This window comes from Cynocephalus volans, chromosome 7 (assembly GCF_027409185.1).
Source record: "Cynocephalus volans isolate mCynVol1 chromosome 7, mCynVol1.pri, whole genome shotgun sequence".
In the NCBI taxonomy this organism is placed as follows: Eukaryota; Metazoa; Chordata; class Mammalia; order Dermoptera; family Cynocephalidae; genus Cynocephalus; species Cynocephalus volans.
In genome coordinates, this window is record NC_084466.1 from 36526035 (window position 1) to 36814392 (window position 288358).

The following is a 288358-nucleotide window of genomic DNA, read 5'->3' on the forward strand; positions in this document are numbered from 1 at the left end:
TATTTCAATAAAATAATCAGACAAACAATTAAATGATCGATAGTAAAGGCCACACAAGTTTATGTATTAGAATGATAGTTTTAAAACTTACTGGTAATGGAACTCATTTCATAAACAAAATCTTATATGGAATCCTATAAAAATATATATATAAATCAGAAGAGTAGTATTTGATTAAGATAACTTTATAAATTGAACTTTATAACATTCACTTATTATAAAGACAATCAGTGAGAAGAGTGAGGCTTCTTCTCTCAAATATTTGGAATCAGTTAGGATTGACCATTGCTCCCTTATATTAGCCTAATATTTGATTGTCTTTGTTATTAATATTTGTAGGAAGTTTAAATACCTGCACAGAGATGGGAAGATGTTTTATTCTGAGTTTATATACAACTGTATTAACCTTTTATTTATTTATTTATTAATTTTTTTTTTTAAAGATGACCGGTAAGGGGATCTTAACCCTTGACTTGGTGTTGTCAGCACCATGCTCACCCATTGAGCTAACCGGCCATCCCTATATGGGATCTGAACCCGTGGCCTTGGTGTTACCAACACCACACTCTCCTGAGTGAGCCACAGGCCAGCCCCTGCATTAACCTTTTAACACAAGTTATTATGTTAGATGATCTCTGTTGAATTTAAATTTATAAACCAGTTGTTAAAATATTTTATAAAGCTGCAGCACTATATGGCATTGGCTTACGAATAAGCAAATAGATCACTGGAATAGAATAGGTGGCCTAGAAATAGATCAAGACATTTGGTACAAGGATGGAATTTCAGTTGGGTGGGAAAACATGATTTATTTAATAAATGATACTAGCAATCACAACATATGCAAAAAGCAAATTCCAGATGGATTAATGATTTAAATATGAAAGACAGAAATTAGAAAGAGAATATTTATGTTATCTAAGGCTTGGGAAGACCTTTTTAACCCAGACAGCAGCATCACAGCCATAATATTAAACATAAATATTTGAAAAATAGGAATTAAAAATTACATGTGGAGAAAAAAATGGACCATAAACAAAGACAAAAGATAGATGCTAGGTTGATGTATAAGTTAGTTCGTGGTCTGGAGAATAAATTGCTTTAGATATATTAAGTAGGAAGAAATTGTATACAAGAAATTAGATGCTCACTAAACTGTCAGACTGAGGGAACAAAAGTCAGGAAAAATCATTGATGATTTTTAGAAAATCCAGGAGTGCAGGAATTTCAGGGAAAGCCACTGCCAATCTCTGATGTTTACAGCACAATGCAGGATGTCACCTGGACTAAGCTAATGTTATTATCATTTCAGTTTACAATTAAACCAGCTAACTAAAAGGGAAAAATAATATATATGAGATCTAGGATGCAGGAAAGTGGATGTATCTTCCTGGTAAGGTGATGGGTTTATTAGCTCATGAGGAGATGGATGCCATCTAGGTCTTATAACTCTACTATTCTCAATGTAAAGCTTTCTTCATAGGTTCAAGATGGTTGCTCCAGCTCCTGGCTTCACATCCATATTCCAGAAGTTTCCCCATCACTTCTGCTCACATCCCATTGAGCAGACACAGTAATATGGCCACAACTACCTGCAAGGAAGGTTGGGAGTTATGCTTTTTAGCTTAGCAACTCTGTGGCTAAATAAAAGTTCCATAACAGTAAGCAAAAAAGAACAGATATTGGAGGACAAATAATTTCTGCTCTAAGTGTTAAGATAAAGGTATGTACAGAGTACCAGATGAGTGCAGAAGAGACTGGTGGGTTGCTAAACGATTCCTAGAGGTTCTAGTCAACTCTAAGAAAGAAAAAAAGAATTAGGAAAAGAAGAATTTATATAGTAATAAGAGTCTTCTAACTGTATCAATGATAATCATTTTTAAATAATGTTATATGTATTCAAATATAAATGTAAAATTCATTATTACAAACCCAAAATAAATTGTTTGGCATTGCAGTCTTCCTTTTTTCTCTTTTTGTCTGGTGATTCCAAAGTGATGTAATAAATATGTTCAAACATAGAGATTTTTGCCTTCCCATAGAGAATTGGCCTTTCCAGGCAAATAAAAATACAATTTCAGGGAAAACAAGAAGTTAGGTAATACCATCAGGAACTTATACATTGCTGAAAGGAGTATACATTGGTACAAGCACGTTGGAAAATTATTTGGATTATTTTATAAAGGTAAATTATGTATGTACTATGGTTCAGCAATTCTACTGCTCAAACTCTTACCCATTTATCATCAAAAATGCTCATATCTTCCTGTACACAATAGCAAAAAACTGACAATAGGACAAATGACCGTACACAGAAGAATTTTTTTTTTAAGCTCAACTTTTTATGTGTTCACTTCTTGCACTTGAAGTACTCTTCGATGACATCCTTGGCCTGATATTCTTTGCCATAGTCCTTAACCACTATATAACTGCAACCAACCACTTTACAGGGTTTTCCCTCTCTGTCAATTTTACAGAGGCCTACCCATTCCTCTAATTTATTGTTGTCATCAACCTAATTAGGTTGATCTGGTGTTCAGCACAAAGGGCCTCCACCAACTTGACATACCTAGGCTCATCACAGTTGGATGCAAGCATGCAGAGATGGGCTTGGCGCTTGTCTAAGCCTTTAGCAGCTTCGTGAATTCCACGTGCTAGGCCATCGTGGATGAGGGTGGTCTTCAACACCTCTTGTAAAGCGGTATTAACGTCCATTACACCTCCAGCAGCAGTGCCTCCTCATCCATGATGGTGGGTTACACCAAATCTTGAACGCACCCGAGATTCTGCCTCCATGCGACTCAGCAGCGGCAGGGAAAGAGCATACAGGAGAATTAATAAATAAATAGTGATATATTTTTACTGTGGAGAAAACTAATAAACTAAAAGTACACACAATACCATGAATGAATATTTGTAACAATTTTGAATATATATTTGTTTATGTGAAAGCTTATATAAAAATAAAATAAATAAAGGAATGAAAAGCAAAATTGAGGATAGTGATTATATCCAGGCTGCAAGGGTAGGGGCAAGATAGAAGAGGAGTTCATAGTAGATGTAAATGACTGGTAATGTTCAAATCATCAGGTTGGGTGATAGGTTCATGGTGTTTATTATATCATTAAATTAATTCATAAAATAAAATAAAAAAGGGCTTACACCAATGATCTTCAGACCAAAGATGAAAGTGTGCCACAAACCAAGCACCATGATTAAATGATTAACCCAGTATCCAATTCTGTGCTTCTAAAGTTAAACAAGCAAACAAACAAGCAACAAAACCTATGATATATAGAATTTTACTATGGATGATATAGGTATTATTGTATTTAGGAGAACTCAGTGGGTCTACTAATCCAATATCTAGAGCTTAGTTTTGCAAGTCAAGAAACTCAGTCAGTCTAGAGATCTTGCCTCCTGACCAAATTCGGTGAAGACTGATATAGAACTCAAAATTCCTATTTATTAATTTACTCTGAAAAATATAATAGCCAGGAGGACTGTAATAATGATGTCATGTCTTCATTCAACAAATATTTATTGAACATCTCCTATGTGCCTTACAGTTAGCTAATCACTTGGGATATGGTGGTGAATAAGTCAGTTTTCACAGGGCTCGTAATTATTTTGGAAAGTCAAACATTTAATAACACATAACAATAAAAATCAGCTGCTCAGCCTATCAACTTCCTTTACACAGTGTGGAAGAGTGAAAGTTTATCCATTTTGAAGACAAAACAAATTGAGATAGCTATGTTACCTCGGGCAAGAGGTCTTCACAATTCCTGCTTTGCAAAATTTCATCTTTGCTGTGTACCAGTGACTACTGAGTTTTCCATTTGTCTCTTTCCAAGTAAGAGTCTTCCTTGTGTTAGCTTTACTTGTGTCTCTGCACCATCAGTAGTATACATTGGCGGTATAACGGGTGGGCAGATACGTTGACTTTTGATTCATAGGTTGCTGCACTACATGGATCTATATCTATATTTGGATATGATGGAGCCAACTTTGCATCAAATGGAGATCCTACACTTTGGTAAAGATGTGGTGTTTTCTATGTGTTGGAAGAGGATTGTCATTGATATTTGGAGGCCAGAAGGAAGCTGGCAGAAATGGCTAGCTGTTTCCTCAGCTGGAAATCAGGGATGACAACTTCTAGAGCTGTGAAAATCAAATACCATATGTAAAATGTAGTACACACTAAAAACATATTAGCATTTCTTGAGGAATGCAAATCTGAAGGATGCTCAGTGACCAGGAAATCAGAGAAAGCAGAATTATGCAAACCCAGTGCAGCCAACTTCGCCATAAAGATTATCTGCCCAGCAAGCCTAAGTACATTTGATCAGTCTAATCTCTCCCCCTTGTAGTGCTTAGTTATATATTAACTAATTCTCAGTCTTTGGTTCTTATTTTCCAAAATTAACTGCTTGTCCTTTTTCTCACATATTCTTTCCTCAGATGTGTTACAGGTTCAATACTCCTCCTCTTCTTCCTCCCTGTCTTCCTACATGGCTCACCTGAAAAGTTTTGAAGTGTCTGGAAATCATACATACAATAAGCAGAGTTAGAACAACACTGAAGAAATTAGGACATGTTAAAAATATCAGTAGGAAGATAGTAAATCCAAGGTGAATTTGGTGCAGAGAAATGTATGTATATTGTACCATCCCATACAACAGTTTAAGGTGGGTTACAAATCCGATTGTGAGTTTTCAAAAATTAAAAATAAAATACCTCGACTGCTCATTAGAGTCACTGTCAGGTAAAAGCAAACATAGTTCAAGATAAGCCTAATTTATCCAAATAAGTAGATCTGAATTTTGCCCATGGGTCCTGCCTAATACAGAAGGTACTATAAGGGGTCAGATGCCATTGTGAACAACATCCTGACAACAGTTAAGAGTTTGTTGTAACCAAAATCATAACAAGTTACAGTTATAATCAGTTGTTATAAATTTCTTGAATTACAATGCTTAGGAAATCCCTAAATTATCATTAGTAATGCATTTATATAGCATTTCTTATATTGGAGTGCAAACTATTAATCCTCAGATTAAGTGATTCTTTTAAAAGCAGATGGCAGGGAAAGGGGTGGTTGGATGGGATGGCCAGTTAGCTTAGTTGGTAAGAAAGCAGTGTTATAACACCAAGGTCAGGGGTTTGTATCCCCATACTGGCCAGTGACCAATAATAACAGCAACAACAATAAGCTAAATTAGAGGATTGTATGCGTCCTCAAGATTACCCTCAGTTTTGGTAATTCACTAGGAAATCTACAGGACTCAGCATATAGACAGACTCGTAGCCATGAGAATGATTTTATTATACAAAGGATACAAAGGATACCAAAGCATAGGATACAAAGCCTAACCAGCAAAGGGACAAAACACATGGGACAAAGTCCAGGGGAAATCAGATGCAAACTTCCAAGAGTCCTTTCCCAGTGTAGTCACATAGGACATGTTTAATTCTCCATGCAACAAGTGGTGACAAAAAGTGTGAAATGTGCCAACTACATTTGTTAAAGTCTCAATACCTAGGGTTTTTATTGGGGGCTGATCACATAGGCACCCTCTGCCTGGCATGTACCCAAAGTTCAGACACTCAGAAGGAAAGCAAGTGTTTGCATAAATTATATTGCTTTACAAACAGTTTAAGCACAGTGAGCCACTCATATCAATTAAAGTTTGGAAGCCTTTAGGAATCTAAGTTCCCAGAATCTAGCCAAGGGCCAACCTTGTAAGCAGTCAGAAGCAAAAAATATAAATAAATAAATAAATAAATAAATAAATAAATAAATAAATAAATAAATAAATAAAAACAAAAAAACCCAAAAAACAAAAAAGAATCAGAAGCCAGGACTGCTATATTAACTCTTTTCTACACAGGAACAATTAAACTTATCAAAAATTTCTGGAGGGACCTTACTTTATAGCTTCTTGTATATTCTCTAGAAAATAACCAACCTGGTTATGTGCTATTTCACTAACATTAATATTTCATTAATTCTAAAAAATGAATGATGTTAGTATTAATTTAGTCTATATACTCTACTATATGTATAAAGAATTCCAGAATTTTAAATTAAAAGTTTCCATGTTTGAATAAGATACGTGTTATGTGTACCATCAGTGAAATGAAATTTTACCATTTCATGTGTTATTCTCATGTGAGTGTGTTGATTTTACTAGGGCCTATATTTGATAAGGGAGAGACTGCAACTGTTGATTTAACCACCATTTCATAGCACACAGAAATATTGAGTATAATGGATTGCATATCTTGATTAACTTGATCTTGATTTACATGCTTCTGAATTATAAGTGCTCTAGGAGAAAGGAGCTATTTATCTTTGGCAAGTTACCATTTCAGCATGTGGAGAACATTTGTTAGAGAAAATCACCTACATGGTATTATTATGTTTCACATTTCTTTTCTTTTTTTGACCGGCAAGGGGATTGCAACCCTCGGCATGGTGTCATCCGCACCACGCTCAGCAGGTGAGCGCACTGGCCATCCCTACATAGGATCCGAACCCGCGGCCTCGACGCTACCAACACTGCACTCTCCCGAGCGAGCCACGGGGCCAGCCCGTGTTTCATATTTCTGTGCCACAGGAAAGGGCAAAGGAATATTATTTAATGTGTCATTAAGGAACTGTTATTATCAAGAAAATAACTGCAGGATGCAGAGAGATTTCAGATTCTATGTCATGATGATGCAGGCAATTCTTCAACAGGTTTGAGGAATTTAGACAGAAATTAACATCCTGGCCCGTAGGAGTTTCCAAAGAAATGTCCCAGCAAATGAGGAATTCAATGAAGCAGACCCTGTTTACTTTCTCCTTCCAGTAAAGGTAAACACTTCACACGCTATAGAAGTAGCTTAGTTTGGGGGATGGAGAAGGGGATATTTTTCATTTCTAGCTTAAAATACCACCCATGTGGGGGGGACTTGCTTTACAGTATATATCTAATCATTCATCAATCATATGCTTGGTACCTACTCTGTATCAAACATATACCAAGAGACAAGGATACTGAGATGAATGAAAATGATCATGCCCTAGACAATCTAAGATTTTGTGGAAGTGTCTTTCAAACTACAGGGTGAGTACAGATCATCTGGTGAGCTTGTTCCTACCTTCAAACACTTATAGTATTCACTGTGTGCCAGGCACTATTTAAGCACTTTACACGTATTCATTCATTTTATCCTTACAATAACCCTACAAGGTAAGTACTATTGTCATCCTGCTTTTTATAGATGTGAAAACTAAGGTGCAAAAATGCTAAGTAATGTGTCTGTAGACAGAGTCAGATGCTTACCCAGTCTGACTTCAGAAACTGATTTCTTGTCTACTAAGCTATGTTTACAGAAAGGTATTTATATTTCTTAACATCCAAAGAAATATAAAATCAAATCACATGATAAACCTTAGTAGGTGCTAGGGACTTCTGTGAGCATATGGAGAAATTAATGTGTCCATTATTTGAATCCATGAGTTGGAAATCCATGACCTGCCAGATCAACCCTCTTTTAAATCTCAAAGCCCATGACCCAGCAACTATAAAATAGCAGTTATAAAATAGGGTTCTTTGAATTCAGTAGAGTTGTTGACAACTCAGGCAGTCTCCAGGCCAAAAATCTCTGTAATTATTTGAGACAGAAATTGTTTTCCATATTGAGTTGGTAATCACAGTCAACTGAGTAAATATTTGCCCCATGTAGATAAACAACTTTTCACTCCAGAAGATTTTGTTGTAAGTGTAGAAATAGTTAAGAAAATCAAAACCATAGTACTGATAACTTTGTGTTAAAAGGAATATGTATATATTTAATGTTTAATGTAATTTTATAAGATAATTTGTCCTAATAGAGGGACAGCCTTCTAACTCCAATGTAGGATATGTAATTGAATAATTTACTTAGGTGACAGTTTGCTCAACTTATGTGTAGTGGTGGAATATTTAAGAACATTTTAGTTTTACCCTACTTATATATTGAATTTCCTAAAAGCATAGAAATTATTTAAGCCCAGAGGAAGATTTTGTTTATTAATTCACATTTAACATATGAAGTAGTCTTAGTCTATTTTGGGCTGCTATAACAGAATATCTGAGACTGGGTAATTCATAAAGAACAGAGATTTATTTCTTACAGTTCTAGAGGCTGCAAGTCTGTGGTTGAGGGGCCTGCATCTTCTGAGTATTTTTTGCTGCATCATCCCATGGCAGAAGGTGAAAAGGGCAAGAGAGCATGCATGAGAGAGAGAGAAGGGGGCCAAACACATCCTTTATCAGGAACCCACTTCTGCAATAACTAACCCCCTCTTGTGAGTAATCCATTCATGAAGGCAAAGCCCTCATGATCTAACCACCACTTAGAGGTCCCACCTCTCAACATTGTTGCATTGGGAGAAAATATTTGCACACCACATGTCAGATAAGGGGTTAATATCCAAAATATATAAAGAACTCCTTCAACTCAATAACAAAAAACCCCACAATTAACCTAACTGAAAAATGGGCAAAGGACTTGAATACACAGTTCTCCAAAGAAGACATACAAATGACCAACAGGTATGTATTAGTCCATTTTCTCATGCTGTTGCTTATAACAGCATACCTGAAACTAGGTAATTTATAAAGAAAATGAAATTTCTTTCTTACGATTTTGGAGGCTGGGAAATTCAAGTTCCGGGGAAGTCCAAGGTCCAGGTGAGGGCCTTCTTCTTGGTGGTGGCTCTCTACAGAAATGGAGGGTATCACATGGCAAGAATGGCAAGAGCTCTTTAATATGCTCACTTGCTCTCCTTGTAAAGCCATGAGTGCCACTCCTGTGACAACCCCACTAAACGATTAACCCATCAATCCATGAATGGATCAATACATTCATGAGGGCACAGTCCTCATGATACAGTCACCTCTTAGAGGCCCCACCTTTCAACACTGCCGTAGTCTGATTTTCTACCCTCTTAACACTGTTACAGTGGGGATAAAGCTTCAATGCATTTTGGGGGAACATTCATTCCAAAGCAAGGCATAAGAAAATAAAATCCTCAACGTCACTAATCATCAGGGAAATGCAGATCAGAACCACAAGGAGATACCACCTCTCACCTTCTAGGATGGCTAATACCAAAAAAAAAAAAAAAAAGATAATAAGTATTCATGAGGATGAGGAAAAATTGGAACCCTTGTGCACTGTTGATGCAGCTGCTATGGAAAACAGTGTGAATGTTCCTCAGAAAGTTAAAAATAGAAATACCTTATGATTCAACAATCCCACTTCTGGGTATTTATCTAAAATAATTTAAATAAGAATCTTGAAGAGATATTTGCACTCCCATGTTTATTGCAGCATTATTCACAATAGCTAAGATGTGGAAACAATCTAAATGTCCATTTATGAACGAATGGATAAAGGCAATGTGGTATATACATAAAACCAAATATTATTCAGCCTTAAAAAAGAAAGAAATTCTGTCATATGCAACAGCATGGATAAACCTTGAGGACATTACAGCCAAGTGAAAGAAGTCACATAATAAGTAACAAATAAGTGACAGAAATTAGTCATAGAAGGACAAATACTGTATGATTCCATTTATATGAAATATCTGAAACACCAAACATGTAGAAGCAGAAAGTAGAATGGTGGTTATCAGAACCTGGAGGGAGGAAAAATGGGGAGTTTTGCTATTCAGTGGGTATAACATTCCAGTTATGCAAGATGATTAAGTTCTAGAGATCTTCTGTACAACATTATGCCTATAGTTAACACTGTACTGTACACCTAAAACGGTAGATATCAGGTTAAGTGTTCTTACAATTTTAAAAAGTGACACTCGTACTACCTCCCAGATACTTAACATCCCAGCTTCCCTTACAGCAAGGCCACCAGCGTGTGCCTAATCTCTGTCAGTCAGATGCATCAGCCCAAGACTTCAAATCACAAGCTAGTGACATCAATAGTGATTACACTACCAGAAGAAAATGACAATTTCACAATTTTCATATTATTTTGATAAATACCAAAATTGAACAAATACATTTTTAGCAAAAAGGGTTCAAAATCCAAATAAAAATACAGTGGAACAAAATATCTAACATATTTGAAATATAAAAACATATAATCATATTTAAAACATCAAATAAAAATACATTTACAAAAAATGGACATTAGAAATATCCTATAAAATAAATAATTTACAGATATAATTAATGTAACAAAATATTATTTAAAATAAACCATATGCTACATGAAATGAATAAAAATTAATTACTCATGATAAATTAAAATGAAATCATATTATTTATCTTTTTTTAAAGGGGCCATAAGAAATAAACTGTGTTGCTGGTGTCATTATTGTGTTGCGATTGTATTTTTATGTAAAAATTTCCAGCTGCTATCTCAAGTTATTTTGGACTTCCTACTAGGTGGCCAAATTTTAAGGACATAACTTAAGATTCTTTTACCTTCAAGTGATCTTCTCTCAATCGATACTTTTAAGAAGCTCTTTTTCCCTATTTCAACACCTTCCTTTTGTTTTATTATTTCAACAGTTATTTTGACATAATTTCAGACTCATAGAAAGTCATAGGACTAGTATAAAGGATTGTTTTACACTATTCGCTCCTTCACTCTTCACCCCTAAATACTGCACAGTGTATTTTCTAAAAAGAAGGAAAGCCTCTTACATAACCACAGTATCAATATCAAAATCAGAAAATTAACACTGGTATTATCATCTAATCTCCAGTTCTTATGTAATTTTTGCCAATGTCCCAATAATGTGCCATTTATTGCAAATGGAAATCCAAAATGATATGTTGGTGTCTTTAGCCTAGTTTAATTTGGAATAGCTCCTCAGTCTTTCTTTGTCTTTTATGATACTGACATTTTCGTGAATTCGGGTCAGTTATTTTGCAGAATGCTTCTCAGTGTAGGTTTGCCTGATATTTTCTCAAGATTAGTTTCAGTTTTACATTTTTGGCAGAAATATCACGGAAGTCAGATTGTGTCCTTCTCAGGGCCTCATATCAGAGAGCCCATAAACATAATTTTTGTAATGCCTTCTTTTGTTTGTATATTGTTTTGAAGGGAGATTCAGGGAGATAAGGGACATGAATCTTTTTGTTGCTAAAGGTAACTATATATTCACAAAATATTTGATTTTGATTTAAAGAAAACATTTTTAGTACCTCTTGATCTTTCTCTATTTCATCATATGCAGTTGAATATTTTGACACAGTTACTTGAATCCCTTTTAGAACTGTCATGCTAATATTCCATTTACTCAGAAAAGTCTGAACTAGAATGAGAATTGTTTTGCTGTAGAAACATTATCAACAGTCATTTTCTATTTTCTTGTTTTTCTTGAATATTATGGGGGTTTAGAAGACTTCAAAACCAGTCACGCTTGGTTCAACTTAAAAGTGTAAAATAGAATTTAACTCTGAGGGAAAATATTTTGTTCAAGTCTTTCATCATAAATAAGGTATTGGTTTTGATCTCAAAACATAAATCATTCATATTTCAGATTTTAAAAAAGGTACAAAAATATTAACCTTTTAAAGGATAACTCCTGGGTTGATCTGTCTACTGTGAGCTGTGGCCTCATTCAGCTGTCCTCTATTAGACAGTTCACATCAGTTACATTGTGCTTACAAACTCCCAACTCTCAGTTGCCTTACAAACACAAAGTCTTCTAATTTGTGTTGTGGCTCTCAGGTCAATTCTGGTTCTGCACCATGTTTTCTTCCAAACCTCTATCCACAGCAATTTCAGAGCTTCATCATTTTGGGCATTGTTGCTGGTTCTATAACACTCAAGTCTGACTCTCTGTATTTCTCTTTGAGAACTTGTGAGCTATCCGATAACTACTTATAAATTCCATCTCTGCTTGGCCAGACTGTATTTCTTAACTGTCTGGTTCTGCTGGTCTTCAGGAATTTTTGCCTTCTTTACTTTTTCTATTTGAGAGTCCGGGATCGTGACTTCCGAGTAGCTGCTCTGTTTTCTTTTTCTGGGCTCCTCCTTCTCTCCCATGGTCTATAGTTAGCCTTTTTAAAAAATTGGGTGAAGAAGTAGGAAGGGAAGATGAAACAAAAGGGATTGCAAGGACAATCAAGAGGTATGAATAAAACTGATAAGCAAATATCTAAAATAATAGCATTACTACACTAACAAAATATCTGTAGTTTAGAACTTTATAGTCTAGTGGAATCTCTAACACACCCCACCCCCCAAAAAAGTATTGTGATCATTACATGCAAAGACAGCGGGCTCTGTGGACTGCATTCTCCCAGGGCTAATGCAACAGCAGTTATGTCCAGTTTACTGTCACTGGGCTATAGTGACAACAGCTCTAGCAGCTGTAATCCATGATCACAGTTAATAGTTAATGGTGTTTCGCAAACAAGCTGTAGGGTCTGAAACTAGCAAGAGCAACAGTGCCAGCAATGGTGTCTTCCTGGGACCAGGCCTGCAGAGTATATTGGGCATTGTTGCTGGTCCTGTAACTTTCAAGTCTGACTCTCCATATTTCTCTTCGATAACTTGTGAGCTATCCAATAACTACTTATAAATTCTTTTTCTGCTTAAATTGGCCAGAACTTGTTTCTGTTGCTTGCTATTTAGAACATTGTCTGATAACAGAAAGTGAGGTCTGATGTTCTTTTTTTTTTTTTTTTTTAAAGATGACCGGTAAGGGGATCTTAACCCTTGACTTGGTGTTGTCAGCACCACGCTCAGCCAGCGAGCTAACCGGCCATCCCTGTATGGGATCCGAACCCGGGGCCTTGGTATTCTCAACACCGCACTCTCCCGAGTGAGCCATGTGCCGGCCCAAGTCTGATGTTCTTTTGTACACAGTTAGTGAAACATGAACAATGTTCTGAGTATTTTCAAAAGGTGGGGTGAGGTTGGATTGAGAGCTGTAGAGAGTGGTTAAGGTGTTGAACTGCTGCTTAGGAGAATGAGAAAGGTGGTTAGTGAGTATGTGCTGGACAGACAAGCAGCATTAAAGGCCCTGCTGAGGCTAATAGTCATACATTTGAGGAGGAAATTGGCTGATTATTCATCCCTAGCAAATTGTAATGTTTTTTATTTTGACAAAATGAGCCCATTTATTAAAAGGAAATTCCAGAAGTTAGAAACTGGAAAGCATCGGTAGAGTGAAATTAGCATTTATAAAATCAATGACTTTGGCTGCAGATATAAGAGTAAATGAGATAGGGCAATTGCTTAATGCTTAAGAGCTCTATGTGACCTTTTAACGAGTATTTTAGTAATGACCTAGGCTAATACATGCTCTTGATTTAACTCCAGCATTTTTTTCTGGAAAGATATGCAATTTCCTAGTTTTTAACATTAATTTTAGCTATAATGAAGTCCATTTTAGTCATAAGTTAATTTTAGACTTCAGTTATTTGACTGGCATATTTGTGCTTTAGTCATTGATGGTTATTATGCAGGCTAGTTTTTAATTTAATTGATCCAAATATAACCTTTTAGATATGAAAAGCTTTAACAAAAAAAGCTTTAACAAGCCTAACAACTTTCAAGGTGCAATGCCATCTTACAAAGAAACAACCCTATTTTAGAGATGATTTTATGGTGTTATTCTGCTATCAAGGGAACATTTATAGATCTGTAGGTATGATTCAGTCTTTGGTGATTACTGAGAACATTGACTCATAACTAGAAATAACTTTAATATTTGTCCCAGTAAGACTCAGTTAATTCATCCTGGACATATAGCCAACACCAGTAGTCATTCTGTGTTATTCAGATTTTATAGTGTGGGCAAGAGATGGCACTATATGCCCTGAAGCGGAGGTACAACATCTATTGATTTTTATAGATAGAGATATCTCAGTGGGCCAGAACTAAAGTCACTTTTGATACTTCTAATTTCTTCATGTGATCAGAATAATGAACTTTTTAGATGGAAAAGGGCACTAATATATCTGTACAGAATTGTTAGAATATAATACATTAGAATGCTGTTAAGATTTATTGCATGAATTTGAACATATAACAGTTCCTCTCATATAATTCCATATGCTAAAAGCCTATTATAAGTTTTTTGGAAAAATCACTAATTCTACGGCTGGTGCAGGCAAAAATACAAGATGAACCTAGAACATCTTGTAATGCCAAAAAGTAAGGAAGTGCTAAAAAGAAGAGAAAAAAAAAGTGGAGATATGTGAAAGGGACACAGGAGTTAATTGTAAAAAACTCCCAATGACCAAAGCAGGAACAATTTGAGCAATGAAATAAATAACATGTTAATAGATTATACCCCAAAGTATAAAATAAATATTCATGAATCCATGGCGATATAAGTAAATGATTGAATAAATAAATAATTGGGGAAGAAGGGATAAATCTTCCCCAGAGAAGATTTTCATATGAAATATGTAGATACTCTTCCCCCTCCTGGAGGTGAAGCTTAATTCCCATTCCCCACCTCTGTGTGTGAGCTGTTTGGAAAAAAAAAAATAGTAACTTTAGAGTAAGGAAACTTGGTAAATACCATCTGAATCAAATGATCAAAATTAACATCACCATTGATATCATGTTGATATATATCCCCTGATAAGATGTAATGAAAAGAAACCAAGACTCTCTGGAAAAATGACCAGTTCAGGGTCTAGGGGTAGAAATGTAAAGATGAACATATTGTCAAACCACCTGTTAGGGAAAAGACCCAATTGCCCAAAGATGGGGCCGTTTGAGCACCAGTCAGGATAATAACTTCGATGGATTGAAATACTTTATATTAAATCTAGAGTTCATAATAATAATACTGACTGTATATTTGATGATATTAAGAACCTGTTGTTAACTTTCTTTTAGGTGTGATACTGACAATTATATTTATTTATAAAAAGAGTCCTTAGTTTTTAGAGATACTGAAATATTTATGGATAAAATTATACATCTGGAGTTCGGTTTACAATAATACTGAAGGAAGGGAAGTGCATAGGGGAATAACTGAAGTGACATTGGCCATAAATTAACTGAGGGATCCATGGAGTTCATTATATGATTCTGTCTACTTTTGTTTGCATTTTCAATAATTATAATAATAATAAAAGTTTGCAAGTTGTAATGAATTAATGGATTAAGGAAATGGTCACCAATGTTGAGAGGCAGAGAGAGACAGTATGTCCCCTCTGAAAGGTATACGGTATTGCCTATGATGTGATTTTGTCAAAAAAAACAATAAACGAAAAACTCTACCCTGAATGTGATCAAGATTCTAGATCTGTGTTTTCCAGTCCTGTAGCCACCAGATGTATGTAGCGATTTAAATGTAAATAAATGAATTACAATTAAACAAAATTAAAAATTCAGTTCCTCGGCTGATCAATATTCAATGTCCACATGAAGTTAGTGGCTACTGTACTGAACAGTGTCTAAACATCTTTGTCATGGTAGGAAGTTCTACTGGACTGTGCTGAGCCAATTTCCAGGGAATAAAAGGACCAAGGAATGTGTTAAATGACATCACAAAAAGACAATTACCAAAATCCAGGCTATGAGAAACACTATAGGATAATCCAATTTCTAAAATTTAAAAAAAGGAATGCAAGGGGGGAGGGGAAAGAAATGGATCAATAGATCAATAGATTAAAATCATACATTAAAAGAGAATTAAGAGACATAATCGCCTATTGCAATGCATGGACCTTATGAGGGTGCCTCACAAAGTTCATGGAAAAAGAGAATTAAAAGATAATACAAGTATTTCCATGAATTTTTTGAAGTACCCTCATATTTAAATTCTGATTCAAACATACTATTAAAGAAATCTTAAGACAATCAGAAAAATGTGAACACTAGCTGGTTATTTATGATATTAAAAATTATTTTTAGGTGTGACTATTGTACTACTGTTTTATACAAAATACTAAGATATTAATTGAAATGACATGATAAATGGGATTTGCTTAGAATAATTGGGGAACGGGAAGTGGTTGGAGGTGTAGGTAAAATGTTAGCCATTTATTAATAATTGTTGGAGTTAAGTGATGGGTACATTGGTTTATTATACTATTATCTTTTTTATGTGTAAAAATTCCCATGGTAATTTCTTTTTATAATCCTAGAAATTTACTACGTCTTATTAAAAAATCAAAGGACATTAACATTTTTAATTTACAAATACAGTAGTTTCCCCTTATCCAGGGTGCATAGATTCCAAGACCCCCAGTGGATGTCTGAAACCACATACTACTAAATCCTGTATATACTATGTTTTTTCCTATATAAATAGATCTATGATGAAGTTTAATTATTTATAAATTAGGCATGGTAAGAGATTAACAATAGTAACTAATAATAAAATAGAACAAGTATAACCATATACTGTAATAAAAGTTATGTCAATGTGGTCTCTCTCTCTCTCTCAAGTATCTTATTGTACTGTACTCACCTATTTTCGGACCACAGTTAACCATGAGTTACTGAAACCACAGAGAGCAAAGCCACAAATATGGGGGACTACTGTGTATTTATTTGTTCATATTCCAAGATGGAGACCAAGATAAATCATAGAGCAGTTTTTATCATGCAGCTGGGCTAAATCATACACAATGCCATAGTTAAAGTATACTTTGCACCAGATGATGTGCTTTTTATATTTGGATTAGTGGTACACAAGTTGGTAAGCAGCTTGCTCCATAATTATACCGGCTGTAAAAGACGCTTGTTTGACTCTAACAAATTTCCAAAAGTAGTTTTACACTCAAATCATTCAGAAATAGTAATTTGACTAAAATCTTTAAAACATTTTTTAAAAATTGAGAAAAAGATAGGACAGAGGGATGTGTTGGGATAACAAAATAACCAATGTAGACATTTTTAAAGAAGGCTTCAAGTCATGTATATTTGGAGGGAGGAATTATGGCTCAACTACATGTGAAACATGAATAAAGCTGCAAAATAAAATCAAGTGATTATCTTTTTTAAATGTCTTATTATAAATCATGTGCTCATTGTTAAAATTTCAAATAGTATCATGGAGTAATTAATAAATAAACACATAAATAAGTGGGTTTTTTCTTTTGTCTTTTTCATGACCGGCACTCAGCCAGTGAGTGCACCGGCCATACCTATATAGGATCCGAACCCGCAGCGAGAGCGTCGCCGCGCTCCCAGCGCCGCACTCTCCTGAGTGCACCACGGGGTCGGCCGGGGCTTTTTCTTTTTAGGCAGCCACACCGGTGGTGGTTCAGCAGAAATATTGTGTTGTCTCCACTTTTTTTCTTTTTGTGGCTGATGGTAAGGGGATCTGAACTCTTGACGCTGGTGTTATCATTACCACACTCTACCAAGTGAGCTAACTGGCCAGGCTCCACAATTTTTTAATTATTAATTTGAGATTCCCTCAAAAAAGTGGAAAACCTGGAAACATGAGGCCTACATTCATTCTTCAGTACCAATTGGCTAGAGTGGAGTAGTAACTCTTCCCTTTAAGATGGGGTTTGAGTTCTATCCACAAGCATATATGTGTGCAAATGCACACACCCACACCCCTATATGCAATTTGATGCATCCATTCTTGGGGAAGCCAGCTTCTTTCAGTGCCTTTCCCCTGTAGGCATTTGAGTTTGGGACCCCTCTTTTACTCAATACGATAAGGTACTGTATTCACATCTTTTAAAACCAATTCATTAGGAAATTTCAATCATTTCAAACTTGATTAGTGTTAAGCATACCCTAATAATATAAAATAAACTCATGTCCATGCTCTATATATGTCACTTTTGCCAAATTGTTTTATGTTGTATTAATACAAGGGTACTTGTAAAAAAAAAAGTTTGTGGAAAATAGAATTAAAAGATAATACAAATCTTTCCACAAACTTTTTGAAGTACCCTCATATGTATATTTAAGTATTGTATAGAAATTATCTTCCTCCATTCTATTTACTCTCTGCTTTTTGTTTTTGTTTTTAGCTTTTCTTTTATTGGTTAGATTTGTATTTTTGCTTAAATGGTTGCTTATGCACTGATACCTTTAGGTCATACCCTTAGTAATTTTCTATTTGTTCCATACGATGAAAAATTCTGAGATTTGCTAATAATCTCTTCTTCCTTCCTCTACTTCCACTCCTCCAGCATCTGATTTGAAGTAATATCCTTTTATTTCCAGGTAGTAACTGTAAGGCAATCAGCTAACATGTTCTACATTTCATATGTTCTCCCCATTTCTCACCCCCTCCCTATTTTTGATAGTTATGTTCCCTACAGTATCAGAGCCTATGGCCAATTACATACTATACTCTCTCCTTTATACCCATTGTTTAGTCTTAGTTCCACAGATCAATAGATATATTAAATTAAAATAAATTTGGCCTGAGGATGCCTCCTATATCAGTCCATTTTGCTGCTTATAACAAAATATGTGCAACTGGGTGATTTATAAAGAAAATGAAATTTATTGCTTAGAGTTTCTGAGGCTGGGAAGTCCAAAGTCCATCTGGTGGTTGCCACAGTGACTCAGGGGCCTCACATTGCAAGATGGTGGAAGCAGAGAGAACAGAGAGAGAGAAAGACAGACTCTCCTCTTCTTTTAAAGCCATCAGAACCACACCTCTGACCACCATTTTTAATCCATTCACTAGGGCATGGTCCTACAATCCAATCATCTCCTCAAGGCTCCACCTTTCAATTACCGTAATAGGATTTCTCACCCTCTTAACAGTCACAGTGGGAGCTAAGTTTCTAATACATAAAACTTGAGGGACACAATTCAAGCTTCAATGAGTTTTGGGTGGACACAATTCAATCCACTACATTCTGCCCCTGGCCCCCCAAAACTTATGTCTTTTTCACATGTCAGGGTTCTCCAGAGAGACAGAATCAATAGGATATGTTATAATTATATGAGAGGGATTTATTAGGGGAATTAGCTCATGTGGCTATGAAGAAAAGTCCCACAACAGGCCATCTATAAACTGGATGCCGGTAGCGTGGTTCAGTCCAAGTCCAAAGGCTTCAAAACCAGGCAAGCTGATGGTGTCCTTGGAGTAAGTTCTGGAACCCAAAAGCTGAAGAGTCTCAAGCTCTGATGTCCACGGACAGGAAAGAAGAGTGTATCCCAGCCCCAGCAGATCGAGAGAGAACTTCACCTCTTTTCTCTGTCTTTTGTTCTCTCCAGATCCCCAGGAGATTGGATGGTTCCCACCCACACTGAGGGTGGGTTTTTCACACCCAGGCCACTCAGACTCTCATACTAATCTCTGCTAGAAACACCCTCTTGGACACACCTGAAAAGATTGCTTTACCAGGTTTCTCGGATTCCTTCATCTAACCAAGTTGACATCTAGAATTAACCTTCACAAGTCCACCCCTTGTCAACTTGGTGTCCATACTATCTCCTTCCAGGCAAAGTGCACAACCAAGTGCACTGCCTGAAGTTCTGCACATTGAGAAGATTTGCCCTCACCACTGTCCTTCAGGGATGTCCTAGAAAAGGGGTGCAGTGCCACAGCTGTCCATTTTCAGGTGGTACCTGCATATCGTGCAGAACCATCTGTAAATCAGGCTCTAGCCTTGTCTTCCTCTGTCAGCTGCTCATAGGGAACTCCCCATGAGGCCATAGGTGCAGGCTGGGGAAGAAAAGGCAGTGTAGCAGGAGTAGGAACCATGAGCATTTGGGCCATTTCTTCATGTAACTTACTTGTGCCTTCAGGACCTGCTCGGGCCGATCACGTATTTCCATTTGATGATCGAGTGCTTTTGTGCATGCCCGACCTTATGACTTGCTGGGTCAGATAACACCCAGTTCATGATGGGCATCTCAGGTTGCATGTTAACTTGGTGGCCGATAGTCAAGCATTCAGTTTCTATGAAGGCCCAATAGCAGGCCGAGAGCTGTTTCTCAAAAGGAGAGTAGTTATCTGTGGATGATGGCAGGGCCTTGCTCCAAAATCCTAAGGGTCACTGCTGTGATTCACCTATAGGGGCCTGCCAAAGGCTCCATACTGCATCCCTATCTGCCACTGACACTTCGAGGACCATTGGGTCTACTGGATCATATGGCCCAAGGGGCAGAGCAGCTTGCACAGCAGCCTGGACCTGTTGCAGAGCTTCTCCTGCTCTGTACCCCAATCAAAACTAGCATCCTTTTGTGTCACTCAGTAGATGGGCTGGAGAAACACACCCAAGTGAGGAATGTGTTGCCTCCAAAATCCAAATAGGTACACTAGGCGCTGTGCCTCTTGGTTGTAGGAGGCCAGATGCAACAACTTATCCTTCACCTTAGAAGGGATATCATTGACATGCCCCACATCATTGGACCCCTAGAAATTTAATTGAGGTAGAAGGCCCCTGAATTTTAGTTGGATTCTTTTCCCATCCTCTGATGTGGAAATGTCTTACCAATAAGTCCAGAGCAACATGCAAATACATTCATTTTATCCCCCAAATCTTAATCTGTTTTAACTCAAAAGTCCAAAGTTCAAAGTCCCATCTGTGAAATCAATACAAGTTATCTACTTCCAAGATGCAATGGTGGGACAAACATAGGGTACATATTCCTGTTCCAAAAGGGAGAAATAGGCCAAAGAAAGGTGTTACAGGTCCCACACAAGTCCGAAACCCAGCAGGGCAGGCATTAAATCTTAAGGCTAGTGAATCGGGTACCTTGATTCCATGTTTGACCTCCTTTGCACGCTGGTGTGGGGGTTGGGTTGGGTCCCCAAGTCCTCTGGCAGCTTATCCTATGCCTTTTCTGGTCTCAGGTGATGCTTTAGCTCTTACAGGCTGGCATTGTACACTGGTAGCTCCACAAATCTGGGGTCTCGTTGGTGGTCCTGCTCTCACAGCTCCACTAGGCATGGCACTGATGGGGTTTCTCTGCCGCAACTCCTGACCCCACGTTTCCACTCGGCATTGCTCTAGCAAAGGTTGTCTGCAGTAACTCCACCCCTGTGACAGATCTCTTCCTAGGCTCCTAGACTTTTCCATACATCCTCTGAAATCTGGGTGGAGGCTCCCAAGCCTCCAAGGTCTGGCATTCTGTGAGTCTGCAGACCTAACACCATGTTGATGCCACCAAAGCTTCTGGCTTGTATTCTCCAAAGCTGTGAGTCCAGCCACACCTGGGACCAATTTAGCCATGGCTGGAGCAGCCAAAGCAGCTGGGGTGCTGGTGCTGGAAGCAGCTTCCTGAGGTAGCCCTGAGCAGTGAGTCTGTGGAGGTCACCTCAGGCCTGTTCCCCAAGATCATTCTGTGTCCCTAGGTATTTGGGCCTGAAATGGAAGGGTTAGCCCCAGAAGCTTCTGCAATGCCTTCAGGGCCTTTTCCCCCTTCTCTTTATAATCTCTTTTGTATTTATCTTCTTAGTACCTTCTGAAAATGCTCTCTGCTTCTCTACCACATGGCCAGGCTGCAAATTTTCCAAGTCTTTATGCTCTGCTTTCTTTTTAAATTCTGGCTTTATTTCATGCCTTTTCTGCTATAACTCAGCATAGGTATGGCAAGTAGCCATGCAGCTTCCTTAATGCTTTGCTGCTTGGAAATTTCTTCCACCAGTTACTCTGGTTCAGAACTCTTTTTTTTTTTTTTTTTTTTTGTCTTTTTCGTGACCGGCACTCAGCCAGTGAGTGTACCGGCCATTCCTATATAGGATCCGAACCCGTGGCGGGAGCGTTGCCGCACTCCCAGCGCCGCACTCACCCGAGCGCGCCACGGGCTCGGCCCTGGTTCAGAACTCTTAAGATCCAACTTCCATGAAGTCCTAGGGCATGGTCAGAATGCAGCCAAGTTCCTTGCCAATTCATAGCAAGGTTGATCTTTGCCCCAATTTTCAATAAATTCCTTCTTATTTCTTCTGAGATCTCCTTAAAATGGTCTGTACAGTCCTTATTTCTATCAGCATTCTGCTTGCTACCACGTAACCAGTCTGTAAGATGTTCCAAACTTTCCCTCATCTTTTTGTCTTCTTCTGAGTCCTCCATACTCCTCCAACCTCATCCTCAACACCCAGTTCCAAAGCCGTTTCCATATTTTCAAGTATCTATTATTAGCAACACCCCACTTTTCTGGTACCAATTTTCTGTATTAGTCCATTTTTGTTGCTTATAAGAAAATACCTGAAACTGGATGATTTATAAAGAGAAACGACATTTATTGCTTACAGTTTCTGAGGCTGGGAAGTCCAAAGTCCATCTGGTGGTGGTGACAGTGACCCAGGGGTCTCACATTGCAAGATGGTGGAAGCAGAGAGAGCAGAGAGAGAGAAAGACAGACTCTCCTCTTTTAAAGCCCTCAGAACCACGTGCCTGACCACCATTTCTAATCCATTCACTACCGCAGGGTCCTATAATCCAAAATCACCTCTTCAAGGCTCCACCTTTCAATTACCATAATAGGATTTCTCACCCTTGTAATAGTCACAGTGGGAGCCAAGTGTCTAATACATAAAACTTGGAGGACACAATTCCAGCTTCAATGAGTTTTGGGGGGGACATAATTCAGTCCACTACACCTCCATACATTGAATCCTTATGTAAGGATTTGCAACCTAACTTATTACATAATTTAACCAAAAGCCGAATTTGGGCGAATACTTTTGTAACAAATAGCTGAGTCTCAGTCAATTGCAGTAGCTGAGCTTCAGTCAGTTACAGGTGGCCAACTGATGAGACCATGTTGAAATAAGGCAAATGCCAAGCTATAACCAGTCAAGCTGTTTTTGTACCTCACTTCCATTTCCTATCTACAAATGCTGCCTGCCCACATTGTACAGTGGAGCTCTCTTTTGGTTCTAAGGTCTGCCTGATTCATGAATCATTCTTTACTCAACTGAGTCTGTTACATTTAATTTGTATAAAGTTTTTCTTTTAACAGGTACTTAATGCTCACCACCAGCCATTATGTTGATGTCTCTCCAGTCATTTTGGTTGTTGGAAGCTATTCTCCAGCAAATACTGCAGAAAAGGCCTTGGAAACAATATTTCTTAAGTTTTTGAATGTTCATAACAGTTTGTCTGTGGTTTTTACACTTGAATATCATTTTGCATTGGTAGAAAGCCCTTAGGTGACATTTTCTTGCCTTGAGTGTGCTAAATATGTCACTTTTCTACTTTTAAGCACAAAAAGTTGATAAAAACATCTGATGACATTTGTTGTTTCCCTTGTAAGTTATTATTATTATTTTTTGTCTGGATATAAAAAAAGTATTTAAAATCTTTCTTTAAAATTTGATAGTTTTTCTAAAATACATCTTGGTGTTGGCCTTTTTGGGTCAATTTCTCCAGGGACACGGCATGCCTTTCAGTATTTTCAAGTTTTTGTTTTTGTTTTTTAATTTCAGGACTTTTTTTGAATTACGAGTTTTAAATATTTGTTCTGTTCTATTGCTTTCATTTTCTATTTTCTTCCTTGAGTACTTCTACTATACATATATGGAATCTTCTTTGACTATCTTATACATGTCACTTTCTGTTAAATTCTTTTCAGCTTTTTCTCCATTTCTTCTTTTTTAATGAAATATAAATTTGTTAATTTCCTGAGAGAAACTTAAAATAACAGAGACACCAGTTTTTCCTACTGGATTGGCTAAAATCCTCAAGTGTAATAGCATACTCTGTTGGCAAGGTTCTAAATAGGAACTATTATACATTTGCTGTTGAGTATGCAAAAGTGTATAATCTCTATGCATAGAATTTGACAATATCTAGCAATTTTTTTTTCCATTTTTTGTTATTGTGGTAAAACTCATATAACATAAGGAGTGCCATTTTAAGCATTTTTAAACATACAATTGCATGGAATTAATTACATTCACAATGCTGGGCAACCACTACCTCTATCAATTTCCAAAACGATTTCATCATCCTAAACATAAACTCTGTACCCATTAAGCAAAAACTTTTCATTATTCCTTCCCCACCCCCACCCCATTGTTTCTGGTAAACTCTAATCTACTTCTGTCTCTGAAATTTGTATTGCTTTTTAATTTATTTTTTCTTAATTGACCCATGCTAATTGTATATATTTATGGAGTACAATATGACATTTGGGTACATTTATACTGTGTGCAATGATCATATCAGGGTATTTAGTATATCTATCATCTCAAATATTTGTCACCTCTTTGTGTTGGGAACATTCAGTGTCTTCTCAACTAGCTACTTGAAGTTATATAGTAATTTGTTTTTGATTGTAGTCTCCCTCTATTGCTATAGAACACTAGATCTTATTCTTCCTACCTCTTTACATTTTTATATCCACCGACAACCTTCTCCTCGTCCCTTCATCCTCTCTTCCCTTACTAGTCTTTAGTAACCACTATTCTACTCTCTACTATGAGATGAACATTTTTGTTGTTTTTCTTAGTTTGGTGGCTGACCAATATGGGGATCCGAACCCTTGACCTTGGTGTCATAACACTGTGCTCCAATCAACTGAAGTAACCGACCAGCCCGAGATTAACTTTTTTAGCTTCCGTATAGAATGTAGTATTTCTTTTTCTGTGCCTGGCTTATCTTACTTTATAATTTTCTCCATGCTCATCCATGGTGCTGCAAATAGCAGAATTTCATTCTTCTTTATGGCTGAGTAGTATTCCATTGTGTGTGTGTGTGTGTGTGTGTGTGTGTGTGTGTGTGTGTGTGTGTGTGTGTGTGTATACCACATTTTCTTTATCAAATCTTCCGTTGATGGACATTTAGGTTGGTTCCAAACCTTGGCTATTGTGAATAGAGCTGCAATAAACACGGGAGTGCAGATATCCCTTGTATTAGTCCGTTTCCGTTGCTTATAATAAAATACTTGAAACTGGTTGATTTATAAAGAAAAACAAAATTTATTGCTTACAGTTTCTGAGGCTGGGAAGTCCAAAGTCCATCTGGTGGTAGTGACAGTGATCCAGAGATCTCACATTGCAAGATGGTGGAAGCAGAAAGAGCAATAAAGACTCTCCTCTTCTTTTAAAGCCCTCAGAACCATGCCCCAACCACCATTTTTAATCCATTCACTATTGCATGAGCCTACAACCCAATCACATCTTCAAGGCTTCACCTTTTAATTGCCATAATAGGATTTCTCACCCTCCTAACAGTCACAGTGGGAGCTAAGTTTCTAATACCTAAAACTTAGGGACACAATTCAAGCTTCAAAGAGTTTTGAGGGGACAATTCAATCCACTACATCCCAGCAACTTGTTGATTTCCATTCCTTTGGAAATATACCTAGTATTGGGATTGCTGGATCTTATGCTTGTTCTATCTGTAGTTGTTTGAGAAATCTCCATACTGTTTTCTGTAATGGCTAAACTAATTTACATTCCCACCAACAATGTACAAGAGTTCTCCTTTCTCTGCAACCTTGGCAGCATTTGTTATTTTCTCTTTTTGATAAAAGCCATTCTAACTGGGGTGAAATGATATCTCCATGTGGTTTTGATTTGCATTTCTCTGATGATTAGTGATGTGGAGCATTTTTTCATATACCCTTTGGCCCTTTGTATGTCTTCTTTTGAGAAATGTCTATTCATCTCCTTTGTCCATTAATTGGATTATTTGGTTTTTTACTATTAATTTGTTTGAGTTCTTTGTATATTCTAGATATTAATCCCTTTCTAGGTGCATAGTTTGCAAATATTTTCACCCATTCTGCAGGTTGTCTCTTCACTCTGTTGATTGTTTCCTTTGTTGTACTGAAGCTTTTGAGTTTGATATAATCCCATTTGTTTATTTTTGCTTTTGTTGACTGTGCTTTAGAGTCTTATTTATAAAATCTTTGCCCAGTCCTATGTCCTGGTGTTTCCCCTGTGTTTTCTTTTACAAGTTTTATTCTCCATTTCCTATCGATTGTTAACATTTTCCTTTTTTTAATCTTCTATTTCTGTTAAGACATTATTTATTGTTTTTATTTGCTCTGCTTTCCTTCTTGTTTATGCTTCCTTAAAAATCTTGTCCTGAGTTTTCCCAGTTTTTCTCCACATAAACTTTTTGTTTTAATAAATAAAGCACATTTACATATGAGGAAAACTCTAGGACCAAGTATGTAACAGTGAAGCTACTACTGCTATAATGAATGCTTAACATATGCACATTAAATCAAAAGATCAGTTATTTAAAAGTACCTAAAACTCTCTAAACTAGATATCTGGAAGTAGAGAAGGAGCAGAAGACTGAGAAAAATTCATACAACCATTTTCTGATCCCCTCTACTTCATGCTGCAAAACCAACAGAAAGTTGTGTTACTTCTAGAAATAGAGGCATGTTGTTGATTGATTAAGTAAATCTTTCTCCCAATGTTAATGTTGAGGATAAAGGCAATAGCAAAAGACAAGGTATTCCACTGATAAATATTGAACAATATCAGAATAGCAAAGAGGAGGTGACACAGAAAATCATGTTTTTTAAAAATATCAGATGCTTTCATATTATAGTAGTACAACAGTAGAATAAACTCCACCTCCGAAAGGCTTAATCTTAATACTTTCTTTTTGGCATCGTAGCAAACAAGGCTCACCATACTTTGGCATCATTCCTGAGCCATGACATCCAGCTGGCTTTTTAGGGTATTGAAACCTTTTACTTTGTGATCTCCATCATGAATTTCAACACTGCCAGCTGTTTACTCACACAGGTAGGTGCCTGATAAATTTAGACATCTATATATATATATGTGCGTGTGTGTGTGTGTGTGTGTGTGTATATATATATATACTTATATATATATATATATATATATATTTGGTTATGGATATTAATGGGGTACAAAACTGACCATCACCACTTGTGCCCAAGATGTGATGGCCGGATCAATACTGGCAACATGCGCATTACCACAAATTGCAATTATAACCTATGCCCCCACCTAATTAATCCCTGACTTCCCTCTGGAAGTCCAACACCCCACTGTGGTCTTTCTTTCCTTCCTTCTTTCTCTCTTAGCTCCCACTTATGGGTGAGTTCATGTGGTATTTATCCCTCTGTGCTATGCTTATTTCACTCACCATAAGTTCTTCCAAACTCATCCAGGTTGTTGCAAATGGGAGAATTTCATACTTTTTTATGGCAGAGTAGTATTACATGTTGTATATATACCACATTTTCCTTATCCAATCATCAGTTGATGGACATTTAGGTTGGTACCATATCTTGGCTATTGTAAACTGCGCTGCAATGAACATAGGAGTGCAGGTATCCCTTCAACATAATGATTTCCATTCCTTTGGGTATATACCCAGAAGTGGGATTGCAGGATAGTATGGTAGGTAGATCTATCTGCAGTTGTCTGAGAAACCTCCATACCATTTCCATAGTTGTTGTACTAATTTACAGTCCCACCAACAGTGTAGGAGCGTTCCCTCTGCATCCTTGTCAGAATTTGTTATTCTCTGTCTTTTTAATTATAGCCAGTCGAACTGGGGTGAGGTGATATCTCAATGTGGCTTTAATTTGCATTTCCCTCATCAACATATTTTTTGATGGCAATTTTGTACATAGGAATCACTTTTTGTAATTCAGCTTTTATGAGAAAGAGGTCCTGATTTCTACAATGAACAATCATTAGGAGCCAATACAAATTCTGAACGACCAGTGTATTAGTCTGTTTCTGTTGCTTATAACAATACCTGAAACTGGGTAATTTGCTAAGAAATGAAATTTATTTTTTACAGTTTCAGAGGCTGGGAAGTCCAAAGTCCAGGGAACAATCTGGTGAGGGCCTTGTTTTTGGTGGTGACTCTCCACAGCAATGCAGAGTATCACACGAGGAGAATGGACTGACCAATAGAGCTAACCTGTGCACACTTTCTCTCCTTATGAAGCCATCAGAACCACACCCATGACCACCCATTAAACCATCAACCCATTATTACTCCATAAATGAATCAATCCATTCACCAGGGCATGGTCCTCACAATCTAATCACCTCTTAAAAACATACCTTTCAGTTACCCATAATAGGATTGCCACACTCTTAACACTCTTAAAACGGGGATTACGTTTCCAACACTTGAACTTTTGCCCCCAAAGCATTTGACCCATAGCGACCAGTGCTTCCAGCAGCACTCAGTAGCTGGCTGTATCTTTTACTACCCTGCTGAGTCTGTTTTGCTTCACTTAGGTCTGTAATAAGATCATTTCTCTTTCAGAGTACTTTCAAACTTGTGAGATTCGTCAAGTTGGACAGTGGAACCTCCTTCTGTATACAATCTGCATCTCTTTTCATAGTATTCTACAGTCTTCAGTGTTTTTGTTTGCACAAGATGACCTTTCTCAATGCTTACCTTTCCTTTGTCTCTATTTCTTCTTTCTCACTGGTTTCTTGTTCAACGAAAGCCTTCATATTTGTCATCTGCTGTTGCATGTCAGCACTGCTGTGGGCCATGGCAATGGTGGAGCTACTCTAGAGAATAATGGGCTCAAGTTGATGTTTGGATGGATGGGTAAAAGGGATGGTAGAGAGAAATTCAGCAAAGGTCTCAGATTCCTTGCTTTATAACCCCAAATTCTGGTTCTATCACTCATCTTTTAGCTTCCCTAATGCTGATTTTTTTATTCTCTTATGGCTTCTATATTTTTCTTAATTTCTCTTAGCACGTTTTGAAATATATTTTATACTTTCACGTTTTGTTGGCACTTTTTAAAAAAATATTTTCCTCATGATTTATGTGATCTTATTCTGCCCTTAGTATTCTTTTTTTTTCTTATAACAGTTTTGCATGAGATTTGGCCATAGTTTTTTTTTCTATTGCTTATTTTGAAAATGAAACAAGTTTTCTTATAGTTTTATAAAGTGGAGGAGGTTCCAACAAGATAGATTTTCTAGCCCCCCTGATCCAGGACTCCTTCTACTATTTTTGTAAGTAGCAAGAAAAAGAAAAAAAAGGCTCTTTTGGAGATCTGCCTCATTGCCCCTTTTCTTTCCTTAAATTTAAGGAAAGCAATAGATCACTTAGCAAGGGAGAATTACTTTAAAACAGGGAATATAATAGTTGGTATCTGGGAGAGGAGTAAAACTTTAATAAGAGTTATGTAGAGTTTAAAGATCAAAAACAAAGATTAGTAATTCTAGGTTTATAGGCCATAACCACAAAAAATATTGTCTGGTCTAAATAACTTTTTTCATACAAATTATAGCAGTGTGATGAGAAAATTTAGTAACTATAATCCACAGGCTGTCACACTGCTTCTTGGAGTGTTTTTAACTTCCCAGACATGATTTTTTGTTCCTTCAATTTTCTCCCCACCCATTTGCTTAAAAATAAATTTCCTAGGTCACTTTTTTCTGTGTTTTCTCTTAAGTAGTCTCATTACTAGATGATCAATTATTCTGGCAATCCGTGAGGCTACACATTATTCAAGAGTTTGTGTTGCATCCTCTGAAATTTTGATGAGAAATAATTAAAAATTTCCTAGAAATTGTCAAAAAATACTGTATATAGGTATTGTTTACTGGTTAGGTAATGACTAAAATCCAAATATGTTTTCTTCATCCTTCTGTTCGATTTTCATGTTGGGTTGTAACATTTATCCTTATAAAGATTTGGGAATTCCTCTGATTATTGTAACAAAACCACCCATTTTATGACCATTTTTTCTTTCAGAGAGGTGTTAGGTTTTGTGTGTTATATCATGATAGGGATTCCTTGTTGGGGCCATAGGCTAAGGTCCCATTCCTCTGGATCAGAGCAGAATCTTTTCTCAAAGGGAAAAGTCCTTTCCACTGTCAGCCACTTGGGAAAGTGGAAGGACTTAACTTAAGCTCTTGGGTAGGCTAGTGCAGGGGGTAAGAGCAGGCATCCATTGCCCTTGTACTGTCTGAAGGTGACCCAGGCTCTTTGGGAGGGTACTCCATGGATGACAGTGACATAGGCCTACCCTATATCTTATTTAGTTTGGATTGCTATAAAAAAAAAAATTGCACAGACTGGATGGCTTAAGCAACAAACATTTATTTCCGACAGTGCTGGAGGCTAAGAAGTCCAAGATCAAAGTGCCAGCAGATCTTGTGTCTAGTGAGGGTCTGTTTCCTGGCTTGTAGCCTTCTCCCTGGATCCTCACATGGATGAGAGAGAGAGGAAGCAAGCTGTGTTGTGTTTGGTCTTACAAAGGCACTACTCCCATCATGAGAGCTCCACCCTCATGGCCTAGTTAATTTCCAAAGGCCCCACCTTCAAATACCATCCCATTGGGGATTAGCGCTTTAACATATGAATTTGTGGTGCTTCTGGTCCAGATGGTGGAATAGACGGTTCCCAGCATCACCCTCTCCCACAAATCAACCAATTTACAACTATTAAAAAGTAATGACAGCCAAGCTGGGGCCACTAAAGATCAGGGGGAGAGGAGGAGAGACCTATGGAGTGCATGAAGGCAGGAGAATCCACGACAAGAGAAAGAAGGGACTGCTCCAAACATTTTGAGCCACAGCTGCTTCAAGGCTGGAGCTGGTGAGCTCACACTTATTTTCTCCTTTTTGCCTTTTTGAAGGAAGATATATCCTATTTCATGTCTACAGATAGTTCCTTCATCTGATTCCTGGATTAAATGCCTTCCTGCTCTCTCAAGGAATCCACTCATTTATTAATAATACTTATTGAGCATCTACTTTGCAAGAGGCACCATGCTCCAGGGAGTGATTAACTCCTTTCTCTTTTGTAGATTCAACTTCTCTCCTTTCACTGGTTCCTTCCCATCAACATTTAACCGTGTTCAATACTTTCTCCCAGTTAAAAACCAAATAAGTCAAACCAAACTGAAAAAAAAGTCCCTCCTTCTACCTTACTCCCTTGTTCAGCTACTAGCCTATCTTTCTTCTCCTGGTCTAAGCCAAGCATCTCCAAAATGTTGTCTATACTTAGTATTTTCATGCCTCCATCTCTCATTCATTCTACAGCGCACAGCAATATAGCTCTTGCTCCTAAGGCTCCCATTAAATGTGCTTTCACTGTGGTTGTTGGGAAAACTCAAAATTAATTCTTTCAGTAGCTTGTTTTGCCTTATTGTTTTGCCTTTAAAACAAAACCTACTTATTGTATCAGCTTTACTGATGATCAGCTGCTCTGCCCTCCAGCTTCTGTAAACTGTGCTTGCTTATTGCAACAGCTACATGAATGCTGAGAAAATGAAACATTACTGTACTAGCTACATGAATGCTGAGCAAGCTAAAGAGTCTGCCTATATAAATCCTGTAAGAACTTAACTTGAGGCTCAGATCTTGGCGCACTAGCTCATCTGGGCCTGCCGGTGTGATAAAATACCTAACTCTTCAACTCTCTGAGTGCTGACTGCTTCTTTGTCAAGTCCATTCCATAACATGGTCACCAACAACCTGCCTGTGGCTAAATTGAATGGAACCATTTCAGTTCTCACCTTATTTGATCTGTATGCAGCATTTAAAAATGCGGATCACTTCTTTTTTTCCCTTGGTTTTCATGACACCACATTACTCTTAAGTCTCTCGTTCATCCTTCTGTCTTTTTTGCAAGCTACATTTTTGTCAGTCTGTCCATTATATGTTGATGTTTCTCAGGGTTTCCTAGGCAATATGTCCTTCTCATTGTTTGCACTCTCTGTGGTGGATAGCATCAGTTTCTCACACTGTAATTATTATCCATACCAGGCAAAACACATGCTTGGCATTGTGTTTAGAAATAAAGTTGCTGGAATCACAAATATTGTCTTGTTTAAATATGTCTGTAGGGAAAGAGTCAAAACAAAACATGTTGATGAATTCTGATCAGCAATTGATTGCATGCCAGTTAAATACTGGTGGAGTGACAGAACAAAGTTATTAAGTTTATGGTTAGCATCTTATAACAATGCTGGGTGTACATTACAATTTAAATGTGTAGAGTCAATAGTTACAACAAAGATTCTTTTAAAAAATTTTTTGTGTTGATTATATTTGTGGGGTACAGAATCAAATATCAATACTTGTGTACAGTATATGGTGATCAAATCAGGATAATTAGTATATTCATGTTTACAAAACATAACCAATCTTACAATGAAGATTCTAACAGATGCAATTTCATGTAGCACTGACATAATGCATAAATACATTATCATAATAAACATAAAAAACAAAATTTAGAGTATCTATTACCTTGAGTTAAGGTTACATTCCAAAGGATATTATAATGATGATGGCTATGATAACCGTAATGAGGATGATGATAATCCTTTCGTAGTTAAAAGCAAAATATCACAAGACTGATTTTTTTCCTTCTCAGCAAATTGCCCACTGTCTTATATTTAAATTAATAAGATAAAAAACTGGTATATATAAATTGAACATATCCTTCTTCCCCTCTGGCTAGTGCTAAATAATCTTTATGCATTTATGGTATCTGATTTACAAATACTATTAAATCTTCTCCTTTCCCTTACAACCTGTGCTAGTTGGTCTTCATTTGCTAGGCTGGATACATTCTCTGCCCCTCTCTCCCTTGCCTCATCCTTTGGGACTTGTCTTCTGAGGACTGTATCACTTGTGCTCCTCTTGTTTGTCCAATGCGATGGGAGGTATACCAGCAGCTCACAGAAAACAGGAGAGCAAGGTCAGGGCATTTCTCCTCTGCCCCCTCCCTGCTCAGTGCTGCATCTCTGGCACTGGTTCTGCCTGTCTCCAACTACATGTTCTGTTGGGCAGTGCCTCCCACTGGCTTCCAGCAAAACTATTTCCTACTCTTGATTTTTTAGTCCTAGGGGCAATAAAGATTTCTCACTCTTGCAAGTCTCTAACTGCCTTGATATTCCCTGTTTGTCTCATCAGCTCTGCCCACACCTTTGTTAATAGTTCTTTCATTAAAGTCTTTTTTAAAACAAAATTAATATTACTATTTTTATTTACATTCTATTATGTTGCTGTGGAGCAATTGGGAGGGAGGGGGAGAGGGGAAAGGGGAAGGAAATAGGGTAGGAGAATGAGGAAGGAGGAGTGGGGTTGAGGCCTGTGGCACCCCTCTCATTCCTACATGGGAGACCAGGGGGCTTACAGTGGTGGCTTGGTCATTGCTGGGCTGAGTGCAGATGTCAGAGGGTTGTGGCTGAAGCCCTCAACCTCTCACTGCCCCAGCTTGGGAGCCTGGGGCACTTCCTGTGGTGGCTCAGTGGTCATCACTAGGCTGGTTGTGGGTGTTGGGCGGGGGTGTGGTGGAGGCCCTTGGCCCCCCACCACCCTGGCTTGGGAGAGCCTGGGGTGCTTCATTAAAGTCTTAACTTGAACCCAGGGTGTATTTTTTTTTCTTCCTAGGAGCCTGACTGATATGACAGTCTTTTAAAACAAGTCCAGTGCTTTGCATTCTCAAAAGCACTCATGTCTACAACGTTCTCCTTCTATTAAGGGTTTTCATTAAATAACACTGTGATGGGGGGGGGGGGGGGGTACCAAGATCACTTGTATTTCAACCAAGGCTGAAAGTTTGGATTTTCAATTTTGTATTTTTACTATGTGCTAATGGCTCTGAAATTTATGTCTCTAGCTCAGATCTGTCTTCTAAGTTTCAGAACCATATGTTCAATTCCCCTGATTTCCCTGTTCTGATATCCCACAGGTACCTAAAATTAAAAATGCCAAGTTCCCATTCATCTTTCTGTGTCCTTGAATAACTTTCTCAGCCTGCTTCCAGTCTGTATAGTTAGGAGCCAGAAACCTCTTTATAATCTGAATAGCCATGGTCCCTGTTGGTCCAGGGTAGCAGTCCTTTTGCTGATAAAATACCTTTAGGAACTTCGGGGTTTTCTGTATAAGAGATTAGAGTTCCCTCCATGCTCCAGAAGGCAAACCCACAATTAGTTTCAAGACAAGCTGCTTGTTTTTAGACTTAATTACCGCTATGTTTGGATCAGGCATCCATGGGATTACATCTTTAAACTTTTTTTTTTTTTTTTTTTACATCTTTAAACTTTCAAGAAGCCGTTTTGTTCAGCAGAGGAAGCACCAACTTAATTCGCTAGAAGCCTTTAAAAAGTGTCTTATAGCCACATACTTTTGATTTGGTCTTTATCTTTAGGCCTTTGTTAATCTGAGAATCTCTTGTTTGCTTGAGAATCTGGAAATAAGGGAGAGTTTATTTTCCAAACTGGCAAATTCTAGCCCCTTTATAATTCTCTATATCCTGCTGGCAAATTGGCCAGTTATTTTTGGAATCCATCTCTTCCTTCAAGTGCCTTAGCTAGTGTAAGCCAACTGAAACTCGATTTTCTGTTTGGAAATCTCTGTTTAAATCTAAAAGTCCATCAGATTATCGGTGGACTATCTTTCAAGTTACTGCAGGTGATACTCTTACCACTACATAAAATGGGTCACTATTTTTTCAGCTTCTAGAGTCGTTTTCTGACCATTTTTCCAGTCTCCTGCAATAGTTTTCTTGCTCTTTTTCCAGCCTTCACTAACAATTTTCCTCCCATCTGCCACATGGTCCTGGAATCAATGTCACATATTTTAGAATTCTACTATGGCACCATCCCAATTCTAGACATTGTACAGTGTTGTAGTTGCTTTTCACTTATCTGCATCCCTTGCTGGACAAGCTTCATGCGGATGGCAAGGATCTTCCAGGGCCCAGACTATAGTAGGTATTCAGTAAATTTCACTACATAAATAAAGTGATTCTTAATTTCTGAAGACCTTTTAAAGATATCATTGTTAAGTTTTATCTAATCTTTATGACCCTAGTAACTATTACTTTAGTTTAGGTAGTCCCTTATTACCTATTATTTTTAGTACCATACCTATTAGAGTACATCCTGTACAGACATGAATAGTGGCCCTTACTGGAACCAAAATTCTCCCCCCTGAGAACATGATTCCTAAAAAAAATTCTTAATGTTGTATGACTCAGTTTTCTCATTTGTAAAATAAGGATAATAGTAGTCTTATCTCATATTGTTGTCAGAATACTTGGTGCAGAGTGAGAATTCAACGAATGGTGGCTATTACTGTTATTTTATTTTTAGATCCATGCATAACAAAATTGTAATAACTGCCTGCTTCCAGAAAGAAACTGAGTAGCTAGGGAAAAAATGGAAAGGAGACTTACATTTTGCTGTGCATATTGTTTTCGTAACTTTTGAATATTGTGCCATCTGCATATATTACCTATTGAAAACATGATTAATTAAAAATACATGTATATTTGTTTATTTTAATCACTATCACTAATAGCTTGAATGATGTATATTAAAAACAGCAAAAAAATTGGAACAATTTATTCATGAAAAACTTAAAATAGACTTATTTTTAAGTTTTTTCGAGTCCATCAGAAATAGTGATTAAACAAGAAGCACTTTTAGAGGGGAACAATTTTATCGAGGCATTAATACTAAAGAGAAAACAGCCAATAATATCAATGTAAATCCGTATACATTGTGAGGTTTCATTCAATGCTAAAGGAGTGTATAGTGGGGTAAGTATTTAATCTCTCCACACAACACCGTATTTCACAACTTGTGATTTATCTCACATGCTTGGCTGATGTGGTACAGTCTAGCCTGAAAGCATGCATTAAATAAACGTTTGTTTTAATTTTATGTTTCCTTTCATCCGTCAAGTAGGTTTTATGACAACAGTTTTCAGACCACTTGGGGCACTTAAACCTCAACCAAACATACTTCTGAATCTGAATCATGCAGTAACAGTGTTTATTGGTAAAATTATCCCATCCTTATGGTGACAGAAATTTTTAAACTTCTGAAACTAATTGACAATACTGCTGGTTTAAAGACCACACTTTGATAAGCAAGTATCTGAAATTTTAGATTTGGATCTATTATTATTATTATTATTGTTTTTGGTGGGAGGATGGAGATGCATATTTTCTTATTTAGATTACAGTAAATTATACTAAGTTATTCAGCCTCCTTCCTTCCCATAACCTATTTTGGTAGTGTTGAAGTTAAAGAACTGTCACCTCTCCCACAGAGTGACGGAGAGGGAGACGCAAAGGATTACTCAAAGCCATTTTTCCAGAGCAGGGAGAGACCCAGAACGGGTTAATTCCAGGAGCCGATTTCTTCAAAAGAGAAGCCTTCCTCGGAAAATAATCCTGGACTAGGTTTTCTCTCAGTTTTTATTATCCAGGCAAAAAGTTGCAGAAAAGAACACAGGTGGTTAATCAGTCATAGTGAAAACATAAACAAACTGACTACATAACAATTTTCGTTAAAGCCGGTGCAACTTAAAAATAGTTTAAGCAATTTAGCATCAAAGGAGTCATAAAACTAAGCTATGTGACATACAAAAGAACCAATGAGATAATCGTTATGGCAACACTTAGTTCCCTAGGAAACTTAGAGACGCAGTTGAAGGTGAAATGTGGAACCAACCACACTAATTGGCAGAGTAGCCTTGAAACTTTTAGTGCACATATCTTTTCATAATTAGGTTTAGCTGCACCAAGGGCATCTGCCTTTTTTTTTTTTTTTAAAAGATGACTGGTAAGGGGATCTTAACCCTTGGCTTGGTGTTGTCAGCACCACGCTCAGCCAGTGAGCGAACCGGCCATCCCTATATGGGATCCGAACCCATGGCCTTGGTGTTATCATCACCGCACTCTCCCGAGTGAGCCACGGGCCGGCATCTGCCCTTAGAGCAAGCACCTTTTCTGTGTTACAATTTTCATATCCACACCAGAGACTTTTTAGTCCTGTGAAAGTTTTCTGTTTTTTCCCAAGCTTAGCATTTCTATGTGCAATATTAGAAGGTTAGGTTATTTCTCAAACTACAGGGCTTTGGCTTTGCTAAAACTAAGGACTGTGGTCCTACTAAGATAAAGATCCTACTAAGCTACAGCCTGATCTAAGGACTGTGGTCTTTCTAATCTAAGGGCTGTGGCCCTACTAAGCTAAAGGTTAAGGCCCTGTGAAATACATGCGCTTTATTAATGTTAGTACCCTCCACAAAGAACTTCAAAAACAGATGCTTATATCCACCTAAATTATATTTAAATCTTAAGTAGAAATAAAGACATTCTCAGGCATATAAGGCCTCAAAATCTTCATCAAGCCTTGTAACACCAAGGTCACAGGTTCAGATCTCCATACTGGGCAGCAGCCCCCCCCCCCCCCCCCAAAAAAAACCTCTTCATCAAACAAAGACCACCTTTGAAAATACTCTTGGACGAGGGCCAGCCCATGGCTCACTTGGGAGAGCGTGGTGCTGACAACACCAAGTCAAGGCTTAAGATCCCTTTACCAGTCATCTTCTGAAAAAAAAAAAAAAAGAAAGAAAATACTCTTGGAGGAGGCACTGAATAAAGAAAAAAAACCTTTTAAAAAGGTTAGAGGAAATTACATAAACCTGTAACAGCAAGAAATTTTTCATACAATTTTTTCAAAATCAAGCAGATTTTGCAGACCAAAATAAGTGAACATATAGATGAATTGAATAATGTAAGCACATTTACCTTAAGAAATGTATTGCATTTTATGTATTTTTTATTTAATGTTTAGATAGAAAATTATTTTCTCAACATAGAAACAAATGAAAACATCACAAATTTTAAAGTCAATTGATAAGAAACAAATTTAACATAAAGATTAACATCCTTAATGCAAAAAGAACTCTTAAAAATGAATTAGAAAAATCTAAGCAGAAATTTGGTGAAGGACATGAGCAGATAAGTTACACACCCCATAGAAAAACAAGTGGCTAATAAGTACATTCTACGATGCTGTTGGTGGGGCGAGGGCTAAGGCCCAAGGTGAAAGGGCATCTCAGGACCCCAGGGGCTTCTGGCTCTGGCTCTGTCACTGGCCTTGTTGAAGTATCTGATGAGTAGGGCTCTGCATTTTATATCCTTAACTTAGGGAACATAGATTCCCTTCAGCCATACAAAAAAAAAAAAAAAAAAGGAAAATCTTAATATAATAAAAGCCAAGGGAAAACAAACTTTTAAGGAGGAGGAAATATCTCTGAAAGTTCCCACTGGATTTGGCGATGCGAAAAACTCAGTGGATTTAACAGGCATTATGCCAGTCTACAGTTATTGATAAATAAATCTGTACATATCTGTCAGTATTCTGGGTTTATGATACAACGTCTAAATCACAATTTTAGTGGAAAGAAACTACCAAAGTGAGGCTACACAGTTTCCTACAAAGACTGCTTTTGTGATATAACTGAACAGGAAGTCATTATAGACAAAGCAGTGTTTAAGATATGTGCTTATTTATTTTGTAAGCTCCTAATTTGATTAAGAAAAGAGTCACTTTTCACCTTCAGTCCTTAATGCCTGTCACGAGAAATACTAAATATTTGCTGAATGAATGTATGCATAAGATGAGTAAAAGTCCTGTGCCAATTCTTCATTAATTTCACACTACTGTTTGTAAATCATTAATGACACAGTAATTGAGAATATTTTGGAAAATCTTTATATTTTTATTGTATAAGTACAAGAATACATGATTATTATAAAAATTCGAAAAGTGCAAAATTCAATAGAATAAAAAGTGAAATGTTCCTTTTATCAATTCCTCAACCCTCCAAATTTATAATTTGTTATGTATATTTCTGGATGTTCCACTATGCATTTACACATAAACAAATAGATATAATACACATAGTGTTTTGAAAGAAAATATAAAGAAAATGATATGTATTTTTCTGCAATTTGCTTTTTTTATTTCATTTAACTATGTTAAGATCTTTTTATGTCAGTATATATTAATTGACCTCATTTATTTTTACCCGCCTTGGGAATTTCATAGATGGATGTACCATAATTTGTTTAATGATTATTCTGTTGATGGACATTAAAGTTTATAATTTTTGGTCCTTACATTAATTGGGTAAGTTCAAATATTTCATCATTGAGTATGCTGTTTGCTGTAAATTTCTGAGAGATAACCTTTAACAATGTAGGAGAGTTTTCTTCTATTTCTAGCTAACCTGGCATGTATTGGGAATAACTGCCAAGTTTTAGCAAATTCTGCTTTAGGCATTTTTTGGGTTAATTGTGTCATTTCACTCTTTTGATATTTTCAATCTTTTAATGTAGTAGATTATATTAATAAACTTCTTAATATTAGTTTATAGTCCTGAGATAAGTTTTTATACACATATTTTATATACACATCTTATATATCTCACATATATGCTACATTTATTTTGAAAATTGTATTACAGAATTGTGCATCTATACCTATGTATAAGATTGGTTTATAATTTCTTTTTGTTTTGGCAACTGCTTTCTAGTGTTGATATTTGGTACAGTGGTATAATAGAGCTGGGAAGTGTAAGAGTCAAGGGACATCCCCTTCAACCCTCTGAAGGTTCTCTGAAAAATCACCTCATAAACAAAGATTTACATGAAGAAAAGGCATAGAAAATTTTATTACGTCCTAGGTTTTTTTTTTTTTTTTTTTTTTTTTTGCAGGGCAATACCAATTTTCGTAGAAAAGATGAGCCAGGGAGACAATAACGTGATCATGAGAGAGTTAAGTAACCTGGCAGACGTGTCTACTTTTTTTTTTTTTAATTGTGATAGCAGGATACTTGAGCTATTTGTATTTTTTACATCCCTACTCGTTTACTTCATATTTCTGACATTACTAAGGAAATAAGAGAGTTTTTTCATTAGATCAGAATAAATGTTGTTCACAAGGATCCACCTTATTATTTACTTTTTAAAGTTTTTTATTTTAATTAATCAATATACAATGCAGTTGATTTTCATGTTCCTTTACCAATTCCTCCTCCCCGTTCCCCCATCAACATCATATCTGTTCACTTGTCTTAACAAGCTCGAGGAATTATTGTAATTGTTGTGTCTTCTTCCCATCCCTTTATTTGTTTGTATATTTATTTATTTATTTATTTTTATTAGCTCCCACATATAAGTGAGAACATATTACATCCTAGTTTTATGTGACATGGGAGCCTTCAGAATGAAGACCCCCAAGATACAGGGAAATTGTCCATATTTATGCTTAGGTTCTATGAAGCAGGCACAGCCGTACAGAAATGTGATTGGACAGGAAAGGTATGATCTAATGCTAATGGACTCAGTGCGGAAACCCAGCAAGGCCTGTCTGTTCAGATTCTTCTTGGCCTCTCTGTGTAGCTTTTATTCTTCCAGGGTGTGGGGCAGGACCCTTTCAGGAGTGGACCTCTTATGACCGACAATCGGACATAGTAGGTCAGAGAATTTCTTTATGTCCAGCTCCTAAATAGAAAGGCAAGGAGTGAGATTAGACCATATCTATGACCCGCCTTGAGGAAGAGGGATTCTAGTTTCTAAGGCTTGCCTCAGGGGAGAATGGGGCTGAGAGACAGGAAGGCAGGAAAGGTCAGAGGAAAACTTTGCTTTTCAGGCTGTTCTTAGGCCTTCAACTTTGAGGTATCACTTTCTGGGCCCAAACAGAGGCTTTTCATTTTTTGTCCCACTCAAGAATACTTAAAAAAACAAGGAATTTTCTTCTTATTAAACGTTGTGAGAACTTACCCTGAAGCTGTCTCCACAGGTGGCCATGAGACACAGGCTTGGCCAATCTAAGCATCGAATCCCTTTGGCACCATGATTTCTTCAGGAAAGGACGTATGATTAAGCTGAGCCAACCAAGTCCATTCAGAACAAAGTCTGAAACTCTTTCCTAAACAACCAAGATGGAAGGGTTTACTTTTCTGCTGTATCTGGAGCTCTAAGGACATTAGTCAGTGGCCGCTACAACCTTTTGCAACCTTGACAGAAGGAGCCTGTTTGTGGGTAGGGTTATGGCCAATCCCAATGAATGACTGTTGACACATGTAAACTGAATTACCATTCTTCTGATGGTAATAGGGTGGTCTCTTGAGATTCTGTGAATCTCTGACTTGTCTGGTTCCTTACTACAGGTAGACTGCTAAAAGCATCCAATTTAAGACACACCTCTGGGCCGGCCCGTGGCTCACTCGGTAGAGTGCGGTGCTGATAACACCAAGGCCCCGGGTTTGGATCCCATATACGGATGGCCGGTTCGCTCACTGGCTGAGTGTGGTGCTGACAACACCAAGTCAAGGGTTAAGATCCCCTTACCGGTCATCTTTGAAAAAAAAAAAAAAAAAGACACACCTCTTGGGGTATATTATATTGACCTTACAAGGTTTCTTTGTTGGTTCAGTGGTCAAAGGAAAACCTCAACCAATTCCCAGTTAAAATCCTTGCTAATATTTGAACCCAGACCAACTTTTGTGGTCTAGCCTTCCTTAGCTAAAAATAGGGCCAACATAGGGAAAACAGAGCTATGAAGAAAGGTTAGGGTCTGGTTTGTGAAGATGCACAGATAGATCTTCCATTTTCACTAGTACAAGCCTGTTTTGTTATTTCCTTTAATTCAATTTCTTTAAATTGTCACATAATGTTAATTTGGACTGTGCCAAACTCCTCACCACTTCCCCAGGCTGGCTGATGAAAGTTTTGTACTCTTTGTTTTATAGATGAGAACTTGGTAGTTAGTGGCTTCTGTCTTTAATCAGAGAGCTCTTTCAGCTCCCAACTTCTATTCACTTTATCTCTAATCCTACATGGACCTTAAAATATTGTGCTAGCTACCAAGGCCTATTTCTAACCCAATAGCCTCATAAGCCATGGTTTCAGCTTTGGTTTTGGCTTAACTGTTCATTTCTGGCATCTGGAAATTTCTCTTTCTTGTTTTCATAGTTAAGATTTTTTTCTATTGTATCTAGCATTTTTATATATTTGGACTGTGGGTGGGCAGGAAGCCCTTCTAAATCAAGCCAATCCACCATATTAACTAGGAAATCAATTATACTATATATCTGATGTCATCTTCCCTCTCTGCCACCCAACAATAAACACTTTTTTTTCTTTTTTCTTTCTGAGAATTTAGTTTTGGAGTTTCTGCCTTCTAGCTTTAGCCTGGACTGGGTGATTTCTAGACCACCTATAAAGGTGTCATCTTGCACCTTTACTATGTCCTAGTAGGTGTAGCCAGTATAGCAGCCAGCAAAGTCACTGCCTTGTCCTCCTCGTCCTGACTGCAAGGTCTCTTCAGTTTGCTGACTCTGGCTTGTCTGTACATTCTTCCCTTGGCTGCATGAGAAAATCGCCTCTGTTCCCTTTGCCATGTAGGGCACAGAGGTTGTTTGCAGAGGCTGCCTTAGGTCTTCTGCTGACCTTTCCCCTCCCTTCTTCTGCTCCCTGTGCATAATGGGTATGGGAAAATACTGAGGTCTAGCACGTTTCGTGGGCTACTCCTGGGAAGGGGCAGCACAGGCTTCTGTCCTGGGGTTCTATGGCCTGTCTTCACTGGCTCAGCCAAGGGAGACAGGGCCAAGACCCCCTCTCTGGTGAGCCACAGGACCTAAACCCTCCTATTCCCTCTCTCTTCTTTTCCATCTTCCAAGTTTGAGAAAACTTTCTTTAGAGCAAGAGAAAATGACTCTTACAGCATATATTGTAAATTTTCTTCCTTTGCCAGGTCCTTGGCTTTTGAAGCCTGAAAGCTAAGAATGGGCTCTTTTGTTCTCTGTGTTCTGCTGTGTCATCCTTACCCTAAAGCGGGAAGATGGAATGCTCTGGCTGCCTGGGCTGGGGGAAGGTCACAGGGAACAGGGAACAGTGGCTGAAAACCCTGTTAATATCTGCAAATTCTTTTTTTTTTTTTTTTTTTTTGTCGTTTTTTCGTGACCGGCACTCAGCCAGTGAGTGCACCGGTCATTCCTATATAGGATCCGAACCCGCGGCGGGAGCGTCGCCGCGCTCCAAGCGCAGCACTCTACCGAGTGCGCCACAGGCTCGGCCCAATATCTGCAAATTCTATTTGTCATCTTCAGCCAGAACTCCATCACAATTTTTGGGATATATTCTATTATTTTCTAGTATTTTATAATGAGCTGGTGAACACATTTAGTATGTTAACCTGAAATTAATTAATTAAATCATTTGATATATAACCACTGTGATATTAAAATTCTTTTTTTTGTTGATTTATAAAGAAAAGAAAATTTATTCTAGGGAACACATCTGGTGAGGGTCTTGGTGGTGACACAGGGTATCATATTGTGAAATGGCAGAGCAGAGAGAGCAGCGAGAGTGCTTAAAATTCTCTTCCTAATCTTTAGTTTCTGAAATTCTAATTTGCTATTTATTCAAATCAATTATTAATTCATTCTACATTTATTAAGTACCTAGTTAGTGTCAGTAACTGTGTTTTCTGCTGGAAGAAAATATGAGACAATGCAATTATCCCTTCTCTCAAGGTGCTCTCCTTGTGGTGGCAACACAGACAAATCACCCAGTAATTATAAAGAATGTGATATGAGCTATAACAATGGAGTGCATAGAAAAGGGAGCAAAAAAGAGAAACCGCTAACTCTGGCTGGGGAAGTAAGAAATATCTTCGCAGAAGAGATGGCTCTTGAGTTGGGTCTTGAAGAATGAATGGGTATTCCAATAGTGAAGGATGGAGGAAATTGAAGTTGTGGGGCAGTGGGAAGAGAAGGTAATCAGGGAAAGGAAGCTGGTGAAGCCGCATAAAGTGCATCATATGTTTCAGAATGAAGAGATGGTCTGGATGGAGAGTAGGGGAATGGAGAGCTGCATATATAATTAGAGAGATCTGAGCTTTGTGCTCTAGAAAATGTATCTTTATTCAGTTATTTTTAAGCAGAGAAGAAAAGTGGATATGGGAGAGGCACAGAATGGAAGAGGGAGAGAATGCGCACAGGAGGGAGAGAGATCACACTGCGCTTGGGAGGAGGGAAACAAGGTAAGAGACTACATCAAACCTTTCCAATTTTATACCATCACACTAGCTCAGGCCCTTATGATTTCTCATGTGGTATGAACTTTTAAACTAGAACTTGACTGCATCTTACAACTTTTAATTAATATTGACATCATTGGGCCGACCCGTGGCGTACTTGGGAGAGTGCCGTGCTGGGAGTGCAGCAGTGCTTCCGCCGCGGGTTCGGATCCTATATAAGGATGGCCGGTGCGCTCACTGGCTGAGCGCGGTAAGGCCGGTCACAAAAAGACAAAAAAAAAAAAAAAAAAAAAAAAAAAAAAAAAAAATATATATATATATATATATATATATATATCATTAATTCAGATTGGGATATTAGAGGAGCACTTTTGGAAAAAAAATATGTTAATGCTTTTCATGAATATATTCTTTGGGCCTTTTTGGGGGTATGTGGGTGGGGTTGAGAGTGAAAGGCTGGGGGCCAGAGGTTGATATATTGCTTCATCATTGAGTAAACATCATAGACTTGTGTTACATGTACCAAATATTTTTTAGTTGTATCTTGTCCTCTTATTTTTCTTCTAAATTCAAGTGATCAAATATACAATTGAGTACTTTTTATGTGCATGTAATTCTGTAAAATTCTTCAGGTGAGTCATTGGTGGTAATAAACAAATAACTTACCATCTGGTTCAAGTATGTAACCAAGTCAAACGTATAAATGATTATAAAACAACTTATATAAAATATTTTACATACTAGAGTATAACATTTTTGATAGGGCAGGATAGATTAACAACAAGGTAGCAAACAACCCCACAATCTCAGCGGCTTAACAGAACAAAAGTTTATTTCTTACTGGTGAGGAGTTTGCTGTGTGCCTGGGAGATTCTCCAGAACAGCTGTTCGAGAGTGCTGTCTCAGTATTCTGGGCTGCTTCCATTTGGACGTGATGTTTCCATGATGACCTCTGAAGAGCAAGAATGGGCCAGAGCGTCTACTACTGGCAGTTAAATGCATCTACCCAAGACATGACCCAAGTCACTTCTGTTCACATTTCATGGTCAAAAGGAGTCATATGACTGTGACTAACTTCAAAGGGGCAGGAAAGAGCTATCTTCCCAGGATCTGGAGAGGATCACATATTCGTAAACATTGATAATGCTCATCAATGAATCTAAGATAAGCATCACTGAGATTTTACAGTGAAAGGGCTAAGAGTGTTCCAGAGCAGGAAGCAATCATACTTAGCATGTCGTGCAATAAAAGAGAATTCAACTTTTTTTCTGTCAATAGAAAAAGTTTGATCTTCATTGCTTCACTCTTTTATGTCAGTAGGAATTGGCCTGCTGGGGCTCCAAATTCAATCGTAGCTCCCAAACTGGTAACTCTATAATATAAAACTTCCATGCTTTTCCCCATATCTTTGTTCTTTTCTTTCTCTTTTAAAAGTCTCAGATTTGCATCCTAGGGAAATGGAATCTGTGTAAGAGAGTTTCTGGTAAGGTTCTAACGAGTCTCAGTTGTTTCTTGAAGGCATGGGTCAATTTTGCACAAAGGTTTTCCAAGTAGTTAAGCCAAATGATTTAACTTACTTAACTAATAATGTCTGCATCTTGGAACTTAGATGCTTATTAGTAAGAGAGCCATCAGGTTGCCTCCAGAAATTCAGTATAGGGATAATGGCAGTTAATCATATTGACACTACATAAATAGGAGGAAAACATGGCCCCAGGGCTTCACAGAAAATAACAACACAATTAAACTAAAGTGAAAATCCTGGGTTTTTATTCTTCCTCTAAGCACTTGGGAAAAAGTCAATAACCTTAGTGTCTTTTCTATTTATTTTGTGTTTACCTCTTATCCACTTAATTATTATTCAGTAAGAATAAAAAGAGAGAAAGGGTCCAACTTACTAAAATGGGAAAAGGAATACTTCTTTACCTGTTTTGAGATTAGAACGATCGAGTTATCCCTAAAATGTTTTTTGAGTTCTTTGGAAATACGCATTACCAAATATAAAGGTCAGGAAATCTCTACATTAGCACAGAACTGGGGACATATAACAGATAAAATATAATTTCCATATTTTAAGAAGTTGGCTGCACTAAGAACTAGAAAGACTCATGGTGTCAAACAATGTTATGCTTTAAAGTGGAAATTGGAATTAAAAATATTTAATCATAATGTTGTGATTTAAAACCATGAGTTTTTTTTTTTTGAGATTATTAGGAAACAGAATTCAGGAATTAATATGCAGGCTTTAGAAGGAACTGAAATCAAGCAAGTCCTGTTAAAAAAGAAGAATCCCAGTTCCCCATCGCTAGTGGCCCCCTCTCCAGGGGGCAGCAGAGACGCCCAGAAGAGGACAGGGAGAGGCCGAGCTGGTCCGGGCAGTGCCCGCGCCAGGCTCAGGGCTGCTGCCCCAGGGGCGGGAGCCTGAGGAAGAGGCGGAGAGGCGACTTCACAGATAAGCTTTTGCAGGCGACGCTTTCCAGCTGCCGAACGGGAGGCGGGGTAGCAGCCCGATTAGAGAAGCAGGCTGGAAGGAAGGAAGGAGCGAGGGAGGCACGGGAACAGCGGGAGGAGGAGCAGCGAGCTGGGTGGCGGCAGCGGCGGCGGCGGCGGCGGCGGAGGCGCGGCTCCCGCGAGGCCACGTTTTGTTTTTATTTTCCAGCGGAATAGTTCTCGCAGGCCCTTCGCGAGGACTGATCGCGCCGCACCCCGGCGGCCCCGACCTTCCAGGTGACGGCCGGTCACCCTGGTAGGAGTCAGCTCCGCCCCAAGCCACCCCCTCCCGCCCACAGCCCCATTCCCCGCCCAGCCTCCCGGTGCCCGGCCGAGGCGAGCGCGGCGGCCGCAGCGGGGCTGCAGCGCGGGAGCCGGCGGCGGGGCCCTCGTCGCCGTCCTCGGACCCAGTGCACCCGCGGCGGAGGAAGGGGAAGTGCGAGCCCGAGGAGGGAGGATGCCCATTTAACCCGCCGCCCTCTCCTGCCCGTCCGGCTGCGGGGCGCTGGCCTCGGTGCCCGCCGCCCGAGCCTCCGAGCCTCGCCCGGGGAAGTGCCGCATGGGGCAGGGCCGCTGAAGAGCGGAGTTCGGGGTCGCGCCGAGGCGGGCGCGGGGACCCGGTGCAGCAGTTGACACAGTTTCGGCGGCACTGTCGGCGCGGGAGTTGGGGGCGCGGTGCGCCCGGCGGGCCTGCCCCGTGTGCTGGCGAGGCGCGCGTTATGGAGCCGCCCAGCTGCATTCAGGATGAGCCGTTCCCGCACCCCCTGGAGCCCGAGCCGGGCGCCCCAGCGCCGCCCGGCCCCGGGAAGTCGGGCGACAAGCGGTTCCGGCTGTGGTACGTGGGGGGGTCGTGCCTGGACCGCAGGACCACGCTGCCCATGTTGCCTTGGCTGATGGCCGAGATCCGCCGGCGCAGCCAGAAGCCCGAGGCGGGCGGTTGCGGGGCGCCGGCGGCCCGCGAGGTGCTCCTGGTGCTCAGCGCGCCCTTCCTGCGCTGCGTCCCCGCGCCAGGTGCCGGGACCTCGGGGGGCGTCGGCCCCGCCACCGCGCAGCCCAGCCCGGCCGTGTTCATCTTCGAGCACAAGGCGCAGCACATCTCGCGCTTCATCCACAACAGCCACGACCTCACCTACTTCGCCTACCTGATCAAGGCGCAGCCTGATGACCCCGAGTCGCAGATGGCCTGCCACGTTTTCCGCGCCACAGACCCCAACCAGGCAAGACCCGGGCTCGGAGGCACAGGGGCGGGCCCGGCCAAAGGGGTGGGGGAGCGGGGCCGGTGGGATCCCACTTGAAGGGCCGATTGTGGTCGGGCTGCTGGAGCGCGCGCTCCACGTGGCGCCCTGGAGCGCCCGCTGGCCCCTCTCCTGGGGCATGGGACTGGGAGAGGGGGCGTTAGGGGGGCTTGGGCGAGCGGCGGGAGCGGACGGCCCGCAGGAGCTGGGGAGAGGGAGGGAGGCGAGAGCGGTCCCGGGACGGAGGAGGAGCTGGCGCGTCGGCGGAAGACGCGGGGAGAAGCGCGCGTCCTGGGAGAAGCGCGATGTCTGGAGATGGCTCGCCTGTCCTTGGCCAGTGTGTGCACGTGTGTGTGGAAGAGGGAACGCAGGGAGAGGATTGAGTTCCTAGAGGCCCCTCGCTAGTTTTTTGTGGGTCCTGCACCTTAACCCGTTTGGCTGGTCGCCTCAACATAGCAGCAGCCCTTGCAGGTCTCCCGCCCAGGGGGAGAGACTTGGGGGACCTAAGGAGCAGAGCTTAGGGAGAAGTTAGTAGACGCTGTCAGATTGTCAGCAAAGTACGATTCTGCATTTGGATGTTGAGTGCAAAGAAGACCTTTTCTGCAGTTTTTTACACAGTCATTGGAGACAGAACCAATACATTCTTGGGTGATTTAAAAATCAGTGTAGTCAAGTGGTTTCAAATGTCATTTAAAAAAATGATTTTAATATCATTTCCCCTTCTAATAGCATTTCTCCAAAGTTTACTAAGTCGAAGTGTTCTGACCAAACAGTGAACTTTTACTTCCTTAGAAACAGTTACGTTCCGGTCCTTATCTAATTGCGAGAGGACTCTAAACCAAACTTTACCACATCGATTATGCCTTTGAAAACAGGATTTTTTTTTCTCTTTAATGTGTAAAGAGTTAAAAAAAAAAAATGTCAAAACCCCTCAAAATGCTGTCTTGCAAATAGTTATTTAGTGTTTGCAAGGGACTTTAAGTTCTTTAGAAAAAAGTGTTGTCTAAATATAAATAAATAAACTCTCAGGTTGCACCATGTGGTGTCCTTTGGTAGCTGGGAAATTAATAATAGTCAGATGAGAAAAACATCCTATAAATAAGGCTTTAATTTTTTTCTTATTTCATAATTCTATGTAATTGGAAGGCTTTGTTTGTCCAATAGTTTTTAACAAAAGGCCTGCAGCTGAATTGAAGAAAATAAGAGTTCATTGTCTTAGGTTTCATCAGTTACTTTGTAAATAGTTTAATATTTTAAACTTTGTAAGTAGTTTAACAATCAGAATTCCCAGTGTGAAGAGAGCAATTTTAATTTCTGACACTGTGTGTTCATGGTAAAATATCTTACTACAAACTATCTAAAAATCCTAACCATGATTAAATGAATTTCATTTTATGCTCATTTGTTCAAAACTTATTTTTAGCTTTCACATATGTCAAAATTGGAAAGTTTCTGAAAGTTATTGCCATCTTTATCATGTTAAAATTATATGGTTCTGGCAGTAAGAAAGAACAAATTGCATTTCTCCAGGACTTTAAGGAATGTTTCATGACTCTTGGTGGTTTATATTAAAGTTATTTTCTTCAGATCTGGTACGTGACACATTATTGCTAATTTCAGTGATGGTCATGACACCTTGCATTCTCAGCAATGTTTGTTGAGTCCCTCCTTGGACTCACTGGTAGGTGGTAAATTAAAAACATCCTTTTATTTACCTCTATGATATATTTAAGTGTTAAAGGCTGAATGTGCTATTACTTTACAAATAACATATTTAGGCTCATTTTCCTGTTTTATTCCAGTGGGAGTAGTGGAAGCCATTCTTTTTCTCATAAAAGAAAAAACTCCCAACTGTCCTGTTTTACTGCCATTTCCCTAATGAATCCTTGATCTGAAGTTATGGATTCCCATTTTCCCTGAACTGAGAGAATCCCTGGTAGAGGATCATTAATTTGAAGGGCCAGATGTGGTCTCCCTAGGGATTATCTCCACCCATTAATCAGGGCTTACAAACTTGAATGCCCTGGAGAGGTTGTGAGAGGACCAAGGAGGACTGGATAGTGGATGTCCTTCCTCAAGGTGCTACTCAGCTCCAGTTGGAAAGTGCATCAATGAAATACAGGCTCAGTGTTGCTGGAGCTTCTGACTTCCCAAGAGAAAGTGGAAATGTGCATTTTTTTTTTTAAAGGATGACCGATAAGGGTATCTCAACCCTCGACTTGGTGTTGTCAGCACCACACTCCCCAAGTGAGCTAACTGACCATCCCTATATAGGGATCCGAACCCTTGGCTTTGGCGTTATCAGCACCACAATCTCCCAAGTGAGACACGGGCTGGCCCGGAAATCTGCATTTTTATGTATGACCCACATTTTAAAGTATTGGCAGATATTTTAAACATGTAAGAATGCTATCTGGGCCAAACAATGCACTTTTGAGATTTGGCTTCTGAGATCCGTGGGCTGCCACTTTTGATCTTTGGCATAAATATTTGTTGAGTGGACAAGGGCAATCACCAACACTGCTGTTTGCCACGTTTCCTTTTAACCATCCGAGTTCACTCGACCTGGCTCTCATAGTAGGGAGAGTTAGGACAATTGTTTTTCAAGAATTTACAAGTGAAACTTCCAGAAGTGGTGATTCTACAGCTGGACGTGTTAAACGGATGAATTTAACACATTGTTATCATCCAGCAATATGCTTCATAAAGAGTAGCCTCTGGATGGTTCTGGGCACCCTTGAAATCAGAAGGAAGAAGACCTGCTGTTTGCTTTGTCTGGAGTTCTACATTTGAAGTGGAGAATTGTTTAGCTGGACTTAAGATCATTGTTGAGAGTCTCCTAAGTATTTTTCCGCAGTCACTAAACAAAGTATGGAAGATAGATAGCCTAGAGCAGTGTAGTCCTGCAAACATTCCCAAATAAACTTGCCTCTGGTTTGTCTCTCATGTCTGTCCCGTTTCTGCAATCACCATATAATTTATTGTTTACTCTGGAACAACTTTTATTGTGACAGTGGCACCACTAAGCATTACACAGGCATAGCAAGTTATAAACCTGGACCATTCAGGGCAAACCAGGGCATTAGTTCTCCATAGGTAAATGGTAAGTTTTTGTTCATGCTGAGCCACCAAATTGGAGAGTTGTGGTTTCTACATATGCATGATAATATTTTGCAGAATATCTACTCATATATCTTTTTTTTGGTGGGTGGATCTGCATGTGATGTCAGAGCTGGGAGTGCTGTACTAATAGCTTATGTCTGTTGTGCTGAGTTGCTATGGCAATGTGCCCTCTGGCTCTATACCTCCCTGGCTGGTCAGAGTCAAGTTAAGGATGTGTGTGAGGAGAAGCACTCAGCCAGAATGGCCTAATGCATGGCTATGTCTCCCAGGTACAAAGATAGGAGGACGTGGGGGTCAAATACATGCCAACACAAATGTGTCCCCATTTATTCAAGCCTGTGAATCTTGTGCAGGAGGAATGTCAGTCTTAGTACATTTCAGCCAAACTTGGATATTTGAACAAAGAAAAGGGCCTAAATATACATACTCTTTAAAATTCCACTGGGAGGGCCCGCCCTGGCTCACTTGGGAGAGTGTGGTGCTAATAACACCAAGGCCACGGGTTCGGATCCTATATAGGGATGGCTGGTTAGCTCACTTGGGAGAGAGTGGTGCTGACAACACCAAGTCAAGGGTTAAGATCCCTTACCGGTTATCTTTTTTAAAAAATAAAATTCCACTGGGGTAATTTGGCTTGGACTTAAAACTGGTTGGGGAACCAAGAATATCTGATTCTCTCCGTAGGATTTAGGATAGTTCCCTAATACTCTGCAAATATTTTTATCTTTATCCACTTTCAGAAAGAGGCTGTATAGCGTTACCTAAATTTCTTATTAAAAAGTTGTTTTATTTGATAAATATTTTACCACAATAAAAAAAAGTAGGAGTTGTTAGTATTTAAATGTATTGGAGATTAAAGGTGCTATAATGATCATTTGCATGCAACTTTAACAGCATGGTTATATTTCATAATTACAGAATTAACAGTCATTTAAAAAGCAAAAACATGATTGTTATAGTTTTCATTGGTTGTTTTTATATATATATTTCCTGAAGTTTGCAAGAATGACTTTAAAGAAACTTTACAAATTGTGTTCTTAAAATTGAAAAAATGAACTTAATGCTAGTTCTCTCCAGTTTTATTGCAGTTTTATTGTTCCTCTTTAAATATTTATTATCATCTGAGCTTTATTCAGGTCACCAGTTTTCAACTTAATTTTCGTCAATATATTTCAACTAGGTCATTTCTAGGTTCTCTTTCCTTGTAGTTAATGGTCAATAGCTTTGGGAATATACTAGTCAGAAAACCAGAGAAATAGAAATCTGGAAGTTTTCACATCTCTCTCTCTCTATGCTTTCTGATTAGTTTCTACTATGGACAGGTAGATCTGTGTCTTTTCTTGTTTGCTGCAATCATTTTTTTTGTTCTTTCTCCTATCTCCAGTTTGACCTGCCCTGGCTCCGTAGTAGAATCTTGACTACGGTATCTGGGGGAAAGGTGAAAACGTGTGCCCAGAGCCTGTCAGCTGCAAGGGAGCATGTTATGATGGCAGCTGTATGCTGAAGATTGAGGCTATTCAGGATCAGGGCTCAGTTATCATAAACCAGAGGTTCTCAAACTTGAATGTGTGTTAGAATCACCTGGAGGTCTTGTTGAAAGAGACTGCTGACTACCCTCAACTTCTGACGTTTTTTTTTTTTGGCAGCTGGTAAGGGGATCTGAACCCATGACCTTGGTGTCGTGAGGCTGTGCTCCAACCAGTTGCACTAACTGGCTAGCCCAAGTTTCTTGTGATGCTCAGACTACTGGTCTGGGGACCATAGATTCAGAACCACTGCCCAAATTATTTTGTTCATTTGGTTGGTTATATGATATTTCTGTTTCTTTGGTTATTTTTGCAGTCATTCTCAGAGTTGAAAGTTCAAGGTGAATGAGAGGAGGAATAAATCCGACAATAGAAATTTTTAAGAAACTCACATCTTCTAGCTTAGTGACGTTTCTTTTCTTCTTCCCTAGATAGACATTCTGCCAGGCATCATAAGACCATGCATATGCTGAATGAAAACTCTGCTTTTCAGCCAAAAGTTTTAAGTTCTGCTGATGGAATAAACAGTTCATTTTTGGGACTGTATCCTAATGTCAAATTATGATAACTATTGTAGTTATTGCAAAAATTAAAGCTTTATTTATTCATATCCTGAGAAATAATAGCATTCAGTAAGGCTTACTCTATTCAAATGCCCTTTTCTTAGTGCAGAATGAGTGTGTTAATTGCTCAGTGAGGAAACTGATGATTTCCATGAATTTTCTAGATGATCTGATGTGTTATTTGCCTCATAGGCAAGAGATACAAGTCAGAAAAATACCAGCATGCTTGGTATACTAGCTATTAAGAAAATTGGGCAAAAAGAAATGGAGTTAGGCAATTTGGTGAATAGATGATAGCTAGCCTGGATAATTATTGCAAACAATTCTATTTACTCCTTTAAAATAAAATCTCAAGGCCTCTGTTTCGTTAGAAACTTCTGGATGGTTGTTTCAGTCTTATTTCATTCTGGCTGCGTTGTCAGATCCGAACCAAGCCAATGTGCAGTTACTTGAATGTACCCCCTTGTAAAATGGGGGACAGATTTATTATGATTTAACCTAATAGTATATTCAGAATTATTTGACAAGGAAAAGAGATTTGCTCAAAATATGGGCTGCATAAAATATCAATACAAATTTAATAACTCATTGGGATGTGTCAAATAAGGATTTCATTGGCTTGTTACTTTAAGGCTGTAATGTGGTATGTCTACATTTTACTGTAGTTTGTCTGAGTAGCTCTTTAACGCATTTCTTTAAAAGTGAATGTTTATTAAGCTTTTGCTGGGTGATGGTACTGTTCTCACTGCTTTTCCTGGATTATCGTATTTTAGCATCACGGTAAATGTGTAAAGTATGTACCAGTATTTCCCCCATTTTATAGATGAGAAAACTGAGGTATAGAAAGGTTAAATTATTGCCTTAAGGTCACAAAACTTGTAATGGTAGAAGCAGATTCCAATCCAGGCCCACTTACCTGCTATATCAGAATGCAATTTTTGAAAATTAGATTTTAGTTGTCAGTGTTACAAGCTTTTATGCTATCACTTTTTCCTGCTTATATTAAGAAAAAAAAAATGTTCACAGTTAAATATGCTTATTAAATTTGTAAAATAATAATCCTGAATTCATACTTGGATATACAGTTATGCCAGTATTTACTTTTGTTTTACTGGGAAGGAAAAAATATGTGTGATTTGTTAGGCTGGGAAAGCTGGACTCTGGTGTATCTTATGTTTAGTGTCCATAGGAATGGCAGGGAAGTAAACTATGAGTTTGTTAGTAAACTTTATAACTTTAGCTGAGAATAAAAAAGTCAGGATTTTTATTTAAGAAGAGGTACAATCATGCATTTGAATATATTTTATTCAATTATAAAGTATATAAATATTGTAAAGTATTATAAAGTGTAAATGATACTTATTAAACTATATAATAGTATATAAGGTATATAATTAAATAATATAAAGTATAAAATTATAAGGCATAGAAACAATGCATCTTACCTTCATTATAAAACAGATATAATAGCAGGAAACATGGATATGAAGTCATGCTGTCCTAGTTACCTTGGGTAAAAGGAAAAGAGCAGCAGTGACTATAATATGCAATTGTTAAAGTTAGGTAAAGCCCAGTGACCTGACGGGCTGCCATGTGGTTTTGCAGCAGTTCAAGTCAAGAGGTTAAAAAACAAAATCACAGGGTCTATAGTAGCATCAGCATGCTGAACCTGTGCTGTGGATATGTTGTTTTGAAAAATAACATCTTTCATCACTGAATTTAGGTTGTTAGTATAAGTGTTACTGGCTTTATACTTGCTTTTGTGATTTTTTTGTAAATTGATTTTGGTGTTAGAGTTGTTTAAAAGCTAGAGCTATAAGCATGTGAAGATTATATCTAGATTTCTGAGAACATAGTTAAATAATGTAACAGTAAAATAATTATGTTAACATCTTAACTTACTTTAAAAGGGTTTTGAACAACACAGAAGTATACAATGTGGGATTAGAATTTTGATTGGAATAATTTCAGATAATCTCAACATAAGTTTTATGCAGGCCCACCAAAAGGATGTGGTGATTATTATTACTTTTTAAGCTACTCATCTCTTCCAAGTTTCATTTCTTGCAGGATGTTAGGGTTGGAAAGAGAATCTCCAAGTAATGGAATATTCCTGGCTAAAAATAGAAGCCTAAATTTGCTGCTCTAGTTCTTTTATTTTGTGGATGCCCTCAAACAGTTGAATAATCTTCACTTTCAACTTTTGTGAATTTTTGCACAAATTTCTAAAATTCTCAAAGTTAGAACCATGGAACATTTGTACTATCAATATTGTATAACTTTTGAGAGAGTTTATTGCCAGTTTCGTTTTCTAGATCAAATACAGTGCTTCTGAGTGAGAAAATCCAGTAATCTTTTATGTCTCACAGTTGTATCTTCTTTTGTAGATTACAAATGTATCTTCATATACATTTTCAGAATGGATTCTATAATATGGACAAATATGTTTATGGTTTAGACCTTTCACAGACCAATAAGCAAATTGTTTTCAGGCACTAGATGGTTCTCAGCTTTTTCAACTAACATCTTGCCTTCATTTCAGCTATTGGCTGGGGAGCCTGGGAGATTTTCCTGAGTTTACCTGAATTAAACCGGTGGCTTTCCTGGGTGGTTATCCACATATTTCTTGCTCCTAGATTTCTAGAAGCATGTTCTTTGGGATACCGGTAGGGATTCCTTATTACCCTGTGTTGGATCTCCCTGATCCCGATCCCTTTTAAGACCATCTAATGCCTATTGCCTAACTCTTTAAATATGTGCACTGCCTGCCTGATCGGATTTCTTTCCAGTCATAAAAGCTGGTCTTTCCTCTTCTGAGAGAGGAAGCTGGTGCCTGGTCCTACTCCTTCTTGTTAACTCCTTCTAAGGCTGTTAACTGTTTGTATACAGATTTTATTTTGATTTTCACGTGGAATTTTTTAAAGGCCTGTTGGCATAAACAGTGGTGGGCATGAACCCTCTATATTCATCCATAATTCTTTTATCTAATTTGAAGCAGGTTTAGTAGGCGGATCTCTGTCTAGTTTCTAATAGCGATATTAAAACAATGAAAATGGGGGCAGGTATATACTATTTGTGGATAGGCCTTTATATTTTAACTTCCTCCATTGATCCCAAACTTTTCCAGTGGTCAGATTATTCTGTTAAAATAATAATGACATCTGATAAATTCATTTATTCTCTGTTCATGTAAATAAAGTGTGTGAGTTATAGCAATAGAGACCATCAACTAATATCTTATATGCCATTGGGGATCTAGAAGTTAATTGGCGTATAACCTTTCTATTGGAAATTAGATTGGAGATATATATTTGAAATTGTATTGTTAGTTTTAATAAGTGGAGTGTGAACATGAGAAAATTAAATCCACACCACTGTGGGAACTGACATATATATACCCTGTAACGTTTTTTAGCTACTTACATTTTTCAAATGACTTATTTTTAAAAGACGTGCTGCCACCATGAAAGTGAATTACAACAAATGCTTTGCATGTACTTGGATCTTCATAATTCAGGTGGAGACTTTGAACTGATTAGTTTATTAAAAAATCATTAATTTAAAAATGTTTGTTAAACGTCCTCAGTACCTGCTACTGCACAGGGCTTTTATATGTTTTCAGTTTTTGGTTCCTTCTCTCAGTGAACAAAATATTCATTTGTCTAATTAGGGTAAATGCAGGAAAATCCCATCCTTTACTTGCATCATTCTCTGTTTTGAACATGTTCACATGTGATCCTGTATGGGGATGGCCGATGCGCTCACTGGCTGAACGTGGTGCGGACGACACTGAGCCAAGGGTTGCGATCCACTTACCTGTCAAAAAAAAAAAAAATTAATAATAATGAGTAATTGGGATGGGGTCATTTTAGCACTTGTATGCAGCCTGGATTTGGGGAACCACTGCATAAGGGGATCCACAACCCCTTACTTTGCAGGGTTTTTCATTAAAACTCCAGGAGGCAATTCCAGTTAGCAGTCTTCCAATTTAACAGTCTCGTTAAAATGCCACTGCTGACATCATTACACTATTGTTTCTTGACACCGCCTCTGGTCAAATTGTTATGATGTGGTTTTTTCCTATAGTCAAAACACTATCTCTGACTGTAGGCATATTGGTAATATTGTGAGTGTATTAACAGTTACCAAATGCTTGGGTGTTTGATTGATGGTTATAGAACATCTGTCACTGAAATAGCAGTTAAAATATCACTTCACATATCAATAGCTGGGCAATTCCATGGGAAGTCAGATGGTAGATCTAATCATAAGGTTATGTTCCATAGTCGTCACATGGACATTATCATCCATGCTTTGCCAAACCTAGACAATACCAACAGATGACATTGGTAGTCAGCTGGTGAAAAGGGGTCTTGGAGAGAAATGAGTGTAGGACACTGAAGCATAATTAGGAAGCATGTTATAAGCAGTGGGGAAGTGAGATGATCTTTGATGGGCATGAGCGAAGGAGGGTACCAGCTCCAAGGCTAAGACAGAGCCCCCCAATAATGAGATGATCTGCAGGAAGAAATTATTCTAATTAATGTAATTAAGACTTTATGGTCATTTGAGCCTGCACTGGCAGCCAGCCAATTTGCCCAAGGTGGTAATGATTCAGCTTTGGAAAATGATGTTCTAGGCATTTGGGGGTGGAGGGCTGTGTGTGTGGGGGTGATTTAGCTCTGCTTTGCCATATTTTTTCTTCCTCCACCCTCATAGGTTTATGAGTGGTGGAAGGAGAAAATTTAGTCTTGGAAGGAGGCAGCATATTAACTCTTCTACCTAGTAAGAGATAGGTTTCTGATTTGACTTCCTCAGAAAGAAAGCAAGATGTAAACATAACTTTCTTCTCTTTGCTTATCTATTTTTGAGGTAATAAACAATTTGGTAATTATCCTAGGTATCATATTAAGCTTTAGAACATTGGACACATTAGCATCTGTTCCTGTGGTTCATTTGCTATCCATAATTTAACTGGCCTTTATATTTAGAAATATAGTTGATCTGAGAATAACAAAAATAATGTTGGTGTTAGCACAGGATTTTTAGAGAGTGATTTTTGGATACATATTAGTGAGAGCCATGAAAATCTTGTAGCTGTCTCTGTGTTTTAATCATCCTTGTCAACACCATTGTCATTGGGTCCACCATGGCCATTAGCAAATATTGGTTGAGGCTAATCAAGCGTAAGATTAGTAGGCTAGCAACCGGGAATAAGAGATCTAAGTGATTTCTACACAAACAATAAACACTGATAGTAGCATAAGCTCACATTAATTACGAGGGGAAACTGTCCAAAGAATACATATTTGTTGGAGCACTCCATATATTCCCTGACATGAGATCTGCAGTTGATCTCAAGGAATGTGGATGTTTCAGGGTCTGGTTCAAGAGTTTAGAGAAAAATGATACATAATTAACATTTATGCTTTTTGTAGGTTTTCAGTCTTTAATGAAATGTCTCTCTTAATCTGTCTCAGACTCTTTAAAGTCAATATAGCTACCTATATGTAAGAAATTAATAACTCGATGATTAGGAAATTTTAATGGTAGTGCTTTTTCTGTCATTCTTAAATTTCAATAAAGAATGTGGCGTTTATGGGTTTAATCAAGTTAAAAACTTTTTAAAATGTCTTCATGGTGATTTCCCAGTTGCTTAGAAATGTAATCATGTCACTTTGAAACAGCATTTTGGTAGAGCTGAAAAGTTTATAGCTCCTAGTAATTTTTTGAAGTGTAGTATTAAAGAAATTTATAGCTCCATTATATATGGAAATCAGAGCTGGAGAGCATATGATAATTGGAATCTGCAGTTCGTCCTTCACTTGGAGTCCTTTCTGGACTGAGCTGAGGAACAGATAAACACAGATGGTCTTTAAATCTTTTTTCTTTTACCATTAGTTGCATTTCTTTCATGCCTTTATGTATTGTATATTCTAAGAGGTTAAAAAAATAGTTTAAAAAAAAAATAACTAAACTGAACTTGAGCTACCCATTGCTTTGCTGACAAACACTTAATGGCCCCAAACATACAGCAGAATAATTAGATCCACTCTTTTGGAAGCTAGTGGCTAAGTGATATTGATGATATTGAAGATGATGATGAAAAAGCATGTTAGTTTTTCATGGAATCACATCATGAATGGGTGCAGCTTTCTCCTGTATAATGCTACTCTCCAGTCTGTAAGACTCTGTAGTCATTGATGGAGTGAATTTGGCTCAACCGTTTACTCCAGTCTTGTCTCTTTCCTTTCTTATACCCAGTCTGGTTACTCAGAGAACACCCAAGCTCCTTAGCATGGCTTAGCAGTTCTGCTCCTTCTCTCTCCTCCCACTAGAACCCCAGCCCTGCTTTCCAGTGTCTCTGAACTTCTCCCCATTTGTCATGTCCACCTGGCTTCTCACATGTCTATCTGCACACACTGGTCTTTTTGTTGGGAATGCTCTCTTATCCATCATCCTGGTCTCCTGATCTTTACAACCGCCACTCAAAAGTCACTTGTGTTTCTGTAAAGTCTTCTCTGATATCAACCCCCATCCTTTAGTTGAAAGTTGCTCCTTCTTTGGGCTACCTCATTTATAGCTTTATTATAGCAGTTGTCTAGTATTTTTATTGTTGATTTGCTAGCCTCTCTTCACCCCTAGTTTGTAAACTCATTGAAAGGAGAAATAGAGTCATTTTTGTATCCTTAGCACCTAGCACAATGACTATGTATTCATTATATGCTTTATCAAAATAATTTATGTTTTTGTTGTTGTTTTTGAGTGTTACCTTTCTCAGTAGGACTGTGCTATGTGCCCAGGAGTATAAGAAGTATAACATTTGACTTGGGTGTTATGTAGTCATTGGAAGAGAAAGGATACACAGGGAAAATGTTTAATAATTAAAGACAGTGAATGGTACTACTACTGTTTTAAGAAAAAGAACATACAGAAAGTATATAGGTCCTCCATACAGAACTGGGTAAAAGATGTTATACAAAAGAGAGATATAGGAAAGTGGGATAGACAGTGTGCATGTATTTTGGAAGAGGAAAAGCAAGACCATAGCTGTGCCAGAATACAGACTCGATGGAATTGGGAGAATTACTTAGTCTTAAGTCTCTTTCCCTCATCTATAAAGTAGAGATAGTAGTATCTATCTCACAGAATTATGAAAAAGAGATGAAATAATTCATGTAAAGCATTTACTACAATGCCTGCTAAATAATTTACTGCTAAGTGTAAAAATGCACTTTTATGAGGGAACATAAATAGTAAAGTCAGACAATCAATCAGAAACAAAGAGAAGATAAACGTAAGGTAACAGGTGAGGATCAGATTAGCTAACAGGAAATTGGGAATGAACAGGGATCAGGTAAATGTTGGGGGAAGGGAAAGATAGGGAAGTTTGAAGAGCAGTTGAGAACACAAAGAACTAGTGAAAAGAAGATGACCTTGAAGCTAAGGCATTGCTTGCTCTAGGCTGGCTAAAAAAAATGACCTGCTTCCTGCTGGGACTGGAGCCTGTCACAGAGTGTGACCAGCCCACGGCCTGCTGGTGGAAGCAGGTGTACCAAATGCTAATTAGGTTAATGTGGAAAATGAAGAATTGCAGTAGGAGCAGATGGTGACAAGAGATAGAGTAGTGGTGGACAGAGGTAAGGAGGGAGACTGTTGAGACTAAAGAATGGCTGAAAGGATATGGAAAACCAGAGCTTAGTGCTTTCTCTTTCTGAAGTTCTAGGTCTGAAAGGGAAGGGCATGCGATCCAGACACATGTCAGTTTCACAAACCCCTAGAAGAGCACACAGCCACTTGCTTGACTTTCTCCTAGTATTAGACAACTCCTGTGTGCAGCATTTCAGCTTTAGTAGACTTTTATTTTATCTTTTTAAAGCATGAGATTAAAAAAAAAAGACCCCCCCCCTTTTTTATTATATTTGTGGAAATGTTTAGGATTTTTGTCACACAATATAATCAAAGGGTTTTCTACCTAAGGTGTATATATTAAGTAGAGTGGCCTTAGAGTACTGTTCTCAGACTTGCTCATTTTTAAAAATCACCTGAGGTGCTTGTTGGACAGTCGAGGTTTTTAGGCCTCACCTTAGACCTACTGAAACTGAATCTCTAGGGCACCTAGGAATTCATGTTTATAAGCATCCCAGGTACTTCTTGTGATTAGGTAACTTGGGATAAATATTGCCTGTGTCAACTGAAAGACTTTTAAGTTCTTCTCATAAGTCAAAGACTGTAGTACTTAAGTACTACTCTAAGTCGTGGCCTGATTCCACTTCGAGAGGTCATAAGGAAAGTTTACTGTGTTCTCCTTTTTAGACCAGTAATGTAACCCAGGAGTTCTTAATTGGGGTGGTGGTGGTGGTGGTGGTGTGATTTTATCTCCCAAGGGTGGGAAATATCTGGAGACACTTTTGATTGTCACACTGGGGCTGTGGGTGCTTCAGGCATCTAATGAGTAGAGAGGCCAGGGTTAATGCTAAATAATAAATGACAAATAATGCCAAATTCTACAGTGCACAGAACAGCCTCCTACAAACAAAGAATTATCTGGTCCAAAGTATCAATAGTGCAGAAGTTGAGAAACCCTTGTTAAACCTTGGTTAAGGCCTGTCTGTATTAATTAATACATAAATTAATTAATTAATGAAGTCTTAAATTGAGGTATAATATATATCACATATGACCACCATCCTTATTAAGATGAAGAACATTTCCAGTACTCACAGTGCTTTCATGTGCCCTCTTCCAGTGGATACAAATTCCCCCCTAAGAAATCATTATCCTGATTTCTGTCACCATAGATGAGTTTAGCTTGTGGCTGAACTTCATATAGATAGAATCATACAGTATGCACTCTTTTCTTTCTGGCTTATTTTGGTCAACATTTTGTCTGGGACATATACTCACATTGTGACATAAAGCAGAAGTTTGTCCTTTTTTATTCCTGTGGTCTGTATACCACAGTGTAATTATCCATCTTACTATAGATGGGCTTTGTGTTGTTTCAAGGTTTTGGCTATTATGAATGAAACTGTTATGAACATTTATATATGAGAGTGCTTCAAAAAGTTCATGGAAAGATTTGTAATATCTTTTAATTCCATTTTCCATGAACTTTTCGAAGTACCCTTGTATATATCTTTTGGTGGACATAGGCAATCATTTCTCTTGCATATATTCTTAGGAGGGGAATTGCTGGGTCTTAGGATAATGTTTGTTGGGCCCTAGTAGATACTGTAAAACAGGTTTCTAGAGTGTTGGAACAGTTTCCACTCCCACCAGAAATGTGGGACAGCTCTAGTAGCTTTCTATCCTTCCTGGTGTCTATTGTTGTCAGTTTTAACATTTTAGTCATTTTCGTGGGAAGTGTAGTTGTATTTCATGGAGGTTTGAATTTGTATTTCCCAGATGACTAATGATGTGCTAAGCACCTTTTCATATGATGCATTCGCCTTTTTGGTATTGTGTTTGGCAAAGTGCTTTTTGGCAAAGTTCAAGTCTTTTGCCCATTAAAAAAACTGGTTGTTTTTCTTACTGATTTGTAGGAGTTCTTTATATACTCAGGATATAAGTCCTTTTTCAGACATGTGTATTATGAATAGATTCTTTTAGTCTGTTTCTTTCCTTTTCATTCTCTTTTGCCTTTTGAGAAACAGAAGTTCTTAATTTCAATGAAATTTGGTTTATCAGTCTTCTGTTATGGTTAGTGCTTTTGTATCTTCTTTAGGAAATCATTGCCTATCCCAAACAATTGAGGTCTTTTTGATGTTCAGGTCTCTGTGTTACCTTGGCCCTTTGTAGTGAACCAGATATAAAGATATTATGGCTTTTTTTTTTTTTTTTTGGTCTTCCCTTTTGGTGTGATGCAGGTGGTTTAAATTAAATACTCTATTAAAAAGTCTATATGAGTAACAGGTGTATATATTATATATAATAGGATCTCATTATATACATAAAGACTTCATTTTATATGAAGTGGTGTTATGGATGTGCTCCTTGCCCACTTCCAGGCGGAGAGGGCTGCCCTTGGCTCCTGCCTAGGACTGCTGGGCATGCTTCTTGGCTGCTTCCTGGCAGAGAAGGCTGCCTTGGCTCCTGCCTCCACAGCAGAATTTTAAGCATAGGATTCCAGTTCAGGGAACAGAGATGCTTTTGTGTATGGAAGGGGCTCCCTAGCTACAGTAGCCAGTGGGCTGGGGGCACGTGGAACGTGCATGTTTTTCATAGGCAGTGGAGAGCAAGCGTTAATTCATGAACTCATTTATGGGAAGACTGATGAAGAAAGCTTCTCCAATCCTATTGAGCCATATAGTTTGAAAGGTAGGATGGGGTGGGAGGAAAACCAGATATTTTAGCATTTTGATCAGTTATATAGAAATAATCTCTACCTTCTCTAACTGAAGAAAGACTTAGAAGAGATGAAAGAGTAGCCACATATAAGTAGGAAAAGCATTTATATATTTGTGTTTATATTTTTCCTAAAGAGTACTTAATTTTCAAATTTTCAATAACAGTTTGAGATTAGATAGAGGAATCTAACACCTCTAAAAGGTTATATTTGCATACTCTTCCAATGTAGTTATGTAAAGTACTTTTCGGATCATATTTCAAAAGGAAAAAGGAAAACAAAATATACCTTTAGATCAAATCATTATAAACCTTGAGAAAAAGGACTGGGGACTTGCAAGTTCTTGTTAGGTCTTGCTTGTTTGTATCTGGAGTCATCCTTGTCCTAACACGCCAAAATCCACCCTATAAATTCAGTTGGAAAGCAGTCTGCCAATTCGAAGCTGTCTCTTGCTTAAAAAAGTCTAGCAGCTCCTGTATGTTTTTTTGTGGAAACAATAAATATAGTAAGGTAGAATCTGTGCTTAATTTTGTATACAATAACATCTTTTACTTAAAATCGTTTACTTAAAAGTTAGAAGTAATTTTTGCATGTGGCTTTAATTCCATGTGAATAGTATTTTCATATGCCTTAGGAGAGGTCTTGTAAGAATTTAAAAATGGAATGTCTATGCTAACATTTATATCAATCTTTTTATTAAAGCCTGGAAAGAACCCTACAAAATAATATGAGTAGATACTTTAAGCTACATTTCAGAATGGTAGACTATCTACTTCTTTTTTAAAAAAATCACTATAGAAAATTACTGTAAGATGGATTTTCAGAAATATTTTGTATTTCACAGAATATTCCTTTTATTTTCATTTTTGCCTTATTTATTATTGGCAATGCCAGGTACAAGGATCCACACATTTTTCTTGTTCAGTATTATTAAATAAGAATCTTTTAAAGATAGAAAATGCTTTCTTTCCCTGGTGGGAGCATATGCATTACTTATAATTAATACTGTTATAAAGAAATTGAATAACTTGGTTTAAATATGTCTGAGTGGAACTCAAGTACTTGGCAGTATCTGGGGAGGAAAATATGAATTGGTGAAAATATGGATTTAATTGTATAATTATTGTTTTGAAAATAAAGGCTATGATATGAGATATATTGCTTGTTAGAGATTCTTAGGGGATTTTAATTTGAATAACCAGGAATACCTTATAACTAGCTTAACTCTAATGTGCTGCTCAATGCTTGAGGATACTTGGAAACAAAAAAATTCTATCCAAAAATCTTATTCATATTACTATTAGTAAAGCAATATAGTTTCAGATTTAAATAATTCAGCACTCATTCATTGTGACCGATTTGTGCCAGGTCCATTGGAGATACAAAGAATAAAACTCAAACCAGCTGGTGAGAGTTTTAATACATTTGAAAATAATTTCCCCATTATTTTTTCCAAATTTTTTTGGCAGAAAAGATTGAAATTTACTGCTGGATGCCAATATTTTCATAAATGTCCTTTTATGGGTTTATTGAACCTGTATTTATCAAGTCCTTACCTTACATCATAGTTGCTATAGTTGCCACTCATTTCTTTTGCATTGTTTTCCTTGTTTTTCTTCATTATTATGCAGTATCAGAATTTCTCTTTTCCTCTAGCAGTGTACTTCATTTAGTGTAATAGCAACATTCCTGAAAAGATGTATATATCAAATTTTACTATTGCCTATTCATTTACTTTATAATTTCAGAAAGAGGCATCAAGCCCTTTAGTGTTGTCTTTTAATAGCATCTTGTACATTTAAATTTTAACAGACATATACGAACACACATAGATCTGTTATCTGGGTTTTTTCCAGGAACTTACAAATGGAAAGAGCGAAATTGGTAACTTTGACCTCTTCTTACAAGTGTATTTGTGACAGTACACAAGGAATATTGCCAACTAAGTAAGCTCACCAGAACCTAAGTGTCTGGAGTTTTATTGAGGCTTCTACATAGGCGTGGTTGCTTGAGTCACTGGCACATGGTTGAACACAGTCTCCAGCCACCTTACCTCCTCAGAGGTCAGGCTGATATCAGGTGGCTCAAAGCTCCGCTTTCTAATCATGTGGTTGGACTTTCTGGCATGGCCAGCTCCCATTCTGAGTCATTTTATTAGTGTAAACTATATAGGGTCCACTATGAGCCACCTCATTAGTATAAATGATATATCAAGTGTGGTTTGAAGGGCCCACCATAAGTAATAGCGGCACTCCTATCAATAGGGAAATGCCAAGGATTTAGAAATGACCTCTCAGGAGCTGGGACAAAGGCCAGCCAAATTCTCATTACACACCCTTCTATCTCCCCCACCCCCCCAAAAAATGTATAGTAGGTATAATTTTATTAGTGGCCTACAAAATTGAACTATGTATTATTTCCTTAATATATTTGCATTGCAGTGGGCACCAAGAGCTCTTGATTCAGAGCTTTTCTCTGCCACTACTATGTGGCTTGGGTAAATCACTTGTTTGAGCCTAAGTTTTCTTGTCTGTATAATGGAGCTAATAGCACCTACATACTAGAGAAACAATAAAGTGCCTTACAGACTGTCTGCACATAAAAGGTGCTCTATAAAATAATAACTATTATGTGCCTATTTGCACTGTAATAAAGTGCTATATTTAAGATTCAGTAGGTTTTTTTTTTTTCTTGCTCCTTATAAGCATACAGCTAGGACTGTGTCTTCATCCGACTTGACTCCTATTTGTAATATATCTATAAAATATATTTTCTATATTATATTACATATATAACAAATTAATATTTATAATAAGTATATTATTTATATATGTATATTTACATGAGTGGTCTTCAAAAAGTTCATGGAATATTCATATTATCTTTTAATTTCATTTTTCCATGAACTTTTTGAAGTACCCTTGTATATGCCATATATTATGATTTAGATATTTATATATTATATAATGTTACATCATATATGTTTTATAAATATAATGTAATAATATAGATACATTAAATATAATATCATATATGTTATATAAACTATATATTATATGTATATATATATTAAAAGGAGAGTTTAGCATGAAACTGATAAGATGATTGTTTTGACATTTGACTACTTCTTGTCAAGCAAACCAAATAATGATTGGCATTTTAAACTATTTTACTTGAATAAGTTTTACATTTTTTGATGACATCTGTAAATTAATTCCTAAATACAAGATGTGATTTTAAGGGAGTAAATTTCTTTCTTTTTTTTTTTTTTAAATTAAGAGATGACCAGTAAGGGGATCTTGACTCTTGACTTGGTATTGTCAGCACCGTGCTCACCCAGTGAGCAAACCGGCCATCCCTGTATGGGATCCGAACCCGTGGCCTTGGTGTTATCAGCACCGTACTCTCCTGAGTGAGCCACAGGCCAGGAAGGGAGTAAATATCTTTTGGACCATATTCTGATTATTTTTGTGTCACTTTTCTCTTGATTAGTTTTTTTGCATTTCCTCCATAGCAGGTAAAGATACTGTATTGGAGTTTATGACCAAAAATATCCTAATTAATATTTGAAAGTTCCATGTGTTTAGAAACTATGAACACATGATATGAGCATATCTCTATAAAACCATGAGCAGAAATATAATACTGTATCTTTCTAAAACTTGTTGCATTAGTTAACAAAGCTGAATTAAAACACCAGTTAAAAAATGGGGAAATATAATTTGAAACCTTTATTAACTGTAGCAGTAAAAGCAATAAAAATGAGTAAGTGGTTAACAGAAAAATCATTTTTATGTTATTTTTCTAAGAACCTTTCAATTCCTTTTTTTTTTTTTTGGCAGCTGGCCACTATGGGAATCCAAACCCATGACCTTGATGTTATAAGGCTGTGCTGTAACCAACTGAGCTAACCACCTTTCAGTTAATTTTTATGATTAAATATTAATCCACATTCCATTGCATAACCATTCCATAGCAGTTATTACCAATTGCCACAAGTAATTTTCACCAAAGAAACTGGTGGAGGTTGAACTATAATCTATTAGAAGACTTCAATCCCTTATGTGTGAATGAAGTAGAGAACTGAAGTAATTATTTGGAGCACAGGAGAGAAGATAACATTTTAGTTGTGGTTATCTGGAAATGTTATGTGAAAGTCTTTTTCCTCGTCGTAAAGTGTCCATCCCCGGCTTTCGGCGTGCCTGTTGGTGTGATAGGAAACCTGTGGAGGGCCCAAGGGTATGGCATGTCAGCGTCTTAGAGCTCCTGCTCACCTTCTTTGACCAGAGCAGTTGGTCTTATTTGATTTGTAGACTGGGATTCTATGAAAGATGTCCTTTGAAAAAATAAATTCTCTGGGCCGAGCCTGTGGCGCACTCGGGAGAGTGCGGTGCTGGGAGAGCAGCGACGCTCCCGCGGCGGGTTCGGATCCTATATAGGACTGGCCGGTGCACTCACTGGCTGAGTGCTGGTCACGAAAAAGACAAAATAAATAAATAAATAAATAAATAAATTCTCTGAATCCAAAAACCAGGCTGATATAGAAATCACTGGTCTAACAGACTATGTAAGGATTTTTAACATAAGCTGAGCAGGAGGAAATTGTATTAGAACATAAAGAAGTAGTGGCAAGGGACAGACAATAGAGATGGTGGTGGAGAGATTAGTTTTCTCTCCACACACTTCATTCTCATGAAGAATGCATTATGATTGCTTGGTTTCTAACCACATACTATTTGATGTGATTATTCCGTACTTTAAAAAATTGAGGTAAACTTCATATAACATAAAATTAACTATTTTATTTTATTTTATTTTTTTTATTTTTTATTTTTTTTGTTTTTTTTTAAAGATAACCGGTAAGGGGATCTTAACCCTTGACTTGGTGTTGTCAGCACCACGCTCAGCCAGTGAGTGAACCGGCCATCCGTATATGGGATCCGAACCCGGGGCCTTGTTGTTCTCAGCACCGCACTCTCCCGAGTGAGCCACGGGCCGGCCCCTAAAATTAACTATTTTAAACAAAGTGTACAATCCGGTAACATTTGGTACATTTGTAATATGCAATCATCACCTCTGTCTTGTTCCAGAACATTTTTATCACTATGCTGTACTTTTAAATTTATTTACTGAATTTATTTATACTGTGCTTCTTTCTAAAAAGGACTTGAGGGAAAAGAAATAAAAAGGGCTTCTAATTAAGCCAATTAATAAAGTAGAAATGGAAGATCAGAACCAAGGAAAGGAGAATGAAGCTAATAAGTAATGTACAAATACTAATGTAGTTTGTTTTTCAGTATCAGGCTTGACATCTAAGGGCAATGGTTTTCTCGAGATCACGTAATAGAGGCTTGGACTGAGAACAAATTGAGTTGAGAAAATCTTTTAAAGCCCAACCAACTGGCCCTGATGTTATAAGGGATCATTTATTTAGACAACAATTAAGATCAATGTATTGTAAAGAGTTTCTGCAAAAACAGTTACATTAACCTGGTCTGATTATAAAAATATAAACAAAACAAGGTTTGTTTCTGATTTATTTTAAAACCGTGGAGTATCCAGAGGTGTACAGATTACATGATTATAGGTATAGTGCTTCTAAATTGGGTGCCAACAGTTGTCTGGGTTATCCTTAAAATGAAGGTGTGAGTCTGCAATATACCTATATTTTATTAACTCTAAAATGCACATTTTCTTCCTACCTTTCAATATCTCTACAGTCTGAATGTGTCTTACAACGTATGGCTTCCTGAATTTGGGTAAGGACAGTAGTTATATAATGAGAGTCTACTGAAGTGATTCCCGAAGCAATTGTAATTTAGAATTACCTGAAATAACTTTTTTTTTTTTTTTTTAAAGATGACCGGTAAGGGGATCTTAACCCTTGACTTGGTGTCAGCACCACGCTCAGCCAATGAGCGAACCGGCCATCCGTATATGGGATCCGAACCCGGGGCCTTGGTGTTATCAGCACCGCACTCTCCCGAGTGAGCCACGGGCCGGCCCTGAAATAACTTTTTAAAAGCAAAGATTTCAAGGGTCTGAATTTGGCCCACTGAATCAGCAATCATCAAAGTCAAATCTGAATGTGAAAGCAAAGTGTTCTATAGCAATATTTTGCAACTTTTTATCTGTTTACATTTTTTTTAAGGAGTAGTGAGTGGTAAATTCCGTTTAAACTTGAAACATTTTCTGTCATCAATCAACATATGTTGCATGTTGGTAAATTATAAATTTACTAATTAAAAATTTTTTCTTTCCTTTTCTACCAATCAAATATAACAAATTAGGTGAAATGAGTATTACCATTTCTAAATGTTACTGTGGGTGAGACTGCTGATTTTAGTGCTATAGGATCCCTTACATTAGTAGAGGATTTCACAGTTTAGAAAGCATTTTGCATATACGAGGCTACTTCAGAAAGCTCATGGAAAGATTCGTATTATCTTTCAATTCTGTTTTTCCTTGAACTTCTTGAAGTACCCTTGTATTATCTCATTGAAACCTTAGAATATTTTCTGGGGAAAATACAACAACAGTTATTATTGTCCTTTTGGTACAAATGAGAAAATAATGTGCTCACGGTCCACAGCTAATTCATATTTGGGTCTGCACAATAAGTCCAATGCCTCATGTAGACAGGGAAGTGTGCCATTCTACATATTTTAAGATATTAATTATGCAATAACAACTTAAGTGTTTTCAAGAACAGTTCCATGCATTGTGCTATATGCTGTATGGGACACAGAGATATAAAATATATACCTACAAATATTTTAAAAATCTGTAAAGATGTAAAACTGAGAAATGGCAGCTGTCTGTATGATTAAATTTTTGGATGTCTGCATAATTTATCAGAAAATTTCAGTTTCGGTGTAGTATGAGGAAAAAGCACAGGCTTTGGGGTTTGCATAGTCCTGGGGCAATACTTAGCTCTTCCACTGGTTGTGTCTGTGACCTTGCTCAAGGGACTTCCTTTTGAGTGTTATTTGGAAAATAGAGATGAGTCTATATATTCACAGAGATTTTGTGAGAGTTAAATGAGATAATGTGCGTAAAGTGCCTAGAAAACTATCTGGCCCATGGTAAGCAATCAATAAATGAGAGCCATTAATATCATTTCCTTCCAGTATTGAAATAAAAAGTAGAAAAATGAAAGCCTATGATTCATAATTAATTTACATTATAAATGGATGTATTAATATAACACCAACACAAAAGTTAAAATGTAGCTTAAGGATAAACATCCAGAGTACGGCAGTAAATGGTCCACCCTGGAGTTAAAGATATTTTATTTCATTTATTCTTTCTCCTTAGAATCGTTTGTAAGTCTTAAAGGGTTTACAGAAAAGCTGAGAAAAATGTGCCAAAGTTGTTTTAAATACAGGATTCCAAGTTTCATCAGGGTATTCAATAAAATAAAGAAATGAAACATGAACAGAAATTGGTTTCTTAATTATAATGTGAAATGATTAAACTTTTGATCCACTCCTTTTTTCTATTGTCTTTCACTTTATTATTCTCTTATCTAAATTGTTGATCACAGCATTTAATTTTTTGCTGAAGAATACCTTTTGATTTCTACAACTACATTGTTCCACCTTTCCTCCAAAAACTGAATATGTTTTCTTGAGCTTTTGGGGATATTCACTCTCAGCAGTTACTTTGCCTTCATTCCGTGTTACTCTAGCATCTACTGCTCTTTTCAGGGTGTTTGTTTTTTCTGTTATCTGCTTATAAAATGTTTTGAGAAAACTGTGAAAGTTACCCCATTGCCAAGTCTCTATGTTCTAATTCCCACTGCCTGGATTTCACAGTTGTTAGTAGTCCAAAGTACTTGGCAAGTTAGGTGGAAGACGTGTCAGTCATTCAGCCCCATTTTCCCTGGTCTCTGCACTTGCTGATGGCTGTGATTCTGTAGGGACAGGGCTTGGTGGCAAATAAAGAACAGTCTTCTTAGGGGAATATATTGCCGCCTTAGGGTGAAGGAAAGCAATTTTGGGTGGAAAAAGCCTCTCTGGTGATTTGGATTGACATCCTTCCTTTTCTGTTCATTGAGAATCACTGATGCGGAGAGAGGGAAAGTGGAAGGAGTCCTCCCACTGCTGCTCAGGTGTACTTCCACTTTGGAAGGGTGTCTGGTCAGTGTTTGACCGCTCTTTTATTCTCTGGTAGGGAAATCCAGCTCCCCTGTATTCTGGACACTTCATGATGAGAACTCATCTAACAGCTTACCTGATCTTGCCCACACTTGGTAGTGTGCGTTGATTTATATATAACTATGTTTTTGTATCATTTAATGCTATATCTAGTACTTTCAGATGATTATAACTAAAATACTGAAACACATTACAAATTCATATGGAAAGCTCAAACACTGTCTGGTTAAAAAACAGATTATCTGGCAAATCTAGCTGCCTTTGTGTCTCTGATTCTTATTTTTATGGCCCTTCAGTAAACTTCAGAAACTGTGACAAATCCTGCGTTTTAATTCTTGATGGCTAACTTCAACAGGGAAAAAAGTAGTTACACAGTTATTTGTCAGTGACATGCTCTATCTAGCCACTGTTTATATCTACTTTTGCAACAGGCTGCATCCAAGGAGGGTCCTCTAAACTGCAGTCACTAATTACTTACCTAATCCCAGAGGAGCTATATGAACTTAATAAAATAAACAAAACAATGACATATGTAGCAGTTTATTGCCACTGGTGCTTTTTATCAAGCTAAGTGACAGAGGCTATCTTTAGCATAGACTAGGCCTTGAGAAGAGTTCTCAGCCTCAGCAGGATAGGGAGCCTGGACTGTTTTTTTTTTTTTCCCCCTATGTCTCCCTTCACTAGTTTTTCTTCATTTTTTCCCTTCCAAGTCAGCCACACTCCTATTTAAATGTTGGTTTTAGATTATGTTACTCCAGAACCAATTTTAAGTGATTTTAGACTTGTCTTTTATTTTTGGATTTCCATAGCATTGCTGTATTTTATTACTGTTGATCATTAGGATCTTAATGATAATAACATTAATAATCATAACGACTATGACTAATGTATGTTGAGCACTGATTATGTGCTAGATTCTCTGCTGAATATGTTTTAAAATTTAGTTCTGAATTGATTCTGTGTTAAGTTTTGTTATTAGCATTATTACGCACATGAGGTTTTAAGAGGTTAAATGTAAAAGAGCATTTGCCAAAAACTTTCTTTCTCTTTGAGACCCAACATTTTCTTTCTTTTTTTTTTTTTTAAAAGATGACCGGTAAGGGGATCTTAACCCTTGACTTGGTATTGTCAGCACCGTGCTCACCCAGTGAGCGAACCTGCCATCCCTATATGGGATCCGAACCCGTGGCCTTGGTGTTATCAGCACAGCACTCTCCCAAGTGAGCCACAGGCCGGCCCGAGACCCAACATTTTTATTCTGAGGTTACCTGATATAATTGGAGAAGTAAAAAAAAGTGCATAAATAGTATATATTACAATGTTTGTAAATTGCCCAAGTATTTTCTGAAACCATTGAGTAGCTCTGAAATGGAAATTATGACTAATCATTGTTAAGAACATTTAGTTCTCTACAGCACATTGATTGAACATAAAAATTGAGTATAGCTACACCAAAGCATTAGATACAAAGAAGTGTAAGAGAGTGTAATTTGTCTTCTTACAGACGAAACAGACATGTATACAATTAAGCCGTGACGCAGATCAGATTGTGAACCAGCAGAGAAAACTGCAATGGGAGCAGAGAGAATGAGATGATTGAATTTACTGGCAGGGTTGGGGAAGGCTAGAGAGTTGTCATTCTGTTTCTGGGTTTAACTGATCCTGTTAAAGCTTGTAATTTTAAATGGGTTCAATTGGTATGACTACATAATTTCACAACAAAGTAGGTGCTGTATACAACCTATACATGCAGTGCACAGAGATTCCTGGGCTCTGGAAAATAAGAAATCAAATTTAAACTTTTTAGAGATATTAAAAATGTAGTGCTTTAAGGTACCTATGCAGGGGGAAGCTACTTGAATCTTACTTTGTTCTGTGAGAATGCAATTTCCTCCATTTTTATTTTTTGAGATTAATTAGATTGCATTTTAAAAAATTATGCACATAATTGTTTTTTCATATTAATTTGTGGTTTCTTGTGGTATGAATTTGGTGCCTACTCTTGAAAATATGGTTTACAGATGGGTGCCCTGAAGTACAGATAGCTGCTTTCATTGTGAACATTTTGTATATTATTTATACGATGCTATAGTTTTATATATTTCAAAGGCACTAATCATGTCTTCTTTATTTTAATCACCTAGCATTTAGTATAGCACCTGCCTGGTAGAAGGTAAATGATCACTGAATGTTTGTGAATTAATATTAAAATATGATGGTATTTTAATATAAAATATGATGGTAATTAAAAATAGGATGCTTAATAATTGGTTCACTCTTCAATATGTATGTCTTTGTTTTCAGTACAGTCTTCATGTCCCTCACATCACAGGCGGTGTGTTTTTCTTCTAAAACTTAGTTGTGTCAATCACTCTACTGCCTAAAAGCACCCCCTGGTTTCTCATTGCTTGAAGGATGAAGACCAACTTGTGCATGGCTTACTGCCCCCTTCATGATACAACCTGACTCAGCTTAGCCTCAGACTTCTGCAGGCACCTGCTCCCTCTTTGAAGAGTTGCTCATTTCATTTGTGTACCCTCCAATCCCAATTGAAATGCTCTTCTATTTTTTCCCACTTATAGCACCTATCACATGATTATAACTGTTCATTCACTTGTTTGTCTCTTTGGAACTACATAAAGGTGGGGGTTTCTGCCTTGCTATATTTATACTATTCATCTTTTAATTACCAGTGTCTGACACATATTAGATCAAAAAATACTTTTCTAACAATTGTGTACTGTCCTCAGACTCCTGTGTAATTATTCTGCTCATCAAGTATACAAGAATCCTTTATTGAAAGATACCATTTCAAGTCAGATGTTAATTTTAATATTTAGTATATTCTTTTGTAAGTAGCTTTTAATATTGTATAGCACCAGTTAATTGTCATGCTGATCCAACTGATACTTGACAAAAATAAAATTTTAATTGTATTAGTTTCCTATTGCTGCTGTAATAAATAACTGTAAACATAGTGGCACGAAATAATACAAATTTATTACCTTACAGTTCTGGAAGTCAGATATCCGAAATAGGTCTGATGGGAACTGAAGGCAATGTGTTGGCAGGACTGCTTTCCTTCTAGAGGCTCTAGGGGAGAGTTTGTTCCTTGTTTTTTCCAGCTTCTGGAGGCTGCATGCATTCCTTGGCTTGTGGCCACCTTCCAGCAATTGCATCACCCCAACATCTGTTTCTGTGGTCATATCTCTTTCTCGGACTCCCTTGCCTCCCTCTTTCCCTTATAAGGACCCTTGTGATTACATTGGACCCACGGAGATAATCCAGGATAATGCCCCCACCTTAATTTAATCATACCTACAAAGTTTCTTTTGCTAAGGATAATTTGTTAATCATATCTACAAAGTTCTTTTTGCCAAGGATAATTTGTGAACATCATTGGCAGGGGCAGGGGGCATTATTCTGCCTACCACATTGATTAAACTCTCTTGGAAACTTACTTGTTTTCTCAAACAGTGAGTAAAGCAAAATAGTAATCAAAAGAAATCAGCATTGATTGAGGGATGTGTTCTAAGCAAGCACAAATGAAGTATTTATTTATACCAAGATTTGGACGTAGTCAGTGGTTTAAAATTTCTGTTAAACACTCTTCATATCTAACAATTTGTTATTTTGTGTAATTGATATAATATCTTTGTATGAGCACTATGATTTGCATTGGAGAAAGAACACAAGTTTATGATTTTTGTTCTTGTTTTGGGTGTTTGGCCTGTACAGGGATCAAACACTGGACCTTGTTGCTATCATCACCACACTCTAACCAACTGAGCTAACCAGCCAGTCCCAGAACACAAGTTTAAAAGATCAAGTATATTAGGCTTACTGAAGTATAAGTAGCTAAACTCTTTGCTCTCAAAATATATGGCTCATGTAATACTATATGAAACATTTGGTATTAAAAAATGTAGTTTTACACTTAAATTACCTTGAACAGTGTATGCTCTTCACTCATAGGCTCTTTTTATTACACAGGTACATAGATGTAGGAAACTATTTCTAGATTTTCTAAAATATGAGTCTAAGGGACTTGGATTAGCTACTCTTTTTTTGTTTGTTTATTTGTTTATTTGTTTTTTTAAAAAATTTTATTTTGTCGATATACATTGTGGCTGATTATTGCTCCCCATCACCAAAACCTCCCTCCCTCCTCCCTCCCCCCCACCCCCCCAACAATGTCCTTTCTGTTTGCTTGTCATATCAACTTCAAGTAATTGTGGTTGTTATATCTTCTTCCCCCCCGTTTTTTTTTTTTTTTTTTTTTTTGTGTGTGTGTGTGTGAATTTATATATTAATTTTTAGCTCCCACCAATAAGTGAGAAAATGTGGTATTTCTCTTTCTGTGCCTGACTTGTTTCACTTAATATAATTCTCTCAAGGTCCATCCATGTTGTTGCAAATGGCAGTATTTCTTTCGTTTTTATAGCTGAGTAGTATTCCATTGTGTAGATATACCACATTTTCCGTCAAGTCGAAGGTATACCTGTTCCCCAATGTTCATCGCAGCACTCTTTACAATAGCCAAGAGTTGGATTAGCTACTCTTTATCTGTGGTGGAGAAGGTTGACATTGAGCTGCTAGAAAGAATAAGCGAAGGACACGCCATGTTTCCGAATGAAAAGTCTTAGTATTGAAAAATTTGTCCATAATGTTTTACTGTTTGTAACTTGAATTTCCAGTGTGTTACGGCCTTGCATGTTCTCTCCTTTTAGATCTACCTTTGTTATAGAATTCAGCTACAAGTTTGCTGGCTGTGCTTCCTAAAATGACAGGTGCTTTGGAGGATATTTTTTGTTGCCCCTTTTTGTACATCTAGGGTGGAGCTCTTTTCTTTTTTCCATCCCTTGGTCATTTACAAATGACTAGGATTTTGTTAAGGTGGGTATTTCAGGAGCGGCTAATATTCAAAGGCATAGTTAAATGAAATGTTTCTAGAGAAAATTGAGCATAAACATGGCTCAAATGATCATTTGGATTTTCTTTTTTTATTATGTTGAGATTAATAGAGATCCTTGTTTGCTTTATTCTTTATCAGTTGTGTTTCTAAGAGTTGCTAGGAAAATCTAATTAATGGTATATGCACAAGAGGGATGTTTCAAGAGGAAAGCTTGGCTATGAAAATTTGAGAGGTGGAATTTGTCTCTTAAACAAATTGGTGATCGTTTTAATTATTGGATATACTGGAGTGAGAAAAAAATGTTTGCCATTGGAAATATGGAGTGTGATGGAGAATCTGCAGGGTTTTTTTTTTTTTTTTTTGCCATATTTGTTTAACTAAATTTTGAGTGTCTGCTAGGTTAAGAACACTATTTGCAATTATAATAATTGCAGATATATTTTCTCTAAAGGTTTTTAGAAAGGATTGTAAAAAAAACTTTATTAATAGTATCAAACACGACTTTACTCTTTAGGCAGCCCTCTACCAGCAGTCAGAAAGAGTTAATACATCTTCAAATAGTTCACAGCGCAGTGACTTCTCAGTGGGAAGGTCAGGCCACTTAATAGCCTGCTCAGTTTCATAGAGGAATTAGCTGCTACTGGTGAGGTAGCTATTCCCTGAGAGTCAGTTATCTGCTGCCAGATTTCTTTCTTTCTTTTTTTTTTTATGGATATCTTTCTTATTTACTTATTTATTTATTTTTTCTGATGCCAGATTGCTAAGACATTATCTTTTAGTTTATCAAATATTTGTATACTCATGTTTTGTGGAGGTGTTAGAAATAGTTCCACATTAAAAAAAATTGTTTATGGGCCGGCCCCTGTGGCTCACCCGGGAGAGTGCCGTGCTGGTAGCGCCGAGGCGGTGGGTTCGGATCCTATATAGGGATGGCTGGTGCGCTCACTGGCTGAGCGTGGTGCAGTCAACACTGTGCCGAGGGTTGCAATCCCTTTACTGGTCGGGAAAAAAAAAATTGTTTATAATGAGAATTTCACTTTAAGGAATTTACTCCAAGGCAATAATTTTCCTAGTGGACTCAGGCAATGTGCATACTGTGGACAACTAAAGTAGATTTTAAAAAACTTTGTTTTAAAATAATTTCAAACATAGAGAAACACTGAAAGAATAATGTTTTCTCAGTTCAAATTTCACATTTGCTAACATTGTTGTCAATTTGCCTTAAAATCCTCGTGACAAATTTCTACTTGTTACTATAAATTTTTTGAACTATTTGAAAATAAGGTGCAGACATGTTGCCCCACTATCTCCTTAATACTTAATTGGGTTTTTCCTAAAAACAAGGGCACTGTTAGATAACCACAGTGCTAACATCAAAGTCAGGAAATAAATATCAATCTATTATTATTTTTTATTTATTTATTTTTTTGTGACCGGCCGCACCGAGCGCACTGGCCATTCCTATATAGGATCCGAGTGCGCCACCAGGTCGGCCCAATATCAATCTATTATTACCATTCAATCCATAGACTTCATTCAGATTTCATCAATGAGCTCAATAATGTCTTTCTTAGGTCCAAGACCCATATTCAATGCATTTGTTTATTGTGTATCTCTAAGTCTTCCTCAATCTGGAATTTTCTTAGTCTTTTCTTCTCTTTCATTAACTTGACATTTTTGAAGAGTGCCAGTTATTTTTGAACAGGCATTTTTAGGATGTCCCTCAGTTTGGGTTTGACCGATGTTTCCTCATGGTTAGATCCAAGTTGCACATTTTGGGCAGGAATACCATGGAAATGTGTTCATCTCAGTGAGAGATATCAGCAGGCATGAGATGTCAATTACTACTCATGTTAACTTTTATCACTTGAGTAAGATGGTATCTGCCAGCTTTCTCCAAGTTAATAAGGGTTTTGTGCTTGTCAATGAATAATAAGTGTTTTGTGGGAGATACTTTTCAAACTTTTATCCATTAGCATTCATTGATGATTCTTGCCTGAATCCATTATTACTATGATGGTTGTGAAATGGTCATTTTTTGATTCTTCCATTCCTTCCTCATGAATTAGTTGTCATTGTATATAGAGCTTTCTCTTCTTGTTTGTTTATATCAGTGTGGATTCATGGATTTCTCTTTTGATCTATAGGCTATAGTCTATTACAGTTATTATTTTTGAAAGACAAAATCCCCAGGTTTGGCAAGTGGAAACTCCTTTACACTGATTTCTGTATCTTTTTGACATGCTCTGATCATTTTTTGAACACTTCCTTCTGGCACAAAAATATGTTTCAGGTTCATATTGTACTTATCATGCCCCAGCTTGTCAACCAGTCATTTTTACAAGGAACCCAAGATTCTTTCAGTGGAGAATGGTATTTAGAAACTGAAACCTGGACACTCGGAATGTGCATTGCCACTGGGTGTCATAGCTTCCAGGAGCTCTCAGTGGATAGACCTATTAAATATATGTATGTTATGCATATACATTTATCTACATCTGTTTCTCTACCTGCATATTTCTCTCTTTTTTTTTTCTTAATTTTATTTTGTCGATATACAATGTGGTTGATTATTGTGGCCCATTACTGAAACCCCTGCATATTTCTTTTAATGAAAAAAATATTGTTATTAAAAACGATACATTTACACTGATATTTCCAACTTGTTTAACACCACAAATTATTCTAGACTATTTTAATTTGTTACTACCTGTTTCATCAATGGGAAACCTGTCTCCGATTATTCTTGACATATTTACTTATTTGCTCATCTCCCTGGATGTTACAGATCTTCTGATTGAGTTGGCTGCTTTCTTAGCTCCTACCATGTGGTCTCCCCATCAGTCATACATGATACCACCGTGGCCCCAACCAGACTGGCCAAAGTTTCAGCCGCAGATCCAAGGAACATGTCAGTTATGCCAGCCAAGTAGAGAGAGATCCTAGCAACTTCACATATGTGTGCACATGCATAAGGCATAAAATATAGCTATTTTTTGTGGCGTGTTTACACTGGTTGCATTGGGATCCTTTATTTAATCTCACATTTTTAAAGTAAGCAGCAGAAACAACACGATGTCCTTGGGATAAAGATTATTGCTTGCATTAGCATTTTAATATCTAATATTTAAAGTTTGTAAAGTTCAAATGAGAAACCCCTGTCACAATTATTTATTACTGATGAAATCTTCTTTTGAAGTTATCATGAATGAATCACATTATATCCCTATTTGAAGATGTTTTAATTGTATCACTAATATCAGTTTTTTCTGTTAGTTATAATGTGCATTTTATAGTTGAACTTTTTTCCTCCCTTCCTTCTCTTAATATGGTAAATATAGCTAGAAGTAATAAAAGCAATCATTTTTAGGTCTGTGAAATTCTCAGAACTTTTTTGTTCTACAGATTTTAGATTACACAATTTGTATTCTTTGTTAGGTTGAATCCGTTATTAAAATATTTAAAAATCTTATATATAAAATATTTTTAGTTATCTGTTTGAAGTTTTTCAATTAGCCATGAAGTCTCTTCCACTTTGTAGTATGAGTCAGTATAATATGGTAGAAGTGCCTTCTTAGCACGTTTCATAATATAATACGGGATAATATGAGTATTATATGTAGTATAATAGATGAATCAAGTACATTAAGAAAAGTCTGTCTCTCCTGCAGGTAATTTATTTAATAGGTTACAGAACATTCATTGCCTTTCTCTTATACTCATATTCCTCAACAATTGTAATAGGGAAAAACATCTTGCATTTTCATTCCTTAACATGGGAAAGCAGATTGTTTTTATTTTATGACTTATTCTCTGTGTTTGATGCTTTGGACGAATATACTAAGGCAGATTGTGCAAAGGATTTATAAGCTCTTTTAAAAATTCCCACTTCCACACATACGTGGAGGATACCGTATAGTAGGGCTGTACGCTTTGGAGAACATTTTGGGTAAGTGGACAGGAGTAGCTTCCAGTGTAGTCCCCAGTGTGCGAGGGAACAAGACTGAGGAATGCCACTGGCACTTGATGTGGATCTGATGAATGGGTGGCAGTATGTGGGTCACCATGGCACGACAAGGAAAATGACTCATGCATAGTAGGTTTGGTACCCAATATTCGTTGAATGGCATGGAATGGCGAGTGAGATTTGAGACAGTAAGTGTAAGTGAAGGAGGCTTTTGGGTGGTGTATTTTTTTTCAGTTATTTGTTCTAATCCTTATGTGAGGCAGCATGCAAAGAACATAGGCACTGTGATAAGACAGGCATGATTTTTAGTGCCAGCTCCATTTCTTGCCAGCTGTATCTCCTTTGCAGCCTGTTTAAATTTTCCATCTGTTTACTAATCTATACAGTGAAGATAATAACACCTACCTCATGGTACGGTTATGAGGATATAGAAAGTTTATCAGACACGCAACAATATTATTTTCCCTCTTCTGTCTTTTTATTTGTAAATAGTTTTTCTGTTTAAGTGTTAGCTGCACATTCTGAATTGCTTTCTCTGGACTATTTCATTTTTTTTTTTTTTTAGTGGCTGGCCAGCATGGGGATCTGAACCTGTGACCTTGGTGTTATAAGACCATGCTCTAACCAGCTGAGCTAAGCTGCCAGCCCATAGACCATTTCATTTTTTATCTAACAGTGGTTATAAATCTCCACACCTCCCCAGTCAAACTTTACCTTCTCTTAAAATGCTAGCAGAGTTACTCTGTCCTGTTTATAATCCTTAATACTCCTCTTCACCTCCTCTATTATGTTTTATTTCTCTGGGTGGTTGTTGACATTCCTTCTGTGTCGTGGACATTATTGTTTTGTCTGCTCAGAACCACATTCTGCTATAGGAAACCACTGCTTGAGAACACTTAGTTTTCGTGGAACTTTTGGTCATAGTCCTACCCAGTCTCTGGGGCCAGAGAACTTCACCTGGGCAGTTAGTATATTTACTCCTTGGCCTTAGTGTTCACTCCAGCAATGGGCCAGACCAGGTAGACAGACCTATTTCCTGATATTTCACACTTGAGCCCATCCTGTCCAGTCACAGTGTTGGAAGGATGCTGGTTTCAACTGTCTGTAAAGCCAGCTCCACACTGGCTCTATCTGGTTACCTCGCAAAATGAGCACTCTTTATTTGCTTAAGCTAGTTTGAGCTAGTATCTGTTACTTTTCACCAAAGTCTGGACTCTGCCTGTAATTCTTCTTTCCCACTCCAGTTGGCTATTTTTTACTCATTTCCCTACGCTCAGTTCAGTTCAGTTCTTCTAAAAAGTTCATTCTTAACTCTTAGACTGGACTGAAGCTTCTCTTTCTTTTCATAGTTCCTCTCAATACTCCTTTCTTAGCACATAACACATTATTTTTAAATTTATAAGTGCACAAGTCCACGTCTCCTACTATATTCTATTTCTAGAATGTAAATAGGCTGAATCCTTAGTCCCAGTACAGATTCAGGCCCATTGTAGATCCTCAGTAAATGTGTGTTTAATTCACTGAAATGACAAGGCAACGATTTGCCTCTTTCTGAACTACATGGAAGTAGTTCCTTAATAAAGATCTTTGGTAACAAGAATGCCACATAAAATTCCTTTTATTTACTTTATTACAGCTGTTGCATAGCTCTGGTCATTAGAGTCATTTAGGAAATTTAGAAAACAAAATGTATAATCATATTACCTATAATTTTTCTACACATATACTTCATAGACTTAGGACACTTCTTTCCTCAAAGTTGTAGAGAATGAAAATTGTGTAGAAACAAAGCCCAAACTGAGATTACTCATAATAACAATTTATGTATTATTATTAGCTTCTGCATATCAGCTAGAAAATTACACCAGTTATAATTTCTTCTATAATTGTTTGAAAGAATTTTAGTAAGGCTGTTGTACAGCCCACTCAGCCTCATCTCCCTTTTATTCTTTCTGGGACACCCTCAGAAATAGCTTAGCTTAAGTTTGCTGTGCACCTCTCAGGAGCTGAGTTTGTGTCCAGTTCTTTTTAAGCCACACAGGTTTGGTTCACCTTGTCTTTGAATGAGAATCAGCAGGGATATTCTCAGTTACAATGGCAGGATCGTGGGTGGAGTAGTGTGGGATGTGAGCAAACACACACAAGGATGGAGCTGCGTTGACCATACTAAAAGGAAGGGGTGGGTGGAGAGAGGGAGTTGCTATTCCAGAGGAGCCCTAATTACACATGAAAAAGCCTTAAGAGAGCAACTGTTCATATCTACACAAATCAACTGGAAAATAAAAGAATGGAAGATGCAAACAGAACCAGCCATCTGCACATGTAATAAACATTTGGTAAATTGTGATTTCTCCATCTGTCCCCTGATGAGCCTGGAGGACTGAGCTTGTGTAAAGCAACAACACTCAAAGAGAGACGCCCTTGCAGTGTCCTCTTTGCTCTTTATACCAGTTTCTCATTCTGCTTTATAAATTCAAGTAGTGACCCTTGGTCATGTTTAGAAAGAGATGGGGATATTAAGAAAGAAAAGAGATTTTGCAGTGTGTGGTTGGGGTGGTGTGAGGGAGCAGTGTGGATTTTTTTTTGGAAAACGGCCTATTTAATTTGGAATTTACAAAACATATCATTTGTTTAATTTTTTGAAGAAATGAGACAATGCTAAATTCCATTTTTTAGTGTAGAAAGTTGTCAGCCTTTACAGCTAGGGCTGAGTGTGTTTCATGGTGAGAAAGCAATGTCTTCCAGCTTAAAGTCTGTACTTTTTGTCATCTCTCTCAAGATTCCAGAGTAAATTTTGTAATTTCTAATTACAGAGTAAATCTGTGGTGAGATGTAGCTGTAGATTGTGTGAGAATATTTCATGTAAACCTGGATTCTCAACTGTTGTGTATGTTTGTCATAATTTTTTTTTCACTTTCACAGGGCAGCTTGCTATAGTAAATGAGTGGATTGTTCTGCTTAATCTTCCTTTGGAGATTTAGAGTGAAATACCTTTATCTAATCATTCTAAGTGGACTTACTCTAGTTTTCCTCCTTTTCCAGGGGAGAGTTTTTTGGAATACATTATTATGTAGATTACATAATTTATTTAAAAATCTATTCATTCTATTCAAGTTCCACAGGCTATTCTATGCTGTGAAAGTCCTATGGATTTGCAGGCTAAGGTTTTTCTATGTTCCTCTTTGCATTTCAGTGTTTTAAGGTTTGGTGTGTTTTTTGTGTTTTGTTGTTTGTTTGTTTGTTTTGTCCTTGAGTAATTTCAGGTTTATTTTCAACTTTCTCTTTTTTACTGTGTTATGTTTTTTCCAATTTGCTCCAGGTATTTTCTTTTGTCCCTTACTGCCTTCTTTAAAAAGTAGCAGTTCTACATAAATACATTTAAAAATTCTTTTGGGATCATTTAATAACTTTTATTTTATTTTACTGAGTATTACTTTGGAAGAAAAATTGTATAGACCTTTTTATCAGACAGAAATATAAATGCCCGAGCATGAAAATCCTGGTGAGTAGCACTACATTTGGCAAGCCCTGAAGACTTAGATGTTGCAAAGTCAGACCAGAAGATCCAGAAAGCTCTGGGTCAACTGTGGATCACTCTTTTATATTTATAAACATACCCCAGAAGTTCTGTTCTTTATTAGTACTTTTATAGTTTTTTATAATTGTGGAACTGGACTCTTCCTTGTGGTTAGGTGAGGATAAGTTTTACTTTCAGTGATGGACATTATGAAGAGGGAGAAATTTGCTTTACCTTTTCTAGGCTGTTGATTTCGCTTTTTTTTTTTTTTTGTGACCGGCCGCACTGCGCTCAGCCAGTGAGCGCACTGGCCATCCTTATATAGGATCCGAACCCGCGGCGGGAGCGCTGCTGTGCTCCCAGCGCCGCACTCTCCCGAGTGCGCCATGGGGTCGGCCCAAGGCTGTTGATTTCCATATTGACTGACTTTATAGAATAGGGTAAGACATTTAGGAACATTTAAATATTTTGCTATGTTATCTGAAAGGGAAGATCATCAAGCATAAGGATGTCATAGATATGAATTGTTAGTGATAAAGAATTTAAAACATCCAATGTAAAAATGGTAAAAAATGTTGATTATTTTTGGTCATGGTACTTTACTTACTTTATGGATCTTTCTATGCGATGTGGTATTCCTGAATCTCTTTGCTCTACTTTTGTAAGATTTTCTTTAAGGATGGACATGGGGTGACAATTTAGTACTTACCCCGTCATCATTAGAATTGGAGTATTTCTGTTTGATAGTCTGTCTTGTGGGTAAGCACCCATAAAGTAGGAGGGCTATTGTCATCATTATTGCTCTGGAAGTTGACCCTGTTCCATTGAAGATCAAGGCCTTGATGGTTGGAAATATGGGTGCACAGGAAATGTGGGAAGAAGGGGGTCACAGTGGGGAGCTGCCTTCTCCTATTCACCTCTCCCTCAATCCACCCTATTTATGTTTATGGCAAGCCTTTGTCTCAGAAGGCAAACACTTTTGCAGTATTGCCTCAGATGAAGAGGGATTCCATTTCAGAATGAACAAGATGAGCCAATCCAGGGAACTATTTTGCCAAATTTCATTTTGGAAGAAAATTATTCCTCATTTGTCTTATTATATTTTCCTTTCTGTTGTGTTCAGTCCCCTGGTTCTATATGTAGAGTGATTTAGCTTATAAGAGTATTGATTTTATTCCCAAGAACTAAAGAAAACTTATACATTAATTCCTGATGTGATTTTTTTCCCTAGAAAAATCTGGTTTAGATTCATATCAGCAAACATATTGTTTTTTAAACACTTACTCTACATGCCTGTATGCTTAAAAAAGTAAGAGTGGTGTGAGAAGCATGCTGGAGGGCTATGTAAAAAATTTGAATATTTTCTAGGTCAATTTTTTTCTCTAAAAGTCTTATTTGGTAGTTGACATCAGACATTAGCATAGAAATGGTACAAAAGCCAGATGTATGTTTAAGATGTGTCCCATGAAATGAAGCATTGATATTGTAATGTTTGAGTTTTGCATGCTTTATCCCATGTCCCTTCTCCCTTCCCCAATCCTTCCAAACCATAATAAACAAATAAACCCCACAGTCCTGACACATTCCATTCGTGAAACCTGCATTTTATAGCCCCTGTAAGTTTTAATACCTGTAGAGAATACCGGGTTTATTAAATGCTTGCTTCCTGATTTTATTTTTATGGTTCTAACTCTTATAGTCTATTCCTTATTTGAGCCCTTCCTCTTGTTGATAAATTGTTAGAAGAGTGTTTCCCAAAGTACACCAGAAATCAATGAGTAGTTCACAAAATGAACGAATGAGAAAAGTAATTTAGCATTTACTTTTTGCTCTTCTAAGCAACACAGAACAAAAGAGGACAGAAATGGATGCTTTAAAGATTTTTCACTTATATAGTGAATAAAGCACTGCTGTAAATGCTGCAGGGCACGCAAAGATGTGAGACCAGTGTCCCCAGCCCTTCCAAGATCTTATGAGTCTAGTGAAGGAGAGTGAGATTTTTCTTATAATTTGAGAGTGAATGTAGGAGTTAGGGGAACTAAGTGCCTAAGTGCCAGAGGAGGTCTGAGTACGGAAGGAGCCCTCTAGCTTCAGGCTGGGACTGCGATGGTATGAGATTGACTAGCTGCTCTGCAAGTGCCATCTCAATAATATTTGTGATATACACGGGTACTTAAAGGTTAGTGTTTTGCAGATATCCCTTGCTACTTTTGTTTAAAGATTTTTGATTTGGGGATATTTTCCCTTTTGTTTAGTTTTGGCCTCAGCAGCCTTTTGTGGTTATTAACAGACATTGGGTTGTTCAAGATTGCTTCCAAACCTGTGTAGTTGTCTGCTCCATCAAGAAGTTGAGCCCTGAATAGTTCCTAGGGTCTCATAGCAGCGTTGCTAGGAAATAAATTGAAGTGTGAGGTGAATAAGAACAAACATTAGTTGATTTATATGCATTTATCCTAGTATGTTTAGAATCGCAGGTTTAGCTATAGCCAATCATAACAAAAAGGGTAACCTCCTCCGTTTATTAGCTGGATGCATGTTTTCTATGAAATCACTTAGTAATACCAATCACTGTTATTTTCAAAAAATGAGGGGATTTGATTTGTGACTTAAGCATCATCAAAAATGATTTTTTCCCTTTTCTACACATCCTCCCCCATACTTATCTCTTGTCTTTTTGATTATGGTCATCCTAACAGGTGTCAAGTGATATCTCCCTGGTGATTAGTGATGTAAAGTACCTTTTCATATACCTGTTGGCCATTTGTATGTCTTTTTTGGAGAAAGAGCTATTCAAGTCCTTCGCCCATTGAAAACATTTTTTTTTAAACTGTCAAGTAAAAATTGTATGTGTTTATGGTATACAACATGATGTTTTGATATCCATATACATTGTGGAATGGCTAAATCAAGCTGTTTAACATATGCATTCCCTCACATACTTAACATTTTTTTTTTTGTAGTGAGAACACTTAAAATCTACTCTGTCAGAAAATTTCAGTTTTACAATATATTGTTATTAACTATACTCACCATGACGTACAATAGATCTCTTGAATGTATTCCTTCTGTCTAACTGAAATTTTGTGTACTTTGACCAACATCTCAATCCCCCCCACCCCAGCCTCTGATAACCACCGTTTTGCTCTGGTTCTATGAGTTTGATGTTTTCAGATTCCACATATAGGTGAGATCATGCAGTGTTTGTTTTTCTGTGCCTGGCTTATTTTATTTAACATAATGTCTTCCAAATTCATCCATGTTGTCACAAATGACAGGATTTCCTTCTTTTTAAAGGCTGAATAGTATATATACCACATTTAAAGAACTCATTCATTCATCAGTGGATACTTAGGTTGATTCCATATCTTGGTTGTTCAGAGTAAACTTGGGAATGCAGATATCTCTTCGATGTACTGATATACTGATTTCCTTTCATTTGGATATATACCTTGTAGTGGGATTGCTGGATCATATGGTAGTTCTATTTTTAACTTTTAGAGGAAACTCCACACTGTTTTACATATCAGCTGCATTAATTTACATTTTCATCAACAGGTGTGCAAGCGTTTCCTTTTCTCCACATCCTTGCCAACACTTATCTTTTGTCTCTTTGATAACAGCCATTCTGACAGGTGTGAGGTGATATCTCATTGTGGTTTTAATTTGCATTTACCTGGTGCTTAGTGATGTTGAGCGTTTTTCATACCTGTTGGCCATTTGTATGTCTTCTTTTAAGAAATGTCCATTCAGGTCCTTTGCCCATTTTTAAATTGGGTTATTTGTTTTCTTACTACTGAGTTGTTCCTTGTATATTTTGGATATTGACTTATCAGATGTATGGTTTGCAAATATATTCTCCTATTTTTTAGATTGTCTCTTCACTCTGTTGATTCTTTTGCTGTGCAGAAACTTTTTAGTTTTATATAATCCCACTTGTCTATTTTTGCTTTTGTTGCCTGTACTTTTGGAGTCATATAAAAAAATATCATTGCCCAGACTAATGTCATGGAGCTTTCCCCCATGTTTTCTTTCAGTAGATACACAGTTTCAGGCCTCACATTTAAGTTTTTAATCCATTTTGAGTTGATTTTTGTATATGGTATGTGATTAGGGTGTAATTTCATTCTTCTGCATATTGATATTCAGTTTTCCCAGCACCATTTATTGAAGAGACTTTTCCCATTGTGTATTCTTGGTACCTTTGTCAAAAATCAACTGACCATAAATGTGTGGACTCATTTCTGGGCTCTCTTCTGTTTCATTGGTCTGTGTGTCTGTTTTTATGCCAGTATCATGCTGTTTTGATTACTATAGCTTTGAAGTACATTTTGAAATCAGATAGCATGATGCCTCCAGCTTTGTTCTTTTTGTTCAAGATTGCTTTGCCTGTTTGGGGTCTTTTGTGATTCCACACAAATTTTAGGATTGTTTTGTCTATTTTCTGTGAAAACTGTAACTGGAATTTTTATAGGGATTGCATTGAATCTTTGGGTAGTATGGACATTTTAACAATATTATCAAAAATGATTTTTCATAAAACAGGTATAAAAGAATTCAATATTATTAAAATATTTCTAAATTCATTCAATGATTGTCTTCTTGGAGCAGTGCTCCATGCATAATTTTTTCAAATTGTGTTCAAGTACACATAATATGAAATTTACCATCTTAACCATTTTGAAGTGTACAGTTCAGTATTGTTAGGTATGGTCACATTGTTGTACAATCTCCAGAACTCCTTTCATCTTGCAAAACTGAAACTCTATAGCCTTGAACAACTTCCCATTCTCTACCCACCCCATCCATAATTTTGTAAAATTACTTTTTATTGAGAGAGAATAAAACCTGTAGTATAAAAATTGAGCAAAGACCTTAAAAGGAACTATGCTAGGATGATCATGAAATGGAGTCTAAACAGGAAAGTAGCTGTGAAGTTACTTTATAATGGAAGTTTTCATTTTTATAGACTCATAAAGAAGTCTCCCTTCTCCTGCCTTCAATACCTAGAATTAGTACAGGAATTAAAATGTCTGGAATTGATTGATATCTTCACTTGCTTTGGTTTGTTATTTAATCTTCTTTCCTTTTACTTCTTTACTGCTTTTTTCCACACGCTTCCCCCCACCCCCCCAGTTTTCAGAGAAAACTCTCTTTCTCTTTTTCTTAAAATAAATTTAAACTTCTGTAGCAAGGTATTGGCCCAACAAACCATCCATTGTTAGGAACAGTACTTTCTTGTATTTTTACTGCTGTAATCACTAGGTAAAAAATACATGTTATAATGCTGTGTTCTTTTGGAAATAAGTTATATAGTAATTTACTGAGACATTTCCTGAAAATTTATCAATTGACTTTAAACAGAGGAGAAATGAATATATGGATATTTCTAACTATATAAATTAAAAATTAATGTAGATATATTATAATAAGACTGCAGCAACTTTTTGTTGATGGAAGGCAAATACCACCTCTCTATTTAGATCTAGTTTGTGATGACTTTGGACCAATGTTTATAGGTTCCAATTGAGAGTGGTGTTGCTTTTTGAATCTAGCTCCCCTCCTCCCCAAGTTTAATTCTGGTATAGTGTCATTATAATATATTCTCTCTGTCGATTGGGTCATTTAGCTTAACTGGTAGGGAATTCAGCTCTAAAATTGCCCTGATGTTTTGAAGTTTAACTTAAATAAAAACTATAAGGTAAATTAAAGGAGTATTGGTAAACAGATGGTGGCTAGATATACAAACTAATGGAAAACTAAGGCAAAAATCCACTTTAAAAAAATCCAAAAGTAGCTGAATACTTGATTTAATCCTCTATTCTGCTTATATAGACAAATTACTAAATTAAAGATAATTAAATATTCTGTGACCTTTAGAAATGCGCTGAGGTGTTTTTTCCCCCTAAGTCCCCATTTTTACTAGATAAAACATTACAGTGTTGTTTCCTTTAAAATACATGCCCAGACATGATCCTTCCCACAGTCTTCCTGGCACAGTTATGAAAGGTAATTCAGTAAACGTATAACAAAAGTAGAGCCATTTTTAAAAGATGGATTTAAATATTGTAAATAATTGAATTTTTGAAAGGATTATTTTCCTTGGTTAGGAAAAATTTCTAGTAGAAATTCCCAATGTTTTAAAATGGACTTCCAAATTTTTCTGTGATTCAAAAATTAATTAATTTTCCATTGGGCTAGTTAATGAATTTTTGCCTGACATAAAGGTAATTGTTCTTTTCAAAAAATATTATGGTGGAGGTAAATGATCTAGTATCTGGGATTGCGTGTTACAGCTTCTCATCTTGGTTTTGAGAAAGAGAGGACACTGATTTCATCCTGCAGCTGTCACAGTGCAGTTCAGGCCTGAATTATTTTGATTTTTTTTTTTTTCACAGCCAGTTTTTTAATACTGTATTTTTTGGTCAGCATGCCAGGGAATTCCATAAGTTTGGGGGACAGACAGTCTCATCTTTGCTCAGTATTGTACAATGTGGGTCAACAACATTAGCCTATTAGAATAGGGTCTGTATGCATTATCATAGGTAACGTTAAAAACAGTATTTAATGCACTAAATGTGCATTTGAGTGCACAATCTTTGTACACCATGCATAGGGGGCAGAAAATATCTTTGCAGAACATTTGATGAAATGGAAGAATAAAGAACATAAGTGATTTACTTAACACAATGCCAGTGATTAAGTCACAATAGTTAACTTTAAAACAAATATCTTTTATAGATTCAGAATGTGGTTGTCTTTTGCTAAAAAATGTTGTCACTTTTAAAGTATTACCTTATTTTTAACATTAAAGGAAATGAGGTGCATTTTTAATCCCTAAAATTATCTTATAGAAAATAAAATTTATTAAAGTTCTCTTTGACCAGTCTTATAATATGCTGATTCATATCATGTTTTTCTTCCAAGACTACACAAAACCAGTAGAGTACCATTGGTGCTCCTTTGAAGTGTAATTGTTCTTAGGAAAAATAATTATTCTGGGTTCTTGTTATAGAACATTTTGTAACAGGAAAGCATGTATAAATATACTCCAAAGAAAAATTTAGTAACAGAATTTCCAGTCTGATAAGAAATTACTGGGGACTCTGTCTACCAGGCCCCCAGGTGTTGTGAAGGTGAGAGTGAGCCAACTCCTGTCTTCAAGGACTTCTGTGAACTCGGCTTGGGGATAAGGTCACACAGTTAGGGACACTGGAAATGGGATAGGAGAGACTACAACCAAGTACAGTGATGCCTGGGAGGATGGAGAGATTTTATGTGGCCAAGAAAGTTGGAAAAATCTTTATGAAGAAGGTGGTTTGTTTGTTTTATTATCACTGTTCTGAGATGTCATCTGCACCATAGCAAGATTCATTTGCAGAAGCACCTCAGGTACCTGTGTGTGCTGTGCAGTGGTCCCACCGTGTTGTTCTTTCTCTGAAAGAAACTTGGAAACAAATGTGTAGTAGTGCGTCCTTGTGGATATGTGAGCAGGGTTGCTGTTGATAAGTAAGCCTCTAAATTTTAAACAACTAAGAGAGATGTTTTTATTTGTTGACTGAGTGTTCAAGGTCAGGCTCTTGATAACCAGGTGCAAATCTGCTAAATCATTCCCACTTCTAATAACTGCTTTGCATTTTGTGTTCACTCAAAGTCCATTTAACAAATGCTACGTTTCTTTCTAGGATTTGTTTGCCCTTTCTGCCAAATGATTTCCCGCTTTAACATTATCTTGGACTGTTTGTTCCCTTCCTGTCCCTATAACATCTGCATGCCCCACTCTATCAGGCACAACTTGTTAAATTATTGTTGGGTAGAATTCACAAGGATCGCAGGAAGCATAATTGTGTGTGGGGTTATTTGAAAATTCCTGTTATTTCTGATTATGTTCCAGAAAGCTTTAGTAGAGATCTGATTATGACTCCAGCTTATCTTCTTGAAAGAAGATAGAAATATCTGAATTTCAGGTTGCTTTAACCACTTCTAAATTCCTTGCTTATTTGCCTCAACAAATCCCCACTTGAGGACCATGTAGTTTCAGACCGTAACAGGAAGGATATGCATGTAGATTTTGTTGTTAATTCACTCATGTAATACTCCCAAAGGAAATTAAGATCTTTTAAAAATTAAAAATTATGCTGACCCCATACACATGATTTATGAACCATAAATTGACCCATATTTCTGACTACTACTGCTGCTGTCTGAATTGCAGATGCCTTGTAGTTGGAAGGGTAGCTACAGTTGTGAGCAGTCATTGTAATTTCTCTGGGGCCAAGTGTCTTTTCCGTTCCTGTTTCCTTTGCTCTGCCCAGTGCTAGTACCCACTGCTTCTGGAAGCCTGCTGTGTCTGACTTCTTAGTTTGACACTGATGAATTTTCCAGATCCAGGCTTCCTGACCTTCTCTGGCCTCCTCTCTCAACCAAAATGTGTTACTTGCTCTTCTACAAATACTTTCTTCCCTCTCCTCTTTCTTCGTGTTTGGTCATGCAGTGTACTTCTCATTTCTGCCCAGTGAAATCCTGCTCTTCCTTCAAAATCTAGCTCCAATGCCACCTCCTGCACAAAGCCTTCTGATTCTTCTAGAAACTGTAATCTCTGCTAGTGGCACAGTGTTCTGTTAGTGCTTTTCATATCTGATGTTCTACCATGGTTATTTGTGTGTATCTGATCACCCCTGAGGAGAGACACTTTATCATGTAATTTATTTTTATATTCCTTAGCATTAGCATGATATCATGCACATACTAAGCACGAAGTAAAAACTTTTGGATTTAATGAAATTTGTGAGTCCCAAATGCACCACCATGTGCAAGTTGGTGATGACTGTAGTAGGACCACAGTTAATGTATGATACCGACTTCAGCCTCGCCCTTTGGAAGACTGTAAATTTTTTTAAACCCCATGTGGTTCTCATTCATTTCCTATTGTCATTTAAGAAATGTACCTATTAGAATATTGGGGAGAATATTTTAAAAATAATATTAAATGAGGAAAAATGTTCTTCCAAATATTCTAATAGGTAAAAATAATAGGTAAAAGTAATATAACTTTGAGGTATGCCTAATCAGAACAAAGATATGTGCCTCTTTTTAATCTGTATTTTCTTAAAGCTGGTAATTGATTACTATGACTAAACAGTTGTAAAATTTGTGATCTTAACTAGATACATACATTGTTAGGCAGAAATCCAAAAAATAGGGTAAGAATGTTAAGTAAAACTTCAACAGTTTTTTTCCCCCTAGCACTAGAATGGGAAAAGGGCAGAACCATAAAAAGGCCAAATGATTGCTTAAAAACATCTTTTAGGTTGCAACGGAATTTGGCCAGCAAAATAAGCTCCAGTGAAACTTTCTTAAGCAATTATCTGAGGGAATTGTAAAAATTAGTTACATAGGGAAGGGACCATATTCAAATTTGAATTACTGTAAAGTACCTTGAGTTATATAATGTCCGTTCATGTGTCTGCATGTGTTGTGTTGTGTGTGTGTGTGTGTGTGTGTGTGTGTGTGTGTGTGTGAGAGAGAGAGAGAGAGAGAGAGAGAGAGAAGGGGCTGGTGGAGAATGAATAATTAATTGTAGGAAACAAAAATCAGTGATCCTGAATCCTTTTGTAGTTATGATACCCAAGTGACCCTACATGTCGCTTGATCACTTGGATAGTGGCTGCCCCTATCCTGCCCCAGTTTTTGATCCACTTTAGTACAACTGGAGCTGCTGCTGTGATAGGAACAAGGTGTATGTGTGTTTGTTTTGGGGGAGGTAGAACACGGAACAGGGAGTGAATGAAGAAAATAATTCAAATACAGCACTTGGGGTTTTTAGAATATTTGTGGGTTCAAAAATAGAGAAAAGACAAATCGTTGAAAGGAAGTGTTTAGCAAAGTGTTTGGCCCTCTGTGACCAATTATTAGCAATTGCTTATGTAAAACTGCATATTCATGTTGCTTATATTTTTCACTTTAACATTGCTTGAAATACTGTCAAATATTTATTTAGATAAGAATTCTATTTTAAAAATACATGTTTGAAAAAATTAAGGGGACGTGTCTTGGAGTAATTAACAAGAAGTTTTGGCCTAATAGCTAAATGTATGCCTTTCATTGCTTATGATCTGTCCTTAGCTAGCAATTCTCCTGTTCCCCTTATTCACGTGGCAGAGTCCTACTTATCCTTTAGGGCCCAGCTCAGATGCCACATGCTCCATGTAAATGTCCCAGATCCATCCCCTTTCTGTCAGAACTAATTATCCCTCCATCTGGATCTCATTTAGACAGGTCTTTTCACACATTTTGTTACAATTTTTCTTAATATTCTCACTTCCCAGGAGTAGGGATGAATACCATGGCATGCTCAATGTTCCATCTCTGGGGCTTAGTACTGACAGGGGCAAAAAGCAGGCACTCAGACTTTGGTTGGGTTAAAATATTTTGGAAATTAGATTAACATACTTTCCAGTGAATCCCACTAGATGATTTTCGGGTCAGTCCTTGCCAGATCTTACATTTTGTCATTCCACAAGAAATGTTTAATATTTAGTATCTTCCACAGTAATGCTAATAATAGTAGTAATAAAAATACAGTAGTCAACACATATAAGGAATTTATTATATTTTGCATACTGTGATTTATACTTATTTCCATTTAATTTTAACAATGGCCCTATGGTGGTCTTAGTATTTTTACTACAATGACAAATGTGGAAGAGGTTATGGGGCTTACTCAAGGTCACATAACTTGTAATTGGCAAGATTTGAACCTATATCTGTCTGATTTCTGAGCTTATCTAAGAATCAGTAGAGTTGGAACTTAAAGGTGAAAAGCTAAGCAGCCACCTGGGGCATTTATTTATAAAGGTTGCTGACACATAAATTACTGGAATAAGAATAAATACTACCAGTTGAAATAGAATTCCATGTATTAACTTTTAACTTTCTGAAAAACAAAATGAAACACAATTGAGCCCCTGAGGGAGGCCATTTCTTTCCTTGTAGGCACCCCTGTTCCTCTGCCTGGTCTCCGCCTACCCCAAAGCCAGGCTTTTGACTAAACCTTTCCCAATCCCCTAAGCTAGAAGCAGCATTCTGTTCTGAAACCATGCAGTGCTTTCCGGAATTTTTATAGCTCTTATTTTCTATCTAGTGTTATAGTTTCAACAGGATGACGAAGTGAGATTCAGTTTGAGCTGAGGTCTTATGTGCCCATCAATCTCACATTCCAAAGGACAGTGCCACCCCTCCTAAGGAGATCATACTGAGGGAGGGTGGTGCGGAATAGATGTTTGGGGATGCCAGCCCAGCACCCACCTTCAGCCTGTGAATTAGGCTGGTGAAGGTGAAAGGACATTTGGAGATTAGATGACAACTTGGAAATTGTCTCTAGGGCAAGTGGCTAGAGTGCTGTGAGCCTCAGCCCAGCAAGAAGGTGGCAAGGAGAGGCTATGTGGGCCCTGGAGCTGGGCAGACAGAGGACAGCGTGTGAGTCCTGCCAGCGACAGAATGTAGAGGACAGTGGATGGGAAGTAACTGCTTTCCCAGTGAGAGAAGGTATTGAAAGTGGGTAAGAGGTATTGGGTAGAATTTTAAGTGACCATCCAGGGCAGGTGCGTTCGTGCTTGTGAGGACAGGTCAGAGGACCCACCTATGAGCGGAGCAGGCAGCTTTGGGAGCAGCAAAGCAATGTAAGTCAGAAGCAACTGCCTGTCAGCAAGTGGGGGCGAGGGCTGGGCAAGTGAAGAGAGGAAGCCAGCTGATGCCCTACCTGAATGAAGTCCAGAGTTTGGGTATTACATGGACTGGCTTACCAAACTGAGACTACTTTAAGGACTTTTAATTATTATCCAACACCTGGCACATAACTGGGGGGCTATCTTAGATTTAATCCAGAGCCAGAGAAAGATCTAGCGTGGCAGAATAGGTTTCCAGGGTGCTTGTGTAGGAAAAAAAGTTGCTTTATGACTTTTGTGTATTGCTCTTTCAGTCTTACTGGATCTTACTACTTCTCTCCTAGACTTTAAGCTCCTTGAGTGTGGCAGCTTGGAAATTAGAGGGAGATGTTGTCTTGGCTATCTGGGTGTGGTCATCTTTGTAAACTGTGCAGAGCTAAGCACCCACTTGTTCAATGCATATTTGTTGAATAAATGGCTTATGAAATTAAGCCAAATATGATATTTCATTTAAAAAGTACAGTGATTGCTTTTTTAAAGGAAACCTTTAATTTTCAGAGTAGTAGTTTTAGATTTACTTAAAAGTGACAAAGACAGTAAGTACAAAGTTCGCACATACCCCACACCCAGTTTTCCTTCTTGTTGACATCTCCCTTTTGTATGTTACATTGGTCATTACCAGTAAACCAGTGATTAATTTTTATTCGTATAAATTCTGCTTCTTACAGTATTTGATAATAAAGAGAGAATGTTACAGTATTAATTTCAAAGCTTAGCCATTTTGATTTCTGGATCAAGGTTTTGTTCTATTTCTTTAACTTTTATGAGTTTGGTTTCTACCAGTAATGTGCTTCCTAAGTTCAGTTATAAATCAAAGTATATTGCACAATTCCTAGTGAGTCACACTGCTAAGTCCTGTGACCCTTGAATTTCATAAAATAGTTATGCTTTTCTTTAAAATAGCTAAGGAGGAGCTTGGTATTTATGTGGGCAGCTGTCTTTTCGTCTATGATGGATTACTTCAAGTTGTTGCCAGAAATAACATGAATTAACAGTTACGATCATTTTTGGTTCAGGTGGTTTTATACAAAACTGTAAAATACCAGGAGGTGATCAAGTTGAAACGTTAATCTATGACATTTTTTCCTAAATACAGCCCAGCCTCTATATCTTTGATTCAAAGAAATTGCGTGACTTCTTCACATAATAATTACAAAGGAAAAGTCCATTAATATAAGAAAAATGCTTGAAAAGCCAAAAGCCCCTAAATAAATTCAAGCAACAGAATCAATTTTGTATTAGTGTGATATATACTTTATAACTATTTGCCAGAATCACATGTGATTGTCTGTTATTTAATATTTATGTGTTTAGAGGTTCGATTTAAATTATGAAAGTAAACAATGTTGAGATTAGACGTACCCCCAAATAGTATGCCTATGTGGAAATGACTTGATAAACTTGTTTTTCAGACAACTTAATTACATAAGGGAAATTTCATCAATCCAGTATTTTTCTAGTGCTACCCATTCTCAGCAGTACTATGATCACTGGGACTCTACATCTTACCAGCCACCAGTGCTGGGGAATGTCTAGAATTGGATGTCTTTTTGTCGCTCTGAACTCAGTATTTGTAAAACCAATTGATCTTTTAAGGTCTTGAGTATTTCTCCTGACATCCCCATTTTAATTTATGGTGATAATTCAGTGATCCATCCTCAAGCCTCATGCTTTACCTTTTTGATTTTCCTTCTTTCTACCCCTATATTCAAACAATCTTCACATTGTTGACTTTGGATGGCTTTTGTATGGAATTTTTCTTTTTCACTTCCAGATCCCTAGTTTAAGGCTGGATCACCTCATATCTGGACCATTGACATAGCACTGTAACTGTTCTACCTTCTTCTATTTTCTCTTTCCTCTAACATGTGTGTGCGCGCGCGCACACACACACACACACACACACACACACACACACACACACCCATACAGACCACACTCACACACCATTTCCCTATGCCCTTCCTCCAAACAATGCAAACCAGCATCCCCCATACCCTCCCTACACACACACTACACACTTCTTTAATCTAGCTCATAGTCAGATTAATCATCCTAAAGTATTTCCATCATTTTAATGTACTAAAAAGCTTTCAGTGGATGTCTCCCTATGCAAAGAGGATGTGGTCTGGACTTCTCAGTCTGACTTTGTAAGCAATTCACCTTTTAGTTCACTTTTTTGAGAACTTTTCCTCTGCTGAGCCCCTAGATTTCTGTATATAGAAGAAGATTTATGTGTTCTTTATCAAGTCTTTCTACAAAGTGAACTGGTCTTTGCTAAACAAAGTCAACTATTTTTGTGGCATCATCCAGACCCATTTGGAGTTGTCTGGTGGCCTAGAATCCTCCCTGCATCACGTCAGAATGAGAATGGACTCAACCACATGAGTGTGGCTGTAATGTACACTACCATAAAGAGGCAAAATACTTCTAATTGCTAATGGGGTTGCATGATCAATGCACCTCACTGTGAGCACAAGCGTTACAGGATTATGTGAAGTTTAAGGAATGATGGGTTTTTTTCCATCCATCTCTGAAAATCTCTTGTGGAACCCCTCTTGACATCATGAGATCCCAGTTGAGAAACCCTATTGTAGAAAAAGCTCTAGAAAAAGAGGAAGAGAATGATGGTTCTGGTAATTTGAGCTCCTGTAGAGAACCAGGAAACCTTACAACCATTGAAGTGGGGCAATCCAGGACGTAAACCCTTGTGGAGTATAGGACTGGGAAACTATGAATCAGTCTTCATATACTGATGAAACTACATGTCATACAATTAAAATCTTGACAGTGTAACAAAAAGTGTTCCATGCTCTAATGACCAGTGGCAGAAGGAATTCTGTCCTTTTAAGACTAATTCTGGCTTCTTGTGGTTAAAAATACCATATCTACACATGTGGTCACGGATTTAACACAGGTGCTGGCAAAAGTGGAATAGATGGTGTTCGAGGTTTGAAAAGTAGAATTTCTGTATATTTGATGCTTAATGAATATTAACATTTGTTCACTTTCTGGGACTTATTATGGTTCAGATTTCCATCCTTCTATAAAATAGCTGGTATCCAATAAGGAGGCCAGTTGTAGGTATTTGTTTTCCCCGGGAACTGGTTCTGAAGTTGAGATCAGCTTGTCCATTGGCAAGTGTAGAGGACAGTGGATGGGAAGTAACTGCTTTCCCAGTGAGGGAAGGTATTGAAAGTGGGTCCGAGGTATTGGGTGGAATTGCCTGGTTATCTTCTGAATCCGATCAGCCATACCAGTTCACCTTTTACTGTGGTACTAGGTCATATGTTTGGACATTATTTACCTTCCCTAAGCACAGTAGCATCTCAAAATGGATTAAAGACTTAAGTATAAGACCGGAAACTGTAAAATTACTAAGGGAAACTATAGATGAAACACTTCAGTAACTAGGTTTGGGCACAGACTTTATGAACATGAGCCTGAAAGCACAAGCAGTAAAAGAAAACATAAGCAAATGGGACTATATCAAACTAAAAAGCTTCTGCATAGCAAAGAAAACAATCAACAAAGTGAAATGACAACCTACATAGTGGGAGAAAATTTTCTAACTATGGATCCGACAAGGGATTAATATCTATAATATACAAGGAACTCAAGCAATTACACAGTAAAAAAACAAATAACCCCGTTAAAAAATGGTCAAAGGGGTTTGAATCTGAATATACATTTTTCAAATGAAGATATACAAATGGCCAACAGGTATATGAAAAAATGCTCACATCACTAGTCATCAGAGAAATGCAAATTAAAACTACATTGAGATACTGCATCTGTGATCTCGACATCACTACCCATGAAATCTAAAGTCCTTGTGTTCTGTATTTACACTTAAAGTAAAAATCACTCTATTTGGAGGCAACTACTTTTACTCTTAACTAAATATACTACAGTTTTTGTCTGTTCTGTTTCTGGTCGTCCTTCCCATTGTCTTCTCTGAACCTGCTCCCTCCAGTGTGCTCCCATAGCACCTTGTACTTCCCATATCATGGCATTTACTATCACACTGTACTAAAATTGCTTATTTTCTTGTCTGTATCCCTTACCGGACAATAAGGTCTATGGTGGCAGGGACCATTCCTGTCTTGTTCATCATTCCACCACCTGGCATGTAAATCTCAGAATAAATACTTGTTGAAGGAATGAACATTGTAAATATGTCTCTTACAAGAATTGTGATGTTGCTTAAATGTGGATTATGACAACCAGCTTCTCTGTAGCAACAGGTTGGAAATTGGCTTTCTTAACAGGTTGGGAGATAATCTTAAAAGTTTTATTATATGCTAAAATAAATTTCCCAAATTATTATGTTTTTCTGATAATGACTTGGGAAGACCTAATTATTTTATTCCTTTTTTTGTTCATTTATTTGGGATTCACTGAATTAACTTAGAGATAGTTTATTTTCTCATTTGACTTTATTTTGGCTTGACAGTAAAAAGACCTAAAAGACCACTTGTGCATGTGGAAGCCATAAGACAGTTACTTACCTAACTTATACTTTATTTTAAGAACAAGCTGTTGTATAAGGTAGAAAACAGTTTTATCACTCAGATAAATGTTTTGTGTGAGGGGAAGCAAAAGCAGTGTGAATTGAAAGGGTATAGCCCAAACCTCTGCAGCCCTCTCAAAATTTCAGGCCCTGTTATTCATTATAATTTACAAGTTTCTCCTCTCCCCCCATACATGCTACCAGATCCCTACTGTCTACATGCCTGCCCTGCAACCTATGTTGGGATTACCTGTTTATTATTTGGAGTGGTTAGACTAGTGCCATTTCAGTAAGTAAATCTTGGTAAGCTGACTGATTCATTTTTAGCCTTATGAAAATTTATATGATTAGTAAAAGTTAACATGAAGGATTTTCAAAAAGTTAATGGAATATGCATATTACAAAAAAATTATGCATGGATTTCAAATTTCTTTTTGTGCCAAAATGCAAGAGAAACATGAATTCTGCTAAAATTGAAGCAAGAACAAATACCAAATTTATGATGAAGCTTGGGTGGAAGAATGGTGAAATCATTGATGCTTTACGAAAAGTTTATGAGGATAACGTCACTAAGATATCAGCAGTTTGCAAATGGAGAACTCATTTTAAGAAGGACAAGATGATGTCAAAGATGAAACCCATAGCAGTGACGTCCACATCAATTTGTGAGGAAAAAATTAATCTTCTTTGTGCCCTAATTGACGAGAAACAACGATTAGCAGCAGAAACAACAGCCAACACCATAGACATCTCAATCGGTTCAGCTCACACAATTCTGACTAAAAAATTACATTTGAGCAAAATTTCTGTTCGATGGGTGCCAAAACTGTTGTGCCCAGATCAGCTGCACACAAAAACAGAGATTTCAATGGAAATTTTAAACAAGTGTGACCAAGACCCTGAAGCATTTATTTGAAGAATTGTAACAGGAGATGAAACATGACTTTATCAATATGATCCTGAGGATAAAGCATAATCCAAGCCATGGCTACCAAGAGGTGAAAGTGGTCCAGTCAAAGCAGAAGTAGATTAGTTAAGGGCAAAGATCATGGCACCAGTGTTTTGGAATACTTAAGGTATTTTGTTTGTTAACTTCTTGAAGGACCAAAGAATGGTTAACATCTGCTTCTTATGAGGGTGTTTTGAGAAAGTTAGCTAAAGCTTTAGCAGAAAAATGCCTGGGAAAGCTTCACCGAGGAGTCCTTCCCCACCACAATGCTCCTGCTCATTCATGATTATCATCAAACAAGGGCAGTTTTGCAAGAGTTTGGATGAGAAATTAGGCATCCATCTTACAGTCCTGATTTGGCTCCTTCTGATTTCTTTGTTTCTTCATCTTAAAAAGTCTTTAATGGACACTTATTTTTCTTCAATTAATAATGTAAAAAAGACTGCATTGATGTGGTTAAATTTCTAGGGCACTCAATTCTTTAGGGATGGACTAAATGGCTGGTGTCATTGGTTATGAAAGTGTTGAACTTAATGGAGCTTATGTTGAGAAATAAAGTTTATATTTTTTATATTTATGTTTTAATTCTATTTTTTCATGAACTTTTTTGAAGTCCCCTCATATTGCAAAGGGAGGCAGTGCTTTTTGACCCCTAAGAGTCTTGAAAGACTCTGTATGCATCCTGTGGTTGCTTAACTCAATAGTAGGGGCTATCACTACAACTTCATATGACAATTTTAGCATTGTTCTTTGAAACACTTTCATTAGATGGTCCCTGCCATTGAAACACATTGAGAATAGTCCTTTCTCCCAAATGTTTGTAGGTTTGAGAGGGATCCCAAAGGCCCATGGGCAGGCATACTGATAATATTAATTGGGTTTCACATAAGACTTCCTGTTTCATAATAAGTAGTAACTAGTTCCATTTCATTCCATTACATTGTAAAGGTGGAAAGAATCATATTATATATTTCATTTTACTCTCATTATATGCCTTAGAATTTGGAGTATTATTTCCCACATTCTTGCTTTTTAGACTAAGTAAAGCAAAGGAGCACTTCTAAAGAAGAACATTTAAAGCATTTGTTGTAAAATATGTGGCACATAGTGTTAGTGTCCCTTTGGTTTCTTTATTTTTGCGGACTGCTGTAGCCTTTGCCTCTTAGATTCATGTTCCATAAGAAGCATCTGGCATTTGAAAATGGTTGAATTAATTTGTATCTATGCTTAGAATGTGGGTAATGAATTTTCCCCTTATGTTTTTCTAAGGAAGCTATTTTCACTTTCAGTTTACAGGTGGTATCGCTGAAAGAAAGACAGGTGTTTAATTTTTGGGTAACTAAATATAAATCTGCATATAATATAGAGTGCCATGACCCATCTTCTTATGCAAATGTAGCACATGTGGAGTTTATTTATAGTTTTGGCCTCTAGTCTTCATTGGCTTCTAGTTTATTTGGGGCATTATTCACTAGGGTGATGGGTTGTGATATTTAAGGTCAGCTGAAGAGAAGGAGACAGAAGAACCACTGTCCTAACATGTGCATCATACTGAAGTGTGTGCACACCTGGGTTACTTGTGCACTGAGGCGGTTGTGGTTAGGTAGACCACAGTGGGGGGCAGACTGAAAGCATAGGTACTTTCAGCATGAAAAGGGGAGATGGCATTAATACAGAAAAGTTTCTAAATGGAACATGATGAAAATATATGAAATATTACTAATTGTAGCTATCATTTATCAAGCGATTCTCATGAGCATACACTGTGTTTTATGTACATTAGCTTATTCAAACTTCATGATACTCTGTTATTTCCTTTGTACAAAGTAGGCAACTGAGTTTTAAGGTCAGTGCAAATCAGGATAAGATAAACAAATTTAGTGAAGAAATTTAAAAATTCCAAAGCCAGGGAAATCTTGTAAAACTTCTGTCCAGTGGATCAGAGCATTTAAAAGTTTTGTATTCAAGCTTATTTCCTCCAGAGGTGACAGAGCAGGGCAAGTACAAATTAACACTAGTATCTTAACACCCTAAGATTAGAAGGAACTTTTATAGTTATCTAGAAAAAGGTTTGCTAAACTTGTTAATTGAAATTACATAAATGTTTAGAGAGAAGCTGGGATTGCAGAGAACATTCACTGCCTCCTTGAAGGTCTTTATACACAGCAGGATATTAACTCATTAAGGAGATTTGTGTCTTTTTTCCTTAAAATATTTTTAGGATTTTGTTTGTTTTACTGTGAAGCTTCACCAAGGGTCAATCTGAATCAAACTGTGGAATGAACTAAACTAATTTGCAAAACTTCAGGAGGGACCCAATACCTTAAATTATCTATTAGCCAGAGTATTTTGAAGGGAAAAAACAATCCTAATGAGTCTTTGTAAATAAATCCACACTGGAAAGGAGCAAAATAGGCTACTGAAATGGAATAACAAAATTGTGTACCCGGCCATAACTTCTCTATTTTTAAATTGAGGAACTTGAACTTCCTGAGAAGTAATGAGAACACACTGTTTAAAATGAATAAAATTTAAAATTTGAAGAAATTTTATTGTAGACAAAATTTAAAACCAAAATGGGCAAAGAGGAAAAATTTGCCCATAACCAGCCATCACTGTGAAATGAACATTGTTGAGATTCTGGCTTATACATTTCTAGCCTTAGAAAATTAAACTCACATATGTATACCATTATGTGAAGACACATTTATATATTCAGAGTGTAACTGTGAATAAAAGTTTTTTTGAAGGCAAGACTGGTAACTGACCAATAGTTCCTTCTGAAAAACTGGAATTTTAATATATACATATTTATGTATTTGTAGAGTTGCTGTAGGTAAAATGATTAAGATCTGAAATTTCCATCTGGCATGTATCACTTTCAGTAGTCATATCAGCTTCTTAAGACATCTCATGTTTATGGATTGGAAGCAGTATATTGTTAAAATGCCATCATCAACTTGATCTACAGATTCAATGCAATCCTTATTAGAATCCCCACTTTTTTGCAGAAATCGACATGCTAATCCTAAAATTACATGAAAAGGCCAAGGATCCAGAGTACCCAAAACAATCTAAAACATTCGTACAAAGTTACAGGACTCACACTTCCCGGTTTCAAAATTTACTACACAGCTACAGTAATCAAGACAGTGTGGTACTCACATAAGGATATAAACAAAATTGAGAGTCCAGAAATAAACCCTTGAAATGATCATCAGTTGATTTTTGACAAGGGTGTCAAGATAATTCAATAGGAAAATAATTATTTTTTCAAGAAACAGTGCTTAGACAACTGAGTATCCATATGCAAAAGAAAGATTTTGGACTCTACTTCATACCATACAGAAAAAATAAAGTATATCATAGTTCTAAATGTAAGAACTGAAACTACAAAAACTCTTAGAAGAAAACATAGGAATAAATCTTCACGACCTTGGATGAGTCAGTGGTTTTTTAGATATGACCCCAAGGATGCAAAGGAGAGAAGAGAAAATTGATAAGTTGGACTGCATCAAAATTTAAAATTTGTGTTTTTAGTTTTCACCATCAAGAATGCGAAAAGACAGCCCATAGAATGAGAGAAGATATTTATGAATCATGTATCTGAAGGGACTTGTAAACGGACTATACGAAGAATCCTTACGACTTAATAATAAAGGTAAATAACCCAATTAAAGAATGGACACAGCATTTGAATGGATATTTTCCCAAAGAAGTTATGCAAATGGCCAGTAACCACATTAAAAATGCTCAACCTCATTTGTCATTAGATAAATGCAAATCAAAACCACAATGAGTTACTACTTCACACCCACCAGAATAGCTACAATCAGAAGGACCAGCAATAACAAGTGTTGTCAAGAAAATGAAGAAATTGGAACTCTCATACATTGTTGGTGGGAATGTAAAATGGTACAGCCACTTTGGTAAATAGTCTGGCAGTTCTTCAAAAGGTTAAACATGGAGTTACCTACCATATGACAAAGGCCTGCAATACTTTAACTCAAAGAAGTTGGGTTGGATTGAAATTTGAATACTGCCATTTTTCGAATCCAGGTGATGCCCAATGATGTTGGCCATAAGTAAGGTATGTAAATAATAGACTTATGAGAAACACAGTGTTTGCTCTCTGAGTAGCTGTGAAGAAGTTCAGTGTTGCATTTCTGGGTTGGACTCTTGGATGTGTTTCTTAACAGATTCTCTTGAGATATGTGTATCAGATCAGCTTGTTAAAAAGCAAAGAAATGTGAAAGCATGTTGCCCTCACAGTTGGATGCTTTTAGACATTGCGGCTGTTTGAAAGGCCTGAGTGAACTAATTTAATTATGGTTGAGTAACCTCTCTCTCCCGTGTTAGAGCTTGTCATGAACATCTTCTCAAAATAATTGGTAGCTGAAGGAAGAGAGATATGCAAGGAATACAGACAGCTACAATTAGTTTCAATTAAAAAAAGGAACAAAATGAGGAAAAAAAGATTTATATTCTTAAAATGTAAATGAAGAATATAATTTTGGTATACCATACTTGAAGTTTATTGATACTTTTTTTGGTGTAATCTTTGGAACTCTGCTTTATTTTGTATATTGAACTCTAAGGAAATTGAACTCTAAGGAAAATAAGTGAGTTTTGGGTTTAAAGCTTTTCTATATTATCATTTATAGCCTTTTTTTGTTAATAATAAAAGTTGATCATGGTAAAAGTATAAAAAGTAAAAAACCAAAAAACAACTTCTCTTTTAATTTTTCTTCTCTTCAGGAAATTATAGACTAATGCATACCTTTCTAGACTTAAAGATTTATTGTGATATATTAATTGTACCTTTTAATAAAAATTATATCGTACTATTTTTACTATTCTGCAACTTGATGTTTTCTATAGTTTATGGTCTTTTCTCCATATAGATGAGATTTAATGAGCTGAATTCTATCTTTTTGTACCAATAAGGGTATTAGGTATATGATGACCCATATGTAAGAGAGATGTCAGGGGAACTTCAACCCTACCCAAAAAGTTTGCCCTTCTCAGCCCTTAGCCCAAATGGATGTGCCAGTACCTAGAAGTCATTCAGCAGCTGTCATATCAATTGCATGGCTGCTGGAGGAGAAATAGCAGTTGCTGGACAAATGTAACCATCCCCATTTCTGTGCATGGGAGGAGGGACAGAATTTCTTCTATTGTTCAGTTTTTAACTATAGAATTTTAATTATAGGGTTTCCTTTTGTGTATTACTTTTGAAGTCATAAAAATGATTTTAATGAAATGTTTAAAACACAATTTAGATAAATATAGAAAAGAAAATAATTGTCCATATTTCCTCATTACCCACATGTAGTTATTATTAACATTTTACTGTATTTTTTTTCTTTTTCCATGACTACCATTAAATGTGTTGTCATAAATGGCACTTTATCTCTGATCTTCCTCCTTAAAACCTATCACCCCAGTCTAACCATGAGAAAAACATCAGACAAATCTCAATTAAGGAATATTGTACAAAATGCCTGACAAGTATCCCTCAAAACTGTCAAGGTCATCAAAAACAAGGAGAGTCTGAGAAACTGTCATAGCCAAGAGGAGCTTAAGAAGACAAGAGGACTGAATGTAATGTGGTGTCCTGGATGGGGTCCTGGAACAGGAAAATTAAACTTGGAAAAGAATTAAGGTCATCTGAATAAAGTATGAACTTCAGTTAATAATAATGTATCAATATGGGTTCATTAATTGTGACAAATGTTCCCTACTAAAGGAGGATGTTAACAGTAGGAGAACCTGGGTGTGAATTACAAGGAAACTTTTTGTACTATATCTTCACATCTTTTATGTAAATCTTAAATGATTCTAAAATAAAGTAAATCTTTTAAGAAGTGTTGTAATAATACTATGTACAAAGGTTTGTATTCTGTTTTTCTTATTGTTTTATCTTTTTAAAAAATTTAGTGATTGTTTACTATTCCTTGGAATGAAAATGCTTTGATTCATGTAACTATTTATTTTGTGTGGGATATATCTCTATCTCTATCTCTATCTCTATCTCTATCTCTATCTCTATCTCTATCAGGTAAATTGTTTCCAGTAATTAGTAATGCTGTGCTGAACAGTGTATCATTTATTTGTACCCCTTTTGAAAAGCATTTAAAAATTTTTTAAAAAGAACTTTAAAAAGTATTTTTAAGAAGAATTTAATAATTTGCAGAAATATACTTCCATATTTATGATTTTGTTGGGGGATAGATTACTAAAGGTAGAATTACTGGGTCAAGTTGTATGAAGATATTAAGCATTTGCCCAATGGTTTTACCAAAAGTCTATTCTACTTTACACCAGCGTATATAGGTGCCTGGTTTCCCTGAACCTTCTCCAGCATTGTGTATATCTTTTGTTTCATAATCTTTTCCAAAACTAGTATCTTCTTGATTTAATCTGTATTTCTTTAATTATTTTTGAATTTAAACGTCTCTCGGGATGTTTATTTACTACTTCTCTTAAGAATTATATGTTCATGGGCCGAGCCCGTGGCGCACTTGGTAGAGTGCTGCGCTGGCAGCGCGGCGACGCTCCCGCCGCGGGTTCGGATCCTATATAGGACTGACCAGTGCACTCACTGGCTGAGTGCCGGTCACGAAAAAACGACAAAAAAAAAAAAAAAAAAGAATTATATGTTCACATCCTTTGTCCCTTGAGTCTGTTTTTCTTGTTAGTTTGCTTGAACTTGTTAAATAGTAAACACGAAAAGAGAGGGGATTGGGTTTATAAGTACTTATTTATAATGATGCTGTAGAATGCAAATAGGAAGAGGTAAAAGGATAATTATTATGATAAAATCTAATGTAGTTGAATTTTCTACCATAAGAGAATACCGAAATAACAGTACGTAATAAATCTTATATATATATACACATTAATTATTTTTTGGAGCAGTATGTGAATTTTGGAAACATTGGAATTGTTTAACAAAATTATTTACACTTTCTACCTCTTTAAGGTATTTGCTAATTCAAAAATAGTAAGTTTTACAACCATATGGTAATATGCAAGAAACCCCCAAAGCATTTAGAATGCAGTTTATTTAAGCCATAGGAATAGAACCTATAATAAAAATATCTTGTTTAGTCATAATAAAAAACTGGTTGTTACCAAATGATTTTATTTCTAGCTATGAAATTTGAACCAGTAATTATCTTAATTCTTCCTCCCCTTTCCAAATCCCCACAAACTTTTCTCTTAACCAGAAAATGAGTAATGTTGTGAAGCTGAGGATCCGGTGGAAGAGGAGGAATTACAAATGCGTTGACCCTGGACCTACTGGTAGTTGGCCATGTACAGGAATATGTTGTTACCCAGGGGTGAAAGGCAGTTCACTCTCCTAGTTTGGTTTATTTTGGACCTGCATGTCTGGAACAGTCCCTGAGAGAGGGGCCCTGGAGCTCAGAGGCTGTGTGTTCTTTCTCCGTGACTGCAAATGCCAGACATACTGTGAAACTGACTGAGGTGCTCATTAACTCCAGTCTGATGACTGGTAGTCTTCACAGCTTCTTATTTTGATAGGACACATGCGCTCTCTCTCTCTCTCTCTCTCTCTCTATCTGTGTGTGTGTGTGTGTGTGTGACTTTACCTCCTTTTGAGCTCTGTTTTCTTCTTTCATACTTAGGCAGTATATAGTTTTAGATGTAAAAATTTTCCTGTATCTCTTGCACTTTTGCCTTCTTTATAAGTTTTACCCTTTATTTTATGCTAACCTGAATTAAAATACACATACAAGATAATTTGTTAAAAATCTTTTCATCACAGATCATGACACATTGTGTGTGTGGCGCATGTGTGTGCGTGTGAGGGTGGGAGAACGCATGGAAAATGAAATGGCTTTTAGAGTAAATATGTATGTACCAACTAAAATATATGGAGTGAGTTAGGCAAATGACGTTTTAAGTGGGGAATGTGATCAAAATGTTCAATTTTAAATATTTTATCATTTTCTTTGAAGCTATTACCTGAAAACAGACGCATTTATTATACTGGAGTCATTATTGTAGAAATGATTACTTCTTGTATTGAGAGAATGCTGAAATGTTCTGTGAAATGTTCTATTCAGTCTTTTGGAATTTTTCAGTCAAAGCTTGAAGGCAGGGAAGAATGTAAGTGTATGCCTGGGGAGATGGGGGGTGAAATGCTTGCAGTCTGCCATAAGATTTAAATTACTTTGAACCTTTTTGTATATTAAGAATTAATGCAGATTTTAGTTTATTCTATAATACATCTTATTTTAATATAAAAATGTTTTTAAGTGCTTACCAGTAAAATTATTTAATTCCCTTTCCTCCAAGTCAGAATGATTCAATCTATAAGTCAGAATATGTGCTATGTTTATCTCTGACTTTGGGACATCCTTGGCAGACTGACACATTTATACAGAGCACACATAGCATGTTTTAAATAGCTTTACAATTGATGGAGAAAGAGCAGCTGAAGATCTACATGTTTTAGGAGATTCCAAACAGAATTTTTATTTGAAATGTTCATTTCAGCAAAAATCCACAGGTTTTCATGATTTGAGGAATTCCTCAGTGCTTCATGTTCACTTTCCATTCATCCAAACATCCCTCCATTCATTTGAGAAATGGCCCAGTCTCCAGGACTGAAAAATGTCTGCCTTTGTGGAGTTTACAGAGTAGTTTTTGCCATGATTTTTAGTTTGATAGATATATGCTCAAGCTAGTGAAGTTTTTGCCTTTATTCTTCAGTAGCTTGAAAACAACAACAACAAAAACCCAAAGCGAAAGCATCTTCATTATCTGGAAATAAACCTATAGCATTCTTTGAGTGAGAAATATATTAATAATTAGAAATATATTAATCTGCATATTGCTAAAAAGAGACTTTTGTATTGCCAGCGTATTGCATTTTTTATTTTGTACATAACTTCATAGGAAAGAATTGATTGTGCAATTCTTGTGGGAAGGTGAAGTACTGTGTTCTTTCTGACTATACTTTCAGCTTTTGAAAAAGCTGCCTAATGCCAAAATTGCTTAGTATTAGGGGCTAACTAATATGCAGGTAGACCTTGACTGTGAGGTACCTGACTCAAAAACAGCTCATGCAGACAAATTACATCAGGTGTCCTCCACCGTTCTGCCCTCCCCACTATTGCAGGAGCCATCCTGACAAGGAAGCTTGGGGTTTTGAAGGTGCTGTGACTTTAGCGGAAGACGAGGGGAAATTAGGAACAGATAAGGGAGCTGATTCTGAAGACAAGCTGTCATGTGGGCTTGAAGGGAGAACTGGGGCAGGGAGAAGGGCAGTTATGTATAACTTCCCTTTTGAAAAGTATTTTCTTTTCTGCCTCATTTTTTAAAAGTTTTTTGAGGATGACAGCATATTAGAGATGGATGAGAGATCAAGAGATTATCTCATTCTTATCTGACACTAATATTATGTAAAGGAAACTAAAGCTTGTTTAAAGTGACTTGCCCAAGTTCACGTGGTTAATTAGCGGCAGCATATATGCATCTAGATTTTAGAAACTTGTTCTGGGTTTTTCCTATTAGACTTCTTTTTCTGGAGTGCTTATTGTGCACAGGAGATGCTGAGAGAAGCTGGAGAAGTGGTCTGACGAAATTGTAGAAGGCTTTGTGTGCCGTGCTGAGGAATTTCAGTCCATCCTGTGTGAGATGGAGAGCTAGTAATTTAAGCATGGACATGACATTAGATTTGCTTTTAGAAAGAATGCTTTGCCATTTGGAGAATAGGGTATGTCAGGGGTGATGGCAGGGGTGAATGGGTAAAGGGATAGGTTAGGAAGCTACTGAGAATAATCCATGAAAAATGATGAGACAATATAAACAGTGGGAATGAGAGAATTGGGAGACTGGTTAGAGCAGTATTAAGGAAGTCGAGAGATAGGATTTAATGATTATTTGGATATTTGTGGTAGGAGGGGGTGAAAACAGAGAGAGAAATTAGGTGTTTTGGTTTTCTAGGGTGCAGAACAAACCATCTTATTAGTTAATGGCTTAACCAACAGCAATTGTTTATTTGCTCACTATTACTGCAAATTTGGCAGGGTTTGGTGAGGACAGCTCATCTTCACTCCATGTGCCATCTGCCAGAGCTGGAATTTTTAGGATGGCTTCTTCATTGTCTGGTGCCTCAGCTGAGATTGCTGTGTCATGAGAGGCTGGCCAGGAATTTCTCTCCTTGTGGTCTCTCCTCGTTGTTAGCTTTAGCTACCTCACAGCATGTCAGTCTCACAGTAGTCTGACTTCTTACATGGCAATGGGCTTTTCCCCATAGTTCAAAAGCAGAAGCTGAAGGCCTTCTTAATAGGGGTGCAGAAGTTCCAGAACATTAGCTCTATTGCATACTATTGGTCAGAGCAGTCACAGAGCAAGACCAGATTCAAGATCAGGGGAAATAGCTTCCATCAAAGAATTTATGGACACATCTTTAATTCACTGCAGTCTGCCCTCTGCCCACAAATTATCTACTTTCCTTCACAGGCAAAATACACTTACACACTCCCATGATGCCAAGTAGTCTCATCTCATTATGGCATTAGGGCTCAAATACCAGAATTTCATTCATTAAATCAGGTCTAGGTGCAGATGAGGTGGATTGGGTATAGTTTTTTAGGTGCAGAGGCCTGTGAAAGAAAAAAACAAGTTATCTGTCCCCCATAACCTCCAAGTATAAAATGGGATTATAGGGACAATATAAGCACAATAGATATCCCTGTTCAAAATGGATATGTGGAAGTGGGTTACGGAGTCTTATAACAGGCACTGGTCCATAGCAATTCTGAAATCCCATCAATTTGCACTCTTCTAGGGGTAGGGTCTATACCTTGATTAAGGCCTAGTTCTCACTGGGAATGCGTTTCTGCAGTGGGTTTTTGGCTTCACCCTTGTGTCACCCTTCCTTTCTAATAAGAAATGGCTGATGTTTGCAGCTGAAGCCTTTTCAGCTTTCTTCCTGCCCTTAGAAGTTTGATGATCTAGAGGCGTCTTTTCTCTCTCTCTCTCATTCAAAAAACGCATAACGAATTTTATTGTTTTAACATGCCAGGAGGATAAATGCATGGGAAAATCATAAGAGTAATTTCCCAATTTCCCAGTTGAGTACTAAGCTTCTATAAGAGAGAAGGTGGGGGATGTACAAGTCCCAGAGCAATGGCCTGAGACCAGGTTTCTCCAGAACAGAGGCCTTTTTTCATTTTGGAATGTCTTATTATTTCACTTTTGTCCAAGCTGGTATAACTTGTAAAAATTTTAAGGGCTTTCTGTATATCAAATTACACTCTACTCTGTTTGACAAAAGCCACACCAGAAATATCTTTGAGATTGATTAGTTCTTCTCTACTTTAGTCTGGGTGTCAGTTTGCTGTGGGGTAACACCCTTAAGACTCTTAGAAGTACCCTTGTCTGAGAGGGTCTAGGAAGTATGTCCTCAGATCTTTGAGGTTTTAAAAGGAGTCTTACTCCCTTGTCATTTATCCTGAAGCCATTTTTATTTATTTTTATTGTCAGAGCCCTATTTTGGTCTTTGTCCCAAGACCAGTTTTTACTCTGAGAGTCTTTTGCTGAGAAATGACAGATGAGAAGCAATTTTACTTTTGGATCTATAAAGTCTTGGTTCTTTTATATTTCCTCTTATTTCTGCTTGAAAATGGATTAGTTCCTTCTTAGCTGATCTTATATCTCCCATACTTTATCACAGGCAGCTAAAAGAAGCCAGCTATCCCTTCTGCTTTCTGCCTGGAAATCTCCTTACCCTGACCCACAAGTTCTCCAGATACCTTTATGTTGTGCACATCACTGCAAACAACAGTGCACTCATTTTGCCAGTAAGCAACTTGTGTCCCCTTGTCTCCAGCCTTCAAGAGCAATTTCCTCCCTGCCCTTCCAGGTCCCACTAGCAGTCTCCTCGAGGCCCTTCAAAGCCAATGCCACATGTTTTACATTTTCATTATGGCAGCACCCACTTCTAAATGCTGATTTTTGTCTTGCTCATTGCATAACAAACCACCCCCACACTTACGGGCTGAAAATGACAACAACATTTATGTACTCTCTACCCTACAATCTGGGTTCTCTTTGGTGGGAACAGCTTATGTTCTGCACATGGCATCTGCTGGGACTAGAACATCCAAGGTGGCATCTTCATGCTCATTTCTGGAACCTCAACTGAATGGTTCGAACTCCTGGAGGCTGGCCTGGCATCTCTTTCTCTTCATATGGCCTCTTTATACTGCTGGCTTGGGCTTCCTCACAGCATGGAGGTCTCATGGTAGTCTGACTTCTCACACAGTCACTGCCTTTTTTGAGAGTGAAAGCGGAAGTAGCCAGGCCTTCTAAGTGCTGGGGCTTGGAGATCCCAGAATGTTACTTTAACTGCATCTGCTGGTCAAAGCAGACCGCCCAGATTCAAGGGGAGGCAAAAAGCTTGACCTCTCAATGGGAGAACTACAAGAATTTGTAGTCATCTCTAATCCAATACACAGGATAACTCCTGGGCTTTTCTGGTTTAGGTAACTTTGGTAAATTATGATATTATTCACTTGCACTAGGCTTTCTAGGGAAGGTCATTGTTCACTTATGGATATATTTCAAAGAAACCACCTCCGAAACAGAACAAAAAAAGGAAAACAAAACAAGTCCTGCCAGAATTGTTGACTCACCTTACATTTCCTGCCGTCTTCCCACAGTATAGTTATAGGACTGTTTTCACATCTTCAGCCACTTATCTCTGTTTCCTTTTCTATTAGCTATAGACAGTATCTCAGAAATTTCTCTTTTTTTGGCAGCTGGCCAGTACAGGCCTCCAAATCCTTGATCTTGGTGTTAGCACCATGCTGGCATTATTATCACCAGCTACCAAGTGAGCAACCAGCTAGCCCCTGTCTCTGAAATTTCTATGACAATTGTACTACCTTTCTTTTTATCTCTTTCCTTCCACTTCTACTTCTGAGCTTCTGGTGTTTGCCCTTTATTATTTATGTTGTTAAAATTGATATCATTACATCACGATGTGTTCATAATGAATTTCATGTTTTGTAGGTTGAGTTTGAGAGTTGATTATTAGTGATGGGTTTTATGCTCTTGTGACTGTGTAAATATTCACTAAGGTCAGTGTGCTATAATGATACTTTAGTTTTGCAATTCTTTGCTTTTCCCAGAGTCTCTATTTACCAATTTTTTCTTGCCTTCTCTGATTTAATGAAACCAGTAAATTCTTTTAAGTTCTCAAGCATGCTGACTAATCTGTGAAACCCTTTTGTTTCTTGGATGCTCCTCAGCTAGGGCCCTCTGCTATCCTGTTTCAGTTGGGACTGATGGCACTGAGTCTGAGGCACAGTCCTCAAGGTTGGTCACTATTTCCTAGATCCCATGGCTTCCTGTTTCTAATTTTGCTCTTTTCTTTTGCTCCAGCATATCTTTAAGTAACTTCTCCAAAATGCTTTTATGGGTAAAGTTTCTGAGTCCTTTCTCATCTGAAAATATGTCTATTCTGTGATCAGAATTTTTTTTCCATGTTGTAGGAAAAGAAACCTTAAGTGCTCAGAATGTTGTCTCCTAAGGATGTTGTAAATATATGTAAGGGATATGATTACTTGTGTTTGTTGTTTTTCCAAAATCTATTTTATGATTTTATATTTGTCTGCTTCATGATTGTTGTTTAATTTTTTTTTTTTTTTTTTTGGTGTTTATATTTTTCAATTTTAGAAATTGCAGTCAGACATTAGGTTTTCTTTTTTTTTTTTTAAATCAATAATTAATTACACTAGATGACAAACTTGTGAAATTCTCCCTACAGGGCATTACTGGGAAATCATTATTGTGAAGCAAATAGACTTCTTTTAGAAAAAACTGCAAAATGTCTGGATTATCAACCCCTTTCTGTCCTTATTTAAGAATTTCTTGGCTTTTTCCCTAGTGAGATAAGGTTGGATTGCTTAAAACTCTGTTTCAGGAAGGTTTGTCTCTGTAGCTGAGCCTTGAGCCTTATCTTTTTAAAACACAGTCAGCAAGATCTGGAAAGGTTTTAGACCTTTGGGCAGTGGTGCTCTTTAGGCCAATTCTGTTACCCCTTCTTTGAAACAGCCACGGAGATGATAAATATCTTGATTTATAGTAAACTCCATTAGCAGCATTCATGACTAGAAGTATGCTTTATTGTTTTAGTATAATGAATGGAACTGTGTGGGAGGCTGTACTGAGTTTTTGCTACATCTGTGGAGGTGTGAGATTAGCAGTTTGTGGTTGTTAATGAAGGAAACTGGGTTAAACATTCACCCTTTACATAAATTATAAGCAGGTGAAATGAGCCTATGGAAAACATTGCTCTGCTTGAAAGCAGGAACTACGTTAATACCAGGTCATGAGGCAAACAAAAGGCTCTGTAGAGTAGTCCAGAGCCAGGGGTTTGTGAAAACAGCCCGATCCTATGTATAAATAAGGAAGCTTAAACAAGCCCTCTAGTAAGAACGGAAGGAACACAGAAATTAACTGGTTCTGGAGCCATGATACATACCAAGGTATCTCTTAATTTCACTAGTGGACTTTATAAACTGTTTATGGGTTTGCTGTTTTTAGTAACTCATAGAATAATGCAAGAAATCTATAAATAGCCTTTGATAGTGTACAGATATTTTATTGTAGTATTGGAGGAATGGATTTCATATTATGACCCTTGCAGTTCATCACTCACTTAAAAAAAAAGTATGGTAAAGGGGTCTGCTAGTTTGAACTCAGCCTTTTACATGTTCCTTCCTGTTTAGATATTCTGTGGTTAAGAGCCACAGCCACTCTGGTGAGGAGTGGAAAGGGAGGAGACAGTAGTAGATGTATCCTTTTCAGACCTACCCTTATCCACTGCTGAGTAGACACCGACCAGTTCTTTCTACCTTTGTCCTAAAACTTCTGTCACAGGACTACTTAAACACATAAAGGAACGGCAGCATTCTGTTTAGAAAATATATTCAAATTTGATACACTAGTTTTTATCACATTTCTATATTTAGCCCCTACACTCTGACTGCAAATGATTGTTTTAATACTTGGTACTCTGCACTGGATGCATTCTCTTTGAAAGCAGTGGTTTTTTTCCCCACTGTATACTCTGCCAAATTCTAGCAAGATTTTTTTGCACATTGTGGTTGCTCAGTAAATGTTTGTTGAATGAAATTAATTAGCTATAGTTCTGTTCCTGTTGTTTCTCTTTAATTCAGATCTGCACTCTGTTCCTTTTGAAAGCACAGTAACATTGTTTCCAATGCTCAGAATCATTGCCAAGAACATATTTGATTTGAGGCTTTTACTGAGAAGTAACAATGAATGAACAGAACAAAACAACTAGCCACATACTTTTTCATTTCTTTAAAGATTGGCTGGCAAATCTGGCTTCTTTTGTATTTGAAATATGAAATATAGTTATTTGTGCTATTTAATAATAAGGTATATATTCTGGCATATATTTGGCACATAGTTGGTTTTCTATGGGCATTCTTTCCCTTTTTTGTATTTTCCATAATTAAAAAAAAAAACTATACAGCTGAAACATCTGGCAAATCAATTTAATACACAGCCACAGTAACCATTGTTTTTTTCATGAATGTCAGTGCTTTGGATGACCTCTTGTGTTTGAGAATGTTATTTCTTTTTTAGAATTCACAAGAGCTATGGCAAGAGCTAAAGTTTGTCAATCTTCTATGATTCTGCTAAACTTACATTAATAAATGAGGAAGTAAAATGGTAATATGAATTTGAGCTCAGTATAAGTGGGTCTGAGATGACAGTAAACATGCATTTAAAATATTAGAGTTTGTGTATCAGCTCTGTGTTTACTGGTTGCATAACTTTTACTTCTCTAAATTATACTTGTCCTGCTTCCCTTATAAGATAATTGTAAGAGTCAACTTAAAATGAGTTCAAAAGCACTTTGTAAACTTTTAAGCTGTATATATAAAGTTGTAATTACTAATTCACATTCTATAACCCTTGTTTCAAAGCAACTCATGTAGAAATTTTTAGAAACCAAATCATTGTGATAGAATGACTCATATTCTTCCTCTAGGAAAGTAAATATCTGTATTATTCAAAAATGAGTTTTGACATTTCTTAGACAGCATCAGTGTCTAAGAAATGACTATGTACTTAATGTTTAGGGAACATGGCAGCAAAAGGAAGAAAAAAAAAAACTAAATTCCCTAGTAAGATCAAACAAAGCCTGCATGTAAAGCTATGTGCCACATAACATTTTGTTCGGGGATGGACCTCATAGACAATGGTGGTCCTATAAGATTATAATAGAGCTGGAGGTGCGTAGTGGGCTATACCATCTAGGCTTGTGTAAGTACTCTTTGTGATGTTCACACAATGATGAAGTCGCCTAATGATGCATTTCTCAGAATGTATCCCCAACGTTAAGCCTTGCATGATTGTATGTGTATTTCATTTTCAATTGAATTTTTTTTTAAGATTACAAAATGGAAGAAGTGATTGGAGGTCTTAAAGAAGAGGGTATATTGTAAGATTTGGCGTCCCATTGAAGGTGAGATGGATTAGGGGCTCAGTAAAGATGAGGGAATTCACTCTAGACAAGGGAAGAAAACCATCTTCAGCGGTTAGAGGGAAGTCTGAGAAGATAGATGTAGGGAAAGTGAGATATTGAAACGGAATAGAAGGGCGTGAGAGAACTTCTGCAATGTGGTCTCTCAAGTGTCAGTGAATTAAAAGTGGATTGTCTGCTGTGAGGACCTTCTCTTCTGTCTTTGGATTAAGGTTACTAGAGAATAAATGAAAATTTAGGAAGATCGTCTGAAGGACGTGTTGGAGAATGAATGTTGGTAATAAAGTGGAAATAAAGTGTGAAGGAGGATGTGGTGATATTTATGCTAATATTTGGAACATACTGCTTGAGTTTTTAAATATGGTAATTTTTGTGGTCATTTTGTGTGCATTTTTAAACATGGTCTTTTGCTTATTTATTCAACAAATATTTCTTTGTTGAGAATCTTTGTTTTCATAGAACTTATATTTTAACTTGGGAAGACAGATGTTGAAAAGATAAAGAAGTAAAATATGTAGCATGTTAAATGTTGGCAAGTACTTATGAGAAAAATTATGCAGGAAAGGGGGAGAGGGAAGGAGAGAGGGAGGGAGGGAGAGACAGAAAGGAGAAAGAATGAGAGAGTTAGTTTTAGGGAGTGTGGCCATTGGAGTCCTCCCTGAGAAGATGACAATTGAGTAATGATGTGAAGGAGTTGAAGGACAGGGACAGGACTTTCATGGGCCCGAGGAGCCCTTGGTAGCCCCAAGATTTAGAGTTCTGCAAGATGAGAAGGAATGAGCAAAGGAGACTGAAAAGGAGAGCTGGGGAAGTGGAGAAAAACTAGGTCAAGGTGGTGTCCTGGATGCCAATGAAGAAGGTATTTCACAGGTGAGGAAATGATTCTACCAAACCTTCCCTATGGGTCTAGTAAGATAGGGACAAAGGATTAACCATTGGGCTTAGCATTTGTGACAGTCACAACAGCTGCTTTGCTGGTGTAATGGGAGCAATTGCTTGACTTATGGTGGCTCAAGAAGGAAAGGGGGAAGAGAAATTGTAGACATTGAGTGCAGGGAAGTCTTCCAAGGTGTTTAACTAGGGGGAAAGAATTGGCCTGGAGTTACAGAGGGAAGTGGGGTCAAGAGAATTCTTTCAGGATGATAGAAAAAACCAGCATGTGTGTAAATGGACAGGGAAGATAAAGTAGAGAAGGAAAAATGCATGATATAGGAGAGAGGGGACAATTGCTACAGCAGGGTCCTTAAGTAGGCAAGAGGTGATGGCATCTGATGTACAAGTTGTCTGTGTGTGTGTGTGGGGGGGAAGAGTGTGGCCTTAGCTAGCAGCACGTTCCTTCACAGTATCAGGAGCGAAGGCAGAGTATAAGGGTGCAGATGCAGGTGGGTGGTTAGATGTGGAGGCAGGAACTTGTGGAAGCTCACTTTGAATATATATCCAAAGGTAATATATATTCTTTCTGTCGATGTATCTATCATCATCTATCTACCCATCAATCATCTGTCTGTCTAACCTTGTACATGTAAGTATTGCATACACAATGATTCTGACAAGCCAAATAGAAGAAAAAGATGAGATTTTGAATTTTGATGACTGCTGACTGATCTACCTTGAGTCTGCTGTAATTTTCTGGTCTTTTTGTAAATCTCTTTGAAGTTCATATGCAGCATCCTTAAACTTCCACTCCAAGCCTTGAGGAATTACTGTTAGAGAGGCAGAATATTAGTTCCAGTTAACTTTCATTGATTGTGTTTTGACTCTGGGGCTGCCATTACACGTTATTAAATGAGAATGGGAGTCCCAAAGGTGAATGAAGATTGCTGGAAGTGGCAGTGAAAGAGTCCCCTGGTGTCAGAAATTAGTAGCACCTTTAAAAATGCTCCTGAGCAGCAGCCATGGTGCTGGGTTAGTGAGAGAAAGCGCTGTCTAAGTTGAGTCCACATCTTAATCCCTCTGGCCATACATATGTATCTCTTATGCTGGACGCTAGACCTATTCACCATTGAGATTTGACTGTCCATTTAATCTCTGTTTTGATTTTCATTTTAATTTTTTAGTTTAGTCACCTATCTTTGGGACCTATTCTTTCTGTGACTTCTGGGACCCAGACTTCTGATTTGCTGATAACTCCCACAATCTTCTGTGTTTTAATTTGTTAATTTTCAGGCCTTTTCTGCCCACAGTATTTGCTGGTCCTTGTACCCATCTGACTAACACAATTGTCTTGATGTCTGGAGTTGATAAGCAGTAATCAACCACTATAGCATAACTGATTGGATGTTTTTATTGGGTTTATAAATTGTAGTAATTGCTATGCCTGAATTTATCAATGATTTCCTAAAATTAAGGAATGATTTTTATTAGCCAAAATATGACTTTTTTATTCTGTATTTATTTAGCAACTTAACTGTCTCTCATAATCTATGGTATTTAAAAAAACAAAAATAAAAACCAACTCTGGAAATATGATAGTGAGATAAAACTAAGCTTTTGTACAAATTAGTTGTTTTTACATGCATGCTTTTCTGAAGAAGGAAAAAGAAACAAACAACAGAAAAAACTAGTAGCCTCTGAAATAAAAATACATAGAATAGAAAAGAGATGTGGTTTTGACATTAACTTCAGTATGAAACATAAATAGTATGATTAAAGCTTTTGTCTTTTTTCCAAATCTTCTTTCAAGGTTGTTTATAATTCATGTTGGCTGCAGAGTAGCCAACTGACAGAAGCAGGATCAGTCTGTAGAGTGAGTACTCTTGGCAATACATCATATAGTTCAAGCCATCGCAAGGATGGGAGTCAAGTAAGCATAATGCTGTTCTGTGTTAAGTCCGACAAGTTAAAAAGAGTCTGGAATATTGCAGTCTGTCTGCTAATTAAAAAAAAAAAAATCATGTCAAAATATTTGAACCAAGAATATGGTGAGCAAAAATGGGTACCATTTAGTGAGCACTTATTTTGTGCCAAGGATATATACTCTTTCATTTAATCTGACAAATCCTCATAACAATCATTTGAAGTAGGTGTTAGTAAACCATCTTATGCATAAAACACTAGAGAAGTTAATAACAAATTTGTATAAGGTCACACAGTCAGTAAATTGGAGAACTGGTATTAAGGCCTATTTGCATAATTTTGGAAGGCATTAATTCTAATTATAACTTATATATCTATAATTTTGTCAGATAACTGAATGAAATGGAAGTAACTTAGGTCAGTGTCATAATACTTTATTACTGTGGGCACAGTGGAAGACTCTAGAACCATGGTTTTCTCAAGTGTGGTTTGTAGAACTCTGGGGTTCCCTGAGATACTTTCATGGGATCAGCAAGTGAAAAGTATTTTTATCATGATGGTAAGATGTTATGTGTCTTTTTCACTATGTGACATTTGCACTGCTGGAGCAAAAGCAGCGGCAGGTAAAACTGCTGGCATCTTAGCACCCATCAAGTAGTGACACCAAACCTTACTAGGGGTTGCTGTGTTCTTCACCATCAAGAATTCACAGTTAAGGGGAAAAAACCCAGACCCACTTAAGAATGCCCTTGATGAACCAGTAGAAATTATTCAATTTATTAAAATTTCACCCTTGAGAACACATCTTTTTAATATAGTGGGAACAGCATATCCAAATATGGTGGTTGTTTAGAGAAAAAGCATTTGTGCAATTGTGGGAAGTGTGGGGTAGACAGAGTAATGGCCCCCTAAACATGTCCATGCCCTAATCCCAGGAACCTGTGAATATATTACTTTGCATATCAGAAGTAACTTTGCAGATGTGGTTAAAGTTAAGGACCTTAAGATGGGGATGTTATATTGAATTACCCTGGGCCCAGTCTAATCACCTGAGTTCTTAAAAAGAGAAGAGGAAAGTAGAAAAGGTCAGGAACATGAGATGTGAGAAGCACTTGACCCACTGTTGCTGGCTTTGGAAGAAGGGGGCCACAATCCAGGGAATGCCAGTCACCTCTAGAAGTTGGGAACATCCCTCAGCTGACAGCCAGAAAGAAAAAAGAGGACCTCATTCCTACCACTGTAAAAAAACGGATGCTCCCCTATAGACTCCAATAAGGATTACAGTCTGCCAGGACCATGACTTTGGTCTGGTGAGACTTCTGCTGGACTTCTGACCAGCAGAACTGTAAAATGATAAATGAAGTTTGTAGTACTTTATTAGGGTTGCAACAGAAAACTAATACAAGTTGTGAGCTTCATGAACTAGCCAGTTTTTCCTGGAGCACCATTTTTTACTTGAAAGAATGACTCATAACAAAGTATGATTAGTCAGTGCTGGGTGATTGACAAACATCTTCTTGAAAATGAACAAAGTGATCTTGCCACTTCAAGGAAAACTATTGACAGTATTTAGAATTTTGGCAAAACTTGTATTTATCGCTCTGAGCTTGATAGCTTGCCAGTACCAAAGACTCTGATGAGATTGGTGATACTAACAAATGTAGTATTTTGATACCATTTAATAAAATGTGTCAACATTTGAATGATTCAGTAAGACAGTGTTTTCTAAAAGACCAATACATTGGTTACAAAGTCATGTATTGTTAAAAGATCCATTTAAAGTGCAAAATGAATAGATTTTAATGGAAGAGATTATAGAAAATTTACTGATGTATTTTCAGATTTCACATTGCCACAAACTTTAAGAAATAGTCACTTGGTGGGTTTGGGAATAGTATCCTAAGAGGACATTTATCATTATCTGAAAAGACTTTTAAAATCCTCCCTTTTCCATTTATACATATTTGTGTGAGTCTGGACTTTCTTCATATTATTATTCATATTCATATTCCGTTTGAGTGCAGAAACACATAAGAGAATCCAGCTGCCTTTTGTTGTCAGACATTAAAGAGATTTGGAAAAATGTAAAACAATACCAGTAATCTCTCAAATTTTTGTTTTGAACAATGAAGTGATTTTTATGAAGCTATATCATTTAGGTTAATACGTAATGGTTTATTGTTATTTTAAATGAATCAATACATAAATATTTTAAAAATGTCTCAGTTGTAATTTCTAAGATGGAAATATTGATAGGCATAGCCACACATACAAAAGCTCTTAAGGGTCTCTCAAAAATTGTAAAGAGTGAGAATTGCTGTTCTAGAAAGCACTTTAAAAATGATGATAAAGACCTAAATTATTATGGAAATTATGGAAAAATGCCTAAACCACCTTTTTAAGCACAAAGGAGGTCACAAAACTTTTTTAACATTGAAAGATGTGTGGAGGATATTCACTAAAATTTCAGTAGTGGTTGTCTCTGGATGAGTATTTTCTTATTTTTACTTGTCTTTATGGTTTAAGCTATATTAAAAACCAAGTGTTTTTATTTTACTGCATTTGTCATTTTCATAAAAACTGTGAAGCCATGTAAAAAGTATACAATGTGTTCATAAAAACTTTTCTTATAATGCCTTCTTTTTCAGACATGCTAAATAATAGTTACGGTTTTTGGTCTAAATTTATTGCCCGGTACTTTAATGTGGTAGTTTGAATTTATGTGCTTAAGATAGTGTCATTGGTAGCTTGATCCAGTAGATATTGCTATAGATATTTGATAATGCAATAGTGCATTAGCAACTTTACTGATCTTTTTGTTTTCTGTTTAGTATTTATGAATAAGCCTTTCAGGATAGAATTAAACTGATTATGTTTATAAAAATACTGTAAATTATTCAAGATCGTAGCAGGATGTGGGGGCTTTCTGGTGTACACAGTTAATCCTAAGCAAACACTGTCACAGAAACTCAGGGTTTAATGTCTAGTTTCTGATATTATGACATAGTCTTTGATCTCATCCTTCTCTCAAGATTGGAAAATGTCATATTCACTGTCTAGATTCAGTTAACATGATTTTGTGAGTGGGTTAAGTAAATCTGCAAAATCTAGGACAGTTTCTTATCAGTAAAATAAAGATAGTAATAGAATTACTTCAAAGGGTCATTGTGAGGATTAAAGGAGATAGAATATACGAAGCATTTAGAACAATGTCTAGCTCATAACAAGTATTTGATTAATGATAGCTATTATTATCTAGAAACTGCACACAGTAAGCTCATAGCAAATATTATTTACAAAGAGCTAACTTTCTCAGATATTCACTTACAACTTGTTCATGTATTTACATTAGCAATGGTCATGCAAAGGCTGTTATCAGCCTCTCTTTTTAGAGCAGGCACTTGCTTTTCAGGTGACACTCTTAATTTGGTTAATACTATTTTCCCAAATAAAAACACTCTGAGTTGAGGGAAGAACTTGTTTACTATTGTGATCTAGGAGGGTGAGCAGAACCACCATTTTCTCTTTGATTCTTTGCTCATTCGTTTTTGTGTTCGTGTTGCAAATGAGTATTGAATGTGTGCCATGTGCTAGCCTTGTGCTTAGGTAGGTAAAGAGGCATGAGACATATTTGTGGGACAGACAGATTCCATTGGGTGACTAAATATATATTTGTCTGATGTGTTCTAAGAAGGAAGCACTGTGTGCTGTGGGCAATTTGGAGGTGCGTGTTGCAGCTGTGGGGCTGTGAGGTAGGGGGCTGTGAGGTAGGGTACCAGTTGGAAAGGGCCATGACGGGAAGTGTCCCTGAGGGAAATTGTGGGCAACAAAGCCTCCCAGGTTGAGGAGTACACTTTGTTCTTTTTCTTGGTTGTTCCCTGTTCTCTGAGGACATCTTATCATCTGCAGATATGCCTTAGAGGCAGTTTGCATGGAAGGTTTATTAGTGACGTTTTTATGCTGTTCACATTCTATTCATTAAGCTCAAAGAGAGCATATGTGTTTATCCAATATTTATAGGTCATCAAAATTTTTTTAGGAATATTTAATAAAACTAAGAAGGTTTCTGAAATATATTTCCTTGGGTTCTTCTAACCATAACTGGAGTTTTTTTGTTTGTTTGTTTTTTGTTTTTAAAGTTAAGGATTACTTGTGCTTGTTTATTTCAGAGATGTTGAAGGAATAATCTTTCCCAAATTCTTTTTCTGAATTAGCCCAGCAGACTTGTAGATTAATCATAAGAAAACCATTTAACTGGTCTCTGTACAAGAAATATTTTATTGTCACTGAATTTTCAAAGTTTTCAACTCATATTCTTATATTTTGCAGCAGCATCTTTTCTTTTCTTTTTTTTTACTATTGTTTTTCCTTCATTTTTTAATGTTCCAAAATTGAAGTAGAATTTTTGGGGAACTGGTGAGTTCCTATGAGATTGATTCGATGTGGTACTACAGAGGCATGCAGTGCAGAAAAGAGTATGTAGCTCACTGGAGATAAGTTTTGAAATGGTTTAAGAGCTAGAGAGCAGGAGATGAGAAAGAATAGTTCATGGGAGCTGAGACATTGTGTGCTCAGGAAATATATAATGAAGTAAGAAAGACTTCTAAGCAAGGAATCTAGAATCATACAGGAGACATAAGGCAAGAAGACATATTACACCCAAGTCAAAATGTATTAAGTACTATGAGGGTAAAAACAAAATGTGTTAGTAGTTTATTTACTCAGTATATTTATTAAGTGCCTACTGTATGCCATGGGTGATATGGGAGTGAGGTAATTTCTATTTAAAGAATTTTAATAGAGTTCATGACATTTAACTTGACCTTGATGGGTATATAGAGACAGAATTCTAACACAGCACTGTCCAATTGAAATACAATGTGAAGCCCGTATGTAATTTAAAACTTTCTGGCAACCACATTAAAAGAAGTAAAAAAAGAAACTGGTGAAATTAATTTTGATATTATATTTCATTTAACTCACCTTATCCACAATATTGTAGTTTCAGCATATAAAAATTATTGAGATGTTTTACGTTATTCTAAATATTTTCTGTACTAAGTCCTTGAAATCTGCTGTCTACATATCCAGCACATCTCAGTTCAGAAGCTAAATGTCATTGGAAATACTCGATCTATATGCAGAGTTCATAAAACTTAACAGTTGAAAAAGAAGATTTACATACACATTTCGTTCCAATCATACTTTAAAGTTTTTCAATAACTGAATAGGGCATCTGTTTTAAAATTTAAGTGTAAATTAATTAAAATTAATTCAGATTTAAAAATTCTTTTGCTAGTCATGTTTTCCTCATCTCCACATATAGAAGCTACCATATTAAACAACATGTTTTTAAAGAGATTGAAAAGAAAGCTTTTGTAGGTAGGAAGACTAGCATTTACAAAGGTGTAGAGAAAAAGGAAGTCCGGACTATGTAGAGGAAGCAGCAAGCAGCCCAGTGCAAGTAATTTGAAATGAAATAGTAAGAGAGAAACCTGGAACAATGTTTGGGAGCCCTGGATACATAAGACTCCAAGTTGGAACTTTATTTTATGCACAATGAGTAATCATTGAATAACCTTATTGGGAATAAAATTTATGAGGATAATGAGAGGCTCTAAATTTTGATTGAGTCTGATTAATTTGGCTCTGTTGTTTAGGGTGGATTTAGGAGGCAAAAAGGAGGAGACTGGAGATGAGGATGCTAACAAAGAGTTAATACCATGTGGAAAGAGGCAACCAGAGCCTGACCTACAAAAATGCTCAAGAGATTCCCATCCTAAAAAGATTCCCTTCCAGTGAGTCAGCCTCCCTTGACAGGTTTCCTAATGTTCAACTCTCTTTGTGTTCTGTTACAAATATTCTAAGTAATATGAGGAGGAAGAGTAGAAAAATCATTCCTATTTGTTACGATCTTACTATGTCAGACACATTGATAGGTGTAGGTGTTTCATATACATTTTATTCTCACAGTTTTTATAGGTTACACAGATATTGTCTCTGTTTTATAGATGGTGATACTAAAGCTAGGAAAGTTAAAAAGTGTGCCTAGAATCATATAGCTAGTAAGTGATTGAGCTGGGGGTGGAACCAGATCTGTCTTATTGCAAAGTTTGTGACCCACTTATAATAGGGCAAAGTAGATGTTACAGGGAGAGCATTTTGGAGGAAAAGAAAGGGGAGCGGTAAGGACCTCTTTATAGAACAGAAACTCTCTTTCACTTATTTGGATAGTGATGATGAAAACTCTCCCGGTGGCCCAAGACCGGAGATTTTGGAGACTCCGTTAGGCTTACTTTGTCTGGACTCCCATAGGAGATGGTCTTAAGGAAACCATGACATAGAATAAGAAAGTGTGAGTTTACTTGCTTTTTTCCCTTCTTCGTAAAGAATAAATAAAGTATAGGGACATAAAATGATGAGGAAGTGAAGTGAAGAAAATGGAGAGTTGAGTGTTTATAAATTGTTTTACATTCCTTCAAGATTTAAAACATTTAATCTTACCAAGTTCATTACAATTTTAGAAATGGACAGTTTGGATTAAAAAGTGTCTGCCTTTTAATAGAAAAGTCAGATGAACTGGCACACTAGCTTTCATTTAGATATCTCAATTTTACCAGTAATGATAAATGTATTGTTTAGTTGATTGGATCAATTAAATCTAGGAGTTTTGGCTGATTCAGGAGAGTACGAGGGCTCTCTTTGAAGCTGATGAGTCATTTTCTGGTGGAAATCAGAAAACTGAAAACAGATAATGAGAATATATAAGGCCCCAAGGACCTCTAACATCTGTTAACCATCAAACATTTTTAACAGTGTTTACTCTTTGCTGAACATCTCGGTTGGTTCTGTGCTTGTAATAAGTGTAAGTCAAATAGACATTTTGGTGTATGAGATTCCATATTACATAAGTGGCTGTTGAATTGCTAAAGCATTCAATCCAGTCATCAAATATTTATTGAGTACTGAACTCGTGTTAAGCATTGTGGCAGACCTGAGGCATACAGTGGTAAACAAAATAGACATCTTCCTGCTGTCATATTCCTTAAAATTTAGTGAGGTTTGGCATACTTAAAAGAGATAGTTATACAAATCAATATACTTTTATAAACTGTGATAATATTTGTCATTGGAGATGTTGATTTCATTGAATATTGGAGATTTACTTTCCTTAAATAAATGTATCCTGAAAAGCTATTTGTGTGTGTGTGTGTGTGTGTGTGTGTGTGTATATGTGTGTGTGTGTATGAGAGAGAGAGAGAGAGAGAGAGAGAGAGAGAGAGAGAATAAAAATTCACATTTGTGTAAATCAGGTAATAATTCAGCTTTGTGAATTTGAGCTAGTCATTTAGCTTCTCTGGGTTTTCACTTTCTTGTTTATTACATAGTAATTTATAGAGTTTCAGATGTTAAATTCAGTCATGGTGTTATATGATTGAGATGTTTATATATTGTTTTTTTAAAAGTGTTTTCAAAACCTAAATTAGTTCATTTTGTCCCTGAAAGCAGAAGCTAAGACTTGTTAAATAATAAATTTACCCAACTGGCATCAATAATTATAAAGCTGCCTTACTGGAAATTTTGAATGTTTCGCATAAACTTTAGATATGAAGCTGTGAAAAGTATTGTAGAAATTCCAAAGTGTATTAAAAACCTTATTATTCTCTTAAACTGCACATTCATTTGATGTGAATCTTCTAAATATGAAAAAATTAAATACTTAATGGCCTCTCTGATTATCAATTTTCCAATTTATTATTTTTTAATAGGCTTTATTTTTTTTTTTTAGGCTTTATTTTTTTTAGAGCAGATTTAGATTTACAGAAAAACTGAGAAGATAGACTAATTCATTTCTTCCTTCATCATTATGTTAACTCCTACACTGGAGTGCTAGATATCTATTTATCTTTTTAGTTCATAAAAGAAAAAAATCCATTGTCATCCCCAAATTTCTGGCTGTGTCACTGATTGCCACCATGAATGTGTTCTATCATTTAATGTTTTCTGTCGTTGTTGAGGTAGATAGTTCAATGATTTTTTTTTTTTTTTGCTTTCTTTTTTACGGAGTTTTATGAAAATCTAGAAATTAAAAGGAAGCATCATAAAATGAGTAGGTGATTTTTCATTCAAACAAAACATTTGAAAACAGCTTCTAATCAATATAGATTTAATATGTATTTGAAGAATTTTTAATATTTTCAATCAACTTATAGTAGAATAAAATTTAAAAATATATCGATGAATGTTTATTATATAAGTTGATATATGTGGAAAACAGAGGGTGAGATTGAGGAAAGGATAAGGAATAAAATCATGTTGATGGATTTTACACTAACAAAATGCCACACATAACCACAGTACTAATGTACTGCTCTTTAACCTGTTACAATACCTTTAATTTATGGCTTTGAAGCTTTTAAGGTATGAAAACCCAAAATTATATAAGATTTTTATATTTCAAAAAAGAAACTTAAGGCAATAAATGGGTTCTAGCAATTAGAAGTATATTTTGCATCCATTAATATATTATTGCATGCTACTTTTATGTATTCATTATAGCAATAGAATTCCCTAGTGAACTCTATTAGGCCTATTAAGACTGGCTTGAGATATATATATATATATATATATGTTTATCTATCTATATATCTATCTATCTCCATACATATCCATACATATATGAGGGTATGAGGGGTCTTGAAAAAGTTCATGGAAAATGGTTATAGAAAAATTATGCAGGGATTGCAATTTTTTTGCACCAAAATTAACTCATACTAGCTTGTTGCAACATGTCTGAACAGGGCCTAGGTTTTTTGGGGTTTTTTTTGCCTTTTTTTGTTGGCTGCCTGGTACAGGGATCGAACCCTAGGATCTAGTTGTGAGAAGGATAAGGCATCAGTTTGAAAAGAGCCCCTATCAGAACAACATGAATTCTGCTAAAATTGAAGCAAGAACAAATGATGAAGCTTGGGTGGAAGAATGGTAAAATTATTGATGCTTTATGAAAAGCTGATGGGGACAATGCCCCAAAGAAATCAGTAGTTTACAAATAGAGAGCTTGTTTTAAGAAGGGACATCACGATGTCATGTGGCAGACCATACACATCAATTGGTGAAGAAATAATCTTGTTCGTGCCCTAATTGAAGTGATGATTAGCGTCAGGAACAATAGCCAGCAACACAGACATGTCAATTGTTCAGTTTACACAATTCTGACTGAAAAATTACACTTGAGCAAACTTTCTGCTTGATGGATGCCAACCGTTGCTCTCAGATCATTTGGAGACAAGAGCAGATCTTTCAATGGAAATTTTGAACAAGTGGGATCAAGATATGGAAGCATTCCTGCAAAGAATTGTAACAGGAGATGAAACATGACTTTACCAGTATGATCGTGAAGACTGATACACAATCAAAGCCATGGCTACCAAGAGGTACAAGTGGTCCAGTCAAAGCAAAAGAAAATTGGTTAAGAGCTAAGGTCATGGCAACAGTTTTTTGGGATTCTCCAGGCATTTTGCTTGTTGACTTTCCGAAGGGCCAAAGATCAATAACATCTGCTTCTTATGAGAGTGTTTTGAGAAAATTAGTCAAAGCTTTAGCAGAAAATTGACTGGGAAATCTTCCCCAGAGAGTCCTTCTCTGACACGACAATGTTCCTGCTCATTTTTCTCGCAAATGAGGGCAATTTTACAAAAATGTGGATGGAAAAATCATTAAGCAACCACCTTATAGTCCTGATTTGGCTCCTGGTGACTTCTTTTTGTTTCCTCATCTTAAAAAATCTTTAAAGACCATCATTTTTTTCAGTTAATAATGTGAAAGTAACTAATGTACAGTTCAAAAATTGACAAGGTTAAATTCCCAGGACCCTCAGTTCTTTACAGATGGACTAAATGGTTGGTGCCATTGGTTACAAAAGTATCTTGAACTTGATGGAGCTTATGTTGAGAAATAAAGTTTACATATTTTATTTTTATCTTTTAATTCCATTTTCTATTTTTTAATTGTTACAAATCATAATTATTCTTTATGTCCCTTGTCCAGTCTCTCCCCATCCCCCTCTCCCTCCCCCCTCCCCCCTCTAATTACCATAGATTTCTTCCTTCCTTCTTAAGGAATACTGGTTACTCTGTTGATTTGTTGCCTAGATGCTGAGAGGTGTGATCAGGTCCCCCAATATTATCATAGAACAGATGCTTCTTCTGTCACTCTGAAATGGGCTCTGTGGAGCGAGACATCCTCTTCTTTTCTTTGTCTCTGCTGGTGACTCTCCTTGTCTCAATGCACTCCAGTGGTTGGCGGACCATCTATGTGGTGGTTGTGGTGTCTAGCCACTTTCACAGCAGCCATGGTTATTGTGGTGGCTGGGGTGAGTCACGCACATGGAGGTGCTATTTTTGGCATGCTCCTTGGCACTGGCAGTGTGCCTGGTTGTGGGGTGTGTCTGGTCCCGGTCTCCAGATCTTGGGTCACCTGGGTGGGCCCTGAGGTGCTGGTGTGGTGTGCTTGGTTGTGGGAGGGGGGTATGGTCAGTTTCTTGATGCCTTGGGTCCCCGTGAGGGCCCCAAGGTGCTGGCACAGATGTGTCTGGTTGTGGGAGGGAGGTCCAGTCCCCTTTTCCATGCCTCAGGTCCCCAGGCGGGCCTGAGGTGCTGGTGTGGTGTGCAAAAAAGAATATCTTTGAACAGCCAATATAAGCTTTGAAAATGTCTTTTCTGATTGGAACCTCTCCTAGGGGATGTTCACTATAGTTCCAAAGAGGAAGAAGCAATCAGGACCATAAAGGCAGTCTTGCCATAAGATGTCACAGTGTTAACTTTTCATTGACTAGGAGCAGCCGTATCAGGCATAGTCCATCAGGACGTGTGTTTTGAGGAGTGTAAATCTGCTGCGAGAGTTGGAGAGACATAGTGCAGGATAGAGCTGCAGCATGAACACTCACTCTGTGGACACTGGGCTTTCCCTTCTCCCTTGAGAAGTGCTAGCATCAGGCATCTGGCTGCTTGCCGTTGCCCTTCCTTCCAGCCGAATTTTGGAGAGAGGCGAAAGTCTGTTTTCTTTTTTTATCTTTGGGTGGCATGCCGTTAGGATTTTCTTCTTTGAAGAAGGGAGACATACCCACCGTTAGTGGCAAATGATAATGTTTACAAGTAACTGAAGACTCAACAAAAGTTCAAGAGTGTCGTATTATTTTCATTTGCAAGGTGAAAAATCTGTTGTGGTGGTATAAATATCTGAAGTACTATGGAAAGCCAGGACAAAAATAGGTTTCTGAGAAATGTGTAGCGTTTTTGGTTTCCTGATAATATTACAGCTTTATCTACTCATCACAGCTAGAGCTTGTCATATCCAGGTCCCTCTGGGCTTAGCCTTCGCTCTCTTGCCTCTTTTCCCAAGGTCCATTCCATTGCACAATTAAGCCTTGCTCAAAAGCTTCTCTTCTCCTGAGTTTAGACATTTCATAAGTTAAAACTACTTATGAAGTGTCCAGTTTTAGCATTTTGTTTACATGACTTTATACTTTTGTATATCATGATAAAGGAATAAGACATACTTTTCTTATTATGTTTATTATGTCCTGTTTGAAAATATCTAACAGATTAAATATCAAGGCCTGATTTTGCTATACCCTTCTTTTTTCAGTCTAACTTTATTTTATTGACATTAATTTTATTGCCAAACTGGTCTAATCAATTACAATTCCAGTAATGTACTTGCCAGTGCTTAATTTTATGAGCCTAAAATGACAGTAGTAATAATATATTATAAATATTTTAAAATATTTTATTTTCAGTATTGTTAGAAACTTTTGAATTTTTTTTTTTTTTTGCTAGTTCATTTGGGAAAGCTCCCTCTAGTGTTTGTTGGAGTAAATACAGTAGTATTGAATGCTTTCGACAATGTGAGCATTAAGCAAATAATAGGACTAATCTGATGAATAGAAAGCATCTTGTTGTAAGTGCTTTGAGGCTGAGTAGAGGGATATGCTGTATTCAAAACCATGGGTCTCATCAGCAATGTTTCAGGAGTGTTTCTTAGATACCCCAAAAGTGTTATTACAATTAGAAAATGGAAGATTAACCTTCTTGGTTACATGTTTATAAGAAATTTTACTTTCTTGCTTTGATGACTTTGTGTCTTATTTCACCTTAAAAAAATCATATCCACAATAAATATACATCTCCGAGAAAATAAATATAGAATTATTTATTCACAAGTTATGCAAATACTTTATAATCAAACTGTGTTACCCTTATTTTGGAAAGCTATAAAGTAGTGGGGTTTTTTTGTTTTTTTGTTTTTTTTTTTACTTTGCCCAACTACACGCAAACATTTCCCATCTATAAATATTACTTATGCTCCAAATTTTTATTCCCTCATGTAAATATTACTTATTCTCTAAGTCTCATCTTAAACAGAGAGAGCAGTTTACCTACATGGTTTCATTTCAGGGTGCAAATCCTGTCTCCTAATTATTGCCTGATTCCTGAGTTTCACATAAAATACGTGACATCTCTGATTGAACCTTAGTTTAAAATGCAAATTTCCCCATGTGGGGGGTCATATTTCACCATCATGAGAGCCCAGAAAGGGTAGCCTGAGAGTTGTAAAGATAATTTACCCTCACAATTTAGCCTACAGTCATCCTTGAATGAAATTCAATGTTTAATATTCAGGACTCCCGATCTTCATCTCAGCTAATGAATAAACTTTCTATTTTACAGAGGAAATTAAAGCAGTCAGAGGAGAAATTCTATGAAATCTCACCACCACGTCTGCCTTCACCCTTCCTTTCAGATGAACTGTCCCTGCTCCGGGCTCAGTTCCACCTCTAACCCTGGGCCCTAAATTCTATCCCCTCATGCCTGCTTAAGGACATCACTCCAGCAATTCTATCTTCTATTTCTCTAGATCCTCAGTCCCCCCTTCATTATTAGATACTGTTTACAGGGAGCTGTCATTTCTTCCACCTGTGAGATGAACCCTCTCTTGATGCACATGTTCCTCCAGTTCCTGCCCTGATCGGTTGTCTGTTTCTATTATTTTGGATTTCATTCCTGAAATTTCTTTTGAACCTACTCCAATAAGGCGTTTGCCCTCAGCACCCACCCAAACTTTTCCTGTCAAAGTCACCTATGATCTAATATTGATTACTTCCCTTCTTGGAATCCTTTCTTGCTTGGCTTCAGAATATCATTCTCACCCAGTTTTACCTCTGGCTCTTGGTGTATTGTCCCTTGTTCATATCTTCTATACTATCAGCATTGTGTGCCTCTGGGATACTGCTATCTCCTTCTATGTAGGTCTGTCTCTCTCAACTATATTCACTCTCTTGATGAACTCATCTAATCTCATGGCTTTAAATAACATCTGTATGCTAATAACTTCCAATTTTCTATCTCAACCCTGATCTCTCCCCTGAACCCCAGACACATATATTCTAAACTGCCTAGTGACATCTCCTCTTGGATGTCTATCAGCCTCTCAAAATTATCATGTCCAAAACCAAGCTCCTGATCTCTTAAGCCATCCCCCTCCCTCAATCTGTTTTACTGTCTCCATTTTTCTAATTCCTGTGGCCCAAACCATGAAGTCATTCCTGCCTCGGCTCCTTCTCCTCCACCCCATGTTAGCTCCATCAACAAATCATCTTGTCTGTACCTTTAAAATTATATCCAGAAGCTGGCTGCTGCTCACCCCTCTCCCATGCTGTCACTCCTGTGTGAGCCTCCGATGGCTCACCCTGGATCAGTGCAGTAGGCTCCTGCACATCACCCATATCCGTTCTGCACACAATAGCCAAAGGGATCTGTAGAAAACATACCTTAAACCATGTCACTTCTCCACTCAACCCCCTGCCAGTGGCTTTCTGTCTCACCAAGAGTAAAAGCCAGAGTCCTTTCAAGGCTCTGCGTGATTTAGGTCTCCTGTAATCTCCTGCTCACTCACTTGCAAAGGCAGGGGCTTTTATTTAGCAACTCACTTTTATCTCCTTACACAGCACAAATCAGAATTATATTTTAGATTTAATTAAACATTGTGGAATGCTTTTGCTGTCCCAGCACTGTGTCAGGCATATTTGCACATTTAATTCAACTTTTCCAGCCTACCGCTGAGATGAGCATTGTGATTTCCATTTTGCAGATGAAAAACTTGAGACTGAGAGGGATATAGTGTCTTTTCTACAGACAATAATCGGAATTGGAGTGGGTCTTGAAACTGAAGACCGCTAACTGCGTTTTACGTACTTTTCCAATATGCCACACCATGGACTGGTTCTTTTAAAATAATGATGTTGCTTTTGAAAGGGAATTTGAAAGTGACTGTCCTTGCCTTCTCCTTTGCCATCTAAATTCTTACCCCCCATCCCATCTTCTGTCTTGTTACATGTATATTTCCCTCTAGCCCTACACTTAGCCACTTCTGAAGAGATTCCATTCTCTTAATCAACTTGCATGATTTCCCAGATTTTTACCCTGTGAGCTACCCTTGTATATTTTACATCTGATCACTCCTGCAAATTTGTAATGATCTTAGGGTAAGAAGGCACAGGTCATAACTTCACCACAAAGAATTCAATGATATAAGCACTGAGACAGAATAGGAGGGGAGAACTTCGGAAGATTTGAAGAATTTAACTCTGTGATGTTTGTGCAAACTCAGAGCCATCAAGGAAGCAGCAGTTAGAGAAGAGCTGAACCTAAAGTGGATTTGGAGCAAAGTGGTTGAGAATATCTAAGAACTAAAGCCTAGTCTGAGAGGAAACACTCTTGGCTCACAGCCCAAGGATCAAAAACAAAGCTACTTGTATGACTCTGGTTTAGGTCACAGAGACTTTCTGCTTTCTTTGGCCTCAAATCATCTAGTGTCTTGTAATCTCATTATTTTCCTCTTTATTGGTTTAACATTTGATATAAACAGTTTGTTTCCACATCTGTAAAACAAGATAGTGGTGGCTGGTGATTCCTTCAGTGCACCTTTAGTTTTATAATCCTGTGATTAAAAAATCACTGTATTACTGTAGTCTATTTTGATCCAGACTCAAAGTTAGACTTCATTTTACTGTGGAAAATTTACTTTAAAATAATCATTTAGATTTTTAAACAAATAACAAAAAACTCTCTGAAGTACTTCAGGATAAAAGTTGAAATGAGCTTGTCAGACACTTTACCTTAAAAATGATGCCATAGACTGGGTCTGCCTCCAAGGCAACTGGAACTGGAAAAACAGTTCGGTATGGTTAGTGGTTCCTTAATATAAATGAGCTGTCTCATGCTGTGTATATACCTTACCATCTTTTTCCATTATTTGAAGATGAGATTTTAAGAAGCCAAGTATAAATTATAACATTAAATGATCTAATTAGTCATTTCTCAAAATGCTGAACTTTACTTCATGCCATTTTCCTTTCAACATGTTCCCCGTGGACTGTCTATAAACTAATCGTAGCCATTTCCTAAGCAGAGCAGAATTATAAAGGAAGTCTACCCTTCCCCAAAGGCTTGCATTACTTCCAAAGCAAATATTTTTCTTTTCGTACTGTCCCCAAGTGAGACTAGTTAAAATTGTTATTTCTTCTCATTAGGCAGTTTTTTCAATTGACTTAAATTGTTCTCTAATGTCTTCCTCAAATATCATTTTGTTACACTTATATAAATCTTGCTGTGTCTACTATATTATTTTGAGAAGATTAATAATAAATCAAGCAGTTAAGCTCACTTATATCAATTGTAAAAGAATGACCCAGTTTTGTTTGTTTGTTTGTTTAAATATGTTATAGGAAAGACAATGGCTATCAAAATTTAAATGTTTATTTGTCAAGAAAGCTGAAACTTTTGCTCTTTGGTCCTGCACAATCTGTGTATTTCCTGATTGCAGAGTCAGGAAATACTTAACTTTTGAAGGAGTAACGGTTACTCGTAGGAAGTTTTATAATTGGCTGCACAGGGATAACATGGACTCGAACAAATACAAAGAAATCACTGCTGGCTTATTTAGAAAGAAAGAACTTATCAGGTGTGACAAAGGGCTAATACTGAGGACAACATCAATTTGGCATAATCATCGCTCTTTGGGAACACCACCGACTTTCAGCTGGCTTCCTGATCAAAGGTATCTTTCCTTACTGCTTTTACTATCCAGATTTTCCTTTCACGTGTGCTTAGACCTTTAAACATCAGTAGGTGGTAGTTGTAGAATCTGCTTTCTTTTGAAGTCAGGTGAAATGTAATTTTAAAAATACTAATGGGTTTCTCGGAGTGTGATAAGTAATTATGACATTTAATTAATGAGAAACAATGTAATATCAAAGAATTGAGTGGCAAATTTTTCTGTCTAGAGTGAGGAATTTCTTTAGTGTCTGAGTGTTGGTACTTGAATCCAAAATGTTTAGTGAGGTCACTGAAGATGTCACGACAAAATACGAGCTAAAGGTGGCACTGTGCTTTTTTTGAATGTTATGAGATGCTTGCAAAGGGCCCTATTCATTTTATTATTGGTTGAATTGATTATTATATGTTAATGGAAATGAATAATTTCAACAACTTATACTCTTTCTGGTTTAATAATAAAGATGATTTTCCCTCTCCTGAATGTACATTATCTTGCTCCTATATTGACATTGATCCAAAAATAAACTCACAGAATTTGGATCTAGAAGAGACCTATTGACCATCTATCGAGTTCCTTATTTATTAAGCTATTAAGGAAACTCTAGCCTGCAGAGATGAAACAACTCTTCCCATAGGTGTTGAACTAAATATTGGCAGAGCAGAGAATAGAATATAAACCTCTAAGTCCCTAGTTTGGTGGAGTCTTTTTCAGTATTGTTTTGTGTTAAAAATGCTGCCACAGAATAAAAACATTGCTTTGAATGGGCTGTAAATCCTCATCAGGCTCTGTCGGTTCTAGGCAGATTCTGAGCAATGGAGTTATTTGTAGCTGGAATATGAAGAACTAGAATACATAACTAGAGTATGAGGTACTCCGTAGCATTTGGGGACATTCGGAAAACACACAATCACTTCCTAGTTTGCGTGAGCAATGAGCAGAGTGAGAAGCCACAGCTTTCCATTTTGGGGGGTGCCAGATTTCTTGAGTCATCCACAGGAATTTACTAATCCTGTGTCTCAGTCCTGGAGAACTTTTATCAGGGTTCTAGGTAGTTGTTCACCCCTCTTTACATGCCTCTGCTGACAGCATTCACTCAAGTTCTTCTGCACACAGACCATGTTCCTAGTGGTCGCACGAAAGAACTCTAGTAAGAATCAACATCACCCCAACACAGCTTTTTACTTAAAAGCTTGCGGTATAACGGTTCAGCCAAAAGCGATGTTGAAAAGATGCAACACATACAAGAAGGATTCATATTCATTCAACAATAAATTCATATCATTCAACAATATTTATGAATCACATATAAATGTTAGTTAACACTGTGCTGTTGGAGAATGCTATTATTCCCAAATATTGTATGTATGTGGAAGTACTGGATACAGATTTTATTTCTCTTTTGTTGCTTCTGACAGATCCCTTAAATAAATGCCTCAGTTAAAGGTTTTCATGATTCTCTAACTCATTTCCCCACTATGGGTATTTCACTGTCCTTACATTATCAGTGTGTCCCTTTTGGTGTGGGCTGAGTGCATAGTCAGCCAGGGGCTTTATAATGCTCAGTTTTGTTTTGTTTTTTTTTTGGCAAGGAAACATTATTTATTTTTTAAAAATTTCTAAAATTTTTTTAATTGTTTATTTATTTATTTATTTTACTTCTCAAATACACTGTACTTGATTTTCATGCCGCTTTACCCGTTCCTCTCCCTACCTTCCCCCCCCCCCACCACATCATTATCTGTTCACTTGACTTAAATAGTTCAAGGAATTTTTCTGGTTATTGTTTCTCCCCTGCCCCCTTTATGTGTTTGTGTTTTTATTTATTTATTTATTTTTAGCTCCCACAAATAAGTGAGAACATGTGGTATTTCTCTTTCTGTGCCTGACTTGTTTCAATTAATATAATTTTTTCTAAGTCCATCATGTTGTTGTGAATGGTTGTATTTCATTCTTTTTTAGAGCAGAGTAGTATTCTATTGTGTAGATGTACCACAGTTTCCTTATCTACTCATCAGATGATGGACATTTGGGCTGGTTCCAGCTCTTGGCTATTGTATATAGGGCTGCAATAAACACTGGAGTACAGGTATCCCTTTGACATGATTATTTCCATTCCTCTGGGTACATTCCCAGCAGTGGAATCGCTGGGTCATATGGTAGATCTATCTGTAATTGGTTGAGGAACCTCCATATCATTTTCCATAAAGCCTGCCCCATTTTGCAGACCCACCAACAGTGAATGATAGTTCCTTTTTCTCTGCAACCTCGTCAGCACTTATCGTTTTCAATCTTTTGGATGATAGCCATACTAACTGGAGTGAGATGGTATCTCAGTGTGGTTTTGATTTGCTTTTCCCAGATACTGAGTGATATTGAGCACTTTTTCATGTGTCTGTTGGCTATTTGTATATCTTCCTTTGAGAAATGCCTATTCAGCTCCTTTGCCCATTTTTAAATTGGGTTATTTGTTATTTTGCTGTAAAGTTGTTTGAGTTCCTTATATATTCTGGATGTTAATCCTTTGTCAGATGTATATTTTGCAAATATTTTCTCCCATTCTGTTGGTTGTTTTTTACTGTGTTGATTGTTCCTTTTGCTGTGCAGAACCTTTTTAGTTTGATATAATCCCATTTGTTTATTTCACCTTTAGTTGCCTGTGCTTTTTGGGTCCTATTCATGAATTCTTTACCCACTCCTGCTTCCTGGAGTTTTTCCTCTATGTTTTCTTTAAGGAGTTTTATTGTTTCAGGATGTATATTTAATTCTTTCATACATTTTGAGTTGAGTTAGGTATCTAGTTTCATTCTCCTACATATGAGTATCCAATTTTCCCAGCACCACTTGTTGAAAAGGCAGTCTCTTCCCCAGTATGTAGATTTGCTGCCTTTGTCAAAGATCAGATGACTGTAGGCATATGGATTGATTTCTGGGTTCTCTATTCTATTCCATTGGTTTGTGTGTCTATTTTTGTGCCAGAACCATGCTGTTTTCATTATTATAGCTTTGTAATATAGTTAAAAGTCAGGTAGTTTTATGCCTCCAGCTTCATTTTTCTTGCTCAGGATTGCTTTGGCTGTGTGTGGTCTTTTGTTAGTCCATATTAATGTCTGGATAGCTTTTTCCATCTCAGAGAAAAATGTCATTGGAATTTTGATGGGGATTGCATTGAATCTGTAGATCATGTTAGGTAATATGGACATTTTCACAATGTTAAGTCTTCCAATCCAAGAGCATGGGATATCTTTCCATCTTCTTGTGTCTTCTTTAATTTCTCTCAACAGTGGTTTGTAGTTCTCTTCATAGAGATTTTTCACATCCTTGGACAGCTTTATTCCTAAGTATTTTATTTTTTTGGTGGCTATTATAAATGGGCTCGCTTTCTTGATTTCTTTTTCTGCATGTTTACTGGTGGAGTATAGAAATGCTACTGATTTTTGTGTGTTGATTTTGTATCCTGCAACTTTGCTGAAATCATTTATCAACTCTAGGAGTTTTTTTTTTATAGAAGCTTTAGGCTGTTCAATATATAGGATCATAGCATGCACAAAAAGGGACAACTTGACTTCATCCTTCCCAATCTGGATGCCCTTTATTTCATTCTCTTCTCTGATTGCTCTGGCTAGTACTTACAACACTATGTTGAGTAGGAGTGGTGAGAATGGGCATCCTTGTCTAGTTCCTGTTTCTAAAAAACAGGAAAGCTTTTCCTCGTTCAGGATGATTTTGGCAGTGGGCTTATTGTATATGGCTTAATTATGTTGAGATACTTTCTGTCTATGCCTAACTTGTAGAGATTCTTTATCCTGAAAAGATGTTGAATTTTGTCAAATGCTTTTTCAGCATCAATGGAGATGATCATGTGGTTTTTGTCTTTGCTTTTATTAATGTGGTGTATCACATTTATTGATTTGTGTATGTTGAACCAACCTTGCATCCGTGGGGTGCATCTCACTTCATCATGGTGTATAATTTTTTGTATGTTTTGCTGTATTCTGTTAGCTAGTATTTTATTGAGGATTTTTGCATCTGTATTCATGAAGGATATTGGCCTGTAGTTTTCTATTTTTGATGCATCTTTGTCTGGTTTTGGTATCGGGGTGATGTTTGCCTCATAGGATGAGTTTGGGAGAATGGCCTCTGTTTCAATCTTTTGGAACAATTTTTAGAGAATTGGTATCAGTTTCTCTTTGAAGATTTGGTAGAACTTTGCTGTGAACCTTTCTGGTCCTGGGCTTTTATTTGTTGGAAGCCTTTGATAACAGCTTCAATCTCTTTTATTGTTATTGGTCTGTTCAGATTTTCTACATCTTCTTGGCTCAGTTTTGGTAGTTTGTGTGCATCCAGAAATTTATCCACTTCCTCCAGATTTTCAAATTTGTTGGCATATAGATGTTTATAAAGTCTCTAATGATTCCATGTATTTCTGAGATGTCAGTTGTAATATCACCTTTTTCTTTTCCAATTTTTGTTATTTGGGTCTTCTCTCTTCTTTTCCTAGTTAATCTTTCTAAAGGTTTGTCAATTTTATTTATCTTTTCAAAACACCAACTTTTTGTTTCAGTGATCTTTGTAGTGTTTTTTGTGTTTCTATTTCATTTAGTTCTTCTCTTAATTATTTCTTTCCATCTACTAACTTTAGATTTGGATTGTTTTTGTTTTTCTAGAACTTTATGGTGAGGAACCTTTAAGGTTGTTTATTTGCCATCTTTCCATTCTTCTGAAGTAAGAATTTAATGCGATAAATTTCCCCCTTAATACTGCTTTTGCAGAATCCCACAGGTTTTGGTATGATGTGTCATTATTTTCATTAGTTTCAAGAAATTTATTGATTTCCTGTTTAATTACTTCTTGGATGCACATGTCATTAAGTACAATGTTGTTTAATTTCCATGTGTTTGTATAGTTGTCAGAGTTTCATTTATTATTGATTTCTAATTTTAGTCCATTGTGATTGGAAAAAATACATGGAATAATTCCAGTATTTTTGAATTTGTTAAGACTTGCTTTGTGACTTAACATGTGGTCTATCTTGGAGAATGTTGCATGTGCTGATGAGAAGAATGAATATTCTGAGGTTGTTGGATGGAATGTTCTGTAGATATATGCCAAATCCAATTGGTCTAAAGTATTGTTTAGATCTTGTGTTTCTCTGTTGATTTTTTGCCTAGATGATCTATCCAGTGATGAGAGTGGGGTGTTCAGGTCCCCTGCTATTATGGTATTAGTGTCTATCTCTTTCTTTAGATTTAATAGTGTTTGCTTTGTAAATCTGGCTGCTCTGACATTTGGTGCATATGTATTTATGATTGTTATGTCTTCTTGATGGATAGATCCTTTTATCATTATATAGTGGCCTTCTTTATCTCTTTTTATGGTTTTTGCTTTAAAGTCTATTTTATCTGATATAAGAATAGTTACTCCAGCTTGTTTTTCATTTCTATTTGCATGGTATATCTTTTTCCATCCTTTCACTCTTAGTCTATGTGTGTCTTTACAGGTCAAGTGAGTCTCTTGAAGACAGTATATTGTTGGGTCCATCTTTTTAATCCAGTTAGTCAGTCTGTGTCTTTTGAATGAGGAATTTAGTCCCTTTACATTTAGAGTTATTATTGAAAGGTGTTTATTTACTCCTAGCATTTTACTGATTTTTGTTTAGATGTCTTAAGTATCTTTTGGTCCATTCTTTCTAATTTTCTGTTTTTCTTCTGTATTTGTTGGTTTCTTGGGTGATAGATAAACTATTTTTTTCTCTTTTGTTAGCATCTTTGTTTTGCTGATAGGTATTGTTCTTTCTTGCATATTCATGGCAATGATGGTTGTTTTTGTGTTATCAAACCTAGTACTTCTTGAGAATTTCTTGTAGGGCTGGTCATGTGGTAGTGAGCTCCCGCAGTTTTTGTTTATATGAGAAATATACTATTTGTCCTTCATTTTATCAGCACCGTACTCTCCCGAGTGAGCCACGGGCCGGCCCTATTTGTCTTTCATTTTAGAAGGATAGCCTTGCTGAGTAAAGTATTCTTGGCTGGCAATTTTTGTCCTTTAGTGTTTTGAATATATCGTCCCATTCTTTTCTGGCTTTTAGAGTTTCTGAGGAAAAGTCTGATGTTATTCTGATTGGGGCTCTCTTATAGGTGACTTGCCACTTCTCTCTTGCAGCTTTTAAGATTCTCTCTTTGTCTTTGAGTTTTGTCAGTTTGATTATCACATCTTGGAGAGGACCTTTTTGGGTTGAATGTGTTTGGTGATCTTTGGGCTTCCTGAATCTGGAGATCTGTGACTTTCCCTATACATGCAAAGTTTTCTGCTTATTTCATTGAATATGTTTTCAGTGCCATTTCCTTTTTCCTCCCCTTCTGGAATACCCATGATTGGGATATTTGAGCGCTTTAGGTTGTCAGTTGTCTCTCTTAAATTTTCTTCAATTTTTTTTGATTCCTTTTTCTTTTTTCTGGTTTGCCTGTATTAATTCAAATAGCCTGTCTTCAAGGTCAGAAATTCTCTCTTCTGCTTTTTCAAATCTGCTGGTTAAACTCTCTGTTGTGTTTTTTATTTCACTGAATGAGTCTTTCAGCTCCACAAGCTCAGCTATATTCCTTTTCAAGGCATTAATTTCTTTGTACATTTCTTGTTTCAGATCCTGTATATTTTTTCTCATTTCATTGTTGTCTAACTGAGTTTTCTTGTATCTCATTTTGTTTCCTTAGAATAGTTACTCTAACTTCCTTGTCTGTTATTTCAAAGATTTCCTGTTCTTTAGGATCTAGTGCTTGAAAGTTATTAATTTCCTTTGGTGGTGATGTGCTTTCTTGATTTTTCATGTTTCTGGTATCTTTCCTTTGGTTTTTTGTCATTGTCGCCAGGGGTGTCACAGTCCACTGGTTTCACCCTGATGTCTGGCTTGGATCCTGAAGGGACTGCTGCTTCTGGGCAGCAGAATCTATTCTTGGCCAGAAGTCCCACCCTGCCTGCCTTCTTCTGTATGGCTGGCTCAGAGTGTGGGGTCCCTGGGCCTCTTAGGACTCTCCTGGTGGCAGGGGCAGCCGGGGCCAGAAGTCCTGCCCTGCCTGCCTTGTCCGGCTGGGCTGGCTCAGGGTGTGGGGGCATGGAGCCTCTTAAGTCACTCTCGGAGGCAGGGACCAGCCTGGGCCAGAAGTCCCACCTGGCCTGCCTTCTCCTGCTCAGCTGGCTCAGGGTGTGGGAGCCCCGAGGCTGCAGGGTCTCTCCTAGAAGTGGGACTGGCCTGGACTGGAATTCCCACCCTGCCTTCCTTCTCTGGTCTGGCAGGCTTGGGGCATGTGGGCCCAGAAGCTCTAAAGTCTCTCTACGGAACGGGGAGCAACCTGAACTGGGGTCCCACAGTGGGCGGCTCCTGTCTGCTTCAGCGCAGATCTTGAGTCCTCTGTTGCTGTTCCTCAGTAGCTGCAAATTGGTCGCTCTGTGGGAGAGAGTGACACCAGGAACTGACTACTCTGCCATCTTCGCAAGAACCATCATAATGCTCAATTTTATACTGTGTCTTTCACATAACGATAAGCGAAAACAGAGCCAAAATCATTTTTGCGGTTATTCTCTGCAGCCCAGGTTATTGGAATTTGTGGTTAGTCATAACCTGAAAGAAAGTGTTAAAGGTAACTAGAATCTGTTTTATGATGTAAAGTTAACACCTCAAATGATTGGAAGATTAAATTACCTACTCAATTCAGAATTCAAGATGATAAGCTTTGCTTATTGGGTCATTTACTAAATTACATTTAGCTGTTAAGCCTTTACCTGGTCCCAGGAAGAGCCCTGGCAGACTATATAAATTCAGCCACTAATCAGTTTTTCACTTAAGAGCTCTCAATATAAATGTAGAGAAAAAGGACAAAGAAATGATACAGAGGACTAGGCAAAATTAATGTTGAATTGACTTTATTTGCAGTGTCAATTGTTGTATATAACTCTCAGGCTGCACCCAAACCATTTAAATATGTGTAACAAGATAAAAAATCTAGAGGTTAAAAAAATCTTACAGCTAGTATTTCTTATTTGGACTCTATAGAGACACTTTTGGAGATTTAGGAGTACTTGAGTTAGAAATCAGATGAATCTATTCTATTTAATAGAATAGAGTTAGTGGGGAAGAAGAGATCATTCTTTCAGGGCTCTGTTCAACCCACTAGAATCATTTTATTCTTTGCAGGGTTGAATGTCAGCTCGCTCACTCTTCACAGCTTTGGCTTTTGTCAGGTGGGGTAAATCACATACTAAGGCAAGAAGAAAATGGTGGAGGGCTAAGGTTGCTCGTCACATGATAGCAAAAACACCTGACTTTGTCCCTGAGACATGTCAAATGTTCAGGGTGAGTCGCTGAAATGATAGCATTGTGGGCTTTATCTTTTCACAGGAAATACTAGGACAGAAAGCTGAAATTATTGTGATTTTTAAACTAGGAATGCTCTGGCGGTGTATTTATTTGAAAGGCAAGAAATAGTGATTTTAGAATTGGCTCTAGAAGATTTTAAAGACATACCATATATATCTGAATATGAAGCAACCCTGAAAATAAAATGATCTTCCCTTTTTTTCAGAGATAAAAATAACTGAAAGAGTTTTTTGATGGCCAGTACAGATATCAAGAACCTGCTATGTACCAGGAATTATTCTAGGCTCTGGGGATACAGAAAGAAAAAAGAAATGGAAAAAGAGAGAGAGAGAGAGAGAGAGACAGGAATCACCACCCTCCTGGAAATTACATTCTAGGTTACATAATAAATTATACAAAAGGTAGTAAGCGCTATGGAGAGAAATAAAGCAGTGAAAAATCCAGAGGAATACTGGCTGTGAGTGTGTGCGCGTGTGTGTGTGTGTGTGTGTGTGCACGCACACGTGCACATGCACATTGGAGTGGGAGACAACTTGGGGTGCTACCTCACAAAGTGACGCTAGAGCATAGATTTAGATGAGGTGAGAGAGTGGGCAATGCAGATATCTGGGGCAGAGACCACCAGGGAGGAATGTGTCTAGCATGTTGAAGGAATAGCAAGGAGGCCAGGATGGCTGAAGCAGAGTGGGTGAGAAGGGAAGGTAGTAGGAGATAAGGTCGGAGGAAATGATGAGGTGAGGATGAAAAGATTAAAATTGAGGTTGACCATCTGAAGTCATAGGGAGAATTCCCCTATTAATCTGTCTCATGTCAGTTCCAGCCACAGACACTGACACCATGCAACTTTGACACTATCTATGTGGAGATGACATCAAATTCCATAAGTTGAGGGCTCAGTCCCACAATGCTGCCCTTCACTTCCAATGCCAATTGCAAGCCTCAGGTTGTTTTATCCGTGCTTTTGACCTATCAGCTATAAATTGGGGTTCCCACAACCTCCTCTTTGGGTCCAACTGATTTGCCAGAATGGCTCATAGAACCCAGGGAAACACTTATGTTTATTGTAAAGGATTTTAGAAAAGACACAGATGGAGAAATTCATAAGGCAAGGTATGGGAGAAAGGGCGTGGAGCTTTCATGCCCTTTCTGAGTGAGACACCTCCAGGAACCTCCATGTGTTCAGCTATCTAGAAATTCCCCAAGCCCTGTCCTTTTGGTTGTTATGGAGGCTTCATTACATAGGCATGACTGATTACATCACTGGCCATTGGTGACCAACTAACCTTCAACCCCTCTCCCTTCCCCACAAGTTGGAGGATTGGGCTGAAAGTCCCAACCCTCTTGTTATGTCTTGGTCTTTCTTGTGACCAGCTCTCATCCTGAAGATGCCTATGGGCTGCCAGCCATCAGTCAACTCATTAGCATACAAAAAGACCCTTGCCACTTTGAAGAGTCCAAGGATTTTAGGAGTTGTATACCAGGAATCAAGGATGAAAATCAAACATATATTTCACAATATTACAGGGCTGAACGCTTATGTACTAGGTTGGACAAAGAGTAATAAATTGTGTAAATGTGACAAGACAAAGGGGTTTGGGCTTTGGCAGTTAATTGTGGAAAAGTGACTGGCAAGATAGAGTTAGTTTAACAAAGTCCATTCCTCAGGTTTCTCTTGGCCTTGACTCCTGTCTCTGGTGATAAGACTGAATTCCTTTCTCCTGGTACAGGGAGTACACCTTTCTCTTGGGAGTTCTATCTCCTGCTTTCAGGAAGAATAAAGGAAGGTCAGAGTGCCTTTATGTGTCTGCTGTATTTCAAGAGCTGTTAACTCAAATAATCAATATGCCAAAGTGGCTTATTTTGAGCTGGCATGTTTTGATTCCCTAAAGTAACATGACTTAAGTTTAAAAAGGATCAATTTGGCTTTTGAGAGTAGACTGAAGGGGGCAAGGGAAACCAGTTGAAGGAGGCAAGGGAAACCATTTCAAAGGCTATAGTAGTAAACCAGGTGAGAGATGATGAGCAGTGTATTCCACTGTATGCATGTACCACATTTTGTTTATCTGTTTACTTGTTGGTAGACATTTGGGTTGTCTCTACTTTTGGGGCATTGTGACTAAAGTTGGTATGAATTTTTGTGTACAAGCCTTTGTGTGGACATGTTTCCCAGTCTTAAAATAAATCTCTAGGAGTGAAATGACTGGGTCGTGAGATAGGTCTGTACTTCCAAACTATTTTCTAACGTGGTCGTATCATTTTACATTTCCACATACAAGGTAGGAGAGTCACAGTTGCTTCACATCCTTGCTGGCAGTTGGTCTTTTTTGATGTCAGCCATTCTGATAGGTGTGTAGTGGTATCTTATTGTGGTTTTAGTTTGCATTTTCCCTTATGGCTAATGATGATGAGAGATGTCTGGGTTTTGATTTTTTTCATACAGAAAGCTTATTTTATCCTCATTGTTGGAACTTTGGTTCCTTTTAGCTGGGAGGCTTATCATGACTTTTAAAAATAATCAAAAGATAGGATTTATTAAAAGTTTCTAGTGGCCTGTATAGTCTCATGGTTTTGTTTTTTTGAAACATTTTAAATGGGAAAGTCTAATACTGCCATTACATTTTAATTAATTAACTTTCATTAAATTTCAATTTTACCTTGAAGTCATTTATGTCAGACAAGGTATTTAAGTTTATTTTCTATTGTGTAGGGTCTATTACTTTCTATATTCTATCATTTGGGATGAAAATACATTCCACGTAATAACAACAGGTCTAGGTAAATGTAAATTATCTGAAAATACTTAACTAAACTGAGGATTTAATATTTTTTCCCAGGTTCCTGATGTTATCAGCAGCATAAGGCAGTTATCTAAAGCTGCCATGAAAGAGGACACCAAACCCAGCAAAGATAATGAGGATGCCTTTTATAACTCTCAGAAGTTCGAAGTCTTGTACTGCGGAAAGGTGACAGTGACCCACAAGAAGGCCCCGTCCAGCCTCATCGACGACTGCATAGAAAAGTTCAGCCTGCACGAACAGCAGCGCCTGAAGATTCAGGGCGAGCAGCGCGGTGCGGATCCCAGCGAGGACCTGATGGTCTTTGAGGCCGAGATGCCCGGGTCCCCCGGTGACAGCCTGCCGGAGGAGGCCGATGGAGTCAACAGTACCCCCCCTGACTTACCCTCCGTCGCCAGCCAGCCTGTGCTGGCTCCGTCCAGCTCTCGAGTTTGCTTCCCTGAGCGGATTTTGGAAGATTCTGTCTTTGATGAGCAGCAGGAGTTTCGCTCTCGGTGCAGCAGCGTCACTGGAGTCCTGCAAAGGAAAGTTCACGACAGCAGCCAAAAACCCCAGCCGCGAAGGAGACACGCGAGCGCGCCCAGTCACGTCCAGCCGTCCGATTCCGAGAAGAACAGAACGATGCTCTTTCAGGTACTGCCGGGCAGGGCAAGTGGGGCGCCCCAGCAGAGGTCATGGGTGCCCCAGCAGAGGTCACGGGGTGCCCCAGCAGAGGTCGGGATGCTCCAGCAGGGGTCGCGGGGCGCCCCAGCAGAGGTGGCGGGGTGCCCTAGCAGAGATCGCGGGGCACCCCAGCAGAGGTCGGGGTGCTCCAGCAGAGGTCGCGGGGTGCCCCAGCAGAGGTCGGGGTGCTCCAGCAGGGGTCGTGGGGTGCTCCAGCAGAGGTCGCGTGGTGCCCCAGCAGAGGTCGCGTGGTGCCCCAGCAGAGGTCGGGGTGCTCCAGCAGAGGTGGGGGTGCTCCAGCAGAGGTCGCGGGGTGCCCCAGCAGAGGTCGCGTGGTGCCCCAGCAGAGGTCAGGGTGCTCCAGCAGAGGTCGCGTGGTGCCCCAGCAGAGGTGGGGGTGCTCCAGCAGAGGTCGCGGGGTGCCCCAGCAGAGGTCGGGTGCTCCAGCAGAGGTCACGGGGCACCGCAGCAGAGGTCGCGGGGTGCCCCAGGAGAGGTCGCGGGGGCAGAAGCAGCTGGGCGCCCGCCTCCTCCCAGTCCCTCACTCTGCTGGCCCCCAGGGGCCACCTCTACAAAGCGAATAGTCCGACTTTTATTTGTTTCCCCCTCAAAAGCAGTTAAGGCAGGTGGAGAAAGAGCACAGGGAGGTGGAAGAGGGGGCGAGGGGCAGTCGTGGAGCGTGGATTTTAAGAAAGAAGGGAATAGGGAAGGAAGAGGAGGGAGAAGAAATTAATGGAGCATCAGAGAAACCTGGTGGGAAGAAGGTAAATAGAAGGTTACTCTCAGTATCTGGCACCAGCATTTGCCTTGGGTGGATTCTAAAATCAATTTTTAAAAAAAAATAACTGCGTGAAGCCAACCTTATAGAGGACTTAAAGATGTGAATCTGGGAGAGAGTGATTTGGCATGGAGAAAAAGGGGGTTTTATAGAGAGAAAAAAAGGAAAGTGGAGACTCATATGTTCAGATGAGAACGTACCAACTTATTCTGTCATACAAAAGGGAAGGTTAGAAAAACACCTCAGCCTGATAACTTAATGGATCAATTGTTAAAATAACTTGATGCAAGTTACAGTATTGGTGTAAAAGGTAATTTTTAATTCTAAAAATAACTTTTGAATGTTACACAAGGTATAGAAAATGTTCAGTTTCACTTAAAAGAACTTAATTCATAACAATGTCCTGTAGAGGATCTTTAATTCATTATCAGCTTGTAAGATTTGAGTTTTCTTGAAAAGACATGAGTGGACTGTTCTTTTATCCTGTTTTAAAGAATCCCTGAGGAGGAAATTCCACAGTGTACTTTAGTAAACAGTCCCAGGGTGTAATATTTGCTTTATCAGAAGTTCATGGTTTTTTTATTTCTCGTTTCATTAACTCTAGGCATGTAATTAAAGTGTCTCTAATCTTTTTTTTTTTTTTTTTTTTTGGTGATATGTTAACTGAGTTTTCCCTTACTTTGGGGCTATCAGATTTGTTTTTTTCTTAGCTAGTCATGGTCCTTGCTCTTAATTTTTCTGAATAGTTGTTCATTTTCAAAAATTTTAACTTATCAGCCCAATTACAAATGTGTCATTTTATTAAACATTTGGAAGAAAGCATTATTACAACTTATTAATAATTGGTATTTTTAGAAATCATGAAGTGAGGAAAGGTTGCATATGTTTTGAAAAAAAAATTGTTTCTAATTTGAAAAAAAATTGCTTTTATAACTTATAATTTAAGACCAACTTAACTTTCATGATTTTTTGACAACAGGAAGAAATGTTTTGAGCTGATATTTGGAGTTAAAATGTGGGTTGGATTGGATGTTGGAGCATATGTGAAATAGGTATATAGCATTTGAATCCATATTATTAGTTGAATATTTAATTGTAAAGTAAGATGTTAGGTCCTTGTGAGAAATTAATTGGAATGCCTTTTATTTTTCAGGTTGGGCGATTTGAGATTAACCTTATCAGTCCAGACACTAAATCAGTTGTGCTAGAAAAGAATTTCAAAGATATCTCCTCTTGTTCTCAGGTGTGTATCAAAGTATATCATAGTATTTGAAGAAACCAATTAAATCTGGTTTAAAAGTTAAGCACAAAATAACTCCTTCAAATGTTATATGTTTTCTTTAAAATTTTTATATTTTTAAAGATAATTTGTCTTAAACTGAGTGCTGATGTATTTGTGCCTATGCCAGTAACAAAATCATGTCCAGAACCCTCAGTATTTTAGTTACCTCTTTCTTTTTCATAATGTCACTTCATCAATTCCTTCCCATGATGGAATTTCTGTGGTGGTGAGTTCTTTTGAAAACACTTACACAGTTAGCGTTCCTCAGAACCTTGGGCAGTGGGACTTACAGGTGTCATTGAGTCATGTCTGGTCTTTATCCCACAGTAGGTAGTAAAAGGGGAACTAGTGTTTTCAACTTATGTTAATATAAGTGCTAAATTTTGAAAAGAATGTTTTGTTATTTTTCTTCTTTGATTTATTTTTAATTCACAAACTATGTATTTAAGTGTTTTTTAAGTGATACAGCTAAATGTATACAAGATTATGATATTAGGCATAAAGTAGCGTCCTAAGGACCATAGCAATAATTTATAATATCTATCCCAAAGTTAGAGTTACCTAAATATATTGTAATCATAGAAGGAATTTTTGAAGATTTCAGAATAGAGGGAGTATCTAAATCTAAATGTGGGAAGGTTAAAAATGCAAGACCCCTCTGAGGAGATCCCTGGAATTGAGAATTAACTCCTTTTCTAGCCCAGTAGCTAATTGTACCTTTGGTAGTTGGGTCTTGCCAAGGTCCCTACCTGTATTTTAATGCTGAAAAATCATGACAGCCTCTTATTTTTTCTTTTCTTTTCTTTCTTTCTTTCTTTTGATTTTGGACTTAGCATTGCTATTGGTATGATATTCAGACAGTCTTCCCTTTGAAGATGACAGGAGAGTTTTTGTACATTTTGTTAATCGTTTGCCTCAGCCTCTGCCAATACAGTTCCACTTCTAATGTTTTTTTCCATTTTTTTTTATTGTAGTAAAACATATGTAACATAACGGTTACCATTTTAAGCATTTTTAAACATAAAGTTGCGTGGAATTAATTATATTCACAATGCTATGTAACTACTATCTCTATTTCCAAAACTTTTGCAGCATCTGAAACATAAACTTCGTATCCAATAAGCAGTAATTTATTATTCCTTCCCCTGGTTTCTAGTAAGCTCTAATCTACTACTGTTTCTGGAAAGTTGTTTTTCTTTTTATTTTTTCTTAATCGATTCATATTTATTGTATATATTTATGGAGTACAATGTGATATTTGGGTGCAATATACTGTGCAATGATCATATCAGGGTATTTAGCATATTCATCACATCAGACATTTGTCACCTCTTTGTATAGGCCACATTCAACAACCTCTCAACTAGCTACTTGATCACTTCTAATAACTGGTTTTAATATTTTTCTATTATATGGAGATGTAAAATTATGTTGCATAGGTAAGAAATTTCTACTCTAATAACTTAGAGAGTGGCAGCATCTGAATATAGGAAGAATTTATTGCAAATTTCTAAATTCCTGCCTAACGGACATAAAAATCTGGTAAAAAGATTATTTACTTTAACTGAAGAAGTATTTATGAAACATTCTTGTAATTACCTGTTTACTGGGGATCCCTGCAAGATCATAAGCTCTATGGGGGCAAGTGTCTTATTATGTAGGACATCAGAATCAGATGTAGTAAGATAAAGCTTAACCCTTAGGTGTTCAATAAATGTTGAATGAATGAGCATTTTCTCCCTGTTGAAGCTTGTGCCAAGCAGTGGAGAGAAAGTGGTATATAAATCAGTATAGTCCCTGCCCCACCAGAGCACCAAGAGGCATCTTCAAAAGCTGTGCCTCTCATACCCCAGTCAGGAGACTAGCATTGCTCATTGAACATCCAAAAGAAAAAATAGAAAGAAAAAAGAAGAACCAGTCAAACCAAATACATAATAATGGGAAGTCCAATTATATAATAACAGGAAGTTCAAATATTTCTTTTGCTTCTCCTTTTTATTTTTGTTAAAGGCAAGCTTTGTATTCTTATGTTCTGGTTCAGGAAAAGAATTACACAAAAGCATGAGGGAAATTTGTGGAAGGCTTCATCAGAATTATTGTCAGGTCAACCATCTGTTCGTCTCTGAGTGGCCCTGTTCTTATTACTACTTTCCACAGAATTGAACTGATAGACTGTGGCTGTATTCAGGAACAGATCTGCTTTTAATACTGAACACCTACAAATGTTTCTTTCTTCAAAATCTGTAGGACTGTTTTCCTGGCAAGCGTGGGAAATAAGGGAGTAGTTTTCTTTACTGGAGACATTGCTACTGCCTGAAGACTCACTGAGCTAATGAGGTCCTATGAATTTTCTCCATTTAGTACTAAGCTAGTAAAAGGTATTATTTAATCACTAATGAGTTGTACTAAGTTGAGCTTATTTTCACCTCATGAATTGCAACCTTACTCTTTCTTACTGATGTTTTCTTTTTACCAGAGTTAATTTTCTTTTTCTATGTCTATTGGATAGATTGAGTTTATTATAATGAGAATAATGGTTACCATTTATCAAGCATTCCAGGAACTATAATAGATATTTCGTAGTCCTAAATCTCAAACATCTCTGACAATAGGTGCTGTTACTACTATTTTACAATGAGAGATGGAACTTCAGAGATAATTATTAGCAACCCAGCATGATATCTCATACTTTGCAGATTAGTTGACCCAAGATTTAAGCACAAATCTGCCTGACTCCAAAGCCTGTTTTCTTTTCACTTGGATTTAGATGATTTCAGGACAACTTTAAATTTTTTGACTACCTGGCTTTTCAAAGTAGTGTGCTTGCTATTAAAATAACAAGGTATTTTCTCTTTTTTGGTATGTATGTATTCAGATTGAATGAAAGTCACAGATGACTCTGAATTTTTTATTAAATATGAGGGTACTTCAAAAAGTTAGTGGAGAAACAGAATGAAACGATAATATGAATCATTCCATGAAGTTTTTGAACACCCCTCATATAGCTGAGGTTATTTAGCTTGGGTCCAGGACGTACAGTGATTTTTGAAAGTGGATAGTTGGCACCTGAAATAATTTCTTTAATATATCAGTCTTTTAACAGTTTGGCTGCTTGAGTGTCTATAAATAGACAGATATCTATTATTTTTATGCATATTTTAGGAAATTGCATGCCATTTAATTCAAGTATTGTCAGTTGTAGTTTTTCTCAGTTTCTTAACCTCATTAGACAAGAACAAGGTTTATGATGAATCATCAGTCCGTCATTCTAAGAAGACAGTAGATTGAAAACTCCATTACTTGCAAACATGGAGTAGCAGTTTGATTACAAGATACACTGGGTCGTGCCATCAATATTTTTCCTCCTGTGGCCCTGAGTCATAAAGTGTTTATCAGAAACAAAACAATCTGAATTAGTCTCACCCTTTATTTTATGTATCAACAGGCCATCGTGTAAGTGTGCTGTGACGTTATGCCACCTATCATATTGCTGTAAAGGAGAAATTCATGGAACTGTGAAACTATAGAACCGATGTTGATTTCCATATTGTTGATTAAAAGGACGTATTCCTATGAATCCTGTACTGTGCTTCTTTCCCCCCATCTAGGGTATAAAGCACGTTGATCACTTTGGCTTTATCTGTCGGGAGTCTGCAGAGTCTGGGCTGAGCCAGTATGTTTGCTATGTGTTCCAGTGTGCCAGCGAATCTCTGGTAAGTGGTGTCAGTGCTGTCCCCATGCTCCTGCTGACACATCTGCCTAATGGAAGACTGATCTTTTATGAACCCAAACCTCGCAAAATGCTATCAGCAAGAAAGTAGAGGGCATCTAGAAATATGTTTACACCCCTTAAAGCAGCACAACAGTAGAAAAAATAAAAACAAATTGTCTTGTAATTTTTAAGCCTACCTACTTTCTTGGGTTTAACAACCCTAGTCATGTTACCATGAGTATTTTTATAAGGTAGGAAAGACTACTACAATGTAATAGGAGAAAAGCTGTTACTTTTTCTGTTCCTCATATAAGAAGATAAGGAAGGCCATTGACTTCTTATTTTCTTAATTGCTGTAACATCTCAGAGTAGATAATGCTTATATCGACAGAGTAGAGAACTGTTTATTTTTTATTGTTTTCTTTGTTTCTTTAGCACCTGTCCTCATTTTTAAAATATTCTTTGTGGTCTTATTTTAATTTTTATTTCCTTTTCTTGGAACTTAAAAGTCAATTATTCTCTCTGGCACCCCTCTCCCCTGCCCCTCTGTTTTGGGGGTAATTGATGTTCCACAAGAAGTAGGTAAGGCAGACTTGAAGATATATCTGAGTGATTAAGAAGTAGTTGATTTTTTTTCCCTCAAAGTTTTTACTTATTTTTCCACCTGTTCTATCTACCCTAACAATTTTAACACAGACCTTCAGATATATACATTACCAGTCTTTGAAGAGTTTACAGAAAAATGTTTTCTTAGACATATAATCCTCCTACCAGCATTTCTCCCAGGGAAACACATACAACTTAGACATGTACAAATAAGCCAGAAAGCATTGTCCTCGTTTCCTTGGTGCATATTGCAATCATCCCTGCTTGACTTCTGCCTTCTACATTCCCAGTGTGGACACCGAGGTCAGGAATAATGAAAAAGTGGAGGTGAATTGGTACAAAGGCACTTTTTCACTAGTGTCCTCTGGGTCTCCACTTTTTTCTCTAGGAGATATAAAACTCCCATCACTAACAGTGTTTTATTCTAGAGAGCTCCATTTGAGGTTTGTTCTTCCTCTAAATAATTAACCACATCTATGAAATAGCCTCATATTGATATCCAGGTAACCACTGCTAAATAGGTTCACTTTAGGATTTGAGATAGAAATTTGAGAGTTGTCATTATTTAAATGACAGCAGAAGGCATGGGGGTAGATGAACACCCAAGGGGGAGAAAGAGAAAGAAAGATAAAGAAAACCGATGACACGACACTGGAAAATGCCAGCCTGTGAAGAGTTTTGTAGAGAGGGATAGTCTAGGATACTCTGCCACCCGTGCCTCACTCCTCACCCATCCCTACCCACTCACACCTCTCCGTCTCTCTCTGTCCCTCCTCCTATCTAAGGCTGATCCTTCTACCGTGTTCTAGATCCCTTACTCTCCTACCTTTCCCAAACCTATCATATATCTCATATTGTTTTATTTTGGCATCGTCATTTACCCAACTTCCCTATTTAGAAACCCTCATGCATTCTCTTTCACCTTCTATATCCAGTTGTTCACCAAATCCTATTGACTTGAAGATAGAAATGTCTCTTTTATCCATCTCTCCTTTTCTTCTTTGCTACCTGATTCTGGGCACTCATGTTCTTTACTTGGATTCTCGTATTAGTGTCCTAACTAGGCTTCTTGCCATGGGTTTAATCTGTCATCTGTTCATTTTCTGCATTATGCTATGGTTTTATTTCTCACCCAGTTTCCTCACTGGAGCCGTTTATGCCTCATTGTTAAGGGATGAAATCGCGACTGTTTAACATTCAGCTGGGCCTTCTTCATTCTCCAGCCTCATCTTTTGTTATTTCTCACATAGACCACAATGTTATGCTCTTTTATGACTGTGTCTTAGCACATGTTCCATGTCACAAGCTGTTTTCTAGGCCAGACCACAAAGGCTGGTTGGATGATTGGTGTGATGTTGCTTTTATTTTGGTTTGTTACTGAAACCAGCAAATGATTAGTGAATGGGACACACATGAGATCAAGGATTTGAGTGAATGGCTGCAGCTCTATGAAGGCCCCTTGTGGCTCACAGAAGTGCAGGAGAAGCTCAGAGGTCACTGTTCACTGTTTGGAGCGAGGAATCTGCCATGTAGAGGAAGCCAGAACCAGGGCTTGCTACCTTTTTCACTGTCAGGCTTGGGGAGGGGGCTATGTCAGCCTCAAGGGTCCACGCTGCTACTAAACAAGGAGATTGTGCAGCGCTTTAGTTACCTGTTTTTACCCTCTCTTACTGCTTCATTGGAAGTAAAGCAGGACTGGCCTTGTTCAGCTATCATCTGAATACCCTTCCCCTTCTTTTCTATTACATATTTTTCAGAACCCAGCTGAAATATCACATCCTACTGATTTTTTTTTCCCTCCAGGAATTGACTCCTTTAGTTGCTATATTGTCCGTGCTCTTACTATACTTTGTGCAGAGGTCTCTAACAGTCTCTGCCAATCCCTATACTCATTTATTTGTTTACATAGCCATCTGCTCCACTAGATTGTTAATTTCACAAAATTAGGACCGTTACTTATTCATGTTGTATCTTGGGATTTCTAGAATAGCAGGTGCTTGGTATTTTTGCATTTCAAGTAACTGAATGAATGCATTACTCTTAACTTCAGGCAGTCATTTTCTAGGTGCTGATTAATCTTGGATCACTAGATAACTTACAGTAAATCGAGAACTTTCTTATTTCTAATCTCTTTAACAGGTTTTGTTTTGGTTTTAGTTTTTAGCATTTTCATTTTTCCCTTATGCATGTTGAGTGAGTTTTGGGAATGGGATCACAGTCGAAAGTCTGGGGATATGTTGCATTTTTCCACCCAGCATGCTCTGTGACAAGGGCGACAGACTGTACTGGCTGTGAATGCTTTCCTATTGCTTGAAGCTGTATCAGAATTTGAGTTTTGGCATCATTATCTTTTACTTTTTTTTTTTTTTTTTTTTACAAAAATCTCTTTAATTTTATCAGTAAGCATCTTAGCTGAATAGTGAGGCATCAGAACTGTGAGCTTAAAGAAAAATTAAAATGAAGATTTTCTGCATAATAGGGGATGGCTCAAGCAGCTGACATATAGAACAAAACAAAATACTCAGTTAAATATTGTCAATCTAAGCAGTGTTATGATTGATATGGCTTGGCAGTTGTGTAAGACAAAGTATTGCAAAACCATGAATGCTGACTTATCTTCTTTGAGAACCCACAATTAACATATTCTTTTGTTATGAATTTGTAAAGAGTATAGTGTTCTGATGGGCCCTGGAGTGTTAGGCTGGAAGTTTAGGTGCTCACTTCTCTCCTTCCTTCCTTCCTTCCTTTTTAAAAATAGCTGTAGGCAGGTAGCTTAATCTTGTTTAACGAACCCTTGAGATTTGTAGAAAATATAGTTTCTTCAGAAGGGTTTTCTCTAAAATTGGTTTAAAGAGTGTGAAAAAAAGCTCAAGTCACTGCTATTTATACACACACACACACACACACACACACACACACTCACACACACTAAAGCAAATTCCAATGACACAGACAAAAGTATTCAGGGAGAGTATAACCAAAAAAAAAAAAAAAAAGACCCAGGCTGTCCAAGACCCAGAATTGTATGGGATTAATAGTTAATGAAATAAAATGGTATTTCATTAGAAATGAAATATTAGCATATTGATAGAGCAATGGGGTTCAAAGACAAGGAAGTTATTTTTCTCTTATGTCTGGTGTTGATTATACTTGTAAACATAAATTTCTGACAAGAATCAAGCAAAGGGGGAGGATGGCAGGTAAAGAAACAAGTTTAGGTTTGGGAATCAGCATTTAATAATGAGGAAAAGTTGCAGATGTTTCAGAGAAGAGCAATACTCTATGAAAAGTTCCTCATTTGAAGAAAAACAGAAGTAATTGGCACACGTTAGCCTAGGAACGAGAAGTATAGGACTTGGCTTTAAGCATATAAGCAGTCATGTGAGAATTCACATATAGCGTAATGTGATAAGTGAGCTTAAAATCTAAAAATGTGGAAAACACTTCGATATGTGGGTGATCCATTAGCCATGGAAGTACACCACTGCCTTCTTGTTAACAACTGTTAAAACAGAATTGTTGCTGTTCTCTACTGGATAGTTTGAAAATTTAAATTTTTCCAGAGAACGAGGCTACATAATATTTTGAAGTCCTTAAATGTTCTCTGATTCTTAGACTTATTCTAAAATGCTATAAATACCCAAGTTTGGTATGTAAATATTTATGAGCATTATTGTTATTACGGATTTCCCCTTAATTTCATAAATTGGTCTTTTTCCCATGTCATGCTTTTCACTGGGAATTTAATTTTGCCTGATGGTAATGGCAAGAATCCTCACTTTCTTTTTGTTTGCGTATGACTGATTTATCTTTGCCCATTCCTTTGCTTTTAACCTTTTGACTTGACCAATGATTTTGCTGTTGTTGTAACTAGAGTAAAATAATTAAGTTATTCATAGTACGCTAATTTGAACTTTTAGATGCACTGATCCCAGGATAGAATTTATAGGCCAGCTGAAAAACGTGGTGGACTTTAGAAAATAAGACACTTAAAATTTTAGAAGGCATATAGTTTTTAGTAATATTTGTGGCTGGGAGAAGTTGGTAGCCAAATTTCATACACCATTGGAACACCCACTTGTTTCATCTCAAAATAGAGAAGAAAATACCAAAGTTCGATATCTACTGGAAGTCTTTTACAAGGCGGTATTGTTAAGTAACAAGTAACCTGTATAAAAGCTATTTATATTACTAACCAGATTAATAATTCCTTCAGTGTCTTAAATAAAAGAGAAACAAGAACATCTGCATAAATAATTAAAGCTGCTTTTGAACATATAACAAGGCAAAATCAGTCAAAACAAAGGCATTAAAATGTATTGCTTTTATTTCCAATAAATAGAAATCATTATTTTGTAATTGCAGGATAAAATATTTTATGCATAATTCATTTTTAATCATGGCGTGATGTAAAATTATTCATGTCGTTTTAATTGATAACATAATGAAAACAACTGAATAATGGCTGACTGCTTAATGTTTGATCTCTTCTGCCAGTAATATTAGAAGAATAAAGCTTCTTTTTATTCCAGGTTCCTCAAACAATCGAATGCAGAAATAGATTAAATCCTTTAAATAATAATATATTCTTAAAGCAGGCTGTAGGGAAAGGGGAAAAAGAGAGAAAAGAAATGGTTTACCAAGCATGGTAAATGGTTTTGCATATCAAAGCTAGTTTGGATGAGGTCCTTAATACCTAGTAGCTCTGCCACGCAGGTTTTAGAATTTGATCTAAGTTCTGCAGAGTGTGGGAAAACTTACACTACGTTGGTGATTGTGTTACAGAAAAGAAGATACAACCTGAAGTTGGTTTAACCACACGTGAGGGTGAGTTGTTAGTTGGTTTCAAAAACTCATTGAGGAAACTAGAGGCTAGATTCAAACTTCTTGACGGGATCAGTGGAAGAACAAGAAAGAAATTAGCTGACAGTTTGCAAGCTGCTTTCCTAGTGGTTAGACCCAGCTTATTAGACACTATGATGCCAGGACTTCTCAGTGTCACAAATCAGAAGCGGAGCAATGATAAATCTGAAGCTACAGAGATAAGACGAGCAACATTCATAGACTTTCCCTACCATTATTTAAGTTGAACTCATTTTCCCCCAGAATTTCACTTAAATACATGTTTTGTTTCTTTTTACACTAAAAGTGATCCAGAAGAATACAGTAAATAGGATAGGTATTAACACGGGTGAATGTTGAACCTATTTTGTTGCTCCCTATATATTGCAAATAAAACTTCCAAAGAAGTCTTTATCTGATAAACTATTTAGTTAAACAGAGACCTGACCAACTAATTAAACTGCCTGTGATAGCATAGAACTCACTGGTATTTGAAAATAGCATTCAAGTACCAGATCAGTATTATATTGCACACATTGAAATGGTCTTAATTCATCCAGCTTTCAATTATAAATGTATGAAAGGTCTATCTTCAAGATTTAATATTTTCTGTCTGCCAGATATGCAGTCATCAAAATTCCATGTTTATTAATTCATCAGCATCAATAAAGGCTCACATTGCTGTTGAGTTTTTAATGTGTTACCATGAAAGCAAACTTTTACAGACTCGAATTTTGTTTCTTCTTGTAGGTGGATGAGGTAATGCTGACTCTGAAACAGGCTTTCAGTACGGCTGCTGCCTTGCAGAGTGCCAAGACCCAGATTAAACTGTGTGAAGCCTGCCCTATGCACTCTTTGCATAAGCTCTGTGAAAGGATTGAAGGTACAGTATAACTTGGCCTTGGCAAGAGAGGAGTTTGCTTTGGCATTTGGAAAATGAGAAAGTCCCTGCTGTCACTGAATAGTTCTTTGTTTCTATGTGAAACAAAAACCCAAAGAATCATTTCTTGTGTCCAGTCAAATTTGAGTGTGCTGTCAGTCTCTTCTAGGTGCTTGACTTTTTTCTCTTTCTTTCTCTCTCAATCTCTTTCATTTTGTTTTTTCATCTGAAGGCAAACTCAAGGGAGGGATTTGTATTTCCCACAGTTCTTAAGACTCTGTTGTGTACACAGTGGGAACTGACAAAATATTTGTTGAATGAATGAATAGAGGCAAAACCATTACAGAATGTCAACTGTTTATTTAATTCTTTTAATTCTTCCTTTTTCCCCTCTCGTTTGGTGATGTGTTCCTTTTCTCTAAAAGTTTAGAACTGTAATGAAACTTGCTTGCCTTTTAAGGGACATTTGTGAAAGACAGAGATAATAGAGGGGACATCATAAAGCAGTTTTGTTTTTTTTTTAATGTGTTCTGAGGAGCAGGGGAATGACATGAAGGAAAGGTGACCCTGTGACTCAACTTCTCTTTCTTATCGTTATCACTTACTAACAAAAAGCTTGAAAACTATGATACAAAAGAAGAAACACAATTTAATAAACACTTGAACACTTGTTAAGTGTCTACTATGGTCCAGGCAACATGCTAGGAACTGGTTATACAGAAATGATTGGGACATGAGCTGTGCCTCTGGAAAGCTTCCATAGTCTAGAGTGGAAGATAGTCATGTGAGCAAATAAATGCAATTCAGTGTGTGATAGGTGTTATGACAGATGGGAAGATGCAGACTCTAGAAAAAAACAGAGAATGGTCTAGTCATGGTGAGTGTAAATTGGAGAATCATAGGCATGAGGCATAAACAGGGATGGAAGGCAGTATTTATTGAATCTCCACACAACTATGTGATCAAGGACTATTTTAATGTAATATTCAGAATTTAAAATATATAATCATAATTTTACAGAATGCACATTATTTTCAAACATGTAAAACATTGACAAAAGTGGAACATTCTTTGGTATATGGTAAAGGGAGCATTTTCAATCTGTAGGAGGAAAGTCTATATTGCTCAATTAGCTGTCCGAAGGGGGAAAGATTCCTTCCACTCATCTACTCAAATATATTCTAGATGGACCAAAGTCCTTAGTGTAAACTAACAAAATATTAAAATCATTAAAAGAAAACAAAAAATATTCTCATTCCTTGACAAAAGAGGGCTTTATCAAAACACAAAGATGTTAGAAGACGTTGACAACTGTTAGAAGACGTTGACAGATTTGACTTCATGAAAATTTAAAGTGTTTATGTAACAATAATTGCTTTTTTGGAAGTTAAATGATAAACAACAAACAAGGAGATAGCAGACTGGTATCCAGAATTTATAAGAACTTTATAAGAAAAAGATAAAACAATCCAGTAGGAAATTGCACAGAGAATGTCAAAAAATACATCTCAGAAAAGGAAAGTAAAAGGTCCTATAATGCAAATGAGACGATGCTAAACCTCACTGGATGTCAGAGAAATGAAAATAAAACACAGTAAGATACTCATCAGATTAACTGTTGGAAAAATTGTAAGCATATTGGTACATTTTTGTAATATTGATGGGAATGTAAATTGGTATAGCCATTTTTGGGGGACAATTAATATAAACTTATTAACCTAAACTTGTACATATCCTGTGAACCAGAAGTTCCATGTCTCAATAAGAGAAACTCTTATATTAGGGCAGAAACTGACATTTTCAAGGTTGCATTATTTGTAAATAATGGAAAATTGGAAACAACCTAAATGTCAATCAGTAGCATAATTGAAGTATGTTCATGCAATGAAGCAATAAATGAGATTGAATTTGAACTGTATGTCAACATGAATACATCTTAAAATTATATTGTTGAGTGATAAAATAATTTTCTGAATAACATATACAGCATACATATCCTACATCTGGAAAAATACATAGAATAATACCATATATTTCTTTTTTAAACAACTTTGGTCTACTTTTAGATTTACAGAAAAGTTGCAGTTTCCAAATATTCCTCCCCACCGCCCATTGTTAACGTCTCATACAGCCATGGTGCAATGATCAGAAAAGGGAATTAACATCAGTACAAGGCTGTCATCCGAACTAAACACTTCATTTGATCTTCACCAGTTTTCTTACTCATACCCTTTTTTTTGGTTCTAGGACCCCAGTCAGGGTCCCACATTGTATGTAGTTGTTATTTCTCCCTGGTCTCCTGAAGTCTGCATGCGACTTTTCGTCATCCTTTCCTTGTCTCTCATGACCTTGACATCCCCAAAGAGTGCTGCTCAGTCATTTTGCTAAATGTCCCTCACTTCGGCCTGTCTGGTGTCTTCCCGTGATTGGACTGAGGTCACTCATCTCAGTGCATCGTATCATGGGGCTCATGATGCTGACTAGTTTTATTACTTGTGATGTTGGCCTTGTCACCTGGCTCAGATGGTCTCAGGGATTTTCCAGTGTAAACTTACCATTGTTTCCCTGGAGTCAACAAATATTTTAGGGGAGATGGTTTGAATAGACGCAAATATCTTTTCTCTGACAGCTTTGACCACCGATTCTAGCATTTATCAAAGGTAAACTTAACTGTATCTATAATGTCCTAATACTTTGAAAATACAGAACTTATTATATTACTTGGGTAATTAAAAATAAAGCAAAAATATATATTTATAGAAAAAGAACCGGCAGCAAATATGCCTCAAATGTACGTATAAATGTAACTACCTTCTTTATCTTTCCTTTTCTCTTATTCATCTTTTATCCTCTTAGTCGTGTTAATCAGTCACTTCAGTTATAAACAACACAAAACAAAGCAAAAACAATCGTGAGTCAATGTCATAATATTTATCTAAGAGACTCTTAAGGAGACTTTTCTAGCAAATAATAAGCTATGATAAGTATTATACCAACAAAATGAATTTTAGTTTTCTGTATGTGATCACAGAGACTTTCACAGAATTTTGCTGTATGTTGCGTAAAGAAAGGTGGAGCTGAGAAGTTTCAGAAACTTGTCTTCTTTTTCCCATTGTATACTGCACAGTGGTTTAGCACAGGTCCAGTGGTAGAACGGCCGCAGTATGTCTGCACTGTAGGCATTCTGGCAGTCATGAAAGGATTTCAGTTTTTTTAAAACAATGTATATTTTAAAGTGATTCTCTCCCATACTGTCTGCAGAGATATTGATAGTTCTTTAATAGAAAAAAAGTAGCTCAAATGGGATCAAATCAGCTTATTTCAATTAGCTGTCATGTCTTACTGTCTTAGAAATAAAAACAGTTAAAAAACTGCACAATTTGCTTTTAGACTATCACATTGTTTGTTTATTTATTTATTTATTTATTTATTTATTTATTTATTTTGTCGTTTTTTCGTGACCGGCACTCAGCCAGTGAGTGCACCGGTTATTCCTATATAGGATCCGAACCCGCGGCGAGAGCGTCTCCGCGCTCCCAGCGCAGCACTCTACCGAGTGCGCCATAGGCTCGGCCCACATTGTTTATTTTTATATTTTGTGATGCAACTTAGCAAATTGTAAGAAAATATTCTTGGCCAATTACTTTGTCTTACTCTTTGTAAATAAAAATAATGAATACATGGAAAATATCCAAATTATAGCTTAACATCATGTAATGTATTTAACTATAACCTGAGAAAGGTGGCCTTATAATAACAAATGCTTTTAAAATGCCAGTCTGTATCTATAATGTTTGTTAAATATTCTGTATAGCTAGCTATCCTCTTTATAAACCAAATATAGTAGCAATACTATAAGTGGCTCCTAACTATGTAATGGAAATCTGTTTCTTAAAAATGGGTGGACAATTGAATTATTGTAAATATGAATTAAACTCTCTCTTTTTTAAAAAAATGATAAAAACAAATGTTTTCATGGAAAAAATGTTTTACCAAGGACTTAATATAAATTATGTGTAAGAACGTGATGGATTTGTAAATATCATGATACAAAGAAGTGAGCAATTTCTAGGTAAAATAATAACACCGAATGTGTATTACATACTAATGCCATCATTGAAGCCTTATTCCCACAGAACAGGAGCCGCATGTGGGGGAGAGATCTCTGTCTCAGTTGTAGTCCTGCCTTTTAATATTATTGGTTATTCTTTCTTTTTTAAATGTCAAGTTGTAAGCTTAGAGCTTTTGGCCAAGGCTAGTATTTAGTGTTTATTTCCATGTCCGTTCCTAGGATAATGTTAATTCACCTGTGAGTTTCTCGGGTGGCTAAGTTTGTTAGTATATGAGAGTACTTCAAAAAATTCATGGAAAAATAGAATTAAAAGAAGCTACGAATTTCACCATGAACTGTTTGGAGTACCCTAGTATTAAGTGGTTTCTGGTTGTGCTTGGTATCATTTAGAAATTCATTGTTAGTAATCCTAACTCCAGGATCACTGTAGGGGGCTGTTGGTTTTGGTGGAGAGGTTTTTCATCTAGTTTTAATCATTTCAGTGAGTCCAAGTGTTCAAGATTTGTTGTAGGCAGGAACACGTTTCCATAAGAAGATTTACTTTCAGAGCCTGCTGGGGAAGGGGTGAATGCCATGCATTCTATCCACCTAAATCTCTGTTGCGAGACTCTGTTTAACACCTTCCCTCATCATTTCTCTTAGGTCTCTACCCTCCCAGAGCCAAGCTGGTAATACAGAGGCATCTCTCATCACTGACAGATAATGAACAAGCGGACATCTTTGAACGAGTTCGGGTAACATTATTTGTAGTTCTCATAAATAAGATATAAGCAATGAGAATTGGATCCTGTTTTCTCATTCCTCTATCTGAAATTAAAGGTATATGTCCTATAGTACTATTTGGTGGAACTCGAATGCTGTCGTTCCTTCTGCTTCTGAGTGCAGGTTTATTAATGTTTGTCTGCCAGGGAGATAAAACCAGTGAGAATAAAATAGGAGAGAAGCTGTGTTGCCATAGTGTCCTCTTGGTTTTTTCTTTTCAACAGAAAATGAAGCCAGTCAGTGACCAGGAAGAAAACGAACTTGTGATTTTACACCTGCGGCAATTGTGTGAGGCCAAGCAGAAGACACACGTGCACATCGGGGAAGGCCCATCGGTGAGAGAGATTTCTCCTTGACCTACTTTTTTTTGTTGATGTATTTAGTTAAAATATCACAGAAGATGTGAAGGAAGTTTCTCTCCTTTGTGCTTTCATCTTTAGGGCTGTAGTCCTACAAGAAATTTTTTTTCAACATTGTAGTAGTTTTACAGAAAATTATAGCAGGCACTGGCACATGGAGATAAAATGATGATGGTTTTAAAAGAATTTGTGGTTTTTGGTTAAAAAAAAGCAGTAACAACAAAAATTCATGATTTAGAATGAGCATACTTTTTTTTAGTTATATTAATCTATTATTTTATTTCAAATTCATCTGAACATTTTATTTCATCAAAAGCTTAGACAGCTCCCATGGCGAAAAGCATAGACCAAAGCAGCAGTAAAATGTAAATGGCTACTCTTGCTGCAAACTGCAAGATGGTGTTTTTGTGCATGCGGTTTAGAATTTAATCCCAGCTGCATATAGATAAAGCAGGACCACCAGCAACAGCATGGAAAGGGATCATGATATGTTTACTTCTTAATAATACTAAGTCAGGTTAATGTCTTCATTTCACTGTATTCAGAACAAATCACATATTATTAGTACACATATCTTCAGTTGCTCTTTGAACAAGCACTTCTTGAGAATCCTCTGTCAGGTAAGCTGTGAGATAATGGTGACAAAAAAGTGATGAATGAATGATGTCCCCTTCAGAGAAGAGCTTAAATATTTGATAGGGGAATGCAAACAGATCAATAGATCTATAAAATACAGTCAGTAAGTGGCTTTTGAAAAGAATGTATATAAAAAAGTAGCTATGTCTTTGCTTTTTAGCTGGAGTGGAGAGTAAGGGTAAGGGAAGATTTAAAGAATTGAAGAGAGTGGCCGGTTAGCTCAGTTGTTAGCTTGTTGTAACACACCAAGGTCAAGGGCTTGGATCCCCTTACTGGACAGCTGCAAAGAAAAAAAAAAAAAAAAAGAATTCAAGAGGCGGGGAAGACTGCTGATTTAGGGGAGAAAAAGCTTGCTATCAGCGAAGTTGAGGAAGTATGTTCTAAGAAAGGAACGTTGAGCATGAAGTTCTGTAGTAATGTGGCTGAATGAACTCCATGCAAGAATTGGAAGTAGATACTGGTTTATAGGGTGTGCTTGGGGATCGGTGGGGCAACAAGGCTGGAAGGACAGGCAGAGTTGAGATCATGAGAGACCTTAAGTGGCAGGCCTGACTTTGTCATGGAGGGATTTAAAGTAAGAGAGTGAGAAGATGAGATTTGCACTTGAAAGAGATAATTCTGCTGTCTCTCTGATGGCAGATTTGTGGGGAGGTTGGTAGGTGAGGGGGTTGAGAGTATTAGGACTGAAGTCACAACTAGGAGAATCCTCCAATTAGGAGAATTTTGTAATGCAATATGCAAGAGTAATTTAATTATTGCACAAACCTTTATCAAGTGCATGCTATGTAGTAGGCAATGATGGTGAATAACGACAGTCCTTTCCTGCCATCTAACTGTTTAGGAGGAGAAACCAACATGTAGTTAAATAAAATATGATGTGATTGGTGCAATGATGTAAGCATGCACAAGATAGAGGTAGTGCTAGTACATAAGTAAGTTGAGTCATTCTGTCTTGAAAAATGTATTTGACTCAGGAGAGAGGCCGAACTAGAACTACAGCACTGGAGAAATGAGGAGGAGACTGAGTGAAGAGCTATTGATCGTTGTTAGGACTTGGTGACTGACCGGATGGATCTTTAAAAGGAGAGGGAGTTGCTTGGGAATGATTTCATGGTTTCAGATTTGGGGAAACTGGATGAAACTGAGCTAGAAAATACAGAAAGAAGACTAGGGTGGGGCAGGGTATGAGAATAAAAAGTAAGAGTTCAATTTGGAAATGTGTTTGCGATTCAGTTAGAAAAATGGATTTGGTGCTCATAGAGAAATTTGAGTTGATAGGATAAATACGGAAGACATGAGCTTTGGCACTGATTTGAAGTCAGAGGAAAATATACTCGGGATGTGCATTTTTTTGTGACAGAGGGCGCTAAAGATCATAGAGGAGGAAATTTTAAGAAATGTCTTATGTTGAAGTTTCTCCCTCTATCCCTCTTTCCTTTCCTTTCTTCCTTCCATTTATTCAATTGGTATTTACTGAGCAGCTACTACGTGTTAGACATTGTGCTAAATGCCAATATGGTGTCCCTATTTTTGTCTTGTCATTCATCTGAAAGCCTTAGAATAATAAACAATCTTAGTCCTTTGTACGTACTCTAAGCCTAGTCCAGCCCACATCCATAACCATTGTTTTCTCTCGTTTCCTTTCTTTCCTTGGTGGGGACTATATTTCTTGCATCAGTAGTGTCTTTCTTTCTTTCTTTCTTTCTTTCTTTCTTTCTTTCTTTCTTTCTTTCTTTCTTTCTTTCTTTCTTTCTTTCTTTCTTTCTTTCTTTCTTTCTTTCTTTCTTTCTATTTATTTATTTATTTCCTTTGTACATGCTTATGGGGTGCAGTTTTTTGTTTCAATACGTGCATATATTGTATAATGATCCATTCAGAATAGTTAGCATATCTGTCACCTAAGTATCATTTCTTTGTGGTTTTAACATTCAAGATCCTCTTTTCTGGCTATCTTGAAATATACAATACAATATTAAGAGTTATTGTCATGCTAGGACACCAGAACTTATTCTTCCTATCTAATGTAACTTTCTAACTCTGTACTGATCTACCCACCTTTTCCTGTCTTTCCCCCCCTCCCTTTCCCTGCCTCTGGTAAACACTATTCTACTCTCTATTTCTTTCTCTCTTTTTAAAAAAAATTTTCTTAATTGACCCATGATAATTATATGTATTTATGGAGTACAATATGATATTTGGGTACACTCATACTGTGCATAATGATCATATCAGGACACTTAGTATATCCATTACTTCAAACAGTTGTCACCTCTTTGTGTTGGGAACATTCAACATCGTCTCTTCTAGCTAGTTAAAAATACTCAATACTTTATTGTTGACTGTAGTCTCTCTATATTGCTATAGAACACTAGATCTTATTCTTCCTATCTCTCTACAATTTTTTATTCACTGACCACCCTCTCTCCATCCCTGCTTCTACCCTCCCCTTACTGGTCTCCAGTAACCACTATCCTACACTCTACTTCTATGAAATCAACTTTTTGGGCTTCCACATATGAGTGAGAACATGTAGTATTTCTCTTTCTGTGCCTGACTTATTTCACTTAACATTATTTTCTCCAAGCTCATCCATGTTGCTACAAATGGCGAATTTCATTCTTTTTTTATGGCTGAGTAGTATTTCATTGTGTAGATATACCACATTTTCTTTATCCAATCATCTGTTGAAGGACATTTAGGTTGGTTCCAACTCTTGGCTATTATGAATAGAGCCACAATAAACACATCAGAAATTTCTTAAATGATCTGATGGACCCAGTATAAGTGTGGTCCTTTATTGTCTCCTGCATGGACTGTGCTGAAGTTTGGTCTTTCAGTCTCTGAAGTTTGGTCTTTTAGTCTCTGGTTTCCCTTGTGCTTTAGGCATTTTTAGAACAATCTTTTCAGATAAATCTCCCTAAAACTTATAAATTTGGACCAGTGATTTACCTATTTACCTGGCACTTAAGTCAATTCAAAGTTTTTCTCCAGCCTTACTTTCTCAGGGTACCTTCCACTACTCCCTGCGATTTTAGCCAAACACATGTGCTGACTCCCTGTCCCTTAAGCAATACAGTCTTTATGATTTTGCCAACTATCCCCAGTTCTGGGGAAGTCCTCATCCCTTTTATCCTGCCTGTCTGAATCTTGTGTATCCTTTTCTTCTTGACCACAGACCTACAACCAGTCTTCATGCTTTTGTATTTGATACACATCTGTGCTTTGTGTTGTAATTCTCTCCCCAAGCATATTATAGAGTTTCTCTCTTGAAAGTTTTGTGGCAGTAAGGACTGTGTAATATATGTAGTAGCTGCTTACTTCAATGTGATAAAATAGAGAGCCTAATGTAGTGGACACATCATAATTCTCATGCAGTTTAGTACTGTACTATCAGTGAATACTTGTTGATCTAGAATATAAATAACCCATTCACAAATAAAATGGTGTTATAACAGAGGCATTAGAAGAATCCAGTATTATTTGGAAGATGCTTTCTTCTTTGAGACTTATTTCCTATGTTTTCCCTGGATATAAAATATGCAGTTTGGAAAGGGATGGTTATAGTTACTAACCGAAATAATAGCGGTAAAAATTGACATCTCAAGTTTAATTTTTGTTAAATACAGCAGGAATATATATGGTGGAAAGGAAAGGCATAAAGGAAAGATCTTATTTCTGTCATCTTTATTACTTACAATATTAAAAATTAAACTTTTTTCCTTACAATCTTTGTGTTCATAGTGTGGAACCTAAATTATTACTTCTTAATAGAGCTACTGAAGAATTCTTGTGTTTTTAATGGCTTAGTCTTAAGCTTGTGTTTAAAGCCTCATTTAACATTGAGTATTTCCAAATTAAAATGTATCTGTTTTTCTTTCTCTAGACTATTTCAAATAGTACAATCCCAGAAAATGCAACAAGCGGTGGAAGGTTCAAACTTGACATTCTGAAAAATAAAGCTAAGAGATCCTTAACTAGCTCCCTGGAAAATATCTTCTCAAGGGTAAGATTAAACTGAGGACCTTTTAGGTATATATGTCTATGTTTTCTAATTATTTTGCTTCTTTCTAAAGTGGCTCACAAATTTTCTTGCAAAAAAACCCTACTAAGATAACTTTAAATGAGTTAACACTTACATAAAATGATCTCTCAAAATAAATTTTCTTCTCAGATTTAGATTTTTTTTTCTGGGACCTCTGATATCTGAATTTGAGCAATAAACATTTAGTAGTAGAAATACAGTTAAGCACCACATAAAGATGTTTTGGTTAATGATGGACTGCATGTACGGCGGTGGGCCCATAAGTTTATAATGGTGCTGAAAATTCCTACCACCTCGTGACGCCGTAGTGCAATGAATCACTCACGTGTTTGTGGTGGTGCTGGTGTAAATAACCTTGCTGTGCTGCCAGTTATATAGCAGTCTGGCACATACAATTATGTACAGTACATAATACTTGATAATGATAAGAAATGACTATGTTCCCAGTTTATGTATTAATTACACTATACTTTAAATAATTATTTTAGATTGTATTTCTTCTACTTATTAAAAAAAAAGTTAACTGTAAAACAGCCTCAGGGAGGTCCTTCAGGAGGTAGTCCAGAAGAAGGCATTGTTATTATAGGAGGTGACAATTTCATGTGTGTTAATGTCCCTGAAGACCTTCCAATGGGACAAGTCGTGGAGGTAGAAAATGATGATATTGATGTCCTGACCCTGTGTAGACCTAGGCTAATGTGTGTGTTTGTGTCTTAATTTTTAACAAAAAAGTTTAAACAGTAAAAAATATAAAGTACAACATTTAAAAATATTTAAAAGTTGATAGAATAAGGAAATAAAGAAAATATTTTTTGTACTGCTGTACAACATGCTTGTGTTTTAAGTTGTGTGTTATTACAAAAGACTCAAAAAGTTAAAAAAAAATTAAAAAGTTTATAAAGTAAAAACGTTATTAAGCTAAGGTTAATTTATTATTGAAGAAAGGAAGACTTTTTTTTACAGATTTAGTGTAGCCTGAGTGCATGGTATGTATAAAGTCTACAGTAGTGCACAGTAATGTCCTAGGCCTTCACATTGACTCACCACTTGTATTTTTACTGTATCTTTTCTATGTTTAGATATGCTTAGATATACAAATACTTAAAATTGTGTTACAGTTGCCTACAGCATTTAGGACAGCATCATGCTGTACAGGTTTGGAGCCTAGGAGCCATAGGCTATACCGTATAGCTTAGGTGTGTAGAAGGCTATGCCATTTAGGTCTGTGTAAGTACACTCTGTGATGTTCCCACAATGACGGAATTGTGTAATGATGCTTTTCTCAGATGTATCCCTGTCATTAAGTGGTGCATGACTGTATATATTATATAGAAAAGGGGAGATAAAATATTGATGCCCAATACTGTAAGGACTTTTTAAAATCATTTCCCACATAAATTTATAAAGAAGCCCTTTTCTTTGCTCATTCTTAGGCTTACAGGAAATGCTGAAAATAGTATAAATTAATGAAAATTTATGTATTCCATTTAGTAAATTTATATATTCTATTTAAAAATAAGTAAAATGGTTCCCATTCCACTTCACTTTCCTCTTCCTGAACCATTCAGACTTCAAGTTATTAGGTGAGATCAAGCTAGGAAGGTGTCTTGGGACTGGAGGGCAGGGGAGCCCCGGTGGCTCAGAGCAGGGACACATGCCTATATGGGGTGTGGAGTGTGAGGATGGCCTGATGCAGTGTGTGGGTGCCCTGTGTAGTGAGGAGGCTATCATCAGCAGAGGAGGGCAAGCTGGTTTTGGAAGTTGGAGGAGGAGGGTATCCCTGCAGCATGTGGGGGTCAGAGCCACAGTGGAGGGGAGAAGGGAGTCCCAGAAGAGTGCCCAGTATGAGGAGATGGAGTCTGAGCAGGGTAAGGATGTTTATGAGTGGGAGTGGTGGTCTCCCAGAGTGGCTCTCCCAACCTGAGTGGGGTGAGAAGAGTGTCGTACAGCGGTGGTGTGGAGATTGGACATACAGAAGGACTGATCAGATAAGTAAATGTATTAAGGATAGTGGGATCCAGGCAGAAGGGAACTACAGATATGAAATGGGACGGAATTAGAAAGAATCCTATGTTTGATTCAACTTGGAGGTATCAGTATGAAATAATGGTTTTTCATATATATATAATGTATTAATACACACATGCATGTGTGTTTGTATAAATGTGTACACATAGCCCCTGGCTCTGTCCACTGAGAGAACCTGGGAATAGTTTTTCTATACACACCGAATAAGCCCAGTTGGGTGGCATCTAGCCAGATTTTGGTTTCCATATATCCTTCTTCTCTAGAAGGAACCAGAATCTGGTGAGAAAGGGCTAATTCCAGGACTGCAGGGAAAGTGCCCAAGTCTGGAACATCTTGGTGCTCCAGATAGTAAGAAAGTGCTTGAAGAAAGATGGTGATATGTCATCATGATATTAAAACCTCAAAAGGACTCCCACTGGTGAAAAATAAAGTGATTACTGGAAACTTGATTTTCATATACACTTCACAAAGTCCACTCAGGGTGCTTTTCTTTTTCTTTTTTTTATCTTTATATATTAGTAGGTTAGACTATTAATTGGTCAGAAATACTGCATTGTACTGCTACTGTCAATAAGGCTCTTTCCTATACCCAGCACAGTTCATGTGAACACCAGGTAGTTAGATGGTTGGGTGGTAGGTGTTTTAACTTCTTTGAATAAAATTTCAGAATGTGCTTTTGACAACTTTTTAAAAAAAGTCCTTTGGCCGTTTTGTTAACACAGAAAGAAAATTTCACCAGGGAAAGAAAATTCTTCAATGATCTTTCTCCATATAAATTCTTAGACTTTGAGACTTTGAAGTAACCATTTAACTCTGTGCAAATGTGTGTTGCTTTTAAAAATACCATTTAGGTCTGTTTAACATTAATAGCATTACAAGAATATGTTTAGTCAAATACTTGGATACATTTTGAGTGTTTCCATGTTTGTGCAGTTGGACACAGTAACTTCTGATTTCTGGTGTTCTTAGTTTTATATCTTTGCTATGGCTCAAAATACTTTTATAGGGATTTCTTTTAATGACAGACTCTTCTACTTTGAACAAAAGCTCTGTAGCAAGCATGGTCAGCTGTGAATACCATTATTTTGTTAGGAGAAGGTAGACTCTCAGAAAATAAAATCTAGGAGATATGTCAGAAGTGTGTTAATGCAGCTTTTCATAAAATTTTTCATTCCTTTTTCTTTCAGAATTTATAAATTAATCTTCCTCCCTCCCTCCATTTCTTTCCTTCCTTCCCTCCCTCCCTCCCTCCCTCCCTCCCTCCCTCCCTCCCTCCCTCCCTTCCTTCCTTCCTTCCTTCCTTCCTTCCCTCCTTCCTTCCTTCCTTCCTCCATTTCTTTCTTTCCTTCCCTCCTTCCCTTCCTTCCTTCCTTTCTTCCTCCAACCCACCTTTCCTTCCTCTTTTCTTTCTTTACTTCTTTTCTTCCTAAATCCTAAAAGGAACCAAGGTCTGTTCTTTAAAAAAAATCATCTAGGAACCCTAATGTATTTGTACATTTGGAGCCAAATTCTGAAATTTATTTTCTATTCCCAAAAAGAATTGAAAAGGAGATGTTTAGGATTTCAATTAAGGCTAGTACCTAGTGAGGAAATACTGTCACTGAGTCAAAAGAGGCCCCAGATTGGGAATGACTGTATTTAAGGGCAGTACCATGAAGTGGTTCTGCAGCCAGAATGCCTGGTTAGAGTTCAGCTTTACTGCTCACATTCCCATGCTATCTCCTCATCAGTGAGAAGGGGGTGATGGCACACCTACTCTTTGGGGATATTGTGAGGAATAAATGAGGTAATATATGTAAAGCACTAGAATGCTGCCTGGCATATAGTTAGCTAAAATGTTAGCTTTGGCGTACAACTTAGCAGTTAACTTTGAGTTGTTATTTGACCATATTTGGGAAGCGATTCTTTGAATTGTTATGTTCCATGACATGCCAAATATCATATTTGCTGGAATTGACGAATATGGGGGTTATACAGTTACAAAGTCTCCATTGTAGACGTAGAATGAATACAGTGTAATTCTGTTTTCCTGAATTATGACACTGAGGAAAATGGGTAATAACAGTACACTCAAAATCAGTATTGACCTCTTCTTGGGTTATCCAAATGTAGAAGTATAACTTAAAGTAATGTGAAACTTTCTGATATTTGCACCTAGGGAAAGCAGATTATAGTAAAGGACTGACTATGGTTCACTGAAGCAAAAACACTTAATTGCTAAGTAGACATAAGGACAACAGCCTAGTATAAATTCTTAAATGAATTATCTTAAAATTATCCTGTCATGAAAAAGAAAAGAAACAAAATAAATAGGTGGTAGGTCTCAAGAAAATCTTTGTAAGAACCCAGAATTTTTTAAAAAAATTATTGTAGAAAGGCTAGGGTTTGAAAGGTAGAGGAGTGGAGAGTAACACCTATAAATTAATGACACATATTGTCAGAGAAATTCCTGTTTTGCCATAAAAAGAAAGGTGTCCTATAAACTGATGTCTTGTTCTTACAAGGGGAGTAGGGTATTTTTTAATCTTTTTTTTTTAACTGAGAAAAGAACAGATGGCTTTCTAAAGCAACTGGCTGTAACATTCACCAGGTAGTTAGACGTGCGTCTGTACATGCCCTTCGTGAAGCCCAGGCTATACCCTCAGTCAACACGATCCTCAGAAAAGATTCAGAGCAGAGGACTTGAGAAACTGAGATTAGACATTTGAGACTGTACAATAAATCAAGGAGTTTCTGTTTATTTTAAGCTTTTTTTTTAGTGTATCCAAAATGAATTTAATAGGCAAATGGTATTAATTAGTAAGTTAAATATTTTCACTCAATTTTTCTATTTCCTTTTTATTGCAGTCAAATATACATAATATAAAAAATTCCATTTTACCATTTTTAAAGGTACAGTTCATGCAACCATCACCGCCACCTCCAGAACTTTTTTCTTCTCAAACTGAGACTCTGTATCCATTTAGCAATAGCTGCCCAGTCCCCCAGTTCTTCAGCCCCTGGCAGCCACCATTCTACTTTTTGTCTTCTGAATTTGACTGCTCTAGGTATCTCATAAGCAGAACCATACAGTGTTTGTCTTTTGGCTTATTTCACTTAACATAATGTCTCCAGGGTTCATCCGTGTTGTAGAATGTGTCATAATTTACTTTTTAAGGCTGAATAATATTACATTGTGTATATATTCACCACATTATGTTTATTCATTCATCTGTCAGTGCACACTCGGGATACTTGCACCTTTTGGCTGTCATGAATAATGCTATTTTGAATATGGGTATACATATATCTGAATCCCTACTTTCAGTTCTTTGGGTTACATACCCAGAAGTGGAATTTGCTGGATCATATAGTAATTGTATTTTATGGTAATTGTGTTTTGGAAGGAACTGTCATTTTGTTTTTCATAGTGGGTGCCCTGTTTTTCATTCCCACCAGAAATGCACAAGTTTTCCGATTCTTCCACATTCTTGCCAACCCTCGTAATTTTTTTTTTTTTTAATAATAGCCATGCTAATGAGCATGCTCACTTTTACTTTAACCAAGAGCTTATTTCATAGAAACAAGCAGTTAAATGGATCTGATCTCCCCATTTACTATCCTCAGTCTTGGTTGCAGCATCATTTATGGAACTTTCCAAAAATACAGATCCCTGGTCCCAACCCAACACTCAACTGTATCAAAATATCTTGGGTGTGGAGTTGAGGCATCTGTGCTCATATGGATTAGAAGCCCTACAGGTGAGTTTGATATAAAGTCTTAATTTTGCAACTTAACTCATTATTTGTTAATGAGTTTGATATAAAGTCTTAATTTTGCAACTTAACTCATTATTTGTTAATGAGTTTGTTTGATTGTCCTTGCTCTAGGATGGCCATTTGTTCTTCAAGTTTGGTCTCACACAAGTGGCATTGCATCATCTAAGAACTTTTTAGGACTACAAAATCCTGGCCCTCACTCAAGACCTACTTAATTAGAAACTCTGGGGGTTGGGTCCAGTAAAGTGGGTATAACAAGCCCTCCAGGTGATGCTGATGCAATCTAAAGTCTGAGAACTACTACTCGAGATAAGTGTAATTCTTAAAGCACTAACATCATGAATGGGGAAACGGTATCCACTGTCATTGGCTACCCGAGTTGAACACAGTGTTTAGTGAGAATTTTACTAGAAAGACTATTTAAGTAGGTGGTCAGGGACCCGAATGCCAAACCTGGAAGGTTTTATATTTATGATCTTGGACAAACTATGTACCTTTTATAAGCCATAGATTCCCCATTTGTGAAATGGACATATTGATACCCATTTACCTCACATTATTGTGAGAATTAAATGTCAATATGTTAGGAAAATATCACATTATAGATATGAGATGGTATATTTAGTGGTAAGCACTAAACCTCTGTCATTGGCAAAATAGCAGAAGGGTGTTTAGAGCGTTTCTTTATCTCCATTCAGTACCTTGGCATTCTGTACAATACTTGCATGGCTGATTTTGAAGTGTCTCTTCTGCATGCTTTGAATTGTTGTAATGACTCCTTCTGCAAGGACACAGCCAATCTATTTTGGTCAAGGTGGATACTGTAGCTTTTGTGTCTCAAAGTGATGCCAAATGCCATAAATTTTGTGACCTAACAAGGTCTTGCTTCCCCTGTGTGCAGCAGAACATGCTTCGGAAGGTTGGCAGTTCCCCATGTTGTATTAAAGGTTACATAGCAAAAGGAGTTTTGTGTCCTTCTAAAACTTGTCATTTTTTCCCTGTAAAACTTGTCAGTTTTTTCACAGTCCAGTTGTAGAGTTCATTATCTCATAATTGCTGCCATTTTTAAATGTCAAAATATTTTATTTAGCTAACTATAGTTGTTTATGAAATAGGATCCATTTTTGAAATGCTTAGAAGCTCATCTCATTAACCATTAAAAAGTGGGCCCAAGGGAAAGGGCTTGACACATGAATTACTAAATCATAATGTAGTAAAACTGAGAAAGCTGTTTGTTCAAAGGTGAAGACAGACTCTTGTATTCTGATTTTTTGTCTCTTACTTTTTCTTAAGTTGGAGTTTTCCAGAAGATAATTATTTACTAATATAAAAGACGAGTCATTTTCAAAATAGTCCTCCTTTCATGCTTTCTTCAGAGTAATATTTATTGTCTTCACTTGTTGAAATTCATGAATTGATGATAGTACTAGAGTTTAATTTGAAGTAAGTTTGTTTTTCTTTATGCACATACAAAAAAACCACACGTGTATAAAACATGACTATGAGTAAAAAAATGTGTGATTTAAGTTGCTTTTCTAATAATTGAAATGGCTCGATGTCCATGTAACTATTTTCCCTTTTGTGACCAAAGACCATGTTTGAGATAGGCAGGTTGGCATGTAAGGAGCACCTAAATATAGCGGAAAGCAACCTGCTCTTTACTACATTTCCCTCTTGGCCACACACTAACACAATAGTTAATTAGCCACACATATAGTTTCTTATTGGAAGTATGTGAGTTATAGCATGGAACTGATGAACTGACAGAACCATAATGAGGTTCTAGGACATTTGTAAAATTCCACTTAACCAATGTAGGTGAATTAGTTTTTTTTTTTTTTTTTCTTTTTCTTTTTTGTGACTGGTAAGGGGATCGCAACCCTTGGCTTGGTGTCACTCGCACCACGCTCAGCCAGTGAGCGCACCGGCCATCCCTATATAGGATCCGAACCCGTGGTGGGAGCGCCGCTGTGCTCCCAGCGCCGCACTCTCCTAGTGAGCCACGGGGTCGGCCCTAGGTGAATTAGTTTTATTTGTACTTCTATTTTTCACAAAGCTCTATCTTAGGGAGGTAGTATTGAGTAAGAGCTTAAGAGCTTTACTTTTAAATTGTGCTTCCTACGTTCAAATTGCTGCTCTGTTCTTTAACTAGCTGTGTAAACTTGGGCAACATAATCTATCAGAACTTCAGTCTCCTTATCTGTGAAGCTGAGCAAAATAATTGTACCTGTCTCACAAAATTGTTGTGAGGATTAAATGAGATAATGCAGTGTAAAATGCTTAACATAGTATATGGTACATGATAAGCATTCGGTAATATTAGATGCTGCTGTTAATTTTGTTATTGATGTAGTTGCTATATTAGGAGCCAGTGGAGATGAAAAACTATAGTTAATATATACAGATAAGAATAAATATTGCTTCCATGGAACAAAATAGGATACCTTAAATATAAAACAGTCAATTGAGAACAAGAAAGATCTCTTAAAATTTTGAGAGTAGGCATAAAAAGGAAAATTCAATAGAAGGCTAGGAAAATAGAGTTGAAAAATCTTCCAGAAAACAGAGCAAAATGACAAAGAAATGGAAACTAGGAGAATAAGGCAAAAAACTAAAGATCAGTATGGAGATCCAAAAGCCTAATGGTAAGTGCACCATATATTAGTCCGTTTCTGTTACTTATATCAAAATACCTGGAACAGAGTGATTTATAAAGAAAATGAAATTTATTGCTTACAGTTTTTGAGGCTGGGAAATCCAAAGTCCAGGGAACACATGTGGTGAAGGCCTTGGTGGTGGCAATGACAGATACTTGGGGTCTTACATGGCAGAAAATGGCAGAGCAGAGAGAGACTAACTTCTCACATACTCTTAAAGCCCTCAGAACCACACCCCTGACCACTATTATTAATCTATTCACTACAGCATGGTCCTACAATCTAATCACTTCTTCAAGGCCCCACCTTTCAATTACCATAATTGGATTCCCCACCCTCAACAGTTACAGTGGGAATTAAGCTACTAATATATGAACTTTGGTGACACAATCTGGTCAGTCCACAGCACTCTGGAAAGAGAAAATGCATGCAGGAAATTTTCAAAGAAATAATTTAAGAAATTTCTCAGAGCTAATGAGAATGAGTTTCCAGACTTAATGGGCTCAGAAAGTACACAATAGAATGACTGAGTAAAATTTATGCCAAGGCTCATTGTTGTGAAATTTCAGAATGCCCAAGAGTAAAATTAGATTCTGTTCCAAAGAGAAATAGCAGGTCATACACACAGGCTCTAGAATCACGACATTAGACTTCTGAGCCAAAGGACACGAGCAATGCTATCATATTCTTCCAAACAGAATTATATATTCAGCCAACTATTAATGAAATGTAAGCATAGAATAATGACGTTTACAGACACATAAATTAAAAAAAAAAATTTACTTCCCAGTCTCCCTTTCTCAGAAAGCACCTGAAGAATGTGCTCCACCAGAATGAGGAAGTACTAAAAAAGAGGAAGACTTGGGATTAAGGAAACAAAAATACCAACAGAGGAGAGGGTTAAAGGAAATTTCTAGGTTGACCATAAAGGAAAATACTAAGAAGACCCATAGAGCAAAGCTAAATTGCAGAGTCTAGATTGGGGCAGGAAGACAGAGTTTTCCATAATGAAAAAAATTTCTTTCCTCAGAGAAAAAGGAAAAATTGTAATTGACGGATTATGTGATGTTTGACTGTATTGTGAGCTGTTGGAGAGTTTCATGATAAATTTGTGATTGCCGAAGTAGTGATTAACTTCATGAAAAACAAATGTACAAGATATGAGATGTAATCAGATGTAATCATAATGAAATACGTAGCTCAGCTGCAGATAGTATTTACAAAGTCATAATAATCTAAGCACAAAATACTGGTTTAACTGAAACTTGTGATGTGACTACATGTAGTGAGGAGGGGAAGAGAGAAGTGTGTGCATGCATGTGCACGTGTGTGTGGTGGGAGTGAGCAGTGGGTAAGAAGGAAGAATATTAAAGTCTTATTTCCCATAGTTAAGAAGTCAATAGATAGTGCCTAAAATGGAAAGATTAAAGAATAGTAGGGTAAACTGAATACTGGAAGCATCAATATAAGTAATTTCAAGGCTTGATTTGGGGAGTGGGATTTAGAGTGAGAGAGGGGATTGGTGACTGCCACTTTTCATTATTAGCGTGGTAGCACAATTTGACTTTTGGAACTTTGTGCAGGTATTACTTCGATAAAAAAATAAAATGAAATTTAATCCTCCACCCCCAAATTAAACAAAAGAATGTGTGGAGACGAACTTTAAAACTGTAAAGTGCTATGCAAATATTGTGCATTTTTAAATGTTGTAACGTCACTGTCACATTGTCTTGACTTGTATTTCCAGCCATTCTTTTTAGAACTTTTCCATGGATAGAGTTGTATAGAACGCCTCAGTCTGCGTTTTGTCTCTTAAGACCTTGTCGATGTGGTTCCAACCTGCCTTTCTGTCCTCTTTTCTTCAATAGTTGGCCTCAGTTTCTTCCCATTAAAGTGAGGGGAATAGACAAGATGATCTCCTAGGTCCCTCTTTCTTAGATCATCTGTGAAATCCACACCAGAGGACTATGTGAAGAGGAAATCAAGAACCAATTACTCAAAATTGAAGCAGACTGATGTCCGGTCTTCTTGAGTGCAATGATTTATTGAAGTTGTATTGTATTATCGGATAATGAGTGAAGCAAAAATTCATAAATTTCAGAATGCATTTTTTTCTGATTTGTTTCTAACATGTGTTTATTATAACCTTATAATATGAATTATGATGTTTGTAATCTAGGTTGTGTGGAGGTTGTGTTTATTAAACCATTTTCTTTATAACTTTTTTGGTTTATTTTGCTGATCTTCCACATCAACATTTATCTATGAGACACAGAATTAATGGGCTTTCACTGACCTTCTGGATGAATAATGTGTAACCTTGTAACCAAAATAACTTCAAAAAGCTTGGTCTGAGTATCTAGTTATCTAATGGCTGATTTAGAAATAATGGAGATAGGCTGAGAATAGTTCTGTTTACCATGCTGTAATTGCTGTTTAAACAGCCAACAAATTTGAGTCAACCGCTAAAGGATTAATTTAATGCTAAAATGAAGAGGCCACCTGACACTGCCTTTTATAGTTTTGAAGTGAAAATTCCAACTCTATGAAGGATTTAATTTTGTTCTCTTCACTCAGGGAGCTAACAGAAGGAGAGGTCGGCTTGGAAGTGTGGATGGCTTTGAACGGTCCAGCAGTCTTGCTTCAGAGAAGGTATCTAATCGGAGCTCCCTTGTTTGTTATTAATTGTGATTTAGCAAAAACCAACACTGATATGATAATATGCTTGCTTAATTATTTTATTGTCTTTTATAGGTTTTAAAAAAATAAATATTTGGGTTTATTATTTTCTTTTCTTTATTTTTTTAATTTTTATTTTTTTTGTATAATCAATTTTTTAAAAAATTTATTTTATTTATTGAATCAAAATGGATTATACATATTTTTGGGGTTGAACATTGAGATATGTTGATTAAATCAATATCACTAGCATATATATTGTTACAAATCGTAATTATTCTTTATGCCCCTTGTCCAATCTCTCCACATCCCCTTCTTCCTCCCCCCTCCCCCTCTAATTACCCTAGATTTCTTCTCTCCTTCTGAAAGAATAATGGTTACTCTGTTGATTTGTTGCCTAGATGATCTGTCCAATGCTGAGAGATGTGATCAGGTCCCCCAATATTATCATAGAGCAGATGCTTCTTCTGTCACTCTGAAATGGGTTTTGTGGAAAGAGACATCCTCTTCTTTTCTTTGTCTCTGCTGGTGACTCTTCGTGTGTAAATGCACTCCGGTGGTTGGCGGACCATCTGCGTGGTGGCTGTGGCGTCTAGCTGCTTTTGCAGCAGCCATGGTTATTGTGGTGGCTGTGGTGGGCCACCCACGTGGAGATGCTGTTTTTGGCATGCTCCTTGGCACTGGCAGTATGCCTGGTTGTGGGGTGTGTTTGGTCCCCTTCTCCATGCCTCTGGTCCCTGGGCAGGCCCCAAGGCACTGGCGCCATTTGCCTGGTTGTGGGAGAGAGGTCCAGTCCCCTTCTTGCCTCAGGTCCCTGGGTGGACCCCAAGGCACTGGCGTGGTGTGCCTTGTTGTGGGAGGAGGGTCTGGTTCCTGGCTCCATGCCTCGGGTCACTGGGTGGGACCCATGGCCCTGGCTTGTTGTGCCTGGTTGTGGAAGAGAGGTCTAGTCCCCTTCTCCATGCCTCAGGTCCCTGGGCAGGCCCTGAGGCACTGGTGCAGTGTGCCTGGTTGTGGGAGAGAGGTCCAGTCCCCTTCTCCATGCCCCAGGGGGTTTATTATTTTAAATAAGAAGATTCTGGGTATTAGCATATTTGTCTTTATGCAGCTAAGCCTTCTCATGTTGAGTCAGAACACCTCCCTTACAGGCCGACTGTGCTCTATCAGGCATTTTACTGTTTGGAGATAGTATGCTTTGGAGGACAGTATTTGAGCAACTGCTGATCCAAAGCTATCTAAAAATGAGCCATGTAATTACTATGCTTGTACAGTGCTCTGTTTTTTTTTTTGTTCTCTTCTTATGTTACAATTTTTCCTCATTTTTTATCATTTCGACTGCACCCTTTGGCTCTTCTTTATTTCATAGACAACTCTCAGTAGGTTTGGTTGCCTTCCTGTATCATGCAGCATGTAACCTGAGGCATATGCAACCTGTTTTTATAATGGAAAAATATTAAAGCATTCTTATTAGACTACCTGTTGATGGAACCGGGGACTTAGTCCAGCTGTGAGTCTATTAGCCCTAACCCATACTCATCCAGAGAAACATTTCTACAGTGGTGCCTTTCCTGTAAAGTATAAACAACATACCTATCTAAATTGAAAGATTTATGATATCTGTCCATGCACTATGAGATGCATTCCAGCATAGCTCACATTTCATCCATTTCCTGTTTTTCATGTCTTTTAGAAGAAATTTACCTAAGGGAACATGTAATCGGATAGAAACAGCCATAGTGAAGGAAGATACCCACTGGGCTCTATTTTATTTTCCTGAAGGCTTTGCCATGAGACTAGGGCACTTAGGCATTGTGATATTGTTTTGACAGTACAGGAAGCATGCAACCGATATGTCACAGAAACAAGGAGATACATAAAAACAGACTCCACCCTCTTCTGGTCGTGATCTCTTTTCATCTTTCTGACAATAGTGAGAAAGGTACGGTAGCTATAACATTTTACCACAAAGCGTCAGGGGAAAGAATACCTTTTCTTGTCACCCCTTTCACTTTCTGGTCTCTCTTTACGGATGCTCTCACAGCTGCTTATCAGAAGAAATGGGTTGTGGGGATACTGATGAGCCTTCAGCATAGATTGAGTAAAAGGAAAGAAAACAGTTTTGTCATGACTCAGGAAGAAGATGAGGCACCCTGTCACTTTTGAGCTCTGTGTTTCGACAGGTCTGCCGTGACCCACGCAGGAAAGAAAGTCCTCCCTTCTGCTTGCCTTTCAGGACTGCTCGCCGGGAGACTCACCGCCAGGGACACCACCAGCCTCCCCACTGTCCTCAGCTTGGCAGACGTTCCCAGAAGAGGATTCCGACTCCCCGCAGTTTCGAAGACGGGCACACACGTTCAGCCACCCACCTTCAAGCACAAAGAGAAAGCTGACTTTACAGGATGCCAGGGCTCACGGGGTGCGCTCCCCTCTGCTGAGGCAGCGCTCCATTGAGCAGTGCAGGTGAGTGTGGACCTCTCTCCAGGGGTGAATCCAGACGGTCTTGTCACCTCGTGATGATCACTCTGGAGTCAAGCTGCACTGTGACTTCGTGCTATAGCCAACTTTCGGTGTTTAGAAAGACCCTAAAAATAAATTAAATTTGTTTTCCTCAGATACTAAGGAAAACAAGGCAGGTTAAGGCACACTTAAAGAGAAGAGTTAATGCATTAGGATGAAAACTTTTTTTTTTCTTTCAGAAAAATGGAGAAACAAGATATCATGCAATTGTTTTGTCTGAAAACCTGCTGACAGTACATGTTACTCAGTGTCTTCTTTTAAAAATCAAAGCCAGCAGATTTGAAAATAACATAGCAATAAAACTTCCTGTTAGGCTGCAGTAAAATTCCAGGGTCAAAACAATCACCTAAACTATCTTCATATATGAGATAATATTTGGATATATTTTATTACATAATAAATTAAGGCTAAATATGAAAATTGTTACAAATTTTATCTAGAATAAAGTGGTATCTATAAAGAAGACTATACATACCATAATTGACAGGCAGTGTCCATTAGAAATTATCTTCCATGGTATTAAAAAATAATTTAACAAAATTGTTTGACATTTGGTGAGAAATAGTAAAGGAGATAAACCTGGAATTGTAGAACGATTATATTTCTTTCTGTGTAGCACAGATCAGACTTTCTATCTTAGAACTAATTTTGTTTTTCTTCTTTACCTGTGAGTTTGATGCAGAATATAGGGTTGGATAGGGATGCCAGTTGGAGAGAAAAAAACAGAACTGGAAGTAAAAAGAGAGAGGTAATTTTTACAACAAGTGTTATCAAGTTTATCAGCATTTCCTTTAAGGATACATTTTTTTTCTCATTGTTTTCTGAATGATTTTATATTTTAAAAAAACATTTATGATATAAAAATAAAGTAAACCAACAGAATCAATTATCCTCAGATTTTTTTTGTATCTGTGTTAAAGAGATTAAGTATTCATATGTATACTAAGATCTTTTAAATGATTGCTTCATTTATATTTACCCAAGTTAACAAATCTCTTTTTCTTTCCAGGAAAAATTATTTTCAAGAATTAAAAACATCAATTATTTTAGACTGTAAATGATATCTCAATTCTTTTCACATTTTATAACGTATAAGTTCAGATAATTTCTACCAATATAAAAAGATGCTATTTGTGTCATTGTAAACTTGCTATGCAAAGAAACTTCTAAAAAAAAAAAAAGAACTATGTGGAAGATTTAGCGCTTTGGATTAAACCATAATGGCACAATTCCACAAGCTTCTGTAAAGAACACGGATATTAATGTTTGTTAAGCCAAAGGTATTATGATGACTTCCAACAACCAAACATGTTGTTCTTAAATATTTAGAAGGGTTTAACTCTTTAAAATAGTTAGTCTTTGAACCACTGATAATCAGTTTTTCCTTCTTGTTTCCTGTAATTATTTATGCTTTCCTAGTTTTTCCCTTGAAGTGTCTTTTGCATGTAAAACAAACATTTTTGTCTTAAAATTGTTAAGAATTTTTTGGAGACAAACACAGATGGTTAGAAATACTGCATAGATGAGGAATTCAGTTTGTGAAAAAGTCAAACTAGGTCATAGTCACCTAAATAAAGAACTGCATGCTCCTTTTTTTTTTTCTTTTCCCATGTAAGATCTAGCCATGAGCCTTGAAAGGAAAAGTTAAATTAATAGCAAGAAGCTATTTATATGCTTTTTCATAGTGAATAAAGATTTTTTGCTGAAATATAAATTAAGACAAATTTGCTGTATTTTCTGTACTCAGCATTCTTCCATCAGCTCGACGCATGCACAAGGAGAGTAATTCTTCCTCCAGTCTTCCAAGTCTTCATACTTCCTTCTCTGCCCCCTCCTTCACTGCCCCTTCTTTCCTGAAAAGCTTTTACCAGAATTCAGGTAGACTGTCCCCACAGTATGAAAATGAAATCAGGTGAGATCAGTGTCCTCTGTTTGCAAAGCAAAATTTTTTGGAGTGATATACTGATATGTTACTAAAAACTGGCTGCTTGATTTTGGAGTGACATTTATGCATCCTTACATTGTGCTTGTTCTAATCTGCTTCTATATTGGTTTCAATTCCAATTAATTTTATTACAAAAAGTTTTTAAGCCAGTAGTTTCGAAGCTTTTTGATGATATGATTATCTTTTGAATTATAGATTTTTTTTTTTTGTATTATTTGTGTGTTTCTTTGCCTCGGACCCTGGAGTCTAAGCTTTATATCATTTGGATTAAGACCTAGTGCTAACACATACAAAGCAAACCTTCCCTGATCACACCTTTTTTTTCTCAGTCTTTCTTGACGTATTTTATGCAACCTATAAGCCACCAATTGAACCAACTGTACTAAAGTGATAAATATAATACATATTTATGTTTAAGTACTGCATATAGAATATTTCCTAGGCATTTCTTTGATTTTTTTCAATAACAGACTGACTTATCTGAATCTCAGTGTAAGGCACTTAATGGGTATTGGATCATGTTGATAGCAACTCTTAGATAGTAGGAAGGGTCTTGTGAATCTTAGAGATTTGGAATTTTAAATTCAGGTTAGGCATCCTTTTTCAGGACCGCTATCCTGAATTATTAAAAACATGTTAAGTTACTCTTTAACCAGGCTGAGAAAAAGGAACCAAGATTTTTTTAACATTATGGTTTGTTGGTTAATAGATTCTCTGTACAGTATTGAAATGATAAAGGAAAGGGAATAATTGTATTTTTTGTTTCACTTTCAAATTAATTGTTCAAAATTTATGTAATTTCATTGTTTAGTAGTTAAACTATAACTGTGTTTGATAATATGCTATTTTTTCATAATATTCATTTGTCAAGTATATAATATATTCTTTCCATCAACAAGCATCTTTGTTACTCCTTATAACTTCTTCTCAGGTTTTAAGGCTATATTTTAAAAATTATTTGTATTGAAATTTATTGGTGAAAAGTAAATGATAGTTACAACTTATATGGGAATGCCTTTTTATTCTGAATCCTGGTTTTGGATGTATCTCTGTCTCTCTGTTCTAATGCTATTCCTTGTTTTCCTGTGTACTAGACAGGACACTGCTTCAGAATCAAGGTGATTAGAGATCTAAATATTTTCATTTTAAAAATTCACAGATTCTTCCAACTGAATGTTGCCATTAGTTTAAAAAGCCATTTTAGTTATCTCCTGAATGCATGCCATCATTCTGGGTGGTCTGAGGTCTACATAATAGGAAAAATGTGACCCCCTGGTATAATCAAAGATCACAAATAACCATTTAAAATGTTGATTAAAAACAGAAATCCTGTTTCTACTCTATTCCATGTTGAAACTTTCTTAGAGCTTTGCTGTGGCCTCCAATCAAAGCCTAATTTTAGTTTTAAGTTAATCAAAGTGAATTTGCTAGCTGGAAGGCTAGATATGTACATATGAGGAGTTTATCCCATATCCCAAGAAGATGTAGACATGAGCATCCTAAAAGAAACATACTCATAAAATCAAATCTGGTTTTCACCTGAAGAAGATTATTAATCTACTTCTGTTCATCTTAATTCCTGTCATGTTGGTCACTTTGAGACATTGCTAAAAGCTTACAAACTTCCATTGGTCTGGTCAGAGGAAAACACCTAGTTCCTTTTTAGGGAAGTCTGACCACATCTGTGATGACATCTCGGCCTCTCGACTCAGTGCTTTTTGTGGTAAACATCCACTTGAACAATTTAACTGCAAATAGCTGTTCTTTGCTCAGTTCCAATTTTTACACTTTGCTCATATCATGAGCCTAATGAAACACATACATGCCCATCTTCCTATTTGGGCCACTAACATGTAGATTTCATGTAACTGGAATAAAAACAGTATTAAAGATTGGACTAGAATGAGATGTTCAAGAGAAAAAAGTCCCCAGAAAACTATTTTGGTTGACCTATACTTTTTTGTGGTGGGGTATAAACACCATTTAAATAACACTTATCTGTTTTTAAAGCTTAATGGAAATGTTGACTTTCTTTGCCTTATGCCCTTTTAGGTTCCACTACAGGCATAGACATAGGTCTGTTACTTTAGAGATCATCTGGCCTACAATTTCCTCATTTTACACATGGTTAGATTGAGCCCCAGGGAGATTGTTTTATATTTTGCTTGAAATATGAGTTACCAGAGATAGTTTAATTTCCGATGTACAGACTTGCTTATTTTTCCATAAGTCTGCATTTGGTGTGCAGAGTTTAGGAAATAAAACCCTTTGTTCTCCTCATTCTTTTTTCCTACACATTGTTCCACTGACTAATAATCTGTCTTTGACTCATAGCTCAGATGCCATGTATTGATTTCCACTAGAATAGTTCAATCTCAATTTTATTTAATTGGTAAAGATTTTCCATAGGATGACAGATGTGTATCCAGTTGAAAGCCATAACTTATATATAAACTACTAGTGCACCTGATACACGTATGAGTTAAATTTACTGTGGATCCTGAAGAAAAAAACTAAAATTTCATCACTATATGGTTCCATGCAGCCTTTCTTAAGGCATTTGCAAAAATGGCTTTTTCAGTTTTCTGGTAAATAGTTGCTGTCACACTAATCAGATTTTGTTATCTTTCTTGAGTTGTAGTCCATTGTGGTTTAGATATATATTTAGCCAAGGTGTAGCTATTTATTTGGACTTTATGATGCTCCTAGTTTTAGTTGGGTGCTGGGGGTGGGGAGCGATGGGAGGCAGTTTGCTGCTCAACAGAACAACTCTGTAAAACTGGTTCCTGGTAGATGAATTTACCTTTGTGCAAAGCATGTCTGTATTGCTTTGGCAGGAAATAAAACATGACTATATCCTTCTTAAAGTTGAGTCCCTGTGAGTGGTCATTAGAAAACCTTCATTCTGTAAGGTATCCAGTGAATTAATTCTCAGTAAAGTAGGCAAGTATGCATTAAAAATTCCATGTTAACTATAAGAAGTATAATGTTAATTTTATAGTTGATGTTGTAAAGGCTACAACTGCTTGTTCCAGGATATATTAAAAGTTATCTTGAAGCTTTTGGGGGAGGGCTTCATATTATATCCATAGGTTTTTGATTGATGCTGTGTTCAGGGGACTTGGAATCAGCCCTTTCAGCCTACATGGCGATACACATAATATGGGATTTTTTTTCCCTTATAAACCTCTCATTTGTATTTCCAGATTGTGGTTCTTGATTAACCGATGAATGATGATATGTATTCCATATATAATATACCAATACAAAAATGAGTGGGAGTTTTCCAAGTTGTACATCCTTCCTAGTTATGGATTTTTCATTTCATAAATTTCTGATAAAGGTAGTGCTGCCACAGAAAACTTTTCCTGAATATGTCTCTTGGAAAGCAATTTTATTCTGCACATTTATATTCCAAAATACAAATGAAGGAGGGAAAAGGTTATATGGAAAAATAAGGGCACAGTTATAATTTGTTCACCTTTTTAAAAATGTAAAGATGATTAAAAGACCAATGTATGTGTATTTTAGTGTAATTTAAGGTGTTTTTGATTTGGTCCTTTTGTTTAAAATAAAAATTATGTACATTTTAGAATGAAATTATTTTAAAGCAAAGGAAATGAGACATTTATATAAATGAAGCACCTAGTAGTGCTCTGAAGTTATTTTTCTGCTGAGATAAATGAAATTATTCCATTAAAAAATGGAGAGAAGTAGCTGGCCAGGAGACTTAATGCTAATTAGAGACTGATATTTTTCCACCAGAAACACATTAGATCCTGGAAGTCCTGACAGCTTTGTTTTTGTGGGTGTAATTCAAAGAGTATTTACATTGGCACAATAAATTACAGTCCCTGAGTGTCTGGCTTCTGGAGCGCCTGGATCTGAAGCTTGGCTCCTTCACTCATTGTCCATGTGGCCTGGTTACTTAGCCTCTTTCTACTTCAGTTTTCCTGCTAAAAATTGCAATAATAATAATAATACCTATCCTGTAAGGTTGCTGTGAGGATGAAATTAACTCATACTTGTAATATGTTTAGAACAATCAATACCTGATATAAAGTAAGTGGTTTTGGTGAGTCTTAGCTTTGTTATTATTGTAGTAAATACCACGTTTCATTTTTATTTTCACTCAAAAATAAGCATTGTACTTGTCTCCCTGCTAACTTGAATTAAAGGAGAAGTTAAGAGAAAAACAATGTTGGAGTAAAAAAATGAAAAAAAAAAATAAGAAAGAAAGAAAAAACACTTTTCCCCTTTATTCCAGTGCAGTTTCCAGATTGGGATATAGGAATTTTGATGCACAGTGTGTCATATGGTTTTGATTCTTGAAATGACCACCTTATGAATGTCAGATTGCTGACTAAATGCAAATCAAGCAGTAAAATTGCTGTAAGTTGCATATGTGTACTGACTGGTTAAACCCTTATCTGGAATCTGACTTCTGAGTACACATCTTCTCTTACTAAATGAAGCAGAACAGCTTTTTTGTCTTATCTCAGCAACCAAACTGCTTTTTCAGGATGTCGTTTTTTAGTACAAGATAAAAGGTCAGTCGTCTGCTATGTAAGTTCTTCCTTTCAGTATATTATTATCTTATACTTTGACTGCTAATTTTTGGCTTATTACTGGCCATTGCATTTCAGACATGGGAGGAAAATTTGCCATTTGGCAGTTTATGTAGATTACAGGCTTATAAAAATTTAGATGTTATATAATTTTCAGATATGTGTTAGAACATATTTGTATATGTGTTATGAAAGGGCACTTTATGCACCTGTTTTATAATATATTTCCCCCAAAGCTTATCATTTATAGTCAATAATGAAACTTATGTGGGTACTGCTCAGTTTTATTTTTAGTACTCTCTAAACACTTGATATGTCCTTAACGGTGAATTGGAAGGTGATTCTTAAAAGATGTTTTAATTCCAGCATTAAAATATAAACATTTCGGAATCCTTTGGTTGGGTTTACTCTAGTTTTGATCGTTAGAGCTATTAAAATAGTCAAGAGAAACCAATATTTGTTGAACATTTACCCTGTGGTGCATTGAAATAAGTGTTTTTACATAGGTATTTCATTTAGGTTTCAAAGCTTAAATTATAAATTAGATGGCTTACGTAGGAAAGGAGCAACACTTACTAGAAAAAAAGATGCTTTCTGTTGCTATTAACAGTGTTGTCATTGTCAATACCCATTGATGCCATCAACAACTCAGTCCATATTTTTAGGAAGTAAAGCCTTTGGGACTTTCTGCCAGAAAGACTATAAATTATGACTTCCAATAAAGGGCTTTAAGAAGGTAGATCTTTTATTTATTCCTGACATGTTAGCCTAGCCAATATTTTTTTGTCCACTTTACCTAACCTTCTGAGTTAGCATTTCATATGGTTTTACAAAATATTAATTTATTTAGTGTATACTTGTGTGCTTACTATTTGCCTGTTACTACACTAGAAGCTAGAAATATACCCATGAACTGGAAATGTTACAAATAACTGCCAGTAAGCCAGTGTTACAAAAATGAAGATACAGAGCACTTCAAGAGTATTTCTCAGGATATAACTATTATGTACAGGACACTCGAATCGCAGTTTCTAAAAGGGAAATACTTTAATGCTTTCCATAGTGGAAGTAAAGATGAACATATTTATTCAGTATTGCGGGAAGTTTTCAACAGTGGACACATATTAGGATTATGATTTTATCCAGGATGCTTAACAAAGGGGGTTTGACTATATTGAGATGTTTGTATCAGCTACTTTGTAAGGTATCATAACACATCATGACGCTTGCTGTCTGTGCAGCAGCTCAGAGATATATCCTTTTAAACATCTTAACTAGCTAATCCAAAAGTAATATTTCCAGGAAGATAGAGCCAGATTAGAAATAAGTGAATTGCCTGATAACTGTAAATATGGACACACAGAGTAAATAAAAATATGACAGGCAGGTATTGAATTGCTCTCCTCACTATTAATTGCCTCAGCGCTGTTAAGTTCCTCTGAGTATCTGAGAGGCTTGTGGCTTTTCTAGCTGGCTTTCATTTCTGACCTATCTGAACTTCTTGATTCTATAAAAAATCCTATACCTTCATTTGTTGGTATTACTGACTGTAAATATTGGTATCTTCATCATTCTCTCAAGAAAGCTAAAAAACTGTGAAACTTAAACTAAAATACTCCTACCACTAACAGCAACAATTAACGTGTGCAGCTACCAACAGCTACAAACGTAGTTGGTCTCTAAAGTACCTTTGAGTCATAATGACCTTTTATTGCACACTACCCCAGAATAACTCAGAGTGATCTTTCCTAGGAAATGAAATTCTTAGAGTTGATCAGCATTTTCACATGTAAGTGTCACAAAACACTAATGTAGAATGAGGTAATACTCCCAGCCCCCCGAAATTGGGGGAAGTGATTCTTGGATCAATTAATTTGAATAATTTAGGGAATCTCTATGTACCGTTTCCCTGTTGGAGAGACACAATGCATGCCAATGTATTAACACTCTCTAAGAAGTCCTGATATAAAGAAATCTGGTTAATTTTTGTTGTTGTTGTTGTTGTTTTTATTTTTATTTATTAGTTTTTGGGCTACTGAACTGTAAGGGGGTCTAAACTGGTTAATATTTTTTAACTTAGCCTGTTTAATCTTTGATCCCAGTTTTTTTCTTAATATATCACCTGACAATAATCTCAAAATTGACCATTCTGCCTATATTTGAACTATGTTTTGCAATGATCCAACTATTGGTAGCTGACAATTTGGAGACAGATCTGAACAGTCACAGGCAAATAGAAGCTTTCTTTGTCAGCTTATTTTATAAGAGCTGTAAGAATAGTTACTCATGAGCCTTTTATGAAATATTTACATTGTTTAGAATAAACTATTAATTTTATTTCTTTAGTGAAGCATAAGTTCATTACTTAGGCAACCTTATTCCTTCATATGTTTAAATACTGCTATTCTTCAGATTAGAATTAGGACTGGTTGGCTACTAAGGAATGAGTAGAAATGGGTGAGCTTCTCATGACTGGGCTGTGGCCTGGAATGCAATTTCCCCAGAATGTGGTGGCCTGAGTGACCAATGTGCCTGGTGACACATTGCTCCATGTTGCCTGTGGCTGGTGCTTGACTGTGGCAGAACTTGCGAATGGCTTGAGCTACCATTTTGTTGTGAAGTGCCATGTTCTCATTGCAAGTTATATATTTATTTGCTTCCTACAGTGATGGAGAAGGGAGAAAAAGGACCTCTTCCACCTGCAGCAATGAGTCCCTGAACACTGGAGGAAACCCTGCCACTCCTCGCCGCATCTCGTGGCGACAGCGCATTTTCCTCAGGGTTGCTTCTCCCATGAACAAATCTCCCTCAGCAATGCAGCAGCAAGGTCTGTGTGGTCCTCACTAGAGAATTACTCCTTAAAAGTGTTACAGAGTAGGGAATGGAAAGCAAATTCTCTGTGTATAGATTTACACAATTAACAACTATGATTCAATAAGAAACAAAACAAAACAAACAACAACAAAAAAATAAAGACAACAGGTGTGGACAAAAAAGCTGAAGCGGGGAGGGAGTCAATACTTAGGTTCCTTCAAAGGCCAAGTCTCCCAGGTTGAATGGATTTGGATATTGTATGACAGATATTATCTTTGGGGAGATTTCCTTAAAGTAATATGATTTTATAAGTCCAGAAATGCTACATCATAAATGAGTGTTTGCCCATGAGGGCTCTGCATGGGGTTAGTGACATTATAAAAGAGATTGTAGAGCTCCCTCCCCCCGCTTCCCCCTCCTTCCACGGTGTGAGGATCCAGGGAGAAGAGAGCTGTGAGCCAGGACTCTGCCAGTGCCGTGTTCTTGGACTCCCCAGCCTCCAGAACTGTGAGAAATAGGTTTCTGTGGTTTATAAGCCACGCTGTCTATGGTATTCTGTCAGAGCAGCCCAAACAGACTAAGACAATTATTGACTTCCAACCTAAGCATCCATCACAGACCCACAGAACCACAGGAAGTTTTAGCTGGAAAGGACCTTTGCCAAAGATCCTAATTTTCACATGAGCAAATAGTCCCCAAGACATCAAGGATTACTCGAGGGTTGCTCAGGCACCAAAGTGTGCATAACTAGGACTCATACCTTGTCAGGGGAAAAGTATGAATGCTAGACTTTCTCCTTGACTCAAAGGATATGCACACTTGGTATGACTTCACCCCAAATTCACCTCATTCTAAAAGGCAACATGAATTATTTTATAAAGCAAAGAATTCTTTTGTATCCAAAAAAAAAAAAAAAAAAAAAAAATTTACGTGAGTATGGTGGAGAAATAACTTCTTTTTCTGTATCTGATATAGTGGTTTATTTCTCATGTGTCATTAGAACACATTAGACATTGAGTATCTGCTCGCTGAATGAATAAATGAATTAATAAATAAGAGAGTGAGTTTCTAAAACCTCTCATTGGGCCTATTCCTTGATGCATAGGGGGAACTAAGATGGTGCTAGAAAAGAAGTCATAAATCTTATTATTAGAAAAGCAACATAGTCTTTTACAAGAGTCACACATAAAACAAAGTGACACAGAAAAGTTGAACAATGAAGAAGTGGATACAATACACAAGGCAAACATCAACCAGAAGAGAGTATGGGCAGCTCTCTTTGAATATTAGACCTATTAGAAATTAAAACAAAAACACCTAAAGGGGCAAAGTAAATGTAACCATAAACAAAAACATGTAACAAGAATGAGAACATGCATAATTATATAGCCCTGAGAACTAGAAAATAACACTTAACAGGATTTTGGAGAAAAATAAATAAACCAGTAGCTCTCATGGAAGATTTTAATGTATTCTTCTCTGAAAAATAAATGCAGAGAAATTAAATATTTGAATAACACAATTGAACAAGCTTGACATAATATTTATACAGAACTCTTTTCCCCTATAGAGAAAATTGATTTATTTTTAGCACACATGGAACATTCATAAACCTTAATGATGTGCTTATCCATAAAGTTTTTAAAATAAACTTCAGACAGTCATGATCATTTATACTGACATGCTCTGACCACAGTGTCATAGAAAGAGAGAAAGATGTCACGAATTAGAGAACAACCAAAAAATTTCATGTGTTTGGAAACTGAAAACTGTACTCCTGGAAACTAGAAGGAAGAAAATATGATGATCATATCAAAATGGAGTGAATTAAGAGGACAATTAACAAACATGAATGAATTCATATAAAAACAAGAAGGCCAAAAGTCAATTGTATTGAACATTCAAGAAGCTAGAAAGGGGCTGACTGGTTAGCTCAGTTGGTTAGAGCATGGTGTCATAACGCCAAGGTCAAGGGGTCAGATCCCCATACCAGCCAGCCACCAAAAAAAAAAAAAAAAAAAAAAAAATTTTGTTCAAGAAGCTAGAAAGGAGCCTTAGAGTAAAATTTAAAAACAACAACAACAAAACATAAGGAAGCAAGTGTAAATAATAAGGGTAATGGCAGAGGTCATTGAATTAAAAAAAAAAAAAAAAAACAACTGGCAATACTAAAGATGAAATTAACTCTGCCTAGGATGGTCAGAGAAAGCTTCATGGAAAAATTAGATGTTTATTCAAACTAATTGCTGGGAGAACCGTGTTTCAGCCGGAGGGAATAGCAAAGCTCCGGGGTCATTTTCGAGAACTGTGCAGGTCAGAGACTCACAGGGATCCAGCATGAGGGGCGCATCGCATGCGACACTGAGAAACGGAGGCTTGGAGAGGTGACTAGAGGCCATTCCCAGTAGTTTGGACTTTGTTCTTTGGGATATGAGCAACCATTGAAGCACTTTAAAAGATATGACATGTTTGTTAATAGGAAAGTAATTGGCAGTAGTGTGAAGCATGGCCTGGAATGAAGGGAGAGGATGAACTTCAGATCAGTCAGGGGGTGTCCAGGAGGAGAGGGTAGAGGGAGTGCCATGCTCAGCCAGGAAAGGCCCAGTGTCGCCTACTGCTTTTCTCTTGATGGGTTCTGACGCAGATGTTGACCTTAGGAGATCACTCTTACCTACGCACTTAATCGTCTTGTTTTGCGCAGCCAGATAATATGCACAGATAAATTGCAGAAGTGTTGGACTCTGGGGACAGGCCAGTTCATTTTGTAGCACCTCCATTACAGGTCTTCTTGTGTAGAAAGGAGAAGTGGTGAAATGACCTGTGCTTTCGTTTCACTGCGAGAGGGAAATCTGAAAGGGGAATTCAGTCTACTGAATTTACTTAAATCATTAGTTCCAGAAAATAAGAGTTCCTGGGAAAGCGAAAACCTTTAAATGTGGGAGTTAAGATGAGGGAGTGTCTGTTCTAGAAAGAGCTTCTGTAGTTGGATTACTGCTAAGGAATGCCTCTCACTGTTTTCTTCTCTGCAGATGGATTGGACAGGAATGAGCTGCTGCCTTTGTCCCCTCTTGCTTCAACCATGGAGGAGGACCCACTGGTTTTATTCCTGTCTGGTGACGATGACCCAGAGAAGGTTGAAGAAAAAAAATCAAAAGAACTGAGGAGTTTGTGGAGAAAGGCTATACACCAACAAATCTTGTTGCTTCGAATGGAAAAAGAAAACCAGAAACTTGAAGGTTAGCCATTCAAACAGGGCTAAGTGATATGATGCTGTAACTTAAGGGTGTAGGTTAAACCTCTCCCCTCTATACACACTCACACTCACTCTCAGACTGCATACACACTTTGAAAATATCTACTTCGGGAATATTTACTGATATTATTTCCATTTTGTGAGGTGGTTATGATATGGGAAAGGTCAGCTTAAGATATTTGTATTTTTGTTTGAAATAGATTTGCGTTTTAAGTAGATATAAAACATCAGAAGCCCTTAAAGTCTATCTGGGTAATACAGAATGTAGATAATATGGAATCAATGTATTTGATATGACTGAAAGTTTAATATCATTGTGCATTACTTTTAAAAATCCTTAAATATGAAAAAGAAAATTTTCTTCTTTTGAATATGCTTTTCAACTTTCAGGCTAATTATGTCCATAATGGGAGAAATAGGCATATTTGCCTATTCTAAACAAATTTTGTTTGCATTGTATCCAGTTCAGCTAATTAATTATAATTATCTGTTATCAAATCAAAGTTCCTGTTTTTTGCTAATGCTTCATAAATTTTCTACTTAAAAAATCATTCAAATTATTCAGTTTATAATCAAATAATTTGTAATAGCTACTGTGCTATTTATGGGACTTTATTGCTAAGTTTATGAATATCAAATATTTTAGAATATGTTTTTCAGCATTTGAAGAAATGATATAATTTTCCCCAGTGCTGATAGAACCAAACACAAAGAGATACCCAGACAGTATCAAAATATATATATATGTATATATAGAAATATGCCATTATCTTTGCCAAAGCACTTAAACATAAAAGTGCCTTGTTTTTACATCTGTAAAATGAGTGATTTTGCTTAAGTGAGCCCTTTGACTTTTAAGATTATTGGCAAATATGCAATCTATGTTTTTCTCTCTTTTGCTATTATTGTACTGTCTTCCAAAAGCTTTTTTAGTACAAGTATTTACATTTCTGAGTTCATCATCTATCTCAAGATTTCTGTTACCACTATACATATTTTTCAATTCAATTTTTTATCTTAACAATATTATTTAGTTTGCAAGGACACATTTTTTTATTGCCATTTTCTTAGCAGAAGGAAAAGTACAAAAGATTTTAAATACCCTTAGGAAATACATTTTTTTCTTTAAAATTAAAAATTTAATTAATTGTTACTGACATAGCTTTAAAAAGTTTGTTGTGATAAGTGCTATGCCCACTTAAGCTTTCAAAGATTTCAAAATTTCAAACTTTCAAAAGAAGTTGAATTCATATTTTTAAGCAATTTGTTACATCTTGAGCTAACTCATAAATAGAAAAAGAGGTTTAAAAAAGGATGGTTATCATTCCCTTAAAAAATTTAAGACATGAAATTATATTTTAATTAGGAGTATGTACAGATAGAATCTTATATTAGATATCAAAGGATACTTTCAGAATCTTAGATTATTTGAGCTGGAAATGATCTTAAGAGATTATTTAGCTAGATTCTTCATTCTCCTGCTGAGTTAGTGACTGGCTTGGGAAGTCTAAGGGATTAACCTAAGATCAGACAGTGATGTACTAGCAGAACAAGCCCTAAAACTCAGGTTTATTTTTCATGGTTCTCGGGCTTTTTCCAGTATACCTCAGTATTTCTCAACTTTGTATGTTAATATAAATGGAATGTTTTATATAAATGAGTACATGTGTATTCTCAGTTATACTATATAATTTGACAGGATAAGAAAGGAGTTGACATTTGGAATATATTCACAGAAACCTTTATCAATTCTGTGTTTATTTCTGTAGGAGACTACTGCCATTAAATCTTCCCTTAACCAGGTGGAGCTCAGTAACCTATACTAGATCCAATTACAAAGACAAAAAAAAAAAAAAAAGTTGAACCTATTAAAATTCTAGCCAATGGATAATCATTTCTTGATGGTTCCTTATTTTTGCCTAGTTAGGTAGTTGAGGGCAGATATTAACTGTTCTTACTCACCATTTTATTCTCAGGGCCTGAGGCTGGCATAGTAGGTGCTTCTGATTATTTTAAATGAGCAGTGAACTAGAAAAGGTTGGAGGAAAAAAAAATCTTAGGAAATATTATGCTTTGCCCATTGTGAAGAAAATCATTTGTAAAGCTAAATGTAGGATTGTGTTTGTTGTCAGATTTAATAAACCCACCACTTTAAAAAAATTATTTGGTTTTCCTAGAGAAATATAAACCAAATATTGGGAAGCAAAGCTAATCTGTGTTAGAAAGCCATCTAGTGGTATCCAGGAGGAATATTTTTGTAGTGAATTTATCTTTTGATTATGTCTGGACTATTAATTACACAATTTTTACCGCCTTGCTTGAATAAGTCTGTTATAAGACATTTTAATTCTTTTAAAACAGTTTCAAGCACACTAAGTAAAGAGTAACATTGGTTTTCGTATTGTTTTTGTGCTGTCGAGGACTTTGGATGCATGACAGAGATTTGTGTTGCAGAAGGTAAGGTGGCCAAACACTGTGAGCTTGAGTGGATACAGATCACTGAGAAATTGCTGTCCATCGTGATCTTAATGAAAGAGAAGAAATAAACTCACATGTCAGTTCTTCATTCTCCCCTTCTGGAATCAATTATTCAAGATAAAGACCAAATGAAGATAGTGATTGCTTTTATAGGCATTTCTTTTAATGAACTCTGGGCCTGTATTTTAGACCACCAAATGAAAGAGAATTCTATATTATTTAAAAAGTGCAATTAGTGTTAACTTGAGTGAAATGAATTTTTCTTTTTAAGAATGTTAAAAAGGAACACAGGAACATATAACCTAATGTTGTTGAGGGCAGTGTGGATAACTCTGGAAATAGTGATAAAAATGTATCAGGTTATTGTGGTCAAATATTTCTTAAATCAAGGTTAGCACGAGGCATTGTCTTCTTGTATATATGTCATATATAAAATATTAACTCTTTAATGGTTAAGATGATCTGAGCTGTCACTTCTAAGGCTATCACATTTGTCAAAAAATTAAAATTTATAGCATAGCCTACATGGTTTGTATTTTATATTTAGCAGTGTTACCATGTATAACGTACAGAGTAAAGCCTTCTTAGGAAGTTATTTCTCATATTTTCTCACATGAAATGACTCAAAGTTTGAGACCATTATGTACCTTCAATTTTTTTTTAAGTTTTCTTTTTGAGAATGTGTTAGTGGTTGATTCGTAAGTCATCTGGCTTGGCTTTAAAAATATAATAAGATAGTAAAAATATTATGTTTTATTTTTATTTTATTTTCAATGTAATTGATTTTCATGGCCCTTTCCTCCCTCCCTCCCTGTCTTTACACCCCCAGCAATCAAAGTAGTGTTCTCTTTTCTTAAAAAGTTCAATGAATTATGATGATGGTTTAATACTTTTTTGTTTGTTTATTTATTTATTTATTTTTTATTAGCTCCTACTTATGAGTGAGAACAAGCAGTATTTCTCTTTCTGTGCCTGGCTTATTTCACTTAACATAATTTTCTCTAAGTTCATTCATGTTGCTGCGAATGGTAGTATTTCATTCTTTTTTATAGCAGAGTAGTACTCCTTTGTGTAAATATACCCCATTTTCCTTATCCACTCATCTGATGATGGGCATTTCAGCTGGTTCCAACTCTCGGCTATTGTAAATAGAGCTGCAATAAACATGGGAGTACAGGTGTCCCTTCTACATGATGATTTCCATTCCTTTGGGTTTATACCCAGCAGTGGAATAGCTGGGTCATATGGTAGATCTATCTGTAGTTGTTTGAGGAACCTCCATACCATTTTCCATAATGTCTGCACCATTTTACAGTCCCACCAACAGTTCCGTTTTCTCCTCATCCTTGCCAGTGTTTGTTGTTCTCAGTCTTTTTAATAATAGCCAGCCTAACTGGAGTGAGATGATATCTCAGTGTGGTTTTGATTTGCATTTTCCGGATGCTGAGTGATGTTGAACATTTTTTCATGTGTCTGTTGGCCATTCTCATATCTTCATTTGAGAAATGCCTATTCAGCTCCTTTGCCCAAAAAAATACTGTTTTAAAAACACATTGGTCTTATGTAAATTCTCTTTTTTTTCTCAGCAAGCAGAGATGAACTCCAGTCCAGAAAAGTTAAATTGGACTATGAAGAAGTTGGTGCATGTCAGAGGGAGGTCTTAATAACCTGGGATAAGAAGTTGTTAAACTGCAGAGCTAAAATCAGATGTGATATGGAAGATATTCATGCTTCTCTTAAAGAAGGTATTTGGGATAATCTCAACAATCTTTTTTTTTTTTTTCCCCCCCTAAAAAGCCTCAGTTTTTTTTTTTTTTTTGATTTGCTCAGCTCAGATATAATTTTGTCTTTGTGCTTTGCTTATAAAAAAAGGAAATTAATTTCTTTCTTTCTGTAGTTTAGTGACTCGACTGGTAAGAAAATGGTTCCAGGAGAGACACTATTCCTGAGGAAGTAGCAGACACCTTATCTACAGACTTTTCTGTTTACTTCAGCCAGATGTTTTTAGCTCTGTGTTGTTTACCAGGGAAGAAGTGCATGCATTGGTACAAGTCTTTGATCACGGCCATAAAAATAAGTCAGACTTACAAACTTGGCTCATTTCCATCATTTGGTCAGAAGTGTTTATTTACACGTGTGTGTATCTATATGAATGCGATTACACTCCTACATGTATGTATTTATATGTACAGATTTATGTTCTGATTAGTCAATTAATCAGATTTTCTTCAATTCATTTATTTATTTCTTTATTTTGGAGAAATTACTTTTATTTAGCCATTATGTTACATTTATTGTTTTATTGATGCTACACCATATAAAACACATGATATTTAAATAGTATAAGTTTAAAATGAAAAGTAATATATAACTATTTTATATGCAGTCTCTGTACCCAGATGAAATATATTAAAATGAGAATCTCTACAGCCTTCATAAATTGGGTGTAAAAATTAAAATCAGAAAATATCCAAAGAAATCTGATAATGAATCTTGTTTTAAAAGCCTATTATAATGTGCGAAACTATTGCACAGTGAGGTTTTGATGAAGCTAAGACTTATTTTGTAAGATGCCACATTGATAAGCCTAATAATATTTTATTCTTTTTCCTTGAAGATTTGTAAATCTTAAAGATTTTCATTGAATACGTTATTTGGGAGGCAAAATAGTGGATAATAGAATGTGTGTGGATGTAGATCACTCTATTCTTTGATATGACCTTTAAAGATGTTTGAGAGGTGCTCATCTTCCCATTTCTTATAGAATGCAGTTTAAACTTAGCACTGTGCCCAAGGCCCTCCATAATCTTTCTTTCCATCTCTCTGTCTCATTTTCTGCCTTTCGCTACCATGTATGTGTGCTCCAGAGATACTAGCTACTCTGGATGCCAATATGTCTCAGGCTAGTTTTTGCATGGAATGTTCCAGCTCTCCATCCACTTTTTCCTTCCCTCTCCACCATCTTCTCATTCCCCATCTCCCCTTCTTTCCGTCCCATACTCACTCTTTTCTCTTCCCTTTCCTCTGCTCCTCTCAGGGCTTCACACATTCCTCCACCTGAAGTGGTCGCTGCCCACATTTCTAGTCCGGGAAGTCCTGTGCTCCCTCAGATCTCAGCTCAAATGCCATTTCCTCAGAGCATCACCTTTTCCCCCATAAATTAGTTTAGTTTTATTATTTTTTCTCATGATGAATCCTATTTATCATAATTTGTAACTTTATATTTATGTGTATGTTTGTTTAATGTTTTTCTTGCCCCACTATGGCACGGTTAGCATCTAAGACAGCATCTTATACAAGTTACATACTGAATGAATGAATGAATGAATAGATGGGTGGATGGATGGATGGGTGGATGCATTAGATGAATTTTCCTGAGAATGGATTTATTCATCTCTCAGTGATGAGGTATCCTCAGTGCCATGCTCTCTGTCTTACTATATACTGGATACTCAATAAACGTTTGTTTAACTAAAGTGAATTAGCTTTCTGTAAATTGGTTATTGGATGGATAATAAAACCGCCCACTCCTGTTATCAGCGATTCATTTGATGGGCCAATGAAAGTTACCCTCTGCAAATGACATATTATGTGCTGTCATTCATTCATTCAACAAGTAGCAAGGTATGTTCTTGGATTTCATCATACAGACATGAAAGTATGCTTACTGTTTTCAAGGAGCTCAATACCTAAATCGGGGAAATGGACAAACATACAGTGTAGACTAACTGTAATTCAAGATGGTAATATTACAGAATGAATCAGATAATGTGTGAAAAGGGAGTGACTCCTACAGATGTTAGGGAGAGCTTCAGCAGAAAAAGTGACGTTCAAGCTCATTCAAAAAAGATGAATAGAAATACACTAGGAAATCAAGTGTGCAGCTTGGAATTCCATAAAGGCAACAGTAGGAGCAAGAAACTGGAAGAGTGAAAACAGCCACAGATTTCTAGTGTATGGCAGGGAATGAGAGGTAATGGGGCTAAAAAACATAGTTGGGAGTTGTGTTGTAGAAGGCCTTATAAATCATGTCAGTGAGCCTTTGGACAATAATACTTTCAGTTTTTGTGAGCTCTGGCATTGCGGTCCTAAGAGATTACTGCCATTAAATCTTCCCTTAACCAGGTGGAGCTCAGGAACCTACTCCAGATCCAGTCTATCAGAACTGAAAACTCTTAGTGTTGAAATAAAGTTGCCTACACTGTATTGAATTCTGTCCCTCCCAATGCTTACTTCATGTTCCTTAGCATTATAAAAACATAGCTATAGCATTCTTTGAACTGCTTGTGACACCTTTTGGTTTCAAGCATAATAGAGTTAAGTTTTCATTGTATATATGCTAAGTATTTTCTTCTCAAAGGCTGAATGATATGGAGCACTCCAGTTATACCATCATATTGTATTTACCCTTTTTATCATCTCATTCTTTCATGACCATATGAGAATGCTATTTACTTCTCTTTTACAAAAGAAATACAAATATTTGTTGATGACAGATATTTAGGAATTGTAAATGAGGATTAGCATTTGTTGACAATCCTATTGTTGCACCAGATAAAAAGTGGAAATAAGCAGTAATACATTTTGGGATTTTAGGATTTGGCTTCTTATACCAGTCTTTTGGAGTTCTAATTCTAAATGGCCACTTATTAGCTTTGTGAATTTAGGCAAATTACTTAATCTCTTTCTGCCTCAGCTTTACCATCTGTGAAGTGGAGATAATAGTAATTACCTGCCTCATAGGGTTGTCTTCTGAGTGCATGTACAATGCTCAGTAACTAGGCATTCTCAATAAATGTGGTATTAGGGGCTCACTCAGTGTTGGCTGAAGGTGTTAATATTGCCATTATTGTCACTATTTGAGGGTTTTCTTTAAACTTATTATAATATGCTTCTGTTAATACATTGTACTCTGTGATTTTAGGGTGGCGTGCAGTACAATACAGCAGCATACTTTTAAGTGTTACATAGTTAATCAACAGTGATTTAGCAACTTCATTCCAGAGGTCAAGGCCTTACATATTTATCTCTGATTGTAGGAGTTCCCAAAAGTCGGCGAGGAGAAATCTGGCAGTTCCTAGCTTTACAATATCGTCTAAGACACAGATTGCCTAATAAACAACAACCTCCTGACACATCCTATAAAGAACTTTTAAAGCAGCTCACCACTCAGCAGCATGCTATACTCGTCGATTTAGGTATGGTTGTCATATGGATTATGATTTACAGAAGGAAACAGTGGGTTCTCTTGTTGTTTTGGGTTTTGTTTTCTTAGTGTTGAGAAAGAGGATCTGTTGGCATATGCAGAGCTGCTGACTTTGTCGATTTTGCGGGCAAGTTTGCTTTATATAAAATTGAAGATACCATAAATACCTGAGCATAAAATGGAGTTTTCACCCCAAAACTTTCCCTCTGAAAAGAGAGTCATATATGAATTATTATGAAGATCATAGTATGGGGTACTCTCCGTTACTGTCTTTTGAACAACTGACTTTTGTTTGGGATCGACAATTATATCTTAATAGATGCTGGTTCGAAATGGGTTAGGATAGATTAAAAGGAGGACCAAAAATTTAACAAAGGTCTATTAAGTATTCCTGGACATATGGCTGAAAACAAACCTTTAAATATCTCTTTAAAAAGTGGTTATGTTGTGGAAATCATGAATACATACTTACAGGGTGAATGAAAAACATTCTGTCCTAATGTTATAGGAATAGGTATTTATGACCTGGTGGAGAATTTCCAGTGACAACATCATAAAGCAATCTTTTTAAATGCTGAATTTCAAATAACTTGTGGAAAGTAAAAATGGTATGATTTTAAAAATTATATTGTCTCTAATTTTCTATAAATTAGCATACAAGTAATATATTTTAGTATTTAAAAATATCTAAATTATTAGATTAAATATTATACATTAACATTTGATTATTTCATCTGTACTCCTATAGAAAAAGTTGATATATTTCAGGTGGCCTGATATATTATTTGAGCCCATTTGGGAAAATAGGGGATTGCTGTATATCTGGGGTCTTCTTATATTAGGGCGTATAAAAAAGTCAGTGACCAAAACCTAGTTTTTACCTCTGTTCCTTGTAGATGATAGATTTCGTTGGGAAAAGGCCCAGCTCAGTTAAGTATTTTTTGAGCCCAGTAGAATTAAAAAGGGAATTTTACAAAGAAACTGAAAACTTGAGTTCTTGTCCTGATCCTATCACTAACTATGGTCTTTAACAAATTACTCTGCTTCTGAGTCTCAATTCTATTAATTGGGGACATTGAATGAGGCAACCCTTTGACCCCTTGCAGATCTGTGGTTCTGTGACCACAAATTGATGATGCAGTCAGGGTTAGTCGAGATGCCTAATAAAGACAGGGAGATGATGAGATCAGATGACAGGAAAGGCTAGTCAGACAAAAATGGAGCTAGAATCAAGTTTTTGGACAGAAAGTGTATTTATAATTTTCTTTCACAAAAATTTTAACTGAGAAAGTAAAATGATAATTTAAAAAATTGCTTATTTGACCATATTTATAGCCATCTGTGTTTTTTCAGTGTGGTGTTATTTTCTTGTATCTTCCCTTTACTTGTTCTGCAGAATTAATCTTATCAGTTCCTGGAAAAAAAATCACTTTTTAAGCATATGTGGTAGAAAATATTTTGAAATCTGCCATTCTTGCAAGTTCTATCTGACATGAGTAAAATTTTCAAAAGGAAGTTAACATCTCCCTTCATTCTTGTGGCACCAGGGACGTACCAGTATATGCAGCGTTGGTGGTGAGGATGGGTTTGTTTCAGTTTTTAGTACCAGCCTTTTAGTGATAGGACTGACCTTGTTTGCAAGCTGAAGTATCTCTGTGATAATTTTATACCCAGAGATGAATTTTACAGGGGGATCTATTTGAAACTGGCTTGACCCTTTATTCTCCTGGTCCTTTTTGGATATTTTGGAAAAAGAAAAGGTGTCTACATGGCTCATGAAGATATTTTAAGAAACAAGGAGCAAAAGATATTTGAAAAAAAAAGTATTTCCTGAATGGTAGACTGAATATAAAGCAAAATAAACCAAAACGTCCCTCCAGTGTCATATTACAAGATAAGCAGGAATAAATCTGTTTATAGACTACTAAGACGTCCTTTTAAACAATTGATATCTCTTACAGAATTCTGGCTTCATTTAGAAGGTGGTCTTTGTATGAATTTAGAATTTGCTTTGATTTATGGTCAGAATAAATTTTATAATCCATCCTCCTGGTATCTTTCCCGGATAAGTCATTAGTTTGTGGGGTTTTATTTTATTTTAAATTTTCCTAGAAAGAAGTGCTGGTTAGCATAAAGTGTTTCTTTTTTTTTTTTTTTTTTGTCTTTTTCGTGACCGGCACTCAGCCAGTGAGTGCACCGGCCATTCCTATATAGGATCCGAACCCGCGGCGGGAGCGTCGCCGCGCTGCTAGTGCAGCACGCTACCGAGTGCGCCACGGGCTCGGCCCAGCATAAAGTGTTTCTTAACATGTCATATATGTGGAGATGGGATGGTGGTCTGGCAGGTAGGACTTGGGATTTGGAAGAGACAGAGAGAATAAGAGAGAGAGAGAGACTCTGTTAAGACGGGTACTCTAAGCAACTCTCACTGGTTTGGAAAAGAGTGTTCGTTTGTTCTCGGAGGTCACTGAGTTGCAATTTCACTTTGGCTTCCAGTGCGTCAGATCATCTCAAAAATATTTCCTTGCTTTTCCTCTGCAGGAAGGACATTTCCTACTCACCCTTACTTTTCAGTACAGCTTGGGGCAGGGCAGCTGTCACTATTTAACCTCCTGAAAGCCTATTCTTTGCTGGACAAAGAAGTGGGTTACTGTCAAGGGATCAGCTTTGTGGCTGGAGTTCTGCTTCTGCACATGAGTGAGGAGCAAGCCTTTGAAATGCTGAAATTTCTCATGTATGACCTTGGCTTCCGCAAGCAGTACAGACCTGACATGATGTCACTACAGGTGAGGCGGTGGCTCTTCACAAGCAACATGTAAGACCGATACCAGAACTCTTGGCTGTCTTCTACGTTACAGTTCAGATGTAAAGAAACTTGGACCCATTGTCTTAGAACTTGGGTGAATTAGGGGGGCATGTCTCTTAGTTCACTGTTTTAGTGTAGATTTGGGATTTTGCTAAACTTCCAAGTGTATGAGACCCATAGGCAGAATAACTTTTCCACAAAGTTCTTGAATAAATAAGCCCGTCTCTGTCCTCTAAGTCTGTGGGTTACATGGGGAAGGTATCAAGTCATCTTTATTCATTTTCCCCAACTTGTCAGTTAAAAGGCTCATAGATCGTTTGTTTAAAATCTGGAAATATGTCTTTCTCCTTTTACTCTGAGAGCATAAACAGCAGGTATCTGTGTCATGATTTTCCTTGAACTTACCATGTCTCTCCTCCTTTATCTTGTAAGACAGGCCCTTGCTGAAGAAAACGTGGGACGGTCAGCGGTGCTTTTTCAGTCTGCTTTTCTCAGCAGGATCTGAAGAAGCACCTTTAAGACCTTTAGTTCTGTTAAGTGGGGTCTTCACTGCCTCTGCTGTCTTTAATGTATTTCAAACTTCCTGCTTACACATTTCTCCCCTCTAGTTTAAATATCGCTTTCCTCAGTGTGTTGGTTTCTAAAATGCAGTTTAAATTTTGTCTGTAGATATGACACAACAACCACTACTTTGCAATTTAAAGCTTTCAGCAGTAAAAATGTAGAGGAAGACTTTAAAGAGAAGACTGTCAGGGTTCTCCTCATTTGAAATGAGATACGCATGAGTCCTCATTAGTCATAATAGTATGCTTTAGATAAGGAGTAAAATACTTTAAAAATGCTTTTTAAAATATACTCTTTCTCCTGGTTCCTTATGATCAGTTTTTGTATTTATTCCTTCAGTTGCCAATCTATCAGGAAAAAAGGACTGTTTTCACCTGCATGAGTATTATAGTAAATGGTTTTTCTTGAGCATATGAGTGGAGAAGTGTTCCCCTTTTCTTTACTTCTTCGAGATTAAATTAGAGAACTAGGGGGGAGATAAGGCCTTGCTCTCAACATTGGGTTTTCTGATGTGAGTTCTTATGGAGAGTGTTTACCAGGATACGTAATTATAGTGACTTAATTTCTATTTGATGACTATTCATAGGTCTGTTTAACAGGTGAAATATAATTTTTTTTCACCATAACTTATTGAGATAATAATCTAATTTTTTTAAAACCTTTGCGTTTGACTCCAGATAACCTTCTTTTATAGCTATGATTCTCTGTGGCTCTTTGATTTCTTTCTTCCCTTTATAGTTTTCATGGAAACTTAGTTTCCAAAATTATGGTAGATGAAGGTCAAATAAATAATTTGCTCTGTTTATGTATAGTATGTTATGACTTTTTTCCAAAGAAGTCCCTTGGTTTTTAGTTTTGTACCCTGGACAACAATTTGTACAACAATTGTTGAATTCACAATTTAATTGTTTATTTTTATGTAGAGCTAACTGTTTAAGGGTGATGTTTTGTTGATTTCATCTAGTAAAAAATGTTCTGCTAGATTTAATAAAAACTAAATACATTTTATGCCAAAATGTCAAGCCAATATAACTGGTCAAGGAACCACCACTCATCTGTTAACCGTGCAGATAAAGATTTAAGTTAAAGCACAATTCACAAGTTTGTTTATTATTCACTACTATTTTATCTTTTGTATTATAGACATAAGAGTTTAAAATTTTTTATGTGCTTTCTTTGTAATGTTTTTTGAAATACCAGTAAGCAACTCAGTAGCCAGATGAAGTAATTTCTTCTTTTAATTCTAGAAACATTTAGAAATGGCTGTGCTTTTTGCCATAATCCCCTTTGTTATGAAAAATATGCTGCTGGAATAACTTGGATGTTAGAAGTAACATCCCAAGCTTCTGGTCCATAACATTTTAAGCCTCTATTGTATCTGAGCACTGTAGATTGTGTAAGGAGAACTCCATTATAGATGAGATCCTGGGCCCGGCAAATAGACATAAGCTTTGCTTCTGAACATGGTAGATTCTTCACAATGGAAGCTTTTCTGGAATTGGTTTGAAATTAGAAGGGACCTTCTATGAGAGTCCTGAGCCAGGACAGTTCTGATTAAATTCCAAAAGTAATCTCTTGCTACAAGAGAAAAAAATACCATTTCTGTGTACATAGGTGATACCCAATCACACATGATAGAGAAACTTGCTCAATAGTTTTAGATGGATTTTCAGTGACTTGCTTTATGACCTTAGTTAAGTGAACTTGGACTTTAATATCAACTTTAAAATAATAATAAAAATAAAGGAATGCTACTTTTATTATTGAATATATGTGAATTGTTATTAAACATTAAGGTGGTAAAATTAAAGTTAGTATATTTTATGCATACTCAGATAAATGCTTAATATTTTATTTTTCTTCTCCAAAATTAACTTTAGATTCAAATGTACCAGCTGTCCAGGCTCCTTCATGACTATCACAGAGATCTCTACAATCATCTTGAAGAAAATGAAATCAGCCCCAGTCTTTATGCTGCCCCCTGGTTTCTCACATTGTTTGCCTCTCAGTTTCCATTAGGATTTGTAGCCAGAGTTTTTGGTAAGAGATGCCTACGATCAAATGGAACAGTGGTATATATTCCAGGGACAAATCTTACAGCCATATGGTGCCACGATTGTTTTATCATGTGTTACACAGAACAGCACATTGCTAGTGGAATTTAATAAATGTGCCTGGCTCTATTCTGATAGTAATTTAAAACCATATTGGTCTTAAATAAAATCAAAATTAAAAGGGAGAGAGGAGTTGGGCTCCTGTATTTGAGTAAATTGTAATGGAGCTTTTATTTTCATTTATGCCTAAAACTCTGGACTAGGGACATGCTCTGTATAATTTCCAGATTTTTATTTTTCAGATCTTTCCTACTTCTTTTTTTTTGTTTGTTCTTTACTTCATTCCCATTATTCTCTTCAACCTGGATTCAAAACACAGAGAAACATGTTCTGCGATTGGGTCAACAGAAGTACCTATATCAATATTACTTCTAATGGCATTTCTTAATCTGTAAGATTGGGTAGCTCAGGGCAATACACTAAGCACAGGCAGCAGGGCCTAGGGCAAGTCATTGAGTACCCGTCTTGGTCCCATCACAGTGTTGGCACTGGGAATAAAAAGAGAGTGTGACATGGTTTATGTTCCCTTTGGGGGCCCTTAAATCTATTTACAAGCCTTTAGTTAGGTTTGTCTAAGTCCGTTAGTGAAAAAGCATAAAAACAAACAACCAACTATTCACTGGAGGTTGTTCTAATGATGTTGAGGATCTGAGTAGTCTCAGAAAGGGCTTCCACATGGTCCGCTCATCTATCTGGTAGCCAGGGTCAGAGCAGTCAGCTTTCATTCACAACTGCACTTGTGCTAAATGGGAGCTTTCTGTCAAATTGCGAGTATTGTCCCAATTCTAGGTTGTGACCTGTATTTTAGAAAATGACATGGAATAGACTACAGTGAGAATATCAGAGAATATTATAAATAGTAAGGAAAAAACGTTATTTGGAGTAACTTCAGTTTTGAGGATGTATGTGTAATATGTATACATATACCAGATTACCACGTTTGGTGTCTTTCTTATTGGGGACTGCAGTTTAAAAGTTAAACCCTGCATTAGCGGCAATCCAATCTATAGACACAGTGCAGCAGAAGAGTAAAATCAAGATGCACTAAAGCAAACATTCACCAGGTTTGTCTTGTTGATCAAATATACACGACTGCTTTTCTCCAGTGAAGATTTCCTGGAGTTTGGGTTTCGATTAATGGGTCTTCTATTAATCCTTTTATTTAGAAACATGTATCTTTCTCTTCTCGGAGAACAGTCTATCAAATCAAAATGATGTTTCAGGGCATCTCTCCTTGACTTACCATTGGAAGGTTGATATCAGAGTTCAAGAAGTAAGTGTCCCCAGTAGGCTGTTTCTGGTTATGAGAATATGAATCCTGCTGTCAGCTGTGCAACAGCAGCCCAGTCCTTTCCTTGGGATTTAGTAAAGAATAGAGACTGTTAGGAAAGAGAAAGATGCATGAGCAAGAAGAATTACCGTGTTTGAAATAATTCTTTCACATTTCCCTCTTTTGTTAAAGACTCCTTCGTGTTACGTATTATTGATTAAAAAATGGCATAGATTAAGGGAAACTTTTATGCAAAAGTATCTGGTACTTCTCAAAACTATTGCCTGTTTGTATTTATAAGGAAGCAGAGTTCAGAGTTAGGATAGCTTTTCTTTTCCTCTTTTGATTTGTTATATTTTTGTTATTTGTTTTGATTTTTCTTTTCTTTCTTTTTTTTGTTTTTAATTTTCTGCTCTAGTATAGATTTAATTCTGGATTAACTGGTTCATTTACTTTTTATTATGGTAATTAGAGTGAATAATATTAATTGGTTAAGTTGATTTGTTGTGTTCCTATTGTGAAGAAAAATTTAAATATCAGTTGTATAATAGTCTTTGAGGTTTACCTAGTCTCCATTAAGTTTTCCAGTAAAAATTATAAATAATACATAGACAAACATATTATTTGTCCTTTTTGGCCCTGACCTTATGTGAGATTCTTAATAACTAGGGGGCTATTCTAACATCTGTTTATTTGTTTCAGTCATATGAAATTTTGTTCAAAAATGTAGGTGGTTTTGACCAGTTTTCTTCTGCAAAATATTCTCTAGCCTTGCTGCAGTAATAATAATAATAATAATAATAAAAAACTTGCTATTTACAATAGTGGATTCATAATTTTGATCATCAAAATTATATCGTTTTTTAGATATTATTTTTCTTCAGGGTACTGAAGTTATATTTAAGGTTGCACTTAGCCTACTGAGCAGCCAAGAAACACTTGTAATGGAATGTGAGAGCTTTGAAAATATTGTTGAATTTCTTAAAAGCACGCTACCTGATATGAATACGTCTGAAATGGAAAAAATTATTACCCAGGTATGATTTAAATGATAATAGTAAGATATAAGGTTATATAGCATTTTCTCTACTGATTACATATTAAACGTTTTAGCATAAAGAGGTAATTTTGATTGACAGATATGACTTTTTACTTTTTTTTATAACTTTGATCAGATACATTTTATTTAGAAATGAGACTATTGTGAAATTTCTACTTTGTGACATTGTCTATCTGGTTATGTACATGAAAGGTAGTTTTAGTGCTACATACTGAGTTTTTCAGGAATCCTTTCAATTTAAACCAATGCTGAGACCAAGATAGAACTGACGGAGTCAGGAAGATCTGAGAATGAAATGAGATCCACTTTCCTTTGTAATATTGTTGATTCTGTTGTAGAATATGCAGGAAGATCATGTGGCAAGAAGGCTTTGGGCTTAGAAAATATTGGGTGTGCATCTTCCTCTAACTCTTTTATTAGCTGTTTAGCTTGCACACATCACCCTAATCTTTGGAACCCTCATACTGAGTTCCAAGATGGGACAATACTGATTCGAGAAATTTTGTGAAGCTTAAATGAGGGGACGAGATCTGTTAATCAGCATCCCAATTGGAAACAGAGTCTCCCTATGATGATTCAAATGAAGGAACCATTTACAAAGGTTTGGGCAGGGTTAGGGGAACCCAACGCAGATGTCCAGGTGCCCAAGAACTAGTAACAGAGAGAAGCTGTTCCTACCCCTGGTGCTGAGGGGGCAAATAGAGGATATAATAGTGTTACTGGCCCACAGAGAGTTGGACTATGGAGGAGGGGTCTCTGCAGTTGTTGTGCTCTTGGGAAACTTAGCAGGGAAGGAGCAGGGAAGAAATACCCCGACTTCTTTCTCCTGCTTTTACTGATCGCCTGCTGGCATCTCCCATTGACCAAAATCAATCCGGAAGCCAGCAAGAAAGGAAGTGTGCAGATTGTAGTTCACTGGGATCTGCCTCCCAGGATACAGAAGAATGGATGAGGTCAGAGAATGGATCTGGGAAGCACAGGGAGAGTAATCAGCACAGCATCTATCTAGTCCTGGGCTCTTTCTTCATAGGAGCCAGCTCAGTGGTAGTTACATATTGATGCTGTTCAGATAAAATGAACAACTTAGGACCAGATTTGTAGATACAACAGTCATGCTTTATGAGCACTGATTAGTTTTACCACTTTGCTGGATGCATTTGGGACAGCAGCAAGAAGACAGAGTAGAGTATAATAAGAGTAAGGGAGTTTGAAATCTTGTTCTGGTGTCCAGCCACCTACTACCTGTGTGACTCTGGGTAAGTTACAACCTCTCTGAGTCTCCACTTCCTCCCCTACAAAATGGGAAGGATAATAATTGATCTTATTGTTTTTGTATTATTTTAGGAGCAAATATAACCAATAAGTTAAAGTATTTTGTACACTAAAATTCACACTATAATGTGAACTCTCATATTATCACATATAAAATTTTCTTTCCATTACATGGAATCTAAATCACAAGCAGATTATTCTGTAAATATCTATGAATAGTTTTTATTTGTTAAAATGCTCTGTAAGCTGAAAAGTTTAGCTTTTATTTACATATTTACTCGTTTGTTTATTAATTCTGCAGAAATATCTTTTTTGACCAACAGCCAGTCAGAGATTGTGCTTTTAGAGATCTGAAATCAGGTATCACCTCTCTTCTAAATTAAGGAGGGAATTGCCCAGAAGGAAGGGTTACCAGTCCTCTAACTTCTTAGCAAACCACCTTCCTATTTAATGGTAATGTGAGAGACCAGCAGCAGCCCTAATAAAATCTTACAGCTCTGGACAGAGCTCAGTGTATGAAATTTTGAGGATTCTCTTTGTGGTAGAATATATAAATGACTCCTAAGAGGCTCACATGCAGTTGCAAATGGATGAACAGATTTATTAAAATCTTTCTGCCCCATTGACAAACAAATGAGAAATGCTTTTGGTCTCGTTATTATGGAAATATCCTATGCAATTTTGCTTACTAATCCTCAAAGATTCTCTCTAATATAGACAAGAATTACTCAATAACTAGTGTTGTTTATCTGGTATACTACATTTTGGCAGATAGTTACTAGAGTGGAATATCTTGACTGCAGAATACCTTTGGACGTTAATTTATTCTAGTGAATTGGCCTCGTTACGAGAATGTTTCAATTGTATAGAAATAATCTATCTGTTCTCATATTGACAGTCTAATATATATCTAATTTGTTCTTGTTGATAGTCACACCTTTGTTTTTTCTTTTTGTATGCTTAAATGTTCTTCATTAATAAATATTTGGAAATATACATGAAGTACACCAAGATACATAGACTGTATCTTGCTATACATACCAAAGGCCAGAGTAACCCATGGTGTTTTCATGGCAGGTTTTTGAGATGGATATTTCTAAACAGTTACATGCCTATGAGGTAGAATATCACGTGCTGCAGGATGAGCTTCAGGAGTCGTCATATGCCTGTGAGGATAGTGAACCTGTGGAGAAGCTGGAGAGGGCCAATAGCCAACTGAAAAGACAAAACATGGACCTCCTAGAAAAATTACAGGTAAAGAAGGAACGGTTTGACCAAAGAAGTGCTTGAAGGCTTCCTGCATGTCCAGAACTATCCCGAGAACGATAGGGATGTGTAGGTGGAATGAACCATTGCTGGTTAAGGGCTTATGTATCAGATCGTGACCAAGAGCTCTGGGGCATGCAAATGACATATGACTTTAAATAGCCCCTGGGAGGAAAATGTATAATCACAAAATAGTTAAGTGGCAGTTTGGAGGAGAATTTGGTTAAATATCTATTGCGTGTTGTATGTATTTGGTTAAGTTCAATGGAGGAAGAATTGAGTATGGGAAATTGGGAAAGCTGTGAGGGACCTGGGCCTGAGCTGGGAGCAGTGAGCGATGAGGATCTTTTAGTTGGGCCGGACAAGTAATGGTATAAAAATGAGGATGTGGCAGAGTAGTAGAGTTAGCCTGATGTTCGTTTAAGATTTATGTTGGGGTAAGGTAGAATAAACATGGTGGAGGCAGAATTGTAGGTGATTTTCAGGGTCAAGCAGAAGAGCATGATTTTAATTTTGTCCAGAGGGAGATCTCTCAAAGTTTTTGAGCCATGCTTTAGAAAAATTAATTTGGAAACCTTGATGAGGACAGATTAGGATGGGAAGAGAAGGTAGGGAGGCCTGCTACAAGACACTGACAAAAATCTGATTGGGGATGACGGGAGAGATTTCTGGAAGAACTGAATGAAAATATGTAACATATAGTTTCTACCATCTAGGTTTTTACAATTGCTGGAGAAAATAAAGTACTGTATAGTTATTTATAAACACACACTTAGAAATGTAATAAGCAATTTGTTATAAAGTAATATTCTGCATCTGCAACTTACATGATGTGCACTGTGTGTCCAAACTCTGATAGGTGGGGCTTAAGAGTGATCAGGGGAGGGGAGGTGACCCTTCTGGGGGGAGGTGAGCTCTGAAAAATAAACAGTTGCATGTTGTCCTTTATTACTTGGATATTTCAGTGGTGATTAATTGAACATTTCATTATTTGGGAAGATAGGTTTTATTATAATCTTTCTTAATTTTTACAGACTTTTTCATTGACAGTTCAGTGTTACTTGGTCACCACTGACATCCATAAAAACTGATGAGATCCCAAGTATATGTTTAGAGAACCTTGTATTTCCTTAAGGCGAAAAGCCTCTTTTAGCACTGCAAGACAGCGTCAGAAATCTCCTGTCCCTCAGGCAGGTCAGATCCCACTCATTCAGGGAAACACCAGTGGGTGTGGAGCGAGAACCTCCACCATTGTGGGGGCATGGTTTAGTATTGCATGATTGGTATATTCAGTGAGAAAAAAAGAATCATGTTATACCATAAGTATATATTTTTGAGAGCCTAAAAATGTACCTTTCATAGATATTATCATAGTATTTGCTTCGCATAATATTTTATTAAGTAATTCAATATAATTAGTTAATATATGTAAGGCCTGGCTGCTGGTATAATGAAGAACCAAGACTCTTCAAATTTTTGATTTGGAGAATTTTTTCCCCCCCAAATAGGTGGCTCATTCTAAAATCCAGGCCTTGGAATCAAACCTGGAAAATCTTTTGACTAGAGAGACCAAAATGAAGTCTTTAATCCGAACCCTGGAACAAGAAAAAATGGCTTATCAAAAGATAGTGGAGCAAATCCGGAAGCTGGTGCCAGCAGATGCTCTGGCCAGTTGCGAATCGCTGCTGAGAGACCTAAACTGCAACCCCAGCAACAAAACCAAGACAGGAAATAAGCCATAATTCAAGCCATGTGGTCTCAGCAGAAAGTGCTCCTTAGAATACTACAGAAAGGCAGCGCCTGCATGCTGCTGGCCCAAGGCTGGACACTGAAGCCAGCGGAACACCTACACTGGTACCAGGACCCAGTCACAGCAGGTGGACCTTGCTCCCATCCAGAGAGTGCCAATCCTAAGCCATTGTACATATGTAGACTGTTTTTTGTTGTTGTTGCTGACTCTGTACATAAATATAAAATAGACATAAAGAGTTCATGCTTTCAGATAAAAAGAGTAGATGTATATTTAGAGCAATTTTTTTAGTCGGAACTTCATGAAATCCACACCAAAGGGACGTTAAAGTAAAATACCCCTTGGACACCTGTGAAATCTTTCTGTCTTTGTAGTGAAACAAAGCTAGAGCATCTTTCTACATTGAAATATACTTGAAAAAAAAAAGAATGTATTTTTATCTCCAAAGAATAGCATGTTTCACTCAATGATGGAAAGGTGGAAACATTTATGTAACTTTCTGTGTATCTGTCTTAAAATCTACTGACATTATCTATATAAGGGAAATGACTGATTGCCAGTCATGCTCCTATGGGTTTTCAGGAAGGTAGGGCCTTTTTCCCTGCCTGTTTTGTGCCAACTAGCATGTTGCACCTACATGCATTTTGAGTCTGATTAGCATTACTTTAGAAATACATAAGGAGAAAGCAGGACATCATGGCTGAGTCTACGCTGCTCAAGGTAAAGGAGGGTGTTGCTAATTTTCTAGCAAATTAGACCAGCATTGTTACTCAAACTAAAAATATTACACCTCAGAAATTTAATTTAGAACCTAGATTAGTTCTCTGCCTTTTTTATTTAAATGGCTACTGCAGTCGTGAATAGACTCCCTGTTACTTGGTGCCGTAGTTACCAATTGGCAAGGATTTGCCATTTTCCAACCGAATTGTGTGAGCTCTTAATTTAGTTCTCTCCACCTTAAATTTAGGATAAGAAAAATGTGGTTATAATTGATTTTCCAAAGATGACCTGCTATCTGCTGTGTTCAGATGTGTTTTTTTTTCTTTTGGCAATTGACAGAGTCTAACAAACTCTTAATCATCTTCTCCTTTCATGTGAAAATTTATGAGAACTGTGAAATGTTTAGGAACAAACTTTTGAAATCCATTGGAAGACAAGAGGAATGTGGCACCAGCTCAACTAAAACCTGCAGTTCTATGTTTGGACTCCCAACTTACCCAGCCTGCAAACAGCTTATTAGAGGATGTTCGTGCATGCTGGGTGTATGGAAAGAAAGTAGTTTTCAAAGTACACATGCAGTTCTCCGTAGCAGAGACAACAGTGCCTTTGGAAGTTGATGCAGCATTTTTGCCTTTCCAAACAGTATTTATCATCCCTGCTTTTTGCAGTACTTGTATTTTTCCCAAATGGATTATCCGGGGTAATTTTCTTCAAAGGGCGTTGTTACACACAATCTGAGATGTATTATAGAGTAGAACAGTAAAGCTCTAAAGGTTTTAGAAAATCTTGATGATCAGATGACAAACATCTGAAACCCTCTGTACACTGTTACTCCATGTGAATGTAATGACCGCTGTCACAGATCAGCATGTTCTTGAATCCAGGCAGTTTCTTAAAAAACAATAAAGTCTTATTAGTAAATTTAATGAAACATCTAGGTTTTAGGAAATGCTGATTTTAGGTACCCCTTTCAGTTGGAGGCCACCGATTGATTTCTTGCTTGGATTTCCTGAAAATTTCTCTATTTGTAGGAGGGTTTTTTTTTTCCTACCAGGAATATAACAATCATCATCTTCTTATTGTCTGGTGATGAAAATTACCTTATGCATGTTATATACAGGTGGTAGCCAAGGAATCTTCAAGTTGGGGAAAGAAACTTTTTCTTCTTTGTTATTCAGCTTAAAGTAAACTTAATTCTGGATGTTCAGAGTCAACATTATGGGTTGCATTATGATGTTCAGTGATTAACGTGACTTGGATGCAATATTTTATTTTAAAAATGAATTTTTTTCTTTTGTGATTTTTTAAATGTTACACCAGTTATACTTCATGCATTGTTACATCTTTATCAGGTTAATGTAATGTCTGGTTCATTTCCAATAAATACATTGCTGCAGTTTCCTTGGCTTATTGGTTGTACTTTTGTTATTTTGGGGGAGAGAGCAGCTCTTGGCTAGAGTCCTTTACAAGATTTGCATGGGTTGGGTTGTTACTTCCTAAATTGATACACTGATAATTCTTCCTAATAGAATCTGAGACAACAAAGATAATTTAAGAGACGTTTGTGAAAGTACATTGTTACCAAATTTCAACATCTTTCCCAGTGGAGACATTTTCTTATGATTATAGAAAGAAAAGGCAACCACACGACAGATTTGCATTCTACCACTTTTATTTTCTAGACATCCTCATAGATAGCAAGATGGAGAAAGAGGATAAGAGAATACAACAATTTCCAATTGAATTAGCTCCCAAATAATTAAGAATTAAGGACACTTACTGATGGATATGATATGAATGTATTTAAATAAAATATGTCTTTTAGAATATCCTTAAGTATGTTTGCAATCCAATAAAAGAATACTATATCTTCTTGCTAACTTTAGGACTAAAACTTTTAACTATTTTTGCACTTTATGTAATAGTTAAACATTTTCAGAAGGAGGCAGTGTAGGCTTGATAGTATATTCTCTTAATACCCACGTTGACTTACCCATTTTATCACCCTTCACCAATTCTTTTCTCACAATGCTAGATTAGGAATAAGAAATCCGTTATCTGATGGCACGAAGTATTTAGTCTGGTATTACAATGTGACACTCTCATTAGCTATGATATAATGAGAAAAGCAATGGATTTAAGGTGGGAAGTTTTAGATCTGAGTGTTGATTTCACCATTTTTACTTATGCATTCAACAAATAGTTTTTGTGAACCTATTTCAAGTTAGAGCTGAATATTAAGAAGTGGCATTAAGAAGTAGAGAAGATACAGTCCTTGTCTGCAAGAGCTTGAGGTGTGTGTGTGGTGGAGGGGGGCGGGGGCAAGCGGAGGTGTTGTAATTAGAAAACAGAGAGTTTATTTATAAGAGGTATGCAAATACAGACGAGACATTTCACTCAGCCTGGACCGGAGGGGCTAGATAGTGCTTCTATCTGGTATCAAAAGTGTTCTGAGGAAGGGATGTTTGATCTGAGTCTGGAAGAGCCAGTAGAAGTTGACTAGGTTGTGTAAAGCAATATATGGATGCGAGAAGAAGATACATAAATCATAACTCAATCCTGAAACGTAGTTAGTGAGAACAGTAACTAATTACATGGGGATGTAGTGGGAGGTGAGTATCCTGACAAACAAGGACTCTATCATGAGGGTCCTTATCACAGGACTGGATTAGTTACTGCAAGGGTGGGCTCCTGATGAAAGGATGAAGTTTGGCCCCCATTTTCTCTCTGTCTCCCATGCTCTTTCCCTCTCTCATTCTCTCACATCTTGTGAAGTCTTCTGCCATATTATGACACAGCAAAAAGGCCCTCACCAGATGCAGGTCCTTGATCTTGGACTTCCCAGCCTCCAGAACCATGGGCCAGATAAACTTCTATTCCTTATAAGTTACCCAGTCCACGGTATTCTGTTTTAACAGGAGAACACAGACTAAGACAATAGACATATACATGTACATATCATACTGAAACTGAGACAATGTTTATGACCTATATTGACATGATTTTACTATTCCATTGTCTTCATTGGCATAATTTCATAATTCTAAGAGACTCTTATCTAGGCATAGTATTTTATTGTTCATTATAGGAACTTCCCAAAAGACCCATGAACTTTCCAGTAGAAGTTTATTTCCAAAGATTCTTTGAACCCCTGACCTCAAAATCCTTATCTCATTCTTTTCACTTACCCTAAACTATTCTATCATGATCTTTATCCAGTCTTAATGAAGCACCACATTGAAATGCCCACCTTAAACCAAACTTCCCCCTCTGAGACACAACCAAAGCTCTGTAGAGTTGGTGGTCTCCCTTTATATGATAGGCAATAAACTCAGCTCTATGTTATCAGTTAGTTGGTTGGTGATATATGGGAGTCATCCAGCATTAAATAATCTCATCTATTCTATACACATATAGTTTATAACATCATGCTGTTGTTTTCTCTTTTTTCTTCTTACTTTGTTTGTCTTATACGTAATTCCTATTTACTTTCTTAGGTCTCCTTTTCCCTAAGCTAAGTCTGCCTCAGATATCGCAGTAAGTGCCATTGCTTCATGTCATAATTGGTGGCTCCTAGGGATACAGTCAATGTTGACCCTCCTAGACACCAACAATATAATGCAAGAAAAAATTTGGTTTGAACTAAATATTTTATTTACTATCATCATGGTAAGGTCTAAAAATGTTAATACCTACAATGAGGTATCCCCTAAAATAAGGGAAATATGAGATTCTTTAAAGTGAAATCAGTGATCTTTGCTCTCCTCTAAGGTCACTTTACACAGAATACTCCCTAGATCTGAAAGCTTTGACTGTGATCTAGTTGAGTATATGCATAGCTAAAGAAAGATTAGGTTAATCAGTAAAGGATCAATTAGTCTTAGAAAGATAGAGGAAAGAATAGCAGACAGGTTTTGCCAGATCCATCTAAAGGGACCCTCAGCCAAGACCCCCAGCAACGCTGTCCTTATTGTTAAAATGAACTCAGGGAGCTGTGGCCTTCAAAATCTAAGTGTTCTGGCCCCTCTGACAAGACTGTCCCCATTGTGAGATTGATGTGTCCTCTGTGTGGGACAGGTGTCCTAAACATCCAACTTATTGTACTCCCCTTGTTTGAAGACTGTACCTTCAAACCAGCCTTCCAATTATTATTTAGCTGTTTTCTCTGTCATAGAAAGAAGCTAGGCAAGTTATAAAACTGAAAATATTCTAGTCCCTGTGACAGTTCTGTTTTCATCATCTTAACCATCTTCAAGTGTACAATTCAATGGCATAATGACATTCACACTGCTGTGTAACCATCACTACCATCCATCCACAGAACTCTTTTGCATCCTGCAAAACTGAAACTCTGTACCCATTAAACATTAACTCTCCATTCCCCTCTTCCCCCAGCCCCTGGAAACCACCATTCTACTTCTGTCTCTATGAATTTGACTACTCTAGATACCACATGTAAGTGAAATCACACTGTATTTGCCCTTTTGTGACTGGTTTGCTTTAGCTAGCATAATGTTCTCAAGGTTCATCTGTGTCCTAGCATATGTCAGAATTTCCTTCCCTTTTAAGAATGAGTAATACTCCGTTGTATGCATATATACCACATTTTCTTCTTTCATTCCTCTGTTGATGGACACTTGGGTTGCTTTCACCTTTTGACTATTGTGAATAATGCTGTTATGAACATGGGCGTACAAATACATCAGTCTCAGGGGCTTGGTTTTTGTGACTCCATCCATGAAGATTGTGAAACTATGGTTTGTATGCTGATGAAATGAGATTGCTAAGCCGTCAAGGTCCCAAACTGCAGAAAACTCACTAGGGTAAATGACATTGTTAGGGTGGTTTGTTGTTATTATTATCACATGGAAAGAACCCTAGAGTGTACAGATCTGATGTTGAGCAAATTGGTTTTCTTAATAGTAATACTGCTTTTGCACACACAGGAGAAGAATATTTGTTTTCTAAGAGCTATTCAAATGTTGCTAATATTCAAGTTTTCTTTTGCAAAGTAAAATTCTTACATGGTCTGATGTTGTTTCCCTTCTCATATTGAGTTAATTTGCAAATTCACAGATGTGATTCTCAATAAAACATGATATTTTTCAGAAATAATCATTTCAGGTAAAATATATCTTATGCTTTATGTTCAGGGATCTCAGAAATGAGATCTCTCAAAAATGAAATGAGGGCATTTCCTATGCTGACTTTCACCAACTTGGTGAAAAGCATTCAATTTTCTTTATATATTTATGTTCTATTTTGCCTAGCAAACAATTACTCTATTCCAGTCTTCTATGCTCCTTAATTTAGCCTTTCTACAGCAAATTGGGTACTTACAGGGAGAAATTACCTTTCACTGTTTTATAATAAAGTCTGTTAAAGCTTATGTAATTAGAACGTTCATTAGTACTTTAATAGTACTTATATTTAAAATCACAGAGCAACACAGGAAGGGAGGTACAAGTGACCCAAATGAGTTAATGTGCTTTATTTTCTTTCCATTTCTCCTGAAGCTAAACAAACTGTCAGCTATGTATGCCTTTGGATAAACTGTCTCACTATTCAAAGGATCAAAGGAATACATGTCGTTTCTGTGAAATGATTATAGGACCTAATACAAATAAAAATCTGGAAAATACACTCGCTTACAATTGTATTTTTCTGTTCCTCTGCTCTTCCTGAGCCTGGAGGAAGTGAGCAAAAGTTATTAAAAGCAGAGTCTTCTGCCTTGGGAGGCACTGTCACAATCAAAACACCACTTCCTACCAAGGTCAAGGGTTTGGATGTGCTTACTAGCCAGTGCCAAAAAAACCCCACTAAAACAAAACAAAACAAAACACAATACTTCTTGTGAGGCAGCACTAACCCTTTGCATGAAGGATGTTGAAGGGATGACAGCCATGTGCTGTTTCACTGTCTGTGCAGGTTCACTTTTCCTGTAACAGGCAAAGTCAGATAGCACCAGCAAACTCTCACGCTTTTTCAGGCATTTTATTGAGCTGGTTAGTCACCAGCCCAGGCTTACCTGTGTACGTGGCAAGTTACATGAAGGACTGGTTTCACTGCATATTTGGATTGATAACCACATGAATTGTTGGTAGCATCTGTGAACCCTAGTTCCCATGGCTGTGTAGTATGCAGCAGGGATGCCTAGACTTCTCCAAAATTTATTCCTAGAGAATGCTTACAGGTGCTAGAAGGTAAACAGGTTCTATGGCCAAATAAGTTTGGGAGACAATGGATTAAGCTACGTTTTACAGAATTCTTCACGGCAGGGCTTCCCAGAACCTATAACCTGCTGTAATTCCTCAGGAAAAACGTAGAGTGGGCAAGCAGGCCACATAGCCCAGTGGTAGGAGCACGGGGTTCTTTGTCATAGAGATCAGGGTGAACTCTGGTTCCTCCACTTACTACTTATTGACCTAAGCAAGTCATCAATTTTTTTAGAAGCTGAGTTTCCTAATCTGTAAAATCATAGATTTATATTAGACCTTTAAGGTGCCATTCAACTGTATGATTTCTGAGGTAATTGATTTTCCAAAACTCCAGATAAATTATTTAAGACACACGGAAAGAGAATTTTGGTTTTGCTTTAAGTGTGATAATCCAACTTCCTGTCATAGTTTGCTTTTGTTTTTATAAAAATACCATACAACTAATGAGTCAAGTAAATATTTTTTACCAGCCTCTTTTTTTTTCTCTAAGTAACATGTCATTTTGAAACTATATGGCTAAATTTGTGTAATATGAAATAGGGGAACAGGTCATCCACCCCCGCCCCGACCCCTGATTCTTGGTGTTGGCACATAGCGACTGCATTTTATTTATAGTCTTGTCTTTCTTTGTTGGAGTGGTGAAGGTAGTAGAATAACACTTTCTACTAATTTAACCAAGAAAATAAATTTCATTTTAAAATTCTATTTTTTCTTTGTAAACATTACAATTTGAAAAGATAAGAAAAGCTTTTTATCACCAAACATGTTTCTATAAATGCTTACTTCTCAAATGTTACCTTCATGAGTCTATACTCAATTTCTGTCACGTGGGTGATACTGATTGTCATTCTATGAATGAGTAAAAGTTGGCAAATAGAGAACGGCTAGTGTCTAACAAACTGTCTTTTTCTATTGCCATGGTGCTGTACTGCATCTGTCTTATCATTCTCAGTGGGAAATGCATATTTTTATTTATATAGAAAATTATAAACAACATACACATCCAATAGTGAGGTAAATTGCAGCATACTTTTCTATTTACTTACAAAAACATTTATTAAAAACCTCCTGTGTGTCCGCCAGTGTGCTAAGTGCTGGGAATACAGTCTTAGAGGGAAGATAGTACAATAAAAACAGTTCCTGGGGCCGAGCCCGTGGCGCACTCGGGAGAGTGCGGCGCTGGGAGCGCGGCGACACTCCCGCCGCGGGTTCGGATCCTATATAGGACTGGCCGGTGCACTCACTGGCTGAGTGCCGGTCACGAAAAAGACCAAAAAAAAAAAAAAAAAAAAAAAAAAAACAGTTCCTGACTTACAATGGCAGGACTTAATTTTTCGACTTCACAATGGTGTGAAAGCCATATGCATTCAGTAGAACCTGTACTTTGAGTATCCATACAACCATTCTGCTTTTTAATTTCAGTACAGTATTCAATAAGTTACATAAAATATTTGTGTCAGATGATTTTTTCTGACTGCAGGGTAATGTAAGTATTCTGAGCATGTTTGAGGGAGGCTAGACTAAGCTATGATGTTTGGTAGGTTAGGAGTATTAAATGCATTTTTGACTTAGGATATCTTCTACTTACAATGGGTTTATCAGGATGTAAACCCATTGTAATTTGAGGAGCATAGTGAGATACACATTATGCTAGATTAGTAGGTAGTATTAATTGAACAAATAGGGAAATGACCTAACCCAACTTGGTGAGATTTGGAATGGCTCTTAATCAAATGAATGAAATCTAAATAATCATTTGTCTTGTCTACATAGCCTTGAAAAAATTTGGCTTAAATTGACCAGATCTTCTAGTCCATATCACATCACTATAATAGTTCTCATTTTAAAAACTAATGTTGGTATGTCCTAAATCTAAAAGTCAGAGTAGGGAATTACTTGCAAGGCCCTGAAAATATTAAGGAAATTTACATTACTTCTATTACCTACAAATAATCATTAATTGTTGTATATTTCCTTTGTTATCATTTCTATGCATTGTAACATATAGTCATAAATATAATTCTGTATCTGACATTAACTTAACATCATGATGTATTTATGTCATTAAAAAATTTCTAAAATCTCTGTATGCATAATTTTTAAATGGCCACTAAAGTGGCTCAAAATTTACTAACACTTTCCACATTTGTATAATTTCATACAGTCTTCAGATAAAATCACGTGACTTGAATCATTGAAATAAATACCTATTGAAAAAATACGAATAACAACCAACTTTTCCCATTGGCTAAAGTCTATGCCCTAAAAGATTGTATTATATCTGGGATTTCCTTCATTATTCACTAAAGTAATGCTTAAACTACATCTTCTAGCATATAGTGAATTAAACATATCAGTGGATTATCTAGGTGAGCAATATATTTTAAGTATATGTATATTTTTACAGGATTTCTATGTTCCACGTATTGTAGATGTTTTTTGGCCTCCAGATCATATTGTAACATCTGAAAAATAATGTTTTAATATAGTGCAATGCATCCCTGGAAAGAGTAGAGAATATATCTATCATGGGTAAAGTGATACAGTTTGTTTGATCTAGACAAAGTGATACTTCTGTTGAAAGTGTGATGATCTTCTACTTTGGGCAATAGAACCCAAATACAAGCCAGAGCATTGTGTAGCTCAGTCTTGCTTTCCTGTAGCTTTCAAAGTCCACATCAAAAATTTATTTTTTTATATTTTATTTTATTTTACTTCTCAATATACATTGTAGTTGATTTTCATGCACCTTTACCTATTACTTCCACCCACCCCCTTCATATCTGTTCACTTGAATTAAATAGTTCAAGGAATTTTTGTGGTTCTTCTGTCTTCTTCCACCCACCTTTGATATGTTTGTTTAGTATTTATTTATTTATAGCTCCCACAAATAAGTGAGAACATGTGGTATTTCTCTTTCTGTGCCTGACTTGTTTCACTTAATATGATTTTCTCTAAGTCCATCCATGTTGTTGCGAATGGTAGGTTTCATTCTTTTTTATAGCAGAGTAGTATTCCATTGTGTAGATATACCACAGTTTCCTTATCCACTCATCAGATGATGGACATTTGGACTGGTTCCAACTCTTAGCTATTGTAAAGAGTGCTGCGATGAACATTGGGGAACAGGTATACATTCGACTTGATGATTTCCATTCCTCTGGGTATATTCTCAGCAGTGGGATAGCTGGGTCATATGGTAGATCTGTCTATAATTGTTTGAGGAATCTCCATACCATTTTCCATAAGGGCTGCACCATTTTGCGGTCGCACCAACAGTGTACGAGAGTTCCTTTTTCACCGCAACCTCTCCAGCACTTATCATTCTCAGTCTTTTGGTGTTAGCCATCCTAACTGGAGTGAGATGGTATCTCAAATTGGTCTTGATTTGCATTTCCCAGATGCTGAATGATGTTGAGCCTTTTTTCATGTGTCTGTTGGCCATTCGCATATCTTCCTTTGAGAAATGCCTGTTCAGCTCCTTTGCCCATTTTTAATTGGGTTAATTGTTTTTTTGCTGTAAAGTTGTTTGAGTTCCTTATATATTCTGAATATTAATTCTTTGTCAGATGCATATTTTGCAAGTATTTTCTCCCACTCTGTTGGTTGTCTTTTTACTCTGCTGATTGTTTCTTTTGATATGCAGAAGGTTTTTAGTTTGATATAATCCCATTGTTTATTTTTTGTATAGTTGCCTGTGCTTTTTGGGTCCTATTCATGAAGTCTATACCCACTCCTACTTCCTGGAGTGTTTTTCCTATGTTTTCTTTAAGGAGTTCTATTGTTTCAGGATGCATATTTAATTCTTTAATCCATTTTGAGTTGATTTTGATATATGGTGAAAGGTACAAGTCTAGTTACATTCTCCCACATATGAGTATCCAATTTTCCCAGCACCACTTGTTGAAAAGGCAGTCTCTTCCCGAGTATGTTGATTTGCTGCCTTTGTCAAAGATCAGATGGCTGTAGGTGTATGGATTGATTTCTGGGTTCTCTATTCTATTCCATTGATCCATGTGTCTATTTTTATGCCACTACCATGCTGCTTTTGTTATTATAGCTTTGTAATATAGTTTAAAGTCAGGTAGTGTTATGCCTTCAGCTTTATTTATTTTTTTTACTCAGGATTGCTTTGGCTATGTGTGGTCTTTTGTTGTTCCATATAAATGTCTGGATAGCTTTTTCCATCTCAGAGAAAAATGTCATTGGAATTTTGATGGGGATTGCATTGAATTTGTAGATCACTTTGGGTAATATGGACATTTTCCATATTGGAAATGTTCATTCTTCCAGTCCAAGAGCAAGGGATATCTTTCCATCTTTTTGTGTCCACTTTAATTTCTCTCAACAGTGGTTTGTAGTTCTCTTTGTAGAGATTTTTCACATCCTTGGTCAGCTTTATTCCTAAGTATTTTATTTTTTTGGTGGCTATTGTAAATGGACTAGCTTTCTTGATTTCTTTTTCTGTGTGTTCACTGTTGGAGTATAGAAATGCTACTGATTTTTGTGTGTTGATTTTGTATCCTGAAACTTTGCTGAAATCATTTATCAGCTTTAGGAGGTTTTTTATAGAGGCTTTAGGCTGTTCAATATACAGGGTCATATCATCTGCAAATAGGGGCAGCTTGATTTCAACCTTTCAAATCTGGATGCCCTTTATTTCCTTCTCTTCTCTGATTGCTCTGGCTAGTACTTCCACCACTATGTTGAATAGGAGTGGCAAGAGTGGGCATCCTTGTCTAGTTCTTGTTTTTAATCCCTGTTCAGGGTGATATTTGCAGTGGGCTTATGAATATGGCTTTAATTATGTTGGGATACTTTCCATCTATACCTAACTTGTAGAGAGTCTTTATCATGAAAGAATGTTGAACTTTGTCAAATGCTTTTTCATCATCTATAGAGATGATCATCCCTATACACAGCAAAAATTGAAAAAATTTCAAGAAAAAAAAGAACCGATTTTAAAACACAACTCTTGTTCTTAAATCCCCTTAAGCTTCTTTAATTCTGCCACAGCTGCAGTTTTTCAGTGTCAATCATCTAGCAAAACTGTCCCCAATACTCATTATGAGAAGCCATCTTGTTCTCTATTTTGTAGGTCACTTTAGCCTCTCTGCTTCTTTTAGTTTTTCCATGCTCATCTATTACTATGGTCTGAATTTTTGTGTTCCCCCAAATTCATTACACTGAAACCTAACCCCTAAGGTGGTTGTATTAAAAGGGAGGACCTTTGGGAGGTGATTAGGGCATGAAGGCTTAGCCCTCAAGAGTCAGATTAGTGGCTTATCAAAGAGACCTGAGGGAACGTGTTAGCCTCTTTTTGCACTGAAGACTCCATGAATGAGGAATGGGCTCTCACCAGACATCAGAATTGCTGGTGCCTTGGTCTTGAATTTCCCAGCCTCCAGAACTGTAAGCCATACATTTCTGTTGTTTATAAATTATGCAGTCTAAAGTATTGTGTTACAGTAGCCCAAACAGACTAAGATATCTAGTAAGCAAGAATCCTTTTCTCCAGAAGCCCAAGGGAAAGGAAGAGGAAGATTATTCTGGATCAGTTAGTTCTGTTTGGTTGGTTTTGCTATCTAGGGCTTATTTATGGGTTTGTCTGTTATACAACTTTATATAGGCTCATGGATAATTGGGGAGATCCCACTTCATTCAGATTTAAAGAATATAACAGGACACCATTCAAAGGGCCAAGTCAGTATGTCTGACATCTCAAGAAGAAGTTTGTCACTACTCTTAACTCTGCCTCTCATTCAATCAATGGCAATCAGTGGCATTCAATCAGTCTCATTTGTTAGAATACTTGAAAGTCAACTGATTTAGTTGTTTCTGTCATAAGGCAGAAGAGATGTGCAAAAGGTTGTAGGTTTTAGTTAGAATTAAGTCTGCGAGCTGACCATAATCACATGAAGAGGGCATAAAAGTAAGAGATAATTCAGGTAAGATAATGAAAGTGTTTGTTGCTTATGCCTAAGGTGTCACATCAGCTCCAAATTATGAAGCTTGTGTTTTCCATCCTGGACCCCTTCTTACCCCAACTCCCAACCCCCTCACCATACTCTGCTGCCTAAAGTAATTAACATCAATATCCACAAAAAAGTCTGAAAAATATTCTTTCCTAATCCCAAACCACAGAAACAGAAGAGATTCTGAGTCATAAATGCAGCTTTATTAAATGCAATGGTAAAATATATTATGTTTCTTGTTCATCCTGCCTGTAGAAAGGACTGTTACTACCATTACTGTGACGACCTGTAGCAGTTGGTCACTGTGCAACTATGAGAAGATACAGAAGGATAATTTGATTAATAAACAATTACACTGTAACTGAAGAAATTAAATATGAAAATAAGAAAATGATCATAGGTTAGATTAACCAAAGACATCTCCCTGCAAAGTTTTCTGTTTTGCTAATCTGGCTTCTTGAAAATGGCATGGATTCATCAGTTCTAAATGATATGAAAGTTGAAAGAGTGAAGGAAAGGCATCTGACATAATAATAACAGTAATAACTAACAATAGTAACTATTTCTTATGGATAACTTACTAGATTAGTGCATTTTTATATACATTGTCTCATTTAATTTTTGCAATGATTCTATGAAGTAAAGTACAATTTTATCCTTTTTTTACAAATGAGAAAATAAAATGTCACGACTTGTAAATGGGGAATTTGGGGCTCAAATGCTGCCCGGTCTGACCGCAGAATTGGTCCTTTCAATGCCTTTGCCATGCTACTGTGGACTTCCTTGGGACAGCAAGTTAGTCCCACGATTATTTATATTGCATTATCTCCAAGTCTCAGAAATTCTTGCAACGTGGTTTCTTTTGCATTTGTATAAGTTTAGAGTGCTTTTCATATTGGTCCTACTGAGGTAAGTAATTTAGGATGGAGTCAGAAAGGGAAGACTGTTTAGAGATTATAGGGAATCAGAAGCGTAGAGGAGCAGAAAGAAAAACCTAGCTAGAATTCTTCTGACCTTTGATGCACAATTCAAAAGTTAGGATGAAGTATACTTTAAATAAAGCCAGAGATTGATTGACTATGAACTCCTGTTGATTTCTTACTGGATTCTAATATCTAAACCAATGTATAGCATTTAGCAACTGCTTTTTTCCTTGGATTTCGGGCACAGTGAATTATAAAAATGTCAATTTCTGTTCCAATGGATTTCTATCAAAGGCTAAGGAAATCTCTGGATAGGAACTTCCAATCTGTATCTTGCAAGTGCCATCTCCACCCAAAAGTCCACTTGGTAGTCCAGTCTGGGGGTGCTGGGGAAGTAAAGGAGAGGGTATGTCTCCTGTTCTTTAGCTCAGCTCCTCATCTCTTTCTTTAGTCTTACACCCTGGCTTTGTCTAGAAAAGATGATCATTGTAAGAAAAGAAGCAGAGCTACAATATTTTGATCTGATGGGCTGATGGAGAAGAAATAGAATTATGGAAACATTCTGAGCACATCCATTCAAGATGGACCATAAATCGGATTTATTTGTTATGATTTCAGAAGTTCGTGTGTGACTGAAAGAAATCTGTGCAACGTGAGTGAATCTGTTTTGGGAGGTGTTTCTAGGGGCATGCAAGGTGTATGATAGAAAATAAATTTTGCTTTACTTGGAGGCACAATGTGGAGAAAGGAAGGGCCAAGAGATTAGAATGAGGAATTTCTGAGATTAAACCTATGCTTAGCACTGCACTATATTGGTTGACTGGCTGGATGACTTGGTGAGTGGACGGAAGAAATCTCGACATGTTGGAGCACTGGTATTTGATAAAGTAATTAATCACTATTATTAGAAAATTGGACACCATCTTCCCTTAACAGAACGATCTAGACTTTCTAGGAAAGTGGCTTCCTTTTTACTGAGAATAAAAATGGAAAATGACTCACTGTGGATATAACTTCCTTGTTAACATCTTTTGAATGAAAACCATTTCAAATCATTTTATAGGTGTGTCTGATTCTCTAGAGTTGCATCATCTCTTTGATTTTGGAGAATTTACTTTATTAGATTAACACATGCATTGTGCATTCTAGGATTAGTGTCTATAGAACTCAACTTGGGAGACAGTATTTTATTTTGTATTAAATAATTTCACTGTCAAAACTTTGAATAGGAGAAATAATCAATCACCCACAAAGTGTGATTTGAAGGGCATTAATCTCAGGTATGTCTGAAATTCACATTGTTTAAATTCAGTTCAATTCATGCAACATATACTGAATATCTGATTTGTGCACTGTACTAGGGGAGAGGGACACAGCTAAATATCTACATTCCAGTTTAGTGAGCCCTATAATATGTTTGAAGCTTTGTTTGTACATAAGTAAGGAAACAATTACCGTGCCCAGGTGGGTAGGCAGGAAGCAATGAAAAAGCAAAGCATCTTTTAACTGAGCTCTAAAGAGTCAGAATCACTGGTGACAAATTCTGCTTCCCAAATACCAAGATACTAAGGAGAAGATAATCAGATATGAGATACATGTAGTTCATATTCTTTTCTAATAAAAATGATAGATTCCATCAATGGTATATTCTGGTGTTTTAGGGCCCATTATTTGCATGAAGCCCTTTCAAGATACTGTACCTAATTCTGTATTAATAATTTCATATCACTGCTTTGGAAGAGAGATGCCAGATTATGTAAAATTCAGATCCCATAAAACTTGGATCTGATCCTAGCTACCATTTATTATATGCAGTGTCAGTCAGGATCCAATCAGGAGACATAAACCACACATTAATTTGAATAGGTCATGTTTAATATAAAGATTTATTAACTGTAATAGGAAGTCAGAGTACTGGGAATTGGTTAGAAAGGAGTGAAAAGAACTTTAAAGAATACAGGAATTGCAGATACTGGGGGCAATTACTAAGGGCTGAGAGACAGCAACCAAGGAGGGAACAGATCTGGACAAGACTGTGCCTCCTACCCTTATCCCAGGACTGAGATTCACACTTCACTGGAGAAGGCATGGCTGTGGCTCTCAGGATAGTGGAGAAGTTTACCGAATCTGTGAAGCTCCCAAAAGCAGTGCCAGGGAAGCTATATACAGGAGGGTGCCATGTCAGTGGCACACCACTGAGAAGCTGTCTAAGGGAGTGTGGAGGAAAGCCAGGCATGGGAGATGTCAATACTGCTGGCCAGGTAGCACTGCATGAGCCTGACGCTGGAGAAGCTGCACGTGCTGTAGGATAGGAGTAGGGTGCTATTGAAGCTGCACCTACTGCAGGAGGCTCTGGAGAGGGGCACCATGGAACCAGGAGGCAGAACGCCTTCCTCCTGCAGGATCCCTCCAGCAGGATCCCTCCAGCACCCTGTACTGACAACGTTCCAATTTTACCATCATGCAAGCTGCAAAAAGGAAATATAGAAGCCGGCTTCATTATCACAGAAAAGAGAATAAAGGATAGATCTGGATCTCAAAGGCAATCGATTGATAACTGGCACCTACAGTTTCTAGATGTAAGTCATATACATCTACCTCATTCATTTCTTACAAGGCTCCTGTCGGTCCCGAGTTAGTTTTATTGGCATGAGGCACTGCTTGTGAATTTAAGTATTTCTGACTATACGGAAAAAGCTGGGGTTTTGGATCTGCGTTGAGAAAGACCACCTAAAACAATGGGATGTTTCTTTCCCACAAGCCTGTTTGTGAAGGGTCACTTGGAAGGGACTGGAAGGAGCCTAAAGGCCTCATCAATCATTTCAGCTTTCCAGTGACTGCTAACTGGCAATCACTGTCTATCTCAGCAACAGAGATTTGTACTTGGCTTCAAATCCAGAAAACCCAAGACATACATCAGGAGTGTGGCTGTTAACATTTTCATTAAAACATTCCGGTTCTGTTGGGTTTAGCCTTTAAACTGTGACTATTGAAGTATTTATATTATAATCCACCAGTTTCCACCGGTGGATTCGGTCATCAGTCCATCTGACGATTTGGTGCTTGGTTTTCCTTTCAGTGCATGTGGTTGAGGCATGAAGGGGAAAATATAATCTTGAGAAAAGTTTGCATTTAAGTTTTAAAAAATTAATTAGTTTTAATGTTGAAAGCATATAGGGATTTATTTATTCAATCATAGATTGGTATACTGGGTGTCATTACTGAGCTTCCCACTAGATGACACTGTTGTTTCAATTTATTTGCATCGATATTCCCTTTCGAATGGACTTCATAGGCTAGTAAGCTATGGAGGAAATTATGTAGTCCACCATTCTGCTTCCAGGTAAAATATCTCCAGTATAGGAAAATCTAGCTTATTTGGAAATGCCTTCAGGGAAACGACTTAAGTCTGCCTTTGTAACATCCCTAAAACTTAATTCTCTTTATTGTTAAGAAATTGTTTTATATCAAATCTATATTTTTAATACTGCTGTCTAAACACATTTCTTCTTCCTCTGCCCTCAGTGGAGATGAAGAAAACAGATCATCTTCTTATATACTGTATAAAAGCTTTCAAATACAGAAGACCAATACAAATTGCATTTTATCTTTCTTTCCTTAAGGCAAAAATAATATAATTTCTTTTAGCTTTTTATCACATTGCTTTGCCATTCTAATTTTTGATGATTATTGCTGAGATCAGGAATCCAAATGGATTCCAAAATACTCTAAGGATGTTAGATTTTGTTCATGGCCAATTCACTTGTTAGTTTCCCAGAGTTTCAGCAATGTGTCCTAACAGTTTTTTGGGTTCTCAGACAAACATAGAAAATGAAGTGAGTATTGGTTTAAGTCACCGCGTTTCATTCTGATATTGGTAGTGGAGGTCGAGGGGGAGGTGTTCATCAACTTTGACTTGTCCTGAACAAACCGTTTTTGAATGTGCCATGTTCTTTCCCACCTCTGGACCTTTGCAATTGTTATTTCCTCTACCTACGATGCTCATGAACTCCCTGCCTTAAGCCTTTTCCTCTTGAGTAGTTTCTACACCTCTTAGGTCTCAGATTAAACATTTTCTCAGGAGTCATTCCCTGAGCCCATCACCATCTGCTGCCCTGCCAGCCAGGTCATGTACCCCAGTATAGTCTCCCTCAGCACCTTGTACTTGTCTTTTGTAGAATTTTGCACACATGTAGCGATTTAATTATTTGTGAGCATTTGTTTAGTGTCTTTTATCCCTATTAGACTCTATTAAGTTAGGATTAAGGCCTTTTTTTTCACCCACAAAGCCCTAGCACTTGGCTCGGGGTATGATAGGCACATAGTAGGAACTCAGGAGTTCTGTTTTGACTAACTCCTGGACTAATTCCTGAATTATTTTGCATCCTTTCCTTTTCTGTAGAGATAATGATTCTTAGTAGGGCAATTCTTAGGAATCAGGAGGTAGGCAGGAGCGTGACTCACTTGAAGATCTTAAAAAGAAGCCTGGATGGGAGGAGAAGAGTTATACACACCAGCCTGGCAAAGAAGGCAAGGCCAGACTTTATACTCTACTACTGACAAAACTTTTTTTTTTTTTTTACTGAAACATAATTGATTATACATATTTGTACAGAGTTGACTGTCAGTGTTTGTGTACAATATATGATGATCAGATCAGGATAGTTGGCATATTCATCATTACAAAACATGATAATTCTTTGTGTCCATTAACCAATTTCTCCCTAACCTCCCTCCCCCTCCCCCTTTCCTCCCTCCATTAACCACAGTTCTATTTTCTTCTTTTGAAAGGTCAATATATTATTGTGTTTGTCCTTCCTTCCTCCCTCCCTCCCTTTCCCTCCCTCCCTCCCTCCCTCCCTCCCTTCCTTCCTTCCTTCCTTCATATTTGTTTTTTTAACTCCTACTTACAAGTGAGGACATGTGGTATTTCTCTTTCTGTGCCTGGCTCATTTCACTTAATGTAGTTTTCTCCAAGCTCATCCATGTCACTGTGAATAGCAGTATTTCACTCTTTTTTATGGCCGAGTAGTATTCCGTTGTGTATACATACTACATTTTCTTTATCCAGTCATCCCATCAATGAACATTTAGATTGGTTGTATACCTTGGCTATTGTAAATAGAGCTGTGATAAACATGGGAGTATAGGTGACCCTTCAACATGATGATTTTCATGCCTTTGGGTATATACCCAGTGGTAGGATTGCTGTATTGTATGGTAGTTCTATCTGTAGTTCAAGAAAACTGTTTTTCATAAAGGCTGCACTAATTTACAGTCCCGCCAAAAGTGTAAAACTGTTCCCTTATCTCTGCATCCTCTCCAGCATTTGTCATTCTTTGTCTTTTTCATAATAGCCAGCCTAACCAGCTGGGTGAGATGATATCTCAGTGTGGTTTTGATTTGCATTTCCCTGATGATTAGTGATGTTGAGAATTTTTTCATGTACCTATTGGCCATTTGTATGTCTTCCTATTAGAAATGCCTATTCAAATCCTTGGTCCATTTTTAAATCTAGTTATTTATTTATTTATTTTTTTACTGTTGTTTGAGTTCTTTGTATATTCTGGATTTTAATTCCTTGTCAGATGTATAGTTTGCAAATATTTTCTCCCATGATGTATGTTTTCTTTTCACTCTTTTTTTTTTTTTTTTTTTTTGCTGTGTAGAAACTTTTTAGTTTGACATAATCCCATTTGTTTATTTTTTTTTCTTTTGTTGCCTGTGGTTTTGGGGTCTTATTCATGAAGTCTGTACCCAGTCCTACATACTAAAGCATTTCCCCTGTGTTTTCTTCTAGGAGTTTTATAATTTCAGGTATTATATCTAAGTCTTTAATCCATTTGAGTTGATTTTGGTATATGGTGAGAGGTACAGGACTAATCTCATTCTTCTATGTCTGCATACCCAGTTTTCACAGCACCATTTATTGAAGGGGCAGTCCTTTCCCCAATGTATGTTCTTAGAGCCTTTGTCAAAGATCAGTTGCCTGTAAGTCCATGGATTGATTTCTGGGTTCCTTATTCTATTCCACTGGTCCAAGCCAGTACCATGCTGTTTTTGTTACTATAGCTTTGTAGTATAATTTGGAAGTAGTGTTATGCCTTCAGGTTTATTTATTTATTTATTGTGCTCAGAATCGTTTTGACTATTCGGTATCTTTTGTTGTTCCTTATGAATGTTAGGATTGTGTTTTCTGTTTCTGTGAAGAATGTCATTGGTATGTTGATGGGAATTGCATTGAATCTATAGATTGCTTTGGACACTTAGTATGGACACTTTCACAATATTAATTCTTCCAATCCAAGAACATGGAATGTCTTTCCATCTTTTTGTGTCCTCTTTAATTTACTTCAGCAGTAATTTGTAGTTCTCATTGTAGAGACTTTCTTCTCCTTGGTTAAATTGATTCCTAGGAATTTTATTATACTGGTGACTATTGTAAATGGGCTTGCTTTCTTGATTTCTTTTTCTGCTAGTTTGTTATTGGAGTATAAAAATACTACTGATTTTTGCATGTTGATTTTGTATTCTGCAACTTTACTTAAACCATTTATCAGCTCTAAGAGTTTTTTGGTAGAGTCTTGGGTTTTTCTCTCTCTGTGGAATCATGTCATCTGCAAAAAGAGACAGTTTGACTTCATCTTTTCCTGTCTGGATGCCATTTATTTCTTTCTCTTGCATGATTGCTCTGACTAGTACTTCCAATACTATGTTAAATAGGAGTGGTGAGACTGGGCATCCTTGTCCTGTTCCCATTGTCAAAGAAAAAGCTTTCAGCTTTTCTCCATTCAGGATGATATTGGCAGTGGGTTTGTAATATATTTTATTGTGTTGAGATATTTTCCTTTTATACCTAATTTGCTGAGTCTTCATCATGAAGGTATCTTGAATTTTGTCAAATGCTTTTTCTGTGTCTATTGAGATAATCATATGTTTTTGTCCTTGATTTTGTTGATATGGTGCATCACATTTATTGATTTGCATATGTTGAACCATCCTTGCATCCCTGAAATGAATCCCACTTGATCATGATGTATAGTCTTTTTGATGTGCTGCTGTATTCTGCTTGCAAATATTTTGTTGAGGATTTTTATGTCTATGTTTATCAAGGATATTGGCCTGTTGTATTCTTTTTTGTTGTATCCTTGTCTAGTTTTGTTGTCAGGGTGATAGAATGAGTTTGGGAGAATGGCCTCTGTTTCAATTTTTTGGAATAGTTTGAAAAGGATTGGTATTAATTATTCTTTAAGGGTTTGGTAGAATTCAGCAGTGAAGCTGTCTGGTTTTAGGCTTTTCTTTCATGGGGGATGGGTTTTTAAAGGGGGGAATGATATGATCAGATGGTCACAATTTACAGGAAATGTTGAATTTGAATGTTATAAGGACAACAACCATTTGTGCCAATAATTGTAGTAGTAATCTTGACATTCCACCTATTCTTCCTTTGTAATTTCATTACCAGCTGTGTTTTTTGAGGTATTTTTTTCCCCATGCTTTAGAAGCCTTCTACAAAAGTAGGGAAAATGACAGTGATGTGGATAATCACGACATAATATCTAATATTTTTTTGAGTGTTTACTATGTACCAGGCATTGGTCTAATCACTTTATAATCAGTGATCAAATTTTAGCATGCATGACCATCACCTTGGATGGCTTCTTCTTAAATACTGCTAGGCCCTGCCCTTGGAGTTTCTGATGTAATAGGTGTGGGTGAGGACTGATAATTTTTGTTTTTCTAACAATATCCTAGGTGATGCTAATACAGTTGGCCTGGGACCTCTTTACAGATGAAGAAACAGAAGCTTAGACAGTAAATAACTTGTTTAGAGTTACACAGCTAGTAAATGGCAGAACTATTAAATCCAGGTTCATCTAACTCAAAAGTTGAGCTTAACCGCTAGAGGAGCGGTTCTCAAACTTTGCATTAGAATCAATAGAGGAGCTTGTTACAAATTGAGGCACCTGAGCTCTACCCCTATCAAATGAATCAAATCATCTAGGGTAGGACGGGCTATCTGTCAGTTGACAAGCTTCTCAGTGTATTCTAATGCCCAGCAATTTTGAGAGATAGTGCATTTGGCTGCACAATATCATCTCTTGGGAGTTAAAAACTATTATTGACATCTGTTCCTACCAGTAGATAATCTGATTTACTTGGGCTGGGGTGTGGCTTGAGAAACAAGATTTTTAAATGCTCCCCAGGTGGTTCTAATGTGCAGCTTGTGAAGTGTGAGAACCACTGCACTAAGATTCTGTCTCTTGAACTTGACTGCTCATCTTTTTGAAACACTTGAAAATAAATTCATTATGTAAAAGAGAAGTTAAAGCCAGAAAAAACTCAATAACAGGCTTTAGTATGGAGGGGTTCTGAAGATAAAAGATCTGGGTTTAGGTTGTTCTATAATTTACCAACTCTGGTGTCACCTTGAATGAGTCACCAAGAATTTTCTGAGTCACAGTTTCCTCATACATAAAATGAGAATAATGATGAGACTATGTGCTCTACCAATGCACGGCACATTGTGAAAATGAGTGATTATTTTTGCCTGTTTTCAAGAGAGACTTTTCACCCAGGTTCTAACGTAGCTGGCAATGAGTAAGGCTCTTTTATTTCTCCCTACCTTCAGAAGCCACAATGCGCAGTTTATATACAGGTAATTAGGTCAAATACATTTCTTTGGATTTTTTTTTTCTGTCAGGCAAAACAGAGACAAAGTCTTTTTTTATATCAGCGGTATGCTTTCCTGAAAGCACCAAATTATGGGCAGGGCTAATGCGTTGAGAATGCTTAATGCCAGTTTATTGTGCCTTGCTTATGACATATCACCATCTGAAAAGCCAGCACAAGGGAAAATAATCCTTCACAGTTTAATTTAAATAATGGCCACATCTTTGCAATGATGACAGACTGTGACAGTTTATAGGTTTTAGATGGTGACTCCTGCACTTTGTAAAAACAGATCAGCTGCCGGTGGACCTGCATTTATTGCCCCACACACATTTGTGAATTTTTAAAGAGAAATTGAGTGGGCAGATGTCACTAAAACCAGGTAAGTTTACATGAGTGAATGTATCCATCAAGTAACTTTTAAAAAAAATATACCATCTGCCTGTAAAGCTCCGAGTCTGAAGCCCTACTTCCCATTTTTTAAGTTCCTATAATGCCTCCTTGGAGAAGAGGTCGAAAATAATGGAGAGGAGTTAGAGAAATATCTCATTGTGAGGATGGGATTGGGAAAACTGAAAATCATTTTCTCTCTTTTCCTCATTTTCAGTACACAAGCACCATGTTGACTCTGGAAAGCCAGAAAGGCACAGTCAGAGGGATTGGGTGACAGAGAGAAGTAAAGCAGCAGGACACAAAATCAGCACGTAAAAATCAATAGACTTCCCATATGCCAATAATGAAGTAGGTGAAAAAGAAACCAAGAGAGTAATCACATTCACAATAGCTACCCCCCAAAATGAAATACCTAGGAGTAAATTTAACGAAGGAGGTAAAAGACCTCTACAATGAAAATTATAAAACATTGGTGAAAAAAAAATTAAAGAGGCCATAAATAAATGAAAAGATATCACATGTTCTTGGGTTGGAAGAATTATCATCAAAATGTCCAATTTACCCAAAGAAATCTATACATTCAACACAATCTCTATCAAAATACCCATGAATTCTTCACAGAAATAGAAAAACAATCTTAAAAGTTGTATGGAACCACAAAAGACCCCATGTAGGTAAAGCAATTTTGAACAAAAAGAACAAAGTTGGAGGCATCACACGTCTTGACTTCAAAATATGCTATAAAACAATAGTAACCAAAACAGCATGGTACTGGCATAAAAATAGACAAACAGACAAGTGGAACAGAATAGAGCACCCAGAAATAAACCCATGCACTTATAGCCAACTGATTTTCAACAAAAGTGTCAATAATATACAGTGGGGAAAGGACAGTCTCTTTCAACAAATGATGCTGGGAAAACTGGATATCCACATGCAGAAGATTGAAACTAGATCCCTGTCTCTTGCCACACACAAAAATCAATGCAAAATGGATTGATGACCTAAATTTAACATGTGAAACTATGAAACTACTAGAAGAAAACATAGGGGAATACATGAAATGGGAGTGGGCAGTGCTTTTTTGAGTGAGACTACAAAATTTGGACAGGCAACTAAAGCAAAAATATACAAATGGGACTATATCAAACTGAAAAGCTTCTGCACAGTAACAGACACTATCAACAAAGTAAAGAGACAACCTACAGAAAGGGAGAAAGTGTTTGCAAACTACAGACAAGGGGCTAATATCCAGAATATACAAAGAACTCAAACAACTCAACAGCAAAAAACCCCCAAAACCAACCAAATAAAAAACCCAGTTAAAAAGTGGACAAAGAACCTGAACAGACACTTCTCAAGAGAAGACATACAAATGGCCAATAAGCCCAAGAAAAAAATGCTCAAAGTCACTAATCATCAGGGAAATGCATCAGGCATATTACAATGAGATATCAGCTCACCCCTGTTAGAATGTCATCAACAAGAGAAAAAATAACAAATGCTGGCAAGGATGGGGAGAAAAGGGAGCCCTCCTACATTGTTGGTGGGAATGTAAATTGGTACAATATTGTGGAAAACAGCATGGAGGTTCCTAAGAGAAATAAAAATAGGTGTACCTTATGATCCAGCTATCCCACTACCAGGTATATACCCAAAGAAAATGAAACCAATATATCAAAAAGACATCTGCACTCGCATGTTCCTTGCAACACTATTCACAACAGCCAAGAGATGTAATCAACCTAAATGGTCATCAACAAATGAATGGATAAAAAAACTGTGGTGTATATACACAATGGAATACTATTCAGCTATACAAAAAATGATATCCTATCATTTGCAGCAACATGGATGGAACAGGAAACCATCATATGAATTAAGTTGGGCACAGAAACACAAAATACCGCATAATCTCACTCGTATGTGGAATTAAAAACAACAAATAAAGCAGTTCACATAGAAGTAGAGAGTAGGATAATGGTTACCAGAGGCTTGGAGGGAAGTGGGGGTGGGGTGAAGGAGAAGTGGTAGACTAAGGAGTACAAAACTGTGCTATCTACCCCAAGCGAATCATTGTGCAGTGTATGCATGTATTGAAACAACACACTGTACCCCACAAATATGTACAAATAAATGTTAAAATAAAAAAAGAATCCCCTTTGTCTTCTGCAAAGATGAGCTTTCCTAACCCCATGCCCCACAGAGCTTTTCCCCTGTGCATCATTTGTAAACTAGAGAGGAGGGAGACCGAGGCTGCACACTTTATCCAGCTACCCCCATGCGTGGCAAATGAGATCCTCTGATGGGGGCAAGGACATTCCTTCCTTTGTTCCAGGAAACAAAAGCTGTTTACATGAGCAACATGTAGGTTATTCTCTTTGCTCTGAATCTAGAGTGAAGGTGACAAAGATCTAGAGTTGGAATAATAACAGCTATTGTTTGTAGAACAGTCAAAGATTAACTAAATTTCTTTATTAAATTCTACCAAAAGGTACCTTCATTTTGGGGCCTAGCTCCCTGTATGCAAAGACTACAGTATTTTATTTTTAAAAATGTTTTGGTGATTCACCAATGACATTCTAAGTACCAGATCCAAAGATGTCATCAGTGTTCGTCTGACTTGACCGTCTGACATTGGTGAGCGTCCTTCTGCCTTCTCTCCTTCTGTGGCTTCCTTACCTATAGTCAAAGCAGAAAAGAAGGGAGTATGAAGCAGGATGGAGAGTGGTGAGACAGATAAGAAATAAAACATCTTCTAGGTCATATTAATATGGGCTTCCATAATGTTTGTTCACTTTTCAGTGATAGCACTTACCAAGTTTTGTTGTAATTTATTGTTGTCTCCTATTAAACTATGTAACCCTGGAGGGCCAGGCAGTGCTTTACTCCACTTAGTATCCATAGTGCTGGTAAATAATAGGGATTTGATAAATGTTTATTGAATTAATGAATAAATGTTTGAATCAACATATAAACCTGAGTGAAAATTGGAAAATTATGAGTTTACGTTTCATACGATGTTCTGTTTTAAAGTACATATATATTCATATATGTTGCTTTACCAACCTGGATTACAAATACAGTCACATCCCTCTCATTTCTCAAGTCTTTTGGGATCCCATCATTCTATTTTAGCAGTAAGTTTCATATCTTTCTTGAGGACAATTCCGTCCTGAATTGTTCAAGAATCCCAGGGTTTATTCAGCCTAGAAGGGTCAGTACACAATCTGATCGGTTCAGTGGGTCCTGTTTATAGCAGTCCTTGCTTTGGTTGATCGGGTCCGTATCTTTTCTTGCCTGCCTTCTTCTTTTCAATCCTTTAAGTGTCTTCTCTGAATCAAACACTGTTCTAGAAGTGCTGTCTCATGTGTCTCTGTCCCCTGCTGCAGGAAGTCAGTAATCTGTTGGCTGCTTCAGGTCTCTACATAGGCCACAAAGGGGATCTGTGTTCTGAAGCCCAAAGTTACATCTTTTGTGTTTTTTTATTTTTTTATTTTTAAAATTTTTTTATTTAAAAAAAAATTTTTTTTTATGAAGTTTTATTTTGTCGATATACATTGTGGCTGATTATTGCTCCCCATCACCAAAACCTCCCTCCCTTCTCCCTCCCCCCCTCCCCCCCAACAATGTCCTTTCTGTTTGCTTGTCGTATCAACTTCAAGTAGTTGTGGTTGTTATATCTTCTTCCCCCCCCGTTTGTGTGTGTGTGTGTGTGTGTGTGTGTGTGTGTGAATTTATATATTAATTTTTAGCTCCCACCAATAAGTGAGAACACGTGGTATTTCTCTTTCTGTGCCTGACTTGTTTCACTTAACATAATTCTCTCAAGGTCCATCCATGTTGTTGCAAATGGCAGTATTTCATTCTTTTTTATAGCTGAGTAGTATTCCATTGTGTAGATGTACCACATTTTCCGTATCCACTCATCTGATGATGGACATTTGGGCTGGTTCCAACTCTTGGCTATTGTAAAGAGTGCTGCGATGAACATTGGGGAACAGGTATACCTTCGACTTGATGATTTCCATTCCTCTGGGTATATTCCCAACAGTGGGATAGCTGGGTCGTATGGTAGATCTATCTGCAATTGTTTGAGGAACCTCCATACCATTTTCCATAGAGGCTGCACCATTTTGCAGTCCCACCAACAATGTATGAGAGTTCCTTTTTCTCCGCAACCTCGCCAGCATTTATCATTCAGAGTCTTTTGGATTTTAGCCATCCTAACTGAGGTTAGATGGTATCTCAATGTGGTTTTGATTTGCATTTCCCGGATGCTGAGTGATGTTGAGCATTTTTTCATATGTCTGTTGGCCATTTGGATATCTTCCTTAGAGAAATGCCTACTTAGCTCTTTTGCCCATTTTTTAATTGGGTTGCTTGTTTTCTTCTTGTAAAGTTGTTTGAGTTCCTTATATATTCTGGATATTAATCCTTTGTCAGATGTATATTTTGCAAATATTTTCTCCCACTCTGTTGGTTGTCTTTTAACTCTGTTAATTGTTTCTTTTGCTGTGCAGAAGCTTTTTAGTTTGATATAATCCCATTTGTTTATTTTTCCTTTGGTTGCCCGTGCTTTTGGGGTCGTATTCATGAAGTCTGTGCCCAGTCCTATTTCCTGAAATGTTTCTCCTATGTTTTCTTTAAGAAGTTTGATTGTTTCAGGGTGTATATTTAAATCCTTAATCCATTTTGAGTTGATTTTAGTATACGGTGAGAGGTATGGATCTAGTTTCATTCTCCTGCATATGGATATCCAGTTATCCCAGCACCATTTGCTGAAGAGGCAGTCCCTTCCCCAGTGAATAGGCTTGGTGCCTTTGTCAAAGATCAGATGGCAGTAAGTGTGTGGGTTGATTTCTGGATTCTCTATTCTATTCCATTGGTCAGTGTGTCTGTTTTTATGCCAGTACCATACTGTTTTGGTTATTATTGCTTTGTAGTATAGCTTAAAGTCAGGTAGTGTTATGCCTCCAGCTTTATTTTTTTTGCTCAGCATTGCTTTGGCTATGCGTGGTCTTTTATTGTTCCATATAAATGTCTGGATAGTTTTTTCCATTTCTGAGAAAAATGTCTTTGGAATTTTGATGGGGATTGCATTGAATTTGTATATCACTTTGGGTAGTATGGACATTTTGACTATGTTGATTCTTCTGTCCCTGTTTGCAGATGACATGATCCTATATATCGAACAGCCTAAAACCTCTACAAAAAAACTGTTGGACTTGATAAATGATTTTAGCACAGTAGCAGGATACAAAATCAACACACAAAAATCAGTAGCATTTCTTTTCTCCAATAGTGAACATGCAGAAGGAGAAATCAAGAAAGCCTGCCCATTTACAATAGCCACCAAAAAAATAAAATACTTAGGAATTGAGTTAACCAAGGAGGTGAAAAATCTCTATAATGAGAACTACAAACCACTGCTGAGAGAAATTAGAGAGGATACAAGAAGATGGAAAGATATCCCATGCTTTTGTGTTTTTTTAAATTGGACTCACATAGCACATTGCACCTTGAAGATCTTCTAGGCCTAGCCACACTCTATGCTGTTACAAGCCCTTTCCTCAGACCTCAGGTCCTTACTTTGAAAGAATGAATTATTCCAGACTTCTACCCTCCTGAAGAGCTCCACTTGGGGGCCTTAGTGTCCTTTCCTACAATCAGGCCATTGTCAGGACCATCCCAAATATTCTAATTATGTTGAACTTGAAAAAAGGAAAAGGTTAGACTTACCTTCCTTTTCTCCTAGGAGGCTCCTAGACCCCTATGCATATTTGTCCACCTTTCTCCACAAATGCTGACTCTGCTTATCAAGAGATACAGGGAGAGGGAGACTGTTAGGTTCCACAGGGCTCTGTTATGTCTTTCCCCCAGGTAATAGTTGTCTGCTAGGCTTACTTTTGTGTAACTAAGAGATGTCAGTCAAGTGACTTCCCTGAAAAAGAAAAGTCTGCTCCAAGGTGCCTTGTTATGTCCACCTATAGATACAAGAGTTATTGGAATAAGTGCTTACTTTAAAATTTCTTCCTAACACACACACACACACACACACTCTCTCTCTCTCTCTCTCTGTGTGTCTGTCTCTTAAAATTTGTAGAGAATATTAATAGTAACCATTTCTGGATAATAAGATTGTAAAGTATGACTTTATTTTTTCTTATTTTTCTGATTAGATACATGCTCTAAAAAGATTTAAAAGCTAGTAAGATAAAGAAATATAAAGCACATAAATTCATAGCTTTAAAGGAAAGATATTAACCACACATGCCAGAGCTGGCATTTATATTTGAAAATAAAACATGATATTGTCTGTAGGTTTTATCCTCTTCAGCTCAATTGTAGATGAGTTTATAAAAATATCTAGTCACCTGCACTATTTGTTTACCTTCTGAAATGCAGGTGCTGGAGACAAGCCACACATACAATTTAAAGACATTTGTTCTGCTTTTGTGGTTGTTATTGTCATGGTACTCTGAATATATGTAAACTTAAATATCTACCACCCTCCAATTTACCATTTTTTAAATAAAGCATATCAGTGGAGAAGTAATTTCAAAACTTTTACTGCAGAAAGAGAACAAAAGTGTTGCCTCCCCTTGTGTTTATATACTATTTTACTGTCAGTCTAAAAATTTTTAAGATGGATAGCTCATTCACTGGCATTTTTTTCAGGAAGCCAGGCAAAATCTTTCAGATAATCTCTTTCATATGTATCATCATTTTAAAATACAATTTTTAGTGTTGATTCAATCTCAGAACTTACCAAAACAAAATAACAATAGAACAATACTTTACTCTTTAAATGCAAAGTAAAATAGAGGAAACCTTTAAACCATTTATTTGTTGAATTGTCCTTTGTCAGTTACCCTGTCATATATGCTAGATGATGTCCAAACATTTGAGAAAGACGGCATATACAGAATGTGCTCTTGACTGACATACAAAGTCCCTAATACCAGTTCAATATGGTGAGAGAGCCTTGCACTCCATGCACAGCTGGGAGGATGAGAAAATGATTTCATTAGGAAGAAGATTCCAAATTGGGAACAAGTTGCTTTCACAAATTTCATAGTAAAAACTGATTTTTGTACTTTCCATGTGCTTATTTTGCAAATGTGTGGCACATTTCTGTCTGCTAGGTTTGTCTAATTTGGTTCCGGTTTGTATATGAAACTGATTTGAATAAATTAAAGGGAGGGCATTAAGGACTTTTTGGAGGAAGGTGGGAGTGTCCAGTCACAGGAACTTCATTACCCTCGACAGGCTGTTTTGCAGTCAAATGTCACAAAATTCAGTGGGCAAGAGATTCCTTATATTATGCGGTATGTATTGGATTATTTCATGATTCAACCAATCATAGAATCAGGGATAGTTTTAGTTGGAAAGGACTGTGACGATTTATCTCATCTGGTGGCTCTAAACTGGCTGGGAACTGTGGTTGAGGATAGTGGACAAAGAGTGCAGTGCACGGGACTCGGCCGGAGAGCTTCTCCAAAAACCACAGGACAAACCTCCCCTTTCTGATTACCCCCGTGCTCCACAGTCATGGCAGGGAAGAGTCCTTCAGAGGTGGGAATGTATATTTGCAGAAACTTCCTAAGGGATTCTGACATGATCCCTTGGCTGAGAACAATAAATTTCGTATTCACATGTTAAAAAAAAAAAAAAGAGAGAGAGAGAGAAAATAAAGGAAAGAAATTCCAGAAAGGTAAAGTAATACCTATCATTGATAGACTCAAAGCCAGACACCTAATTCTCAGGCCATTTCTTTTTTAAGTCTATTGAGGATATTAAATCCATAAATATATTTTCCAGGTAATCTCTTTTATGTGTTAGTCTTTAGAATAGGTACATACAGGGCAAGTGCTGATGTAGTCATGTTTGGTTCTTTCCTGATAGGTGAAGGCGTTAGGACAAGCTGTAGCACATCCTGATGGAAACAGGCATCAAGCAGAATTCTTTAAAGGGGATTGTTTATTTGTTCTATCCTATTATGACACCACCATCTAGTCTTAATAAGAAGAGTCCATTCAGTCCATGTGTTTTTCTACAAATGTCCCTAGATAGGTTGTTTAAATTAGGTTTTCATGAAAATGTTAAAATTTTGTCACAAATCCATTAACTCATATAATTGAAGGAGATCTCCCTCTCTCTATATATCTTTTTACTTTATGGATAGTAACTGCATAAAATATGCACCAATGATGAATAGTTCATAGTGAGTTTTAATACTAACTTCCAGTTCCTTCTTACTAAATGATTTCTGGCAATACTTAACCAGTATGCCCAACAGAATTGCCTGACTTCTGGTCTGGGCCAGTCCCTTTCTCTTTCTGGCTTTGTAGACACGTTTTTATTGATTCATCACAGACTGGATGCATTGGGACTCGTGTTACAAAATGTGGAAAGTTGATCTTTGCTTATGTACTTGTTCAAGCTGTAATATCCATACACTAAATCTTACTCAAGTACATTGACTCCTTTATAAAATGCTTTGTAAAAGTCTGGTTGACTGCTTCACTGTAAAGTATTGGGGATATGCTTTTTGTCTTTCTTCAATCTGAATGCTTAGTACCTATGGTCTTTGTCAACTGCATCCTCTCTGCCACATTTGTCAAATTTAATGCCAGTAGATGAGTTTGATCTTTTTTGGGTGAGAAGAAGCACTTTCTGCTTAAGGTCTCAACAGAAAATGAATGCCTTATTGGATTAAAAAAAAATAAAAAAAGGACACTGTAGATATATACCCAGGCTTGCTGGTGCTCCTATTTAAACATTGCACATCCAGTACATGTTGGTTTCATAGCAGCATTCTGGCTGCCCCTAAGCCTCCAATGCACAAGCACATTCACTGCTGCCTATATCTCAGGTCACATATATTATTTTAAATTTTCTAGTAGCCACATTTTAAAAAACTACAAAGAAACTGGTAAAATTAATTTTTAATAATATATTTTATTTAATTCAATATAGCCAAAATATTATCATTTCAATATATAATCAATATAAAAAGTAATAATAAGATTATTTTACATTCTCTTTTTCTTACTAAGTCTGAAATCTGGCAAGTATTTATACTTGCAGCACATCTCAATTCAGATGCTAAATGCAAAATTTTCTTTGGTAATACTTGATCGATATTGAGATTTCATAAAATCTCTGGTTGAAAAGTAAATTCACATACCCAAAGTTTTACAAACATACTTAAAATTTTCCAATAACTAAATTGAGTATCAAGAAATAACTTTCTTCTTATATTTACATTCACATTGATAAAACTGTTTCATCTTTTTTAGAAGCATTAATGTGGCTTTGCAACCAAGTATGAGTGTCAAAATTTTATCTGTCCAAGGTAAGCAAATTTATTAAATCTTGCATCAATGCAGTATTATTAACATTGAATTCAAAGGGGTATTGCATAGATTGAAAAGCAACTTTAAATTTATCAACATCAGCAAAGAGTTCTTCATATTTTTCTTGTGGTCTAACAGCCAATTTACATAGTAACATTGTCAATTACAATTAAAATCTTCTGCATATTGATTCATGATAGAAAAATGTGTAAAATTATTACTTACATGTGTTATTCAATTTCAACAAAAATATTTGTACTAATTAGCTGTATTTGTATGAATATTTGTACAAAAATATAATTAGTATAAAAATATTTGTACTAATTAGCTAAGTCACAAATAAGCTTCCCCTTTTCTTAGCAGTTCAAATTTAGCTCATTCGTATGCAGTGTGATATCTGTGAAAAACCATAAATCGCACTGTCCCTTTGGTCTTTGATTATTGAATATTTGGCATATGTTCCCTTTGTTACAAGAAAATCTTGCATAGGACTGTTAAAAGATAAACTGAGGCACATTAACATATTAAAGAGTTTATTTGAGCAAACAGTATTTTATGAATCAGGCAACACCAGGCTGGAAGTGGTTTGGGGGCTCTGCTGGAGGTGGTTGATGGGAAAACTTTTATAGGGTAGATGCAGAAGCAGAGCAAATAAATGATTTGGTTAAAGTGGATCAGTTGCCTTTTTTGGATCATTCCAGTGTAAAGTCCTAAGTTAGAGGTTAGATTGGTTAAGCTTAAGTTTCATTTTCCTAGAATATGACTATTTACAGAGTTGGGTTTCAGTTTGCTTATGTAGGAACCTAAGGTGCTGGAGCAGTCTAATAGCATCCCAATTAATTATTTTAATAGTAGTTGATGGTACAAAAAATTTTTGTACTATGCTTCTACGACTCAAACAAACAGCATTGGCAAAGAACACAAGATCTTTTAATTTTTTGCCTTATATTTGTTTTAACAATTCTATTAACTGGCAATGATTAATTATTTGCACATATTTATTGAATGATTTTAACAATTTTATTTGTGACAGTTGTCATAGAGTCTGAAAATATTGTGCTCAGAAAACTGAGCACAAATATTTTCCATATGTATCATACAGTGGAAGAAAGCAGTAAGAAAGGAAATAGTCTCTTGTTTTAAAATGTCAATAAATATGGGTTTTTGACCTCATCTAGATGGAGCTCTATCTGTCATGATAGAAGTACTTTCTTTTTCATATCTTGCTGAAATTTTTTTGACAGATGTAAAATATTAAAAAAAAAATCTATTCTGTGAGTTTGATTTTCCAGGTTTTAAGTTAACAACATTTCTTCATAAATTTGGAAGTCCTTTAAGACAAAAGTACTCCTGGGGAACTCATAAAGGACATGGCTTTAAATACCATCCAGATGCTTATGACTTCCATATATATAATATGCTCAGCCCTAACCTCTTTCCTGAATTCTAGACTTAAATATCCAATGTCTACTTAACATTTCTAAATTCTTAATTCTCCTGCCAAGCTGCCTCTTTTCCTAGTCTTCAATAAATGATAACTCCAGGCCAAAAATTTGGGAGTTATTTTTGACTCTTCTCTTTCCTTTATACCCTATATTTATTTAATCTGTCAGCAAATTCTGTTGACTCCACCTTTTGAATCTATCCTAAATGTGACAACTTCTCACCAGCTCGATTGTTGCTGCAGTAGTCCAACATGATCTCTTGGGTGGACCACTGCAAAACCTCTGAATAGTCTCCCTGTTTCCATTTGTAACTTTTACAGACTGTTTTCAACACAGCAGTAAGTCAGACCATCCCATGCTTCCCTTCACATCTCTCCAATAGATTCCCATCTCATCAGAATCAAGTCCAAAAGTCCTTACTGTACCTGTAGGCTGTCCATAATCTAGCTCCCAGCTCCTTGTCTGTTCTCACCTTCTATCATCCTCTGCTTTTGCTCACTTTCTCCTTCCCCAGTGGCTTCCTTGCTGTTCTTCAAACACTTGCATCTCTGGGGTTTGAACCTATTATTCCTCTGTCCGGAACACGCTTTCCCTGATGGGCAATAACTTGTTCTCTCACTTTATTCATGACCCTGCTCAAAAGTCACTTTAATCAGGGAAGACTTCCCTGAATACCCAACCTAACATACTTTACTTTGTGTCCCTTTACCTTGCTCTTTTTTTCTTTATAGTACCTATCACATTAAATATTTATTTGTTTTGGGGTGTTATATCTATCCCGCTAGAACATAAGCATCAGCAGAACAAGGTATTAATCTACCTGTCACTACTCTATCCACAGTGACCAGACCAGCACCTAGCACATAAAATGTTCAATGAACAGTTGTTGAATTAATCAATGATTTATACTTCTACTGATTGCAACTCAATCAGTAGATTGAAATCTCAGAATATATCTTTTCTGGATATCCCTATCATCTGACTATAACTCATTTGTTTGTGGTGCCTAATATGCATGAAAAAGAAATTATGCTTTAAAAATAACCTGCTATTATTTAGATTCTATGCTGTAGGCATTTTGTGGTAGTTCACAATCATGCGATGAGAATTGACCAATGTTTCTTAACAGTTTTGGGGGATGGTTCAGTTCTCAGAGAGACCAGATTTTTCCACTGGTTATTGTTCTTTCTCTTCTATTCAGTCTTACTTTTCCACAGCAAGCTAATGTCTATCTGCAGGAAAATGTCAGATTTCTAGTCAGTGCAGGGTCTAACTTTCCTGTCCCTGTACTAATACAAATTTTATCATCACAGACTTGAGTGTGCAAAAATGTAACTTTATTGTCTATAAAATTTTATTTCAGGGCCCTGAACTCCCATTCTGAATGTGGTATAAAAACTCTCTCCAGGAACCTGCTGGGAATTTTGGTCACATTCAGTGATTTTTCAGTCACTTCAGACAGCATTTTCCTTTCGGTTTGCCTCTCTCTGTGGACTTGAGGGTTCACTGTCTGGTAGGAATAAGGGCAGGAGTGGTGGTGGAGGGGTGAGAGTTGCCCTCTTTTCTGCACTGTCTCTGTCTCATGCCAGGGAAGGACCTGTTTCTTCAGGCCCTCAGCACAGGCCATGTGTGGTGATTCCTTGGACATAAATTGAGACCTGGCAGGTCCTGACTGGGCTCCCCTCAGCTCCCTGGAGCCAGCATTCTTTTGACATGCAATTTGTTTTTTGCTGGTCCCCAGTGGAACTGTCCATACTGTACCCTTGTAAGGGACATTCCCTTTATTTCAGCTTCAGTCTCAGTCTTCTGGCTCAATCTTTCATGAAGAACTAATTTCCTTTTAGGTTTTGAACTCCTAGGTCTTATAAAACTCAAGGGGTTGTCTCCAACTTTCCCATGCCTAGATAAGCCCTCTGCTATTTTTAATCTCTGCCACCTAGATGGGGAACTTCTCTCTGAGGTCTGCTGTATCTCTAAACTTCACCAGGAGCCATGGCTCAGGTTCTTTTTTTCTTGGATCCCTTTATCTAAAGGAGGTTTCTTCATTTCCCCCCCCACTCCAGCCCTGGTACTTAATTCAAGAACGTAGAGGTTCAGAATACCTCTGTTTTTTTCGAAAAACTCTCCCCATTTCTACCCAACTCAGAGGGTCTTTTCTAGTATCAAGGGTGAGTAAAGATGTGGGGAAAAATGGCTCTCACTTGTTAGCAAACTGTCTAAGACTTGGAAGCAGGCAAAAGAGAATACTTGGTGTCCTTAGTGCTGGACATTGTCTAGCCTAGTGGTTCTCAACTGGGAGGGATTTGGCAATGTCTGGAGACATTTTTGATTGTCACAACTGTGTGGTGCTGTATTATGGCACTTAGTGGGTAGAGGCCAGGGATACTGCTAAACATCCTATAATGCATTGAGCAAATAATTATTTTGCCCCCCAACAAAGAATTATCTGGCTGAAAATGTCAATGGTGCCAAGGTTGAGAAACCATCGTCTAGTGAACCTTCTGTGGATTACATGATTCTATAGAGGTGTGTACCTTTGATTGTCTTTCCATGACTAGACTATTTTATATAACTGTAGGGGAAGAAGTTAACTTGGCAAATACTATTAGTAATGCAAATGATTCTTGTCCGTAAAAATGCAAATGAATTTTGAGTACTAGAGATACTGTTGATTTCAACCTGTAGAAAACATGATCCTAAACATTATATTTTGTTGCCCTGTAAGATAATAACCAGTTTTACATCTATGAGCAAATATATTTCAGCATTCCTGTTTGTATATATCAGTTTTTCAAATTTTCTTTTGAACTGGTTTTAACATCTTCCTGGTTTCCTCATTAATGAATGAGTTGAATAAAATCTTTGATGCCTGTTAATTTTATATTGGCCCAAGAGTCATGTTTTTAATATTTTGAAAATTATCCCTTAGCAACCTGCTTATGTCTCATTTGCTGTCTTACACTGGGATGGTGCCTTTTGATCTGAGAGGTCAAGAATATTGTTGCTTTTTTTCTGGGTTCTACAATGATATCTCTAGGCAATGGGGTCTCACTGTTGGAGATGGAGAGAGTTCAGGGTGTAGAAAGTCAAATGAGGCCCTAATAGCTCCTTAATCAAACATGCCCATAGCGCCAATACTCATACCTTAAACTGAATAATAATTCCTTATCAGCAAATGAGATTCCTGATGTTTCATGTATTTTTAACAAATAAGGTTCATATATTGCAATTGACTGAAATGTCTTTTAAGTCTCTTTTAATCTAAAGTTTCCCCCAGCATCTCTTTTTATTATCCTTGTAATTGCATTGTTGACAAATTGTGATCATTCATCTTGAACAGTTTCCCATAACCTGGATTTTGTTGTTAACATCTTTGTGTTGTTGTTGCCTGAGTTTTCCATAAATAGGCATTAGATTGAGAGGCTTGATTTTTTTGGCAAGAACACTTCATAGGCAGTGCTGTATATTTCCATCAGGAGTCTCAAACTACTGGTTGTCTCTGTTTTTGTGTTGTTAGCAGCCGTTGATTACCACTGCCTAAATTAATACACCCACACCTACACCCATGTTAAGGCTGAGCCCTATGTTTTCAGTAGATCTTATCAACCTCATTTCTCCTGTGTTTCATCTTCACCTCTCCTTTGGCATGTTTTATGACTGTGGGTAATCACCTTGCAATGGAATAATAAAGAAGCTTTCCCTGAGTAGGTGAATGCCCCCCTTCAAGAAAAGGTGGAGCTGGGCAGGGGTGAAAGGAAGTTGAGGCCAAGGGAACAGAAGGTGCACAGGCAGGTGAATGAGCTTGAGTCCATTAGAAAATTGTGTGTCTATGTGCTTGGAGGACTAGAGTCCAGGGAAGAACAGATGGGAGAAATGCTTGGGGAAAATGTAGGGCCCTACTATGAAAGGTCCTGTCGTAAGGCATTTCTAAAAGTTTTAAATTAGTGATTAGGTTAGCTTTGGTTGCAGTGCTCTACAAGGTCCTATGCACACATCCCTGAAGGGGAAAGGACTCTACGCAGGGAAAACACCACCTTTCTTTGTTTATTATGGCTGCTGTAAGAAAATACCACAAACTGGGTAGCTTGTAAATAACAGAAACTTATTTCTCACAATTCTGGAGGCTGGGAAGTCCAAGATCTAGGTGCCGGCAGATTTGGTGTCTGGTTATGGCCTGTTTCCTGGTTCATAGATGGCAGCTTCTTTCCATGTCTTCACAAGGTGGAAGGGGCAAACAAGCTCACTTGGACTCTTTTATAATGGCACTAATCCCATTCATGAGGGCTCTGTCTTCATGACCTAATCGCCTCCTAATGGCCCCATCTCCTAACACTATCACATCAGGGAGTAGGTTTCAGCATATGAATTTTGGGGACACACAGACGATAGCACCACTAGCCCATCCTTCTGCCCCATGCCAATGTCCTCATCATGTGCTCCTTCCCTTCCTGGGGAGCAAATCAGTAAGCTCCAGGTCATGGAAGGAAACAACCAGGTAGAAATCAAATCCAACTTTGCTCTTTTCAAAGTCTTTGCTACTTCTGTTGAGAGAATAATCAAGAGCCTTCAGACCCCTCACCCTCATTGTGGGATGGGAAGGAGAAATCAGACATGCATCCATTATATTATTTTCCTTGTCATTTTAAATTACTAGGTGGCAGTTTTGAAATACTGTACATGGCTGAATATGGCCTGAAGTAAATACCATGTCTAATGCTAGCAGACAATAGATTTCCACAAGCTTGAACCATGCAATTTTTAAAGCTCTCTTTTTCTCCTCCTCTTTCTTGACGTGCAGGGTATATTTTTCACATTAAAAAAGAAGCTTTAAGAATATGAGTACATAAAATATATTTTAAAGTCCCATCTACATTTAGGGTTTTTGCTTTAGTCTTCCTTTTATTCTCTTTGACATCATTTCAATCACTATCTTGGCCTTTTCTATCCCACCCTGTACCCTACTGATTACTATTTTTATCTCTTTTGATGGTTCTATTTCCCCATTTCTCTTCTTTAAATTGCAACTCACTTAGTATTTGATAAGGGGTATCTACATTCTGTATCATTTCTTTTACTGGCTATCAGAAATGATTATTCTAACTTCATTTTCTACATGTAGATTTAGAAATTTCCTATTCTACATGTAGATTTAGGGTGAGATAATATGAAAAACTAAGATGACTCAATTTTGGTATATCTACAGCCTTTTTTTTTTCTCACAGATTCAGTACTATTCCTGCGTACAGAAGTTCTCATGTTATTTTTCTTACATAATTTATTAAAGTTTTTATTGGAGTCCTTTTCACTTATTTATTTACATTAATTCAGCACTTACCATGGATCAGACATTGGGAATAAATAGTAGAACAAGAGAAAAAAGTTCCTTGATATCATGGAAATAAAATATCTGAAATCAAATTCACCACCTTTCTCCTTCTGATATCTCTTTTTCTCACAGCCATCACATTATTCTTTTAACCAGAAACTGGATGCTAAACCTTACCTCCTTTCTTTCCTTTGGCATCTTCCTAAATTCAGTGAATAAACAATTTCTGCCAACTCCAGCCAACAAATTCTATTATTATTCACTCTTCCATTCCCACTGCAGCCCCTATAGTCTGGATCTGTGCACCTTTATCTTGACTCTGGCCAAAACCTCTTTATTGATCTTTCTTTTCTCTGCAATGCATTCTGAGATTCAAATAAATTTTCTAACTGTATTAGTTTAGTTATGTCAGTTTCCTCTTTCCAACATCTCCAGTTACTAATGCCTAACTTACAGCAGCATTTCTCAAAGGAAGCTCCCACAAAATGTGGTCATTGCCTTTAACCAAAATAATTACTTCAAAGATTTTTGATTTCATCTTGAGTCAATTTTAGTAGTTTATTTTTTTATTTGTTTTGGAATTTCTCCATTTCATCTAGGTTATATAATTTGTTGAAACACAGCTTTCCATAGTATTCTCTTAGATCCTTATAAAGGAAAGAGGGAGGCAGGCAGGTAAGAGTCAGAGATGTGACAACAGAAGCAAAGGTTGGAATGATGGGTCACGAGCCAAGGGATGCAGGCAGACTCTAGAAGATGGAAAAGGAAAAGAAGCAGCTTCTCTCTTTCAGCCTCCAGAGAGAACAAAGCCCTGTCAACACTTTGATTGTAGCCCAGTGAAACCCATTTCAGACTTCTGACCTCCAGAAATATAAGGTAGTAAATTTGTCTTTTCTTAAACCACTAAGTTTTAGGGTGATTTGTTACAATAGCAACAGGAAACTAATTACAGGCAAGCCTTCAGTGCTCAGCAGTTTACAACTCTGCCTTAGCCTTCACATTTTGCTTGTGCAGGGTTGAGGTCAGCCAGAAATGAGAGATGAGGACCTTTCCAGGTCTTTCTAGTAGGCACACAAACGTCCATGTGCATGCGGTTTTCTAGATCTCCAGGAATATATCCAAGTGTTGTAAAGTCCACTGTGGATATCTCATTCCCCAGATTTTCTTTTTAAATCTTTTGGCCAGTTTCTTGTTTGTGTCAACTGGTATCACTGCCTCAGAAAGCTGCAATTTTAAACAATTGCCTGTGATTTATTTCTACAAATACCCTGGCTATAGGGCTTCTCTCACTGAGTGAGCTCTGAATTAGGTCAGATAAAGACAAGCTCTATGAATGGCACTTTTCCAAGGACCTTCCAGGCACCTCAAATAGTGACAGTTCCTTGGGAATGGGGCCTTTGTGGAGCTCTAAATCCATTTTGCCTCATCTAGTGGCTGCTAGGCTGCTGGTCTTCACAGCTAACATGGTTGTCAAGTTGCTGGTTTTCAAAGCTACACATACCTGGGAGAGCGCAATGGAAGCAGAGCAAGTTAAAATCTACAAAACTTGCTATTCCCAATGAGATTCTTCTCTTCTGTGATTTCAGTTCAGATTTCTCTCTGCAAGACTGTCTTTCTGGATTCCCTTGGTAGAATGGATGTCAGCTTGACTCAAACTGCATTCACCCAGTTCAAGTAGAGTTGGCCTTATATGGAGAACACCATACATGAGGTGACCCCTAATTTCCTATGTATTGGAAAGAACAAGCAGCCTTTGAAGAAAAAAACCATGTTTAGGGCAGCAAGAATCAAGGCATACATGCTTGATGCAGGATTACGCTTGCTGAGAAAGCTTTGTGGTCAAGTGCTACAGCACAGATCCAGGTGGAAAAAGTTTCTTTCCAAGTTCCAGAGAGTTGCAGCATGGCAGCCCCAGCACCAGCAAATGCCAGTGTGGCTAGTTAAAAGCAGCAAGGTGGGTAGGAAAGGCTCTGGAAGAAATAGGATGCATTCAAGATGCCCTGGCTTCTTCAGGGGCAGACATCTCACTAGCATTTCACTACAGGGAGTTCTACAGAAGGAAGAAGTCTGTGTTCAAGTTTTCCCCTAGAAACACCTGGAAATAGTCCTGCAGTGGGATGTTGGGAACTTTGGAGGAAGCTAAAGCTCCTTTAATAGTGGTAGCATAAGAAAAATGTAACTCACTCTATTATTTGATGATATTGCATTCCTTTTGGCTGGCATGGTGTGGAGAAAAGTGTGGTGGACTTAACTCTCTCATTGGTCTTCTTCTCTAGAAGGGAAGAGGAGATGGTGGCCTCCTTCCCCAACCCTTTGCCACCAGCTACTACTTGTGCCAGGGATGTCAGATGCCTAGTGCAGGAAGGAGGCCCGAGTGTCCATTTCTTCAAAGTAGACTAAAGATTTTTTGCCTTGTTTGTGACTCAAATAGTTTTTGTATGAGTCTACTCAGGATGCCATAACAAAATACCATAGACTGGGCGGCTTAAACAAGAGAAATTTTTTTTCTCACAGTTCTGGGGGCAGGAAGTCTGAGATCAGGCTGCCAACATGGCTGGGTTCTGGTGAGGGCTCTTTTCCTGGCTTATAGATGGCCACCTTCTTGCTGTGTCCTCACCTGACCTTTCCTTGGTACCTGCACCTGGAGAAAGAGATCTCTCTCTCTCTCTTTTCCTCTACTCTCATCACGAGGGTCCCACCCTACTGATCTCATCTAACCGTAATTATTTCCAAAGGCCCATCTCCAAATACCATCACATTGGAGGCTAGCACGTCACCGTATGAATTTGGGGGAACACAATTCAGTCGATAGCAGTTTTGAACTTTAGCTTTAACCAGTTTCTCAAAATTAGAGGGAAGACTTAAAAATATGGCTCATTTAAGTGCTATTCATTTTAAAAGTTCTTTTCCCTAGAACCTCAAGTGGAGTGGAATTTCATGCCAGCAGAGGCTTCTAGTAGCTAATCAGTTTCCTCTCGGGCCATCTGTGTGTTCATACTTTAAGCTCACCCCACCTGTCCTTTTCAGAGTTCCTCAGTCATCCTCAGGATTTGAAACTTAAACCTTTTCCTTTTGTTTTATTTAGTTTAAATTGCACAAAAGGGTGTTAGAACATAAAGTCTGGGCTTAGCTCATGAGTGAAGTAGGGAAAACAGTTAAACTTTAAAGGGAAAGGAATCCATTCATAGAAGTAATTCAAAACCCTGGGAGAACCACACACAGAGGTCCAAATAGCTTTCTTTTACTGCTGGCTAATTTCTTGTAAATTAGGGAAAGTGCCAAGAAACGTGAGGACTCAGAGCCCTCTGCCAGGCTCTGGGTATTTCTTGCCTCTTAACATCTGTCCTATTTAAGCCTTACTATAAATTTGATGAGATTTCTTCCTGAACTAATCACTGAACCTCACAGGGCAGCAGATACTGTTTCTTTACTCTGTGGCTTCATATGGGAACATGACTTTGATGAGTCCTCGTCTGTTCATTCCACTGCATATTGCAGTTTCCTGATCCCTCTGGTGATCTGAACACTGAGCTGTGATGCTGCACAGAAGAGCAGTTTACCTTCATTCTTTCTAACAGGTAACTATGATGCATTCATTATATGCCAGGCAATGGGAGGTGCTGGGGAGAAAGCTGTGAGCACAATGGACAAAACCCCTGCCCTCATGGAGCCCACATTCTTGAGCTGTATGTATTTGACATTTTCTTCATATTATGGTTGTACTTTCACATTGAATACTTCATTTGTTCAACTGAAGCACCAGTTCCACTTTTAGGTGGTGAGGCCATTAAAGAAAGGGATTCTTGCTGTCTTGTGCACTATAAGCATTGTGCCTGGGATGTTTGTAGATACTCAACGTGTATTTGTGCATTGGATTAATTTATGGGCTACATTTGCCTTCCACTGTTGTTTTTTTTCCCCAAATCTCCTCCTTATATAGTAACCCAAAATTTCCAAACGGGAAAGTTCTCATCTGTCTAGGATGACTTAAACCAATAATAGGGTTTGCTGATCGTCCATGGGCCTTTAGCAAAATACGAGGGTACTTCAAAAAGTTTGTGGAAAGATAGAATTAAAATATGATACAAATCTTTTCATGAACTTTTTGAAGTATCCTTGTATTGCTGACTTGCCATGAATCTGCAAAGCTGAGGACTCCCATGCTTGGAGGACTGCCATTCCAATCAGAGTCAACCTTCCCTTTACCCTGGGATCACAGCCCTGTATCCACTGGTGTACTGGAGCCAGTTCATTCTGGTTTGCAAGATTTGATTGTGAAATTTTCAGAAATTTTGCAAGCCAGTTGGCATAACATTTGTAGGTTGAAATTAACCGTGGTGGGGAATATTTACACCATGGAAATTGGCAAATTTACAAACAAGCATCCCTCCTCCACCCCCCACCACCCCTAGCCAGTTGTTAAAATTTACCAGCATGCCACTGGAATGGATAGAAAGGCAGGGTGCAGAATCATATCACTGAGCCACTGAACTAGTCCTGAACTGCCTCCTTCTCATCTCCTTGTTAAATAAATTACAAATGCCTTTGTGGTTGAAGCTCCTGCTACTCAAAAATGTGGTTGGTGAATCAGCATTGTTGACATCACCAGGGAGCTTGTTAAAAGTGCAGAATCTCAAGGACCCACTCCAGATCTACAGAATCAGTTTACATTTTAACAAGATTCCCAGTTAATGTAAAACAGTCAAGTTTGAGAACACAGGTTTAAGTCAGTAGTTCTTAAACTTTAGTGGGAATCAGAATCAGCTGGATAGCTTGTTTAAACTCAGATTTTGGGGCCCAACCCCTGAATTTTTGATTCAGTAGGTCTAGGAAGGACCTTGAATTTATAACGAGTTTCAAGCTGCTGCTGCTGATGGACTGGGACCACGTTTGGACCACATTTTAACTGGCTCTCCAGTTAAAAAGAAAAAAAGCCTTGAATTGTTTTTGCCAATTCCCATGGTGTAAATGCTCCTACCGTGGCCAGTTTCAAGCTATCAACATGGTGCCACTCAATGCAGAGTTGAGAAAAGATATGTATAGGTGACTCCTGCAAGACTGTGTGAATTAGCTCCAGGACAGCACTGAGGCAGGGCACAGACAGCCTAGATGTCCATGCAAGAATTGTTAAAAAGCTTTAAGTAGAGTGACTCGAATAGATTTGGGTTTTAGGTGAATCTGTGTCTCCAGGCTCACTTTAGTAGGGTCTGATGAATTTGGAGATCCCTTTAGAAGACCGACAATATTTCAGCTATGAGGCTGAGCAGAGTGACAGAGGAGAGGGGCAAATATAAAAACCAGTGTATTAGTTAGCTTAGGCTGCCATGACAAAATACTACAGACTGGAGGTTTAAACATTAGAAATCTATTTTCTCATAGTTCTGGAAGCTGGAAGTCCAAGATCAAAGTGTCTGCAGGTTTGGTTTCTCCTGAGGCCTCTCCCCCTGGCTTGTGGCTGGCTGGCCACCACTTCTCTGCTGTGTCCTCAGTGTATTTTCTCTGGGCTTGCACCTTGGTGTCTCTTCCTCTTCTCATAGGGACACCTGTCATATTAGATTAGCACCCCCTCACCTCCACCTTATGGAATCATTTAACCTTAATTACCTCTTTAAAGGCCCTATCTCCAAACAGTCACATTGAGGATCAGGGCTTGAAAATATGAATTTTGGGGGGACACGATTTAGTCCATAACAGCTGGTCCTAGGAGGTAGATTTGTGGCCCAGTGCATGCAGGGGCTGAGGGCCAGGGTAGAGTCTAGAATGGTTCCCAGAATTGCAGGTTGGGTGAATTGGTAACTGATAAGTTTAGGAAAACAGGAAGAGGAGAAGATTCCAGTAGGGTTGAGTGAAGATTAATTCACTTTATAAAATTATGTTCAACAGGAGCTTATTTTTTGCCTCTCCTGAGGGTATTTGCAGATTGTGCATGATCTTTTTTAAGTCCCAAAGCTGTCAAAATCCAAACAATATGGGGCCCCATATAAGGTTGCCAGATAAAATACAGAATGCCCAGTTAAATTTGAATTTTAGATTAACAACATATGTTGAATGTATGAATGTTTGGGGGCAGGGCATGATTCAGTCCATAACAGCTAGGAAGGAGGTAGAGTTGTGGCCCAGTGAGCACAGGCGCTAAGGGCAACATATGTTCATATATTGCATGGGACATACTTCAACTACAAAGAAAATCATTTTTTATTTGAAATTCAACTTTATAAGTGCTGTATTTTTATTTGCTGGCCATCCTAGGCCCCCCCCCCCCCCAGGTACTCATTAGGGAGACACTTTTGATTGGCTACACTCAAATTATGCTAAACACTGTGAAGGGTCCTCCTGACAACATATTCAACAGCCATGGGTGCTTTGTAATAGGATGTGTAGGTCTGGATTTCATGTGAGCTTTCTGTGAGACTGGAATTAGGAAAGCAAGAAGAAGGATAATTGTAGAAAATCGAGTACGAGTCATTGGAAAATTAGCTCCATGTGAAAGTATGCCACTATCCACGTAAGGGGGTTGGTAGTTTATTGTCACTGGCTTGACATGTCTCTTCTAGAAAGAGATGGTCTGAATTGTCCCTCTCTAGTCTTATTCTAATGTTTCTGTACTTCCACTGACAGCCAACCTCAGTCTTAAGGAAGCAGCCCATGCATGTTTCTAATATTAGATCCTGTGATTCCTTTAGTCCAGAAATGTCCTGCTTTAAATCAAATTTTTGGTTTCAATCCTGGATTCCTCTGAGTGGGGCCCAGCTGGCCTTGCCCCTCTTGGGTGAGGTACAGACCACGTCTGTGCATGTTTTCCTCACCTGGGGCCTTTCTGGCAGGCGTTCCCTTGCCACAGCCTGGTCTCCTGGAAGCCTCCCGGGGAGATGAACAGGGATCTGGAGTACAGATGGGCCTCTGTCTCCCAGCCTACCCTGGCCAAAGTATGGCCCCAGCTATTGGAGGGAAAGTCATGCCCATGTGTAAGTTTAAAAGTGTAAAGTCACGAAAGTGTGTGTAATACAGTGCATTTGATGATATATTTGGTTGATCCTGTGAGCAGAATATAAGGAAACTTTAGGTAAATGGAGATTTCTATGGGGTTAAAATGTTTTCACATTGTTTCTCAGGTTTGTAAAGGGATGTACTTCTTGGGCAGAGCATGTCTTATTCACCTTTTTGTTTCTTAGCACATAGAAAAATAAGTCATCACCTCCCCCCATTCCCTCTCCAAACCTGCTTTTATACTTATGTTCCTAACCTTTGTTAAAGGTGCCATCATTCACCCAATCAAACAGCACTAGGAGTACAGGAGCCACCCTGCACTACTCTGCTTTCTCTCCACTCTTCCCCCACCAGGACATCAGGTCCTTTCAGTTCTCCTTCTTAAAGCACTTGCCAATCTGTCTTTCCTCTGAATCCCTACCACTTAGTCTTACTGTGGCCTCATCTTATCTCTTAATTAACTAATATTTTGTTGCAACAGAGAATAGGTGAACAGACCAGGTGGTAATGATTCTGTAGTTTCATATTTGGAATAAATTTGACCTTGGGCCAAATGATCCCTGTCTTCTTTTTTCGTAGAGTGACTAGGATAGCCACAGAGAGTCAGTGCAGCCTGGAGAATAAGAGCATGGCTCTGGAGCCAGCAGCCGAAGTTCAATGTCCAACCCTGCCACTGTGCGAGTGGGCAAGTGACTTAACACTGCTGTGTCTCAATTTTCTCATGAGTCAAAGGAGATGATAACCATAGTGTTACTGTGAGGATTAAATGAGTGCCTTGCACAAAGTGAGTAATCCCTGAGAGTTGGTTAAATGAAATGGTGAGTCTGGGGGGACGTTAGGTACAAACTTGTCTCGCATTATGTCTGCCACAACTTGGAAACTCACCAGAGGTACAGAGGTATAGCTGTCTTCTCATGACTGGATGGCACTTTGGAAAGACCTAGAACTTGGCTCAACACCTGCCAACTGGAATGGGACAAGCTCTGGGAGGAAATCTGGAATATTAATTTATTTCTAAATTTGTAGTTACACGGGAAGGCAGGGGAGAGGGATGCTGAGATCAGACATGCAATGTACCATTAGGAATTGTTTCTTGAGAGCTGTGGACCCTGCCCAAGAGGTGATATTAATTGGGTAATACTAGTATTTATCGATTTGTTCACTTGTTTTTTTCCACATTTATTGTACATGAACCTTTTCTATATGCCAGGCACTTGGGCATACAAATATGTGCAAAGAATCAACAATATCAGTTGAAATCAGCAAATCATTCACACCCACGGAGTTCAAGATGGGATAAAGTGGCCAGAAGTCTGAGTCAGAGAGACAGGGGCATTCAGTATCCCTGAATTCATTTAGCAGTCCAGGCAAGCAGATGCTGGTGATCGCTCAAGAACAGAGCGCAGCCACCCACAAGGAGTGCAAGATGAAACTCTGTGCTCAGGACTGATGGGGATGTAGGCTGGAATTGCCAGCTGGAATCTAGGCACAAGGTCCACAGCGGGAGCCATCTATGGCAAGGACACCATGGGAGGTGGTGGTGGTAGAGAGGACTCTGGGGCCGTAGGAGAACTTTGTCCTCCCTGGGGATACAGGTTCCAAACAGGAGCCAAGAGAATGCAGATGTTCTGAAGGTGCTCTTGAGCTACCTGCTTCTGAGTCTGAGACGGCCATTTAATAAGTGCCTCATGGAGCCAGCTGAGTGGTTTTCTTGCTTCTCCCTTAAGTACGGATTTGGTTAGACACTGAGGCAGGCTGTGCGGGCAGGAGCAAGGCATTGCCAAGTACTTGCTCTCCGGAAAGCACTGTGTTAGGAACCTGAACCATGGAGTAGAAAGAGAAACAAAGTCTTTCTCTCCAGGAAGAGTGGGTGCTTTAACATCTGTGAGTTGATGCTTTAACCACAGTCAACACAAAAAGAATGCATAGGGACGTGGACATCAGGACCCCTCTCCCTCCTCTCTGCTGGCCCCCACCTCTCCGTTTTAGCAACGTCACTTGTCACTTCACACATGTCAGTATTTTGGTGTTGCTTCATTACGTGAATCTACTAGAGGTTTAGATTTCATTTCCTAACAAAAGAGGGACTTAAATATTGCAGAGTTTGTTGAAAGAAAGGACATGGTGTCATATAAAGAATAGCTGTGTTTCAAATTCTTAATGCCATAGATATACTAGAAATTTCTGTTGGAACCACCATTCTAGTATGCAACATAATACATCCCTGCTTGATTCATACAGAGATTGTCCCCGGGTCATATAAGTAATAATGTAAAACCCAAACCCAAGCAATTAGGTTATATGGCCCCTTCTGCTAAGTTTTTTAAGGCCGTAAAATATGTGAGCAGTGTGCTTCCTTGGCTTATTTCTTGGACTTATTTTGATTTTTACAGTATTTGGTAAAATGGAGATAACCTGGGATTAATCTAATGTGGTGTCCTTGCCTCATTTTTTTAAAAAAACAGTCATCATAGCCTTTGAAAATGTGTTTTCTGCTCTCTTTAAAAAGATTGTCATCTTTCTGAAATGGGTGCCCCACGTGGGTGGAGTCGGAGAAGTGCCATCCTCTGAGATTTATTTGAAGGAGTTTGGTTGAAAAGCAGGGTGGGTGATAGAGACCACTTCAGATCTTCCTGAGGAAGGAGTGTTGGGAAGAGCGGACCGAACAGCTGCTGTAACCACCTTGCTGGTCTCACACTCGCTAACCTGACCCTGCTGGGCCTCTGTAAGTAAATGGCTTCCCAATTTGACAAAGTCATATATCAGAAACCTCACAGAAGTGTGATCTGTTGCACTATTCACCCAACATGATAGCTAGGAAACTTCCTAATTTGGGTCCTGGAGTGAATGTTGGCTTTGCTTATTATGCCAGCACTTTAAGATAAATAATCCTGTGGTTCTTTAGATTCCTTGGAAATGCAGACTTTGTAATGGAGATTCAGAGGCTCCTGCCCAAAGGGGTGTGTGTGTGCGGGAGCAGCCCCACCCTCGATCAGAGATCAAGGAAGGTGGTGAAGATCCAAGTGCTGTGTGGTCTGAAGAGGGACTGGGGAGTTGTTGGTAGAAAATAGGCTCCTCTGCAGAGAGATGCTCTTGTAGGGTCTGGTGGTCTCCGGGTCGTCCTGGGGAGACACAGAGGCCACCCTGGAAGGAAGATGTCCTTCAATCCAGCAGAAGGCTGGGACACAGAGGACACTGCGGCTTTGTTCCCCTTGGGGTAAGAACACCTCCTCTGGGGTATGACGGCTGTGGGCGGATCTGCCTGCAGCCCTGTGTCGCTGTCCCTTTGTTCCAGGTCACCCCCTGAGCCCACAGTTATCCAGCAACCTCATTAGGCAGCCGGGCTGAGGGGGTGCAGGAAAAGGAACACAGCATGGATTTAAGACTTTTCTAAAGCCTGGATCATGGAGGCAGAAGAAACCCCCTTCTTTCCCCTCCCCCAGTCAAACAAAATCCCGCCACTGCCTCCATTCTGTGGGAAGGTTTCCATTTCTTTTCGTCTGCGTTTTTTCCCCCAGGACAACTGGGGTAGGAGAGCTATGGAAGGGATGGAAGCACGTGCATTTTGTCATTTCTCTGGGGAGCCTAACTTTGGAGCAGCCGGGCTTCAAACAAACGCCGCCGCGCCCCCGAGCCCGTGGCCAGTAGATGGCGCTCCGTCCCCGCTCAGCCGTCCTGGGAGTCGCCACACCGGGCTGGGCTCTGCCGTCCTAACCGAAAACCGGTGTCGCCGCGCAGGCCAGTGGCAAATATCAAGCCTAGCATTTTACGCATTTTGAGAAAGAAAGCCTTTCTATTTAGTTTCACTCCAGACTCTCTGATGGTTTGGAAACCCCCTCTGCCGCTGAACTCATCACTATGGCCTTTGATTCACTTACAAAATGCTTCCCCAGAATCCCAGCTCAATTACCTTTTGTGTCCCCTCTGTCCTAATACTCGGGTTGGATTCAGGAAAAAACAAAGCGCCAAGGTTAGACGTCCCCATGTACTTCTGAAATATACAAATACACATAAATAAAATAAATATTTCTTTTCTTTGGGTAAAAGCTAATGTTTGTAGACAATGTTTTCACTGGTCTGCTGAAAGCATATACACGTACATGTCGTTTGAGAGGTCCCATATCTAAAACACTATCACGAATATCTGATAGTTAATCAATTCAACAACTAGTTACTGACTGCTGATGATGTGCAAAGCCTTATACCCTGGGTTGTGGAGAATACAAAGATAAGTAAGTCCTTACCCTCCAAGAATTTGGTACCTCGTCCTAAAAAAAATAATCTTTGGACAGTTAGAGCTAAAGCGATGTGTATATGCATTTGAATATGTGCAGGTGGGCTGGGCTGCATGTGTGTTTTAGTGGATACTATAGTCAGTCATGATTGAGATCTAGGGGACTGTTACAGACCTTTACAGCAATATATCTAGCAATATATGTAGTTTGTCTCAAAGCAAACCCAGTTTGAGCTGGTACTATGCTTTATCAGTAAAGATGAGAATTAGGCTCCAAAAAGGACTCACTTCACCTCAGATTGATAAAATAATTTACCGTTTCTAAAGCACTTCCACGTGTGTTCTCTCAGGAACAATACTTTGCAAATATTTTACATTGTGACTTATCTTCAACAATATGTAAGCAAGAGACGAACATACAGAAATTAAGGAATAATGCATGACCAGAACCCAGAACACCAGACATAACTTTATCTATTTTGCTTACTATTGCCTATATATCCCCCCCCCCAAAAAAAAATATTTAGTAGATTTGGATGGAAAGGAAAAATTCCTCTGGTGGGAAAGCAAGTGTATTGTGTTTGTGTGCGTGTGTGTGTGCGTGCACGCTGTTGAATGTCCTTCCAAAGGTCTGGTCTGTTGCAATAGCCCTGCCAATCCTTCAATTACTGTTTTTCTTTCATGAGAAATTGTTACTAGAATGAACTCACCCTTTTAGGGAGCTGTGAATGTGGTTATAATTGCTTGTTTCTAAGATAATTGGCCTGACTGCATAGCCCTAGAAAAGTTACTCGAACAAATGGAATGTGAGGACAGCCTGAGCTGCATTCAGACTTCATCTTGGCTGCGAGGCCTCCCTGCCACTGAGGACCATTGTCCTGCCTGCAGCAACCACAGTGGATTGGGAGAGAAATGAAACCAGAACCTTCTATAAATAAGACCATCTCAAAGTGCGATGGCCACTTGAGTTTTAACATTTCCTCGTGGGAGAAATGTTCTGATAAGGGCAGGATGACTCATTCTAGCGTTTGATAGGTTCAAATCCAGTCTGCAGGAGCAATGGAAGGGAAAGAGAATGGTGAAAGGTTGGTTGGTTTCAGGCATTCGATCACTGCAAAATTTTCTAACATCTATATTATTGGTACTATCAGTAGCCTTTGATGCCATTGATAAAAGAGTTGTGCGAACTCACTACAACCTGACATGAAATGACCATGTTCTTAGCTCCTGGGGAGAAACTAAAACACACTTTCACTTAAAAGTACAGGGTCTGAGGATAACAGGATTCTGTTAGTTTTGCTTTTTCTCCCCCCTAAACTTCGGGATCATTTTACTTTCTTAAAAAGAAAAAGGAGGTCCTAAAAAACTCCTCATGACGTATATGTGTGCAATAACTGAAACTTGGTTACCAAAAATGTTAAAGAATCTTTAACTTGTTAAGAGCAAGACAGTAATCATTCACAGGGAAAAACAGAGACCAGTGCTGTAATTACGTGAGTAACCCAGTAAAGAACACCTAATTTAATGGAAGATTGCACAGACGTTCCAAGATTTACGGAAAGAAGTAAGTACTTCCTGGAAAAATCAACCTAACAAATCAGTTCTGCTCTTCTTCTATTTCTTGTTTACATTTTTGTCCCAATATCCTTCTGTTTGTGTTAAAGACGTACAGGGTCACAGGATAATACCAGTTATATGTAAAGCATTGTCAGGATTGGAAATTATTTGAACTTGACCAGTTTCAAGAAGGTATTGCAGAGTTACCACCCAAAGAACTTCCTCCAAGACTTGCTAGATTACAAGGCAGGGTCCACGCCAGGCTGCTTCCAGGAGCAGTAAGCAATGATTCATTTTGCTAAACAGTTTTCAAGGACTAGCAATTTAAGCATGCCTTTACAAGCTACCACTTAATTTTTCAAAAAGTTACTGCAGAACTGGGCAAATCCTCTTCACATCCTCTTCAAATTCTTTTCAGCCATGAAAACACAATTATAATTTTCTACTATATCAATCTACAACAACTCTGCAGCCATTAAAGAGAATGAGGCAGACTTGTTTATTCTGATGTGGAAGGACCTCAAAGATGTACTAAGTGAAAAAAGCATCAGGCAGAAATTTACATTGAGAAACGATCTATTATTTATTTAAATGTATAGAAAATGACTAGAAGCATATATACTAGACTATAAATTTGGTTACCTTTGAGGAGAAAAATGGGAGTGTGTGAGGGATAAAAAATGAACTTGGTACATTTTACTCTCTATACTATATTGTTTGAATTTTTTGCTGAAATTGTTAATGTATTAATTATGTAGTAAGCTAGTTTTTAAAGTGTGGTTATAAATGTGATCACAGTGCTTCAAACACACTGGGAAAAAACACCTATTTCATCTTCTGTTTTGTGTCTTGAATATACATATTACATATAATTTTTTGTTATATAACTTACTGTACCACAGCTAAGAAAAGAAGGGGTTAAGCCATCTGGGTCATTTTTAAACGCCTGGATTCTTGCAATCAAAGCAATCAAAATCCACTTCCACCTTAGCCCTCTGCCATCATTCATCAAATAGGTCCTGCTCTGCTGGGAAGACAATGTTTCACAAGTAGGAAAATACCCAGCTGTAAATGGTTTGCACAGCACCGGTGGGGGAAAATCTACTGAGGATTCCGGGAGAAAGCTGTCGGCGGTGTCTGGTGGGTCGTGGTGTATGCTTTGTTTTCTTACAATGAAATCTTCCCCCAATAGCCAAACATGCTGGAAATAATGAAAAATATCCTGGCACATAGAGAGGGTATTACACATTAAACTAATTCTAACACGAAAGAAATAAGCATTGGGAGTTCTCTCTGAAGGATCAGGAACAGGAATTCCAAAGGAGCCTGCCTGAGCTGTCTTCCTGATTTCATCTGTGTTGTCAGAAGCTCCATGGTCACTCTTCTGATGTCTCACTTTACTACAGTGTCTATTACTTGAACCACAGAACCACATTTTTAGAAGGTTGGGGGAATTCTGTGCTGGCCTTGTTGTATGGGGGTTTTGGTGAGGGCAAGAGAGGTTCTTTCTTTCTCTTTCTTTCCATCTTTCTTTTCTTTCCGTACCTATCACTTTGCTTAAAGCAAAACTTTGTGCAATACCTCAACCACGCATATAGGCATATGTCGCACGATGGGGCATATGGAACCATAGTGCAATCATTTTCCTGGGAAAGAGTAAAGCTGATTACTTTGTCAGCATCTAATTTAATCTTTTTTCTTTTTCCTCTTCCTAAATTTTATTCTGAGAGTCATGGTTGTGGCCATATTATTCTTGGGGTCAGGCAGGAATAAGAACTGAGGGAGGACTTTGGGAAGGAGCTGGAGGGAATCACTCCTCCACAAAGCTGTCCCCTTTGTGGAGAGGTTTGTTTATGTTTCCCTGTGTAGATTCCTACTGGAAGGCCAAGTGAGTATCAATGTGAAAATGTTTTACAAGGTGTACCTGCTATTATGAAGTGAAAACAGGCATAAACCGTGATGAATCAGCGAGTCATTCTCCTTTATATATCTCAGGATTCAGACCTTTATCAATATGCTTATAAAACTCTCAGTTTCACACCTAAAAGGAAACTTCAAACTTGAAGAAAATGCATATGAAAGTTACAGTTCAAGAATCTGGGATATAAAATACAGTGTGGAAAGTTAAAGAAGCAGGGTTATTTAACATATATAAAAATTGTTATTATTCTCAAGGTTAGAGAATATTAGTATAGTAGTTGATGTCTTAGGGTGTGCCTGCCCAGGTGATATTCACTTTCTCTGAGAACAGATGCCACTTTCCCCACTGCCAGCAGCCAGCCCTCTACTCCTCACCCTGGATGTGTCGAGCAGACCGAAAGTCTGGGCATGTGGTTCAGGAATGTTCCACCGAGAGACTGGCTTAGGCCGACAGGTTTTGTAACAGGGGTTTTATCTTTAAGATACACCTCGATGTATCTCCACTTTAGTAGAGTAGTCCTGTTTCTTTTTCCTAAGTCCTCCTGCTATTTTTGCCCTGGGGAAGGAGAGAAGAGGAGAGAAGACTTTCCAGCCTTTCCAGGCTAACAGGTTCAGGTTCAGTTGTCTGTTTCCTGCCCTGTAGAGAAGCCCTTTATTCATGTCACCAGAGCCATGAGGTACTTCTCAGGCAATAGAGTAAAAGTAATGGAACAAGGGGCCGAGGCACATAGGTCTGAGCAGGGTGCAAAAAGCCAATAGGGTATCTTTGTGAGAATTAGGGAAAAGATCTCTTTCTGAGTGGGAGAATTAGAAAAAGGTACCCCTCTGCATGGAGGGAGGCGGGCAGGTGCAGGCGTGGCCAGCTGACCAGAGCTTTTTTGCAAGTCAAAGGCTCTCTTTGTTCAGAGTGAAGCAGCCCAGTGCCGGGGGCACATTGCTCGGTGAGCATAATGCAGGTTGGATTTCAGGCCCTACCTATTCCCTCGGCCAGAACCTTGTGCAGTGCACATGCATCTCAACCTTAGACAGAAGGCCCTAGCCTGACAACTACTCCCTAGAGCCTCCGTGTTCCACCATGATCAAAGGGAGATGCAGAATGCTGAGGAAACTGGCTGGTGGGTGGTAGAACCAGCCATTGTTGCACAAGACACCCAGGGACCAGACAAGACAGATTTTATGGAGAACTCGTGCAGGTGGCTCCCTGCACACCGGTTTGAGAAACACTTACCTGAAACTATCATGGAATTATTGAATTCTCAACCTATCCTGGGTTTTGGACTTTGCATTCATTGGAGTTCTGGTTTTTCATACAAGTCGGGTTTCATGAAATAGAAGTTCTCTGACCAACATAAGTATCTCCTTTTATTTCTCACAATTTTCTCTTCCTTTTAGACACAAGCTTCTCCCATATTTTTCTGTAACCAAAACTCATTCTAATTTTATGCAATGCTTAGGTAATCAATAATCTTCATATTCACTCACGCCAATGTAGTCAAAGTTGCACATACATTTTTTTGCTAGGTTTATATACTCCAGTCGTCATCGGGGCTCCTGAATTCCTAAATCACCTATACTGATTAACTCATGGTGTTTCTAGATAAAAATTGACCATGTTAACCCCACAAGAGACTTTGAGACAAAAATAGTTCTGTAGTGAAGTTTGGAAAGACTACATACTATATTTTTCTCTTCATACTATCTTCTCTTTCTTTTTATTATTATCATATTAGAGTTTGTGGAAATTACTCTAACAATCTTTTAATCTTGTTTAATTTTGTATGCCCTAGACTTATTTGACTCTGAAACTCTTTGTTCATGTAGAACAGTTGTATGAAAATATTTTGGCAAACACTGTTCTAGATTTAAGATTCTCAGAACTGAAGATAATGAAGAAACATTTTTTCTCTGGATGTTTAAAAAAAGTAACATACTTTCAGATTATCTTATTTTTCTATTTGGAAAATCATCTCTTCCTGTTTTAAAACAACTGACTCTAGGCTTCCATTTTCTCAAGTGGCCTATCCTAGTCTGTTTTTTGTTTTTAATACTTCCTTTATTTGAATAAGTTATGATTGTTTACCATCCACTCTATTCTTTCAAATGACTTTCATCTGAAAACCAATTAAAAAAAATATTTTCATCTTTTCACTCATGCTCGGGCAGCCCTTTGCCGTGTACAAAGTATTTTCACATTCATTATCTTATTGATTGTTGCTGTGACACAGTCATTTTAAACAACCTTGCAAATAGTATTTAAAAGTCATTAGGGCCATTAATATTCTATTTAGTCGGCAAAAATTTGAAATAGCTGACTCTTCCATATCACAGAACTAAGAGAATATAAAATTTTGCCTGTAGCAAAAATGTTTAGAGCTTTTACTTAAACACAAATTGCTACATTCAAATGAAAAACAAAGAGAAAGAAAGGTAAATAGTGGGAGAGTTGTTTACTACTATTACTGTTAGAAATACTGCGTTGAAAACAATTATTCTCCTCTTGATTTATTTTAAATTCCGATTATGCCATCTTTCAAGGCCATTATATATAATATATTCTCAAAGATGCCAGGGCTCAAATCATGGCATTCTCTAGTAACTCCCAGTAAATAAATATCTAAACAGATATTTTGTTTGCTATGTTTAATATATCTGTAAATTTATGAGAAGGAATATTATTTCTAGAGTTGGTTTTTAGTTACAAGTTCTAAGGTGTTTTACTTGTTTTATTTTCCTGGTTTCTATTAGAAGTAAGAATTTGAATGACTAAATAATGAAGTAATAGCAAAGTCCTGGAACTTGTATTCTTTTTAAAAATAACTTTCCTCTAATATCTTTAATACATGTTATGTTTGTATTAAGTCTGAACCAGTTGCATTCAGATCTTAATGATTCCTACTGAATTAATATTGTTTTTGCAACTCTAATAGGGTGTAATCGACAAACAATAAGTTGCCTACACGTAAAGGACATAATGGATGGTTTTCAACCTATATATGCACATAAAAAGTGGTCACCACCACCAAGATAATAAACATTTTCATCACCCCCAAAAGTTTTCTGCTGTCCTTCTGTAATCATCTCTCCCTCTCTCTTGTTCCCAGGCAACCTCTGACCTGTTTTCTATTATTATAATTTTGTTTGCATTTTCTATAACTTTATATAAATGAAATCATACCATATATACTTTTTTTGTGTCTGGCTTCTTTCACTCAGTAAGAAGATTTTGAGGTTTGCTATGTTGCTGTATGTATCAATTCATTCTTTTTCAAAACATGTTTTGAACATAAACATATTTTTGAGCATATATTGCTGCTGAGTATTAATTTATTATATGAACGTTTCACATTTTGTTTATCTATTCACCTGTTGCTTGCTGTTCAATGGTTGTTTCCAGGCTTGTTTTTTTTTTTTGCTATTGTGAATAAAATTGCTATGAAAAAATACCTAGCAGTAGAATGGCTGGATAGCTGGCAGGTACATGTTTACTTTTTTTTTTTCAGAATTTTTGAAATGTCACTTGTGATAACATATCAATGAATTACAGATTACCAATCATAAACTGATAAACTCAAAAAATATCTTGAGCATATATTATGTGCTATGTATTGTGCCAAGAGCTGAGGGTACGATGAAAACAAAAATAGACATCTTGCCTATTTTCATGTAGCATATAATATGGTGTAGGAGTCAGACATTAATTAAATAACTACTCTAATAATTGTATAATTATACATTATATAATATGGTGTAGGAGTCAGACATTAATTAAATAACTACTCTAATAATTGTATAATTATACATTGACAAATGTGATCCGAAAGAAAGGAATGTGGTTCTATGAAATAACATAGTAAACTGACCTGAAGTCAGAGAAGGCTTTCTAGGAGAAGTGCTAATTAAGAATGAGTGGGAATAAACTGGGTAAAAGACTGGATGGGCACGGATGGTGGGAGAGCATTTTCGAAAGAGGAAACATCATGTACTAAGGCCCTGGGGTGAGAAGAAACAAGTACATTTGAGGTCTGGAAGAGCCCACGTGGTTGGAATAAGAGAAGGAGGTAGCCATCAGATCATGTAGGTCCTGGAAGGAGAGAACCTGGAAGCAATTGAAGATTTTTAAGCAGGAAGATAATATGATCAGATTTGGGTTTTGAAAAAATCACTCTGGCTGCAGCATAGAAAACAGATAATAGGGGGTACTAGACTGGATGTGGGAGACCAGTTAGGAGGCTGTTGCAATGGAATTGGCATGATCTGAGGTGGTGGGCAAGGTAATGGAGTCGAACGAAAGGATTTGATAGCTGCTTGGATAAAATTGACAGGTAAGGTAAGAGGTGCAGTGCAAAGAGCGCTGGACTGCACGACAGCGCCATCTGCCGACACACAGAGCCCTGGAACAGGGCCGAGTTGAGGGGAAGATGGCAAGTTTGGTTTTGAAAAGTGGAGTTTGAGGTACGTTTGAACTATCCGATTGGGCATGGCATTTGAGTTATATCCCTGTAGATGGGCCTTGCGCTCAAAGGAACGGTTTGGGCTGGGGCTATATGCAAATATAAGGAAAGATGAATCAAAACGATAATATCAAGTAAAGAGGACCCGATGCCAATCATCAGAGAGAGCTAAATGCAGAACGATTGCATTTGAGGATTCGTGGATCCAGGCGTAATGTTTTCCTTCTGACCTGCAAAATTTCATTTTTAAGTTGAATCATAAATTGTCTTTCGTTCACCTCTTCAAAATGATATAAAATCCCTGCTAAAAGTGAGATTTAAAATACAATTGACCCTTGAATAACACGGGCGTTAGGAGCACCAACCCCCTTACACATTTGAAATTTCAACTCCCCAAACATTTAACTACTAAGAACCTACTGTTGACCCGAAGCCTTACCGATCACATAAACAGTCGACTGATATATATTTTGTATATTATACATATTATATAGTGTATTCTTCCAATAAAATTAGAGAAAAGAAAACGTTCTTAAGAAAATCATAAGGAAGAGAAAATACATATATATATATATAATTTATTGAAAAAATATATATATACATATATAATTTATTGAAAAAAACTCCGTGTATGAGTGGACCCACGGAGCTCAAAACCACGTTGTTCAAGGGTTAACTATACTCCAATTAAGTAGGAAAAAACTCTAACTGCAAAATTCTAAGTGCTTCTCTTTTCAAAAGTTTAGTGACTATATGTCACAAATTCAAGTTCTGGCCTAAGATTTTGGTTTTTGAGTTCAAAGAGCAGATGCTTCAGCTCATGAAGGGTGTGGAAGTCTACTGGTTTTGCCATGGGCAAATGGTAATCAATGGTAAAAGGGTCCATATGTTACAACCTTAATGGGCAGGGAGGGGGGCCGTTTCATGGCTTAAATTAAAGAACTTGGACCCATATATCCATTTTCTTTCTCCCCATGCATTTTACTATTTCCAGCTTCCTCTGGCTAATTACCAGAAGTACTTGTACCACTTGCTTCAAACAGCTTTGTCATCTTTTCCTCCTTGATCCTGCTGTAAAGTTGAAATTCTGAATTTGTGACATTGCGATCATTTTCATGGGAACAGACTGTGGCATCATAAAATTAAAATCATGATGACTTCACTGCAGGATCAAGCAGAAGGAGAAACCAGGTTCTGTGCTGGAGAAGCTTTTTTCCAGACACAAGTAGCTTTAATGACAGCAGGGGAAAACACAAAAAATTATTGCTGATGTAGGAAAAAAATCCCCAAACTGGTCATACAAATGTTTCTATCAGTGGTGCTCAAGTGCAGGTATGTTTGAAAGGACTGAGTCAAACTTTTGATGTTTTCAACACAGGTATACAGCCATCGAAACTAGCAGAGATACTGGAAATTTTAAGCGGTAGTTTAAAAACAGATTTTCTGTCATTTACTCTTTGGCTAATGTTCGAAAAGTGAGCAAAAAAAATTTTTTTTTTTCATGTTTCTGGTTCTGAAATTACAGTATATTTGAAAGTTGAAGTTTCAACAATTTTGAAACTTGAAAATTGAAGGATTTTTTTTTTTGGTTTCTTTTATAATTAGGTTTAATTTTTGCTTCAATTTAAAAAACGCTTCAGATGAATTATCATGAAAATCATATGTAGTTATAATTATACTTTGGATTAAATTGTATCATATCCTCTGAATTCATAGTGATATATCATATACCCTTCTCTCTATCACATTACTGCAACACAGTTTGTTTTTTAGTATTTGAGTCAATTTATATTCTTTTACCCTTAGAAATTTTTTTCTGTGGAGGTATATTTCACATCCCAGCAGTGTTTTGTGCTATAAAGATCAATCTCCCTGTGTGTACTGTGATTCAATTTAATTTGCAGTATTGACTGCTTTCTATGAGCAGACATTGTCACTGTCCAGTCTCACATATATTGTAGCATTCATTCCCCTGCAAGGGTGTGTCTGTATGCACATGAGCTACAGAGGGCAGAAAAATGTTCTTTTACCCTTCCTTACCGTCATCAGACAGACAGCTAAGAGGCCATTGCCTAATGGCAGTTTCTGAGAAAATGTCAAAATGGATTTTTGGGCAATACAAGAGTGCTTCAAAACGTTCATGGAAAGATTCGTATTATCTTTCAAACCTATTTTTCCATGATCTTCTCGAAGTGCCCTCGGATAAGTCTAATATTAATAGGTGTTTATGTTGACAACCTGTCTCTACGTAAATGTCCTAACATCTGACTATATTTTGAGATTTTTCCCAGATGTGTAAAATTAATGTGACACAAGTGGAAGAGCTATATTCTTCTCTCATTTTTGTCTACTTGTGTAAGTTTTCTGCAAAGGAGCCTATAGCACAGACAGAGAGTCAGAAAATAGAGATGGTGGTTCAAATAGATTTGACTTGAGTCCTGGTTTTGGTTTATACTTTCTGCATAATATTGATAAACATTTAGTCAGATATTAGGATGGTGAAACCAGCTCTCTTTTACTTTGCATTTTCTTGGTATGTCCACTTGTATCTTCTCAATTTTTATGTTGTGTTTTAATCTGACTTTTGTAGATAACAGGTGGATTATTTTTCAATTCAATTGGCAAGTCTATGTCATTTGATGGGTAAATATAACCCATTAATATTCATTAATTTAAATATTTATATTTATTACAATTTTCTTTTGTCATATTATTTTATATTTCCATTCACTCACCTTTCTTTCTCTCCCTTTCTCTTTCCTTCCTTCCTTTCTTCGTTTCCTTTTTTTTTTTGTTTTAAGAAAGATTGAGTTTTATTTTTCTGGTTGTAAAAAAAAGTATTTTAATACTTTAGTAGATTCCCTCATTTAATACCCATTCTTATATTAATTTACCCCTATTGATTTTTAAAAACTTATCAATATCTATATTTTCTGCTTAGCAAGAAAACAATTTTACATACTCTAATGTCTCTTTGGTTTCATTCTGTTCTCCGTATCCATAAGGTAGATGTTGTCTAGAATTTTAGTCCTGGGTTGGTATTATTATTTTTTTTAAATTTAATTTTGTCGATATACAGTGTGGTTCATTATTGTGGCCCTTTACCGAAACCTCCCTCCCTCCTCCCTCGCCCCCCTCCCACCCAACAATGTTCTTTCTGTATGCTTGTCATATCAACTTCAAGGAATTGTAATTGTTGTGTCTTCTTCCCCCCCACCCCCTGGGTTTTGTGTGTGTGTGTGTGTGTGTGTCTGTATGTGAATTTATTTATTTATTTTTAGCTCCCACCAATAAGTGAGAACATGTGGTATTTCTCTTTCTGTGCCTGACTCATTTCACTTACTATAATTCTCTCTAGGTCCATCCATGTTGTTGTAACTGGCAGTATTTCATTCGTTTTTATAGCTGAGTAGTATTCCATTGTGTAGATGTACCACATTTTCCGTATCCATTCATCTGATGATGGACATTTGGGCTGGTTCCAACTCTTGGCTATTGTAAAGAGTGCTGTGATGAATATTGGGGAACAGGTATACCTTCGACTTGATGATTTCCATTCCTCTGGGTATATTCCCAGCAGTGGGATAGCTGGGTCATATGGTAGATCTATCTGTAATTGTTTGAAGAACCTCCATACCATTTTCCATAGAGGCTGCACCATTTTGCAGTCCCACCAACAATGTATGAGAGTTCTTTTTTCTCCGCAACCTCGCCAGCATTTATCGTTCAGAGTCTTTTAGATTTTAGCCATCCTAACTGGGGTTAGATGGTATCTCAGTGTGGTTTTGATTTGCATTTCCCGGATGCTGAGTGATGTTGAGCATTTTTTCATATGTCTGTTGGCCATTTGTATATCTTCCTTAGAGAAATACCTATTTAGCTCTTTTGCCCATATTTTAATTGGGTTGCTTGTTTTCTTCTTGTAAAGTTGTTTGAGTTCCTTATATATTCTGGATATTAATCCTTTGTCAGATGTATATTTTGCAAATATTTTCTCCCACTCTGTTGGTTGTCTTTTAACTCTTTTAATTGTTTCTTTTGCTGTGCAGAAGCTCTTTAGTTTTATATAATCCCATTTGTTTATTTTTCCTTTGGTTGCCCATGCTTTTGGGGTCATATTCATGAAGTCTGTGTCCAGTCCTATTTCCTGAAGTGTTTCTCCTATGTTTTCTTTAAGAAATTTTATTGTTCCAGGATGTATATTTAATTCTTTAATCCATTTTGAGTTGAGTTTAGTGTATGGTGAAAGGTATGGGTCTAGTTTCATTCTCCTCCATATGGATATCCAGTTCTCCCAGCACCATTTGCTGAAGAGGCAGTCTGTTCCCCAGTGTATAGGCTTGGTGCCTTTGTCAAAGATCAGATGGCTGTAGGTATGTGGGTTGATTTCTGGATTCTCTATTCTATTCCATTGATCAGTGTGTCTGTTTTTATGCCAGTACCATACTGTTTTGGTTATTATAGCTTTGTAGTATAGTTTAAAGTCAGGTAGTGTTATGCCTCCAGCTTTATTTTTTTTGTTCAGCGTTGCTTTGGCTATGCGTGGTCTTTTATTATTCCATATAAATGTCTGGATAGTTTTTTCTATTTTGGAGAAAAATGTCATTGGAATTTTGATGGGCATTGCATTGAATTTGTATATCACTTTGGGTAGTATGGACATTTTCACTATGTTGATTCTTCCAATCCAAGAGCATGGGATATCTTTCCATCTTCTTGTATCCTCTCTAATTTCTCTCAGCAGTGGTTTGTAGTTCTCATTGTAGAGATTTTTCACATCCTTGGTTAACTCAATTCCTAAGTATTTTAATTTTTGTTGGCTATTGTATATGGGCAAGCTTTCTTGATTTCCTTTCTGCATGTTCACTATTGGAGAATAGAAATGCTACTTATTTTTGTGTGTTGATTTTGTATCCTGCTACTGTGCTGAAATAATTTATCAACTTGAAGAGTTTTTTTTGTAGACATTTTAGGCTGTTGGATATATAGGATCATGTCATCTGCAAACAGGGACAGTTTGACTTCAACTTTTCCAATCTGGATGCCCTTTATTTCCTTCTCTTCTCTGACTGCTCTGGCAAGTACTTCCAACACTATGTTGAGTAGGAGTGGTGAGAGTGGGCATCCTTGTCTAATTCCTGTTCTGAAAGGAAAAGCTTTCAGCTTTTCCCCATTCAGGATGATATTGGCAGTGGGTTTATCATATATGGCTTTAATTATGTTGAGATACTTTCCATCCATACCTAACTTATAGAGGGTCTTTGTCATGAATGAAAGTTGAATTTTATCAAATGGTTTTTCAGAATCTATAGAGATGATCATATGGTCCTTGTGTTTGATTTTATTAATATGGTGTATCACATTTATTGATTTGCGTATATTGAACCAACCTTGCATCCCTGGGATGAATCCCATTTGATCGTGGTGAATAATTTTATGTATGTGTTGCTGTATTCTGTTTGCTAGTATTTTAGTGAGGATTTTTGCATCTATATTCATCAAGGATATTGGCCTGTATTTTTCTTTTTTGGTTATATCTTTACTTGGTTTTGGTATCAGTATGATGGTTGCTTCATAGAATGAGTTTGGGAGATTTGTGTCTGTTTCAATCTTTTGGAATAGTTTGTAAAGAATTGGTGTCAATTCCTCTTTGAATGTTTGGTAAAAATCTGCTGTGAATCCATCTGGTCCTGGGCTTTTCTTTGTTGGGAGCCTTCTGATAACAGCTTCAATCTCTTTTATTGTTACTGGTCTGTTCAGATTTTCTACATCTTCATGGGTCAGTTTTGGTAGCTTGTGTGTGTCCAGAAATTTATCCATTTCCTCCGGATTTTCAAATTTGTTGGCATATAGTTGTTTATACTAGTCTCAAATGATTCCTTGTATTTCAGAGGTATCAGTTGTAATATCACCTTTTTCATTTCTAATTTTTTTTTATTTGGATCTTCCCTTCTTTTTTTAGTTAGCCAAGTGAATGGTTTGTCAATTTTATTTATCTTTTCAGAAAACCAACTTTTTGATTCACTGATCTTTTGTATCATTTTCTGGGTTTCAAATTTATTAAGTTCTGGTCTGATCTTAATGATTTCTTTCCATCTGCTATCTTTTGGTTTGGATTGTTCTTGTTTTTCTAGTTCTTTAAGGTGAAGTACTAGGTTGTTCACTTGCCATCTTTTCATTCTTCTGAAGTAAGCATTTAATGAGATAAACTTCCCCCTAGTAATGCTTTTGCAGTATCCCACATGTTTTGGTATGATGTATCATTGTTTTCATTAGTTTCAATAAATTTTTTGATTTCCTGTTTGATTTTTTCTTGGACCCATATGTCATTAAGTAGAATGCTGCTTAATTTCCATGTGTTTGTATAGTTTCCAGAATTTCATTTGTTACTGATTTCTAATTTTAATCCATTGTGGTCCGAGAAAATGCATGGGATAATTCCAATTTTTTTTGTATTTGTTTGACTTGATTTCTGACCTAATATGTGATCTATCCTGGAGAATGATCCATGTGCTGATGAGAAGAATGAATATTCTGGATGAAATGTTCTGTAGATATCTGCCAATTCCAATTGGTCTAGAGTATTGTTTAGGTCTTGTGTTTCTCTACTGATTCTTTGCGTAGATGATCTGTCTAATATTGACAGTGGGGTGTTCAGGTCCCCTGCTATTATGGTATTAGTGTCTATTTCCTTCTTTAGGTCTAATAGAGTTTGTTTTATAAATCTGGCTGCTCCAACATTGGGTGCGTACATATTTATGATTGTTATGTCTTCTTGATGGATCAATCCTTTTATCATTACTTAATGTCCCTCATTGTCTCTTTTTATGGTTTTTAGTTTAAAGTCTATTTTATCAGATATAAGAATTGCTACTCCAGCTTGTTTGTCTTTTCTGTTTGCCTGGTAAATCTTTTTCCATCCTTTCACTCTTAGTCTAAGTGAGTCTTTATGAGTGAGGTGGGTCTCTTGTAGACAGCATATAGTTGGGACCTCCTTTTTAATCCAGTCAGCCAGTCTGTGTCTTTTGATTGGGGAATTTAAGCCTTTTACATTAAGAGTTGTTATTGAAAAAGGTTGATTTATTTATAGCATTTTGTTGATTATTGTTTGGTTGTCTTAAGTGTCTTTTGTTCCTTGCTTTCTGATTTACTGTTTGTTTTCTCTGTTTGTTGGGTCCTTGGGTTGTAGATAGCCTTTTTGTTTGTTTGTTTTCTCTTCATGAATGCCATTTTTATTATACTAATGGGTTTTGATTTTTCTTGGGTTATTATGGCTGTGGTAGTAATTTTTCAGGAAACAATCCCAGTAGTCCCTTGAGAATGTCTTGTAAGGGTGGTCGTGTGGTGGTGAACTCCCACAGTTTTTGTTTGTCTGAGAAATATACTATTTGCCCTTCATTTCAGAAGGATAGCCTTGCAAGGTAGAGTATTCTTGGCTGGCAAACTCTGTCTTTTAATATTTTGAATATATCATCCCATTCCTTTCTGGCTTTTAGGGTTGTGATGAAAAGTCTGATGTTAGCCTGATTGGGGCTCCCTTATAGGTGATTTGTTGCTTCACTCTTGCAGCTTTTAAGATTCTCTCTTTGTCTTTGAGTTTTGCCAGTTTGACTATAACAAGTCTTGGAGAAGACCTTTTTGGGTTGAATATGTTTGGGGATCTTTGAACTTCCTGAATCTGAAGATCTGATTTTTCCTATACCTGGGAAGTTTTCTGCCACTATTTTGTTGAATATGTTTTCAATGGAATCTCCATTTTCCTCCCCTTCTGGAATACCCATGACTCGGATATTTGAGCGCTTAAGGTTGTCTGATATCTCTCTCAGATTTTCTTCAGTGCCTTTGATTCTTTTTTCTTTCTTTCTTTTTTGTCTGCTTGTGTTATTTCAAACAGCCCATCTTCAAGTTCAGAGGTTCTCTCTTCAACTTCCGCAAGTCTGCTGGTTAAACTCTCCATTGTGTTTTTTATTTTGTTCAATAAGTTCTTCAGTTTGGCAAGTTCTGCTACATTTTTTTTCAGGGCATTGATTTCCTTGTCCATTTCTTCTTTCAGGTCCTGTATATTTTTCCTCATTTCATCATGATGTCTAGCTGAGTTTTCTTGTATCTCATTCAGTTTCCCTAGAATTATCACTCGAAATTCCTTGTCAGTCATTTCAAGGGCTTCTTGTTCTATAGTATCTAGAGCTTGAGTGTCATTACCCTTTGGTGGTATACTTTCTTGATTTTTCATATTTCTGGTATCTTTTCTTTGATGTTTATTCATTGTGGCAGGGGGTTTCACAGTCCACAGGTTTGACACTATTGTCTGACTAAGATGTTGCTGGGGTTGCCAATTTCGTATGGTTACCTTGGGGACTGCTCAGTTGGCCACTAGTGCCTTGCGTATGTGGTTCCCTCGGGTCTTGGGCCTCTCCAGGGAGCCATCTCTCTGGTCAGCTTGGACTCAGCCAGCTGCTGGGGCGGTACTGCAGGGTGTGTGGTCTCTGCTGAGTTTCCACCTCCCATGTTGGACGTCTCTCTGTTCTGCACACACTGGGCCGGGATGCCGGGATACACGGAGGCACCACAGAGCGTGTGGTCTCTCTCCGCCTCCCCTGCTAGACGTCTCCCCACTGTGTGCGCACTGGGCCAGGCTGGGAATGGAGCCAAGTGGTGGCGGTGAATCCTATCTGCTGGATCATGCGACGGTGGCCCCACAGGGCTTGTGGTCTCCACGGAGCTTCTGCCTCCCCTGCTGGATGTCTCCTTGTTCCGTATGCACTTGATGTTATGTTTTTATAGTTGTAAATTGGTTGATTTGTGGGAGAGAATGACACTAGGGACCGTCTATTCTGCCATAGTTTCTGAGGCTGGGAAGTCCAAAGTCCACTTGGTGGTGGTGACAGTGACTCAGGGGTCTCACTCTGCAAGATGGTGGAAGCAGAGAGCTAGTTCTGGGTTGTTATTGATGTAATTCCCATTTTTATTTTCTTCAGCTCTACTTTGTTTTAAAATTTAAAGTAACAATTACCTTTATCAAGGTATTTGATCATTCATTCTTCTCCTATCTTTTGTACAATTTCTTCCATATTTTCTTCTATTTGCATTATTCCACCAAGAACATTTCAGTGTGGGCCTTTGAATTGCAAACTTCTGAGGCCTTGTGTGCCTAGGAATGTTCATGTTATCTCACCTGTTGAATGAAAATTTGTTTAGATATAATATGGTAGGTTCAAATACCTTTTTTTTGTTGTTTTTTAATGCTATTTTAAAAATATCACTCCTTTGTCATTTCACTGTTGAAAATCTGATTTAATTTCTTATTGTTTTGTAGAATACTGATCTTTCTTTCTAAAAACTTTAAAAATTATTTTTTGTTGTTATTGTTACATTTTGCTATGCCATGTCTTGAGACAAGTTCTTCTTATCTTCATATTTGACATTCTATGGATGCTTTTGACTTGAAATCTTTCATCTTTTCTTCAGTTTTGGAATACTTGTCTGAATTATTTCTTACACTATGTCCTTCCATTCTTGTTTCCCCACTCCCCCCCTTTTTGAAACTCCTTAAATGCAGGTATTTATACCTCTATCATCAAAATCTCTTACCTTTCGTTTCTTCTTTCTTTCTTTCTTTTTTTTTTTTTTTAATCTTCTTATCTTTTCCCACTGCCTTTTGGGAGTTTCTCAGTTTAATCTTCCAACTCACAAATTCGTATTCCAACTGTTTCCATCCTACTGTTTATTCCATTGCTCTATTTAGAAATTTCAGCTAGTATATTTTTATACTTAATATTTCCAGTGAGCACCTTTTCTTATGACTACCTGTTTATGTTTCATGTTACTAATAACTTCATTTGTCTTCTGATAGATATTAAATGCCATGCTTATTTTAAATTCTTTGTGGCTCTGCTTTGCAAATTCCTGTTATGGGTGAGATCCAGTGTCTTACCAGTTCACCTCTCTGTCAACCCTAGGATGTAGTGCAAGTTGGTGACGCCATGTACCATGCGGCAGAACGAAGGCAGGGATAAAGATGAATTAGCAATGGATGTAATCCAGATGTTTCCTGAGGGAAGGTTCCAGAGAGCTGCTACACAAAACCTATCTTTATGTATAAGCCCCAACGAATTGCATGGCTATATCTAGATTCAAGGAATCTAGAAAATTTGTCTTTACTATGTTCCTCCATGCGGCCAGCTAAAAATTCTGTGATTATGGAATAGGGGAAGAATAGGTATTGAAATAACCAGTAATCTCTGTTACATCTTCCTTCCTTAATTTTTCTTGTCTTCCTAGTGTCTTTGTTTCTTCCTCTTCATTCCTTCCCCAATCATTATTTAGTGCCTAGTATACACCAGGGCCTATATTATGTTTTATAATCCCAGTATTTTACCCTATATTGCCATCATTTATCTGGAGGACAAAGATATTTTACTGTATTAAGGGGAAAGCTCAGGGAGAAAAGTATAGATTGGATGCAGAAGTTATATTTGTTGTATGAAAAGTTTGCTATTTTACAGATAAATAAATAGACCCAAGGAAACCATGTCAAAGATTTAGGTTGAATTCTACTTCTACAACTTACCAAGCAGTTACAGGCATTCAACATTTATTCATTTACCAAATATGACAAACACTCTGTCAGGTACCAGGAGTTCAACAATAAACAGGTAGTCACAATCCCTGCCCTCAACTAGACTGGAGATGGTAGCCTGGCTGAGCAGCCAGGAAATGAAGCAAACAATTATAGACAGCATATATACGTTAATGTGACAGGTTGGGAAGTCCCATGATTTTTCTGCTAGGCTACAATATACCTCCAACAAAACAAAGTAAACCCTTTCTTTCATTTATGTAGTACTTCCTAGTGTAGTAAATATTTTCCACGGAGTATGTAACCAAAAAATCAGGGGCTTCCCAGGCAGGGGAAAATCATGACTTTAGTCACAGAGGTAGAAATAGTTTGGTAGGAAAGAAATCAATTTGTCCAAAGTCTAGGCTGTTGTTAGGAGAATAGGGGGAGGAAAATTTGGAGAGGTGGGTATCAAACCATGAAGAGCCTTTAATGGCAGATTAAGGTATTTCGACTTAGAAAACAGGGAACCTCTTCGAGTTCATACCTAGAGGAGTGGCTTGTGAACATGATATTTTAGAAATCAGATGGCAAAGGAGGAATCTGGAGACATTAAGTTTGCACACCAGAATGTAGACCGTGGGAAGGGAAGTCATAACTGGTAGACCCAGACTCCTTTGACACTGCCATATTCAGAACATGGCTTCTGTTCTCGAGTTTACCTCAGGGTCCAGGAAGGCTGCCGGAAATCTAGACATCACCTTCACACTCCAGGCAGGGGGAAAAATAGGACACTCTGGGTCAGTGTCCTTTAAGTATACTTCTTGGGACTTGCCTACAATACTCCCACTTTCATCTCAGAAACTTAGAGCCAGAACTTAGTCATGTGACCACAACTCTCTGCAAGGGAACCTGGGGAATGTAATATTTTGTTCTGGGAGGTGTTGTGTCAGCTAAAAGAAAAAAAAAAAGCATTTTGTTACCAATAGGGTAGAGCTTCAGCCCTGTTATTAAGAAAGAAGGAAAGACTGAATATCGGAAGGCAACCAGCAGTCTCTGCCCCATCTTGGATTAACCTAATTAAGGATAATGTGTCCAAAATTCTATGGCCGACAAAGCAGGATAGATGTTAAGAGATTTAATGCCAGGTAAATGTATGAGAGGAAAATTTGTAAAGCAAGAAGGAAAAAAGGACGTAGAGATTCCAGAGACTGAGGGTTGGGATGTTTTCAAATTGACCAGTCTGGGAAATCTCCCATTTACAATGCTAATAATTGAGCATTGACAATGTGACAACTTTGTGCCAAGGGAGATTAGTAGGACTGTTGCTCTGCTGCACACTTCCAGGGAGCACCAGTCACTTAAAATGTATGAGTGGTGCCCTGAAATCACGTGACACAGCAAGAACCCTGGCTGCTGCCACAGGGCATGGTGGGGGGCGGTTCCTGACACTAGGACCTAACCTTATCCCTTAATTTAAGGAGTCTTAGCAGAAGCAGGCAGCTCAAAGTGATCTTCTCAAGGCTCACTTCACTGTGTCTCCTGTTTCTTCAGCAAGGACACTTACAAGAGTAAAAAAGAGGAATGAAAGGAATAGAAGGAAATGAAATGTCAAGTAGGCTTTTGTTTTAAGAGTCTGCATGGCTAAAGGTCTTTATTCAATTAGCTTCATACAGTTTAGGGAAGAAATAGAAATCCTAGCTGGAAGCTTTAAGTTTTCATCAGCAACTTGGACTTACTACTTGGAACTCTCTGTTACAGGCAATTTTAATCTTCAACTGAGGGGTGTTATGGAGGCTTAGAAAGAAAGAACAAGAGAAATGAGAAGCAGCAGTGATGTAGTGGGAAAAAGCCCATTGAACTTGGAGTCATATGATGTGGATTTTAATACCAGCATTGTCACTTGCTAGCTGTGTGATCTTGGCCAATCTTGAGTTTCACTGTCCTTATCTGTAGAGAGTAATTATAAAGTAATAATCCCAAGGTTACTGCAAAGAATGAAGGAGTTAGTATGTAATGTACATGGAGGCAGCCAGTATAACAGGAAAGCTAAAGGGCAACTGTAAAAATCTGGTGTTGGTGACACATCGTATCCAATACTTCCTTGCCAGTATCCTCAGTCCCTCTCTAGTTAAGCTTCCACCCCATGTATCAGGTGGACCCCCCAGTCTTGCCTTCCCTGATCCTAAATCTGTGTGCTCAGCACAGCTGAGGGAAAATCACACAACCATGAATATTTACCACACAATTTTATGGCTACCATCCACAATTTGCTCTTCAATACTGATGACTGATTCTTCTGTGCTTTGCTCTCTCCCGTTTTCTAGAGTATCTTTTTAAAAAAAGTTCTTTATGTTCCCAAAATACTACTTCTCTTTCCTCCCTCCTGCTCTGTCTTTCTCTCCCCTGACCTTTATCAGGTGACTTCACTGTCCATTTCACAGATGTATCAGAAGCCATCTTACTTCTCTGTGCACTTAACCTGCAAAGGTAACTTTTCCCACGTGGATTCTTTCCTCCTTCCTTCTTGTTAATGGAAGAGGTAGCTTTCATCTAATAAGCAAGTCCTCTTCATTTATTTTGGGGGTCAATCCCTGCCTGCCTTCTCAGGATTCTGTTTCAATGATTATCCCATCCCTTCTGTACCTTTAAGCTCTTGCTTATGGGCTCTTTCCTATAAGTATTTAAACATGCCTTACTTTTTCCCATCTTAAGTGTAAAATCTTCTTTGACTAAATGTCCTATTCCAGCTGCTGCCTCCTCACTCTAGGCACATTTCATTGCCACATGATGATTGTCAACAGGATGAAGTAGTGTCTACTTCCTACAGGGAATTGCTTCGAGTTGCAAGGTAATGGGTAGAGATTTAATCCTATAGCAAAGGAAGTGAATAATTAAAATGCAACCTACTAAATCCTCTTTGTTGACAGACTTTTTGAAAGAGTTGTGTTAACAAACATAGTTAAAGTCACTGAGAAATAAAGCAGCTCAGAGTGCAACTTTCACCTCACATGCTGAAAATGTTCTCTTCAACGTGTATATGACAACCCATTGAAAACCAGCATTGGATGAATGGTTCAGAAACATCTGTAAAAATTCTATGTAAAACACTTTCTTACAGCAACTCAGTACCTCTACTGCGAGACTTAAAAAAAAAAATTAGTCTCTTTAATCTGGTTTCTGCCTCCACCGCTCCAGTTTAACTGCTCTTGCCAAGGCCACCAGCTACTTTCTCCCTGCTAAACCCGAAGAGCATTTTTTAATCATATGGCACTTAGTTTTTGCCAGCATTTGAAAACATAGACCAGTCCTTGCTAGAAATATTTTTCTTGGCGCCCATGACCTTAATCTCAGTTTTCCCCCCTCTCTCTGGCTGCTTATTCTCACTGTCCCTTGTGGGCTCTTTTTCTGAGCAATTCCTTAAATGTTGATGCTGTTTCGTTTCACATCCATCCCCTTCTCACTTTACACATCCCTCAATGATCTTGTCTGCTTCCGACTTTCCAATCATGCTCTCATGTTTGTAGAAAGTTTAAAGTACAACCTAGTTGTGCAAAGATGTAGCACTTCTTATTTTTAATAACAAATATTGTTGTGCCC

At 37.2% G+C, this 288358-nt stretch overlaps 2 protein-coding genes and 1 pseudogene across 3 annotated transcripts in view; 2 read left to right on the top strand and 1 right to left on the bottom strand.

Annotated features, from left to right (window-relative positions):
* Positions 1–1894, top strand: part of COMMD6 (COMM domain containing 6) — a 12394-nt gene extending 10500 nt beyond the window's left edge. The window contains exon 4 of the mRNA XM_063102726.1: positions 1–1894. This exon is cut by the window's left edge and continues 302 nt beyond it. The gene's annotated coding sequence lies outside the window, so the exon portion shown is untranslated.
* A 456-nt stretch (positions 1895–2350) lies between these two features.
* On the bottom strand, positions 2351–2730 carry LOC134382674 (small ribosomal subunit protein eS12-like; annotated as a pseudogene).
* A 43800-nt stretch (positions 2731–46530) lies between these two features.
* TBC1D4 (TBC1 domain family member 4) lies at positions 46531–218084 on the top strand. Of its 2 annotated transcripts, XM_063102105.1 has the most exons (20): positions 46531–47417; positions 147417–148010; positions 149972–150061; positions 153709–153813; positions 160011–160143; positions 164855–164946; positions 165199–165309; positions 169853–169972; positions 181032–181106; positions 183367–183593; positions 185398–185562; positions 192830–192990; positions 196007–196213; positions 200295–200453; positions 203748–203906; positions 206456–206700; positions 209165–209324; positions 211536–211705; positions 214078–214254; positions 215775–218084. In XM_063102105.1, the coding sequence occupies exons 1-20, from the start codon at positions 46920–46922 to the stop codon at positions 216006–216008; spliced, it is 3882 nt and encodes a 1293-aa protein (XP_062958175.1). In that variant the 5' UTR covers positions 46531–46919; the 3' UTR covers positions 216009–218084. The 2 variants fall into 2 exon arrangements, with proteins under 2 accessions (XP_062958175.1, XP_062958176.1); XM_063102106.1 differs by lacking the exons at positions 214078–214254; positions 215775–218084 and adding an exon at positions 210565–210671 and having other exon boundaries at positions 211536–211677.
* Positions 218085–288358: the final 70274 nt, after the last annotated feature.

Excerpts from the sequence above, each read along its gene's own strand:
- TBC1D4 (XM_063102105.1), top strand. The coding sequence starts at position 46,920 with ATGGAGCCGCCCAGCTGCATTCAGGATGAGCCGTTCCCGCACCCCCTG. Across the intron at positions 169,973-181,031 it reads TGGAAAATATCTTCTCAAGG|GGAGCTAACAGAAGGAGAGG; the intron begins GTAAGATTAAAC and ends CTCTTCACTCAG. Across the intron at positions 192,991-196,006 it reads CTCAGCAATGCAGCAGCAAG|ATGGATTGGACAGGAATGAG; the intron begins GTCTGTGTGGTC and ends TCTTCTCTGCAG.